Here is a 246,676-nt window from a genome sequence, read left to right on the forward strand (position 1 = left end):
CAGGAGGCGATGATGCTCAAGACTCAGCAGGTCTTGGACAAGGGTCCTACTGGCTTTGGCCAGAGTAGTGTGGGTATGTTTCATGTCAGTTCCACCCAATCTGAATCTGGGGGGAGAGAAGGAGAGACTCTGAGGGGAAGGACACTCTCAGGAGGCAGACTAGACACTGGACAGATGAAAACAAAAGCAAAGCCAGTTGCGTCCAGATTCATTACCGGCATCCTCTGGACTACTTTGGCTACCATTTCTCGAGCTTGGATTTGGAACCTTCTCTCAAGTCTCCCTGTATCTCACCTCCATTCGATGTGCACAGGCAGATTTCATGTTCAATTTCAGAAATTTGAAAAAAAAGAAAAATACAAAAAAAAAAAAAAAAAGTAATTTCCCAACACCCAAATGAACAACCGTTAACATTTTGGGAATCTGATTCTTATAATTTTCTATATATTATCCCTCATCCCCCATTTAATAGATGGTTTTGAATCATTTGCATTAAAAAACAACAGTGCCTAAAACCATCAGAAAGAAGGCTGAAGGTTATAACAGATGGATCAGGCTGACAACAACCAAGTTGTCTGATTAATTTAACCACTACCAAAAGTAGGACAAGCAGATGTGGAGAGAAAATTGTACAGCACCAACCACCACGTCTTCCTGGGGGAAAAAAATGAACTTGTATGGGGTGACGACCCATATCTCGTTGCTGCGGGGGTTCTTCTTCCTGCTGAGGAAGGCATAAGCCGCCTGAGAAATTAAAGTCTAGAATAATTAGTGAAGAAAAAAGACAAAGAGTCTTTTTTTCAAATGCAGAGCCCTGATAGGTTTAGTCCACAGGGAGCTGGAGCTAGACAAAAGAAGATGGCTCCGTGGCTTATTAAAGGTAGGGAAAGGTTTCAAGGGTGGGGTCTTGCTTCCAGATGTCTGGCACTCAGCAGGTTGATTGGCATCTTGGCAGGTCACACTCATCTCAGAGGGGCTGTGTGGCTACAGCAGGTCACCCTGTCTCTGGTGCTGTGTGGGACCTTTGGCAGACCTTGAATAGGGCTCACGGGAGTCAGGGCAGTCAGCCAGAGGAAATGTCCTTTGGTCATTTCCAGACACCAGATTCTCCTATTCAATAGGCTACGGTGCATGGCGGCCCCCGTGCAGCCCAGGCATAGCTCACGACAAACCTGTATCTAACGAAGCCTCCAGATCTAACTACCAGTTTACAAGAACTCTAAGGATAAAGGAAAATGTTAAAGACACTTCATGTATCAGCCACATCCAGAATAAGGACAAAATTCTATGTGATAAATCACCCCATTTCAACAATAACTGGCATTTTAAAAGAGGAGTTTTCTATTTTACATTTTTGAAGGTTTAAGAGAAATATCAATCAAATCCAATGAGTGGACACTTACAAATCTGAATTTAAACAAACCAACAATAAAAAGACGTTTTAAGGGCTGGGGATGTGGCTCAAGCAGTAGCGCGCTTGCCTGGCCTGCGTGCGGCCCGGGTTTGATCCTCGGCACCACATACAAACAAAAGATGTGTCCGCTGAAAACTAAAAAAAAAATATTAAAAAATTCTTTCTCTCTCTCTCTAAAAAAATAAATAAATAAATTCTCTCTCTTAAAAAAAAAAAAAAAAAAAGACGTTTTGAGTGGGAGTGGGGCGCTGTGGCATATGCTTGTAATCCCAGCTACCTGGGAGGCTGAGATAGGAGGATCACAATTTCAAAGCCAGCCTCAGCAAAAACTGAGGAACTAAGCAACTCAGTGAGATCCTGTCTCTAAATAAAATACAAAATAGGGCTGGGATGTGGCTCAGAGGTTGAGTTTCCCTGAGTTCAATTTCTGGTATGAAGAAAAAAAAAAAAGTTTTGAAGTTAGGTACAGTGCACACACAAGCCCAGCTACTTGGGAAGCTGAGGCAGGAGGATTGCAAGTTCAAGGCCAGCCTGGGCAACCTGGCAGACAAGTCTTTTAAAAAAAGGCCTGGGATGTAGCTCAGTGTTCCCACACCACAGAAAAACAAAAACACTTAAGCCAAGGGGAAAAAAAGAAGAGAAAAAGAAAAAATGGAGGAAGTGAAGGAAAGGGAAAAAGCACATAGGGGATAGATGAAAAAAGAAAAGGGGTTCATTATACATTTTTACTATGGATTTTGGAAATATCTATAATAATATTTTTTTAAAGTATGTGATAGATTCATGTGTCTCTCCATGTTAGTATAGCCTTAGGCCTGAGCCTAAGCAACTCCATTTTAAAAACTCCAGTTTGAAACCTGCAGTCTCACCAGGCCACCCACAGAGCCCTCCAGTGTGGCCACAAACAAGTTACTTCCCCTCACCCTGATCAACAGAGGGAAGCCCCCAGCAGGCTGTCCTCCCCTGATAAGAGGGAAAGGTGAGAAGATCAGGGTGGAGACCACCAGACCAGATGTTTCTGACCCCAGAGTCAATGATGTCACTGAGAAATGCAGTGGTAGCTGATAAGGATTGAAAGGGGGGTAAAAAAAAAAAAAAAAAAAAAAAAAAAAAACCCCTCAAAATTTAGTGTAAATGATAGAGCAAATGAAACAGGGATGCACTCGAGCTGGAGAGCCTGATGAGGACCTGATGTCCCATCACTTGTTTCCTGAGCCTCTGCGTGATCCTCAGGGCTCTCAAACTCTACCGCCTCGTCTGGACCTTGGTGACAGCTGCAACTCCTCCCTATAACCCTCTCCTCAATGTTCGTCCACTCCACACCAGGAAAAGCCTGCCTTGGTTCCGGATCTGGTCACCACAGTCAGAGTGAGTGTGCATCTGCTGGACATAAAGCCTAGGGCTTAAGACCTTTGAACTTAGCCTGCAGAGGGAATGTTGTTATTAGCCTGTCATGATTCAGTGTGTTCTGCAGTGCTCCGAATTAACCTAGAATTGTTTGCTGTGAATTGACTATGTCCTAGCATTAAGGATTGTCGTTTTCTTGATTAGGAACCTATAGAGTGAAACTGTATTGAGCAATTTGAGTGAATAAAGCATTGAAAGGGGCAGAAGCACATGGACATTCTTTTTTTTTTTTTTTCCCCTGGACTGCATACGGCACAATTTTTGCTCCCTCACAACACTCCATCATCCAGAAAACTTCTCTAGATTAGATACCTATAAGTGGAATTCCTATGGTAAGAAATGAGAGTTTTTTAATCTTCACAGGAAATTGCCAAGTTTCTCTCCAGATGATGTAACTACTTTCCCTACTGTCACTCCTTTCTCTACTATCCCAAAACACTTTGTTGTTTGATGTTTTGTCAATCTGATGTTTTCAAAAAATGTTAAGCTGTATTTCACTGATGGCTCTTCCTCTATTAGCTACTTAAATTTCTTCTGAAAATTGCTTTTCACATTTTTTGCTCATTTTGATGTTTTTACATACATTTTTTTATTTTAATCAATTTTTGTTATGTTGAAAAACCAGCCTCTACCTCAGAGCAAAGCCTGTCCAAAGAAGGGACATGACCTTTGTCCTTGGAAAGACCCACAGAGCACTCCTAGGCACATTCCCACCCTGCTAAGTAGTTTATCTACAAATAACAGGAGAGATCTGCTGCGCCTGGTGTCCCTGACTCAGTCAGGCTAGGTGGAGACCCATAGTAACCCCCTAGCGGCCACCAATCAGCATGAGATAGGGAAATACCTGGGATGCCAGATGACCCTCCCAGTAGTTTATGGTGTTGGGAAACCATGTAGTTCAGCATGAACACCCCTCTTGGCTGGCTTGCCAGTGAATGTGCTAATCATCTTTTAGAGTTGTTATTTGATTTTCCCACAGTGTGAGATGATTTGCTAAGAGATGCTATGACGTATGTGGGAATCCCTGCCTTCTCCAAAGAATGTATAAAACTGCTGCAAACCCTGGGCTCGGGGCCTCTCAGCGTCACCAGTTGCTGTGTGCGCTTGGAGGACCGTGCTAGCTCGCAATAAACACCTCTTTGCTGTTTACATGGATCTTGGTCTCTGGTGGTCTTTTGGAGGTCCCGAATTCGAGCATAACAATGTTACAAATATTTCTTTCCAATTTGTTTCTATTTTAAACATTTAGAGACTCTTGCAGCATCTGGAAGTTTTAAATTGTAGTCAAATCTGCCATCATTTTTGGATTTTGATCCATGAGAGAATGACATTCATATCCTAAGTTCTTGTTACTCCTTAATACATACCTCTTGGAGACACAGGCGTGGGAACTGGTGAACTTAATTTTTGCCCAGTGATGCTGGGTATGAAACTCAGCCACAAGTATGCTACACAAGTGCTCTCCCAGTGAAGTATATCCCCAGCCCAGAATACTAATTAATTTTTGTCCTCAAATGTTTATTTTACATTTTCCCAGATAAGCTTTATCAAATTAAAGAATTTCCCTATTAAAATGGTAGTTTTTCTTCCTTTAGACTGTTAGTTCTACTGACATAGTTCCTCACCTTGAAATATCCTTGCATCCCAGGGACAAATCCTACGTGGTTGTTTTATTTTTCCTGTACTGCTGCTTGATTCAACTTGCTCAGTTTGCTAATATTTTATTTGAACCTTACATCTTTGTTTATAAGTAAAATGGGCTTTTCTTTTTTTTGACTTGTCCTTCTTTTAAAACATTTGGGCTAATCTTGTAAGGATAGGTAGAAGTGGTGAGTACCAAATTTTAATTAGGTTGGCAAATTCTTATTCTCCTTAACAATTTGGGTCTTCCTAAAGCTTGGATCAGGACAGGCCCCCTTACTCAAGATCATTCTTTTCCACATCCCCCCCACCAAAAAAAATATCCCTTCCCCAAATGCCTTCTTCGAGGTTCCAATATGGGATGACTCCTGGAATTTTTTTTTTTTCTTTTGGTATCAGGGATTGAACTCAGGGCCACTCAACCACTGAACCACATCCCCAGCCCTATTTTGTATTTTATTTAGAGACAGGGTCTCACTCAGTTGCTAAAGCAGCTCGCTGTTGCTGAGGCTGACTTTGAACTCTCGATCCTCTTGTCTCAGCCCCCAGAGTCGCTGGGATTACAGGAAGGCAACTCCTGGTGTTATGCTCGAATTTGGGACCCCCAAAAGACCACCAGAGACCAAGATCCATGTAAACAGCAAAGAGGTGTTTATTGCGAACTAGCACGGTCCTCCAAGCGCACACAGCAACTGGTGACACTGAGAGGCCCCGAGCCCAGGGTTTGCAACAGTTTTATACATTCTTTGGAGAAGGCAGGGACCCCCACATACGTCATAGCATCTCTTAGCAAATCATCACACACTATGGGAAAATCAAATAACAACTCTAAAAGATGATTAGCACATTCACTGGCAAGCCAGCCAAGAGGGGTGTTCATGCTGAACTACATGGTTTCCCAACACCATAAACTACTGGGAGGGTCATCTGGCATCCCAGGTATTTCCCTATCTCATGCTGATTGGTGGCCGCTAGGGGGTTACTATGGGTCTCCACCTAGCCTGACTGAGTCAGGGACACCAGGCGCAGCAGATCTCTCCTGTTATTTGTAGATAAACTACTTAGCAGGGTGGGAATGTGCCTAGGAGTGCTCTGTGGGTCTTTCCAAGGACAAAGGTCATGTCCCTTCCTTGGACAGGCTTTGCTCTGAGATAGAGGGTGGCTTTTCACTGGAATTTTGATACGGTGCCCAGCGTCCTTGTGAAAGCACGTTAAGGATGCCCTAAAAGAAACTAAGAGAGGGCATAAAGAGGTTGGGGATGTAAACCAAAGGCCTTGCACCAGGAGTCTGTTTCCTTACAAGTCAACTGACTTTATTAACATCAAGGCTGCTTTGAGAAAACAAAATGCATGAGAAAGGCACCAGTACAAGGCCTGGCACAAAGTTCCAGCCCTCCGACTGCTGCCATGGCAACCCGGGACGCCCGGCGGCGGGGAGCGCGGCTCCGGGGCAGAGGCGGTCACCTCATTCCTTCCGCAGCCCGGGTGACGCCCAGCCGTCACACGGTGGCGCGGACACGTGGTCCGGTGGGCGGGAGGGCGGCCCATCGGATTAACGGACCTACGCAGCTCCCCCGCCGCGGGGCAGCCCTCAGTGAGCTGCTCTGACAGTCACTGTTTCCTTTCCTGCGGCCCGTGGGCAAAGGAGCGTGGGGCCGCGAGACAACCCGCTAGTGCCCAGACTTAGCTAAGGCTGCGTCCCCACTTCCGCCAACCTGGCGCGACACCTGTGCCCCACAGAGACCCAGCAAATGGAAGCTCAAGGCCTCCAAAGCCTAGCAGGACTGGCTCGCGGTGCGGCGCAGCTCGAGGCCCCGCCCCCGGGCTCACGCACTGCCGCGGCTGTTGATTGGTCCGGTGGGCGCGGGCTCTGGTTGGCTGAGGCGTAGTCACGAGGGTGCTGCCATCTCTCGGGTTCTCTTTCTCCGGGGCCCGCGCGTTGGCTGTCGGCTGGTGTGCGCTCTGACCGTGCGCTCCAGCTGCAGGCTCCAAGGCCTTTCAGTGTCGTCCTGCCTGCCTAGGTCGCGCGGCTGGGCCGCAGGGGCGCACCCCCGGGCCTTGCCTCCATTAGTGGTGGCCGTGAACGAGGCGAATCAGCTAGGGACTGGACCGTGCGGGGCGAGGCTGGAGACTCCTTAACTGTGTTCAGAATTCGGCTGACCCTAGTGGGTTTTGCCCCAGTGTACTCCGAGTTTAGGTTGGAGAAGTGGAGGTACTTGAATTGTAGATGCTTTTTTGTTCCTGTATATAGTCTAGTTTGGCTCTGTGTGCCTCCAATTGGGTAGCTGGCGGTGGAATTGAGTTTTTAAAATGTCAGTTTTGTGAAAACACATGTTGAGAGGGAAAAAGAAGTATTTCTACGGGTTTCCTTTCTTACCTCAAGATTTATCATTTCTAGATTGTGGTCAGTAGAGAAGATGTCTAGGGATACCTGACCTAAAACATATACCTAAAGTTGTCTTGTTTTTCTATATATTTTGGTGTTTGCAATATGATACCGCGGTTTATTGGTACGGAGTCCTGCTTCACCACATGTTGAAGCACACGGAGGCAAGCATATGAAGCAGGATTTATTTAAAATGGGGTAACAGGGGGATGGGGATGTGGCTCAAGCGGTAGCGCGCTCGCCTGGCATGCGTGCGGCCCGGGTTCGATCCTCAGCACCACATACAAACAAAGATGTTGTATCTGCCGATAACTAAAAAAAAAATAAATAAATATTAAAAAATTCTCTCTCTCTCTCTCCTCTCTCACTCTCTCTTTAAAAAAAAATAAATAAATAAATAAAATAAATAAAATGGGGTAACAGAATTCTGCGAGGGAGAAAGGGGCCATAGCTGGTATCATGGTATCCTAAGAAGCAAGGTGTTCTACCTTTTTTATGTGTCCTAGGCTTCCTTTGTTCTCCTGCTTTCCCCCCTAATCTTTTTCCTTCCTGCATGTGTGACTAGGCCCAGGAATGCTCATAGGCCAGAAGGTGGGAAATAGGTGGGCTGAAGGGGAAAGGGCAGGATGGAGTAGACAAGGACACAGTAACAATCTTATAGCTCCCTGTAGGGAGGAGAAATTCCTGGGACAGGTCACCTTGCCCACAGGTTGGAGCAGGGGTAGGTTCTTGATAAGATCCCTCAGGGGACAGTCCCCAACTTCCCAGACTCACTCAAAAGTCACCTCTTAGATCCAACCTGACTCGATTTACCTATCTACACTGACTGCCTTTCTAATTCTGGCTTCACTGATGTGAGTAAAACATTCCAAAATGAAAATGAAAAGTTAGAATGAGGCCTTAAATGAGTTTATTACAAAGGTAAACTTACTATTGCATAATGCATTCCTCTGACGGAGAAACACAGGGGACTCCTGTCCTAAAGTCTGATTCTGCCCATCCCCAGGAACAGGGGGGCTTTTATAGAGGTGATTCAGGAAAAATGAAATTAGGGCGATCAGGAAGGAGAAGGTTAGGGAAAAGGAGATTGGGAAAAAGAGAAAAAACATGTAAGTTTCAAAACCACAAGGAATATACAGTCAGAGTATCACGTGAACTCCTGTTAAACAGTACTAAAGGCAAAGCATACAAGGAATGGAAGTTTGAAGGCTCTGTAATATACCTTTAAGCTGGAGAAAAGTCAAGGTGAACTGAAAACTAATGGGTCTTTCCCCAAAAGGAGACTGAAAATGGGAAGATAAGAACTGTGGGAGTAGAGATAAGATAATTACATGTGCAGCCTTGAGCATGATAACAATGACAGCAATCAAAATCCAGGCTAAAGCAGTTTAGTCGTATTGTTTAATCTCAAAAATGGTATTCTGGAGGTTTTCCAACTAGCTTTACAAATCATACTAAATACCAGAGTCTGAGATCATCCTGATAACACCACTCTCAGAAAAGATGTAAAAATTCCTGACAAAATATTAGCAAGTTAGATATCCGTGTTATATAAAGAGTTATAATAAATTATGACTGATATGGTTTGTTGTGGGATTACAAATGATACTGTTACCACTGTTGACCGGTGACGAGTCCTTGCTTCCCCAATGTTGAAGAATAACACCATAGAAGCTCGCGGAGGCAAGGTCAGAGTAGAAAGTTTATTAAAGAACAGCAGAAAAGACTTCTCCCGGAGGAAGAAGGGGACCCAAGAGGTGGAATCCGTGGAAGTGCAATTGTTTTCCCCTTTTATAGTTCTTTCAGTGATGGAATGTAGGTGGGAAGGCCCGAGGGGTGGGACACAGGTGGGCCAAAGAAGTAATCTGGGCAGGAAGGACTTCTGAGTCAGCATCTTCACATTTGCTGGGGGCTGTTTTTTAACACTTCTTTGGGATGGGCTCTGGCCTTGGGCTTTTCTGGGACTTCGTTAACATTCCAAGAGTTGTTCAACTTTTCCCGGAATTCATTCTCAACATGGCCTCCATTTTAGATCTCACTCGATATTAGACCCGATTTACCTAACTACACTGACTACCTAACTTTAAATCTGGCTTCAATACCGCTTTCTTCATTCACATGTTGAAGCATAACATTAGAAAAGCATGCCAAGGCAAGCATATAAAGCAGAGTTTATTTAAAAAGGGGTAATATAGACTTTATCCTGGCGCGGGAGAAGGGGGCCATAGCTGGTATCCTGGTATCCCAAGAAGCAAGCCATTCAGCCCTTTTTAATTTGTCCTAGGCTTCCTTTGTTCTTCTGCTCTCTTCCCCTTATCTTTCTCCTTCCGGTGTACTTGACTAGGCCCTGGAGATGCTTGGTGAGATGGCCAAAAGGTGGGAAACAGGTGGGCAGAAAGGGAAGGGGGAAGGGCCGGAGCTTTTGATAGGGTGGGGGAAGGACTCCGAGGCTTTTCAGTCTCTCAGGGGGCAGTCTCCAGCTTCCCAGACTCACCAAAATTGGCCTCCTGGATCTGACCTGACTTGATTTAGCTATCTATACCAACTACCTGTTTAATTCTGGCTTCTCAAAGATGTTTTATGTTCGAAAAGTGATATTGGTTGTCTGGAAATACTGGTTAAAAGAAAGTCTTGATTCTTAAAATTGCTTCATTAAAATTGTTTTTTGTGCCTCCCAAACACCTTTTTTCATATTTATTCTTTTTGGCAAATAGTTTAAGTTCTAGTATGTTACACTTCTGATTAGAGCCTCTGCCGTGATATTTGAATGTAAATAGCTTTAAATTGAATCCCAAAGGAATTGAGGTGGATGAGTGGGCACATAGCTAATGAACATTGAGAGCTTCTTATGTGGGGTCCTTAGGTAGGGCTTTATGTACTACCTCAGTTCATCCTCACGGTGGCGATATTAGGTAGGCATCATTAGCTCCATTTTATAGACAGAAAAGTAGATTTAGGCATTAGCTAACTTGCTCAGTTTCCCAACTAATAAATGATGGAGCCAGGAACATATATGGATCTGCTGAATCCAAAGCCCCTACTCCTTCCTGTTCATTTCTCAAGTTTTCCTCCAAGCAATTGTTTCTGAGCTGCAGATAGCATTTATTGTCTACTTTGAGCAGCTAGTTGAACAATAGACACTTTCTTCAACCCTCTTCTGTCTGGTAGTGGTTTTAATTCATCAGAAGTGAAAGTGGAGCTGGGCATGGTTGCTCATATGCTCTGGAGGCTGAGGCTGGATGATCACAAATTCAAAGCTAGCCTCAGCAACTGAGCAAGATCCTATCTCAAAAAGGGCTCAGTGGTTGAATGCTCCTGGGTTCAAAAAAATTCATACATATCTTTTGATTTTAATTTAAAATATATATGTTAATTTGCTAATTGTTTGATGTGGTACCAAGGGTTTATATTTGACTGGGTTCATTGTTGGAGTAGCTTAACTTCCCAGCATGAAGTACACCCATAGAGCATCTTTTGCAATTTCAAATTTGTTTCTTTAAAGGAAAGCAGACTGGGCTGGGGATGGAGCTCAGTGATAGCTTGCCTAGCATGTTCAAGGCCCTGGGTTCAATCCTGTTTTACAAAAAGAAAAAAAAAAAAAAAAAGTAAAAATCATAGTTTTAACACTCTAGTAAAGCAGGTTGAAGATGGAGTCCTACATTTTTACTATTTTCCCATTCTTTTATGATTTCTCACCCATATCTAATTTGACTAGTTTTTAAACTTCAACTTTATTTTCATAGACTTAATAATTTATTGCACTCATTTTATTCGTTTATATGTGAAAGGAAAGTGAGAAAGCAGGAGACAGGAGATGGGAGAGCAAGACTCTTATGTGGATCTCTGCCTGGTCTGTCTTTCATTTCTCACTTACCCGTCTCACGGTCCTTGTTTTCCCTTCAATAGTCATACACAGGTTTTTGAATAATGCAACTAATTCTTACAAGAACATGGTTCAGCACATGGGAACAAAAGCTCAGGCATACTTGGGAGTACCAGAGTGGCCCACTAGCTGCTCAGAGTTGGCGTTTTTAAGACCTGTTTGGAATTGAGACTGCTGTTTAATCAAGCTGTTTGGTTAAGTTGACCATATTTAAGAGAGCATTACTAAACTATGATGTCCTAAATAATACGTTGCATTCATTTCCTACCTACTGGAACCCAAACAAACTCTTGGTGAATGTACCTCTTGTTTTGGAACCCCAGACTGTTAGCTTGGAGAAAAGCAGAAGTAGTGAGAGTCTATTTTCCTAAAGCTGATCTGCATGTGATATCATTTTAAATGGTTAACACTCATAATTCTGGATCATTTCTCTTTAAAATGTGGTGCCTAAAATGGTTTACTTTGGTACAGCAGATAGTAGAAATATCACAATTATATTGGCTTTTAGGGTAACTATATCCTAATGTTGGTTCATTGAAATTATTAAACTCAAATGCTAGTCTCTTACAGTGCCTTCCCTGGGCCCACACTCCCATGCCAAGTGACTGGTCCCTGTTTGCTTACAAATTTCATCATCAGTAATAATGAATCTCACAGTATTGTAAGTTATTTACCTCCTCCTGTGATGCGGGAGAGTGCTGTATGTATTCCAGGTGTCAGTCTGCTCGTACTGCATAACAAAATGCCATAGATTGGGTGGCTGAATGAACAAATTTCTTTTCTCACAATCCTGGAAGCTGGAAGTTTGGTATTGGCAGGTGTGGCTTTTACTCAGGCCTCTTGTATTTTTATATGGTTATCTCTCGGTCATATTGGCCCTATCATTTTTTTTCCCTCTCTCTTTCTTACTGTCTTATGAGGCATGGTGGCATGTGCCTATAATCCCAGCAGCTTGGGAGGCTGAAGCAGGAGGATGGCATGTTCAAGGCCAGCCTCAGCAACTAAGTAAGGCCCTAAGCAACTTAGTAAAAGCCTGTCTCAAAATTTTAAAAAGAGCTGGGGATGTGACTCAGGGGTTAAGTGTGCCTGGGTTCAATCTCTAGTAACAACAACAACAACAGAAAAAATGTGTTTCCAAATGTAGTCACCTTCTGAAGAATGGTGGTTAGGGCTTCAACATAGAAATTGGGAGGGGGGGGACAAAATTGAGCCTGTAATACCAGTGGTGACTTCCCTCCCAGTTGACCTTGATCCTCATCAACACTGGCAATAGATAACACAGCTTCTCTGTCAGCCCCTACTTCTTCATTTTCTTCTTTTATATATGATGAGACTTCATTCCACATTCTGCTAAAATTTTCATCTTTGATCATTAGTTTTGTCACACCATCTCCAGTTATTACCTGTGGGACGAACTGTGAGATCCCCTGCATGGGGCTTCTCCTTAGGCATAATGCCAGTATGAAACGAGTTGGAACTGTAATGGCACGTGGAGCCATCTAAACAGCAAATGACTTTTCTTGTTCCTTTCTACAGGCATACCAGGTCACTCTGGTGCTGGGAGCCCTTATACTACCTGTTGAATAATTCATCCTAAAGAGGTGAACGTGCACGTGGGCGTGTGTCCTGCCCAGATCTGGCATGTACTGACTGTATGATTTGCTTGTCACTTCCTGGGCACAGGGGAGATGTGCTTTCACTGTTGCTGTTTCTCCTCCAAGTTGTCATCCCTCAGAAGAGCGACAGGAAGGATACTACTGCTGCAAGAAAGAAAGTGGTGGGGGAAAGTGTCTGGTTCCCACTTTTGCGGAGGAATAAATATCACCAAGCAGGAAGCACCAAGTGGACAAAGGACAGGAGGAGCGTCAAGCTTGAGGACCCTGAGAACCATAAGCACAGTGAAGGTAAGAACTGAGTTGGGTTGGGGTTGTGGCTCAGCGGTAGAGCACTTGCCTCACATCAACAAGGCCCTGGATTTGATCCTCAGCAACACATAAAAATAAATAAATAAAAACAAAGGTATTATGTCCAACTACAACTAAAAAAAAAAAAGAACTCTGAGTTGGACCAGCACAGGGAAGGTATGTCCTCTTCCATGTGGCTTGTGACTCCATGTGATTCCATTGTTTGTGGAGGAATCTGTGAAAATATGGTCCTTCTGAATGTTGCCTGCCAATCCTGGCTGATTATTTCAGCTGTGTTTTCTTGATGGGGAATTTCAGTGGACATTGGACCTCTGCTAACCACAACCCAAATCGGAGGTTTTCCTCTTTGGATATCATACATGATTCTTTGTTCATAGAAGTCAGGAAAGTAAATCATCCCACCAAACTAATCCTCATCTTTTTTTTTTTTTTTTCCTTAATGGGACCTGTGTAACTTTGTGTGTGTGTGTGTGTGTGTGTGTGTGTGTTTGTGTTTAGTGGTGTTGGGGATTGAACCCAGGGCCTTGTGCATGTTAGGCAAGCACTCTACCAGCTGAGCTATATCCCCAGCCCTAGATCTATGTAACATTTTAAATGGTATTGCTTCCAAAGCAGTAGTTCTAGCTTGCTGTGGTGCACACCTGTAGTCCCAGCTACTTAGGAGGCTGAGGCAGGAGGATCACACATTTGAGGCCAGCCTGGGCAACTTCATGAGACCTTGTCTTATAACGAATTAATGGGATCAGTGGTAGAGTGCTTGCCTAGCATGCAACAGGCACTGGGTTCAATCCCCAGTACAAAAAAAACAAAAAACAAAAAACAATAATTCTTACCATTGTTATTTATTAAAATGTGACAGCAGCTGGGTGTGATGGCTCATGCCTGTGATCCCAGCAGGAGGCTGAGGAGGGAGGTCATGAGTTCAAAGCCAGCATCAGCAACCACATGCACTAAGCAACTTAGTGAGACCCAATCTCTAAATAAAATACAAAATAGGGCTGGGGATGTGGCTCAGTGGTCAAGTGCCCTCAAGTTCAATCCCTGATATCCACCCCCCCAAAAAAGCAGCAGCAATACATTTAAAATTATTTCAAAGTAAAGAGTTATAATGGAAGTGAATTTTTTGTTGTTGTTAGATTTTGTTATAGAGACAGATTTATGAGGTAATTTCTCTAAAAGACTTTGTTATTCTCTTTCTTTCTTTCCTTTTTTTTTTTTCCCATTTCTGGGGTTTGAACCCTGGAGTTCTTTACCACTGAGCTACATCTCCAGCCCTTTTTGCTTTTTATTTTGAGACAAGGTCTCAAGAGCCATCGGGATTACAGGCCTGAGCCACTGCATCTGGCTACTATTTTCATTGTTGTTTTTTGTTTTGGGGTACCAGGGATTGACCCCTGGGCCTCATGCATGCCAGACAAATGCTCCACTGCTGAGCCACAGCCCTAGCTCCTCTTTGCTGTATTTTAAAGCACCGAAGACACAAAGAGAACATTGTGTTGACTAAACCTGCCTCCCTTAGCCCAGTCAAGGAACAATGGGATTGCTATTGAAGCCTGGCATTATGGTATGCTACAAAGCCCTTAATGGACATTCTTTTAGTGTCATTCTTTGAACCATTTAAATTCTATTTTTTACAAACCTTTTTATGTGGTGACTGAACCACCTGTAACTTTCAAACTGTTGGAAACCTGAATTTCAACAAAACTGCTACTGAACAAAAAACAGGTCTCAGTGAACTTTTTGCTAAAAATGATCTTGCAATTGTTGATGTCAGAGTTGGCTCCCCCAGGTAAGTGCCAGTAGATTAAGAATGTTTTCAAGAGTTTATCAGGGCTGGGGACATAGCTCAGTTGGTAGAGTGCTTGCCTTGGAGGCACAAGGCCCTGGGTTCAATCCTCAGCATCACACACACACAAAAAAAGAGAGATGCTGAGCATGGTGGCACCTGCCTGTTATCCCAGTAGCTTGGGAGGCTGAGACAGGAGGATCGTGAGTTCAAAGCCAACCTCAGCAAGAAGCAATGTGTTAAACAAATCAGTAAGACCCTGTCTCTATAAATAAAATATAAACCATAAGACTGGGAATGTGTCTCAGTGGTCAAATGCCCCTGAGTTCAATCCCTGGTACTCCTCCACCAACAAAAAAGGTTTATTAGCCCCAAACATACATTGAAGAAAAGATACAACAAATGATGCTGGGAAAACTGGAAATCCATATGTACTAAAATTAAATTAAATTAGACCCTGTCTCTCAAAACTCAAAGGGGATCAAGGACCTAGGCATTAGACCAGAGACCGTGCACCTACTCTCCTACTAGAAGAAAAATTAGTCCAAAATCTCCATCCTGTCGGCTTAGGAACCAAATTCCTCAACTCCTAAAGCACAAAAAGTGAAATTAAGAATCAGTAAATGGGATTTTCTCAGACTGAAAAGCTACTTTAGACAGCAAAGAAAACAAGAACATGAAGAGAAAACCTATAGAATGGGAGAAAATCTTTGCCACCTGCACCTCAGAGCATTAATCTCCAGGAGATATAAAGAACTCAAAAAATTTAATACCAAAACAAAACAAAACAAAAAAACCCAAATAACCTAATCAATAAATGGGCAAAGGAATTGAACAGACACTTCACAGAAGAAGAAATATAGCTGATAAAATATATGAAAAAATATTCAACATCACTAGCAATTAGAGAAATGCAAATTAAAATTACAGAGATTTTATCTCACTCTAGTCAGAATGGCAGTTACCAAGAGTACAAATAACAATAAATGTTGATGAGAACGTGGGAAAAAATGTACACTCACACATTGCTGGTGGGACTGTAAATTGGTACAACCACTCTGGAAAGCAGTATGGAGATTTCTCAGAAAACTTGGAATGGAACCACCATTTGATCTAGTTATCCTACTCCTTGGCATATACCCAAAGGACTTAAAATCAGCACACTACAGTGATGCAGCCACATCAATGTTTATAGCAGCTCAATTCATAATAGTTAAGCTATGGAACCAATCAAGGTGCCCTCAATAGATAAATGGATAAAGAAAATGTGGATTATTGGCTATAAAGAAGAATGAAATTATGGCATTTGCCAGTAAATGGATGGACCTAGAGACTATCATGCTAAGTGAAATGAGCCAAACCCCAAAAACCAAAGGCTAAACGTTCTCTCTGATATGCAGATGCTGATTCACAATAGGGGGGAGTGAAGGTTCACCAGATTGAACAGGGTGTGTCAGGGGGAAGGGAGGGAGGATGGGAATGGGAAAGACAGCCAAATGAGTTGAACAGAACTTATCCTGTGTTCATATATGAATACGCAACCAGTATAACTCCATATCATGTACAACCATAAGAATGGGAAGTTATACTCCATGTATGTGTGATATGTCCAAATACATTCTACTGTCATGTATAACTAAAAAGAACAAAATTTTTAAAAAGTGTGATATTTCACTGGGGTTAGTAGACTCCTTTCATGTCAGATCTTTTTTATCTGGTCTTGACTCTTGGGTGCGGTTTTATCTCAGTCTCTTGCAGAATACCCTTCATTGTTTAATAAATCCATTATATTGAACTTTGTGTCCTCATTTTCCCAACCAAACTATTAAAATAACCTCAAGAACTTCCAAGTCTCTGCAAACATATTTTATTTCTTTCTTTCTTTTTTGGTATCTGGGATTGAACCCAGGGGCCCTGGACCACAGAGCCACATCCCCAGTCCCTTTTTTTTTTTTAAAGAGAGAGAGAGAGAGAGAAATTTTTTAATATTTATTTTTTAGTTTTCGGCAGACACAACATCTTTGTTTGTATGTGGTGCTGAGGATCGAACCCTGGCCGCACGCATGCCAGGCGAGCGCCCTACCGCTTGAGCCACATCCCCAGCCCCCCAGTCCCTTTTAATATTTTATTTAGAGACAGGGACTTGCTGAGTTGCTTAGAGCCTCATTAAATTGCTGAGGCTGGCTTTGGACTTTCAGCCCTCTTGCCCCCACCCTCATGTCACTTCCTAAAATCAAAAAAATCTTCCCTCATTTCAGATTAGGTTAAGTCTCCTGCTAGACTTTCCCATTTCCCCTTTTCCTTTTCCTTCCTGGTGCTGATCACAATATATGTTATGTGACTATTTATCAGCTTTTTTCCAGCAAGACCACAGTCCCAGGAGCAGAGGCCCTGTCTGTATTTTCATGGCTAGCACATAGCACAGACCCTAGTCCAGAGTATATATTCAAATATTTGTTTAAAAAATGAATAAATGTTGTTTTTTCCACTCTTCAACTCTTTGAGGAATATATATATATATATTTCTGTATAGAAGACTTTTGGTGCTTATTAGATCTAAACTCAGACCAAAAATATTCTTTTGTGTTTATGTAGATCAAAATGCCAAAACACTTTTCATGGGAACAACAAACTACGTGACAAAGTCTCTCAGCATGAATTGAAAGACGCATTTGGGACGCTTTTTGAATCAGATTAACCAGCAGGAATGCCATGCATGTAAGGTCACTTGCACCTTATACTGATTTTTTTTGTGTGTATGTGGTGTTGGGGATGGAACCCAGGGGTTTGGGCATGTGAGGCAAGCACTCTACCAACTGAGCTATACCCCCAGCCCTGAACCTTATACTGAATAAGAATTTAAACCTGTTACATTCAGATATAATGGAATTTCATTACGTTCTCACAAATCACTTTGCCTGATTTTAGAGAAGGAAAGAATAATTACCCAGCATTCTACCAGTAGGCATTAAAAAAAGAGGGGGGGGGGGATCTTAAGGGAACAGCCGGAAGCTTCTAGGAAAGTATAGAGTTGTCATAGAGAAAAACATACTTACTCTTCATACAGGATTGAAGACTGGAAGAATTCCTTCACAGGTGACTTCAGTTCTCATTCTCTGGGGCTGACTTCAATACAATCACTGAGGTGGTGGCTGTTTGGACAGGAGTCAAAGCAGAACACATGGTTGAATGTAGGGTGATGTAACTGCTAATGAAGTAAACCACTGTTGGGTATCTAGGTTCTGCTAGAGTAAAAGGGTAAATATGGTGAAACCAGAAAGGATAGAGTAGGAGCCCTGTAATGGGATTATCCAGTGGAGAATGAGTATCAGGGTGATAAGTTTATTCAGGCTACATATATTGGAATATTTGTATTTTTCAAATAATCTATATCTGGTATATTCTGATAAGTACCATTTTTAGAAAATAATCCTTTAAAAAGCATAGATAGAACTATGTGCTAACCTAGAAAACTATGATAACTGTAGGAAAATAAATCTGAAAGGATATATTCAGAATTTTTATCAGTGTTCACCCCGAGGAGATTAGAGGGTACTTGACCATGTTTGCAATCTCTGAAAAACAATGAAACAGAAATCCCTGCCAAAAGCATACAATTTCTCTTAACTTTATTTAATTAAATTCTAATTAAATATTTAGAATCATTCCTTTACATGAAGAATTATTGCAAAGAGGAGATTGGAGAAGCCAGGGAACTCATGGCCATGTGAAATAAGCATGGTTACCTGTTGTCAGGCTGGAGTGGGGCATGTCATCTTCAAGAACCTTACTTGACAGATTCTTACTTCAGACTTTGCACCAAAATAAATTACAGGACCAGATGTGGTGGTGCACACCTATAATCCCAGCTACTCTGGAGGCTGAGGCAGGAGAATCAAAAGTTCAAGGCCAGCTTCAGTAACTTAGTGAGACTCTATCTCAAAATAAAAATAAAAATGTCTGGGGATGTAACTCAGTGGTAGAGTGCCTCTGGGATCAATCCCCAGTACAAAAAAAATCCCCAAACAACAGTTAAAAATTGCAGGTCATTTAAAATGTAAATCCATAAAGAACTAGAGGAAGACTTGGAAGATGTTTTAGTTTTGTTTTTAATGGCCTGCAGGAGAGGGAAGCCTCTCTAAGTGTGACACCAACCCTGGAAGTCCAAAAAGAAAAGGGAGACAAGATTGACTGCAGAAATATAAGTTACATGTGGGAATGAAAAATGTTCATAAGCAAAATCAAAAGAGAAGTGACAAACTAGGAAAAATATATGTAATTCATAACAAGACTGAGGCCTACTTTCACTAACATATGAAATGCACCTCATAAGTCAATAAGGAAAAGACGAGTGATCCAGTAGAAATGTAGGCAGAATGTGAATAGAAGGTTCACAGAGCCGGGCATGGGGGCACAAGCCTATAATCCCAGTGGCTCAGGAGGCTGAGGCAGTTCAAAGCCAGCTTCAGCAACAGCAAGGCACTGAGCAACTCAGTGAGACCCTGTCTCTAAATAATACAAAATAGGGCTGGGGATGTGGCTCAGTGGTCCAATGCTCCCAAGTTCAATTCCCCAGAACCAAAGAAGGAAAAAAAAAAAAAAAAGATTCACAGAGAAAGATTTTTTTTTTTTTTAAAACATAGAAAGAGATTTATCCTCATACATTAAAAAAGAATTGTAAAACAAAACTGCAAGTACAGGGGCTGGGGATGTGGCTCACATGGTGGCGCGCTCCCCTGGCATGTGTGCGGCCCGGGTTCGATTCTCAGCACCATGTACAATCAAAGATGTTGTGTCCGCCGAGAACTAAAAAATAAATATTAAAAAATTCTCTCTCTCTCTCTCTCTCTCACTCTCTCTTTAAAAAAAAAAAAAAAAAAACTGCAACTACATTGTTACAGTTTTTTTACCTATTAAGTTGTCAGAGATTCAAGAGTTTGTAGTAGAGAAGAGGGTATGGAGAAACACATGCACATGCTTTGGGTGGTTGTGAAATCTGCAGAGTTTAGCTATTTAGCTGGGTCTATGATAGATTGATTAATCATTGCAAATACTATTTATCCTGTTCCACTTCCAAGAATAGGTAGCCTCAGACAAGTGTGAAATAATGTATTACAAAGCTATTGGATGCAAAATTAGAATTAACCTGAATGTCTATCAGTAGGAGACAGGCAGAGATTTTCTGGAATATACGTAAGATACTGTACTGTGTTGCTGTAGAAAGAAAGGAACCAGGATTTGTGCACTGATGGGAAACAATTTCCAGTACACATTATTAAGTGAAAAAAAAGGCAAAGTATAGAACTATGTAGAGCATACTGCCTTTTATGTAAAAAAACAACAACAACAACAAACAAACAAATAATGGAAGGCTGGGCACAGTGGCACATGCCTGTAAACCCCATCGCTTAGGAGGCTAAGGCAGGAGGATCACAAGTTCAAGACCAGCCTGGGCAACTTAGTGAGACCCTGTTTCAAAAAGTAAAAAGGATGTTAAAAAAAATAAGAAAAAAAGAAAGAAAGAAAAACAAACTAATGGAAAAATAAAATAAAAAGGAATGAGGTTGTAGCTCAGGGGTAGAGCACTTTCCTAGCATGAATAAGGCCTAATCCCCAGCACCAAACATACACACAAAATTGTAAACAACCTAAAATGTTTATCAGTTGATAGATTGATAAAAATGAGATGTCCATGCATGTCTAACACATCTGGAGTGAGTCAGTCTACAGAGATAGTAAGCATGTAGTGGTTGCCTATGGCTTGCAGCTGGATTGAGTTGGGGGAGGAGTTGATTGCTGAGGGTACTTGGGGAATGGCAGTTGTTCTAAAATTAGATTGTAGTGATGGTTTAACAATTCTGTGGACACACTAGATACCATTGTAACCAAGAAAAAAGAGTAGTTGGGCATAGTAGTTTATGCCTGTAATCCCAGCAACTCAGAGGCTGAGTAGGAGGATCACAAGTTCAAGGGCAGCCTCAGCAATTTAGCAAGGTCTCAAAATAAAAAATAAAAAGGCTAGGAATGTGGCTCAGTGGTTAAGTGCCCTGGATTCAATCCCTGGTACCAAAATATAAAATAAAACAACAACAACAACAAAAAAAAGAGATTTTTTTTAAAGAGAAAGAGAACGCAAATGTGGCAGAAACTTAATCATTGATGAATCTGGGTGAAGGGTACAACGAAGTTCTCATACTCTTCTGGCAACTCATGTAAGTTTGAAATGATGTCAAAATGTAAAGAAAAAGAAATAATCCCTTTAGTGTGGATAGAATATAATAAAAAACAGTTATAGCTATAAAATTTCAGTCAAATATTAAAAAAAAGATATTTTTTTTGCTTTTATATGTATAGAATGTTACCTTTGAGGCTAGAAATCTGGGTGGCTTATGATAGAAATAGAAGGGAGACTGCACTATATCCTTGTTACCTTTTAAATTTTGAATCTTGTTCAAAAAACAAATAAGTGGGGTGGACATGGTGATGCCTGCCTGTATTTCCAGCTTTTGGGGAGGCTAAGTCAGGAAGATGGCTTGAGCTCAGGCCTCTGAGGCCAGCCCAAGTAACTTAGGGAGACCCTGCCTTGATAATAAATGAATAAATAAACAAACAAACGAATAAATAAAATATATAAATGACAAATGAATGAAAGTTCTTGGCCCTAAATATTGACTTTTTTGTCTTCTTTACCCACCCCCACCAAAAGTGCAGAGTTACTTATGCTGAATTCAAGTCACAAGCTGATGCAGAGACAGCCTTGTATGAGAAGCGGTTGCACACATTGATGGGCTTGCCATTGTCCTGGACCATATTAGAAGGAAAACTGAAGCCCAAGAAAATAGGGCTGGAAAGGACAGTGCCTGGAGAGGTAAGGGGTGCTCGTGCTCTGCAGATGGAGTTACCAGAGCTGTTGGCTGGGGGTCCCAGCAGGTGCGAGGTTAGGGGTGCTTGGCTGCAGTTTTGCCTGTATTGAGCATATCAATCATCCTTGTGATCGTGCCAAGCTGGTGTTTTCCTGGCTACTGCAACATCTGCAGAGGAGATGACACTTGGAGGTGCATCTGGTTGCTTTCCCTTTGTGAGTAACTTCTTGGATTCTGTTTGAACAAGCTCTTATCCCTGTGGTTTTATAATGAGATTTAACTCTCTTTAGAGAGTTATTCTCTGCAAGTGGTGTTTTTGTCAAGTTTAAACCAATGATCTCCAAGCCAATGTCCCCAATCCGCCTAAGTCAGTTTGATAAGTAGATATGTTTTTTGGTTTAATAGTTAAAAAAAAAAAAAAAAAAAAAGATTTGGGGCTGGGGATGTGGTTCAAGTGGTAGTGTGCTCGCCTAGATGCGTGAGGCACTGGGTTCAATTCTCAGCACCACATAAAAATAAAATAAAGATATTGTGTCTACCTAAAACTAAAAAATAAATATTTTTTAAAAATGATTTAATTTGTTATGAACATTAAATTTTTTTTTTTTTTCACATAAAAGTCTGGTTTTTCCGGTTTTGCCAGGGTGGTGGCAGATGTCTGTTACACCAGCTACTCAGGAGACTGAGGCAGGATATTGCAAGTTTGAGGTCAACTTCAGCAATTTACTGGACCCGGTCACAAGAAAACAAGAAGGGCTGGGGTGTAGCTCAGTGGTAGCGCGCCCCTGGGTTCTGTCCTCAGCACCACAAAGCAACAGTCCAGCCAGCCTGGATCTCCAGCTTCATTGCCTTCTCAGAAAGTCTAGCAGCAGCCTTCTGTGCTCCTCTGGTTGGTCAGCAGGAACGGGGGCAGCCACTTCCTTTCAGGGTAGCTTGCTGATAACCCACCACTGCTAGCCTCCTCAACAACACTAAAGGCCCGAATAGCACATTTGGACTTTAAAAAATAGTTAATGCTGTTTTTTGTATAAGTCGTACTCTTTCCCCTGTAGTAAAGATGGCATTTAAATATTATGCTTTTGTCTCTTTCAAAAGCAGAAAAACAGAAGATAGGAAAAGAAAGCCACACTTTTCAAGAAAAATGGGAGAGAGAGCTTATTTCTTTGTAGAGGTAAAGAATGTACTTATGTGTTTAATATGCAAAGTCTGTGTCTAAAGGCTATATATAACCTGTGATGCCATTAGGAGACAAACCTTAGTGAGAACAATGGTGGATATACTAAAAAGATGCCTAATAAAAAGCTTAATAAACTGAAAAAAAATAACACTGAAATTTCAACAAGATTTTCTTTTGAATGTGAATAAAATAAGTGATGCAGCTATGAAATATAGTTATGTATTAAATGAAAAAATTGCCCAGGTATCAAAACCTGTATGGCCAGGCATGGTGGCACATGCCTATAATCCCAGAAGCTCAGGAGGTTGAGGCAGGAGTATCATGAGTTCAAAGCCAGCCTCAGAAATTTAGCAAGGCCTTAAGCAACTCAATGAGAACCCTGTCTTTAATAAAATATCAAAAAAAAAAAAAAAAAAGGGTTGAGGATGTGGCTCAGTAGTTAAGCCGCCCTAGGTTCAGTCCCTGGTACCAACAACAAACAAACAAACAAACAAAAAACAACACTGTGTGGATGGGGAGTTTATAAAGGAATGTCTTTTGAGTACGGCAGAAATTAGGTATCCCTGAACAGACATAAGCATTTGCAAATACAAGACTAACTGGTAAAGTATTGCTCAGCCTGTCAGTGACACGGCTGAGAACTTAACAGAAGTTTTCAGAATAAGGGAAATAATTTGTGCCTTTCTCTGTCACCACTCACAATATGTAGGTAATGCTCCTCAGTTTGGTGGGTTCATTCATGGTATTGATGAAACTTTTGATGTGACTGGAGAGCTTCTGGATATGGTATGTGCAGCCCACCTTTACTCAATATTAATCATGTGAGTGAAGAGCTGTGGCCGGAAGCTATTGAATTACAGTGTAATATGACACTGAAAACCAAATATGACCATGTTGGAATCCCAGAATTCCACAAATACTCTGGGATAGCTTACCCTGAACATAAAAACCATGTGCACGATTCTGTCCATGTTTGGAAGTACTTATGTTTGTGAGCAACTATTTTCTGCTATGAAACTAAATATTGCTCCCTGTTAAAGGATCCAAAGGTGAATTCTGTGCTGAGTGTTGCTACGCAAGGTTCACAGCCTGACATCAACACCTTTGGGCATAAGAAAGTCAGTTTCACATTTGAAATCTGAGGTGTAATAAATTATGAAATTTGGAATAGTTATTTGTTTTTGGATTACATTTTTTCAGAATCCTATTGAGAGTACCATCTCTGGCATCATGTGTTTGTTACACCTGATCCATGTAAAATAAAGTTTGGTTGTACTTATGGCAGGTTTTCACCCACTGCATTTCTGGCCCTTAGCGTCATTCAGGTTTAAATCCTCTGCCCTGAGAGAAGCCACATTTTTCTGAAAGGCACCTGTGAGCTTGGGATGTGAACCCAGGAGACAGTTGGAGACAGTGTTTAGTTGCTTAGCACAACCATGGCTCCAAGAACAATAGACCAGCCATGGACAGGCCAGCTAACCCCCTGCTGGCCAGGGCTGGGGTGCATCCCCAGTACTGCTCTCTCAGAGGCAGAGAGAGAGTACCCTTTGGGTACTTCATTGTGTATTTGCACATTTCTTTGACATTGTCAACATTGTTGGCCAGCTTAGTCATTTGGGGCTGGCCCAGGAGCGTCTGCCTCTGACAGGCAATCTTGGCGTCCAGGGACAGCCCCAGGGAATGCAGAACGGGTGTCATGTGTGTAAGAGCATAAGAGCATGCTTCCATGGAGAAGGCCCGTGGCTGCTAGGATGGTCTTGAAGAGGTCTGTGGCCCAAAGGTATTGGTCCACTATGACATTGTGCATGACTCCTGATATTGCAGAAACTGATTCTTAAAAAATTAGTCTAATTTCAAAAGTCATAAATACTTATTGTACACTATTCTGAAATTAAATACTTATTTTAGAATATTCGGAAATTAGGAGGGAAACCTGTATGGTTTTTTTAAACCCGTAATCTTAATAAGCAGAGATGACTCCTCTGAGTGTTTAGGGACGTCTTCTCAGTTCCTCCGCATCATTTTTACATGGGTGGATGGGCTGCCTGCCTCCTTGCTCCCCACTAAGCAGTGAGCCCAACCCCTGTCAATCCTTGGGTTCTAGTCACATTCACTTGACTCTGTCACATGGGCACTGATGAGCTTACTTAGCAGGGAGGGCTCCCTGGCACCACATAAGCCATGGCTGGGGTTGGTTTCCAGGGGTGGGCTTCCTCTTCCTTTCTGCCAGGCTCTGAGAAGGCTGGAGCGATACCTGGCTGGCTGGGGAGGGCGAGGCAGATCACGTCTCTGCTGGTCCTTGGAGACCTCCCAGCAGAGTCCTGGGCCCACTAATGAGGGTCAAGAAGCGGAGCTTGAGCAGCCCAGTAGAGTAAGGAGGGGCCTCAAGACAAGAAGGTTGCTGGGCACTGGTGGCCTTGCAGAATATGACACCCACAGACCTGAGGCAGGTCCCTTCTTTAATGTGAGAGCCTTGATGCCATACACAGGTAGCAAGGTGCAGGGGAGTCCAGGCCTGCTTGTCACAGGCCTGTGGAGAGGGTGTTCAGGCCTGGGGAAGAAGCAGGTACCAGGCTGTCCTCTTCCAGGGAAAAGACTCCAGAACTACCATGAAGATGGCAGGGTTGTCTGGGGTGTGACAGGCAGGGATTAAGGGAGGGGAGACTGGCCAAATAAGGGGGCCTGCAACAGGTGGGGTCACTGGGGTTGAGCCTTTCAGCTTGGGTGGGCAAGGGCCAGGCCTGAGCTCTGCTTTCAGCCCTGTTCACACCTGAGTCGAGAGAGGGCCTCACTGAGCTTGTGCCAGCTGGCTGTAGTCCTTCCCTGCCCAGCTGCGTCCTTTATGGTCTCTCTCTGGTGTTTGTTAAAGGCTGGGGCCCCTGACTCAGGGTCTTCCTTCTACCCTTACTCCTGGGACCTCAGCCTCCCAGGTGGACACTGGACCTTGTTTTTCCCTTCTGCACATGGCCATCTCTTGTCCTGGTGTGGATGCAGGCAGTGTGTAGATGTTCCTGCCACTGGAAGGCAGCTGGGGCAGGATCTACCAGGGGAGGTGGGGGTTAGACGGGACAGGAGGAGAATGCCAGTTGAGGGAGTGGGGGGCTCTGAAGTGAACAGGAAGCCCCCACCATGGAGGCACCTGTGCACCTGGCTGAGGGTGGGGTGTGCTCCTCCTTGGCCCCTGCAGTTCCTGCCACTGTTACCACTGAACCAGGAACCCATTTTCACAAGATCTGAGGCCCTGAGAAATGGTGAGCATCTGAGCCCAGGCCAATGGCAGGGAGACCAGGTTCCCCCAGAGCCCATGTTCCCCAGTGTGCAAGAGGAGGGCCGCTGGCTGGAGACTTGTCAGGAACACTCTCCCTACCTGTTGCTTTAATCAGTGCTCAAAGCCAAAGACAGAAGGGACTATGTCATAGTTTATGATTTCTGAGGGCAGCAGAACTCTTGGTAGGAGACATCTAGACTATCAATTAAATGAAAAGACAAAACCTAGAAATCTAGGCAGAAAAACATCCCCTCTCTTATGGAAGATCTGTTATGTGTTCATACATTATTAATCCCCACAGAAAATTCTACAAGGTAGATCTTAGTCTCCACATCTTACAGACCAGAAAAGCCTGAGCCTCAGAGAGGCTAAGCAACCTCCTGAGGTCACAAAGCTAGGAAGCCACAGTACCAGACAGCTCTTTCCCTATCGTAGACATAATCCAGCAGACTCTGCCCACCACCTTCTGCCACCCACAATGCCACCACCCTAAGGTCTCAAGCTCCATGTCCGGGCCGCAAGCACACAGAACAGCATTGTGGAAAGATTGGGACATGCTCACTGTCTTTGGTTCCTACTCTGTCATAAACAGGCCTGGAGTGGGTACAGCCTGGGACATTGTACTTTGGAGGTAGTCTCCCCACGCACATCAGGGTCAGAGGGTCTCCAAGTAGCTGGATCCACAGTGGACACCTGTGAAGCTGAAGTCTACTGAGGACACAGCACTGACCTCTGAGGGGCCTTGGAGGAGGGCTGCACTGGAGGAGACCCAGCATCTTCCCACAGCAGCCCTGAGTCCACCTGTTCCTGCTGGACCACACTCCACAGGGCTAGCTGCAGGGACTCTGCCTCTGGGTTGTGCTTCCCAAGAGCACAGGCTGTCTCTCCTTTTTTCCTTTGGACCCAAGCCCTCTCCTCCCCTGACTCCTCCCAGCTCAGGTCCCCACAGCTGGGTGAAGCTGCTGGGCCCAGTCTTGACAATGCTTTGTGTGCCCCTCTGAGTAACCTCCAAAGCTTCTAGACTTCTAGCTCTTCCTCTGAACAACAGAAGTAGTTCCCAGCGGTCCCGTGGATATTGCCATAGTGGGAAGCATAGAAAGCACAGCCAGTGCGGCCAGGCCTCAGACCTCGGTGTCCTGCCCTGTCCTAGCTGCCCTACCTGCCCATTCTCCATGGGGAACTGCTGCCCAAAGTCCAGCAGTCTGTCTGCTGACCAAGAGAGGGGGCCCTGCCCACCCCTCCACTGCAGCCCATGCCAACAGCCTACCAGCCCTGCCCTAGGCCTCATGTTGAGTCTCCCCTTTCCCCATGTAAGGTCTTGTCCTCCCATGTAGGGGCACCATCTTGCCATGTAGGGCCTTCCTCCTCCCCACGTGGAGTCTCCCTCCTCTGCATGTGGGGTCCCCTTCTTTCCAGGCTTCCCTGCAGCAGGAGAACTGCTGCAGTTTGATCAGGGAGGCTCAGGAAGGCTGAGCCCAGGCAGCCAAAGGAAGGGCCCAGTGTGTTTCTCAAAAAGTAACAATGATGCCATCACCCAAGGCAGGATGAGTCCTGCTCCCAGGACTGGGACCTAATGCAAAATAAAGACTCAGCGCTTCTGTTCAGTCTTGGAAAGAGTGAGATTTCAAAGTGGCAACAGCTGAGCATTCAAGTAAGCCCAAGGCCCTGTTTTGTGCAAGTGTCAGCCCTCTGGGACTCCTCGGTGCTGTCACCTTCTGGCCACCACTGGCCACTGCACCTTCAGAGAAGACCATGACTAGACTGGGAAACAGCTTGGTGGTGGCTAGCCTTTCCTTTCACAGAAGGAAAGCATACCCTGGGGGACATTCTGCCAGAGATCACAGTGACCACAGAAACCCCGTGTCAGTGGCAGCACTCAACTGTCACACTTAACTGCTCCGTGCTGTACAACCCAAAAGAGAGGTAGACGGCAACTGCCACTGCAGATAAGGAAATTAATTCATGATTTGAGTTTTTTTTGTGCAGTGGCTGTGGGGTGGCCTCTTGTGGTTCTCTAGGTCCTCCCTGGATCATCTCTGGGTGCCTGCCTCTCTTTCCACCCCAACGCTGACCCCTGAGGAGTCAGGCAGGTGGCCCAGGGGCACACTGACCTCATAGTGACTGTACCTTACCTGGCCACAAGGGTCCAAGGACTGTGGTCCAGGGAAATGTGGAGGGAACTCATTTTTGGCTTGAGGCTTCTGGGATGGATGTCTTCCAGCTCTCCCTGAACTCTAAGATGTGTGACATGTCTGAGCCCCAGCAAGAGACATTTGCCACTGTGATGGAAGCTGGCCTGAGATGAAGCTGACATGAAGAAGTGGGGAAAGAAAACAGCTAACGATGACGGCTGTGAACTGCTGGCCTGAGCCAGGCCTGACAGGTTGGACTTTGCAATGCTGTGAGCTTGACTTCCTTGGCCATTTAAGTAACTGTGAGCAGTGTGCTAACAGAAACTCCCCAGCTGAGACCAGGACTGAGATTGCAAATTGACATTCTTTCTTGCACATCACCTGTTGCTTGTAAGATTAAATACTGTCTGGGAAGCCCTATGCGGTGGCACATGCCTGTAATCCCATCAACTCAGGAGGCCGTGGCAGGAGGATCACAAGTTCGAGGCCAGCCTGGGCAACTTAGTGAGATCCTGTCACAAAATAGAAAATAAAAGGACTAGAGTGTGGATCAGTGATAGAGCACCCTGGGTTCAATCCCCAGTCCCCCCCGCCCCCCCCCCCAAAAAAAGAAAGTAAATCTGGGAAGACAAATGGAGAAACTGAGGCAGAGAATAAGGCGTGGACTTGCCTTGGATTGGGAGAAGCTCCAGGCAAAATGGCGAAGTGGGCAAGGTTTGTCTTCACTCCTGTCCCCACAGTGGGATCCTTTCCCCACTGGTTAGGCCTACCTGCCCTGGTTCAGATCTCTCTCCTGCCACCACCTTGCACATTCAGTGCAGCTTCTGTGTGGACCAGCAGTCTAAACCAAGACGGTACAGACTACCAGACACTGGGCTTGGAACACCGTGCCTGCGGAGGCCCCAGCCCCTGCACACAGCATGCCCTGTGTGCTTCAGCTTTTTTCTGTGTTCCATGGGCCACTTGGCTGCCTGGGCTTCTCAGCTCCACTGTGGGACCCCAGCCCAGCCCTGGGGAGGAGCCTAAAGGAAGCTCTGGGGCCTGACTGGGAGCAGCTGACCACTGATGCACTAGAGAGGCCTTAACAGGGTTGTCAGATGGTTTCAACCAAAATTCCAACCACAATTGATAGACTTATTCACCAAATTGTCCTCTTCCCCCTCCCCCAAAACAAAAAAACCAACAATAATAATTCCAATAAGTTTAAAATGTTTAAATTACATAAGTAATAAATAAATACACTCTAATCCTACATTTGAGTAGAAAAAGAATCTCCCCTTCCCCACCCTACCCCCCCACCTTTTGTTTTTTCAGTACTGGGAGTTAAACCCAGGGCCTCAAGGTTGCTAGACAAGCATTCTTATGTTGTTCTACATTCCCATCTATTTTATTTTTTATTTTGAGACAGGGTCTTGCTAAATTGCCCAGGCTGGCTTTGAACTTGTGATCTTCCTACCTCAGCCTCCTGAGTAGCTGGGATAACAGGTATGTGCCATCACACCCTACTCTGAACTTCTTATTTGTTTCAATTGTGTGTGCATGTGTACTTTGTTGGACTTTCCTTATGCAGGGTTATATATCAGTCTACAGATATAGATTTATCTCCTTCTTTTCCCAGTCTGAATGTCTTTAATTTCTTTTCTTTTTTTTTTTTTTTTTTTTTGTCTAATTGCCCTTGATACACCACTGATAAAATTTGAGCAGAAATGGTGAGAGTAGACATCTTTGTCTTATTCCTGATCTTAAGGAGAAGGCTTTCCATCTTTCACCAGTGAGTAGAAGGTTGATTGTAACTATTTTGTAGATACCCTTTTATCATATTGAGGAAGTACCCTTATTTCCTTTTGTCTAGCATTTTTTAATCATGAAAGGATGTCAACTTTTGTGAAATGCTTTTTCTGCATTTATTGTGATGATGATATGGCTTTGTTTTAGAAGTAGTTACCTGTGCTGGGAAAGGGAATAGGAAGCAGGAAAATGGGAGGCAGGGTTATAAGAGAGACTTTTTATTGTCTTTCATTTTATATTTTTTGGTTTCTTGAGTATTTCTTTTTTTTTAATAATTTCTTTTTTTAATGTCTATTTTTTAAAATTTTTATGGTGTTGAGGATCGAACCCAGTGCCCTGCGCCTGGCGAGTGCACTACCGCTTGAGCCACATCCCCAGCCTTTCTTGAGTATTTCTTATTAAAAAAAAATTAAACTACCTTTTAAAAATTGCAATAAAATACACATAACATAAAATGCATCATCGTAATCATTCTAAGCATACAGTTCAGTAAAGTATATTCATATCATTGTACAACTAATCACCAGAACTTTTTCATCTTGCAAAACTGAAATGCTTTGCCCATTGAACAACTCCCACCTCCTGCCCGCAGCCTTGGACCACACAGATCTCTGTTTCTAGGAGGTTAGCTATGCTAGATATCTATAAGTGAAATCAAACACTATTTTCTTTTCTTTTTAGGTACTTGGGATCAAACCCAGGGGTACTTACCACCTAGCCACATCCCCACCCGTTTTTAATTTTTATTTTGAGACAGGGTCTTGCTATGTTGCTTAGGGCCTAAGTTGCTGAGGCTGGCTTTGAGCTTGCAATCCTCCTGCCTCAGCCTCCTGGGAGGTTGGGATTGCAAGAGTGCACCACCTCGCCCAGCTACAGTATTTTCTTTTTGTGGCTGGCTTGTTTCACTTAGCATAATGTCCTCAAGGTTCATCCATTTGTAGCATGTGTCAGCTTTCCTTTCTTCTTAAAACTAAATACTTGGCCAGGCTAGGTGGCACAACACCTATAAACCCAGTGGTGCAGGAGGATTGCAAGATCAAGGCAGCTTCATCAATTTAGCAAAGCCCTAAGTAACTCAGCAAGCCTCTGTCTCTAAAAACATATACAAAGACAACAACAACAAAGGGCTGGGGATGTGGCTCAGTGGTCAAGCACCCCTGGGTTCAATCCCTGTTGCAAAAACCAAACCAAACCAAAACAAAAACTGAATACTTTGCACTGCATGTAGATACCACATTTTGTTTATCCCTTCATTAATTGATGAATGTCTGGGTTGCCTCCACCTTCTGGCTAATGTGAATAATGCTGTGATGAACGTGAGTGTGCAAATAACTATTTGAGATCCTACTTTCAATTCTTCTGATAGATACCCAGAAGTGGAGTTGCTGCTGGGCTGGGGATGTGGTTCAAGCGGTAGCGCGCTCGCCTGGCATGCGTGTGGCCCGAGTTCGATCCTCAGCACCACATACAAACAAAGATGTTGTGTCCGCCGAAAATTGAAAAAAAATAAAAATTAAAAATTCTATCTCTCTCTCTTAAAAAAAAAAAGAAGTGGAGTTGCTGGATCACATGATGACTCTCTTTGAATTTCTTTGGGGAACTGCCACACTGTTTTCTACAGCAAATGCAGCATTTGACTGTGTGTGTGTGTGTGACTGGGAATTGACCCCAGGGCCTTGTTGCATGCTAGCCAAGCACTCTATCTCTGTGCTATACCCCCAGTCCTTTTCATTTTATTTGAGATGGTCTTACTAAGTTGCCCAAGTTGGCCTTGACATTATGACCCTGCTGCTTCAGCCTCCTAAATTGCTGGGATTACCAGTGTGAGCCACCATACTCAGTGTCGATGTAATAATTTTTTTAATATTTATTTTTTAGTTTTAGGTGGCCACAAGTCTTTATTTTATTTTTATGTGGTGCTGAGGATCAAACCCAGTGCCTCATGCATGCTAGGTGAGCACTCTACCACTGAGCCACAACCCCAGCCCTTCAATGTAATAACTTAATATTTTAAAAAAATCAAAATGAATTCAAGAAAGTCTATGATGAACAAAACATCAAATTTTAAATAAGTACAAGACCAATGACACTATTGTACTGAACCAAGTATAGCCTAAGACAAGTGAAATATTAGAAATACTGATGCTGTATTCATTTAAAATTCTGTTTTTTTGTTCATCATGGAATTTTTTTTCACATTATAAAAAAATATTGCACTGGCCTGGCAAGGCAGCATGCCTATAATCCCAATGACTCAGGAGGCTGAGCTAAGAGGATGCAAAGTTCAAGGGCAACCTTAGCAACTTAGCAAGACCCTCAGCAATTTAGTAAGACTCTGTCTCTAAACAAAAAGTGAAAAAGACTGGGATGTAGTTCAGTGGCTAAGCACCCCGGGGTCATTCCTCAGTACCAAAAAAAAAAAAAAAAAAAAAATTTGCACTGGCTGGGTGCAGTGGCACCTAGGAGAGGTCAGCCTAGGCAACATAGGGAGAGTTTGTCTCTAAATCAGTAAATAAAAATATTGCACAGAATTATTATTATTTATTTATTTATTTTTAGATAAATTCTTGTTAAGTTGCAAGGCTGAACTCGAACTTGGGGTCCTCCTGCCTTAGCCTCCCAAGAACCTGGGGTTATAGGCATTTGTAACCACACTCAGTTGCACTGAAATATCTGATGATTGAGTTTTTGGGGGATGATGAGTTTAAGAGTTTCACCTTGCCCAGATCCCCTCTCCACAGTGGGGAACGTTTATCACTGATGAGCAAAGGCACCTGAATTTTATCCTGCTCACTATGAAATGTCATCAAAATCTATGGACTAGAGTAACATGTTTGCATCTGTCAGAAAACCTGATGTTGCTACAGTGTGGTAGAGCATGGTAAGGGGATGCTCTACCACACTGTAATCTTACCACAGGATATGACTGGTGTCAGGGAGACCAGTTCAAGGCATTAACCCTGGCAGGAAATTGTGATGACCTGAAGTAAGAGAGGAGCAGTGGACACAGAAGGGGACCAACTCCAAAGATACCCATAGCCCTTGCCCTCTCCTGGCTGAGAGAGAAGCAGAGACCAGACATGCTATAGCCTGAATGTTAGTGTCCTCCTGCGATACAGTGTTGAAACCTAATCTCCAAGGCAATAGTGCTCAGTGATGGGGCCATCAGGTGATTAGACAGGGAGGGCTTTTCCCTTATGAGTGAGATCAGCATCCTTTATGAGAGGCTTGAGGGAGCCTGTTCACCTCTTCTGTCACATGAGGATGCATGTAACAAGAGGCACCATCTATGAGAAGGAGCCCTCAAGGACACAAAATCTCCCAATGATTGATCTTGGACTTCCCAGGCTCAAGAACTGTGAGCAATAAATTCCTGTTATTTCTAAATTACCTAGTCTAGGGTACTTTTTAATATATATATTTTTAGTTGTGATGGACAGATACCTTTATTTTATTTATTTGTATGTGGTGCTGAGGATCAAACCCAGTGCCTTACATGTGCTAGGTGAGCGCTCTACCACTGAGCCACAGCCCCAGGCCTAGGGTACTGGGGAGATGTATATAACTATATATAGTTACAGCAGCCCAGATGCAATAAGACATCCCAGCTCTCAGCCAGGAAAACTAGTAACTGTCTCACTGGGGCCCATTAAGGGCAATTTGGGGTGGAAGAAGATTTGGCAAGCTGCTGGGTGAGCTAGAAGCCCAGGCATAAAGGAGCTACTAGAGAGACCATGACTTGGGTGCCCTCAGATGGAGGTGGAGTCACCAAGGAGGACCTGCAGCAGGCAGGAATATATAAAAATATTGCTGAGACCAGAGAGAATGGGGATATCCAAGAGAAAATGCCCAAGGAGGAGAGAGGAAGAAGGCAGTCAAAGAGGAAGGAGGCCAGAAAAGAGAAGTCCCAAAGATGATGTAGTTAGAAGAAACCACTGAGGGTCAAGAAAGATAAGGTCTACGAAGCATTATTCTGACTATCGAGGAAGAGAGTGTTTGGGGTTCCTCCAGCTACCACTTGGAATGAATGCTGGGGAGATGGAAACAGGAGCCAATCAGGAGTTCCTGGAAGACCATCTGGGCTAGTAGAAAGGAGGCTACCAGGGCAAGTGGTGACTGGAGAGCTGCCCCGCTAGCTAGTAGGTGAAGGCTTTCAGGTTGCCTCAGGAGACAAAGGCTGTCTTCTTTTGACTCTGGCCTCTGAGCCCTGGAGAGCAGGTGTTTTTTTTTTCTTTCTTTTAATTTTTAATAGTTGTAGATGGACAGAATGTCTTTATTTTTTCATGTGGTGCTAAGGATCCAACTCAGTGCCTCACACATGCTAGGCAAGCTCTTTGCCACTGAGCCTCAGCCCTGGAGCGCAGGTTTTCTCCTGCAAGGGAAGGAGGAAAAGTGCCTGGTAGGGGAGGAGGGACTTAGCATGCCCCATGGGTACCTGGCTGAAAGAGCTGGACAACATTTGAAGAGATCAGAGAACCTAAAAATCAGAAGCAGCCTGGGCTGGTTAACGGGAACTCAACTCTACGGTTCTTCACCACAGACACCGGGCTGTGTGCTCAGGGGGAACTGGAGCTCTGGGGCTGTGAACTCATCACAAGGTCAGCTGGAGTGCCCACTGATGCCCCTTTGTCTGCCTCTACTTGAGGGGGCTCACACTGTAGGCTTTGTTAGCTGGATGCTGGCTGGGTTTGGGCAGTTGGAAACCTGACACTTGGGAGACACAGGGTACAGCCTTGACCTCCTGACCCTGTGTTAGGTAGCTACTTGGCCCCTCATTATGGCTCTACCTTTAGGGATAACCTGGGGAGAGCAGGTGCCAGCAGCTTCCTACTTTGCTTCTCTGCAATTTTATCACTTACATAACCAGTTCCCTGTGTTAGACTCCCTATTAAATACCCCATATGAATTTTCTTTGCCAGTTGGAGCCTGAGGCATCTCATTCCTCCAGCCCTGGATCTGGGCATTGTGGTTCATCATTTGAAGCCCTCCAGACTTCCTCTGGTTGGCCACCAGGCCCCCACACACGGGAAGTCCAGAGTGGGCAACTGGGTCTCAGGGTCTAGAAGGGCTTGTGGATGCCCCAAGTGGGCACTTCACTATACGGATAGGCACAGTGGGTAGTGGAGATGGCCAGCAAGGCCTGGTAGCAGGGCAATGCAGGCAATGGGCAGAGTCAAGCCAGGTTCATACAGGTCTGAAAAGGTTACTATTGGCTACTCAGAGCTGTGCCCAGGGGCTTCAGGGTTGGTGTCAGAGACTGGTCTAACTCCCAAGAATTAAGAGTCATGCCCCTAGAGGTTGTGGAAAGTTATACCTTTCCCCCTACCAGGTTCCTCCTCTGCAAAAACTAAGGTGTTGTCTCCCAGCCTTGGAGCTGGGGCGGGGGGGTGGGGGGTGTGGGGGGGTGGGTGGCAGCAGATAATCCCAGATGGCAGGGGCAGGTGGGATCACTCTAGATTGGAACTGCCACCAAAAACCCCAACCAAAGGTTGTGCTTGGGAGAACACTGATCAAAACGTAAAAGGTCATGTTTTTTTTTTAATATTTATTTTTTATTTGTACACAATACATTTATTTTGTTTATTTTTATGTGGTGTTGAGGATCAAACCCAGGGCCTCACACATACTATGTGAGCACTCTACTGCTGAGCCACAACCCCAGCCCCCAAATGTCATGCTTTTTGACCCAGCACCATTTAAACATTCTACAGATGTGATTTGTATACATGTAAAACAAAGTATGTAAAAGGGTTAGAGCAGTCTGTAGTAATAGCCAAATGTAGGAAACAATTCAACACATCCAGCGAGGCAGCTGGTTAAATAAAGTGATCCTTCCACATAAGGAGGATGCTGTACCTTTTATTTTTATTTTTATTTTTTTTAAGAGAGAGTGAGAAAGGAGAGAGAGAGAGAGAGAGAGAGAGAGAGAGAGAGAGAGAGAGAGAGAATTTTTTTTTTTTAATATTTATTTTTTAGTTATTGGCGGACACAACATCTTTGTTTGTACGTGGTGCTGAGAATCGAACCCGGGCCGCACGCATGCCAGGCGAGCGCGCTACCACTTGAGCCACATCCCCAGCCCCAAATGCTGTACCTTTTAAAAAGAAGGAGCAGCTCTACTTATACTGATGTGGGATAGGTTGCAAAATGTAATTAATTTAAAAAGAAGGGAGAGTTCAGAACAGTATATGAAGTATAACATTTATATTAAAATAATAAATATAGTTATTGGTAAATGCATAGTCTGAAGGTGGAAGACACACAAGAGACTGCTTCTGGCACTGCCTTACTAGGAGCTATGGACAGGAGGGAGACTTATTTACTGTCCATCTTTTTTACTCTTTTAAAAATTAAGAGCAGCACTTGGAAACAAACAAACCACCTTAGCTTTCCACACACCCCCATGCTGTCTTATCAGTTATAGCTTGTGACGGGGACAGTACTCAGATCCTGGCAGCAAGGGAGTCAAGCTGAAGTGGCTTTCCTTAAGTTTCTGGGCATTTGAGCAGTCCAAAGATGGTTTCCTTTCCAGGATCTCAGCTCTTGGAGTCAGAATCTTAAAGGATGTGGGTGTGATTGTCTTTGCCTTACTCGTAGTGCCTAGGCATAGAGGAACAGGAGTTACTACCTTTACTTAAAAGATGAGAGTCTGAGAACTGGGGGTATAGCTCAGTTGGTAGAGTATGTGCCTTGCATGTGGAAGGCCCTGGGTTCAATCCTCAGCACCACAAAAAACAAACAACAAAAGGAAAATCTGAGGCCCAAGATCATGTGGAAGAAGGTAGTATTTCACATATGCTCACTCATTTTAGGCCAGGCAGGTTTCCATTTACAATTTTCACTCATCCAAGGACCCAGGCATTAACATGTTCAAAGCAGTCAGCTGTGCTGAAGGTAGTTCCTTCTTCTGCTGCTTACTTACCAATTCAATCCTTTGGAGTTTGAGACTGTGTCCATTCCTTCTCTCCTGCCTCTGCCCACTAAACTTCTATCCAGCCTTCCTTCCCTTTCCCTGGGAAGAAAGACAAGAGATCAGCAGAGCAGACCGGAATTTCCTTAATTCTCATATGTGCACCCCATTCACTGGCTGAGCCGAGCACCTATGCACAGGCAGAGCCAGACAAGAATCCTGCTCTCCAGAACCTCTGTGCAATGTCCACCTTTACCCTTATTTTACAATTGCTCTGGGACAGGGGGACCCCTCATTCAAGAAAACTTCCTCACTTAAGCTTATCTCAATTCTTCTCTTTCCAACCCTCCTTCTTTCCCATAGGCTTATAATAGTCATCTTCCCTCCTGAGCTTATTATATGCTCTTAAAAACTGGATTAAAATAAACAAATTGTTCTAATTAGTATAAGATATACTCCATGTTTGTGTAAATACATCAAAATATACCCTACTGTCATATATATCTAAAAAGAATAAAAATTTAAAAATTGTGGAAGATAAAAAAGGCACCAACTTAAAAAAAATCGTGTTATGAAAGAAACAAAATAAAAACAAAACAGAGTAAGGTGGTATATGCCTGTAATCTGAGTAACTCAGGAGGCTGATGCAGAATCTCAAGTTCAAAGCCAGCCTGGGCAACACACAAGACCCGGTCTTGGGGTATGGATTAGTGATAGAGAGCTCTAGTTAAATCCCCAGTACCAGCAAAAGCAAAAAACAAAAAACGTGCAATATTTCACTTAACACTCATCAGACCCTGAGAGCGAGGTACTACTATCACCCCCATATTATAGACAAGAAAACTGGTCTAACAGAGCACTTTCTCAGTTGGTTTTTTATGTTTATTTCTTTTTAAATCTTATGTGGTATATTTGTAACTGACTTTTCTTTTTTTTTCTTGGTACCAGGGATTGAACTCAGGGGCATTCAACCACTGAGACACATTCCCAGCCCTATTTGGTATTTTATTTAGAGACAGGGTCTCACTGAATTGCTTAGTGCCTTGCTGTTGCTGAGGCTGGATTTGAACTCGTATGCTCCTATCTCAGCCTCCCAAGCTGCTGGGGTTACAGGCATGCACCACTGTGTCTGGCTGACTTTTCAATTCATGTTTGCTGAGATCTGTTGTGTGTCCAGTACTGTACCAGTTGCTGTGATAACAGAGATAAACAAAAGAATGTCATAAGGGCAGGACTCTTCATGAAAGGAAACTGATCTAGAAATTTTATTATTCTTTTGTTTCTATCAGGGTTGTTGTCTATGTCCTATCTCTTCCACTTATTAGCTGTGTGACTCTGGACAAGTTAATTTACCTTTTGATGCCCTGGTTTCTGTAAAACTGTGATAACATTTTCAGGTTATTTAGAATCATAATTAATTTGTAAATTCATGATTTCTTTAAAAATTTTCTTGTAGTTGTAGATGGATAACATGCCTTTATTTTATTTATTTTTATGTGATGCTAAGGATTGACCCCAGTGCCTCACTTGTGCTACGCAAGCACTCTGCCATTGAGCTACAGCCCCAGCCCCAAAGAGCTGGGATAAAGCCTGGCACTTGGAGCATTATGTAAGTATTAGGCATTGCTATCTTGATGCCCCAGACTCCAAAGCAACATAACTTGACTCCAGGCTGTACCAGTACTCCCTGCTGCTTCTGCTTACTTCACTCATGCATTTAGCACGCAATTTTCAGCATTACTGTGTGCAAGGCAATGCTTGAGCCACCAGGAATATAGCAAAGAACAGTGTTTTCATGATGGGGAAGGGGCAAACAGCAAAGAAAGTATATGAGTAAGTGGTAAGTACCTAAGGGGATTCAATTTCAGTGTGATAGTCTCCAGGCAGCACATTTCATTGAGGGCTGGGGAAGGCCCCTTAGGAGGTGATGTATACTGAGATCTAAATGACAAGCAGTACTGTACTGTAGAATCCATCCCTGACTCTTCATCATGCCCACTGCTCACCATTCCTGCTCTTTCCAACAGTGCCCTAAGCCTGACTGTTTTATTCCACATTTTGACTCATGCCATTCTCTGTCCCCGGCCACCTCCCGACCCTTGAAATAGCCCCCTGGCCCCTATTCCACAGAGCTCAAAGTGTGAACTTCCTCAGGAGGCTCTCCACAGACCACAGGATAGGGTATGGAATCACGGAACGGATCCCAGTCTCCTGCCCTGATCAGAGAGCCAGTGGGTAGCTGTGGGTTTCCTATAGAGTCTCGGGGGCGTGCTGGTAAAAACTGCAAAATAATTTGATTGCTCTTCACAATTCCCTTGGGCCCTTGTTAAAATACAAAATCAAGGAAACCAACACAGTCCTCTTGAATGAAGATCTCCAGAGATTTTGTTTTCGTTGTTGGGGATTGAACCCGAAGTCTCCTGCATGCTAGGCAAGCGCTTATCAGGGGCCTACCCCGAGTCCTCCAGCGGCGATTTTTAACCAACACCTCCAGAGCTGCAGGTATCCTGGCTCGGTGGGGGCAGATAGGAATCAGATGCCCCGGAAATAACCTAGCTATGGAAGGACGTGCTCTGGATTGCTGTTTCCCACAAGGCAACTTATCTGTGTACCTGGCAAAAGCATAACTCAAAAGACTGTGTTCCCTTTGGCTCTACTGACTTAATGACTTGGCAGCCACCTCATTTTAACGGGTGCATTACTACCAAGTAACTAAGAAGGAACTTGTGAGTGGCCAAAGGCCCAACTTTGTGGTCAGCCTGCCCCGTCCCCCTTCTCGGCCCACCCGCTCTGTCACCTCCATGAAGTCCCCTTGGAGCTTGCCCCCATACAGTGGTATGAAACGGACTGCTTGTGCACTGCTCATGAACAGACACTACTGCCTTTATTACCAGCTATCAGGACGCAGCTTCGGGCGCGTGGCCCGGGAGGGAATCACCTGCAGCCAGGGGATGTTTCAGGCCCCCAGCTCATCCGCGCTCATCCTGAAAGGCCAGAGAACTCCGCGGGCTCTGAACTTCTGGCGCTTTGGGGCTCATCGCAGGAACACAGAGCGAACCCTTTTCTCCAGGACCGCCTGGAGGCCCGGCGTGAAGCGCAGGCTGGGGCCGTGCGCAACGCCTCCATGAACTCCAAGGCCGACCGAGCCTATAGGACCTAACAGCGTCCAGGAATAGGAGACCGCGCGATTACGTCGCCCCCACGCTGTGGGCCCAGCGGGCGCCAAAAAACTCCAGTTAGAGGGCGCAGGCGCTGCGAGAGCAGGCAGCGCAGAAACGTTCGGGAACCCGCGCGTCCGCCGGCCAATCAGCGCCGGCCTTGCACAAAGCAAGTTCCGCCCACAGAGCACAACCTCCAGCTTCTCCCCCTCCCTGACAGCCTCGGCCCGCCCACTTCGCCGGCGCCCCGCCCCGCGCTGTCCAGGGTTAGAGGCTCGCGATTGGGTCACAGGACGGGAGCGAACGGTGGTTGGTCGAGGCGGAGTCACGGGGGCGCCGTCGTCGCCTTTCCAGAGGCGATTACTGGGCAGGCTCAGTCTTTCGCCTCAGTCTCTAGCTGTAGCTGGCAGCTAGGGGTACGTGCTCCGGCATCTTCTGTACCCGAGGGCCGCCATCGACGTTGCTTCAGTTCCTCTAGGTTCATCTGCGCCACTCGCCCGCCACACACTCCGCCGTCATAACCCGCCATCATGGTGAAGCTCGCAAAGGTAAGAGGCCTGGTGTCCGAGCAGCTACGTCTAGAGGCCTGTTTTCCGAAGGACGTGCGCGCGCGGCGCCGCGGGGAGGAGGGCCTGCGCGCAGTCCCGGGCGCGTTCGAGGGCGCCATGCTGCGGGAAGTCTCGCGCGACTGGTCGGAGGTCTCGCGGCTTTTGACTAGCGGGTGGCGAAGTGAAAAGCTTAGGCAGGTGCGGGAGGCCGCTGACTGGCGGCGGAACGCCTCGGTGTGGTGTGGGGAGGGGGCGCAGCGTCTCGGCGCGTGGGGATGAGGCTGAATTCCTGCGACCGGAGCGAGCTGGGCCCCGCCTCCTGGCGCACGTGTCCCGGCTCGCGGCCCGCCACGTGGGCCTCTCCGCGTGGGGCTCTCCGCGTGGGGCTCCGAGTCTTCGGAGGGGCCGGGGCCCTGGGGCGGGCAACAGCAGGATTGGCCTCGGTGGGAGGCTCGGCGGCCTGCGGACCTCTCCGCCTGGGCCGGGCGGGCCGGCACGTGGTGGGCACCAGGAGGCGCTGGGCTGCGGGCACATGGTGGCGTGGCGGATGCACCCACGTGGTCCCGATTGGTCTGGGAACGGAAGTTTTTGAGAAGAACCAAGTTCGGTTAAAGGGAGATTTGTAATATACCAAGGTGCCTTTAAGATCTTCACACTGAATTCGGGCCAGAACTGCCGACAGGCTGTGCATAACTAGTTGGCTTTTTAAAACAAAAGGGTCTAACTGAGATAAAGGGAGGAAATACTTCTTAAGGTTGCCTTTTTACCTATTTATGATGGTTTTATTTAGTTTGGTTTTCTGTTTGCAAACCTGATAGAGAAAGTGCGGTGCTAGCAGTGCTGCTAGTATTAATGTTCACTGTGAACTTATGCTGCATAGAAAGCGGAATCTAAGAAAGGAGATGGTTGAATTACTGTGGAGGAACATGATAAAATAGGAATGGCTCGAAGCAGGGCGGGTGGCGCAGGCCTGTAATGCCAGCGACTGGGGAGGCCCAGGGCAGGATGATTGCAAGTTTGAGGCTAGCCTCAGCAACCTAACAAGCCCCTGTCTCAAAAAAATACAGAAGGGCAGGGTTATAGCTTCGAAAGTAGAGCTCCTCTGGATTCAATCCCCAATACCAGAAAAAAAAGTATGGCTTGAAATGTGGATGGAAATGTAATATTTTAATTGTGGCCATTTCTAGGCCGGTAAAAATCAAGGTGACCCTAAGAAAATGGCTCCTCCTCCAAAGGAGGTAGAAGAAGATAGTGAAGATGAGGAATCTTCAGATGAAGAAGATGACAGCAGTGGAGAAGAGGTAATTTTATCAACTCAATACAGAACTGCGTAAAGTTAAAGTCCAATGCAGTGGCACACACTTGTAATCCCACCTACCCAGGAGACTGAGAGCAGGAGGATCCTGAGCTAGACGCCAACCTGGGCAACTTAGGTCCTGTCTCAAAAAATACTGTGTAAAATCGGAGAGTTAAAGCAGGTGGTGGTGGATATCTGAAGCTATTGGCAAATAGAAGATTTTGGGGAGCTAACAGCTCTTCATTGGTATATTGTCATTTGGTTATGTATTTGAATTTGAGACAGTATCTGGGAGGGGCTTCTTTTTCAAGTCCCCTCTTCAGGGTTTTGTGTGGTGTGGTATGTTAAATCATTACATCTTTCCAGTTTTAATGTATTGTCTTGGCATCACATGGTAAAATGAAGGAAAAGCTCTTGTTCTGTAAGTGGCTAACCTGAATGTTATATTCATGTATAAGGATAACCTTTCCAGATTCCTAAACTTCAAGCAAGAATAATTGGTCTTTATCCCATTATGTATAAACTTTGAAGCAATCACTAAGTATCTGGATTAAGGGCAACGATCTTCCTTAAGATATAGCTTAATAGTTGGCTCTCTTCAGCTCTTCTGCCAGTTTGCTCACTGTAAAGACAACTGACCTACAGTTGTGCTTCCATTTTTAAAAATATTTTTCATTGTAGATGGACACAATACCTTTATTGTATTATTTATTTTTATGTGGTGCTGAGGATTGAACCCAGGGCCGCACACGTTTTTTTGGGAGTATGATAAAATTACCGGCTAACAAAAAGCATCTTGTAAGACTAGATAAATGATAATTTGCTCACTTATGCTATAATTTACAGGGGTTGTAAAGTTTGTTATTTTTTATTTCGGGCCTTAAGAATTAAACTTTTTATTAATTAAGCTCTGTATTACTACCACCCACTCTGGGAGCCCCAAATGATTAAATTAATGGGTGTAATGTTTTGAATGATTAAGTGTATTTAGCCATAATCCTTAAACACTCACTGTGGTTTAGATTAACCTTTACAAGTGATAAGTTTTGAGATTTCAAAAGCATAAGATGCAGGAATTAGACATTTGGTTCAAAAATATTTTAAGTGTTAGGAAGGATTCTTTATGCTTGAGTATTTTACCTGGCATTGAGGTCTCTGGCATCCCAGACATAACACATAATCTGACTAAAGATTAACATGGGTATAGTCTTGAACCACAGGCAATGCCAAGATCTAACAATTTTTAAGACCGTGGCTGTTTGAATGTGTGGAAATATTTAGTGTTTTTATTTATTCTTAAGGTTGTTGTCCCTCAGAAAAAAGGCAAGAAGGCGGCTACCACAGCACCAGTGAAGAAGGTGGTGGTTTCCCTGACAAAAAAGGCAGTTGCCTCACCTGCCAAGAAAGCAGCTGTCACCTCAGGCAAAAAGGCAGCAGCCATTCCAGCCAAGAAGACAGTTAAACCAGCCAAAGCAGTTGCAGCATCTGGCAAGAAGGGAGCCACTCCTTGCAAAGCATTGGCAGCAGCCCCTGGTAAGAAGGGAGCTGTTGCCCCAGCCAAGGGGGCAAAAAATGGCAAGAATGCCAAGAAGGAAGACAGTGATGATGAGGAGGAGGGTGACAGTGAGGAGGATGAAGACGATGAGGAGGATGAAGATGACGAGGAGGAGGATGAATTTGAACCAGAAGTCATGAAAGCAGCAGCTGCTGCCTCAGAGGACGAGGATGATGAGGATGACGACGAGGAGGAGGAGGATGAAGAGGAGGATGATGAGGATGACGAGGAGGAAGATGGTGAGTTCTTTTTGTGTTTTTTGGGGCTCTGTTGCAAGATACCTTGATGGAGCTTAATTAAGCATGGTGGCAAGGTTGTATTTCCTTTTCTTTAGCTTTTCCAAACTCATGTTGGTTTGGGGAGGTTTCCAGAGTTTCTGACATGGTGGCTGGCTTCTCTTTCAGACTCTGAAGAAGAAGAACCTATGGAGATCACACCAGCCAAAGGAAAGAAAACTGCTTCAAAAGCCGATCCAGTAAAACACAAGGGCATGGCTGAGGAGGAGGAAGATGAAGATGAAGATGAAGATGATGAGGATGAGGACGAGGAGGATGAAGATGATGATGAAGAGGATGACGAAGAGGAGGAGGAGGAGGAAGAAGGTAATCAAATTAGGTTCTGAAGTATATTGACCTGAGCTGTGTTTAAAGAAAGTACTTAAGTATATGTGGCATGTTGTTCCAGAGCCTGTCAAAGAAGCACCCGGAAAACGAAAGAAGGAAATGGCCAAACAGAAGGCAGCCCCTGAAGCAAAGAAACAGAAAGTAGAAGGTAATCGACCAAATGAGGAGGGAGGCGGGTAAGATAAATTAGTAATAGCACAAATGATGAACTATAAAGGGACTTAATACTGAAACACCTGATGTTAGCTTGCAGTATACTGATGTGCTATGTGTAGAAGTTTTTGTGCTGGAACTTGATTTGTACCGGGCTTTGTAGTCTAATAATAAGAGTTCACTTTCTGTATAGGCACAGAACCAACTACATCTTTTAATCTCTTCGTTGGAAACCTGAATTCTAACAAATCTGCCCTTGAACTAAAAATTGGTATCAGTGAACTTTTTGCGAAAAATGATCTGGCTGCTGTGGATGTCAGAATTGGAACAACTAGGTAAATGCCACACTGTTACATGCGAATCTGCAAGTGCTTTTTCCCAGTTACCCTAGCCTGGCATCCAAAAATATCTTATAGATTATACATTAATGAACTGAACCATTAGATTATCAAATTACAGAACCCCCAATTTTGAAACCTACATAATTGACATAATAATAACTAATCTACATAATAATAAAAATAATCTACATAATGAGTCATAAATTCTTTTTAAAATTTTTGAAATTAATTCATTTATTATAGTTCTAGGGGTTGAGCTTAGGATAATGTACCACTGCACTATATCTCCAGTTCTTTATTTTTAAATTTTTTTTTGATATTGAGTATTGAACCCAGGGGTGTTCAACCACTGAACCACATCCACTTCCCTTTTTTGTATTTTGTTTAGAGACAGGGTCTCGCTAAGTTGCTGAGGCTGGCTTTGAACTTGTGATGCTCCTATCTCAGCCTCCCGAGCCACTGGGATTACAGGCATGCACCACCACGCCCAGCTATAAAATAATTTTTAAGAATAGTTTTGGAAATGTGATGTTTACATTCTTGGAAATGCCTAAATTGTTAGACCTCCACACTAAGTGTTTTAACACTTTAACACTTGCTTTGTCAGCTATTACTATGTTATAACAAATAAGTGTGACCTACAGGAAGACATGAAAGGTGGATTGCATTATTAAATATTGGTATTTAAATCTTGTTTTTTAGCTGAAATTTGCAGAGCCATAACTTTATTAACACTGTAGGTGCTTTATCTATAATGTTGCTGGTATTCGTATGTGTACAGATTGTCTGTTTTTTATTTTTTGCTCTCATCACTTGTAATTTTATTGTTTGCTTTAAAAGGAAGTTTGGCTATGTGGATTTTGAATCTGCTGAAGATCTGGAAAAAGCCTTGGAACTCACTGGTTTAAAACTTTTTGGCAATGAAATTAAACTAGAGAAACCAAAAGGAAAAGACAGTAAGAAAGGTATGTGAGGTGTTGGAGATTATATTATCCAAATGTGTCTAGGAAGTCAAATGTAAATTCAAGAAATAGACTTTTAGTTTGTTTTTTTTTTAAAACCTTTTCTCGTAAATTCTACCTAATATGAGAAATAAATGTGTTGATTGTTGACAGCAGTGCGTGTGGCACTACCTTTGTTGTTAAGCATTCTTGACTTAGGCAAGCCTGAACAGTGTTACTCAGAAAAGAATTATATGCAGAGTGAACTTGTGATGTCTGAAATACTTGGGACCCAGAAATATTTTGGAATGGGGAAGGGGTTGTGTTCTGGGTGGGTGGAATGTGAGTCTTAAACACAAGATTAACTTAACGTTTCATGTATACTTTTACACATAGTCTGAAGGTAATTTTTGGTGCCCTTGAATTTTGACTGACTTATAAGGTCAGATGTATTTCCTACTGTGCCAATATATCAATAATTATAAAGGGCCTTTCTTAAATTATAATGCGTTCCTATTAATTTTCTTTATGTCCTTTGCTTTTTCCGTATAGATTGGACATCTTATAGATTGTGTGTTCATAAATTTTAGTTATAAGAAGTGAGCATCTACCCTAACAACTAAAAAATATTAAAAATACTAGATTTAGTATTCTAAATATTTTAGTGTAGATAGTTGTCAGCTGTGACAGCATGGAGGTATTTGTACTTTGCCACAGATGTACATCCATACTTAGAACAGTACCTTTTACAATGTCATCTGAGTTTCTTGTATGCAATTGTGCTGTTAGTGTTATTTTTGTTTTGTTTTGTTTTCTCCTCTGATCTGTCAGGTCATACCATGGTTCATTTTTATGGTTTCTTTTTAAATGTAGACCGAGATGCAAGAACACTTTTGGCCAAAAACCTTCCCTACAAAGTCACTCAGGATGAATTAAAAGAAGTGTTTGAAGATGCCATGGAGATCAGATTAGTCAGCAAGGATGGGAAGAGTAAAGGGTATGTTTTGTGTCTCTTAGAATGTTAAAAGTTTTGTGTTTTTATTAAGACATTCAGCTGGGTGCAGTGGTGCACACCTGCAATCCTAGCAACTCAGGAGGCTGAGGCAGGAGGATCATGAGTTCAAAGCCAACCTCAGCAATTTAGCGAGGTCCTGAGCAACTCAGCAAGACCCTATCTCTAAATAAAATATAAAAAATGGATGGGGATGTGGCTTAGTGGCTAAGCTTCCCTGTGTTCAATCCCCAGTACCAAAAAGAAGACACTTCCCTGCTTAATGACACAAATCATAGTCCAGTTTTGTAGGTGGGTGATCTTGAGCAAGCTTAACCTATAAATGTGGCTCAGTTTCCTGCTTATAAAATAGCAATAACATACTTAATTTGTAACAGTTTTCAAAGATGAGATAATGTACATATGAAGGAGTAAGAAGTGCTCCTACCTTATAATTCTGTATTAAGAGCATTCGTGCCACATAATCATAGTCCAGATTAAGACATGCATCACTTCCATCAACATTGGTATGGTCCTGAGCATTGAAGTCCTCAAGAGCATATGGGCTGCATGTGACAGTGGTCCTATGTACATCAGCATCCGTTGCAATTTTGTGTATGCTTTCATATTTGCACAATAATCACCTTAATGTGTGGGGTTTTTTTAGTTGTAGATGGACACAATACCTTTTTTTTAATATTTATTTTTTAGCTTTAGGTGGACACAATATCTTTATTTTTTTACGTGGTGGTGAGGATCAAACCCAGTGTCTCACGCATACTAGGCAAGTGCTTTACCACAGAGCCATAACCCTAACCTTTAATGTGTTTCCTGTAACTTGACATTACTGCTCAGAACTGAAGGAAAGTCTGTGTTGTTGAGGGCAAAAAATGTTAATGTTCTCCCCATTCAATAATCCTTGCAGGATTGCTTATATTGAATTTAAGACAGAAGCTGATGCAGAGAAAACCTTTGAAGAAAAGCAGGGAACAGAAATTGATGGTCGATCTGTATCCCTCTACTACACTGGAGAGAAAGGTCAAAATCAAGACTACAGAGGTGGAAAGAATAACAATTGGAGTGGTAAGAATCTATGGGTTTATTATAGAATTAAGGGTGGAAAATCATTTGTATCTCCTAATAAATTTATAATTATTGTATAATCAAGGAGGGTGAAGATCCAGCAAATTAAACTACTGAGCTCTGAAATATTTTTCTATTGAAAAATGGTAGGCCAGTCTAGCTTCTTTTGTTATGTTTTGTGTTTTAAGTAACTTCAGCCTATATATTATAAAAATATCACTGTTTTATGAAGATATGAAATATTAAAGACTGTACTTAGAGGGCTGAGGTTGTAGCTCAGTGGAAGAGCGCTTGCCTAGCATGTGTGGCATTGGGTTCTTCTCAGCACCACATACAAATAAAGGTTCATCAACAACTAAAAAATATTAAAAAAATAAAAAAGAATATACTAGAGCAGGGCATTACCAATATAAAATGACTGCTCAGTATCCTGAATGACAGAATTAGGCTTTCACTAGCATCAGCCTTGGTACGTTCATTCTTAAGTGTTGGTCCTCAGGAACTGGATGCTATTTTACCTGTAATTGTAGCTGGGAACCACTTTCATTTTTAAGAATGACATCTCTATTTGCAGGTGAATCAAAAACTCTGGTTTTAAGCAACCTTTCTTACAATGCGACAGAAGAAACTCTTCAGGAAGTATTTGAGAAGGCAACTTTTATCAAAGTGCCCCAGAACCAAAATGGCAAATCTAAAGGGTAAAATGTCTTTATGTTAGTCTTGGGGCCTGGGGTTGTAGCTCGGGTTATAGCATTTGTCTAGAACACATGAGTCCCTGAATTTGGTCCCCAGCACTACAAAGGAAATACGTATGTTGGTTGTCAGGAGTGAGCTGTAAGAGTGTCTTTAGATCTAAAATAAAGGTGGTTGGGGCTATAGCTCAGTGGTAGAGCACTTGCTTCGCAAGCATGAGACTCTGGGTTTGATCCTCAGCACCACATAAAAATAAACAAGATAAAATAAAGGTAAGCCATCTTGTCAGCAGAGCAGTGGAATGGTTTTAGCTGCACAAATGACTGTAAAATGAAGTGCCTGCTTGAGGGAAAAGGCCTGGGGCATTGTCTAATAGTAGAAAAACCATGTGTTTTCTAACTTGCTAAGTATTGGCTGTCCATCCCCAGGTATGCATTTATAGAGTTTGCTTCGTTTGAAGATGCAAAAGAAGCTTTAAATTCCTGTAATAAAAGGGAAATTGAGGGGAGAGCAATCAGGCTGGAGTTGCAAGGACCCAGGGGATCACCTAATGCAAGAAGCCGTAAGTCCCATTGGCCAGGTGGTATGGCTGGGGAATGGTATCTTCCTTGGTGCTCTGCATGAACTTAATGCCTTTTTTTTACTTTTTCTACGAATCTTGAGATGATCCTATTTTTCTTTTATCACTGAGTGATAGCTGGATATGATGACTGATTACCTGAGAAATAATTGATGAAATATCAAGAAAATTCCTCTAGATAGTCAAGTTCTGATCCAGCTATGTCAACTCAGAACAACAAATTTGCCTTTGGTTGACTGACTCCTCTATCTGGTGGGCAGTACACACTTGTTCAGTTTGCTTTTGTTTTCTTTGAGACCTGAGGCAGAAACTTGACTGTCCGTAGGTAATACAAAATAGACTTTATGGCTGTTGATAGGAGCCTTAAATTAAGCATTAGTTGGCTAAGTTGCTTTTAACTGCTTTTGTACTAAAGCACACTGGACGTTGCACAAAATTACTGTCATAGAATGTGACTTAAAATAGAATACACAATTTATTTTTCTCCCACAGAGCCATCAAAAACTCTGTTTGTCAAAGGCCTGTCTGAAGATACCACCGAAGAAACCTTAAAAGAATCATTTGACGGTTCTGTTCGTGCAAGGATAGTCACTGACCGGGAAACTGGATCCTCCAAAGGGTAAGGCATGGGAAATGGGCAGCATTGCTTCTGTTCATATTGATGTGCTGGGTGGAGAATTTAGTTCTGATGTATCTTCTCATTGAGCTCCTTTCTGTCAACTGGTGGCAGTTTATGGATTCGCACGAGAAGAAGAGACATTTCACAGAACAGCATTACTTTACCTTCTGTATCTACTGAGGTGTGTATTTGGTTGTTCTGTGAGACAAACATTTTAGGATTTAAACTGGCAAATTAGGATTTTCTGCAGGGATGATCTGTCACTCAGATCTTTTCTCAGTTGAACAAGGCTACTTTCTGTGGGGTGACATGTGGAGTTAACTTATTAGTATGTACTTCCTTTATAATGGGTAATTTCATTTGGTGTTTTAGGTTTGGTTTTGTAGACTTCAACAGTGAAGAAGATGCCAAAGCTGCCAAAGAGGCCATGGAAGATGGTGAAATTGATGGAAACAAAGTTACCTTGGACTGGGCCAAGCCTAAAGGGGAAGGTGGCTTTGGGGGTCGTGGTGGAGGCAGAGGAGGCTTTGGAGGCCGAGGTGGTGGCCGAGGAGGCAGAGGTGGATTCGGCGGCAGAGGCCGGGGAGGCTTTGGAGGTAAAAATTGGTCCTTCACATAGCCCACAGACTGCTGAGCCTGTGCTATATTCAGTTTCTGGTCACTTTGGGCATTTTTGCACCATCCTTTCATGATGTTTTGCATTCCTGCAGGGCGAGGAGGCTTCCGAGGAGGCAGAGGGGGAGGAGGAGACCACAAGCCACAAGGAAAGAAGACGAAGTTTGAATAGTTTCTTCTGTCCCTGTCTTTCCCTCTTCCATTTGAAAGAAAGGACTCTGGGGTTTTTAACTCTGTTACCTGTTCAATGACAGAGCCTTCTGAGGACATTCCAAGATGGTATACAGTCCCGTGGTCTACTCGGAAATCCGTATAGATGACATTTCAAAGGAGATACCCTGTTGGTTTTGACTGGATGTTCATATAAACTTTTTAAAGAGATGAGTGATAGAGCTAACCCTTATCTGTAAGTTTTGAATTTATATTGTTTCATCCCATGTACAAAACTGTTTTTTTCCTACAAATAGTTTTTGTTTTGTTTTGTTTGCGTTGGGGGGTATAAAGGAAAGCAGAATGTTTTATGATTTTTGCTTCAGTGACTTTAGGACAAATTAAAAGTCCTAAACTCTGGTGCCAGACTTATACTTACTAAAATCATATTTCTTGTGAAATGTCACTGAAGAGCCTAGCAACAAAGGCTCTGTATTGCTCAGAACCACCATACCTGATATTGAATGATCAATATATTGCTTTCAAGTATCACAGCTGCGGAGATGGGTGAGGTAGTTTATTCCAAGACTGGCTTCTTCCAATTGTACTAGGCTGGAGTATCATGTCCTGAGTAAGTTCTTTGGAAAGAGGCATAAGAGTACATTCATTGGTTAGATCTCCTAGGATCAGCAGTTGAGATCATCAGTTCTGGATTTGGCAGTAACTGAGTGAGCCAGTAGAAACTTCAGAACTGAGGGTGGAACAAACACTGCCAACATAATACACTAAAAAAACTCTCATTCTGGCATTATGCACATTGCTCAGGCACTGCTTTAAGTAAGCACTTACTGCCTCCTCCTGTTTGCTTCTCTCCCCAGCTGAAAGACAGGGTCTTGCTATGTTGCCTAGGTTGGCCACAGACTAACAATTTTGCTGCCTCAGCCTTCTCACTACTTGGGGTTACAGGTGTTCACCACTGCACCCCAACCCATTTCTGCTTTTAGTTGAAGTCAGAAGCCATGCCAGGTCAAGGGATGGTGAGCATTGTGACAGATTTAATGCAAACCAAGGCAGCCACGTCCAAAAACTTGATCAGCCCATTAAAATACCAACTCAATGAAATGGGACATTGTGGGGAATGTTACAATTCAGAAGGCAACCTGAATAATACAAATGACTGGTTGGGGTTTTGCCTTGATCTTGATTTTTTTTTTTTCCCCCACTGTTGGGATACGGAAATGTTTATCACCCACCACTTGTTAGTCTTGTTCCAGTTCTTGCAAAGTGATGTGTTCTATATCAAGGAAGGTGGTGTGCAGCTGTGTGAACTTAACTAACTCCAGTGGCAATGCATAAGTCTGACCAAAGTGCCCTTTTAGAAAACACCCCATAAGTTAGGCATGCAAGGCAAGCATTCTGCCAACTAAGCCATATCCCCAGCTCCAGAGAAATATTTGTAAAACTGGCTTGTGAGTGGGGTTTTGGTGGGTTCCTTTGCTATGGAGAAGGGAAGGCTTGAATTTGATCTTGCTAGTAGCCCAGTTGTCCAGAGAAACATAGCTTCCATTGTGATGGCTTGCCTTTTAAGGATTTTACATGTCCGAACTACTGAGGTTGCTACTAACAACTCAGTTGCTGACTGCAGTTTATGTTGGGTTTATATCAGACCCTAAGACGGAGACATAGGCAGGAATCTTCTATGTACGATTTATCCCATTCCATAAGTAATAGACAGAAATTGTGCTACTTCACTGTGGGATGAAGATAGAGGATGATTATCCTGCAAGGCCAAAAAAATGCCAGGGTTTGCAGTTAGGCATCAGAGTCCTGCAACCTGGCCCCCTGGGTATCTGTCTGGTTTTCAATTTGGTGGGGTTTGCTGCCATTTTAGAAAAGCTGTCAGTTCCCTTCAGCAAATGGTTGTCACCACTTTTGTCAGCTTCCAGCAGGTGGCAGTGCAAGTCCAAGGAAGCTCCTGGGAAGTGTTCAGAGGTAATGTGGGAGACCATCTATCTGGCTTTAGCCTAGTGGATATCTTAACTCCAAAATAGTACTCTGACCCTCCTGCTCTCCCTAGTTGGACCATGCTCTATCCTCCATCAGTATGGCTTTTGTTATTCCCTCTTCATTTTGTGCTAAAGGTGCCAGTGACTAGAGGCTGCCAAATCCAACAGTACATCTTGTCCCCTAAGCATCTGACCTACATCATCCTTCCTAAAATGCCTCAAACCTTAAAAGTAATGCAAACACTAGTCGGGTAGCTCTGTAACAGGGCCAAGTGAGGAGGATGGCAAAGAACAAATCCCCAAGAATTAGAACGTTTTTCCTTTCTCGTCTTTCCTACAAACCCAAGAAGCTTTTCCAGTTAGTTACATCCCAGCCTATTTGAAATCAGGGGGTCACTAAATTGCTCTGACTGCCCTGGGACTTCTGATTTGCCTGCCTTGGTCTCCCAAGTAGCTGAGATTACAGGTGTATTCCACTGCATCCAGTTGAATTAACCTTTTAATAGGTGAGCCAATGGAGGAATGAAATGACACAAGGGCCACTCATTGCTGATCCCTCAATGTGGACCTGCTATGCTCTGCTGTCCAGTTGGAGGGACTTGGACACCAAGCTTCTCACTTAAGGGGACTGACTGTACTTTAGAAGAAAGAACCACAACCCAGGTTTAAAGATTAAGGGCAAAGTGGGCTTGCCCTAGCAAGCCTAAAAGAACCCTCCACCTCCCACCCCGTGATAAAATTGCCTGTTGACACAGGAAGACAAGTCTAGTTGAATAAAAATGTGTGTCTAATTTTAGTCATAACAGTAGGAAAACAAGGTCAAACGTTGAAATTTGCACACAAGGACTGACAGGTGACTCGTGCCTGTAATCCCAGTTACTAGGGAGGTTAGAACAAGAGAATCACAAGTTTGTGGGCATCTTGGCAAGACCTTGTTCCAAAAAGGGGGACCCCTGGAGATGCAGTTCAGTGGTAGAGCATCTCTGCATTCAATCCCTAGCACTACAAGAAGAAATTTAGTGGTTATAAATAATGTAAAGGAATTTTCAGGAAAAAGTCTTGACAAGGAATTTCTAGAGATGCGGGAATTAAAAACCAAATAAATTCTAAAACTGTGAAGTGAAATAATTGAAAAACTTACTAGAAGGGTGTAGAATTGGTGAACTAGAAGGTGGATCAACAGCTTGTCAACTGAAATTCAAAAAAGAGATTGGGGGAAAAAAAGTGAACCGAGTCTCAATGACAAGTTGTGTAGTTGAGTCTAATGAAGGAAATTTTTTGCACATGGATGGCTAAGGAATTTATCAATTTGACAAACTACCTGCAGATGCAAGAAAAAAACACCTCAGCACAACTGAATTGTTCAAAATTAAGCCAGGCACAGTGTCACACACCTGTAATCCCGGAGGCTCTGGAGGCTGAGGCAGGAGAATGAGGTTCAAAGCTAGCCTCAGCAAAAGTGAGGCACTAAGCAACTCCGCAAAACCCTATCTCTAAATAAAATAGGACTAGAGATGTAGCTTAGTGGTGAAGTGCCCCTGAGTTAAATCCCCAGTACTGTCCCACCAAAAAAAAAAAAAAAAAAAAAAAAAAAATGGAAACAAGGGCCTATTAACATGCAAAGGAACTTATTGCCCCCCACCTTGGGGGTATTGGGTTGGACCCCAGGGGTGATCTAACCCTGAGCCACATGCCCAGCTTCACTAAGTTGCAGAAACTGGCCTTGAGCTTGTAATCTTTCCACAGTCTCCAAAGTCACAACGTGATTGCATGCATGTAGACAAATAGCAGTAACAATATAGATGAATTTTAAGAACGCTGGTCAATTAGACCTCAGCTGAAGAAGACACATTCTTTTCAATTGCACATGAACAGTCACCAAGTACTGGCCACAGAATACCTCAAGGAAATTCAGCTCTGATAAAATGCCCTGTAGTGCTGCAGGGCTTGGTTCCTTACACTCCTATTCCTCACCCTGTTTGCTCTCATTAAGGAACAAGTCAGGAAGCCAGGCCTTTTAAAGATACTGGAAAGTCCCCCGTGGGACCAGAGGTGGTGATTATGGAATTAGAATTATCCTGCGTGGCTATCATGCGGGATTCCTTCGTGTTGAAGATGTGTACTGGCTTAATTAGGCACAAAGAAAAATCTCAGGTGAAAGTACTCTCTTGGGTGCAGGAAAAAAAAATTCATGGTGAAGGTGTTACAGAATCATTTAAAGATGAGGCCACTGAGAAACTTTGTTAGTCAGTTCCTTGCTACTGAGCCAGAATTCCAAATTGAGTCACCATGCATATAGCTAAGTCAGTTCTTAATAAATTACCAGTTAAGTTTTGTTGCCTTTTATTCAGAATACCAACACCAACAAATTCTGAGAAATAGAAGTAAGGATGGGCTATGAAATTAAAAAACAAAACAACAAAAAAACAGCCAGGCCTGGTAGGTGGTGCATGTCTGAGGCCTTAGAGGCTGAGGCAGGAAGATGGCAAGTTCAAAGCCAGCCTAAGCAACTCAGCGAGACCCTGACTCTAAATAAAATACAAAATAGGGCTGGAGATGTGGCTCAGTGAGCAAGTGCCCCTGAGCTCAAACCCTGGTACCCCTCTTCCCCACCAAAAATGAGTGTGTTGGGGACATGGCTCAGTGGTTGAGCACCTCTGGGTTCAATCCCCAATACCAAAAAAAAAAAAAAAAAAAAGTTTGAGATCCCCTTCTTTCTTCTGGAGGACCTCCCTGGATTCTTATCCGGTGACATTTTGATGAGTTTAGAAGCAGTTTTCAGATGTATATTTAATGTATAAATATTTAGGGATTTTTTTATGTATCATTGTTACTGGGGATTGAACCCTGGGGTGCTTTGCCACCAAGTCACAATCCTAGCCCTTTGTTTTTTTTGAGATAAGGTCTCAAAAAAAGTTAAGTTGCTGAGTCTGGCCTCTAGGATTACAGGTGTGTGCCACCCTGCCCAGCTAACTCTTAGATTCTTGATGTACATCACAGAAAAGAATTTCAGGGACTCCCGGAGATTTATTTAGGAAAGCAAGGAATACTCACTTCAAGGGACAGAGTGTGGGCTATCTCAAGAGTGAGATGCACTTTTGGGATCTTGGACTTTTTTTTTTTTTTTTTTAATATTTATGTTTTAGTTTTCGGCAGACACAACATCTTTGTTTGTATGTGGTGCTGAGGATCGAACCCGGGCCGCATGCATGCCAGGCGAGCATGCTACCGCTTGAGCCACATCCCCAGCCCCAGATCTTGGACTTCTTTATTTTTGTTATACTTAGGATTGAACCCAAGGTTGCTTTACCACTGAGTTACATCCCTATCACTTTTCATTTTTGTTTTAAGACAGAATCTTGATAAGTTGCCCAAGCTGGCCTCAAACTTGTGATCCTCCTCTCTCCTCCTTCCAAGTTGTTGGGAATAAGGCACCACCATGTCAGGCTTTGGCTCTCATTTTACTTTGTTTTTGACATTGAAAAGTCTTCACTACCCACTAGCCTCATGCAGGGCCCTCTTAGGGTTTCTCCAGCTCACTCTATGAACCAGCCCAGCTCTCTCCTTTCCAGGCATCAATGTGCACCTGAGGTGGCAGAGGGACCTTGGGGAAAGAAGAGGCAGGAGAGGGGCTGCACAAGCAGCGGTAGCTGGTGCCAGAACTGAAGAGGATGAAGATGAGCAACCACACAGGTTCACATTCTGCCACAAGAACTTGTAGCCACCTTCTGAGATGTGGACTTAAAAGTGCTCCAACATGGCTTCCAGGTCCTCTGTCTTGGTGGAGATGGTTCAAGTCTTCCCCACAAACCAGGATCTCTGCTCCAAGTTCTGGGTCGTAAATTTCTTTCACCTCACTCTGTAGTTCCACACTTAGTCGTTCCCCATCTTCTGCCTCCACTGGCCACCTCCATGTCTCAGCAGCCAAGGCCTTTGGGAACAGAACTTTCCTAGTCAGCTTCCTCCTGGGGAGCCCTCCCTTCACTTCCTGCTTCTAGTCTCTACTTTTAAAGGAAACTTTATGAACACAAAGTTCACCAGCATAAGATATATGGAGGGATGTCGAATTTTAGAGCATAGGATGGGTCCTGGTGATTTGGTTCTTTTCAGGATTGTTAGAATGATGCTATGTAGATTATAGTATTTGGTTTGTTTCTGTATTACTGGGAATTGAATTTAGCAACTCACATGCTATGGAAGTGCTCTGCCACTGAGCTGTATCCCCAGCCCAGTGGATAGCATTTGAAATGTACAAAATCATAGGTCTCTAATGATATTTTCCCCTTGGCTTTATTTAATCCAAAAATACATTGTGAGCTAGGTGTGGTAGCACATGCCTATAATCCCAGCGACTCAGAGGGCTGAGGCAGGAGGATCACAAGTTCAAGGCCAGCCTGGATAACTTGGTGAGACCCTGTCTCAAAATGAAAAATAAGAAAGGACTGGGGGGTGTCAGTCAGAGGAGGATCACAAGTTTAAGGCCAGCCTGGATAACTTGGTGAGACCCTGTCTCAAAATGAAAAATAAGAAAGGACTGGGGGGTTTCAGTCAGTGGTAGAGTACCCCTGGGTTCAATCCCTAGTGCCAAATTAAAAAATATATATATATGTTGTGAAGGCTGGCAATGTATTTAGGAATTAATTATATTCACAGTACTCTCTAAGATTCATGGGTCTTTTAAAAATTCAGTCCTGGAGGCATGAGAGTAAAAATAAGGATGTTCATTGTACTTCTTAGCTTTAAAGTTAGAGTTTCTTTTTCTTTCCCTAACAGTCTCATTTCTACTAATTCTCATTCCTTCTGTCCAAACCTAAAAATAAAAATCATGAGAAATTAGATATTTCAAAATGAAAATGAAAGCATTTTGAGGCACAGGTGAAGTTATCCTTAGAAATGTATAACTTAAAATGTTTGAGAAAAAAAATAATGATTTAAGTTACCAGTTTAAGGAGGTAAAAGAAAATAAGGAAATAATAAAGGGATGAAAATTGATATTAAAAAGCAAGGCAAGGGACTGGGGTTGTGTTGTGGCTCAGTGGTAAAGCGCACGACTAGTGTGTCTGAGGCACTGGGTTCAATCCTCAATACCACATAAGAATAAATAAAAAATAAAGGTATGGTGTCCACATACAATTAAAAATATTTATATATTTTTAAAAAGTCAAGGCAAAAGTTGGTTCATTGAAAGAACTATAAGGAGGGCTGGGGTTGTAACTCTGTGGTAGAACACCTGCCTAGCATGCATGAGGCCCTGGGTTTAATTCCCAGTATTAAATAAAAAGGACCACAAAGATTAATATAATAGATCATTCCTTAGCAAGATTGAAGTAAAAGTAACTATTTTAGAAATAAAAGATGCCACAGATGTTAAATATGAGAAAAATATCATGAATAACTTTATGTATGGTACGGGGGATTGAACTAAGTGGTGCTCTACCACTGAACTACACCTCCAGTTCTATTTTGAGACACAGTGTCACTATGTTGCCCAGGCTGGCTTGAACTTGTGATTCTCCTACCTCAGCCTGCTAAGGTGCTGGGATTGCAGGTATGTGCTATCATGCCTGGACATTAACAAATTTAATAACTTACCTGAAATGAGCAATTTAAAACTGACACAAGAAGAAATGAGTGGGGTGTGGTAGCACATGCCTGTAATCCCAGCAGCTCACAAGGCTGAGGCAGGAGGATCATGAGTTCAAAGCCAGTCTCAGCTGTGAAATCGTGTCTCTAAATAAAATACAAAAAGGGTTGGAATGTGGATCAGTACTTAAGTGCCCCTGGGTTCAATCCCTAGTACAAAACAAACAAAAACCCCAAATCAGCAAAATAGAAGAAATGGAAAATCTGAATAACACTGCATATACTGATGAAATTCCCAACTGAATGGGATTCATGGTTTAATTCATACTTTAAAACCTGGGGATAGATAGCTCAGTGGTCCAGCACTTGCTAGCATGTGTAAGGCCCTAGGTTAGATCCCTGGTACCCTCCTTAAAAAAAAAAAAAAAAAAAAAAAAAAAAGACAACTCTGGAGCCAGAAGCTTTATGAGTGAATTCTATCGAATGTTTAAGTAAGAAATAATAACAATCTTACAAAAACTATTTCAGAAAATAGAGGAGAGAACACATTCCAATTGGTTTTATGAGCGCTGATTCCAAAATATGATAAGGACAAGAAAAAAGGACCAATATTCCTCACGAATATAAACAAAAATACCTTTAAAATATTAGCAAACTAAGTGGGCATGGTGAAGCACACCTGTAGTCCCAACCATTTGGGAAGCCAAGGCAGGAGGATTGCAAGTTCAAAGTCAGCCTCAGCAACTTTTGAGGCCTTGTCTCAAAAAATAAAAAGGGCTGGAGATGTGGCTCTCAGTTAAGTGCTCCTGGGTTCAATCCTCCATACAAAAAAAAAAAAAAAAAAAAAAAAAGGAAAGAAATTGGGACACAGTTTCAGCAATTTATTTAGCAAGACCTGAGATAGGTGGGCTCTTGGGAAGAGTGAAAAGGAGTCTCTTAGTAAATGGAGACCTGGATCTACAAGCAAGTCATGTTTGTTCCGTTAGTTAGATGAATGAAACCTCCTTGTATGCTTGTAACAGATCAACTAGAACAAAAACAATTCAAATGTCACCAGATTCAAAGACTTAACACAATGTACCCACTGATGATTTATGGCTAGACGGTTTTTTAAAAATATTTATTAAGTTTTAGGTGGACACAATATCTTTATTTTACATTTATGTGATGCTGAGGATTGAACCCAGTGCCTCGTGCATACTAGGCAAGCACTCTACCACTGAGCCATAACCCCAGCCCCGAGACTGTTTGACCAAAGAGAAACACTCTGAACCTCAAATATAGAATGATTGTCATGGGACTTGGTTTTCAAAGAAGTTTGCCTAAGGACCTGCACATTTCTTCTCAGGACTGTCACAGATATTGACAGTTGAACTCTCTGTGGTTCTTTTCATTTCTCCCAGAGGCAAGGACTTTGGCTGCGTGAACCTTTGCCATCCTTAAGCAAATCTATGCTTGTGCCTTGCTTTTCACATATCCTAGGGTTATTTTCAATGGCAAAAGTCAAGAACCTACCTGGCTAAGTTGAGGTCTCATTCTCATTCTCTGGCAGGACCCCCTTGGATCCTTGTCTGCTGTCAAGACCCTATCTCAAGGAAAAAAAAGTCTAAAATATTAGCAAACTAGGTTGGGGATGTAGTTCAGTGGAAGAGCCCTTGTCTAGTGTGTAGGAGGCCATGGGTTCCATCCCTGACCTTGGGGGGAAAAAACAACTGAATCTAGAAGTACAAAAGAATGATAACTCATCATGACTAAGTGAAGTGTATCTGAATTCAAGGTTGGTTAACATTCGATAGAATTCACTCATAAATCAATGTATTTCTAGGCACTGTAGAATCAAGGAGAAAAAAATACAGTTATTCAAAGTAGAAAAATTCATCAATGTCCAACAATCAACATCATAAGAGCATATGCCTGTAATCCCTTCCCAAATGTCTACAGCCTTTGTGGTATGCAAGGGCTACTCTCAAAGCAAGAATTCCTCTGTGGCGTTGGCACATGCAAAGTGAAGAGCAAGGATGTGTCCATCTGAGGGCAGCTGCACACTCCAGGGCACTGCCAGGCAGCAGCTTTCTCTCCTTTTCACAAGCTGCTTTGCAATGTTAATGTCCCTGTTCTAGAACATTCCACATTACTAGGCAAGAAACTGCTTCCCATGTTTTCCTCTGATCCAGTCTAAAAAGTAGCTCAATAATTTCCATGCATGTGCCCTTGTCCTCTCTTCTGACTCCCTCACAAGGGAGGAAGTTTTTTGTCTGGCACTCTGATCAGCACTTCAGAGGATGCTTCAACAAAAGCTCATTATGAACTAGCAAACAACGTGTTCCAGGTTTTTTTAAATTGAGTGTTCCTTACACAAAACACTCTATGCATCTTTAAATGTATTTTTATGAGGAATCCTCTCAGTTTTTCTGGTTTCATCTTTTTATTGAGAGAATTCTTAAGCACAAAAACACTGGCTTTTGTGTCCTGTCATGTCATTACTAAAAGCCAGAACCGTATAGGGCAAGGTCTTCATCACACTTCTCTTTCTTCAGTTTGTACTCCTGTATCTAAGATTTCTTTCTGTGACTGTGATGGCCTTTCCACCCAGTCCCCAGCTCTTCAATCAAATGTGAATCTAGTGGTGAAGTGATGAGATGAAAGTCCATAGTCAATTACTTGAATAGAGGACATTATCCTAGATAACTGGAAGTCCCGAGTCAATCAGTAGAAAGATCTCATGAACAGAGCGAACATTCCCTGAAGAAATACTGCCCATGAACTTCAGCTCCTGCAGAGTTCCAGCCTGCCTGCATGGATTCTGGGCATACCAATCATCATAATCATATAAGCCCATATCTTGCAAAAAATGTCAGATACAGTTGAGGCACCAGGGCTCAATGGTAGAGCATTTGCCTGGCAAGCACAAGGTCCTAGATTCAATCCCCAGAGCTTCCAAAAAATTAAAAATTATCTATACACACACACACACACACACACACACACACAGATGTTGATCCTCAGTATTCATGGATTTCATATTTGCAAATTCACCTACTTGCAAAATTTATTTTGTAATCCAAAATTAATATTAATTAATTAATATTCATGGCACTTTCACGGTCATTCCTGGGCATGCAGAGTGGCAAAAAAAATTTGGGTCTGATAAAGGTGACTATCATCTTTTTCCAGCTCTTATCCTAGAAGTTAAGTGTCCTTTTTAGCTCTAGTTCCTCATTGTTTGCATTATTATTTTTGTTATTGATTCAGCTGCTTAATATAGCCCCACATGTCATGCTGGAGAGCATTTGGTTTCCTGTAACATGTACTTTGGAGAAAATTGTGTATTAGAGAAGCTTTGCTCAGGCATGAGATTTTTTGCTGTTGGCCACAAATTCAAGGTTACTGAATCAATCATATATACTAAGATATAATCATATGTGCCACTGGTTGTGTTTCTCTGCTTGAACCCAGACTGATTCTGTGACAAAATCACAGACTGCTTGTATACTGGGGTTTGTTATCTACGTTTATAATTGAATGAAAGTTAAAGATTAGTGAAAAATAGTGTAGCTAAGTTTATGGATCCCCTGAATTGTCTCTATGGACCCCTTAGGCCCTTGTGGACCTGTCTGATGAGCAGGTGGCGTAGGGTAGAGGCAGCAGTGATCCCACAAGCTCTCAGATCCCACAGGGCTCTGCAGGCTGGAGAACAAGGAGGGCCAAGTGCCCTGAGCACTCTGCTGCCAGCCCCATCAGTAGGATGGCATGTGGCTATTCCTCAAGCTGAAGTTGTCCCCCAGCCTGATCCATCCAAAAAACAACAGTTCCCAACAGGCATCGTGGAGGGGTTGTCTGCAAGGGCTGAAGTGAGGATGCCTAGCAGCTTCGAGGTCCCTCCCTCTCCCTGTGCTAAACTTAGAAGATGCAACTCAGGTAACCAGGTGAGGGGTTGATTTTGAGTGCCACCTGACTGGATTGGGGTGCCTAGAGAAGTGGTAAATCGTTATTTCTAGGTGTGCCTGTGAGGGAATTTCCAGAGAGGATTGACCTAAGCATCCAGAAATTGTGTGAGAGAGATCTGCCCTCCGCATGGGCAGCACCAGCCAGTTGGCTGGCGACCTGGATGAAACAGTAAATGGAAGAGGCAGAAACATTCTCTGGCTCTTCCTTCTGGAAAGGTGAGTTCTGCTGCCCTTGGACATCAGACTCCCGGTTCTTCAGCCTTTGGACTTTGGGGCTTGCACCAGCAGGCCCCTCTTGGGCCTTCAGCCTTGGACCGGGGACTTCACCATCAGCCTCTCTCATCCTCAGTCTTCCAGGTGGCCATGGTGGAACTTTTCAGCCTCTGCGTTGGTGTGAGCCAATCCAACAAATCCCCTCATATATTTTATACATTCTCTTGGTTACGTTTTTCTGAAGAACCGTGACAAATATACCGGGGGCTAGGTAATTCTATACTTATCATTTATTATTCTACCTATGATTTTAACCCCTCTTCCTGTCTGCAAAAACTCACTTTTTGTTTTTTTTCAGCACTGGGGAATGAACCCAGGGCCTTGCACATGCTCTGTAAGCATCTTACCACTAAGCTACATCCCCAGCTTCCCACTCTTTTTAATGTTTTTGCCAAACTTAAAATTGTACCCAGGGGTGCTCTACCATTGAGCTACATTCTCAGCCATTCTTATTCTTTATTTCGTAACAGGTCTCTCTAAGTTGCCTGAGCTGGCTCAAACCTGCAGTCCTCTGGACTCAGCCTCCTGAGTAACTGGGATTATAGGCATGCACCACAGCACCCGGCTACATTTTTTTAATGAAACAAAGAAATACCCTGATTTATTAGATTTGGGATGACCCTCTGGCAGTACACTCAGCCCACCAAACCATCACAGAGAATGAAATTGGTTTGCTTGGCCAAGTCCATCTCAAAGGTGAGCTGAAAATCCCGACGTACTGTCTTGGCCTTTTCACCACACCGGCAAACTTCACCTCAAGGTCCTGGGGCAGGAGGACTTCCAGGGCTGGGCCTTGACACTTCCTGTCTGGGGTCATATTTTACTTCAATTGCTGTTCCCTTCCATTGGCCCTGCAATCCCCTCCTCTTAACATAGGTCTTTTTGTCCTGTTTTGTGGATGAGAACTGAGCTTCACAGGGCAGCTAACTGGCACAATGTTTGTTCCTGGCTGAGATGACCTCAGTCCCTCGCAGATTTCAACTTAACCAGACCCTCTGGTCTCAATATCTTCCCTGCTTTGCATTTGGCCCTACATTAGGCCTGGGCTTGTATGGTTCTGTCCCCAGGTGATCTTCCCCCCATCTCTGTCAAAGAGGCTAGGGATTTGCATATGTCTCTCAGAATCCATGGTTCCCACCTCAGGCTCCCCCTGGGGAAATGCTGCTACCTTACTGGGACCCCGTCCTTCCCCTCTGCGGAGGATCCCATTCACACACTCCCGACCAACCACATCAGACAGCACAGAAACCTTTAGATGGAATTTCTCCCACAAGGTGGACATGTCTTCAGACAGCTCCTCTATGCTTTGATCTTCTCGGAGCCTCTTGGGTACCTTGCTAGGATCTTGGCCCCTGCCCAGGAGCCCGTGGAAATCTCAGGTGGCTCTGGGTGTACTCCCCATCCTTCATCCTGGCACCTGCAGTGTTGAAAGCTTTGAGAGTCTGCAAGCTCTAGACCCTCCACAAACTCAGACACATAGGATCTTGCAAGCAATGTCAAGGGCTTGTGGGAGCCCTGAGTCTTCCATCTCATCCCTGGTATCAAGCATTTTCGGGTCAGGCAAGGTAAGAGGCAAAAGGTGAAGAATCCAGTTGTACTGTTATAAATGCCCTCAGACCACAGGAACTGCAAGTCTAGGGGCAGGGCCTGGCCTTGGCAATCATACAGCATGTTGAAGAATTTGTTAGCCCACAGGGAGGAGAACTAGGGGTGGGATCTGCTCCCACCTGGGAGTTAGTCGGACTGTGAAGCAAGGAGCGCAGCACCCCAGGCTACCAGGTCTGTCTACTCAGTGCCCACAAAAGTATCCTCATTTTAGACACCATTTACATGTTCAGGGTCCCACCTGAATGCACGCTTGGGATTCCCCACAGCCCCCCTTAAGTTTGATAATTTGATAAAATGAGTTGTGTTTCTCACTACTATACTCATGGTCACATTTATTACCAGGAAAGAATACAAATCAGAACCAAAGAAAGAGATACACAGGGGAGGGTCAGGGCGAGTCCCCTTGGAATCATGGATGGCCACAACATGTGACAACACAGAGCATTGCCAAACTGGAAGCTTACCTGACGGTGACTTCTTCTTGGAGTGTCACTGTGTGGGCATGATTGATGCACTGTCCAACCCCCGCCCTGCCTCTGGCTGATCTGTCATTTCATGGCCCACAGGGCCAACCCATGAGTCATCTTGTTAGGGTAACCATCAGGAAGGGTCCTAGAGGCTCTTGTCACTTGGGGGATTCAAGGACTTCCTCTAGGTTAGCTCCCAGGAGCCAGGACAAAGGGACTGTTTTGGTCAGCTTTTTTTTTTCACTGCTGTGACTAAAAGATCTGACCAAAACAATTTTAGAGGAAGAAAAGTTTATCTGGGGGCTACAGTTTCAGAGGTCTGTCCACAGAAGGCCGGCTCCATTCCTCGGGGCTCCAGGTGAGGCAGAACATCATGGCAGAAGAGTGTGGTAGAGGGAAGCAGCACATGATGATCAGGAAGCAGAGACTTCACTCACCAGATACAAGTATATACACCCCGGAGCCGTCACCTCCAGCCACATCCCACCTGCCTTCAGTTCCCACTCAGTTAATCCCTATTAGGGGATTGAGTCCATTCACTGATTGGGTTAAGGCGCTCTAACCTAATAATTTCTTCTCTGAACCTTCTTGCATTGTCTCACACGTGAGCTTTTGGGGGACACCTCACATCCAAACCATAATAGGGACAAAAGCCAGATGTCTCTGGGGAGGCAGAATCCCTGAATACACAGCCCCTGACCTCAGCCAATTTTGACGCCATATTCTGCTCTGGTAAGTACCCCCATGAGTATCCCCCTGCCTGAGAACTGACAATGAGCAAAAAGACTGGGCCAGGGGGCTGAATGAGGGTCCTGACTCAGGGTGGGCAGGAAGTCAATTATACTGTCTTCTCATGCACCCCAGGCACAACCCAGCAGCTCCCACTGATTTGTCAGGCTTTCAAAATAAACCCCGTGGCTTCTGTAGCAGTGTGGATAAATCCAGACTTCTGACTGGTCACTTGCAAAAAAATCCAGATGAGCTGGCCTGTAAGCCCAGTCACTTGGGAGGCTAAGGCGGAGGCTCACAAGTTCCAGGCCAGCCTGGGTGACTGAACCAAACCCTGTCTCAACAAAATAAAGTAAAATGAAGGTCTGGAGGTGTGGCTCAGGAGTAGACCACTTGCCTAGCATGTGTGGAGGCCCTGAACTGAAAAAGAAAGGAAGGAAGGAAGGAAGGAAGGAAGGAAGGATCTTAGACTCGCTTGCCCGCTCTGCCATCTCCTGCCCTTGGGCGCCCCCTTCTGGGAATAACATGGAAGTGGCTCACCTGAACTGCTTGATGTGGGGCAACAGATGTGGACCACAGAAGACAGTGGTCCCTAGGTCTGGGGAAGGGTGGCTCTGAGACTCGGGAGGATGGAAGGTGGGCCTTCCATTTTAAATGGGCTATGCTCTTCCACAAGGCATCCCAGGTCCTCTGTGATTCAAAGCATGAGGTTGTCTAATGAGAAGGAGGGAAATGTCAAATCAAAGTTTTGAGAAGATGAGAAAAGTTCTCAAAAGTGTGGAAATAGACCCAAGTGTACATATACACTCAGTATATAATAAACTTGGCACTTTAAATTTCTTTTAATTTTTATTAATTTATTTATTAGTTATAGTTGGCACTTTAACTTGACAAATAAGCCAATAAAAAATGGAACTGAAAGAAATGAAGCAGGATCATTATGCCACAGTGTCTTTGTCAATTTTGTATTGCTATAACCAAATGTCCATGGCTGGGCACTTTATAGAGAAGAGAGGTTTGTTTTTTTCTTACAACTCTGGTGGGTTCAAAGTCCAAACAGCATGCCACTGGCATCCAGTAAAGGTCCCCAAACAGTGTCACAATAAGAAGCAGCAGAAAGAGGAATGGCTGAATTCAAGAAAAGGCCACACACACAGGGAACCTTACCTTATTTAAATATCAACCTGCTCTTGCAAAAACTGTCCTGTGAGAATGACGTCTCTTCTGAGGGTGATGCTCTAGGACCTAATCACGTCTCACTAGGCCCTATGACTTAAGGATCTACCTCCTTGCATTTACAGTGCCATTACAGTGGGTACCAAGCACTGATTCCAAACTTCGGAGGACACAAACTGTATTCAAACTGCAGCACCTGGTTACCAACTTGTCTGAGTTCCCAAAGTGGTTTACTACTTTCAGATGGGCAGCAGACTCAACAGAAGCCTCGACTCATAGCCAGCCAACCCCAAAGGCCTAGAACACTCCTGGGGTGGATGCAGTCTCAACTGCACACGTCCTACCACTATGGAAAAACAGCTGGCTGAGTTTTACACTCTGGGGCTGAGATGCTGGGCTACAGGTAGGGACATCCTGTCTCTAAGTGGGGACAGAGTCTCAGCTGTCCAGCCAGCTCCCCCTGGTCTCAAAATGTCACATCCCCAGCACATTCCACAGCCAGTGAATCCAAGGCCACCAGAGGACTGTCCTGTGCCAAGCTTTCTCAGAACAGGAAATATGAATGACACAAACATATGAAAAGATGTTCCTTCCTGAGAGAAACGTGAATTAAAATACCTCTGAGTGCCTGCTAGCTTGGTGAAGATCATCGAGATTGCCCACGCCCTGTGGGCAAGTGGTTGGGGACTGGAGCCCCCACGTGTTGCTCTAAGACATGAAGCATGGGGCAAGTGTCCATGGACAGCAGGGTCACAATAACTATCCTGGGCTAAGTTATGTCCCCACAAAATTCATACATTGGGAGCTGGGGTTGTGACACAGTTGTAGAGCGCTTGCCTAACATGCATGAGGCACTGGGTTCGATCCTCAGCACCACATTAAAAAAATTAAAATGTATCGAGTCCACTTATAACTGAAAACAAATATTAAAAAATTCATATATTGAAGTCCTAACCCCCAGTGCCTTGGAATGTTAGAATGTGAATGAATCTGGAGATAGGTCTTTTTTTTTTTTCTTTGTGGTGCTGGGGATCAATGCCAGGACCTCGAGCGTGCTGAGGAAGTGCTCTGCCATGGAGCTAACCCCCAGGTGGTTAAAGGGTCTTGAAAGAGATAATTAGATTAAAAAAGTGTCTTTGTAAGAAGGGGAAATTGGACCCAGACATGTACAGAGAGATCCTGTGAAGACTCTGGGAGAAGACGGCCATGGGTAAGCCAAAGAGAGAGCCCTCAGAGAAACAAACCTGTGGGCACCTTGATCTTGGACTTCCAGCTTTCAGACTATGAGGAAACAAAATCTGTTGCTTAAGCAGCAATCATATGGTGCTTTGTTGTGGCAGCCTGATCACACTAATACACTGTCAAAAGTGAAATTGAAGCCGCCGGGCAAGGTGGTGCATGCCTGTAATCCCAGGAACTCAGGAGCCTGAGACAGGAGAATTGCAGTTCAAAGCCAGCCTCAGCTGCAGCAGTCTGGCTGGGCACAGCTTTGTAGATTCAAACAGCAATTCTTTATTCCTGATCTCACACCGGCCCTCTACAAACACGTTCTGGGGAAATCCACGTTCTCTTCCCAAATCCACACCACCACTGGGCTTCTGTCTCCCAAAAATAATGTCTGAATCCCGTGAGAACTCAAGGGGAACTCAGGCAGCAGGATACGCCCTATTCCCAGGAGGAATAACCTTAAACCTGGAATCGCCCTAAACCCAGATTGTCCTAAACCTGGAACGCCCTAAATCCAAGGAGAGCCTTAAACCCTGATTCGCCCTAAACCTGGATCCGCCCTGGTCCTTGAGCAAGGTCACCTTACATGCAATGTCACAGCAAAATGTCCAAAGCAAGTCCATTTTACCACGAGTCCTTCCTGTAAGCAACATGGGGTACGCTGGCAAGGAAATTGTCATACCTACTTGGCTAATGGCTCTCAGCACTCAGCAACTTAGCAAGACCTTGTTTCTAAATGAAAAATAAGAAGGGCTGGGATGTAGCTCAATGGTTAAGAACCCCTGGGTTGGGGCTGGGGTTGGGGCTCAGCGGTAAAGCACTTGCCTAGCATGTGCAAGGCCCTGGGTCTGATCCTCAGAACCCCATAAAAATAAATAAAATAAAGGTATTGTGTCCAACTAGGACTAAAAGATAAGTTAAAAAAAAAAAAAAGAACCCCTGGGTTAACTTTCCAGTCCAAAAACAAAAATAAAAAATAAATAAATTTAAGTTGATCTGAATATTTTATTACCTCTAGGAATCTATTCTTCAGAGAGAGTGGTGTGTAATCAGGAGGGTGCACAGGGATACGTCAGCAGCATTGCTTGAAACAGCCAGGGTTCAACAAGGAAATCAGAAGCCACTCGAGGTATTTGAGTAGAAAGAGATTTAATACAGGGAATTAGGAACCTGATGAAGTGGGAAGGGCTGGGAGAGGAGAGATCAGGAGGGCCTGAGGAGGAAGAAGATTGCCAGTGATCACAGTCACTAGCTGGACCAAAGCAGATGACCTCCAGGAGGACACCGGGAGCTGTCACCAAGGATCTCAGCTACAGGCTTGTGCACTGGGACAACAAAAGCCAAGGACAGATGCCGGAAATGATGTTCTTTTTCAGCGCTAGGGACCGAATCAGGTCCTGAGCACATCCCTAGCCAGTGTTCTCAGCCTCCCAGTCCCTGGGATTATAGGAGTGCACCTCCACACCTGGCTGTTTCTTTTCCTTTCTCTTCTTTTCCCTCCCTCCCTGCCTTCTTTCCCTCTCTCTTCATACCGGGTTGAACCCAGGAGTACTTTACCACTGAGTTACATCCCTAGCTGTTTTTATTTTTTATTTTGAGAGTGGGTCTCGCTAAATTGCTTAGGGCCTTGCTAAACTGCTGAGGCAGGCTTTGAACTTGCAATCCTTCTGCCTCAGCCTCCCGAGCTGCTGGGATTACAGGCATGGGCCGTGGTGCCTGGCTCTTTCTTTCTTTTGAATTTATTTTTACATATATACAGAATTTATTTATTTATGGGCATATTTCATCCTGCTTGAAGGCCAGCAATGATTTCTGTTGCTTCACCCACAGCTGCTGCTGGAGAGCTCTGGCTTTTATTTCTTTCAGCTTCTAAAACTGGCGGAGGCGCCCTTGTGGGCAGAAGTCAGCCTGTATCATACTGGAAAGGGATTCTGGAAATACAGGAGAGAAAGAAAGGGGGCTGGGAATAATGTTATGTGAACAAGGATTGACCCCCTACTGTCCGTCAACAGGGCTGGTTAAATGCCTCATGGGTCATTTACAGGTAGATGGCCAGACAGCCACAAATGGAATGTGGCGGCTGCACAGGTACCGTGGCCGCATGACCCTTCAGATTCAGTTTTAAGTGAACAGGCAAAGTGCGGTGAGCCTAGTATGCTTCACTTTGTGTCAAATGTAAAACAATGGTTTGAGAATGTGACTCAGTGATAGAGTGCTTGCCAAGTATGCTCAAGGCCCTGGGTTAAACTCCTGGAGTGCATGTGTGTGCACACACACACACACGTATATGGAGGAATTATAGTCTACACGCTTGCACATGTGCACATAACCTTTCCTTGGCGCAGTCCTGGGGATTGCCAGGAAGCTCTCTAGCTACATCCCCAGCCCTGGATTAGCCTTTAGAGCATCCACAAAGACAGGCAGCAGCTGATGGGAATGAAGTGGCTGGCCGGGGAGGAGAGGAAGGGGAACTTCCCTTCACTGTATTCTCTTTGGTAAGGTTGTAGGATGGACGTGTGCACATTAAAAAAATAAGTAAAATTGGGCCTTTTCACCAAGATGGCGCCAAAAGCTAAGGAGGAAGCTCCTGCCCCTCCCAAAGCTGAAGCCAAAGCAAAAGCTTTAAGGACAAGAAGCCAGTGTTGAAGGGTGTCCGGAGTCCTAAAAAGAAGAAGATCCGCACGTCACCTACCTTCTGGTGACCCAAGCGCTGTGGCTCGGGAGGCAGCCCCAATGTCCTCGGAAGAGCACCCCCAGGAGAACAAGCCTGCCCACTGTGCCATCATCAGAGTCCCTTCGCCCACTGAGTCGGCCATGAAGAGGGTTGAAGACGGCGACACACTTGTGTTCACTGTGGGTGTCCAGGCCAACAACACAGATCAGACAAGCTGTCCAGAAGCTCTGTGACACTGATGTGGCCAAGGTTAGCACCCTCGTCAGCCTGATGCAGAGAGGAAGGCGTATGTTCACCTGGCTCTTGATTATGATGCTTTGACTTTGCCAACAGAATCGGGATCATCTCAACAGAGTCCAGTGTCTAATTCTAAATCGACTTTCTTTTTTCAACATCTAAAAAAAAAAAAGTAAAATTGGGGCTGGGATTGTGGTTCAGCCCTGGGTTCGATCCTCAGCACCACATACAAATAAATAAATAAAATAAAGGTATATAAAGAAAGTAAAATTGTTAAAAAGTTAATGGCCTAAAAGAGGCAGAGAGGGAGTCAGAGGCAGGCAGAGGGTCTCGGCCTCTGGGGGCCCTGCCTTGGCCAGACCCCAGGAATTCACGATGGCTTTGTTGTTGTTGTTCAGTGACCTTTCACAGGGCTGGTGGCCAAAGGGGTGGCCCATGGAATCCGAGGAAAGGTCACAAGGACAGAGCCCCAGTGGAGGGGACAAAGCGGTTCCTGTAACATCGGATGCCAGTGTTTGCCCCACACCATGGAGCGCTGTGGAAGCCGAGAGCCAGGCTGGGCTGCGGTCTCCAGAGGCCTTTGGTTTTCCTGCGCCCTCTGGAATGCCGGGAAGGACAAGTCCCCCTTTCACATCTCTGGAAAGGCGGTGAGGGGTTGGGGGGACCCGGGGCAGCCGTGCCAGGCCAGGCTGCAGGGTGCTGAGTCCCAGGGTCCCCTGTCCACCCCCACCCAGCTGCAGCCCAGACAGTCCTTAGGAGTTGACCCTCTGTGCCGGCTGCTTCTTGGTTTTCTTATTTATTTATTTTTCTGGCGCTGGGGATGGAACCCAGGGCCTCACACATGCTACGCTACCACTGAGCTAAGCCCAGCGCTCGCTTTTCCACTTCACAGCCTACCTGGAACTTGTTTTGCCCTCCGGGAACACAACAGCTGTCTGGCCGCCCCTGCCATCGGGGTCACCGGGCTCCTCCCAGTTTTGGTTTTAGACTGGCTGCTCTTACTGTCCAGGCCTTCAGCGCACATCCTTTAGTACCTCCCACCCTTGGGTGTTGATTCGGCTTTCACACTTGGAATTTCTGAGTGACCGTCTGCTCTGTGTTGAGCTGTCATCTGGTCAAGGATCAGGGCTCAGGGGAGCAGGAGCCTTGCTGGGCTCAGCTCCAGGACGCAGGGGCTCATCAGAAGAAGGCCCTGACCCACAGGCTTAAGGGGCCCTCCCTCAACCTCCCTCACTCCAGTTGCTCTTTTCTCTCTCCCCAGGGACCCCCGGCCCCACATCACCTCTTTGGCCCAGTGCCCATGGACTTTTGCAGCCCAAAAGGTTGAAGGGTGAGCATAGTTCTACCTCTGTCTTTCACAGCTCCCTCTATTGCTTTATGTAGAGAACACTGACACATTAGTCCGCAGTGCCTATGTCTTTGTGGCTTGTTATTTTTATTTGTGTTTTGCCCTTAAATTTGTCTGGGTTTTATTTGGTTATATGCTATTTTATTATTTTCCAAATAATCATAATAATCTTAGAACCATTTATTGAATGAGCTTGACCACTAGTTGCAATTTTGCTTTCTGATTTATGACAATTGTGGTGATCCCAGGGTTGATTTCTGAGCTATTAAGCACAATTAATCTGAGCATGTGTAGAAGTTTCACATGACGGTAACAAACCTTCTGTAGTAGATCATTTGCAATGGATTTTTAATCTGGTAAGGCTAGCTTTCCCCTTTTCAAATGTTCTTATCTGCCTTGAATATTATTTTAGATGGCTTTTAAAAGGGCTTTGTCAGACTAGGCTGGGAACTACCATATGACCACTCCTAAAGAATTAAAGAATTATCCTAAAGAATTAAAGTCATCATACTAGAGAGATCTGGGCACACCCATGCTTACAGCAGCATAATTCACAACAGTCAAACTATGGAACTAGCCTAGGTGTTCATCAACCAATAAACGGGGAAGCAAATGAGGTGTACATACACAACGGAGTATTATTCAGCCATAAAGAAGAATGAAAATATGCTATCTGCAGGGAGATAGATGGAACTTGAGAGCATTATGTTTAGTGAAATAAGCCAAACTCAGAAGGTCAAGGGTCATATGTTTTCTCTTGTATGTGAAAGCTAGAGAGGAAAAGGGGGGGCAGGAGGTGGGAATCTCTTGAAAATCAAAGGGAAAACAGTAGAGGAAGGGGGCAAAAGAAGAAGGACAGGGGTGGTACTGAGGAGTGAAACTGACAAAATTATGTTCTGAGCATGTATACCAAGTAACAATGAAGCCCACTATTTTTTTTTATTTTAAAAATTTGTTCTTTTTTTTTTTTTAACTGAAGTATAGGAGAGGCACACTACACTGTCCCTCTCCTTTTTTTTCAGTATTTATTTTTTAGTTTTAGGTGGACACAATATCTTCATTTTTACATTTACATGGTGCTGAGGATCGAACCCAGTGCCCCGTGCATACTAGGCAAGCACTCTACCACTGAGCCACAACCCTAGCCCCCAAATTTGCTCTTTTTAATTACACATGACTGTAGAATGTGGAGTTACATGGTCATGTATTTGTACATAAGCACGGGAAAGTTATGTCAATGCATTCTACTGTCCTTCCCATTCCCAACTTCCCTTCATCTTTCTTTGTCTAGTCTCCCTACCTGCCCCACTATTGCAGAGTCAGCATCCACATATCAAAGAGAACATTCGGCCTTTGGTGTTTGGGGATTGGCTTATTTCACTTAGCATGACAGTCTCCAATTCCATCCATTTACTGGCAAGTGCCATAATTTCATTCTTCTTCATGTATGAATGATATTCCACGGGAAGTCTCCTATATAATTATAATGCACAAAGGAATGATCTTTTAAAAAACAGGGCTTTGTCAAATTATTGAAAAAGGAACTTAATGAATTTTAATGAACTTAATTCTTATTTAAATATTGTGTTTTCTTCAATGGGTATATTTATATTGTCAAACCTGGTAGACTAAAGGAAATGAATTAGTCGTCTTGAGGCAAAAAAAAAAAAAAAAAAAAAGGAAGTAAAAAACAATTTGAATGGACTTGGTTAAAAGCTAAACATTATTATTTGAACCTCCATCCTGAAACATGTTCAAATGTTTTATTTTAAGCCAGTAATCCCAGTGGCTCAGGAGGCTAAAACACAAGGATCGTGAGTTCAAAGCCAGCCTCAGCAGAAGCAAAGCGCTAAGCACCTCAGTGAGACCCGTCTCCAAATAAAATACAAAATAGGGCTGGGATGTGGCTCAATGGTCGTGTGCCCTGAGTTCTATCCCCATTAGTCTCCCCAAAAATGTTTTATTTCACTAAGAAAACATTTCGTGTTTCTTTATGCACCTCTTATTGTATTATTAAAATTATTTCTAATAAAATTTTTGGGGGGTACCAGGGACTAAACTGAGGGGAGCTCAACCATTAGGCCACATCCCAAGTCCTTTTTTAAAAAAACATTTTATTTAGAGACAGGGTCTCACTGAGTTGCTTAGGGCCTCACTAAATTGCCAAGGCTGGCTTTGAACTCATGATCCTCCTGCCTCAGCCTCCTGAGCCACTGGGATTACAGGTGTGTGCCACTGTACCTGGGCTCTAATTTTTTTGTTTGTTTGTTTTTACTTTAAATTTTTTTTTTCAGTTGGTACCCGTGATTGAACTCAGGGACACTCTTCTACTGAGCCACAACCCCATTTGAGACAGGGCCTTGCTAAGTTGCTGAGGCTGGCTTTGAACCTGAGGCCTGCCCGGCTTATTTCTAATTTTTATAGTTGTATTTCCTCATGCCAGCAAAAAATAATCAGAAGTCAAAAATTTAAAAACCATACTGAAAAATAAAAACCCATATCATTTATAATAGCATAAAAATTATTCAATCCTTAGGGGATAAATTTGATAAAAGAGGGGCTAGGATTGTAGCTCAGTGTTAGAGTACATAGTTAGAATGCATGTGGCCCAGAGTTCAATCCCCAGCACCAAAAAATAAATAATTTACAGCAGATTTGCAAAACCTATACACCAAAAAATTTTGAATTGCTGAAAGATATTAAATGGATATACATACATACATATTATACATACATACACACACAAACACACACACACACACACACACACGTTTATATGCTGTACACAGATGGATCAGATGAATCACTATTAAGATGTTAATTCTTAGAGCCAGGCAAAGTGGTACAGACATGGAATCCCAGTGACTCAGGAGGCTGAGACAGGAGGATTGCAAGTTCAAGGCCAGCCTCAGCAACTCAGCAAAACTCTGTCTCAAAATAAGGAAGGAAGGAAGGAAGGGAGGGAGGGAGGAAGGGAGGAAGGAAGGAAGGAAGGAAGGAAGGGAGGAAGGAAGGAAGACTGGGAATGTAGCTCAGTGGTAAAGTGCCCTGGGTTCAATTCCCAATACCAAAAAAGAAAAAAAAAAGGCAATTCTCCCCAAAACTGGTTTACGATATATTGTTTGGTTCTATCCAGGCTTCCTGGCTCTTTGTTACTACCTTAGTGGCTGGAACCAGGTTGGTGCTCCGGGTCCCAGCAGCAGGCCTCAGAAGGTGATGCCTTTCTTGGATCCGCCCTCCTACCCCCTGTGGCTTTCCCTCCCCAAAGCAGGTGGTGGAAACTGAAATTCCTCTTGGCAAGCAGGTCACAGAAACTCTGGTCTTAGGGTTGTCTGCCCATTCTGTCTGATAACAGATGTAAGACCCCCATTTCAGAAGGGGTCCGCCAATGCGCTCTGTCTAGGAAGGAGTGTGCCGGATCTCACCGGGCCGGCCTTGTGGGTTCCCCACCCGTCTGTTGGCCTCCGTCAGACCCTTTTTGTCCAGTCACATTTTGATGTGGTTATATCATGCTGATGCAATGAAGTCTCATAAGTACCCCAAAGGGCAGGGCTTGGAAGCTTCTGGATGGCGGAACACATGCAGGTTCCTGGGGATGGTGCACCTGGAGAAGGCATGGACACTCTGCAGCCGGGACCCCGACCCTCGCCCTCTGCAATTTCTTCATCTCTCTTTCTAATATCCTCTGTTTTATAAGCCAACAAATGTAATCTACCCAAGCAAATCAATGGAACCTGAGGAGGGGTCATGGGTGCCCTGATGATAGCCAGTTAGTTAGAAGCAAGGTTAAGATAGCCTGGGGCTTGTTTGTTTTTTTTTTTTAATATTTATTTTTTAGTTTTCGGCAGACACAACATCTTTGTTTGTATGTGGTGCTGAGGATCGAACCCGGGCCGCACGCATGGCAGGCGAGTGCGCTACCGCTTGAGCCACATCCCCAGCCCCATAGCCTGGGGCTTGTGACAGGCATCTGAACTATGGGAGTGGGGGACAGTTTTGGGGACCAAGCCCCCAACCTGTGGGATCCAACACTGCAGGTAGAGTGTCAGAACTAAGTCACATTGTCAGAGGACACAGTGGTGTTCTCTGCTTGCTTGCCGTTGGGGAGAACCCCGTGTCTCGTGGGGACACAGAGATCTACGGTGCTGGTGTTCCAATCCAAATGAAAATCCTAGCAGGACTGTTTTTGTCTTTGTTTTTTTAAACTGGCAAGATGATCCTAACATTTACTTGGAAATGCAGTTCTTCACGGCTTGGGTGGAGTATAATTGACATACAACAAATTCCACATGACCAGAGTATACAGTTGCAGAAGTTTCCCACCCACCGGGAAGCTGTCACCACAGCGGAGAGAGTTCATCACCCTCAGTGTCCTGAGCCCCTCCACAATCTGAACTATGGGCGTGGGGGACAGTCTGGGGGACCTTCTTTGGTCCCTTCCCTTCTTCCTCCCTGGTTCCCACTGATGGCCTTCTATCACTATGAAGCAGTGTTTTCTAGAATTTTACATAAATGGAACATACATTTACTCCTGGTGTTTTTTGTTGTTTGATGGGGTCTTCCCACCTGCATGAGCTGCTTTCTTAATAACATACAACAGAGCATTTCTCTCTTCCCGCATGGAGGTCTGTGTCCAGCCTCTTTGCTAGGCTGTCCTAAATTTGAAACACTTTAATTGACTTAGTTTTTGGTTCAGAACCAACCGTGCCATCTGTACCTCTGTCCCTTCCTTTCACCAGTTATACTTCTTGTGTCTGCTGTGTCAGTTCAGGTCCTCTTGTATCTTGACCTTCCCAACTTCCAGACCTAGATTGGGCCTGATCGGGGGTGTGATTCCAGACTGTGTTTGAGCCCAGGGGCACTCTTCTGAGCTATATCCCCAGCCCATTTAAAGAAAAAGAAGCATAATGCCCTTGTCAGACCTAAAGATTTAAATTGATTTTTTTGGTATGATGGAGTGAACCCAGGGGCACTTAACCACTGAACCACATCCCCAGCTCTTTTAAAAAACACCTTATTTTTTGGGGCGGGGAGGGTTCTCACTGAGTTGCTTAGAGCCTCACTATGTAGCTGAGGCTGGCTTTGAACTCGAGATCCTCCTGCCTCAGCCTCCTGAGCTGCTGGGATTGCAGGGGTATGCTACTGCACCCAGATAAACTAAATTTTTAATAAGTTTAATCAAATATTCAGTGTTTAGAGTTCCCTGGTTATCTAATTTATTTTCTTTCCCCCCACATCTGCATTCAAATCTCTCCCCCCGTCTCAAACTTTCCCCTCTGTGTGTGTGTGTGTGTGTGTGGCGGGGGGTGGGGGGGATGTCAGATCTCTTTTACTTTATGAGTTCTTCCTTCTCTCTCCGTTCTTGCTGGCTGGTGGTTGGAGAAGCAGCAGCTCTTTCTGCAGAACCCTCAGCCGTCCCCATCCCTGTGAGGTTTACCCCCTCCTCTGTCCCTGGGCTGAACATATTGAGTCTCTTTGTTTGTGGCAAGTACACCCCAGTGGGGGGGCCTTGACTCAGGGTGCTGGGGCCCAGGCTCTGTCAGGAAAGGCCCTGGAGGGTGAGGGAGCGGGTGGGGCAGAGGGAGACCAGGCAGCGTCCCCCACCTGGGCTCTTAGCTGGGAAGGCTCTTCAGAATGCTCTTGGGGACAGGAAGGGACCAGGCTTCATAAGGGGCTCTATGACCTGTCCTTGGATTGGGGTGACCCCAGGGGTGGGAGCCTGTGTCAGCAACAATGGGCACAGGTCCAGGCCACAGGAACCTCAGCAGTGACATCCCACCACACTCCGCCACCCCAGGCACCAGGCGGAGCAGCCCGGGTCTGTGGCCTCTCTCGCGCACTGAGGTCGCACTGAGGTCGGCGGTGGGTTCGCCGTTGCTGCCCAGGCTTAGAAGCATCAGATTCCCTGCCAGCTTTTCTGTGATAGCTTCAGCAGGCCTTGAAGATGACAGTTTAGAGCCACTGTTTCAGGAGGAGTCAGGACACTAACGATGTTCTAATTCCAAGTTCTTTCTGAACTTTTTTTTTTTGTATTGGGGATTGAAGCTAAGGGCAATTTACTATTGAGTCCTTTTTATCTTATTTTTAAATCAAAAAACTTTTTTTTTTTTTTTTTTTTTGTTTGGTACCAGGGATTAAATCCAGGGGCACTTAACCATCGAGCCACATCCCCAGCTGTTTTTATTTCTCCTAAATTGCTTAAGGCCTTGCTAAATTGCTGAGGCTGGCTTTGAATTTGCAATCCTCCTGCCTCAGTCTCCTGAGCCACTGAGATTACAGGCATATGCCACCACACCTGGCTCCTTTTAATTTTTTTAGTGTGAGATAGGATCTTATTGTTTCTGAGGGTCTTGCTAAGTGGCTGAGGCTGGCCTCAAACTTGAGATCTTCCTGCCTCAGCCTCTTAAATTGCTGAGATTATAGGCAATGTGCCAGTCACCTCACCAGATCTGTACTTATTAGCTAGAAGAAAAGAACTTTCTCTCCTACTCTCTTTGGTCATGCTGAGGCACAGTTTATACAGAAAAGTGAGAATAAATCTTGGTTCTTTGACTTATTTTCCAATTAAAATAAGACTTTTTTGAGACAATGTTTTGTTAAGTTGTGAGACTGGCCTCAAACTTATGATCCTCTTGCCTCAGCCTCCCAAGTAGCTGGGATTACAGGAGAATACCACTATGTCTGGCCTGAAATGTTATTTATTTCATTTCTTTTTTATTGTGCTAGCTTCTATCTTGCTTCTCAATGTTTAGTTCAGCATGAATGGAGATTTTGTTAAAAAATTCAGACCCTCAGATCTATCTCAGGCTTGCTGAATCAGGGTCTGCTGTTGAACATAATTCCCAGGTGATGTACGTATACCCATTCATGTTTGAAAGGACTGTAGAATATCGTGGCTTACATAAATCATTCCCCTAGTAATTTGAATCAGTACTGAGTTACCGAGTGCTGGATTCAATCAATGACGTGTCACGTGTTGCTGGAGGTGGGAGACGGCTACCCCTGCCAGTCTACTTTATTGTTTATATGCTTCAGCTCTCCATATTCTGAGCAGCATTTCATGACATAAATATTTTCCAGTTTGCCTTTTTTTTCCTTTTCACTTTTTCTTCTTCTTGTGGTACTGGGGCATTGCTGGGAGCCATTAGCCAAGTAGGTATGACAATTTCCTTGCCAGCGTACCCCATGTTGCTTAGTGGAAGGACTCGTGGAAATAGGACATTTTGCAGTAACATTGCATGTAAGGTGACCTTGCTCAAGGACCAGGGCAGATCCGGGTTTAGGGCGGTTCCAGGTTTAAGATTATTCCTGCTGGGAGTAGGGTGTATCCTGCTGCCTGAGTTCCCCTTGAGTCTCTCCCGGGATTGAGAGAGTTTTTGGGAGGAAGAGGAGGTGGATTTGGGCAGAGAACGTGGATGTCCAACCCTGCGCTCCCTCGGGTTTGTCTGATGAGGGATTTAATGGACAATGTGTCCTGGGCACTACCCTGATGGTGTTGCTGGGTTCCTCCACTGCCCCGTATATTTGTGGTTGTGGGCCCCGGAGCACTGGGACCCCCTGTCCGTTTTTTGGCAATGGAGCCTGATGCCTTTCTCCACGATCTCATGGGTAAATACCTGGTTCTTGTCCGTTTTTTTGATAAGGGAGTACCCTCTATGGTGGTTTGAGAACGGCATTCATTAGCCCAATGTCTCCCTCTATGGCATCGTGGGCAAATACCCAGTATTCTATTTCTTTGATAAGAAATAGAATTTTTTGTTAAACCCTCCTCCTATGGGGCAACTCCTTTTAAAATGTCCTGTTTGTTCACAATCATAGCATGTTTTTGGCCTGGCATCTAAAGCCTGTTGTACTGCAGCTGCCAAGATTTGCCCTTGTTCATTAATATCTCTACATAATTTAATATATGTGTTTAAATCTTCATGTCTCCATGGTCTAATAACCTCTCTGCAGCAACGATTTACTTGGTCATAAGCCAGTTGTTTTATTAATGGCATTGCTTGTTCTGTATCCCCCAAAATTTTGGCAGCCGTTTGAATTAGCCTATCTACAAAGTCAGCGTAAGGTTCATTAGCTCTCTGTATTACCTTAGATAGCTGACCTTGTAAATCTCCATGTCCTTGTAAAGTCTTCCATGCCCTAACTGCGTCTGCAGCAATTTGTGCATATATAGCAGGATCATATTCAATTTGTTGCCGTTGACCCTCATAAGGTCCTTTTCCTAACAACATATCTAGATTTCTTTGAGGGTAACCGGCTGCTGCATTTCACCTAGCTGTCTCCGTGCAAAATTCCTCATTGGCAACCTTCCATAACAAATATTGTCCTCCATTTAGCACAGATTTACACATGCTAACCCAATCTGCTGGCGTCATGTCCAAGTTAGTAATGGACTCGACCATGCTTACCGTAAAGGGAGCTTGGGGACCATAAGTTGTTACAGCCTCCTTTAACTGCTTCACTGTTTTAAAATCTAAAGCACGGTGAATTCGCTGCCCTCCTACCTGTTCAAGTACAGGGCATGCTAATCTTTGAGGTCCTGTCTCAGGATACCAATTATCAACTACGGGGTTTGAGGGCCACTCAGCTGTCTCCATCGGTGGGGCTGTTGGTTGAATTATGCCCTCTGGTGATAAAACGGAGTTAGTAACAGCCTCCTGTTGTGGCCTTTTTCCTAACAACCCCTTTTCCTTTAAATTTTCTTCCTCTGTCTGACTAGCTCGAGAGACCTTCTCTTTTGCTTGATCTAAAATGTCTTTCTCCATGGTCTGAACCTCTAACAATTTACTTAACATCTTTTCAGTTTGTTTTTTACTAATTTCTAATCTACTATAAAGATAATGCAACCCAGTAAGATAACACAAAACAAAACCAAAACTGAATGAAATGAAACAAAAATGGAATAAAAAATTGTTGTATCAATTTTCTCTTCCTCAGGGCCAACAAACTTCAAGCCTTTAGTCAACCATTTTTTCCAGTTTGCCTGAGAAATTTCTAGGGATAGGCAGCTTGAAACAAAAACAAAATAAATCAAAAGAAGAACACATTGTTTTTTGAAATGGTCACCCATTCTCTCGCCTTCCCTCAGGGGCGAGCAATTTCACTTACCCCCAAGCTTCAGGCATTCCGCGTATGAACCACCAGATGCCGCAGTCTGGCTAGGCACAAATCACTAGCCACTCACAGCTTTGTAGATTCAAACAGCAATTCTTTATTCCCGATCTCACACCGACACTCTACAATCATGTTCTGGGGAAATCCATGTTCTCTGCCAAATCCACCTCCTCTGCCTCCCAAAAACTCTGTCAATCCCGGGAGAGACTCAAGGGGAACTCAGGCAGCAGGATACACCCCATTCCCAGCAGGAATAATCTTAAACCTGGAACCGCCCTAAACCCGGATCTGCCCTGGTCCTTGAGCAAGGTCACCTTACATGCAATGTTACTGCAAAATGTCCTATTTCCACGAGTCCTTCCACTAAGCAACATGGGGTACACTGGCAAGGAAATTGTCATACCTACTTGGCTAATGGCTTCCAGCAGGGCATGAATCCAGGGCACTTACCACTGAACTACGTCCCAATCCATTTTATTTCTTATTTTGAAATAGGGTCTCATTAAGTGTGCCATTGCACCCACAGAATTTTCTTTTTTAAGGCTGAATAGTATTCCATTGTATGTATATGCCACATTTTGTTTATTTATTCATTGGTTGATGGACACTTGGGTTGCTTCCACCTTTTGGATATTATGCATAATGCTGCTGTGAACACTGTTATCTGTCTGGGTCCCTGCTTTCCAGTCTTTTGGGTGGCTAGGTGCAGTGGCATGACTGTAATCCCAGCTACTCAGGCGGCTAGGCAGGAAGATCACAAGTTTGAGACTAGCCTGGGCAACTGTTAGTTAGCTTTTCCTCACTATACAGAACAACTTAGAGGGGAAGAGTGTACTTGGGGCTCACAGTTTAGAAGTCTTGGTCCATGATTGGCCATCTCCCTTGCTTTGAGCCCGAGTGAGGCGGAACGTCATGGTGGAAGGGCGTGGAGGAGGGAAGCTGCTCAGCTCCTGACAGAAAATGAAGAGCCAGGGACAAGATACATAATCCCCAGTGGCATGTCCCCAGTGACCTACCTCCTCTATCCATGTTCTGCCTTGCCCACAGTTGCCACCCTCAGATCCATTCAAATCAACAATCCACAAAATTGATCAATGCACTGATCAGGTCTCAGCTCTCACACCTGATCAGCTCACCTCGGAGCATTCCTGCATTATCCCACACAGAGACTCAGGAGACCCCCCGAACCATGACAGCGACTGAGTGAGCACCTGTCCCCAGCTTTGTGTGGCTTAGTGGTGGAGCACTGGCCTGGCGTGCTGGAGGCCCTGGGTTCAGCCCCTCACCTTGCAGACCTAAGAGCACATCAGATCTTGTGGATATATGTGGAGGCTTAGCACTCATTTCCGGAGCAGCTGCACATTTTACATCCCTACCAGCAACTCACAGGCTTCCAGTTTCTCTACATTCTTATCTACATTCCTTTTTCTGGTAACGGTTTCCTGATGAGTGAAAAGTGGTATCTCCTTGTGGTTTTGATTTGCATTTCCCTCGTGACTAGCGATGTTGAAGTCTGCATGTGCTTATTGGCCATGTGTTTATCCTTTTTGGAGAAATGTCCACTGAAGTCCTTTTGCATATAGAACTATATTTTAAATGTGCTACTAAATCGGATTCTCTATTATTTCCTCAGGATTTTTGCATTTAGTGGGCTCAGCTATCTGCTGCTGAATCCCTCACCCACACAAACTGTGAGATAAGGGCTTACTTATTATTTTATTTTTATTTATTTATTTGATTATTTATTTAGGTACCAGGGATTGAACCCTGGAGCACTTAATCACAAAGCTACATCCCCAGCCCTTTTAATTTCTTTTTTTTTTTTTTTTAATTCTGAGATAGGATTTCACAAACATAGAGGATTTCATTCTCCTTACTGTGGACACTGGTTCAAGCCAACCTGATTAGAGTCCCCCTACCTTGATTTTCTCCAGAAATATCAGAAAAGACACTTTCCCCCCACTTTGAGGTTGTGAGCTATAAAGTCATAAATCTGAAGCTTCCTGGAACCACCTTTCCCCACCTGGAAACAGCTTGCTGGGGAACCCAGTCACCTCGAGAAGAGCAGAGCCCACAGATGAAGAAGATCACTTAAGACCCTGGACCCAGTCATGCCTGAAGCCTTAGACATTTCAGTGACATTCATTTAAAGTTCTTTTTGGCTTGAGTAGTTTGGAGTTGGGTTTCTGTTAGGAACCAGTGACTGCAACCTGAGTGGAAGAAAGTTTTGTGGTGAAATTGAAAGAACCATATTTCCCCAGGGACCCAAGCAACCCAATGTGGAATCCACTCCCCAGATAACATGATTCGAGATGGGGAGATGCATCGCAGGGGCCAACAAACAGAGGCTGGGGAGAGGTGGGCAGCGGGGTGGAGTGGGGGTGTCCACAGTCTCTGTAAGGGGTGGGGTGGACTCTCCCTCGTGCACTCTCTGCCCCAAGGCCGGCAGTGCTGGTCCAGGGTCAGCCTAGCGTATAGCAAGTATCCAAGGGAGCCTCTGGGCCACAGCTGGTCAGCAATGCCCGTGGGAACACAAGTGGCCTTAGGTGGGCCAGAGGCCCTCAGCAGTTTTGTGGACACAGGCAGAGGGGAGCAGAGGTCATTTGTGTGCAAAGTCAATGACAGTGATGAGAGGACACTGATAGAAGCCCAGCCGCGAAAGGAACCACCCAGACGACAGGTTCTGGGGGCGTCCCAGGGAAGCCTGGATCTGCCCCGACAGGGGACTATTGATCAGTCGGACTTGGAGACAAATGGGAAGTCAGGTACCTGGGAGCCACAGGGCCAGAATCTGGGAGGTTGTGGCAGTAGCAGTGAGTGGGAGTCAGGGACAGTTTAGCTGTGCCCACTTTGGGGTCAGGATTATACTGGGTGCAGAGCTCTGGGTTCCGTCCCCAGCACCCTCTGCAGCTGGAGGGCCGTCATCCTTTCCACAGATGCTGGATTCAGTTGCTTCTTGGGCGTTTGAAAAAATTTACTCTCCAAATGGTCCCCAGAGTCTGCAAAGGTGATTTTTTGATGATTCTTTTCAATTCTTCCTCACTTAGGGGAGGATATAGGTTTTCTTTTCTTTTTTGAGACCATTTTTCTTGTTTATTAATTTGAATCAAGACTATCAATAAGGTTGATAAGATTTATTCACATATTCATGTTAGAGTTGTGATTTCATCTATGTTAACTACCTCAACTTGCTAATTATATGGTCTTTCCTCTTACTAAATTTGGTATAGGTCTAGCTATTGCAATGTTTTTTTTGTTGTTGTTATTGTTTTAAAGAATCAACTTTTGGGGGCTGGGGATGTGGCTCAAGCGGTATCGCGCTCGCCTGGCATGCGTGCGGCCAGGGTTCAATCCTCAGCACCACATACAAACAAAGATGTTGTGTCCGCCGAGAACTAAAATAAATAAATATTAAAAAATTCTCTCTCTCTCTCTCTCTCTCTCTCTCTCTCTCTCTCTCATCTCTCTCTCTTAAAAAAAAAAAAGACTCAACTTTTGGCAGATCAGTGGTGCACTCCTGCAATCCTAGCTCCTTGGGAGATAGGAGGATGGCAAGTTCAAAGCCATCCTGGGCAACTTAGCCAGAAGACCCTCTCCAAAAATAAAATGGAAAGGGCTGTGGGTATAACTCAGTGGTAGAGCACCTGCCTGTCACGCACAAGGTCCTGGGTTTGGTCCCCAGCATTGCACAAACATAAATAAACTTTATCCGAGAATAATCAAGTTTTAGGTTTATTAATCAATTCTGCTTTAAATTTTATTAAATTTGACTTTCATTATATTTCCTTCTTCCAGCTTTGCTTTAGTCTGTTTTAAAGTTCTTTTCCTGAAATATTGCAGTGGAGCTTTAGTTACTTATTTGTATTATTTTCTCTTACAATATGACTGCATTTAAAGTTGTGAAATATCACAACATTAGCTTTAGGGCTGAGGTCTAAGTTGGGACACCTCTTGAAGTCATAGTGACGCAAATTGGCATTCTCCCCCTAAATATAATTATGTGGTATTCCTGATTTCAAAACAATCAGCCTTTATAATTTTTATTTTATCTTTCGCTCATAGTAATTTAAGAAAGAGTCTCAGGTTGCTGACATTGTTCTTGATTTTCTTCTGTGGGTGATTTTTTGGTTCATTGTTTCATGAATATAGAATTTGAACTTTCCAATTTCTATCTTGGGGGACTTGGCATTTTCTTTCTTTCCACAAACCTGGTGGATTTCATGTGCAAAAAGAAGGTACAATACCTGGTGGCCCAGAGCGCCACACAGGTCTTTGATTCAGTCTTGCTCATGGTGATATTTGGTCCTCTTTCAATTTTTTAAAAATTATTTTATTTATGTTTTTTATTGTGGTGCTGGGGATTGAACCCATGGCCTTGTGCATGTGAGGTAAGCACTCTACCAACTGAGTTATATCCCCAGTTATTTATTTATTTTTAATACTGTAGATCAGACCCAGGCACATTCTGCCTCTACCTCTATCTGTCTGTCTATCTATCTATCTGTCTGTCTATCTATCTATCTACCTACCTACCTACCTACCTATCTATCTATTATTTTTGCAGTACTGGAGATCAAACCCAGGGTGTTCTACCACTGAGTGATACCCCCAGCCTTTTTATTTTTTATTTTGAGACAGAGTCTTGCTACTAACTTGCTGAGCCTGGCCTGGAACTTGCAATCCTCCTGCCTCGGTCTCCTGGGTCACTGGGATTGCAGGTATGTACCATCTTAATGGCTTAATTTTGGGGGATTGGAGGGCTTAATTTATTTTTAATGACACATAAAAATTGTGCATCTTTATGGGGCACAGTGTGATAACTGGGTGTGTAAATATGTCACCACACTCAGATTCTTGGACCTAGGGTTGTAGAAAGGGATAATGGGCCTGGAAAGAATGGAGGAGCAGGCAAGGCTTTATTATGGCTTTATCATCTGCTCGGCCAGAGAGAGCCAGCACTTGGGAATAGAGATCCCAGGCTGGCTCAGGTGAAGAACAAGGGAATAGCGCTTTTGGCACCTGCAGGTAGGTAGGAGGACGATCTCTTGACATGGTCACATGTGGAGCGGACTCCAGTCATACCTGCTTGCTTCATCCTGCTTCTACATTGACACATGTGCCATCACCATCCTGGGTCTCCAGCCTTGAAGCCTAATGCACTCTAACTTCTGATTTCCTAGTACAGCTATGGACCCCACAAGACTGAGAGCAACCTGGCAGCCCTTAGCCCTAAGGGGACCTGTCTTTCTTGGGAGTCTCTGACCATGTTATTTCCCTTCTGAGTTTCCACTCCCTAATCTTAATCTTCACCACCAACCAGTGGTGAAGGTCCATCTTCACAGCTGCTTCAAGCTGGGTAGGGGCATAGGCCCTCCATATTGAAAGAGGTAGAAACCCTGGGGGCTGGGGCTGGGGGTCCTGAGTTCCACATCAGTTGATGGGATAGGGTCAAATTTCCATAACAGCACAGCTTGAGATGTGCCTTCTATAATTTGGAAGAGACAAACTTAACAAGGAGGTTGGATCAGCATGGACCAAATACCAGAAGTCAGAAGATGTGTTGAGAGCCACAGCCGAAGTGGCCCCAGCAAACTTCCAGCTGCCAGCTGATTGGCTCCTCTGAGGTGATGCTCATTGGGCTGTTTCCCCGCCCTTTCAGACCAGGAGCTGCTCATTGGGGGACTCTTTTGGCTCCGCCCATATGACCCAGCCAATCGGGCCTCAAGAGCGGGAGGAGTGGGGGTTGAGAGGCTCACTAGAAGCCAGTGGTCCCAGGTGTGTTCTAAAAATAAAGTTGGTTTCTGCTTGACAAGTGGCTCCTGAATTGTGCCCAGCCAGACTGTGGCAAGCTGCCCTCCAAGGAAGACACGTTCTGCTTGTATTGGGGCTGTGGGGGCATCAGCAGCTTAGGATATGAGAGCGGGGGGGCCCTAGCGAGTAAGGGGGCCACAGAGACATCACAGATCCTACTTCCTTAATCCCGAGCCTGAACACACAAGGGCAAGTTCCTTTGTTTCAGTAGAAGTCATCGCTCTTAAGGAGATACCTGGGGTCTCCTATGGGCTATTAGGTCTATTCAGCTGGACATTTTTGTTCTTCCTGGATGGGCTCCTAAGAAACAGGCTTAATTCTAAGGAAACATAACTCACTGGAAATGCCTAACAATCTGATTGTGGGGAGTGGGGTGACGGGGTGGGTGTTACTTGGCAACATGTGGCAGGGCCCCACCAGTGGGTTGTATCTACTTGCGATGGGCATAATTTCCCATCTTCTGGCTAGAAAGCAGTCTGGCTCTGGTGCTACTCATGGAACTTGTGTTTTCTGGACTTCTTTGTCAGGGGGTCACTCTGATAAGGGACTAGGTAAGTTCTGTGTCTCTAAACTGAACAAAAGAGATAAGGTTCAGAGGCCTCCCTCCACTAGGAGTCTGGATATTGAGACAGACCTGGAGGGGCTATGGGTCTCCTTCTGGGTGGTTCTGCCAGGAGGGGATCATCTTAGATGTCGGTCTTAGTCTCTGAGTGACGTGGACAGAGCACACTTGGCCAATGGCCTTTTAGCTCTGGATCTTCATAGATGGTCATGAGAGCTAGGACCTACGGGATCTTTCCCACATTGGATCAATAAATACTAATCAAATGTGGTTTTTTCGTGGTTATGCCTTCCTGCTGGTGTTCCAGGCTGGGTACGTAGCTCCTAGTTCAACCTCCTTCCTACTGTTGAGGTCAGTCAAGTTTCCTCAGAGGTCAAGTTCAAGGCCTGGTGAGGAGCATCATGGAGGCTTTAGTTTTCTCCACCAGCTGTGAGGACAGAGTACATGGTTTCCATGCTGAGAAAGAACTCAGTTTCCGATCTGCCACGTCAAGGGTCACTGAGGCATCTCCAGAATCATCTGAAAGCCTGGTGTCCACAGGGAGTTTCCTGGTGCCTCTTCAGTGTTGCGGGTTTGATTGGAGACTCCAGGCCTGGGTTTGGGTGGAGGGGGCTGCCTGCCTATTGATCCTCCGTGGAGATTTGGGGCATGCCATTTCCACGTCCTTCCTTCCATCAGTGAGCATGCTGGTTGGGCCCCCGGCTGGTCTTTGAGGTGGGGACTTAGCTAGGGCAGCCCAGAGCTGAATCTCTGCCTACCATCTCATCTCCCTTGGTCTCCTCGGCCCCATCTGGGTTGTTACGTACCTGCCATCATTTTCTGACTTGATTGCTCTGAGGGTTTTCCACTGTACCTGTAATGCCCTCGGGAGGGGCAGAGGGCTGGCCCTCTGGCATTTATTAGCCCCAATGCCTTTCAAGACCCTGGGGAAATGACTTCTCAAAGGAGGGAAAGAGAACTGAGCCAGGCGGGATGGCCACAGATTCTTCATGGGAGAAAACAGAAGAGATTCCCAGCAGAGAGACAGAAGAGGCCCAAAGAGGGCCAGGGTTAAAATAAGCTGCTGCTGCTGCTGCTGGTAGTTGGGTGGGGCACAGGTGAGGAGGTGGTTGCAATAAGGAAGCCCAAAGCCAGGGGGAGCCCCAGAGCTGTGAAACCCCGGCCTCACTGGACAGAGAGAGTCACTGGGAAGAAGAGTAGGGCCTCGGATGAGAAGAAAACAAAGTAAAAAGGGCAGCTGACCAGCCAGAAAGAGGAAGGGGTGGGGGGTGGGGGGTGGGGGTGGGGACCCGCCCTCAGCCTACAGTCTGGGGATTACAGCTTCTAGCTGCACTGACAGCCTGGAACACCCAGGTCAGCTGTTGGGGTTTTTAACCCAGTGACTAATTCCCCTGGGGACTCTAGCCCCTGGGCATTTGGTTCTGTCACCTGGGCACTCTTACTCGCAGGGGAACAACGGGGAGGTTGGAATTTTCCCCATGAGATTCTAATGGCAGGGACCTTCATGAACTGGGATTTGGAGTGTTTCTCTGGGGACTGTAACTTCAGGGCACTTTGGGGATTCTAACCCTGAGAAATTAGTGGGAAAGATGGACGATGTCCAGGCAAGAGACTCCAACTTGCCCAGCCTGCTTCTCAGCCATCCAGGGTATCCAGGTGACAGGAGGGGCTTAGTTGGAGGTTCCATTTTTACCTCCTGGATTGAAAAGAAAGGAAAAAAGAGAAAAGGGAGAGACTGAGGGCAAAAATGAGGGGAAAGAAGAGACAGGGGGCTCCTGTGGGGTGTTGGAAACCTGGGTCTCCGCCAGTCCCCAGAGTGATGTCCGTCAGTGCCCACCAGTCTTGGATCGGCACAGCCGGGATCTTCTTGTAGCTGCCAGTGGATGAATTGAGATTATGTCCTGTTGGTCAGAAAGGAGAAAGGGGCAGAGGCCCAAGACTGGAGGGACAAGTCAGGCAGGATGCATTGCCAATGGGACAGACAGTCTCAGAGAGACACAGGGGTCAGGGTGGGGCTGGCGCTCACAGCTGATGTGGTCCTCGGCCAAGGGCCTCTCGCAGCTGCTTAGCCATCAGCAGAGGGTGTTGGTTCAGCATCCCAGGTCCCACCCCCGCTGTGTCCCGTCTCTGTGACTCCCTGTATGGCACCACAAATGCGTTACTGAACTTGTTACCAAACTTGCAGAAAGGGAGAGTGGGCCTGGAAAGGATGGGGGCACAGGCAAGTCTTCATGAAGCACTTCTGCTCGGCTGGAGGGAGCCAGCACTTGGGGACAAAGGCCCCAGGCTGGCTCAGGTGAAGGACAAGGGGAATAGCTCTTCTGGCACCTGCGGGTAGGCAGGAGCTCGGTGACTTGCCATGGTCCTCGTGGAGTGGACTCCAGTCATGCCATGTGCTTCAGCCTGTGACATGTGCCTCATTGCTGTCTCAGGTCTCCATCTAGGCCTGGGCCCCTCCCTGATCTTTACTAACTGCTACTCTAGCCTCAAGTTCTATAAAATCAACTTTTCAATCTTCTACATTAGTGAGGTTGAAGTGGCACCTCCTTTCTCCACAGAAAAGCCCTCTTCACCATGGCTGATTTTAGGACTGTCAGCAAAAGAATCTCTATAAAAGAGTCCAAATGTAGATAAACTTCCTATTTTCATGTTGCCCTGTTTATTTGGCCACTGGCTGAGAAGATACCAACACTCCAGGTGCTGAACACCCCTTACTAGTTTTTCACAAACATGTATCCAGTGTAGTAGTTTGTAGAAATGTGCAAACAAGGCCTCTGGCCTTGAGCTGGGCTTCACAGAGATGTCTACATTTTTAGGATAAGTTACAAATGGGCTCCATGGTAACAGCTGGCAGGGGGAGGAAAGAAGGGGAGAAGCAGCTCTCCCCTTCTCAGGTGCTGTCCTTGAAGAGTTAACTTGCCCAGAACAGTGAAAGAAAAAGTTGCTTTTATGTGAACTTCTGCAGACTGTGGACTTCTGAGCCCCTCCCCTTACAGGCTGGGGACTCAGGGTTCAGGGGATTAATTGATTACAGCAAAAGCTGTGCCCTCTGAACCTGGCTGCAGCCAAATAAAATTGTCTCCTGCTGACTTCGGTGGTGCCTTGCCTCGTTTGTTCCTACAACAAAGTCACACAGTGTCTATTGACTCTGCGCCTGGCTTATTTCACCCAACACAATCTCCTCCAGGATTTCACTCCTTTTATGGTTGAATAATATTTTGTATATATATGCTTCATCTTTTAAAATCATGTTTGGGTCCTTGATCTTTGTTTAATAAGTTAAATGTACTCTAGGTTGATTAAATGGTATTGTTAAGATTCATTGCATTTGTGCTTCTGGCCACATCTTGGGTCTTTTTTTTTTTTTTTTTTTTTGGTACCAGGGATTGGATCCAGGGGTGCTCTACCCATAGAGTCACATCCCCAGCCTTTTTTATTTTTTATTTTGAGACAGAGTCTCACTAAGTTGCCCAGGCAGGCCTAAAACGCGTGATCCTCCTGCCCCAGCCCCCTGAGTTACTGTGATTGCAGGTGCAGGCCCAGCTGTCTCAGCTGCTGGTCTTTCACCAGCAGCTGACTCCGGTTAACTGCAGGCAGCAGTAGAGGTCAGATGTTCCCAGACTTGCCTCAAAGTCACCAGGCCACATGCAGGTGGCAATGTGCACCTTACAGCCATGTGAACCGAGTCCAGTCTCAACCCATCCTCGACCAGCCACGCAGCTCTGTGAATAGAGTGGCTGGTTTATGATTCTGTCCGGGCTCAGCTGCTGGACCAGGCCAGCCCTGAAGGCAGTGCTCCTTGGGATTTCACTCCTGTGAGCCAACAAATCCCCCGAAGTTTTCAACCTGTTGGAGTTGAACTTCATGCCACTTGAACACCAGATATCTGAGACGCACTAAGGAAAAATTGATGATTGTATCATTTGTGACATCGACACAGCACATTAATCCCTTGTGAGGCCTCAGCTGGGCCTAGCAAGGCCTGTGAGGATGGTCCTGCTGTGTGATCTCTGACAACTCCAGAGCCAGCTCAAGTCCTTGGCCTGTCAAACCTGCAGTCCATCTCCCTGAAAGAGGAGGCACCAAAGGGGCCTGAGGACCGCAAAACCTCTCACTCCCTCCAAGGCAACCAGGCCTGTGCGCATCTCAGCACACTCCACCTCTTAGACGCCCAGGGCGGATGAAGTCTTCCTTACCCAGGCATTACAAGTCCAGAGGCTCTTGCTGCTCAGTCTTGGTGTGGAGCTCTGGTACTGAGGCATTCAACCTTCCTCCCTCCCTCCCTCCCTCCCTCCCTCCCTTCCTTCCTTCCTTCCTTCCTTCCTTCCTTCCTTCGTACCCAGGGGCACTCGACCACTGAGCCACATCCCCAGCCCTTTTTAATATTTTATTTAGAGACAGGGCCTCACTAAGTTGCTGAAGCTGGCTTTGACCTCATGATCCTCCTGCCTCAGCCTCCTGAGCTGCTGGGCTCACAGGCGTGCAACTCGCACCTGGCTACAATGTACTTATAACACGAATGACTTGGGGTACAGTAATGACAGTTCTGATACCAGTTTCAGATTTCACCCAACCAGCTCAAAATGGACCCCCAGCACTAAAGTCCCGATGTTCCCCAGGTGGTCAGTTGGGGGCGCTCCCTGACCTCTCTGGGATTGCGTCTGCAAAACCCTGTGGTGACCGGGTGGGAGGCACTCCTGCCCTCGGCCTGGAGCCCGGAGCACTGAGGGGTTGGCGGGCTGCCGGGTCCCCGCCCCCTGTCCCAGCGGCGCAGGCCAGCCGGTAGGTCCCAAGGAGACGTCTGCTCGGGGCGCGCACGGTGCAAACCGCGACTCCACCTCCTCCGCAGACCCCGGGATCCAGCGGATGGCGACCTCCTACACTCGCGGGCTCCCCGCAAGTCCTCGACCGCCAAGCGCCATTGTCCCCAGCATTGCCCCAGGCCGGCGCGGGTGGTCTGGGCTCCTTTCTGCCGGCGATAGGGGCCGCGGGCGCGCAGAACCCGGGCCAGGAAGGAATTCCGGGCATTCCTGTTGGGTTGGGCGGCACCGGGGAAGCGGGGTGCTCCGTGAGAGACCACCTGCCGCTGCGGGGGTGGCTCGCAGATCCCCACCCGCTGCCCGCGCCTGGCGGCCGAGGCCCCGGGGAGCGCCCCTCTGAGTTGCTGCCTGCGCCCTGTGGAGACTTCCTGGATTGGCTCACCTCGGGGGCCTATAGTGAGTGCTTCCCCTACAGAACCGAGATTCTCCATTTCTGGTGTGTCTGTGTTCCTTTTCATATAAAGGCAAGCTTGGAAGATAATTTTTAGCTACTCGGGAGGCTGAGGCAGAAGGCTCATCAGTTGGAGACCAGCCGCAGCAATTTAGCAAACCCTTAGCAACTCAGCAAGACCCCGTCTCAAAATGAAAAATAGGGCTGGGGATGTGGCTCTGCGGTAAAGCACCGCTGGGTTCTATTCCCAGCAACCCCCAAATAAACAAAGATCATATTCGGGGTACATTCATGTCCTGTGCAGACACAGAAATGAGAATGTGTCAGGAGATTTATGTCACTCCTAGCAGGGGCTGAAGAAGATGTCAAAGAGCACACGTTTCTACTGGAAGAAAAGAACTGAATGGCCAACGGAGGCAAACGGGTTTTCCACAGGAGGGAGAGAAGTGACTGAAGCTCTCCCAGATGAGGGGGGCTGGCAGGCCATCAGCACCTGCTACTTAAAAGCAGCAGCGACCACGGGGCTGCTTCAGACCATGCCCAGTGCCTCACTGAAATAAAAGGTTTGCTTCAGAAATTTTCAAATAATTATCTGGAAAAACAGTGCCACCCCATACAGTGCTAATACTGCTGAGTTTCCCCAAACCCCAGATTTTCTTTCTTTTTTAAACATCTTTATTTTATTTTTATGTGGTGCTGAGGATCAAACCCAGCGCACCGTGCATGCCAGGCGAGCGCGCAACTGCTTGAACCACATCCCCAGCCCCCCCCAAACCCCAAATTTTCAATCACACATCGAACATAACATTTCATTACATCTTGGACATTTGGGCAAAACCAGCGAATCCATCTTTACTATTAAGTTACTTGTAAGGGAAAAAAGGAGGAAAATGGAAGCCCTGGGGAGACGTTAGGTAGAAGGGGTCAGGAGTGAGGGGCACAGGGTTCCAGTCGTGACCTGTCACACAATAACTGTGGGATCCTTCTCTGGAGGCCTCCGTTTCTTCCTTTGAACGCAGATTCCAGAAGCTTCCCCCTGCTCCCCAGCTTAGGTGCCTGGAGTAGTCACCCAGGAACAGGCTTTCTTTGTTAAGGGGAGGATTCTTTGAGTGGTCTCCTTTAGTTATGCAAATGTGGCCAAGTAGGCACCCCAGCCCTGGGGGAAGAGCGGAATTGGACTTTTTGGGGCCTGACAAAGGCTGGCCCTCTTGGAGGCCCCTTGGAATGCAGAGCTGGTGGAGGGGAAAAGGGGGGCCTTTTGCCGGATGAAGCCCTGGGCCTTTGGTGAGAAATAGCCTTACCCCTCCCAGTTCCACCAGGCCCTGCTCTCCCAAATCAGGTTGGGGGCTGATGTACTGTCACCAAAGACCTCAGAAGTTGCTTCAGTAGGACAGAGGGAACCTGAGTGTTTGTGGGCTTTACCTACAAGGCTGCAGCTGACCAGGAGCCACAGGACCCAGTACCCCAAACAAAGTGCTGCTTTTTGGAGAAGGATGACTGAGCTGGTAGGGGTGACAGAGAAGGACACTTTGCGTCTGAAACATGGGCTGCCCTGCAGCCTAGGCAGCCCCGGCCCAGCCTGAGAAGCCACAGGACTGTGCAGGCCCCGTGTCCGACAGCGCCACAGTGTGGAGTGAGGGGGGACAGCTGGAAGGGCCTGCCCAGACTTGCCGGAGGAAGCCCTTTGGACTAAGCAAGTCCCTGAAGTTCTCACACAATTTGGGATGAGTGGGCTCCAAGAAGGTGACTGGATGTTCTGCCAACAAGGACATGTGAGGGAGTGAAATCACCAAAGAGGAAAAATCTTAATATGAACACATTTGTACCCTGAAGTCACGTAAGTCTTCTCCATTATTCATGTAAATGCTACCTACAGTGTAAGGCGAATCGAATGTGCTCCCTAAGGTGGCCATTGTTATCCTTATTGTCAGTGTTGGGACCCAGAAAATGACACCCCAAAGTCTGCCTGGGTGGCATGCTGAGTGCTTTGAACTAAAGCAGACTGAAGGCCTCGGGGGCAGTCTGTCCCCTCTGCTCCCCTGAAGGTCTTCAGACAGCAGAATTACTCTCCATGAAGGCAGGCCACGGGAAGCAGAGCTCCCTCTTCAAAGCAAGCCATAAAAAGTCTCTCCATTGTCCCAGGAAGACCCTCATTCCAGAGGGTCCTGCCTGTTCCTGAGGTCCTCTGCCCTTCCCCACTCGCCTGAGGGAAGGAACGCCACACAGAGAGGCCAGGAATCTGGGCAGACAGGCCTTGCTGGGTCTCCCCTGTATTTTACAATTAGGGGGACCATTACATCACAACAGCCGGCCTGCCTGGTCTTGGGGTCCTAATTTCTGAAGGTTACTGTGTCACGCAGGACTTTGTTACACTTTTCTCTTGTCAACCTGTCTTTGTTATAGGGGTGTCAGACTCAGCATGTAGGACCCCACAACAGAAGCAAGACTGTAAATGCCTGAATCTTCCAGAATGACCTGTGTTTGTTTCCCAAAATGATCAGCAGTGGACCTCACAAAGGTCAGCATTGTCTTCAGAGACAGTCATGACTGAGGAGGCTGGGACTCAGGTCACTCTCCCGTGGTCAGCTGGGCAGAGTGGCCAGGTCAGGAGCAGGTGGAGGGCCGGAGCAGCTGGGATGGATCTGGGCTGGGTGTCCTACACAGGCTGGTTCCAGGTGGCTGTGCCTGGCCATTCTCCTTCCAGGTCCCAGCCCCTGCTCTGTGGAGCTCCTCCTTGCTAGGGGGGGCAGAGGAGCCAGGGGACAGTGGGGGAGGTTTGGGGCCATGTGCCCATCCTGACCTGTATGTTCTGCCAAGCCAAACAGGCCTGAGGCTGGCTCCCTCACCACGCCCTGGGTGGGGGACTGGGGGTGAGGATGCATTTCTACGACTCCTTTGCTTTGCTTGGGAAACTGTGATGGCTCCTCAGTACCTGCAGAGAGTCCCCTAACTTTCACCAACCCCTCCCCCACACTGTTCCCAGCAGCGGTTCCTGCTCATGTCCTAAGTTTTTGCACTTCTGGGCTCTTGTCCAGAAGCCTGGGCTGTCCCTCCATGACAGACAGAAATCCACACCTCCTTCAAGACAGGTGCACGGCCAGCCCAGGGCGGTGCCCACTCTCACCCCCAGCCCACCCCAGGCAGGTCCTCTGCCCTTCTGCTATGCTGATGCAGGACTCCCCACTGGCCTGCCAGGAAGAGTGTGGTGAGGCCCCACATCTAGCCAGGCAGAGGCTGAGGACAGCCAGAGCACTGAGTGGCTGTGAGGTGGCCTCGGCATCATTAGGATCCACGGGGAAAAGGCTGCCCCACCTAGAGCTTCCAGTCAATGGGGCTCAGTCAGGGTCATGCAGAATGAGCCCAGGAGACAGCTGTTGGTCTCTTCGGTTCCTGAAGATATCCCTACCCCCAGGCACCTTGGCCTTCTGCTCTCAAGGTCAAGTCTAGACACCTTCCTGAATCTGAGAGGCCAGAGAATGTGCCCTGCCTGCCTCCCCAGCACCAGAGCTATCTGCCTGCCTCCCTTTGCCCTTTGATTAAGTGGGGCCCTTCAGCTGCCCACAGGCCTGCACACTGCCCCCTGGGCCTCTGGGTAGTATGGCCCTTCCACCCTCTCTGCTGCCCTCCCCCTGACTGGACTATTAACTCGGGGCCTCCTGCAGTCCACAGCAGGGCTGGGCTTCTCAAAAGGGCCCTGCACTTGGTTTAATGATCTGCTGTTGCAATAATTCTTAGTAACTTTTTTGCTCTGAAATAATGTAGCTGAAGCTGGGCGTGGTGGCGCACACCTGTAATCACAGTGAGTCTGGAGACTGAGACAAGAGGGAACAAGAGCAAGTCAGAGGCCAGCCTCAGCAATTTAGCAAGGCCAGAAGCAATTTATTGAGCCCCTGTCTCAAAATTTAAAAACGGAGTGGGTGTGGAGCTCAGTGGTAAAGTGCCACCGGGTTCAATCACGAACAAAAAGTAGGTGATTGATGGGAAAACAGTCGAGGGAGACGGGAAGACCTGTGTTGTAGAGGGAGGAACAGCAGCACCCTATGCTCCCTTCCTTCCCAGGGGCTTGGATACGGATGACTGGGCCCACAGTGGGCATCCCTCTGGCCCCATGGGGTGCTCCCGAGCTGGCCCAGGCAGGGAGCCGCCAGCTTGCTCTCTGCTACGGTCCTGGTGGGCCTCTCCTGGGTAGCTGCCCTCCCTCCCTGAAGGCAGCAGTTCAGGCCAAGGAACATGCACAGGGCAGTCACCCCAACTCTAGCCCTGAACCACACTGAACCGGGTTCAGTGCTTCCAGGTGACAGGAAGAGAGGCCACTGGTTTTGGTAGACACCTGCCCAATCTCAGCCACTGAAATTCTGGTCTCAGGCTCACCCCTGGGCCAGCGCTTCAGCTGCTCACCCTGACGCCTGAAACAGCTGGGGGCCACAGCTCACAGGGGTCTCGCCTGCTGACCTCCACACCCCCACTTTAATCCCAGTGGACACCTTCCTCCAGGGCTCTTCTGGGGGTCCTTGTGCACCCACCAGCCAAGGCCAATAAGCAACTAGCTATCTCAGAAACCTCTGGCAACCTTGGTCCCAGAAAGGCTCTCAGACGGAGCTGGCAACAGATTTCACACCAGAAAAAAAACAGTCCCGTTTTATTGAGAAAATAGACAATCCCCCATCTTAACCAGGTGACCCCACCCTGAGGCAGGGGTGCAACCTTTCGCTATCCACCCCCACGGCCTGGTCCATCCCTTCACAGGGCACATGCTGGTCTGCTCAGGCCCTGAAAGAGCAGGGGTGTGGTGGGGAGGTATCTGGAGAGGGCTGTGAAGGGGGGGTGCTCGGCTGGGGGTAAAAGTGGCTGAGGGAACAGGCAGGAGAGGGAGAAGGGTCCATCACCTCCTGAGGCCGGAGCCTTCTTCCTCCAAATTCTTCATAAATAAAACTTCACAGTAATCGAGGACTGTCCATTTCCAGGGCCACATCAGCTAGTTTCTGGCCAGGGAACCAGCCTCAGTGGGGCTGCCAGAGGGACCGGGGCTCGGGCTAGGGTCAGACAGCACCGGGACTTGGGGGCCAGGAGTGCTGTGCTTCTGCCCTGCGTCAGGGTTGGGTGGGCTGCAACCCACGCCGAGGTCTGGAGGAGCGCTGAGGTAGACAAGTGGCTGGTCACACTCCCGGCAGTGAGAGGACGCAGCCAGGAGCAAAGGCCCCTGGAGCAGAGGCACAGGCTCCAGGCAGCCCTGGGCCGTGCTGGAGCCTTCTGGGGCTCTTGTCCTGGAAGACACCAAGTTGTGGACTGTGGGGCACCTGTGAGCCTGCACAGGGCTGAGCTTCTCCTGCAAGGCCATCTGGCCCTGGGGAGACCGAGGCAATTCACAGAGAGATTCTCTGTGAAGGCAAGGGGCAGCCGCAGACCAACCGGGGCTAGGCCCAGCCCAGACACCCGAGCACAGGGTTCCCTCAGAGGCCACCAGGGCCTCCCACCAGGGCCTCTCACAGGCCAGACTAGGAGGGTCCCAGCTCCTCGGATCACTTCCAGTCTGGGAAGCTCCAGCGTTCCTGGGCCTTGCTTTCTGGGAACTTCTGGGATCCCCCTCTGGTCCCTGCACCTAGGGGCACAGAATGCCCAAACCCTTCACCTCCAGCAGGGGATCAAAGGCCATGCCCGGGCACTGCAGTTCCAGCCCCAGCACTCTGGGGACTGAGCACCTGCCCTCGTGGCCTGCAGCGTCAGAGCACCTGGAGCTTCCGGGAGCAGGTGAGGTTGCCATGCACCAGCCCCCACATGGCCAGCAGCTCTGCAGGCAGCAGCTTGTGCACCACCAGCATGGAGCGGAAAAAGCAGGGCTCCTTATTCATGCGGCTGCTGCGGTTCTGGGAGATGCCGAAGGTCTTGAAGCCCTTGTGGGCTGTGGGCTGCACGCCCAGCACCTCCAGGCACATGCCCAGGAAGACGTCATCAATGGGGTAGAGTTCCAGGGTGTCACAGGCGTGGTGCAGGCGGCGGGCCAGCCTGCCGGCCATGAGGAAGCCCCCACCGCCAGCATAGGGCGGGTAGCTGGCCTTGCTGTACAGGATGGGGGGGATGTAGTACTTGTTGTCCTTCCTGCGGATGGGCCGCGCGCGCTGCAGGACGTCACCCACAAACAGGTTTTCCTGTGGCTGCCGGTCAGCCAGAAACTCAAGCAGGTTGGTGGGGTTCACGAAGACGTCATCATCACCCTTGAAGATGAAGGGGATATTGGGGCAGTAGATGTCCAGCCACTTGAGGAAGTGGATCTCCTTGAGGGTGAGGTTGAAGAAGCTGTCAAGGAAGTCCCACTGCAGGATGTCGCGGTAGAGACGGTCCTCGTAGGCCAGCAGCTGCTGGTAGTGGGTCCGCTCCTCCTGTTTGGAGGCCGTGCCCAGCAGGAAGAGGGTGCGCACAGCGCCTCGGCCCCTGCCAGCAGACTCCCACTCGCGGCCCCAGGTCTGGCGGATGGCCTCGCGGCGGTCATGCTGGGTAATGACGGACTTGACGACCACCAGCAGGTAGACGTCACCGCCACACTTCTCGGGGTGGTTCATCAGCATCGGGAAGTACCGGCAGTGACGATAGAACAGGAACTGCCGGAAGTGTGGCTCCAGGCCCTGGAACCAGGGCTGATGGGTCAGGTTGACGTTGGCCGAGCAGTTAGTGGTGGTCACGTCCCAGGTTTGGGGCCCCTGGGAAGCCGTAGGGGTGGGGTCCACCACATCCTTGGGGCTCTTCCAAAAGCTCTTAGGGTTCACCAGGTTTCCACTCAGCTTCTGGGCCTTTGGTGACCCCAGCGTGGGGGGTGGAGGCTCCTGCAGAAACTGACCAGGAGTCAGACTGCGCTGGAATACCGTGACAGCCACGAGGAGAGCCAGGGCCAGGCACGCGCTCCTGTAGAGGGTTCTCTTCCTGGGGGGAGGGAAGGAGGAGAGCATGAGCTGCTATTCTCCTGGCAGCCCCAGTGGGTTCCAGGCCCAAAGGTCAGGGAAGAGTCCGCTTCCTCTCTCAAGCTTACCACCTTACCCAAGGAGCACTGGGGGTTCCCACCTTGACCCTGCCACCTCCAAGGTACATGTGGGTTCACTTAACCTCTCCAAGCCACACTTCTACTTCCCACAAGTGGGTCAGAACACAGGAAAGGAGGGCTTGGCATGGGGTCAGTGAAGTGCTGCCATCTTCCTGGAGGACCACCTGGTGAGATGACAGGTAAGAGGCCCTGTCCCCTGCCCAGGAGCTTTCATTTCCTGGTGTAGCCCCAGGAGCAACAGAAGCATGGTTTTTTGACTCTGAGCCAGGGTCACTGGGAGGGGCAGAGATGGCACCCTCTCTGCAGCCTGGGAGCCCAATCACACTGTGGGGCGCACTGGAGAGTTGCTATTGCTACTGAACCAACAGAAAAGGACAGCCCTTAGCCAGGCACAGAGTCACACGCCTGTCATCCCAGCAGCTCAGGAGGCTGAGGCAGAAGGATCTTGAGCTCAAAGGCAGCCTCAGCAACATAGGGAGCCCCTAAGCAACTCAGTGAAACCTAGTCTCTGAATAAAATATTAAAAAGGGCTGGGGATATGGCTCGGTGGTTAAGTACCCCGGGTTCAATTCATGGTACCAAAGAAAAAAGAAAAGAAAAAAAGAACAGCCCTATGGTTGACAAGAGGCCTGAAAGCAGATGACCCATGCCCCTTACCCCTACCTTTACATCATGGGGAGCCATGAGGTCCCCAGCTCTTCTCCTGGGAGGGGAAAACATTCAGAGCCAGGAACCTCACCACACCCATTTCTGGAGCCAAAATCAGAACTCTTCACCAGCAGCCACCCACTCTTTAGGGCTTGGACCCTGCTCCCCAGTACCCACAGTGCAGCACACAGATGCCAGGAGGTCTGCCCACTCTTCCCTGTAGCACATGGAAGCTGAGGGCTCGGGGATAGGTAGGTTGGCAGGGGGCCTTCCAGGGCTGACCTTCTCAGCGGGAAGTGCAGGGAGAGACTAGGAGCCAGTGGAGGTACCCAGGTTGTCCTCAGGGCCAGGGGGTTAAGGCTGAACCCCAGAGGGCGAGTTTTCCCCATGGAGCCCCAAGGTTTCCTGGACACCAAGTTGGTGGAAAACAGGGTCACCTCAAAGTGCGGGGGCAGGGTGATGAGACCCGAGGCCTGCCCCTCCCCGCGAGGGACGCCGAGCACCCCGGATCCAGGGGTCTTCCAGCCCTTTGGGCTCCGGAGAAGCCCCGTACTCGGGACCGGAGTCCGGAGGGGGAGGTCAGCACCTGGGCCGCCCGGCAGGCGCGCTCCACCTGCGCCAGCCGCTGCGCTGAGGAGAGAAGCTCGGGAGGGGCAGGAGCAGGGGTCGCGGCGGGCGGCCGGGGCGGTGGCCGGGAGGAGGCCGCGGCACGGCGCGGGGGTCGCGGGCGCGGGCGGCCCGCGGCGGTCTGCGAGCCGGCGGGCGTGGGGACGGGGCTTGGGGGCGGCTGCCGGGCGCCGGGGCTGGCGATGTGGCTCGCCTCGCGCCGCCCGCCCCCCACCTGCCGTTCGGGGCCGCGCACGGCCGGGCATCTCCTGCCACCGCCGCGCGCCCGTCGGGGAAACTGAGTCCCGCCCGGGCAGCCGGCGGGCATCGCCAGCCGTCGGCGCTGCGGGGGGACGGCGAGCCCCGGCCCCCGCGCCCGGCCAGGGCCCCACTCACCACAGAGACATGGCGGCCCGGGCCGGGGCGGCGGAGCGGGGCGGCGGGTCTCAGCTCCGGGCGCAGCGGCTGGGGACTGCGGGCGGGCGGGCGAGGACGGGCCGCGCCCCCACCGCCCCTTTCGTCTTCCGGGCGGCGGGAGGAGGGGCCGGGGCGGCGGCCCAGGTGCGTTAACCCCTTCGGGCCTCGGCCGCAGGGAGGGCGACCCGCTCCCCGAGGCGCGCCGGGCGGAGTGCGGACCTCGGAGCCCGCGAGGGTCACCTCCGCCGCGGTGCACGACTCCTCCGCGGGGCTCCCGGGGTCGCCTCTCCAGGACACGTGGGAAACCGGGACACCCGCCCACCTCCACGCCCACGGGCCGCCCCTCGCCGCGGCGCCTCCCTGCGGCCCCATTCAGACTCGCCCTGGGGGCGGGGGCGGGGGCCCGCCGGGGTGGCCGTCCTCTCCCGGCTCCCCTCGGGGGCCCAGCAGTCCAGCCCCGGGCCTGGGCCTGCGAGGAAAGAGGGCCCGGGGCTGGGAGCAGAGCCCCCTGGCTAACCTGGAGAGGAGGCCGCCCCCGCCCAGGCCCCGGCTCCTCTGTGGCTCCAGGCGGCTCCTTCTCCACTCCCACCCCCCACCACCAAGAGAAGGCCTGTTTGCCTGGGCCCAGTTTCTTTTCTTTCCACCCATTAACAAATATTTTCATGTAAAATCCTTTTTGTCCCCAAGTCTTTATTAATTCGCTTCTGTGCCAGGACCGCCTCCTCTTGGGGAGTGGGCATCTTGGCTCAGGCCCAGGCTCTGGGGTGATGTCCCATCCAGTTGACTTGGAGAATCCTTCTCAGGAAAGCCTGGCCTGCCCTTGGCCAGATGTCCCTTCGGTCTTGTTCCTTGATGGGTTCCTACAGCTGAGCATGTAGTGGAATTTCAAAGTGCTCATAGAATTGAAATGGAGGAATTCAGCCGTCCCCTCAATGCCGATGACATTCATTCAGTGGTCACAATATGGCATGAATAGCTCACTTCCTTTAGGGGCTACCTGTACCTTATAGAAAATAAATGGAGGTGCAAAGAGGACAAAGTCAGGCAAGTGAGGTCCCATGGTTAGTAGCCAGGAGGCCTCCTGGTTCCGGAGGCTGTCCCTTCTCCCAGAGATAGCAATGACAGGAAGCTACCTTCCTGCCCAGAGGCACACAGGGAGGGCAGAGTGCCCTAACTGGTCCCAAACCCATGAGGCTGGGTGAAGAGTCTCTTCAACCCTTTCCTTAAGGCTCAAGAGCTTCTTGGAAGGGGAATAAAAATTTAAGGTACAAAGGAATTTCCAGGGTGTTCTAAGCTCTCATCGGGAATGTGAAATCCTTCCGGGCAGAATCCAGAGGAGGACACTGGATGACAGGTTCTGAAGCACCGGAAGAGGAGGAAAACCTGGCCTGCAGCTGCGGGTCCCCTGGCCTGGCTGCCTGCCACTGAGAGCTACCCACAGCTCCCGGTCCCTGCAGCCCCTGTCCCCTTCACCACGGCTTTGCCCTGGCTACCCATCCCCACTTTGTTTCGCCGTCTAGGCTTTGGGATTCTCCCTGTTTGCCTTGCAGAAGGGGGAGGCCCTGTTGAGAATGGCCTACCTGGCCGCTCACCCCAGTGCTGTGGGATCTCCTCAGGTGCCAGGTGAAGGGTGGACACAGCTGTCCCTGGGAAGGGGTTGTGAGCTCAGGTTTGGGGACTAGAGCAGGGTTGGGGTCAGGGACCTATACTTCCTGTCTGTCTCTAGGGACAGGTGACTTATCCCCTTGAGACCTCAATTTCCTGCCAGTGCAGTTATGTGAGATGACGCATGGGAAGCGTGCAGGCCAGTGTCCCCTACATGATGAACATCACGACAGACCGCTGCTGGTAACAATTTTATCACTGATGCTTGGCTCACACCACAATGCCCCAGAACCACAAGGGCTCAAGGAGGTGGTAACCAGGGGAGCAGCCCGAAGTCCGCGGGGTGTTCACCAGTGAAGTCTGGTCAGTTGAGACAGTTTGTCACATGGGATTATGTGTTCTGTGCGTAGGTCAAACACAGAATGGGGAAATGAATAGCAATTAGGTACATGGGTCACTGAGGGTGGGGTGGGTGGTATGTGTGGGAGCCTGGCTCCTTGGGTTTTGGTAGACCCATCCCTATCCAGAAGCACAGCAAGTCCCCCACCCCTCCACTCCTGGGCTCACCCAGTCTGGCTCATACCACCTATCCGGCCCTGAGGGCCATCAGTTTTCTGTGGACTGTCTCAAGATAGCAGGTGGTCAAGCAAGGTCAGTCTGCAGATGGAATCTCCCCTGCCCCACATGCCCTGGGTGAAGGAAGAGGCTGGGGAGATAAGCTGATCCCAGGAGGCAGTGGGTCGGGGGTCAGCAGAGGGAATCAGGTAGGAAATAGCAGGAATTCAGGCCCCAGGGTCACTCTGTGCCCTTAGCTTGCTGCCCTGAGGTTAATTCAGTGAGCTGGGATGTGGAAGGACCCTAAGAAGTATCCCTTCCCTTCCTCCCCTCCCCCATTACCTCTCTGTCTCTAAAATAAAAAAAAAAAAATTAGTTGTAGATGGACAGCTTGCCTTTATTTTATTGTTTATTTTATGTGGTGCTGAGGATCAGACACAGTGCCTCACACGTGCAGGGCGGGCGAGCGCTCTGCCGCAGAACTTCAGCCCAGCCCTCTCTCTTTTCTCCCTGCCTTTATTGTGGGACTGGTGATTGAATGTTCTGCCTCTGAGCTACCTTCCCCTGGCCTTTACTACATTTAATTTTGAGACAAAGTCTTGCTTAGTTTTCCAAGCTGGCCTCAAATTCAGGATCTTCAGACATCGACCTCCAGAGCAGCTTTACCTCCCAGAGGGGACCATGCGCCCTGCTGCCCATTCCCCCTCTCCGCACCCTCGCCCCGCGTTTGCTGGGAATCTAGACCCTAAGTGACCACAGCAGAAACAGTGCCCTGCAGGAGTGGGGAGACATCGCCTGCCAGGGCTCAATGAGTAGTGGGACCAAGTGGGGATCTTGGGCCACAGGGAACCCAAAAGCAGAACCTGAGGAGCCCTGGGTCCCTTGGAGAGAGGTCAACAGCTGGTGCTTGGACTCGGAGGGCCACTGGGTAGAGAGCTCTGCCTGCTGTGTTGGTTTCACTGCGACAGCGTGAAGTTCTTCCACGTGTGGATTTACTTCAGTATTTGAAAGACCCTGAGCAGAAATGGACCCTCCAGGCAGCCACCGCCATCTGCACTCACAGTGGAGGGTCTGCGGACAAGCACCAGTGGCAAGAAATTGCTGTTCTTAGGTGGGTGCAGTGGCACACGCCTGTAATCCCAGTGTCACGAGCGAGCTGTGTCATTAACATAGACCAAACACATTTGTGTCTTTCCAAAATGTCAGAATTCATTGAATAGCACTAAATTCACAGGCTACTCCACTAAGCAAGACTTTGTCTCATGGGTGACCCAGCTGTCACCAGCAGGACAATCACAGGTTCTTTTATTCCCATCTTAAATTCTAAGGTCTCCGACACACAGGTCACGCCTCACGCTGCACACTATACATAATGCACAGAAAGGTTAGGAGAGGGCAAGGCGCACCGGGGCTCAGGAGGCTGGGCAGAGAGCCCAGGCAGGGAGCGGGTGTGGACGCAGAGTCACTGTAGGTGGGCAGTGCTTCCAGCTTCCAGCCAGAAGAACTTGTTCAGGGTACAGAGGGGTCAAAGTACGGGAATTATTCTAGGCAAAGATCCTGATTGATAGTAGTTTAATGGTTCAGTTTGGAGTGAGTTTGAGAGGTCAGCTTGGAGTGGGACTTCCATGATTGTCAGGTACAGGAGAAACTGAGGATAGAGATTCAGAGGTCCATTGCTGTGGCTATTTTCCTAGGGAAGGCTAATGATGAGTGACCAGGTGACTGGGTCAGGGTGCTGCTGTGTTCAGTCTTGGGGTGCCCCTACTTTTATGGGCCTCAAGTAAAGGGTTGTTTCATTCAGTGGTCAGGTGTGTTCGATAGACTCGTGGGCCTGGTTTTCCTAATATGAGTTTGTGTGTTTCCAATTAAGCTGATAAGGTCATGGGTTTTCATTCTTATGTTTTAATTTTGAGGCAGGGTTTTGCTAAGTTGTCCAGGCTGACCTTGAACTTCTAATACGCCTATCTCAGCCTCCTGAGTTCCTCAGATTGCAGGTGTGTGCCATGTGCCTGACTGTCCCAGGTGGACATTCTTATTAGCATGATTGATTGATTTATCAGCTTGTACCTTCTGGTTTTGACAGGCAGATGGTTTTGACAAAGTACCACCTCAGTACTTCAACTCAGCACGGATCAGCTCACAGCAAACCACGGAGCCACAAAGGTTTAGGACAGTTTGAAAACGGCTGTTCCATACATGGAGGAGTAACTCAGAGCTGGGCACAGCCTGCTTTCCACATCTAGCAACTTGGGAGACTGAGGCAGGAGGAACACAAGTTTGAGGCTGGCCTCAGTTACTTAGCAAGACCCTGTCTCAAAATAAAAAATAAAAAGCATTGGGGGTGTGGCTCAGAGGTAAAATAACCCTGAGTTCAATTCCCAGTACACACACACACACACACACACACACTGCTGTTCTTCAGCGGAAAGAGTGTCGCCAGAGATGTGTGCCTGGAAAGAAGTACTGCAAGTCCCTCTGCCATGCTGGGCGGGCTCAGCAGCCTTCTGGAGCAGAGCCCTTGGCCTAGAACTTTCTCAGGTTGGGCTTGGCACCCCAGCCCCGTCACGACCTGGCCATGTCAGGCTGCTCAGCTGGTCATTGTCGGTGTGTCCTGGAATCTGCCCTGAGATGCTTTCCCAAAAAGGACCAAGAAGGAGGTTCCCCGGGCTGGGGCAGTGGTGGGATGTCTGCTGGGTGCTCCCTGCTAGGAAATGGGGGCTGAGCCTTGATTTCCTTCCTGATGAGGAAGTGTGCTTCCACCCATCATGCAGGGCAGCCCGGGGGGGCCTGGGGGACCCCAAGGTTTCTCAGTCAAAGGGGCACCACCCCAAGGGCCCTGGAGGAGCACACACAGGCAGACGGAGTCCACCCCCCACCCCCCACTCCCCCACTGGTGTCCCCAGACACTAGCTGCCCTTGCAGGGGTGGGGATCTGATGGATTCAGGGCTGAGGGAACAGGGGTAGAGGTGGAAAGAGGGGTCCGTTTCTCTGGAGTGGGTCCTCCCTTTAAGGAGGTGAGGGTGCTCCCAGTGGGATCTAGGGTCTGCTGCTGCCGGAGGCGGCTGTGCTGGGGAGACCGTGGCTTCCCAGGTGCCCCGGGGCCATGCCCCGTGTTTGGGCAGGTTCAGGCTTGCTGGCCTGAGTCCTCTTGGTCGCTTGGAGCAAGGCCAGCAGAAAGTCTGGGGGAGAGGGAGACAGAAGAGGAAGCGGCCTGGAGGAAACAGGGCCAGAGAGTGAGGAGGCAGAGTGGGTTAGGAGCCTGAGAAGAGCGGTGGAGGGCGGCGCGTGCTCTGTGCAGGATCTCAGAGAGCCAAGGGGGATGATGGCCCGGCACCTGAAGACCCAGGCTTTGGCTCAGCAGGGGTGGCCCAGGACTCCTCTGGCTGCGAGTGACAACAACTCAACTCAAAGTAGCTTCAGCAAAAGAAATGTGAGCTCAGGTGACAGAAAGCACCCCCAAGGGTGGCCCTCCTGTGGGACCCTCCTGACTTTCCATGAGGAGGGACAAGGCAGGTTTTGAGGTGCCTCCAACTTGGGGACCCCAGGGAAAGAGGTTTTTGCTCTTCCCCCTCCATATGCAAGGTCTTAGGGAAGGACTCTCCATGTCTCCCTTCTGCCATGGGCCCCTTCCTGGGCCAAGGAACTGTCCTGGGGTTGAGGTTCCACGAGTGACCAGCCTGGCTCGTGGGTCCCCTCTGTAGATGGAGCAGCCAGCAGCAGCAGCGGGGCTGGCACAGTGCTTCAGAGGAAGCAGGCGTCTTCAAGAACCTGCACCGCAGAGGGTCCTGGGCAGTGCAGGCCTCGCCTCCACTCAGGCCAAGCCCTGGACCCTCCACTTGTCCTGGTGTGCCTGCCGTTGGTAGGGCTGTACACAACCACACACTCTCAGACTCGCACACACATACATCACACTCACCAACCCCAAAGACGGAGACCCTGGAGGGTGAAGCAAGGGGCGGTGCCCCGTGGGAAATGCTGTCCTGACGCTTCTTTCTGGAGTGTGGAGTAGCCCCAGGCTGGTCAAAGAGAGGTGGACTCAACTCTCTGGTCCCTTTCCTGAGCCCAGGCATTCACCACTAGCCTGGGGATCGCCGAGTTCACCTGTGGCTTTGTGGGTGTGGGGGCCACCAAGTAAGGGGGAAGCTGGGCAGAGAGGCCAGAGTTCAGGGAGGCCCAGGACCGGGGCGGGAGGCCTCTGGGGCAGGAGGGCCAAGGAGCACACGGGGAGGATCGGCACTGGCCCCCGCATCCTGTTGGGAGGGGTGTTAGTGGGAACACATCTACACACACTCAGGGACATGCACACACAGGCATCGGCACTTGCAGAGACACAACTCTCCTATACACACAGGTCCAGACACCCACACGGAGTCTGCACATGCAGAGAGACACACACAGCACTCGCGAGCATGCACACATACACCCCTGAGATGCACACTCACCCAGTAAGACACACACACACACACACACACACACACGCGCCTCTCCCAGGCAGGAGGACCCCCCTCACCACCTCCTCTGCGACACTGAAACCCTGCCTGGCCAGCCCCTGCTGATCCCTGAGCAGCCTCTTTTGACCCCCAGGTCCTCGGGTCTTCAGGACTCTGGGCCTTGCCCACAGCCTTCGCGGCCTGCGTCTGCCCGCCACGGCTCCGGCACCTGGCCTTCTCCCCTTCACCAGGACCTGGCTTCCCGCTGCCCAGTGCTCTCCTTTCAAGCCCTATCTCCAATGTCCCCTCCCTTGGGCTGGGTGCCCCCTGCCTGGCCCCTATCCCCCTGCTCCCCTCCTCCACCTGGCGGTCCACAGTGGGACGCGAGATCAGGCTCCTGTTTTCCCGGTGGGCCGCACCACCAGGGGGCGGGTGGGTGAAGAGCCAGCGTGCCCTGCCCGCGGGGTCTCCTGCAGTCCCCGTGGCCACAGTCAGCAGATGACGGGGTGTGCCCAGCCCAGGGAGCCCTGGACGGCCCAGACAGCTCTGCAGGGCCTGCCCCACCCGTCCAGGCTCACACTGACACATATTCACTTGAGGGGGCAGTGGGCCCCTCGTCCTGGGCAGCTGCGCCCAGGCTGCACCCTCCCCTCCCGGACACCAGTGACTCACATCTCCACCCGCCAGGCAGCCAGCGTGGACACACAGCTGCCTTTCAGCCCCTGGGCCTCAAACACTAGTGCAGTCTTCCCTCCGGGGCGCCTCCTCTCCCAGCAAGCTGCCCCCTCCCGGGCTGTGCTCGGCCCACACTGAGGCCACGCCAGGCCCCTTCCTCCCGGAGCACAGGCCTCCCTGTCTCTCGTCACCCGGCTCCGGTCCAAGCCAGCCCTGAATGGCTGTCTTTTCACCACCAGAGCTGGCCAGGTGCATTCTGGGCAGCCCCGTTCCCACTGCTCCCAGATGGACATCTTCGGCCCCCGGCTGCCCAGAGCGGGAGTCCACTGAGGGCTGGGTGGAGACATGGAGGGACTCGGAGGTGCCCAGAAGTCCTTCCCAGCCTCCGAAGGCTGGGCACGCTGAGCCACCCTCCACACACTCGCTCCATCTGCTTCCCCAGCCTCGAGGATTGTTCCCACTGTAGAGAGGAGAACACTGAGGCCAGGGGAGGTGGGCCAGCTGGCGAGTGGGGGAGCCTGGACCTGGTCCTGGTCGAGCTGGTCGATGACCCCACCCTGCACCATCACAGGGGAGTGACTGAGACAGCACCAGGCCACCGAGAAGGGGCCACTGCGGGCACCTTGCGACGGGAACCCTGACCCTGGACCTCCTCCTTCTTGCATAACCAATCTGCCCGGGGGTCTCAGGGTGGCTCCTCGCCAGGCTGGCCAGTCTTAGTGTCTCCACCCCCTGTCCCCATGGTGTGCCTGGTCCACAGTACAGGCCAGCTGGGGCTCTTCCCTGGGGATTTTGAAGTGGATTTGGTCTCTGGCCATCGCACTCTGGGGACTAGGCCACAGGTACTCCACTCCTCCTGTGTGTGCGGGTTCTGAAGAGCCCATCAGAGGACAGGGGTGGGCACAGCGCTGGCTGGGATCCCGTGACAGGCTCTGCTGTGGCCAACCAATGCCCCTTCCTCAAAGATGTCCACGCAATCCTTGGGTCTGGTAAATGCGTTAGGTAGCAGAGTGAAAGGGCCTTTGCAGACGAAATTAAGGTCATAGACCTTGAAGCGGATTATTTGGGGGCCTGTGTCAGTCAACTTTTCTACACTGTGACAAAATGCCTGAGGAAAACCACAATTTTTTGATGGCACTGGGGATTGAACCCCGAGGTGCTGTACAGCACATTCCTAGCCCTCTGAAATTTTTTAATTTTAAAAAACAGGTTCTTGCTAAATTACCCAGGTTGGCCTCAAACTTGTGATCCTCCTGCCTCAGCCTCCTGAGGAGCTGGGATTACAGATGTGTGCCACTGTACCTGGCTTGAGAAAAACAACTTGAAGGAGGAAAAATCATTTTGGCTCCCAGTTTCAGAGGTTTCAGTTCATAGACGGCTGACTGCTGCTTGGGGCCGGAGGTGAGGCAGAGCATCATGGTGGAAGAACGTGCAGAGCCGACTAGGAGGGAGGGGAAGAGAGACAGAGGGGGGAGGGGAGAGCAGGGACAAGATGCAGTTCCCGAGGGCACGTCCCCAAGGACCCACTCCCTCCAGCGAGGCCCCACCTCCCAGTGGTCCATGCAGCTGTGAATTGTCACTGGATTAATCCACTGATGAGGGCAGAGCCTCATGATCCAGTCACTTCCCCGAAGTCCCACTTCTGAGCACCGCTACCTTGGGGACGAAGCCTTCACGTGCCTGGGAGGGACATTCCAGTTCCGAGCCATAATGGCCCCGTCCAACCCAGTGGCCTGTAACCCTAGTCCTCTAACTGGGAGCAGAAGAGCTTCAGGAGAAGCAAGGTCAGGGGACTTGGTGGCAGACGGCTTCCCTGCCTCTCCAGGTGCTGAAATGTAGGGGTCCAGGTGCCGCCACAGGGGCCAGAGGGGGTCTCCAGGAGCCACCTCCAAGGGCATAGGGACCTCAGTCCCACAGCCTCAAGGAACTGGGTTTTGCCCACACCCTGAGGGGTGTGAGGTGGGTTGTCCCCCCGGCCCACACCTCAGTTTCAACCCTGTAAAGTCCTGAGCAGCCTGGACTTCTGACCAGTTTGAGCTGATACATCTGGTGGCAATTAGTTACGGCAGCTCTAAGAAATTGATATTAACCGTGAGCACGGGTGCCCCTGTCCTCTGGTTGGGTTCAGGAGCCAAGAGCTTCTCATTTGTGGTTTTTGTCACCCGAGAGTAAGCTTCCTGGCTGATGGTGTGATTGTTTCCTGTCTCCTCTCTCTCCCCACAGTCTGCCCGCCTCGCTGTGGAGGGCACAGGGCACCCAGAGCTCCCTCCCAGTCACCTCGGGCCTTGGAGCCCGTGAAAGTTTGAGGCTGCTTCTCCAGAGGCCCAGACCTGTCTCCTTCACCAAGACCACGGGTAGATCCCGTCCTCCCTAGAAGACCTAATGTCACTGGGGGGAGCCGGTGGGGAGCAGGGAGAGGCGCTGGGTCCCCTCAGCTTCTTCTCCCTGGGAGCTGCTTAGGCAGCACCGACTGAGGGCCAGTGTCCCTCAGCCTGCTGGCCACCCTCTTCCTGCTCCTTCGCTTTGCCCCTGGAGTAAGGAGGGCAGAAGGGCCTGGCGCCAGGCGCTGGAGCAGAGGAACGTTACTGAGATAACATTGCCTGAAGCCAGGTGCGTGGAAGTGTTAAGACGGATAATCTGGACTTCTTCAAAACCAAGATCTTCTGGTCTTTGAAGAACATTTGAGAAAGACTGAAAAAAGCCGCAATCTGGGAAAAACTACTCATAAAGCGCCTGTGTGAGCGCCTGGAAGAGCATGGAGACCACAGAACTCTCCTGCGTGGTCAGAGAGCAACCTGGCTAAGAGAACATGGGCAAAAGATCTGGAAGGGACACCTCACCAAAAGGACAGATATGGGTGGCTACCGAGAGGTGGCGCTAGGTAGAGACGTGTCAAATAACCCCGTGAGGAGACGTCAACGGCCATGACCATTAAAACCCGAGAAACCACTGCACATCTTTTAAATCATCGGAACTCAATCCTGGGCCATATCGCACGTTGGTGAGGATGAGGAACAACTGCATTGCCATGTTCTGCTGATGGGAACGTAAATTGGCTCGAGAGTTTTGGAAAACAGTGACACATCTTCTTAATAAGTTAAATATGTACTCACCTCATGAACCAGCTGTTCCACTCCCGAGTATTTATCAAGACAAACAGAGTGCGTCCCTATAAAGACTTGTACGTCAGAGTCCACAGTAGCTTTATTTGTAGTAGACAAAATCTTTCAGATACTCATGACGTTCAGTCAACAAGGGACGATATTTAGGACACTGGTCCTGTAAGATGTGTATGGCCTTTTCCTTTGTGTAACCACATTCTGTGCTGTTTGCACGCTGACCTGGTTGTCCGATGACATATTTCTCAGAACACGGTCCTGTCCGGGAGCAATGCACGACCATCCACGCCTGTGGCATGTCTGCACTGCAGAATACTGACCACACAGAGGAATCAACTATGGATACATGCTGCAGCAGGGACGGACCTCAAATCATTGCCCTGGATGAAAGCCAGACGAAACAAAGTACACACTATGTGATTATATGTACCAAATTCTAGAAAACGCAAACAAAATCGTAATAACAGAAGGACGGCTTGCCTGTAGATGGGCTGAGGCGGAAGGAAGAGGTTACAAAAGGGATTGAGGAAACTGTGGGGGTGACCTTTGGGTTCCCCACATTTATTGATTCACGAGTGTTGACATATATTAAAGTTTATTACGCTGTATGCTTTAAACACACAGTTGACTGTTGTCCATCATACCTCCATAAAGCTGTTAGGAAGAACAACGTGGAACAGGAGGGATGGGGAGGGGGAGATTCACGTGGCGAGGTCGGTCGACAGGAGGAACACAGCCCACACTGTACAGCTGGCCCGGTCACTCCAGTTGACGACTATTAACTGAAATTCAAAACAGCTAATAGAGAGGATCTCGAATGTTCCCAACACAAAGAAATGATGTGTCTGAGGTGACAGGCCAGTCACTCTGATCTGATCCTCATAGATGGTATACACAGTGCCCCATAAATAGGTGCGATTTCTATGGGTCAATTAAAATACACTAATAATAATAATAGGAGGACTATGGCACAGGTGTTGTGCAGAGGAGGTTCGTGGTTTTCTGAGAGGGCAGAATGGAGGCCCAGTGGTGGCCAGTAGTGACCCCAGAGTGTGGGTGGGCACATCAGCCCCACCTGGGCCCCTTGGAAATGCAGATGCCAGGTGAGCTCTCCCGGGAGACTGTGCACTTCAAACTGCAGCTTGGGCCAGGCCCGACCAGGACACCTGGACCCAGGCCCTCCAACCCTCTCAGAGACTGTGGCAAGGACTCCCTAGTGTGTCTGTAGAGTGACTGGGGACATGGTCAGTCGGGGAGAGCTGGAGGCAGGGAGGGGGCAGGAAAGACTCCCTGATTTGTGTCCCTAGCCACTTGGGCCCCATCATGGACCAAGCTCCTGAACTGCGTTTGGTCTTGCTCTGATCTGAGGGTTTAGGCTGGATTTCATGAAGCCACCTGGCCTCCAAGAACTTATGGAGTCAGAGGTCCTGGGACAGAGTGCAGAGTCCTCTCTGCTTAGACTCCTCGTGACTGGACGGAGTCCCTGGGGCCTCTTCTCATCCTCCATCCCGTAAGCAGAGGCTGAAAGGGTGACAGGAGCCCGAGGAATAGGGCAAGAGGACTGCTCGGGGTCGAGAGGAGGGGCAGGAGTGGCCAATGGGCATTTTTAGAGGCAGCAGACTTTAAGATTCTGTAGAGGGGACCCAGGATCTGCCCTGACATGACAGGTGTCAGAGGAAAGAAAGCCAGCGCTGGGTTTGCTGCCATGAGTGCCTCCGGGGGACAGGCCTCAGTGGGCACCGGAGCCTGGGTCAGGGTCAGAGCCCCAGGTACTGCTGTGTCCACTGCTCTGCAAGGTGGCAAGCTGTGACGCTGAGTCCACCTGGCCGGGGCCTGCTTCAGCGCCTGAGCCTCAGATGGTGTGCGGGGCGGTGGCCAGCTGCAGGGTCCTGGCCATGCCAGGAGGCAGAGGCCCTTCACTGCTGGCCTGACTCCACCCTGGACCCGTGGTCATGGAGTCCTCACTCTGCAGTAAACGTCTTCTTCAGCCAAACGCCGTACAGGAGAGAACCAGTTTTGTGTTTCATCCTTGGGGCAGATTGAGTTACTGAGAAGTTCTGTCTGACTCCAACTGCAACCTTGAACTTCTTGGTCCAGTTTGTTTGGCCTGCTGCCCTGGTGTCTCCTGGTAACCTTAAAATCTGCAGCAGCATAAAGAAAAAAAGAAATTATGCCATTTTCAGGAAAATGAATGGACTAGAGACCATCACATTAAGCAAAATAAGTCAGACTTAGAAGGTCAAGGGTAGTATGTGTTCTCTCCTATGAGGAAGCTAGAGGAAAGGGGGAAAGAGAGGTGCCGGTGGATCTCCTAAAAATCAAAGGGAGATCAGCAGAGGGAAGGGACCGAGGGGTGGGAGGCCGGGAGGGCGCGGAAGTGCAGGGGGTGATACTGGCCAAATGCAGTCGTCATGCTTTGTGGGTGTGTGAGTGTGTAACAACAGCCCCCATCGATGTGCACAACTGTTAGACATCAATCAAAAAATGGAAAAAAATCTGTCAGAACCTGGAGCCTCACGGGAAGGTGTCACCCACCAGCAGAGCAAGGAGCGTCAGCTGGCCCCGGAGCCAGTGCCACCACAGCCAGACTCTCCAAGCACCCAGCCTGTCGGCATCTCTCTGGGCCCTTCAGTCTTGCAGAGGGACCCTCACCATGTCTTACACAGAAATGAAGGAGAAGGTCTCTCTCCGAGGGAGGATGGGAAAACCCAATGGGGTGATTCCTGCTGCTGAAGAGTCACCCCTGGATGCGGGTTTCCCAGCGAGGACCTGAGACAATGGCCTGCCTCCTGGTCCCTCTTCCTGGCAGTGGGAGGGGCGGCTGCACAATGGACAGGGTCAGGACCAGCCTGGAACTCCCCAGACACTGTGACTGAGAGTGGACTGTGACCACAGATGGGGAACAGTGTGGCCTGCCACGTCTAAGAGACCAGCTGATTGCTTGACAAACCTTGTGTGCTAACTAGTTACACCCCATTCGAAGAATCGGTTAGAAAACAAAAAGGCAGAAATTCTATTGGCTCAGAGGAGCAGAACGGGACAGGTCAGGCTGTTCTGGAAACTGGCCACCAGAGACTCCACTGGACACCACCTGGTTCTGCCTCTTCTTCAGCAGCGGCTCTTGGTGGCTTCTCAGGGCCACCACCAGCTGCCATCGCAGCTTCCCATCAAGCCCTCAGCCCGGGGCAACTCCCCAGGGCAGGCTCTGAAGCAGGGTGCAGGGAGGAAGGGCCTTCCGCTGGAGTCCCAAGGTGGGGGGGGGAAGGAAGGAGCAGCCCCACAACTTGGAAGAGGTGAACACAGACCCAGCAGCACCCCAACTTCTGAATAGAGCCCAGGGATACATCAGGCCACCCCACCGTTGGGTCAGCAGGCCACCATGAGGCCTTGTGTTCTACCTGCTCTGTCCTTGTGTCCACCTGGCTCCCCGCCCTGCCTGGTCAGGCCTGCCCCACCCTTTCTGGTTATAGTTCCAGGTCTTACTTAGAATTCGCTTCCCCTTGAAGCCCTGTGTGGAAGGCCACTCCCTCTTCCTGCTCTTCAGGCCACCTTGAACACCCTTCGCCTGAGCTCCAGTCTGGCCTGGCCACTCAAAGGTCTGCCCTGCCCAGCTGCGCCTCCTTCCCTGCCACGGGAGCTGCCTGTCAGTCCCCGGCCTGCCCCGCCTCCCTGCCCGGGAGAGCTAATGTGCTCTAATCCCCTACTCCAGGACTCTCCTGGGGTCCCACAGAAGCTCCTGGGCTGCTTGCTGCTAGGGCTTCCCAGTGGCGCTGACGCTCCTCCAGGCCTGTCCCACATCAGCCTGAGCTCCGGCATCAGGCAGATCCACAGAGCCCACGAGTGATGCTCCTTGGCCTTGGCCGGCTCTGCCCAGGGCCAATACGTGCCTGGCCCATGGTGCTCCAGGCCTGCAGCTGGCTCCCCTGGGTGTGCATGCTTTGGCTATCCAGCCCCAGATGGGCAGGGATCCCAGCGTAGGTTCCAGAGGGTGTCCAATGCCAGACCTTGAGTCTAGCCTCATGCCCCACAGTCAACGGGCCTCCCAATGGGCCTTGGGACCATGCTGCTCCTGTTTAGCCAGGGAATGGTGCTGGCAGTTCCTGACCTCACTCTGGTGGCTTGGCCTCCTCTCCTCTTGCGTCTGGACCCAGCACTTTATCCCAGCATCTCTCTTTTCACCAGTAAGCCCCCGGGCCCAGCCCTGCTCCTCTGGGCCCCTCTGCCTCTGCCTCTCCCATGAAGATGCCACTGTCCGAGTTCAGGCCCGGCCTGGATGCTGCTCAGAGACCTGCTAGTCTGAATGTGCACCCCCTCTTATCTCCCTTTTCAGCCCTGGTCAGTGCCCCTTGTCCCCGGTTGGGGACCAGAGTCGAGTTCCAGGGGTCCACTCCGATACCCAGTGAAGCCTCTTCACTTGCAGGAAGTGGTGACTCATCACTGAGCCTGGCAGCCAGAGCGGCTCCACTCCCTGGGGCCTCAAGTGGGTGTGCTTCTGTGAGGCACGCAGGGACAGTGGAGGCATGAGCGTGGCAGCGTGCCAGCAGGACGGTGTCCAAGGAACACCTAAGTCATCGGGAGGAAACCCTCAGCTATCGCACAGCTGGGAGAACGGCTGCAGGCTGGCTCCTGAAGGTGAGGCCTGAGTGAGCCTGGGCCACCTGTGGCCAGGTGAGAGATGTGGGTGGAGCCCCCTGGAGCAGCCGCCATCAGGCCGCTGCACACACACCCTTGGTTTTGCCATCCTAAGGGTCACACGTTGCCCTGCTCTTCCAATCTTCCCCGACAGGACTCCTGGTCCACCCACACTGTGCCTCCGGCCGCACCATCTTGTACCATTTCCACCTGGGTGTACTCTCTGGGGGGGAAGGCTCTGCTCTGTGATGCCTGCCCATTCCTATGGTGTAAATGTGCCCACCATGGCCAGTTTCAAGTGACCAGAATGATGTCACTGAACACGGAGTATTTCCACCATAATGACGCAATACGTGCAGCCACCTCAGGACAGGCAGTAGTGAATGTCACCAAGTAAGTGTAAAGGGACAGGCCTGGGATATTTATTCTTTGTTTTTAATAGAACTCATTGAATCATAGGCCTCACAATTTAGCTTCTGGTCATGGCTGTATTTACAACCAGCTCACAGGACTCCTCTGAGAAGTGGCCTGACAGCAGTTCTTGCGCTGGCCCCAGACACCACTGCTCCCACCCAGGAGCCGGCGGAGGCCTGGTGGGCTGCGGCCTTTGCTGCCGCTCCCTGCCAGAGCTCATGCGGTCAGGCCGCCTCCGCTCCCTTCCCTAGGACCACTTGTCTCAGAGCCTTGGCCTCCAGCTCACGTCCCTGGCCTGCTCCGTGCCAGGCTGACCTGTGGCCAGGCTCTAAGGAAAAGTGGCCTTGGGCAGCCTCCTCCTCCATCTCCTCCACAGTGTGAGCCCAGGACGGCCCTCCATGCGCTCCTTTCCCTGCACCTGGCCCCTCTTCCTCCCCCCTGGTTCTGTCCCAGACTCTCCCGACACCTGTGGAGTGGCTCTGGATCTGTTGGTCTCTCTGCCTGACTTTTTCCCAGTGGTGCTGCTTCCTCCTGGAAGTCTGCCCATCGCTTCCAGCAGGGTTTGTGCTCGGGCCAGGAATTCTCCCTAGAAGAGGACAGCAGCCGAGGGCCAGTGCGACTGTGTCTCCACCTCGAAACACAGAGTGCCCAGAGGACGGAGCTGCTCAGCTGACTTAGAATGGGGAGGCCGCGGCAGCGAGAGAGGCGAGTTCTGAACCCCTCTGTGAGCCCTTGGTCTCTCCAGCTGTCCCACGTCCATGTCTTCCCACACAGGCCCTGGCTGTGTGATGAGAGGTTCCCCGGGAAGACAGCGTGCGTGGTGTCAGAGAGACTTGAGAAGAACTACCATGTAGGGGTGAGACCCCACGGGAGGAGACCCAAATCAATGGCCACTACCAGACACGGGTACGACCCTGACTGTCCTCCGACCACAGAGGCACAACTGAGTCCAGACAGATCCAGCAGAAGAAACGAGCCCAACCATGGCTCACTGCATCCTCATAAAACTAAGAAACTGTTTTGAGCCACTAAGTTTCCGAGGTGGTTTGTTAGGTGCCAAGACCCACAGCATCGCTCCAACCACATCTCACTACGAGGGGAAAGGACGAGTCAGGCAAACAGGCCCAGCCCCCAGCCACAGGCTGTGCTTCCGGGGACTGGGAGGGTCCAGGAGGATCCCTGATCCTGCACTAGGGTGGGGGTGAGAGGCGAGGCATTCTTTGAGCATGATTTAAGGCGAGCAGACCAAACTCATTAATCAAGGTAAATAATACTTTAATACAATATTTCAAAAATCAAATCAACACAATGGTCCATGTACAACTGCATATTTTTGTAAAAAATATTTGTTTTTGTAAAAAATTATCGGTTTGAGGTCCAGGATTAGGGTTAGGTAAGCCAAATAGGGTTATACAAGTACAGGGTGAGCCTTGTTTTTTATTACAAAAAAACTTTGATATTTTATCATTTTTTGCATTTGGTTTTGATTTTTAAAAAAATTTGCAATAATGGGAGTTGAACCCAGGGCCTGTGTAGGCCAGGCAAGTGCACGACTACTGAGTTACACTTCCAGCCCTTTTCTAAAAATTTTTGGGGACAGCACCTTGCTAAGTTTCCCATGATGACCTGGAACTTGCAATTCTACCCCTGCCTTCCTGGTAGCTGGGGTTGCAGGCGCACAACACCATGCCTGGATGTAGCTCCTCCCATCTGGGCGGGGTCCTTCCTTACTTGCTGGAAGATAGCTGGGTAAGGAAGCTATCTGACTGGCTTGCAGAAACTCTTCCTATTATTTTCTACCCTATCCTGATTTGAGCAGTTGTCAGGCTCTGAATGAAGCAAATGAGATCAAGTGCTTCTCAGAAAAAAAAAAATCGGAGGGAAAAAGGGAAAGAAAAAATTGGGCTGGGTACAGTGGCACATGCCTATGATCCCAGCGACTCAGGAGGTTGATGCAGGAGGATCACAAGCTCGAGGACAGCCTGGGCAACTCAGCAAGACCTTTAAAATAAAATCACAAAGGGCTGGAGAGAAAATGAGATGGTAGAACTCTTGCCTAGCACGTGCTAAGCAGGACCTGGGTTCAATCCCCAGTGCTGCAAAAAGGAGGGAGGAGGAAGAGGAGAAGCAAGAATAGAGGAGGAAGGGGAGGAGGGGGAGGAGTACGGGGTACCAGAGAGCTGGGCTTAGCTTCCAGGGCCAGAGGGGCCCACAGTTATTAGCGGTTCTAAGGTTCTTCCCTCGGTAGGTCTCATGGGCAAATCTTAGGAGTCATGTGACTGCTCTCGAGGTGATCTTTAAAGAACTCTCGGCTTATTTTGTGTATTTGGTATTTTTCCCTGTAGATTGGGTTCATGTCCAAGCTCAGCTAACTCTGTGGAGCCAGCAGATAGCTGAACTGTTATGAACAGGTCCTTGGTATTTTAAAAAGCACGTTTCCAGCCCGCAGCCTTGGAAGGCAGAGTGTGCCCGGGCGTGGCCCCCCAGGCCGAGGGGAGAGGCCCAGTGGCTCTACTCCTTTCTCTTTAAAAGACTAGCTTTTCTTCTTCCCCAATGACCAGACATTTGCCAGTGAGATTTCTGCTCATCTGTAGGCGAGGGAGAGACAGCGCTGGCTCAGACCCGGGAGACAGGGCTGAAAGACACGCCCCTGGGTGTCTGCTGCTCCCACCAGGCAGGGAAAGGCCGTGCCAGGCGGCGCCTGAGGAATCCCAGGGGAGTGGACTGGTGGGCGCGGGGAGCACCCTTGCTGCTGTTTACCTGTGACCATGGGGTGGATTCCCTTCCGGGGCCTCTGCTCCCCCTGCCCGCTTTTCAACCCTGGAGACCAGCACCTGATTCTAGTCCAGGCATCTGCAGGCCCAGCCAGGGGTTCAGAGGGCACCTGAGGCCCCGGGCTCCACAGCCTCCCTCCCCCAGAGTGCAGGAGGACGCTCGCACTTCCAGAGAACTGAGATGCGGTGCTGGGCAGTACGCACCAGAGTTCTAAGGTGCCTGCCGAGCCGCAGCCAAGAATGCCCGAGAGTTCCAGGGTCCTGCCCCAGATGGCTTACGGGACTGTCACGGGGAACCTGGTTCTTTCTTGCTCAAGGGACTTCTGCTGGCTTCTGCCTGCTCCTAAGGAGTCACCGGCCACTGACCTGTGGGTCCCCTGAGATGTCTCCACTGAAGGCAGGAGACACCCGGGACATGGCCTGGACACTAACTTGCTTTCCCTCCCCACCGCCTTCTAGAACCAGATCAGTTTCATGATTTTACAGTGTGGGTAACACCCAGGGTACTGTGCTGTGCTGGCTCCGAGGGTGAATGTCCCTCCTCTGTCCTAAGACTTGGGCCTGATTTACCCTCAACAAGAACAGTGGTCACTGGTCATTTTGCTGGTGGAGGTGGTATGTTGTGGTCTTTTTAAATCTTTTTTTTGGTGTGTGCTGGGAATTGAACCCAGAGGGGCTTTACTACTGAGCTATGTCCCCAGTCCTTTCATTTATTTATTTCTCATTGTGATCCTCCTGCCTCAGCCTCCTGAGCTGCTGGGATTACAGGTGTGTGCCACATGCCCGGCCTTATTCATGATCTTAATACAGGGAGGGAAACACGAGGCAATACACTGGTCGGTCTTCTAAAGCTTTTAAAAACTGTGTGCAGCCAGGTGCAGTGTCACACGCCTGTAATCTGTGACTCAGGAGGGGAAGGCAGGCGGACTGCAAGGCGGAGGCCAGCCCGGGCAACTTAGCAAGACCCTTCCTCAAAGAAATGAAATGAAATGAAAGTAAATAGATAAAAAGGGCTGGGCTGGGGATATAGCTCAGTGGTGGCGCGCCCCTGAGTTCAATCCCTAGTACCACAAAAAATAAAATAAAAACCAAAAAACCAAGAACCCGGGTAGAGCAGAGGGCTGCTCTGAAGCTGCCGGAGCATTCCACATTCTGTGTCTCAGTTGAAGACCCAAACAGAGTCCCCAGGCTGCTGCTGGGGCTGACACTGGCTTGAGAATGAGGTGCCTTACGATGAGGACCTCCGCAGCTGGTCCCAGTGAGGACAGGGGCTTCCACAGGGCAGCCCTGGTCAGCAGTCTGCAGAGTCCCTCTGGCTGGCTGAGCTTTCGTGGGCTCAGCATCTCCTCGGGAGCCAGGGAGATGGCAGGGCTCCCAGGTTGGGTCTCGAATTCTGCCCAGCTGGTGCTGGGGAGCTGGGGATGCTGGCTGGAAATGGGCAGAAGGTCTCCCGAGGGCAAAGGCCACGCCTCTCCTCCTGAGTATGAGGGTGACCAGGAAATGTCTCCTTGCCGGGAGGGCAGTAGTAGGCTCCCCAGCCCTCCCCATGTGGCTCTCCTAGATGAGAAGGGCCCAGATGGTGGGCAGTCACGACCTTACTCCTGGCCGGCCTGGCGGGCAGGTCCCTCCCCAGCTCCCCAGTCGTTCAGTGTCTCGTTGACAACTGTCTCTTCACATCTGTCACCTGCAGCTGCTGGCTGGCAGAGAACGGGAAGCTGGCTGGTCCTCAGGCAACGGGACAGTGACACCCAGGGAGAGAAGCATCCTCACTTCCTGTAGGACTGGCTGCCTGGGGAAGAAGGGCCAGAGCAAGATGCCAGCGCCAAGTGATGCCTGCACAGAACCCCTCTGTGCCACACAATCCCTCTTTCAACCCGCTCATGTCAAACAGAACGAGAACTTTCCCTCCCGGTCCCGACTCCTGGCCAGGGCACGACTTGCTTGGCCACGGCCTCCCCCTACAGGAAGCAGGCCGCCTGGTGGGGCTGCCCGGTTGGGTTGCTGTGAGCTCTGCTGGGTCCACTTCCCGAGAGCTGTGCACACGGCTCAGGCTGCGAGAGGCATCTGGGTGTGCGGCCAGGGCAGCCATCAGCTGCTGGGGTGCTACTGATGTGATGTTGTTACCCGCGCTCTTCTGACCTGGTGTGGCCTGGAAACTGGCAGGGTCAGAGGCCTGACCACTGTCCTCTAGCCGAGCTTTCCCTGGGTCTCCTGTAGCTGCCCTTGGGGCTGGGGGGAGGTAGCCTGGCCTGAACTGAGGCTTCGCTGAGTCTCCCCCAGGAACAGGGGCCCGTGGCCTTGCAGCCTGCAGGTCCTCAGGTGGCCACAATGCCCAGGTCTGGCCAGGGAGGGCTGGGGGCAGTCACGGAAGCGCCTGTCTCTGAGTGTGGCTTATTTCAGGCGGTTTGGGCTTCTTTGCTTTGTTCTTCATTTTCCTCTGAAAAGGTCCAGCTTAGTTGGGGTGCAGAGGTGGTAGGGTGGGGAGTCAACTGGTTGAGGCTGGGAGGGTCATCCTGACAGGGAGCAAAAGGGCAGCAAGGGAGGCCCCAGGACACAGTGGGGACCCTTGGACCCACCCACAACTGGCCCTCCTGGTGGCCCTGCTACCTGGCTTGTGAGGAGTCACCTGCTTCTATTTAAAAAATTTTTTTTAGTTCTACATGGACACAACATTTTTTTGTTTGTTTGTTTATTTTTATGCAGTGCTAAGGATCAAACCCGGTGACTTACATGTGGGAGGCAAGTGCTCTGCCACTGAGTCACAACCTCAGCCCCTCACCTGCTTCTCTTTGACTGTGTCCCCACTGGGACACAGCTGTTGGGCTGAGGCCTGGGTGGGAGGCTCCCAGCACAACATAAGCCTCGTTCCAGGGCCAGCCTCCTCCGCCAGGACAGGCCAGGTTGACCCCGCATGGGGGTTGGTCACTCTGAGCTACTGGCCAGGGCCCAGGCTGACTTACTGTGCAGGCCCCTAGAGGAGGAAGCCGTGGAACCAGGGCGGCTGGCCTTCTGGGGGCCACACGAGGAGAACTGGGGGGTCAGGGCTGATGCCTTTGCCTTGGGCGAGTTCAGCTCGAGGGTCTCTGGAGTGTCGGGGGTCCTTGGCTTGCAGGTGAAAGTCGATGCAAACTCCCTAGGGAAAAAAGTGCAGTTAGAGTCCCCGCTACTGAACCGCAGTTAGGAAGGGGGGAGGAGGGAGGCAGCTGCACCGCTGAGCCCCAACAGGTGCCAGGAAGGCCCTGTCCTAGGCATGGGGTGGGGAGGGTGGCACAGGACACCCACAGGCAAGAATCCCCGCCCTGTGGAGCTCACAGTGTAGGTGACAGGGAGATCATGAAAAGCAAACCCTAAAGGGGGTGAAGGTGGGAAGGGGACAGAGCCTCCGAGAGATGGATGGTGGGAAGGCATGTCAGCAGAACAGGGTCCCCAAAGATGTCTGGGTTTCAAATCATGTTCAATTGCATGACAAAGAGGGATTAAAGTTGAGGAGTGACCTTAGGGCTCCTAAATTTGCAGGCTTGCTGGGGCTGCTAATTAGCCAGGCGTACAGGAGGGAAATTGTCTCGGCTTATCTAGGCAGGCCCAGGTGGTCACAGGCTCCTCCCAGGAGAGAGAGGCAGGTGGCCGGAGGATCAGGGAAAGAGATGGGCTGTGGAAGAAAGGCCCAGGGATGCACGGCCTTCAGAAAAACCTGGTCCTGGCCTATAGGAACTGACGGCCCAAGGTGGAAGGGGTGCCGAGAGACCAGAGGCAGAGAAATCCAGGAGTGCCCCAAATGCAGTGTGCTAGGGACCGATGGCCAGAGCGTGTCTCCGTGGGCAGCAAGACAGAAGGATCCCACATCCTGAGGCAGTAGAAAGTGATTTGTATGCTGAATCACACAAAGGTGGGCCTTGACTCACCGGAATGTCCCTGGTCTTTGTAAAACTATGAGCATGCCCAGTGTGAGGTCAGAAACAGTCGGGCATCTGTGGCTGCACAACATGCTTGGCTGACCATCTTAATGACTGTTTGTCAGAGAGGGCTTGGGATGCGTGTCAGGGTCACCTGGCAGGCCAGCGGCGGTTTTGACCAAGTTTTGACCAACATGGCTCCAGGTCAAGCTGGAGCCCTTCAGCACAGCTGCTGACTTTGAGGACGGAACAAGGGCCACAAGGAGGGCCAAGGAGTACAGGTGGCCTTTAGAAACAGGGGACTGTCCCCCAGAAAGGAATGTATCTATTAACACCCTTTGAATCTGGCCCAGTGACTTCTGCCCTACAGAGCTGCAAGTTAATACACTGGTGTCGCTGAGGTTTCTAAGTGTTGAAATCTGCTTCAGCAGCAGAAGGAAGCTGATTTTAGATGGGGTGCCCAGGAAAGGTCTTGCTGAAAACAAATGAGGGTGAACCCTCAATCCTGCGAGGCAGGCATCACACTTCATTTATAAGATGTACAAATTAAGAGTCCATAGCAGGTAGCTGAGACCAGGGGGACCTTGAAGCCAGCACTTTCCAGGTGCCCACAGGATCTAGCCTGCTGCAGCAGCCTCGCCGGACACGGTGGCCCTGTGTGGGCACTGGCTCCCTCCTCCCGCCAGCAGTGAGATCTTGTGCTGCCTCCCAGCAGGGGTTGGATGTATGGTCTCTCGGGCCCGTCTCGGGCTCTCACCTTGACTTCCCGACTACCTGATGTGCTGATTTACTGACCATGTCTGTGAAGACTTGGAGCCCCCAGAAGTCCTTCAGGTGTGGTCACCACTCCATGAGCTTATGTGGGTGCCTCAGCGTGTGGGCGAGTCTATGCACAGAGGGCTGCTGAGCTGCTGAGGAGAGCCTTCCAGGCAGGACACAGAGGTGCTGGCAGGTTGCAGGGCTCCCACCCTGGGGGCAGGGGCAGGTGTGCAGTGCAGGCCGGGAGAGCGAGACCCAGGACTCCAGCGGGCACACGCAGGAGCCAAGCTCCCTGGAGTGGCCAGTGACCCTCAGGGCTGCCCTTCCTCCCTCCAGCTGTGACTAGATGTGAGCAAGTTCCCTGACACTTGGGCAGCCTCAGTTTCTCTCCTGTAAGATGTCTATGTGATGATTCAGTGATGCACCCTTGTCCCCAAGGCCAGCGCTACATAAAATAAGGGTTACTGTTCTGGGAGCTTCTTTAGAGACAACTGGAATCTCTATGGCATTTCTATATTTCTATATGCTTTTCTCTTTGTATTGAGGATATATCACTTTAATAAGTAGAAAAACAATACTGACAATATCTAAAAAGTCTCTAAGTTCAAATTAGGAAAAGACTGGCATAAAAATGGTCCCTACTTTAGGCCAGAAGCCTTCAGGCCAGATTCAGGAGGACGTGGAGGACATAACTCTACTGCATTTTTTAAAAATTGCAAAATTAAGTCGGGTGCGGTGGCACACACCTATAACCCCAGCTGTTGGAGTCAGGGGCTGAGGCAGGAGGATTTGGGGTTTGAAGCCAGTCTAGACAACTTAGTGAGACTTTGTCTCAAGTTAAATGAAAAGGTCTGGAGATGTGGCCCAGTGGCAGGGCACCCCTGGGTTCAACATTTAGTACAAAACCCCCAACAAGACAGGAACAACTGAGACGCAAGTAAAAAATGACCTCTTCAGAACAGTGGCAACTATCACGGTAGTGGTAAGGGTGGGGCCGAACACTGGGTTACCTGGACAGGTCCCCAGCTGTGGTCTTGGGATAGGGTGGCCAGCCCCGGCCATCCTGGGAGCCATCCAGCACTGGGGGTTCAGGCCCAGGAGGGCTGACTGGATTCACATATGGCACCTTAAAGCCCATGAGCAGTGACATCAGGCAGTGGAGTCAGGGGTCAGCTGAGGGGAGGCAGTGAGAAGCAAGACAGAGAAGGGCTCAGAACCTATAACCCCCCAGCCCCAGAGTGAGCAGGAAAGGGCACTGCCCTTTTGGAGAGCAACTCAGCAAGGTGTCGAAAGCCTTGAGGGGTTGGCTACTCCTACATTTCAACTTGGCTGGACCACAGTAGCCAGATATTGGGTTAAACATCATTCTGGATGTGTCCGTGAAATTGGTTTTTGGATAAGATTAAGATTTAAGCTGGGTGTGCGGTGGTGCATGCCTGTGATCCCAGCTACTTGGGAGAATTAGGCAGAAGGATTGCAAATTCAAGGCCTGTCTTAGTGAGACTCTGCCTCAAAATGAATTTTTTAACAAGGGCTGGGGATGTGGCTCAGTGACAGAGTGTTTACCTAGATGTGAGAGGCCCTGGGTTCAATCCCCAGCACCACACACACAACTAAAGCAAAATTAACATTTTTTTTTTTTTTTAGTTGTCAATGGACCTTTATTTTATTTATTTTTATGGGGTACTGAGGATCAAACCCAGAGCCTCACACATGCTAGGCAGGTGCTCTACCATTGAGCCACAACCCCAGCGCCCAAATTAACATTTCAGTGGTAGACTTCAAATAAAGCAGATCACCCTCCAGAATATGACTGGGCTTCATCTGTTGAAGGGCTGATTAGAAAAAGATGCACCTTCCCAGAGTGGGAAGGAACTCAGCCAGCAGGCGGCCTTTGGGCTTGAATGGCACCTCTTCCTCTAATCTCTGGCCTGCTGGTCTACCCCGTCATATTTTTGGACTTGCCCAGCCCCTCAGTTACATGAACCAATTCCTTCAAGTTCATCTCTCCTCTGCACAGACTGTTCACACCTCAACAGCCACACTCCACTGCCCTGTGCTCTAAGACACAACCCTGGCCGGCTCAGGGAGAGTATCCTCGGACAGGGGCTCCCTCTGGCTGGCTCCTCCCAGTGGCATATGCCATAGCCTTCCTGCTGCAGAGGTGGCCATGTTGACAAGGAGCTGGGCAACTGTCACTGACCTCTGCAGAGTCGAGGGGAAGGACACTGTTGGCAGGATGGACTCCACGTCCCCACCCCAGCATGCTGAGGTAGCCAGAGCCAGGAAATAGCACTGGCCTGGCAGAGAGGCCAGCAGGGCAGAGTGGGGAAAGTAGTTGGAGAGGAAGTCCAGGACGGTGACCACCTTCGACAGAGAAGGCGATTGCTGCAGGAACACACAGCACCCAGTGCCGGAAGTCAGTTTTGCTCTGTGTCAACCGGAAGGTGCCCTGGAGATAGCCGTCAGAGCCGTGGCTGCCTGCACGGGCAGCTCGTCAACAGGCACCTTGTGCAGGAGGAGCAGTAATGGCCGGCAGACTTCATCTGTGCTGGGGTCTGGAACACTGCTGAGTCACACCAGGCCACTGAGCATCCCCGCAGAGTGTGGGGGCACCGTCACCCGTGGGTGCCACACACAGACTGGAGCACTCAGGGCCCCTTGTGGTCTCTGCTCCTGCCCTCCCTCCATCCGGTTTCAACAAAGCCAGAGCGTGGCCGAGCTGGGGGCCAACAGGAGTGGAAGAGAACACACGGGACGAAGGCAGAGGCCCCAAGCTCAGCAGCCATGCCCAGGACGCGCGGGAACAGGGCTGGCCTCCACCTGCTGGGCTGCCTGCTTCCTAAGGGTGGTTCTCCAGCTGGATGGACTCTACCTGTTCCGAGCTGCCATACTTCCTTAGGGGTCACAGGAGAGGGAACATATACAAAAGTAAAGCTCTTTCTCCTTTAAAGTTTTGGATTTCAGCCGGGCGCAGTGGCACCAGCCTCAGCAACTTAGGCCCTAAGCAACTCAGTGGGACCCTGTCTCAATAAATAAAAAAAATGAGCTGGGGAGTGGCTCAGTGGTCAAGTGCCCCTGAGTTCAATCCCCAGCGAAAGAAAGAAAGAAAGAAAGAAAGAAAGAAAGAAAGAAAGAAAGAAAGAAATGAATGAAGTTTTGGACTTCATTACTGTCACTGATGAAGTTCAAGTGGTTGTCAAATGATCAGAAAGGAAGCAAGAATCACTTTAAGAGCCTTACGGATTTGCTGACAGGATTAAGGTGCTACATGGAGACTGAATCAAAAACTGAAAAATGAGAAAAATTTCTTCAGAAAATATTTAGTGGGCCTTTGGAGACTCCACAGCAAACACACTCTCTCTGGTGTGGATATTTCAATGGACTTGGATGTAGCCTCCTTAATTTGTGGCAGTAAACCTTCTTATCTCCAAAGAATGTTGAACTCTACACCCCATCCCATCAATACCTGTGTTTTCCTTCCCTCTACTCTTTTTAATAAAAGCCTCAGTCCTTCAAAAAAAAAAAAAAAAAGTTTGGATTTAGGAACATTTGCATATGTATATGAAGTATCTTGGGGAGGACCTAAGTATAAACACTGACTTCACTCAGGTTTATATATACACCTTATACACACAGCCTAAAGGCAATTTTATGTAGTTTTTAAAAAATATTTATGTGCAGGAAATAGTTTCCTGGTGTGGAATTTTCCACTTTTGGCATTAGTGCTCAAAACATTTCAGATTTTGGAGCTTTTCAAATTTTGGACTTTCTGATTTCAACTTTCACGTCCTGTCTGAGGCAGGACAGAAGTTTGGCGGTGTTTGCTCCAATCCCCACCTGGGCTTGGAGAGGAGAGCTCTGTCTGAGGAGTCGGCTCCCTCCCCCGTCCCCAGGTCATGTGGCAAATGCCTTCTGTCCAGCTGGGGCTGCTCTCTGGGAGTCACAGGGCTCCCTCGGGACCACACCAAGCTGTGGTGGGGGGACAAGAGGGAATGGGAGAGCAAGTCTTTCTCCCTTTTTCTCTGACATGTGTTCTGACAGCCGGGTGTGGGAACACAGAGGTAGTCAACCTGTGTGCGACAACTGTCTTAGAGGACAATGGAGCTGGCTGGGGCAACGTGTCAAAGCAGTGAGCTCTGTGCCCGTGGCAGGGGACTGCACTGCTGGGAGCCTGTGCGATCACGTAGGAGCAAGGGTGTCTAGCTGAGACCTCAGGGGGCTGAAGTCACCCAGCCAAGAGGGGGTTGGGGTAGGGAGAGTGTTCCAGACGGTGTGGGGAGAGGGGAGGGGACACGCTCTCCTTTTCACTCTCTCCCTCCTCGAGAAGAGCCCCTGGAGTCAGAGGACTAAAGACCAGGGTTTGACCACAGGGGACCTATGCCCAGGGAAGCCTGGCCGGCCAGCCGGGAACCCTGCTGAGCGCAGTGAGGGGTTGCTTCCAGGAAGTGGCCCTCAGGCGCCTGCCCATCATGGAAACAGTTATCCCCCAGCGTGAGCTTCATGAAGGAGGAAGGAAGGAGAAAGGACCCCAGGCTGGAGCGCTCTTTCTCTGAGTCTCACAGGAGGATCTGCCTGGCCCTGGCCTGGCCTGGGAGTCTCTCATTCTGAACCTCCTCCCCATTTCAAGAGGGGACCGAAGGCCAAAGAGCCCCTGACCTGGCAGACAAGCTCTCCTTCAGTCACTCAGTCAGGGAAGGGGCCAGGTAGGGGACCTGCAGCCATTGGCCCGGAGGTGGCCAGATGCTGGGACCCAGTGCAGGCTTTGGTCCTCCCACCCGCTCTGGATGGCAGTGTGCCGGGGGCCTCTAGAGCTGGGGGGCTCCTGTTTCTGCAGACAGGGAGGGGAGGGCTGGCTGGCTTCCTGGAGGGAGGCACAGCGACAGTGACCGGGTCCTACTCCCTGCAGACACAGGATGGAAGCCTTCATGGAAGGCCTGGGCCGGCAGCCCCACAACGTCCCTCGAGGCAGAGACTCTGAGGGTGTGTAGGCCACCATATGCGCTAGCCCCGTATTTTGGTGCCCAAGGATGAATTCTCCATCTTGAAGTCACTCTGCTAGCAGGGTGCCTGTGGCCAGGAGGACATGGAATGGGCAGCGGGCGACTGTGGGCTTGGGACAGGCTGGTCTGAGACTGGGCTGCGCCCTCTCCCTGAGCAGGTTTCCTCAGATCAGCAAAGGGAAGGGCGGGACCACCGGACTGCGCGCCTCTGAACCAGAGGAAGAGAAAACCATTTCCCCATTGGGCCTGTTCTGTCCTCGCCACCTTCTCCCCGCCGTGCCAGCGTCTTCAAAAGTGAAAAGCAAAGATAGGATGCCGCCCCCACGTCGCCCCGAATCACACGTCCCCGGAACAGGTTCGCCCAGTGGTCCCTGAAACTGGTCTCTGGGGCATGTCCAAGAGGGTTGCCCCTTGGCAGCATCCCATGGGTGCCCCGTCTCTGTTTCAGGACCTGGAGAAAGCTCCCTGGCTCTCGTTGTCTGAGGCCAGGCCAGGGGAGCCTCCCCAGGCCTGGTGGGTGCTGTCTGTCCTGGGTCCTCCTCCAGGAGCCAGGTGACTGATGAGACCAGGCCCATGACACCCCATCCCCTTACCTGACGGGCTCTCTGCTGCCAGGGTCCTGGGACACATCCTTCAGCCAGCTGTGGGCCGCTGTGGGGAACAGGCGAGGCTCCTCCTGAGGTCCAGCGGGCAGCCGCCCTCCTGCACTGCCGTCCATGGCTGCTGGGGAGGAGACGAGAGCTCAGTCACACCTGCCCTGGCCTCTCTGCGGTGTCTTTCCTGGCTGGGCTGCAAAGCCACGGCGAGCGCACCCCCAGGCCAGGCCCTCAGCTCCCAGAGCCAGAGATGGGACACCTGGGAGTTTGGGTCAGAGGGGCACAGCACAAGAGGCTCCCTGGTTCTTCTCGCCCCACCCCAGGGGAAAGCTGTCGAACACAGAGTTGTCTCCCCGCATCCTCACCGCATGGCTCCCCGAGGAGCTCCGAAGCACATTTGCTTCTCTGAAACTCAAGTGTAACTGGCCTCCTGTGTTTTGATGCTCTAAACCTGGCAATCCCAGAGGTGGACACTCCTTACCACCCTCCCTGCCTGAAGCCCTCAGTGCACCCATGGGTGCCAGCCAGGGCCCAGGTCCAGGTCCTGGCCACCAGGCCACTTAGGAGATCTGCATGGGGAAGCAGATGGAGAAGTCCGGTGCTGCAGGGCCTGACCTGGACCCTCGTGGAGGACGCTGTTTGCTCTTTGTGCAGCAGGGAAGGAAGTCCCAACACAGAACACTGTGTTTGGGACAACGTGCTGTCAGAACAGTAGCAGGCACATTTCCTTGTCCCTTTGACAAGAAATCACTCCCTGGTTGGTGCAGGGTCGAGCTACGTGGCAGTTTCTGGACTCTTGGTGTCTTGACTTCCAGAAGATGGTCTGTTTGTGCCACCTCTGGCCCATGCTGACCGTCGTATGTAAACTGGCACACGCCCACTTTGAGAGCTATTTTTGCTGCGCAATAAAGCAGACGCTGTTCTCTGAAACCATCTGGGGGGGGTTTTCTCCGCGCCCTCCAGCTCCCCACAGTCGATGCTGGAGGGATAAGCCCCCAGCAACCCTGGGGTTGGGCCTGTTTCGATATTTCACCCACCATGCACCCCTTCTTCCCCAGCCCCACCCCTCTTTAAGTCCTACAGCCAAAGGGGTCCTGTCACTTTGGAATGACCCTATGACAGGGTCTGAATTCGTAGTTAGTTGTGTCTCCTTTCTTTTTTTTCTTCTTCAGTACTGAAGATGGAACACAGGGCTTTTTACCAAGAAGATACATCCCAGCTCTTTATATTTCTTATTTTGACACAGGATCTCACTAAGTTGCTCAGGCTGACCTCTAACGTGTGATCCTCCTGCCTCAGCCTCCCAAGTCGCCAAGATGACAGGCGTGTGCCACTGCACCAGGCATCCCTGCTCCTTAATCCAAGTTCCTCTTGGCTCTTCCACTTAGAAAACACCTCAGCTCTATCCTGAGCATAAAGGAATCTTCCCTGCAGTTTTCCTTGGACCCGGTGCAAGGTCTTTGGCTTCCAGATAATTTTATTTTGACTTAAAACAAAAAACTCACTTCTGCCAGGCATAATCCTGTAATCCTAGCCACTCGGGAGGTTAAGGCAGGAGGATCAAGTTGGAGGCCAGCCTCAGCAATTTAGCCAGACATTCAGCAACTTAGAGAGACCTTGTCTCAAAATAAAATTTAAAAATAAATAGAAGGGCTGGAGGTGTAGCTCAGTGCAGAGCATCTGTGAGTTTGCTCCCCAGTACCTCAGGGGAGAATCATTCCTGATATGGAGCCTGACGGGTGGCTTTATTTCAGTCCACTCTGAAGTTTCTACCTGGAACTAGAGTCTCCGTCTGGAACCAGCATTTCCAGCTTCTCGGATCCCATCTTCGTGGGCCCACTCCCTGGCGTGAGCGCTCTGCTCAGGGCATTCAGGATAAGGCCCAGGAGACAAAGCCCGAGCAGGACAGGTGCTTCTTGAGCAGGACTGCACTTGAGGGCTGGGTGCACGGGGCTTCCCGAGCACTCCGCCAGCTGCGGAGGCTGGTGGCGCCCAGTCCCCTGGGCCAGCTGGGCCAACAGCTCCTGGGTGAGGAGCAGCCCTGGGCTCCTCTGAGCCCCCGGAGGCCCCCTGGGCTCAATCCCCTTCCTGCACTCACCCTGCCACATGCCACCTTGTGGACACTGGGGTTCCACCAAAGAGAAACGGACCCATGGACAGAGCAGGAGCCAGGAGGAGGGCCCACGGGGAGCGGGGCCTACGGGGAGGGGGCACCAGGGTTCCTAGGACAGAATCCAGATATTCACGGTAAGTCCCGGGAGATGGGAAAGAACATTCCTCAGGCCACTGGCTTGTACGATTCCAAGCCGATTCCCTGGTTTTTCCCTTGGGAATGATTTCCTTTGGGCCCTCTAGGAGGCTGAGACCTTTGCTTAAAAGGAAAGGTCCATCTTGGCCCGTGTGGAACCGATCAAGCCCCCTGCGGGGCCCACCCACTGCGCTGAAGGGCTGCCCCTCCACCTGGCGTCGAGGGTCCTACAGAACAACTCCACGTGCAGACACAGGAGGGATCCCGGAGGCTCTGTAGGTGGGGCCTGCTTCCCAGCGCAGCGGGGACACCTGGGGGAGTAGCCCGCGGGCTAGCTGTGTCTGGGGACAAGTGAGAGGAAGGGCTGGAGAATAGGCCTGTGTGGACATCAGCTCGGGAGGACGGACCCTGCCGCCCTGCCCTGCCATCAGCCATGGCACCTTGTCCAGGAGCCCAGACGGCCTCACTCCTGGCTCAGCACAGCCTCACAGGCACAGACACCGAGGCCGGTTGCCATCCCTCCCTCAGGCCCAGGCTGGTGACAGCAGCAAGAGATGAGGTCAGGAGACCAACAGAACAACCGGCCTCAGTCCTCCCAGAGGTGAGGGGTTGGTTTGAACACGCGTAGAGGAAGAGCGAGTGTACCCCAGGGACAGAGCCACCGCCTGGAGGGACAGCCTGGAGGTGGGCTGCTCCGGGGGAGGACTTGAACCCGGGTGCAGGCCTGAGGTCAGGAGCAGGCTCGGCAGGCCCAGGCGAGAGCAGGGAACCTTCCCGGTCCCAGGCAGGGGACAGACAGGGCTGAGGCTGAGTGTCACGGGGCCCAGGGAGGTGGGAGAGCTGGTGGGCTAGGGGCAGGCTGCGCGCTGGCTGGATGCCCACCAGACTGGGCAAATAGGGGCAGGCGCAAGGAGGGGCACGGGGAAGGCGGACTCGGCATCCTGCCGCTGCTCCTGCCAGAAGGACTGGGGAGATCAGCTGCTCCCTCCTCAGGCCAGAGTCTGGGAACTGCATGTGACCTCAGGGCTGCGTCCCCTGGTAGGTACCCACCATGTTCATGGGAGGAATTAGGATCTATCAGGGTCCCATCTTTTTCAGGGCTGAAATCAACTATAGTTGAAAATAACAGTATTGTCAATGCCGTGGCACCAGCAAAAGCCACACTCGGACATTTCTGTGCATGACGTGCTCACAGGCCTCCACCCTCAGGTGGCAGCACAGTAAATCTCTCCAAAGGAACCAACAGGGGCTGCGGTGAGACCCTGGGCGGAGCACCTGCCTGGCACGCATGAGGCCCTGAATTTGATCCCCTGCACTGCAAAACAAAAATGAAACCATCATATTTATAATTAAGACTCACAGGGAGCCTGGGTGGTCCTGAGAAGCTGTCACCCTGAATGTAGCTCACAGGCTTCCCAAGGTCCAGGCCTACGGAGCCGGGAAGCACTTGTAACTCCACGGCATTCGATCAAACTGGCCAACATCCTGAGATGACCTAAGACCTCCACCCTGGCAGCAGAGGCCTCTGGGAGAATCACTGAGCTGATTCCTTTATGAAGGTGCCTTAACAGTCACAACTGAAAACACAACGTAATTGAGGCTCTAGGTCGGAGGACTTTAGGAACTGCTCGTAATCAAGAGCCTCTGCCGGGCACGGTGTGCACACCTGTGACCCCAGCTACCGGGGAGGCTGAGGCAGGAAGATCGAAAGGCCAGCCTTGTCAAGACCTTGCTCAACCTGTAAGAAGGGCTGGAGCGTAGCCCAGTGGTACAGCCCTTGTCTAGCATGCAAGAGGCCCTGGTTCAATTCCCGGTACTGGGGGAAAAAAAAAAAGAGAGAGAAGCCAAGAAATCAGTCTCTCAAAGTCCCCCCAAATGGCCCTGCTGTCTTCGGCCTCACAAACAGCCCGTCACCCTGACCCTGGTCAGAGCCTGAGTCCAGCTCTGAGCAGATCCTCCAAGTCCTCAGATGCTCCTCATCCCGGGGCTCTGACCCGCTCCTCTGTTGTTTTCCTATTTGAATGGAAATTAGAGTCTTATCTGGACTGCCCACCATCTTTTTAATTTCCTCTCGAAAATTAAAAAAAATACTTTGTGCATTTCTCATTCAAAATACTTATTTTTTTTGGCATCCAAAAAATACTCTTGTCCCCCATCAGTCTCTGGTTAACCCAGCTGGAGGCTTCGAAGCCCATTTGGGTCCCAGGGTTGTCTGGCTGCTGGGTGCCCTGACTTGGCGCAGCTTCTTGGACACGGCGGCCCATCTGGGCACCAGAATCCGAGACCTTGGCCATGGATCTACGTTGCTACGGTTTGAATGTGGGTTGAGTGGGTCCCCCAAGGGCTCACAGGCTGGAAGCTCAGTCCCCCATGTGGTAATGTGGAGGTGGTGGGCCCACGAGAGGTGTGGTCTAGGGCAAGGTCAGGGGGCACTACCCGGACCTGAGGGTTTAAAGACGTTCTCATGGGATCCACTTAATTCCACCTGGAGTGGGTTTTAAAAAGAGCAAGACTGGCCCTTCCCAGCCTCTGCTTCCTGTCTTGCCATGTGATCTCTCCCTCTTGAGTGCCCCACCATGATGTCACCTACCATGTTGACCCAGCCACCAGGGCCCCACCCGAGGCTGAACCAATGGGGCCACCTGATCTTGGACTTTCAGCCTCCCAAACTTAGTTAAGTAGACCTCTCCTAACGTGTCCAGCCTCAGGTGTCCAGTTATAGCAGCGGGAGTTGGTTAAGGCAGACAAGTGTTCTGAGATCCTGACTCCAAAGTCTCAACATGAAACCTCAGTTCCACGGCTCCTCCAGGAGCCTCCAGATGTGGGTGACAGATACTATACTCCAGGAAGGGGAGCTGGAGGATCAGCCGCCTCAGGGCTGGCTGTGTGATCCCAGGTCCCCAGCCTGCAGGCCCTGGGGCTGTGGCTGAGGTCAGAGGGCTTTCCAGGAGCAGGCCTGCACCTGCGACTCCTGCTGTTGCTTCATTGGGATTCTAGATGTCACCAGGCCCAGAACTGCCCTGCAAGCAGCGGTGTTCTTACATGAAGAAGTTGTGTGGCACTCAGGGACACCAGGCTTGGCCTCCTTGCAGATGGCCAGGTGAGCGGTGAACAGGGCCTGCAGGCTGCCATTTCTGGCCTGTTGGCCACTCTGCAGAGAAACCAGATGCTCTTCCATCCTGCAGAAAAACATGAATAAAAGCAATAAATACAGATAGCTGGGGGGCACTGGCTGCTGGCCACCTGTAGCATCATAAACAAATCCAGGTGGTGGCCGTGCCTGAAATTCTTTTGTTACATTGATATTTTTAAAACCCTTCTGAGGGTGTTGGCGGAAACCAGGAAGTCCTGTGCAGAGTGACCTTACCTTGCTCCTGTTGGCCCTGCTGGGAGTTGCTAGTGCTACAAGGTGTTGTATGTTTCTAACATGTAAATATGTCTTATGGCTTTGGGTGACGCAAGCCCGTGAGAGTTCAACCAAAGAGCTTAAGGCACAAATCTGTTTCTTCTCCAAGGACGCAGCAGATGCAGGAAAGAATGAACCCAATTAGAGAAGCAATGACCGCTGTCACGTCAGCCGAGAGCAGCAGCAGGCAAGAGCAGAATCTTCCACCACCACCTGAACAACGCGGCAGGGTGGCCCCTGAGCTGACGTCCGCACCCAGAGCGGTGGAGATGGCTGTCTGCTCTGCCAGACGTGCGTGACGGGCACCTCACTGCGCCAGGACCAGTCAGTAAGAGGTGCAAGCTGGACTGAGCTCTCAGAGGGCAGGTTCCTGGGGGTCCTCCATGGGCTCCAGGAGGGCTCTCCACGTGCCTCAGTAACAGAGCATGTGCTCCACCAAGGAGGAGACCGAAGCCACCACTCAACAAGGGCCTGATGGGGACACTTGGTGACAAGCCTGTGCCTGCCCAGGGCTAGACTCTGGAGTGGCTTTCTTAGATGTCCAGTCTTTAAGGCTAGACCCGAGAGTGACACAAGGAGACACAGCAGCAGCCCAAGGGGTGGGGAAGGCTGCTCTGCTGTGTCCAACTCAGAACTGGGGGTTCCTGGGGTCCATAAGGGGAACGTCATCTAGCAGGGGGAGCACTGAGCAAGGTGACCTGCTGCCTTGTCACAGAAAGATTTAAGGCACCACAAAAAAATGTCGGCTGCCTCTCCCCCCAAAAGGCCTAAGATGGCAGTGGGGTGAGGGGTCCCCTGGGGAGCTTCGAGGCTGGGATGGTGGTGGTGAAGACCCTGCAGCCCCGGCCAGGACAGGCAGACTTGGTCCACCTCTGTTCATGGTCGTGGGAGAAGTGCCTGGAGCCCCTGGGGCTGAGGGGAGAACTATGGCTCAGGGGGAGGCCAGTGTGGGCCAGAGAGCGGGGCTGGAGCGAAGGGCCAGGCCTCAGCTGCACTGTCCCCGGGTCCACGCCATTCCCTGAGGCAGGGGGCGCAGAGATGGCCATGCTGCTCTAGGAAATGCTGAATGGGCGTGCTGGGGACACAAACAGCAAGTCCAGGCTGGCTCTGGGCGCCATCGGTGTGTGGTGGTATCGGGGAACAGGCGGGAGGGAATGAAGGCCTCGGGAGGAGGGGTGAGAGGCAGAGGGCCAGCCCGCAGGGCAGGGGCAGTGGCCACTGTGAGAGCACATGGGGCCCGGAGGATCCTCAGGTGGGGGACTGTTGGGTCACCTGGCGGCAATTCCTTCCAGACGTCACTGTCCCACCTCCCAGGGCTGTGAACAGGGAAGGGTCAGGACGAGCCAGAGAAGGCCTGAGGGTGAGGGAAGTGGCCACTGAAGCACGTTGACAGGTCTAAGCAACAAGTAGGAGGGAGCAGGAGGCAGAGCCAAAGAGGCGTCGGGGGGTTAGGCCTGCTGGGGGACTCCAGCACCAGGAGGCCAGGCTGAGGCCGGGCCGAGGGAGGCAGAGAGCCAGCACAGCGTGGGCCAAAATGCCAGTGTTTTCTTACAACCTCTGCTCATCATGAACCATCAGATCAGCAGGGGTAACGTGCAGAATGCCCTGGCGTCCCCACGCCTAAACACACAGTTGATCTTCTTAAAAAAATGCAACTAAGTTGGGAGCCATGGTGCATGACTGTAATCCCAGGCACTCAGGAGGCTGAGGCAGGAGGATCCCAAGTTCCAGGCCAGCTTGGGGAACTTAGTGAGACGCTGACTTAAAATAAAATTTAGGAAGGGCAGGGGATGTGGCTCAGTGGTAGAGTGCTTGCCTAGCATGTGTGAGGCCCTGGGGTCCATTCTCAGTACTGAAACAAAACAAAACAAAACAAACAACAACAACAAAAAAGCAAATACATACAGAATACTAAGCTGGGATCACTATAAATGGCCCACATGACTATTTCACACCTTTTCCATTCAGCAACATATTGTGAGTCTCCTCATTTCTAATACTGTCTTGTCTGGATATAATTTGCATAATCAACCTCCTATTTTGGCGTGTAGATTACTTCTGATTTTCTAAGTCATACTTCAATAAATACCATTGTTTATACTTATGAACTTCTGATTACTTCTCAGCATCAAATTACAGAAGTGGAATTAGTATTCCTAAAGCACTAGTGTCTTGATATTATCAGAAGGAAGATTCCAGACCTACCCCCACCCCTGGCAACACTGAGTTACCTGGGGGTGCTGGTTGGACACTCACACAGACTTCCTGGAGGTGAGCTGGAGACACGGAGAAGCTAAGAATCCTGCCCCCAGCACTCTGAGGCCCTCCTGGGTCTCCCACAGACTAGACTCTCCATCTCCTTCCTTACCGCGGGGTGCCGTGTGTGCCTCTGAGGGCAGAAATCCCATCTCATTTGTCTTTGTGGCTCCAGCACTGAGCACCCCGTCCCCCAGAGGTGACGAAGATGTTTGTGGAATCAGTCAGATGGAGGGAGCTGGGGACCGCCACGACTTAGTTACAGGCAGGGCCATTGATTAGAAGGTGCTCTCATGACTGGGCAGGTGCACCCCAGCCAATCACCTCCATGGGACAATGCTCCGTGGGGAAGCACATTGCTCACAGGCTAAAATCGGCACTTAGTAATTCCACATATTTACAGGGCACAAGCTACATTTCAATACATGCAGACAGTGAAATAAGCCCAACAGGGAAGTTGGCAGATCACCTCATTCTAAGGATAAAGAAGCACATTGAAAGTCTGCAACCTTCTTCCAAATAGTTTGGAAAAAAAAAAAATTCAAAAAAGTATAGGTGTGTAATTATGAATCACACACAGAGAAAGCAAGCGAGGGAGCCAGAAATTATGAACTGAAAGTTCTTCACCGTAATATTCTTTGAAACTTGTCTATAGGTTAAAAAATACTGGTTATATGTTGGAGAGAGAAAAGGGCACAATACTAGTTTGCATATCAGTAATCAAAAATAAAAGCCTAGAAATAGAAGCACATGGTGACTAATTTTGAAATCTAATCAGACAGATCTCAGAGCACTGATTTGGCATAGGCTTTGACATATTTACAGGGCAAACCCCAGATGGGCAACAGAACTTGGCAAGAGCTGGTGCTGGGGACACCAGTGTCCCCAGTAGCTGTGGCAAAGAGCTCACCAGGGCAGGCATTTCCACATTTTATTTGTGGCTAAATCCCCAGTGGCTGATTGCTTATTATAAAATTACCATGGACTACCACTGGAAAGAGCGGGACTTCCCAGCCGTGGGGCAGCTGGGTGAAACGTGGCACAGTTACGATGGCCACCGTAAGGCGATGGACACGGGGTTTGCTGGCTCTCTGAACCCTCAGCCCCCTCCATGTGTTCCTCTGCAGTATTCTCTAGACAGGGAAAGAGGCTGCCCCCCACAGAAGGGGACTGTCTCCTGCCCACTGAACTGCCCATCTCGGGCTCCCCAAGCCACAGGGGAGGGGCCCCAGGCCTTCCAGGGAGGCCGCTGGCTCTGAGGAGGAGCCCGACATTTTATTCCTGTCCAGGGAGGGACTCCGGCAGTTCCTGCTCCACTGGTTTTTTGCTGGGCTGGGGATGGAGCTCGGGCCTCACGCGTTACCTGGCACCTCTGCCACTGAGCTCTGCCCAGTCCATACGGCTGCTTGAACGAGGTCATCTTAGATGGACCTGGAGTCCTCAACTGGGACAGAGGCCACAAACACAACAACATAAGCCCGTCCACGTGGCCCCACATTCCTTCTGGCTCTGCCTCTGAAATGACCCTGGCCAACGCTCATCTTCAGAAGTGGCCCTGGAGATACTATAAACCAGCCCCCCACTTCTCTTTCTGGAGGGAGAAACCTGGGTGTAGGGAGGAGGGGGTCTCAACCTCTTTCTTTCCAAAACCCCTCACAAGATAAATGATATAAGAGATAAAGGATTTCCAGTATGAATGCTTTATTTTGCATTTTTAAATATACACATCTTACACGCCAGTTAATCAAAGTGAAGCTTAAGAAAATAAACTCCCGCCTCCTTTAGCCTGGACTTACACTGGGCACCCGGTCCTGTGGCCACTGGGGGTGACAGGCCGGCGCAGGGGTTCATCCCCACTGCACTGCACGCTGGCCAGCCCCCTCCGCCGTGCCTTTCCGGTGTTGGTCATGATCTGGTGGAAGAAGAGGAAACATGGCTGGAGACAGCATTCCTTGAGCGCTGACCTAGAAGCAGAACTTACCACATGGAATCAAACAATCTCCAGAAATCAGGTCACAGGTTACTCAGGTAAGCCGAAATTTTTTGGGAAAAGTCCTTTTAGGTTTGCATACGATAGCACTCAGCAGAATAATGTTTTTAAAAAATCCAAACATAGGAAGAGGAAGAAAACAGTTGACTACAGCAATTTATCACATCTCTGCAAAGTAACGGTCTTCTGAAAGTGAGAAGAAAGGCCAGATTTGACTTCACAAAAAATTAACATATCCATGTGTGTAGTATATTAAAAATGAGCCAGTTAATAGGTGAACGAGCAACCCAGAGAAATATATGCAGCAAATTCAATAACAAAAAGGTTAACATCTTCATTATGTAAGCAACTCCTACAAATTAGTAAACACTAAACAACTGGGCAAAGAATTCACACAGCTGAGTCACAAAATAGGAAAACCACCAGTAAAATCAAATAATGACCAACTTTAGGAATAATTAGAAACTACTGCTTGACCAAAAAGATACCACCCTTCAACTCTGTGTGTGAATGACAGATAGACCCAGCCACCGCCTGGAAATGTAGTTTGCAACACCAGACCACTGCAGTTTTGACACAGCTCTTGGAAAGCCATTGGCATTTGATGTCAAGAGTCATAAAAATGTTCCTATCTTTGGGTGTAGATTCTAGTGAAAGAGTTCAAAATATGGAAAATATTAAATAAACAGTTTTTCTTTATAAAATTATTGAAGTACAACTAGAATGATCTAATAAAAGGGCAATAATTAAAATATGGCATATCCATTTGACATATGGCCATTTACACTGATAAAGAACAGGTTATAAAGAAAAATGTTCACTTAAATATTAAATAAGAATCAGGTGATAACGATGTATATAAATAATACTATCAATTATGCTTAAAGTACACAAAAAGTTAGGAAGGAAATAAGTTGTAAAGTGACCAGAGCAGCTCTACAGGAAGAGTGGGACCAGGAACAGTTTTTCTTTTTCCTGTTCTGAGTTTTGTGTAATAATGTTACAATTATGTTAATAATTAAGAAAAAGGGTTTAAAGAAGAAATTACAGTAAAACTGATGAAGTCCAGATAAACTGTGGATTGAACCCATGTCAACTTCCTGGGTTGATGTTGTGCTATAAATGATATGAGACGCAACCACAGGGGGATACAGGGTGAGGGGTGGGCAGGACCCGTCTGGCTGCTTTCCTAATATCCAGTGATTCTAGTCCTATTTCTTTTTTAAATATTTTTTTTTTTTTTTTGGAACCAGGGATTGAACCCAGGTATGCTTAACCACTGAGCCTCATCCTCAGCCATTTTTTAATATTTTATTTAGAGACAAGGTGTTGCTGAGTTGCTTGGGGATCACCAAGTTGCTGAGGCTGACTTTGAACTAGTGATCCTCCTGGCTCAGCCTCCTGAGCTGCTGGGATTACAGGTAGGTGCCACCACACCAGGCACATCTATTACTGTTTAAAAAAAATTACAAATAAACAAAAAAGCCAGAAGGCCAAAATATGTTTTTAAAATTGGATTTATACCTTTGATGTCTTGATTTTTGCTGAAAAGTTCCTTGGGCTTATCTAGCACTTCAGGCAGGGTGTTATGGTTTGGATGTGAGGTGTCCCCCAAAAGCTCAAGTGTGAGACAATGCAAGAAGGTTTGGGGAGAAATAATTAGATTAAGAGAGCCTTAACCAACCAGTGAATTAGTCCCCGATGGGATTAACTAGGTGGGGGCTGGGGGTGGACAGGGTGTGGCTGGAGGAGGTGGGTCACTGGGCTTTTGCCTTTGGGGTATATATGTGGTAAGCTGAGCTTAGTCTCCCTCTGCTTCCTGGTCACCCTGTGAGCCGCTTCCCTCTGCCACACTCTCCGCCATGATATCCTGCCTCACCTCTGAGGAATGGAGGAATGGAGCCTGCTGTCTATGGACTGAGACGTCTGAAACCCTGAGCCCCCAAACAAACTTTTCCTCTGCGATTGTTCTGGAGGGTCTTTTCCTCACAGCAGTGAAAAGGCTGACCAGACAGAAAAGAGAAGAAGAAAAGAGGGCGGGGCCTGGGGACCCTGGGTCTCCTCTGAGCTGGAAGGCTGCCAGCAGGCAGGAGCTGCCCTGACTGGGGGTGGAGGGCAAGGGAGTGGGAGGGGCAGAAGACAAGCAGAGAAGGTGGAGGCTGCCGCTCTGGGGGACATGGGACACAACCAAGCTCCGCAGAAGGACCTCAAGTGCAGCTCCCCCCACCCCCCGGTTGTGCCTGGAAGTCTCCAGAAGCAGGGGTGTCCACCCAAGCACCTGACTGACCATTGGCTCCCCGCGGGCTCCCTCCCCGCCCGGCACCCAGGCATCTCTGTGCCTACCCTAAGCTCAGCTCCTTAGGCCCAACTTCAAGGCCACCTTAGGCCACTTGCACCTCTTCTCTTTCCCTCTCCCTGCACCAGTCAGTCCCTGCTTCCTGGGCCTGAGTGCAGGGAGGAAGGGAAACGGTGACAGGAGGGCTGGGGTCACTCAGTATTCAGCTGTCTGCAGACTGCCACATCACCTCCTTAAACCTGCGGCGGCAAAAACCTGGAACAGTACCTCTGTCTGACCCGGCTACCCAACTCCTCGGTTTATACCCAAAGGACTTTGAATCAGCACACTATAGTGACATGTCCACCTCAGTGTTTACAGCAGCTCAATTCACAACAGCCAAACTATGGAGCCAACTAGGTGCCCTTCAACAGATGAGTGGATAAAGAAAACGGGGTACACATACATAATGGAATATTACTCAGCACAAAGAAGAGTGAAATTTTGGCATTTGCAGGTAAATGGACGGAACTAGAGACTGTCATGCTAAAGGAAATAAGCCAATCCCCCCAAAAAAACGAAGGCCGAATGTTCTGATATGCAGACGCTGACTCATAATAGGCTGGGGGAGGGGTTCAAGGGATTGGACAAGGGGGAGTTGGGGGAAGGGAGGGGAGATGGGAATGGGAAAGAGAGTGGACTGAGTCAGACGTAACTTTCCTGTGTTCACATATGCACACAGGGCCAGTGTAACTCCATATCACGCACAACCACAAACACGGGAAGTTACACTCCCCGTATATATATACATGTCATGTCAAAATACATTCTGCTGTCATGAATAACTAAAGAGAACAAACAGAGAGGACTGCAGAGGCCTGGGCCTGACCTTCCTCCCCAGTGAACGGGATGCCTGAGGACAGGCCCAGGCCTCTGGCAGTCATCCTAGCACCTTGTGCATGGGGCAACGCAGGCCAAGCCCCCTGTCCACCCTCGCTCCCTGAGTTGCAAAGGAGACTTTCTGGGCAGTCGCAACTGTCTGAGGAAAAGCTCTCCAGACTGAATTCCACAGAAGCACATCTGAGTCTTGGAAGAGGGGACAGAGTCGTGGCATCCACACCCACCCACCTGGAGAACAGGCTCTCACCTGGGCTACTGTGGAGAGATCATTTGAAAAAGGGTTCCGCTATAGCAAAATGCAAATTATTTAACCATAATAGTGCAGTATGTGACTGAGATGAATGTAATTTGTTCAGTAGTAAAAGTTGGTGAACACATATCCACTTAGATTAAAAAAAATCATATTTCCCATTTGTTAGTTTTGAATATTTGTGAATCACCTGAATTATGATGTCATAAAGCATGCATCTTTGTAATGCAGGTACTCTATTTCATCTATCTTTACACTCACAGAAAATAACCTGGAATAGGAGCGGATGCTGTTTGCTGTCTACTCAATATGCATTCTCTCCTTCCTGACCAAAGAACTCTAATTTTATTGGCACAGCAAGTGTCTACTTAAAATTTTTCATTTTTGCCAGGTGCAGTGGTGCATGCTTATAATCCCAGCTATTCAGGAGGCCAAGGCAGGAGGATTCCAAGTTACTGAGTCCAGCCTCAGTAACCTGGTAAGGCCCTGTCTCAAAATAAAAAGTAAAAGGGTTGGGAACGTGGCTCAGTGTGGCCTATCCCCTGGGTTCAATCCTCAGAACCAGAAAAAAGAAAAAAGTTCACTTTCCCAGATGCCCTGCACCAGAGGCCACCTGACGGTCTGAGCAGAAAGAACGAAGGGACAAGCACCCAGGAGGGCAGACCGGCTGCCTGGACATCTGGACTTCTTCCATCACAGGCTCCTGCCAGGGGCTTCCTCCGTCTTCTTATGACCCCAGGCAATGGGCATATGAGCAGAGGCCTCCTTTAAAATAAAGGAGCACAGAGACAGGAACACCATGGAGCTAAGCCCAGCTCTGAGCCCAGCACGTGCCCTAGCAATGTCTTCACGCTGGCATGTGCTTTTTAAGATTTCCAAGAGAGGAGTATTTTTTTAAGTGCAATCCTTTATTCTGTTGTGACCTCCCCACCTCCCCAGTACTGTGGATGGAACCCAGGGATGCTCTACCACTGAGCTACATCCCCAGACCTTTTCATGTTTTTATTTTGAGACAGGGTCTTGCTAAGTTGCCCTGGGTAGCCTCGAACTTGCGATCCTCCTGCTCAGTCGCTCAGCTTCCCGAGTCACTGGGATCACAGGCTGCGTCCTCCTGCTTGGACTTCCCTTGTAACTTCCCCTCATGTCACTTGGTGCTGGATGGTCCAAAGGCAATTCCCCAGTTTGCTAAGCAGAACGTCAACTGAGGTTACATTCGATTTGGGTTCAGTGGGAAACACTTAGAATTCAGGCACTTCTGTGCCTAGACAAGCGAGCGCCTTCTGTCCTGGTGTAGGAACGGCTCGGAGTGTTCTCTATGTTGCAGGCGCTTGCATGAATAATCAATATGTAAAAAAACTTGAAAGGCCCCAACTCCACACTTAAGGGGTGGCAGAATATGCTACTCCAAAATATGCCACTTTGGTATGAGGACAATTGTGAGCAAAAGACACTTAAAAAACAGCAGATCCAAGAAGGCGCTCTGACCTCCCTCTTTTTTCCCTGAACCCAATGGATAAAAACTCCTTGTGAAGGACAACCTCCCTGGTCTGGGCCAAGAGAGACTCTTCCATGGGAAGGAGCAGCGAAGAGACTTCTGCACAAACACATCATGTTAAATATTCATCTTTTCTCTCAGTAGAAGACAGTACAAACCTGTCATAGATAGAGATGATCAAAGGGCACAAAACAAAATACAGGAAGATAAACTATGAGGTGTGCCAAGCAGTCAGTTATTGGATTTTGTGACATTTGTGATGGGCCTCCCAAGCCCTTGTAGGCTGGAGGCTCACCGAGCCTAGGTCTGCCTCCTTACTGGCAGGAAGGGCGAAGGAAAGATAAAGAGCCTGGGGTCTGATAGCATCCCTCTTCCTTAATTTCTGTCCTTTTAAATTTTGAGACAGGGTCTCACTAAGTTGCTTAGGCCTCACTATTATTGAGAAGACTGGCCTTGAACTTGAGATCCTCCTGTGTCAGCCTCCCAAGCTGCTGGATTACAGGTGTGCACCACTATACCAGCCCCTTCCCTGAAATTCTTAGCTGGACTGATAAGGCAGGACTCCGCTATTTACACAGAGCCCTGCCCTAACTGATAAGGGAAGGGAGCAGAGGTGAAAGTGATTGTCTCCTTGTAGAAGAAACAAGGCCATTCTTCAAGTTCAGCCTGCTCCTGACTTTTCAGCAGTAAGCATACATTTCTTTTATAGTTAGGAAAGAATAAAAAAAGCAACAAAAAGGAAACTGTAACAGGTTCACTTGATGTTTTGACTATACCCTTGTGGCTTTGATACTTATATGTTTTTTCTTTTTCCCAGTCTTCCTTTCCCTAAACTTCTCCTACCTGATCTCTCCTCCCTGATCTCATTTTCTCTGAATCACTTCTATAGAAGCCCGCTATTCCTGCGGATGGGCAGAATCACAGCCTTTGAAACAGGAACCCCCTGTATTTCTCCTTTGCTAGTAAAGCAATAAACCTCCTTTTTCCTTTTTCTAAAAACCATGTTGGGACAAGGACCAAGCTTTCAGCAACAAAAGGATTCAGAACATTTTGGGATGCAAGATTTTTTTCTGCTTGTTGGGCTGTGTTTTCACATACAAGACTGTGGGCATTTAGTGGATCCCAACTAATCCCTTAGCGGGCAGAGGGCCTATCTCAGCCCGCAGGGGGGCAGGCGGGCAGGCGGGAACACTGGATGGGCTCAGAGTGGGGACAAAACTGAAGAACAACTACGGAGGGGAGGGGCATGGGAAAGAGCTGGGAGCCCTCTCTGCAGGCACCCCAAATCCTCCCAGTGTGGAAGAGACCCCGCCTCACTCCCAGGGAGCACCCAGACCTCCAAAGACAGAGTCCTCAGAGCCTGGACTCAGCTGCCTGGAGGCCCCACAGCCTAGTGCACGTGGCTCAGAGACCACGGAAGGCTCAGCAACCCTCCAGCCTTGGTTTCCTTCCTACAGCAGGTTCCAGTAGATGTGCCTGGTCCATTTGCTGGGAGGAGGAGATGAAATGGAAGCGGGCGTGTGAAGCCCTGGGTCCAGGGCCCATGCCAAGTTCACGTAGGATGTTCCTGACTGCTTCAGGGCTGGGGTGTGGCTCAGCGGGACAGCACCCAAGTGGAGGTGCCGGGTCCAAGCCCCAGCACACAAGACAAAACAAAGGTAACTTTAAAACAAAGGCAAGAACTGGGATTCTATGACTGTGTCATAATATTTATGTCCCTAGGCCAGTGGTGAGGCTTTTTAAATCAGGGTATTCTTTGCAGAAAGAATTTAGTGACTATCTGGTACAGTATAGTATATAAAAATACACGGACACTCTGGCAAGAGAAGCAGGAGTGAACTTTCTGTCTTGAACAACTCGTTTCACAAGTCTGCTTGTCACTTCTCCAGAGTTCTGGGTACACAGCACAGTGGCTGTGGCCACTGCCCCCGCCACAAGAACAGTGACTTGTTCTCCTGTGTCAAGTGTTGCTTGTGTGTGTGGAGGTGGGTGTCTTGAATGGGAGCTACAGCAGCAGCAGTAACCCCTGAACTCAGGGGTGTGCCTGTGGGTCCCAGAATCCTGGGACACCTCTTCTCATCCCGAGCCCCTGGGGGCCATCTTGACTGCACCATACCCTTATCTCCAGAGACTGGTTGGTTTTAAAATCACTGATGTACAAATAATTCCTGGAATTGTGATGAGGAGCTCTGGGTGGCACCTAGACTATTTTTAACCCATACTCTAGTCTGGGACCAGCTGTGGCTCTGCAGGGCATAGGACAGCACCTGCCATCTACCCTCAGCAAGAGCAGCTTTATCTGTTTTGTGTCTTTCCTGAATGTAACACTGTGTCTCCAGCATCCTGCCACATTGGGCAAATGGTTCACGTTGGAGAAAACCTTTTAAAAATAATTTTCTGACAGGATGTTTCAAAAAGCCGGCATCTTCAGGCTCACTCTGAAAACTCTGCAAAGTACCTGGCACCTGAGAACGAGGGGCCCGAGTCATGAATTTCAGGCACACACTCCCCAGGAAATGTCATCTGTCTAAGCTTCATTCATGTGACACATGCAGTTATAAGAGGAGACTCTAAGTCCTTTTGTGCACCTCCAGAGCAAAGGGCAAGGTGAGACCCCCCCCTCTTTTGAAAGACCTAAGCCAGCACATGTAGGTTGCAGCTGGCAACTTCAGATCCCAGGACTGCCCCGGGGACCCACCCGGGCAGCCTAGGATGAGTGACAGGCAGGGGAGTCGGGGAAGCGTGCCTGACCTCAGCCGTCACTGCTCCACACCAGTTTTCTAACAAAATGTAAAAATATTCTCTCGATGAGATCCTAGGGTGGCCTGGTGTGGTGGGCTGGACAGTGAACTCCAAAGGCCATACCCACGTCCTAGCCCCTGGAACCTGTGGACATGACCTTGTTTGGAATAAGTCTTGGCAGAGGAATCGAGCTAAAGATCCTTGAGCTGGGAGGTCATCCTGGATTAGCCAGGTGGGCCCTGAGTCCAGAGAGAAGTACCTCCACAAGAAACGGAAGAGAAGGCCGGTGAAGACAGGGGCAGCGATCAGGATTGCCGGGAGCCCCCAGAAGCTGAGGAGGCAGGAAGGTGCTCCCGTAGAGCCTCGGGGGGCCCAGCCTGCCAGGCCTTGGCTTTGGACTGCGCCCACTAACACTGCGAGGGAACAGATTCCCGCTGTTTGAGGCCACCCAGCTCCTGGTGTTTTGTCACTGAGCATGGAACACGAAGGTGCCTACATAGTGAGTTCTTTCTGTGCTTCGTCCTTACTGCTCACATCTCCAGCCAGGGCGGTAAGCAAGCCTGTGTTGAACCTCCTTTGTGTGATTCAAAACATTCCCTTCTGGTAAAAGGAAAGCACAGTGACCCTGAGGAGATCTCAACTGTGTGTGGTGCACGCCCGTCATCCCAGGACTCAGCTGGTGTAGGAGGATCACATGTTTGCGGCCAGCACTGGCAACTTAATGAGACACTGTCTCAATAAATAAATAAATAAACAAAGGAATAAATAAATAGGCTGGGGTTGTAGCTCAGGAGTAGAGTTTGCCTAGCACATGTAAGATCCTGGGTTCGATCCCCAGCACTACAGGAAAATTAAAAAAAAAAAAAAAAAGCCTCAGAACTACACGTGATGGTGAATGACACCATTTCCACATGCCCGTCATTTGGGGTTACTGATTAAAGCTCTATTTGTGTCTCACCAGTTCGCCTGGCAAAATTGGTAGTCGCGGCTTATCCTGCCTCATTTATATGTTGAGGTTGTTGAAATCGCCACCATATCCACATGAGGTCCTGTCCGTGGCGTTTCGTTGAGTGGAGGTGCTAAAATTGTTAACCAAGGGCTGTATTCAGGCTTATGTCTGACAAGGCCACAGTGAACATCCTTGTGGGCACTGACATGCTTGTGTCACTGTGTGGTGACTTTGGGGTAAGGGGTGTAGGTACATGGTCTCCCCAACGATCACCACCCATTCTCCCAAGGAGACACACCAATTTGCCTCCTGTTTTCCTCATAACACGAGGTCCTCCAGATGCTTAAAAGAATGTTGTCCTCTCAAATAGCCCAGACTCTGAAAAAACAGCTTTCTTGGTAAACACAGGTACTCACGGCTCAGACTCCCATCAGGAGCCTGGAGCCCTAGGCTGCCCCCCTTTGACTGTTCCTGAGCACCTCCCCACCTGAGCACCTCGTGCAAATGGCTTCGTGGGTTCCTGTGGCCCCTGAGACATTCTAAGGACAATGGCAGCCACCATACAATTGTGACTGGGGTAGTGGTGGCTGGCCTGTCCCTCTCCCTCCCTTCACTCTTGCCCCGACAGTCTACTCTCTAGAAGGCAGCCAGAGTGCAAGTTCCAGTGGACAGTCCAAACAGTCCAGTGGGTTCCCAGCTCATGCAGAGTAAGATCCACAATCCCCGTCATGGCCCCCACAGCCCCGCAACCTGTCCATCAGCTGTCCCTCCAACCTCAGGTTCCACAGCACATGCTGCACTCTAGCTGGAGCCCTGGACATTCCTAGGTGATGAAGGGGGACGAGGGCAGGTGACTAGGGACACCAGTGCCTGGGGATGAGGGGACTGGGCTGGTGGATGGCAGCGGGAATGGACAGGTACATTCTGCTTCCATGTTCCTGCAAAGGCTCAGGCCTCCTGCACAGGCCATCTCCCCTCTTCCCGAATCTGGCTTTGCCAGTCCACTGTGGAGGTTCTGGCACCAGCCTTCTTCTCCAGAATCAACTGCCCAACTGGAGAAGGTTTTAATTTTAAGGTCCACGTAACTGACCCTATCAACCACCAGCTTCCAAGTACCAGGAAGACCCCCTTAATGATAATGGCCCTCATCCTTATGTGTCAGCTGTCCACACAGGGCTTTGGTCTGGATTGGTCTGAATCTCTGGCAACTGTGCATCCTGTCTGCTCTTTGATCAAGGCTTCCTGAGACCCCTTGGGCCCAAGACTCCACCAGCTCCTGGGTGAAGGCCGCTCCCTCCTGACTCAGGTCCACCCTCCTGTTCTTACTTCCTCATTTACTTATTTATTTATATTTGGTCCTGGGGATGGCACCCGAGGCCTCATGCACACCACGTCTGTGTGCTACCAGTGGGCAACGCCCAGCCTGCGCCCTGCCTATCTAGGTGGCAGGCTGTAGGCCAGTGTCTCCTGGCGCTGCTTGGCATCAGAGTTGGAGCTCTCAGAGGCCAGCTTCCGGCCCTGGGACAGACAGTGAGACCACCGGCTTCTCAGAGGGTGGGCTCCACCTGAAGCTGCTCTCTTGGGTTTCTGTGGCACTGCATTCTGTGGGCTCTCTGCAGGCCCCTCTATTTGATTTCTGTCCTTCATGGGGGGTCCTTCTTCTTTCCTGCGTGTTTGACAAGCTGGGGAGCCCTGTCCTCGGCCCCACTCCCTCCCTCCCTCCCACCTTCCACAAACTTCCGTGGGTGCCAGTCACTACTGCTGTGCCCATGTCCTCCGAACTGATTAGTACTAGGTGACAAAAAAGCTGGCTGGTAGTGACTGACCTACAGCTGGACCCACCTTCAGATGCCCCCCAGGGCTCCCAGCTCACACCTGGCAGTTACATCCCCTCTAGCCCCCTCGGCACGGTTTGAAATGCCCACCCAATCCTGTAACCACACGTCCATCCGCCCTTCCTGTTCCAGGTTCATGCCCGGCAGGTGGCACTTACTCCCAAGTACTCCGTCGTCAGAAGCTTCTCTCCTGAGAGTTCTCCCAGCTGGGGTTGGATCAGTTCGTCTTTGTCCAGATCAGCTTCCATGGTGTCATGGTCCTCCTGCGTCAAAGAGACGGGGTAAGTGCTGTGGACACCCTGCCTCCGGCCCCCAGAGGGTGGCTCCCCAGAGCATGAGCTGCCCCGAAAGGAGCAGGCCTTGGCCCAACACGGCAACTCGTGGGTCCCGTTCACAGGCCTCAGGCCCATCTGCCCTCTATGTGGAGATGGGTGGGGAGGCCAGAGAGCCCCAGGGATCCGGTGGGGCGAGCGCTTCCCAGGGGAAGTGTGAAGAGGCCCAACATGGCACTGGCAGCCCCTCTCAGCCACAGTCCTCGGGTTCCTCTCCGTGGCCAAGGTCCCAGGGCAGTGGCCAAACCAGTCAATCTACAACCAGTGTCAAGCACTTTCACATGCACAGGCCTCATGGGGGCTACAGACGTATGGGACAGCTTTGTTCTCCTCAAGTCGGTCACAGTCACCAAGAAGACAATACGCGGGGCTCAGGCAAAGACTGTCATCCTGTAGAAAACGTCTCCATAAGATGAACACGTTGTGTCAGCACTGTGGCTCCAGGCCTGCCACCTTCAGATCTCACCCTGCGGCAGATGCAGAGGACTGCCCAGCACAAGAGGCCAAGGCTGGAAGGTGAAAGGCCACTGGTAGAGTGAGACATCTAAAAATCGCATCCCAGATTCAGACGTGGCCTCTGAGGAAGGACACTGCCTCCACCCAGGAGGGCACTGTGAGGCACCAGTGGCTGAGGATGGCCATCAGCCATGCAGTACGTGTTCTCATGGAGGAGGAGAGAAGAAGCGAGGAGGAGAGGGAAGGAGAAGAGCTGTTTAGCTTCAGGGAAGATGAAGTGGACCTGTCTCCCTCCTCCTCCCGCCAAGTCAACTAAAACACTGGCCACTACACTTAAACAGGAGACCCTGAAACATGGAGAAGGAGGCAGACCAGCGAGGGACTTTGGGACCCCAGGAGTGATGGAGATGAGGGCTTTGGTTTTCTTCTTGCCTCGTCCACATCAGACTTGGAGCTGAAGAAGCCAGCAATCAGGAATGCCAAGGAAGACAAAAACGTCCCCTACGGCCTGCTCCCTCTAGCCCAGGGACCAGGAAAATGGGAATCGGACATGAAAAAAACACCGTAGAAAGTAACCAACACTGTAGTCCCACCCCCGACAGAGCCTGCAAGGGCCTGGGGATCCTCATCTTCCGCCCTCACTGTGGTAAGGCACCCCACACCTCCGGGGGCGGGGGGCACCAGAGAAGCTGAGCAGGGAGATCCCGTCCCTGCTGGGCAGTAATGAAGGCCTCATGCTCAGTGTGGGCCCCTTCCTGTACCTGACAATAAGTGGTTTCTCTGCATCTTCCTGCTGGGAGAAAAGGCCATGTTGGGGACCAAGCGGGGACCCAGAACGCCTGCCCCCATTCTAAAGTGATGAGGGAACCCCACCTTCCAATGTGGAACCTGGAATTCTACCCACACCTTTCCTTAAGCAAGGAGTCTGGGTATTAGTGACAAGGTAGCGTCAGAAGACACCAGCTAAAACAGAAGTTTAAATGAGATCCAACACCTTACAATACCCCAAATGTCCAGGTTGAGACTTAAGACAAATCCCTCATCACATCAAGAACCAGGGAGATCGCTAATCAAACGGAGAGAGAATCCCCAGATGCCCATGTTAGGTGACAGAGATATCAGAACTACCTGACATAAATGTTCACGCAGCTATCATAAAAAATGCTTCCATGAATAATCACAAATGCTCTTGAAACAAAAGGCTCAAGAATACAGAAAAAGGAGAGAAAAATAAAACCAAAGCAAGCAAATGGAAGAACATAATAAAGAGCAGAAGGAAGAGAAGAAAAACAGAAAAGCAACAGAGAACATGGATGAAGAAAAAAGTTGGTACTTTTATTTAGGATTAATGAAATTGACAAGACTGCCAAAGAAAAAGTCAAGACACAAATTACCAGTGTCAGGAAAGAAACAGGGGCTGTCAATACAGACCTGCAGATATCAAAGGGGTCATCAGGAATTCCCACAAACAACTCTACACCCAAAGTTTGAGGACTTAGAGCAAAAACACAGACTCTTCCACAAGTCTCTCAACATGGAGTCAATAATGTGCACAGTGCTAGGAACATTAAGGAAACTGGACTCATAACTTGAAAATACTTGTAAAAGAAATCTCCAGGCCTGTGTGGATTCACTAGAGAATTTTGTCAAACTTTTAAAGTAATACCAAGTCAAATAACCAAAGGAAGAGACGTTTCTTACTTCATTTTATGCAGCTAGTATTACCCTGGTACCAAAATCAGAGAGAGGTAATACCAAAAAAGAAAAGCACAAACACCCCTCATGAATATAGCATAGAAGTCCTTAACAAATAAGGCAATATATTCATAGAATTCTATCCCATGACCAGGTACAGTTTGCTCCAATGATGCAAGAGTGGTCCATATTAAAACTTCATCCCTGTAACCCACAATATTAACAGACTTATACAGGAGAAACAAATCACATGATCAGCTGGACACAGTGGCGCATGCCTGTAATCCCAACAACTCTGGAGGCTAAGGCAGGAGGATTGCAAGTTTGAGGCCAGCCTGGGTTACGTAGCAAGACCCTATCTCAAAATAAACAATTAAAAGGGTTGGGGGTGGCTCAGTGGTAGAAAGCCCTTGGGTTCAATCCTCAGTGAAGGAGGAGGAGAAGAAGGAAGGGGTGGAGGGAGAGGAGGAGGAGAAGCAGCACATGATCATATTAATGGGTGATCAGAGTATGTGACAAAACTCAACACCCACCAGACAGAAACCCAGCAAATCAGACAAGTGGGGGACTTTATTAAGAACATTTACAAAAGCCCTACAGCAAAATGGTACTTAGCAATGAGAGACTGGATGCTTTCCATCTAAGACCGGGAACAAGGCAGGATCTCTACTCTTACAGCTCTTAGTCAACATGGTGCTTGGAGTTCCAGCCCAGACCAATGAGGTTGAAAAGGAACAAAAGGCACAGATCAGAAAGCAAAAACAGAACTGACCCTATCTGCAGATGACATAATTGTCTATGCAGAAAATCCTACAGAATCTTTAAAATATGTCTGTTGTGCATATGTGTATATATAAAATATTATTTTCTCCTAGAACTTATGATTGAGTTCAGCAAGGTCACAGAATATAAGGTAGATATATAGAACCCAATTTCCTTCTTACTTTTTTTTTTCTTACAGTGCTGAAGATCGAACTTAACATCTCAGCTTGCTAGGCCAGTGTTCTACCACTGAGCTACATCCACAGCTCCAATTTCTATATGTAACTAATAAACAGGTAGACACTGAAATTAAAAACACCACTTACAACTACACAAAAATAAAGGATTATCTAGGTATAAATCTGACAAATCACTACAGGAGGTATACGCTGAGAACTACAAGACTAATGAAATAACTGAATATCTAAGTAAACGGAGACACACACTTTGTTCATGAATCATGAGACTTGACATGGTTAAGATGCTAATTCTCCCCAGATTGATATACAAGTTCAGCTCAATTTCTATCAAAATCATATGAAGACTTTTTTGAAGCCACATACAAGATTATTCTAAAATTTATACGGAAAGGGCAAAGGAGCTCGAATCAGCTGAGACAATTTTAGAAAACAAGAACAATATATAAGAAATCATACTATCTAATTCCAAGATTTACTATATAGCCACAGTAATTCAGATTGTGTGCTATCGGCAGAGATAGAAAAATAGATCAACGGAAGAAAGAACTCTGAAACAGACCTACACAAATATTCCCAGTACATTTTTTTTGAGTTGGAGTCTCGCTGTGTTGCCCACACTGGTCTTGAACTTCTGGATTTACATGATCCTCCTGCCTCAGCCTCCTGAGCAGCTGGGACCACTCTGCCCAGCTTCTTCCCCACTGTTTTTTGACAAAGGTACAAAGTAAATATGACGCAAATAGTTGTTATACTGGCCGACAGAACAGGACACATGGCGATGGGGGAAGTGTGTGGCACTCTTCCTGACTCCCTGCCAAGTCTTGCTTCAACACCAAGTTGTCCTCGGTGGGTTAAGTTATGAAAAGCAGCACACAGTAGCCCAGACTGGGGTATGAGCTGAGGCTGAAGGGAGCCGCTGGCCCTGGGAGTGAGCAAGGGGAGAGGGCTCCTGGGGGAATATGGCAGCCAACTGCTGCCCCAGGGTGGAGCCCAGGCTGCCCATCACCTTCTTGTGACACTGTTCCCTGAGAAATGCTAACCAACCTTTCTCTGATTCCTGGCACACTCAACAAGTAGAATTTGGTTCCTCTAAACATTCTAATTTTCAAGAAAGCACGATTCTGCAAACATGAGCACCTGTGCTCATTTAATACTAATTTCTGATCATTGTGGATGCGATGGTCTTTGGTGAATGTGATTTACCCGGTTCAGTTCCCGAGGGGTTTGAAGTTCACACACCTGGGCCCAGGACTGGGCTGGGAGCTGAGCCCTGGAATGCCAGGCTGTCTGGTTAGGGCTGCTGTAGGGGGGCAGCCCCAGTCTGTAGGCTGGGGGTACCATACCTGCCATCATAGACATGGCCACCTCAGGACATGCTACCTTAAGAAAAGGAGACATGACTTATTCTGGGTGGCCCCCAAGGCAGGCCAGAAGCAGCAGACGGAGACAGGTTCTAGACCCACCCAGACCCTGTCATGGCCATCAGCACTGGCACTGCCTCAGTCATGAAACAGCCTGCAGAGGGACATCACAGACACCAAAGACCAGGGCACCCCGCCTGGCAGCTGGCACACTCGCCTATTAAACCATTAAGGAAGGCGCCCCCTATCCTTCCCCTTCCCGGTGACTCGGTGTGGATTCCTTTGATCAATGCTGCTTTCCTCAGGAGGAATCCACAGCCTGGAGAACAACAAGCCCCCTGCAATGGTCCAGCCTCAAGGCTGAGCCTGGCCTTCAAGCTCGGCAGCCCCTTTTTGCCCAGGTCTTTCTGACCTGGCCCCTTGGGGCCCTGCAGGAGAAGCCTGTCTCTGGGGAGACACAGGCAGGCCTGCCCAGGTCTTCTGAGGACCCAGGGTCCGCGGTGTCTGGTTGCAACTGAGCTCAACAGGGCACATGGAGTGGGAGGGAGATTGTGGCCACGGTCTAGAGTCCACAGCTCATCCTCTCTTCCCTGCTCTTGTCTAATCATAAACGGAGAATCCACTCTTAATTCTACCCAGAACACAGGTTCACGGTCACTGCTGTGATCTAAGCTCTAGTCTGAACTCATTCTTCCTAGCAAGAACAGTTGCCAAGTGCTAGTGGACTCGGCATCCTAAGATTTCCCCGAGTTCCTTAAAGGTAACGCTATCTAGGAGACCCTACCCCAAGGTCAACTCTGGGACGTTTGTGTAAGAATCATGTTGCTTCTTGGCTTGGAGTTGAGTTTACCAAAATAGCAACATCTTAGAGATCAAATAGTATGTATACATTCTATGATTATTTTAGGAAAATGACTGCTCCTTGGGAACCAAGCAGCGGGCTCTGCGGTCTGAGTGGCAGGGATCTGGGCACAGGATAGAGTTTCATTTCTCCTCCGGGGAACTAAGCCTTGGAGGCCCTGACTGGAAATGGGCATGTGAATCACAGTTTCACGGAGGTATTAGTGACACACCACTTCCCTGCCAGGAGAGAATGGGAAACATTAAGAAACCAAACAAATGTCCACATTCCATTTCAAAGAGAAAGAAACAGTAAATGGCTAACAAAGGCTGATACCAGCAGCAGAATTTCCTGACCCTGGACGATGAGTACATATGTGAGACCCGTCCATTTGCAAATCAATCTACACATTTGTGCCACCACATCTTCCCACAGGTTGAGGCTTGACCTGTTAACTTCTTCTAATACTAGTTACTCTGAGACTCACTGAAATATTTATTCAATTTTATTTTTTAAATTAAAAAGACTGAAGCTGCTTTTCTTTTAAAGTGCTTTGTAATTAAATCTATGGATCATTGATAAGCTCTCACTAATCTCCCAAAACACAGGGCCGTTTCTGCTTTGGTTTCTAACATATGTAACACATTCATAAAGGCTACCTGGAATTTCAGCTTAATGATGATGGGAGGGGGCAGAGAAAGAACCAGGGTCTCCAGCTGACCTACTGGCAATGTGGAGAAGTGGCTTCCCCTGACTCAGTTTCTCTCCTACAACATGCAAGGCAATTACTATTGGTGTTTTCAAGAGTAGAATGTTACTACGGGATGCATAAATGTAACAAAACTGATATCGAAATCATTACTGAATGGATAGTTCTTAATTTAAAAACTTTTGTTCTGAGGTTTAATTCAGGAAAACGTGATTCTTGACAGTGCCCTGGTTTCTCTAATAAGGGGGCCGCCTGCTGCCTCCTTTAAGACCGTCACGACTGACTTGAGGAGACTGAGGAAATCTCTCCTGTTGCTTGCTTTTGAAAAGCCACGACGCCGTGGATGCACACCAGGCACTGCTGTGGCTTCTGAGAAACACTAGTGTCTGTGAACAGGAAACAGGCATCCTCGGGGCTCAGGCAAAAGATAAAGGGGTGGGCGACGTGAGTGGGAGACACATGCCAGAGCCCACTGGTGGGTTCCCAGCAGCACTCGGAGACTCTGCAGGCAGGGACCCGGGGAGGCAGAGGAGTCTGGAATGGGCACAGAGAATCTGTCACAAAAGACGCTTGCTCAGAGCGGGCACTGGCTCCACTGAGTGGTACCAAGTAGGCTGAAACAGTGGAGGCCGCATAAGAACATTAGACAAGAACTTCCGAAACTGGCAAAACCAGTGGTGACAGCCAGGAGGTACTCAGGGCTACTGAGGGCTCGGGCGTCCTGGCAGGGAGGGGGCAGCTGCTTTCCGACAGTTCTCCCCCAGCCTAAGCGGGCAGAATCTGCCAGCCCCACTCAAGTGCAAGGGAGGCCTTGGTGCCCCATGCACCATGCCGATTGGCCACCATGTGCACTCTCCGACCTCCCCGGCTCAGGAATGCCAAAGAGAAGGATGTAGATTTTAAACACCCACTTTGTGAAGCAAGGGCGTGATGAATAAGGAAATACTTCAGAAAGAAATGCCTAATTAGGGTGGGTCTCAAATACCATTGTTGGAGGAATTTTACTAAAATTACTGGCCTTTATACTCAAGCAGAATGCATCAGATTACTAGGTAGAGCTCAGGGATAACTGATTACTTCAAGAATTAAGACTGCCTCAAAAAAAAGGCCCTTGAGCTGAGATGAATTTAGATGTTCTCATACGAAGCTTCCCCATAGTGGCTCAGTGACCTCATGACACTACAAGATTCTTAACTGGAGGCTTTAGATACACAATACTCCAGAAAAACCAGATTCTAAGCAACTGGCCTGAAAACAAAACTAAGGTTGACCACTAAATGCATTTGAAAACTCAGATTCTCGCAGATAAATGCAGAGAGCAGAATGTATTCAAGTGGTTTCACATATGACAAGTGAAAGTGCCCAGTGTGCTTGCTACTCTGCGAGCAGTTAAACCTGAGACAGCGTCTCAGGACACGGAATTGTAAATCTCTCTTTGTAAAAATACAGGAAAACCCTCCACCTGGGAGAGCAAGGGTGGACTGAGGTGACCAGGCCCGGCTGTGGATGGCAGACTTCCCGGGTGGATGGACCCCGTCCACAGGGGCAGCATTTATCCTGCACCCACCCTCAGGACTAAGCACGCCAGCTCCGCATCCCCCAGGACTCCTCCTGGTGCCCGGCAGCTCTGACGTCAACTTCCTTACTCACAAAAATGCATCCCCAGCTCCTGAGAGCTGGCCAACAACCAGAGCAGTTCAATAAATGACCAGAGTCAACCCAGAGACCCTAACACCCTGACCTCCGGCTTCTTCAGGCCTGTTGATTTGGCTTCTTGATTTGCTTGCTTAAAACTTTTTTTAAAGTCTAGGCAAAAACAGCAAGAGATAGAAGATGGCAAAGATGCCCTGGGAAAAGCAGTGCTTATCAACATATTTAACCCCAGAATCAGAGAAACCTGGAGGACCGAAGCGAAGGTGGGAGAAAGCATCGGGGAGGTCGCAGAGAGGGGCGTCATTACAGCAGCTCTGTGGACACCATGCTCAGCACAGCAAGAGCCCGAGGGACACCTTCCAACCGAGTCCAGAGCTGCTCAGAAGCCCTCGAGGCCAAGTCCGGGCGTCCCCTCCCTGAGATGAGGTGAGTGAGGGCGAGACCAAATCCCAGAACTGGAAACACCCCTCACACAGAGAAGGGATGGCCTCAATGTCAGCAAGAATGACATAAAGAAAGCCTTCAGTGAACCGTGTAACTTCTGAAATACGTTTAGATGGACCTCAAAGTTCCAGCCCCACACTCCACTCCACTTTAACCTGTGTAGGGGTTCGACCTCTCCTCCAGCTGCTTCCCACTCTCTGCTCCAAACCTCCCTCCCAGCAGACAGGAGTCTAGATCTGATCATGGGGACAATGTGACAAACAGCCCCTGCACCCCGACTGTGCTGGAGTGTTCCACGGGGTCCTCATGATCACCCAGTGAGAAGGGGCTCAACGTGCTCACTTCATGAAGGCCTCGAGTCAGCCCACATTCCCAGAGCCACACAGGTGATAAGTGGGGCAGCGTTAAAGCCCGCAGATGGGGCCACTGCTGCCTTCCTCGGTAGCTGACTTGAGCCCACTGACTCCACATTTAGCCAGCGTTAACCAGGCCCCTGACCTTTTCTAGGGTCTCAGGGGCACAGAGAGCTTTCCACACTTCGCCCATCTGTTCCCCTTTGCCCTGGACTTGGAACGAGGACACACTGTGCGGATCAAATGCGCACAGGACAACAATCAGACCCAAGATCCCAGTGACCTGACACAACAAGTTGACTTGCCAAGATGTCCCTCAGGGATCAAAATAGCATCCTGGCCTTGGTTCAACCCTGCCCCACCACCTACTTTTCTGGATTAGACGTCTCATAGCTTCAGAAGGACTAAGGAGTAGACATCACATGCAAAGAAAGGAGGGAAAGGAAATGATCACTTGTTTTGTCTGCTGTGGGCCACAGGTTAATCTGCTGATCTTGCGACATTTCAGTCATATTTACCTCTATTTTCACAGATGAAGAAACAAAGCTGTACTGTTCGTGAAAATACAAAAGTAGACATGGGTCTTACCATGTGGGACTTTGAGTACTACCAGGAGCAACTTGAGATTTTACTGGGTGATGAGGCGCGTGGAACTGTTTAAAAAGGGATCAAGTCAAAGTGTAAAGGGGTTTAGCTCCTTTAAGAGCAATTTGGCAGGATCTAGTGAAAACGAGACCCTCATATTCATGAAACTAACAACTCGAGGTCCAGGTGTGAGCCTTGTATTTGTGCAAGGAACACGGACAAAGATGCTCTCTGCTGCACTGCGAAAAGCGCAGAACAGAAAGGAGAAAGACACGCTGCTTATGCTTACAGCGGAACACCCCACGGCAGTTACAAGGATGAGCTTGGGCGGTGTGGACTGGAACGAATAAACTTCTACCACATAAGGTGAACTTGTGGATGAAAAAGCAAGCCAGTAAATGATTCTTACACTACTAAGCCATTTATGTAAAGCTGAAAAGCATAAAACAAGGGCTCCGTGGAAGAGCACTCACTTAGCACACGCCAGGCCCCAGGTTCCATCCCCTGCACCGCAAAACAGACCAACACAAGAGACCATAAAACAGAGTGCGTGTTGTTTATGGAAATACGAAGATATTATGAAAGTACAGAATCATCCATGGAATTTATATATCAACTTCAGGATAGTGGCTAATTCGTCAGGAGGAGGGTGAAGACGGATACCACCATAGCTGTCTGTTATTTATTTTCTGTACTTTCTGGAAAGTCTAAAATGTTTCCTAAGTTAAAAATTAATTGGTTGCATCCCCGAGTGGACCACTCCCTGCTTTAGAAAATGGTCTGCGGGCCATGTGCACCTCAATCTGGGAAGGGAAGACCAGAGGCCAGGAAATCGGAGATGGGAGGGACGATGAGGCTTAGGCCAGGATGTGGAGCAGAAAAGGAAATGAAAGGGAAGAGGCAAGTGATTTTCAGACGGATGAGTCACACGATTCGGTAACCGTCTAGAAGGTGATGACAGAATGAGGAGAGGGAAGAACCACAGACCTCCAGCAGTTCAAGGAACACGGGCCCCGGGAACAGCCGGGCTGTCCAGGAACTCCACAGTTAAAGCCCCTGGTTCACACCCACCTCCTGGACACCCATGTCAGGGTGAGACGCTGGGATGAGTGGGGCTCTGGTTCATGACAGTCAGTGGTCTGGCTGCTGAGAGAACTCGAGCCTCGCGCACAGTGGTAGGACTGGAACAAGGGCCTTGTGTCCACGCTGGGTGATGTCTGCCTGAGACCAAAGGCCTCCTCAGCCTAAAAGTTCCTGAGGGCCCAAAGGCTACCTGGTCCCAGTGCCTGGAGAGTAGGTTCAAGTCCCAGAAATAGCCAAGCCTGGTCAGTGATGTGCTGGACTCACGTGGCAGTTTTCACCACCGTAAATGGGTGCGGTGTGCTCTGGTCACTTACAAATACCCGTGGAGTGATCACGTCACGCCCGACACCTTCCAACAGCTTCCTCCTCTCTGAATAAAAGCTGAAGTCCTTCTCAAACCCAGTGATCTGATGCCATCTCCTGCTCCCTCCCCACGTCTTGAGCCTGGAATGCCCCAAAGTGCTCCCTCCTCAGGGCTTTGACGGCTGCTCTTCCCTGTCCACCAGGGGCTTTCTCTGCCCTTCCTGCTCCCCTGTCCTTCAGGGTGCCCTCTCCACCTCACACGCTGCATTCCCACTTGTTCATTTGCCCGAGGTCTGCTTCCTCCCCACAGCACGTCTGGTTTGCTTGTGACTTCCATCTCCCCAGGACCTGACCAAACTTCTAGTATGAACCTGAGTGAGTCAGGGAATTCCCCCTATAGAAATCATGTGTAAAATGTGACACACGAATTAGAATCAATCATTTCAGGTATTTCACCAGGAAATGACCAGTGGATTCCACAAGTTGAGAAGGGTTTGCTCACTGGCGCAGGCTACTCACACTGGGTAGGCATGGCGTGTTTCTGGCCATCTTGTCTGGGGAGCTTTTCCTGGCTGCTACTGTAGACTTGGTAGAGGGCGGGGCCGAGGAGGGGGAAATGAAGGGGACACCTGGAAGCAGAAGCGCTGCAGAAGGACTGAGATCTCAGCAATCTCCACACATCTCTGAGTGACTGCCAAACTGCAGGTACATGCAGACATGGGAGGGAGCCCAGGGAAAATGGAAAGTCTGGGAAACTTGTAAATTTCTTGTGTTAAATGCAAACTCCAACCCACACACAGTTCAAGTGGCAGAAGGTGGAAACCTTACTGGCTTGACGTATCAGAATACAATCTTTGGCCCAATCTAATCGGCAGTGAAACTATGCAGGGGGACTCCAAAGATTGGGGGAAAGAAGCAGCAGAGATGCTAGCAGCTAGCTGCAAACCACAGAACAGACGGACGCTTCAGATTAAGAACATGCAAGTCAACTGCTAGCTAAAACCAACAAAACCAAGGAGCCCTGGGAGAGTAAGATGATTCAGAACCACCACCACAAATTATCTGTGTTTATATTTATGGTCAATTTGTTTTTTACAATAGTAAAATTTAACAGAAATCTAATGAGTCAAAACATAGTCTTTTCAACAAATGGTGTTGGGTAGCTACCTGTGTCTCCACATGCAAAAAGACGCTCATTTATGTGTATGTGTGTGTGTGTGTGTGTGTGCGCGCGCTCGCACCTGCCACATATGTGTGACCACAAAAAGCCTCTCTGTTTTGTACCCACGGGCTATCTGGAAATGGTTTGTTCCCAGATGAGCTTCTCTCAGACTAACAGCCACAAACTCCTCCCATGTCGTAAGCACACCCTTTCGCAAGGTGGCTTTGCTAGTCTTCCAGAGCATTAATGATGTCTGTTTTTCTCACCCCTCAGTCTGGGCTCGCCTTGTAACTTTGACCAGTAGGATGGGGCAGAAGTGAGCCCTTGAGAGCCTTGTCCTCCAGAGTCTGAGGTTCTGCCTTCACCCTCTTGAACCAAGAGAGACTCAGGAAGAAGGACAGAGAAAGAGAGAGGCCACATGGAAGAGGACAGAGAAGCCAGCTGGCACTACTGCCAAGCCACTGGTGAGGCCACCTTGAACCCTCCAACCAGCTGATGTCCATCCAACTGTGGTCACGTGAGTGAGTGCAGGTGAAACCAGCAGAGGACCTGTCCAGGCAACACACAGAATTGGAAGGAAAAATTGTTGTGTTTGAGGCCACTAAGATTTGGGATGTTTGGCATGATTTGTCATAAGTTGACAAAGGCTAACGAACACACACACCCCAAATGAGGCAGGCTCCTGAGCACCTGCTCTGCATGATCCCATTCACACATCTCTCAAAAACAGGGCCAGAATGGGAGGTGGGTGGCAGGCACCTGAGCCACACAGGCGTGTGCCTTGTGAGTGCTCTCCCGGGCTTGGAGTATGTGGGCCAGCTTGTTCCATTCCTCTGGGGGGACTCTGCAGAGAGGACCCATCAGAACTCCTGCCAACATCCCATCTGGAGCATCTATCCCCACAGTCATCTAGGGAACACCTGGCACGTGCCAGTGGCTGATCTAGGTAATGGGCTCGTCTGGTGAACAAAACTGATACCAGCCCTGTCCTAGTGGCACTTACAGGTCCTACAGGACAACTGACGGCAGCCTGAACAGCCTAAAAGCAATGACTTGGCCGTGAAAGATAATATCAAATAAACACCAGAAAGCACTAGATGCCAGCTGCTAAGTGAGTCGCGTAACTAGTTCCCTGCAGCTCCTCTGCCCACACAGCCACACACCTTCCATTTTGTTTCTGTTTTTCTCTATTTCAGGTGAACTCTGTTTTTCCCTTCATGATCTCATTCAGTCACCTGGCTCTGCTGGGCAGCAGATCCCATCTTAACTGTCACACGCTGCGCCTGATGGCTGCTGTTCCGCGGGATCTCAGATGCTGCTCACTGCTAACAGAAAGCCGTTTGGATTCCCATGTTTTATATAATGGACTAGGTACGTGGCACTTGGAATTAGGTACAGGAAGTCTCTATTTGAGCAAACCAGATCTGCACCTTTGCAACAAGCCCCAGCGATGTGAGCGAAGACCTGGGGAATAAGCTCAGGCACAGGTATCTTGAATGCTGGAGGAGGGACGAGCAGGCCACACACCGTTTCCCCCTCTGTCATGTTCTCAGACTTAGGTACTAAGTGTTTCACCTTGGAATGCCAAGTGACAGCGATTTGATTAGACCAAACCATTTATTAAATAAAGTCATAAAATAGAACTGTGCATGATGTGCCCAAGTATTTCTTAAAGAGTTAAAAATGAGAAATATACCTTTCTGCACAGAATATACCATCACCCCAAAAAACCTATGATAACAGGAAAAGGTCTCAAAATGCCTCACTATAATTTTTTAAAAATTAGATAAGAGAGGGAAAAAAGTTTATTGTAGAGCATTGTTTGACCTTTTCTGCACCTGTTTCCATGGAAACAGATGTTGGACAAATAGGGTTTATAAATGCCTAGGAATCATGAGGTGTCTATAAGCCCTCACCTTGTTTTGAGCCATCTGATGTCTATTTCCATAGAAACCAGAGTGGAAATGAGGGCAGCAGCCATGAGTCAGTCTGTTGGGCAGCTAGTTCATCCCAGGCATGGTCTGGGAACCCAGGAGCTACATTACAGAAATAAATGAATTTAGAAGCTGAAAAGGTACCAGAAAAAAGCAAAAGCCTTAATTGGGAAACACTGGTTTCTTTACTGACTTGGTTGAATAATGGAAAAGCCTTGCAAGTATTATAGACATAAGACAGACGTTTCTCTGCTAATTAGGTAACAAGTGTGGTCTGCCCCATGCCAAGCAAGCTGGCACCACAGTGACCATCAGCAGAGCGATAGTCTATACTATAGAGTCACTATAGAGACTATCCAGCTGCTGGCTCTTTGGACAGATGCCCTGAAGCAGCTTCAGGTGGCCACCAGTCTCAGATTATGAATGAAAGTGCCAGAAGGGAAAGGAGTCCGTACCCTCAGCAATGTACCTGCCTGTGAAATGCAGGGTCAGTGGGGGAGGCTGGTCAGGAATGTCTGATTGCGTGTTCTTCCTCCTCTGGTGCCTCCTGTATAAAATGCATTCCACCCTGCACCTGAACTATACCCTACACCCTCCAAGCCAGGGTTCCCCATTTGGCATCCCATTTTCCCAGCTACTGCGGTTCCAAAGTTACCAGCCTTTGGATCCTAATTACATGCTCTGCCCTGTTAAGTTCCCGACTCCCACTGGTTCCCCTCCAGGGGACTCCCTGCCTGGCCAAGCTCAGCCCCACTCCCTCCTGAAGCCTGCAGTGGGAGGGAAGCTGGGCTCCAGGGCTTGTCCAGTCTAGGTTGACAGTTCATTCCCAACAAGGACTGCCCTGGGGCCTCGGGCAAGTTTCTGAGGTTCTCTAAAATTTGCTTTTCTCATCCCCAAAATGGGGCTCATAATAGCCTTACTTGGTGGAGAGGAGTGAGGAGTAAGTGGAAGGAGGGGGCGGAGGTCCAGGCCAGCGCCTGCACACAAGCGCAGTTTGTAAATCGCTGGCTGTGCGGTCACACTGAGCTTTCTGGGTCTGCACTTAACTGGATCTCTCATGCCAGATTAGTCTTCCAAAGGCATGGCTGTTTGCTCCCTCCCTCCTGGGCAGGCAGATCCTGGGGTCTCCCTTCCCTGCAGTCTTTCTGCTCCTACCCTTGCCCATCACACTCTCTAAGCTGGCGCCCTGTGCCTCACCCTTGGCTGGTGGCAGGCAGGGCTCTCGGCCGGTGCGTTCTCAGCCTGGCATGCTCTAGCCCCACCACTTATTTGCTAAGTTCCTGTCTTTAGTTTTTGATAAAAGTTCCTTTTGGAAGATGTGGACCTTTATAGGCTAAGGTGACTACAAAGGAATCCAATGTGAATGTCATGACCAGATGCCCTGGTGGCAATAATTGTCCCAGTTCTGGAAACCAGGTGGAAGGTAACAGCAGGCAGGATGAAGTGAGAAAACTTAGGGGGCAAGCTTGGAGACCACACAAGGTCCCTGGAACTCCTTCAGCTCTGGAGAGTCCATATCTGGAGAAGAGGGAGATGAGGCTAGAAGCTGAAGTCTCCCATGTTTACTGTGTCTTTTCCCCCATTTTATGATGCTGTTTCTGGGGCCTTGCTGACCCTGGAGTGACGGCCCCTCTCAGGCTAGGCAGTTCCTAGGGACAGAAAACAGTCTGTCCTTGAGCACACTTTTCAAATAAAAACCAGCCAATCCAGAGTTTGCACCCCAGTCTTTATTAGGCTCTTACATTCCTGGCAACTAACCACCTGCCTCAATCACCCCAAGGCCAGGTGCCAGACAACTAGGGTTAGCCCCTACAGAACAGAACTCGCTAAAACAATGCAAACTGGACAACTCAAGGCCTGCTTACCCTGCCTTGCCGACACTGTGCCGCAGAAACCACAATTTAGGCTCTCATCCACCTCTTCCTCCTCTCCTGCTACCCCTGCACTGATCCCAAGCTTCCTTGTGTATGCCCCCCACCCCCCGGGGACATGGTGTGCACCAGCGCCTGGGCACAGCAACCGTCTGCTGGCCTGTTGGTCTTCCTGAATCACACGTTGCCCACTGATACACTAGATTCTAAAACCCCTTGGAGACCACAGCATTATCTAGGGCTTCTGTCTGGTGCCCAGACCCCCACCACATCAGAAGTGGCAGGCTGGAAGCTGATGACAGCAGTATCACTGCTGCTGCTGCTATTGATGATGACAAAAAGGGCTAGTAGTCCCAAGGGCTTAAATTGTCCTAGGCACTGCGCCAAGTGCTTTGATAGAGATTATCCATTAGTGATGCCCCAACAAACAGGGAGATTATAAAAGCCACGGGTTCAGTTCTATCACTTCAGCCTGACCTTTCTTTGGATACTAATATTTACACCTAGGGGCTGTGTGTTGGTAAAATATATCTAAAGAGTATCACATGAAGTATCATATTAAGTTCTACCTTGAAAGTTAATGGTATGGATTGTTTTTGCTCTACCTGAGCCCCAGCCTCAGCCCTTTTCAATTTTTTATTTTCAGACAGGGTCTCATTAAGTTGCCCAAGCTGGCCTCAAACTTGGGTTCTTCCTGCCTCAGGCTGCTCAGTTGCTGAGATTACAGGTGTGTGCCACTGTGCCCAGCTTGACAAATTTTTAAATGAACAAGACCCAGTTTTCTGCTTTCTACCTTGATGCTTTGGAAAATAGTTTTGAAAAAAAAGCTCTAAGCTTCCTATGTCAGTCAATCATGTGAGATGGTCACTGGTTCTGGGCTTCCAACGCTACCTCAGGGTCAGCCTCAGCCCCACTCACCAGTCATGCCTCTTTCCTGTACCTGGCCAGCTTCCTTTCCTCAGAAGAATGTGTGCATGTGCCAGGGGGCCAAGGGGAATGACTGGGGGCAGGACTGGTAAGAAGGGATTCGAACTCGCTGGCTGCCCTGTAAGAGGCAAAGCCACGGTGCCTGTCTCTCCTGGAGAGATGAGACTTGCAAAAATGCTGTGATAAAGAAGTCTCCAGAGAGCTGCTTTGTTGACAAGAGGGCATGATTTTCATTCCAAGCCTGTCCCTAGTGCTGCCTTGTCTCCCGACAAGCTAAGGTCGGGTGGAGGTGTCCTAACGCTGATGGGGTATCAGAAAGGCCCTAAAGGAAGAAAGAGCCAGACATCATTTCAACATGGCTGTCACCGTGCCTTGGAGAATGCCCTCAAAGCAGGATGAATGGAGTGAAGCTGGTGCCAGGCCACGTCAAGGCAGAGTGAAAGGATCACCAGGGCAGGGGAGAGGAAGACCATGGGCACCAGGTTTGCACAGTTCCTTTAGAGAGGAGCCATTAGAGGACTCTGATGCCCCAGCTCCCTCCCTCCCTCCCTCCCTCCCTCCCTCCTGGGGCCTGGTGCTCAGTGTCCCTAGGGCTCCACATCTGCATTCAAGCCACCTATGGCTCTGAGGGAGAAGAGAAGGAGGGACTCCCAAATTGTAAAATCCTGTCTTAAACTTCACTGTTACTACTCCCAGTTGTTTAAGACTCGTTGACCAGACTGTCTGTCTGGGTACTATTCCTTGTCATTTGTTATTATCTCCTTGCCTGAGGTGTTTTTTTTTTTTTTTTTTTTTTTTAATATATATATTTTTTAGTCATTGATGGACCTTTATTTTATTCATTTATCTATAAGCGGTGCTGAGAATTGAACCCAGTGCCTCACACGTGCAAGGAGAGCGCTCCACCATTGAGCCACAACCCCATCCCTTGACTGAGTTCTTCATCTTCTCTGGGAAGTTCTTCTTAGTCTCACTTGCTCATTCCTATCTTGCTTAACCTTCCTGGACTTAATGTCTTGTCCTCAAGACTTATAAAACTTTCCAGCACCTGCCTACAAGATTCTGATTTCACTCTGTGGGATCTGTTGTGCCATGTTTTATTCTAATCCCTTTATAACACTAACACAACCAATGGCTGCACTTTTCTATTTCTTGACTTCTTAAAAAAAATTCTAAGAGTTCCAATTCTCTACCAATTAATTTCTTACAATTCACATTTAAATTAATAATTCTCCAAATGACTATATGTTGAAAGAAGGTAAATGGCAATGACTCATGTCATATGCATTGAGTATTTAAATTAGATTTAGAGAACAGTATAAAAGACCTTAAAACAATGAAGACATACAATGTTCATGGAATGGAGCACTCCACCATTAAGGTTCCAATTCTCTTCAAATTGATTGATAGCTTTAGTACAGTCCCAATCAAAATTCCAGCTAGTTGTATTGGGGGGGGTGGGAGGGAAGTGGGAAAGTTCTCTGACTCATGAAAGGGAGAAATCTATTCAAAAGAAGCTAGTTTTAACTGCCAATCAAAAATGAAAATATGGCAAGTTATCTTTCTTTGATTTTTACAGATGTCAATAATTTACCTTATTATAATTTATGCAACAGAACACATCTGAATACTATAATATCAACTAAGTTGGAGTGTAATTTTGTGAAAAATTATTCAGAGTTTAACAAAAAAGGATTTGAATATTTAAACCAGATTTGATGAGTTCTTTAAAAGTCAAAAATTGAAAACTTGTTATAATCTTTCAAACCAGAAGTTTAAAAGCCCCTGAACTGCATGATAGATGTACAGGAATTCTCTGTTACTACTTTTCCTTTTCTTTTTTTATACTAAGGATTTAACCCAGGGGTGCTTTACTACTGAGCCACATTTCCAGCCCATTTTTATTTTTTATTTTGTTGCTTAGGGCCTCACTAAGTTGCTGAGGCTGGCTTTGAACTTGTGATCCTCCTGCCTCAACCTTCTGAGTCATTAGGATTACAGGTGTGCACCACTACAACCAGCTGTACTACTTTTTCTGTAAAAAATTTCTAAATTATTCATCCCCACGGAGATTTAAATTTAAGGACCTTGCAGGTAAGATATCATTGATTTGGTTAGAGAAACTACTTGGTTGCCTTGTATGGCTGACCTTGATGAAGCCTGCTGGATGGAAAGTTAGCAAAGGATATCACAGCAGGGACACTCTTCAGTGAAACAACAGCCAAATGGCAAACACAGATGCTGAATCAACACCTCATCTGCAGAATTATGCCTAGACTTGCTATTGCTGTTGATTTAGGTTCAACAGTGACTAATTACCAAAGATCTTTTATGTAAATACTTGACAACAAAACCCAAGCAAAATCTTTAAAATGTTGGGTACCTTTATTGACCTTCATGATTTATCCTAGAACAATTATACTGCTGACATTTGCACAGAAAATACAAAAGCAGTGATGGGTGAAGCCCTTGGTAGCACGAACAGAGGCAGTAGATACACATAGGATAGGACAGAGATTCATTTAAGAATGTTCTTGATGAAACAGGTGAATTAATTTTATTAAATCTCTAACCTTATGCCCCATCTTTTTAATATTCTGTGTAACAAAATAGAAGTACAGATAAAGCACTTCTGCTTTACTAGAGCAAGATGGTTATCTTGAGGAAAACCATTTGTGACATTACTTGAGTCACAAGTTGAATATGCCTTTTTTTTTTTTTTTTTTTTTTTAAGGGAATACCATTTTTACTTGAAAGAACAACTGATAGACTCTGATTATTCAGACTTGGGTATGTGTCTGCCAGTTTCTCAAAAAAGAATGCAGTAAGCCTGTCCTGTCAAGGAAGCAACTAATAGTATTTGTTAGCAATAGTAAAATTTGAACTTTCAAGAGAAAATGAGAATTTTGAATAACTTGTATCTGTCATTGAGAGCTTAATAGCTTCCCAAACCATAAAGACTTTTTTGATAGGAACAGCAATGATATTAATTAATGCATTTTTTTCATGCAAGCTAATGAAATGTGTCAACATTTGGAAGAACTACTAAATTTGATAAAACAATATTTTCCAAATGTCCAATAAAAAATAATACAAACTCATGCATAGGTAGAAGTGCTATTGAGCCAGGTGTGGTGGAGCAGGCCTATAATCCTAGCAGCTCAAGAGGCTGAGGCAGGAGGATTGCAAATTTAAGGCCAGCCTCGGCAACTTAGCAAGGCCCTAAGCAACTTAGTGAGACCCTGTCTCAAAAAATAAAAAACGGCTATTGATGTAGCTCAGTGGTAGTGCCCTTGGGTTCAATCCCAGGTACCAAAAAAAAAAAAAAAAAAAAAAAAAAATGCTATTGAAAGCACAGACAGTGCATGAATAATATGATTCTGCAACCTGTACACTCAGAAAAATGAGAAATTATATCCCATATGATTCAAATGTATGGCATATCAAAGTCATTGTACTGTCATGTATAACTAATTAAAACAAATAAAAAAATTAAAAAAAAGAAAAGAAAAAGAAAGTGCAGACAGGAAGACTGCAGGAGGAATTCTGAACTTCCAAGAATCTGCTCTTCCATAAAGCAGTGAGAACACTAGTGAAACTGTCAAAATCAACTTTTTTTTTAGTTAATCTTGAAATTTCAGTTTCAAGTTTCTCTGGAAATCCATGAAGGCTTGTAAAGACCTGAGGAGTGTTTATTTAAGAAAAATGGCTTCCTCTCACTAAGATAGCAAGCATCATGGCATTTAAACTTGCCTCTAGCTCCACAGAAAACCGACAGCCACTTGCGCCTATGTGTCTAGCAAGAGGCCAGCGAGGGTGGAGGCCAGGGGCCTGTCTACTCCCTCAGACACCCGGGTGGACCCAGCTCCACCACTTATTACCAGCTTCCTAAACTCAGCCAATGACCTGCTTTCTGCCTCTCCTCATCTGCGAGGGTAAACGATGACAGGACCTAGCCCAGGGCTGCTGGAGGAGCAGAGGAGGGTCAGGTGCGAGAACGTGCCTACCACGCGGTGAGGCCACACTGGTGGAGCTGCTCACTTGTATCATTATGGGCTCATCTACGGAGACCAGAAATTCTCGGAGGTATTGTAAATCCCAGCTTCTACATCCTGTAGATTTTTAATGCATCTCTCCCTTGTCTTTTCCTAGAACACTCTTATTTCAAGGCCCTTAAATATTTGTTCAACAGATAATGACTTCTGGATTTGACAAGTTTTTACATAGGGAATTTCTGATCATATGATTGTCACTTACATGGATCCAGCAAGTAAATATCCATGGCTGACCTTACCTGGCACTGAAAGCTGTTCTTTTAAGAGGGGAGAATATTTATCTTAAAATAGGTCTTCTCAAATAGCACAGAAAGTCCTTCCACCTCCACTTAGAGCCACTGGTGGGCCAGACACGAGGAACCTCACCTTAACATGCCATAAGAAAACCAGAGTCATTGGGGGTGAGAACCCTGGAACCAGGCTCCTGAGCCTGTGAATCTACCGCCTGCCCCCTGGTAGCAATGCACATGTTCACTGTAAAAATAAGGTACCTTACCTAACACATTCCTTCACAGTGCTACACAAGGTGCTTTTGACCCCTTCAACAGTTGTCACTGTCCATTCTCTTGTGTATATTTTCAAGGTCATCTAATGATGATTTTATTTCTCTGGAGGTTTATATAGGTCTAGGGCCTTGTGGATCAAGAGAGTTTATGAAGCATCTTAGAAAATAATGAAAATAGCTGCACTCGAAAGGCCACCTTTTCTCCTCCTGTCTGGCGCCTCCTGGCAGTGTCTAACCTGCCTAGGTCTCTCCCATCTCAAGTCAAACCAAACCAAACCAAAATGCTCGTTTAGCTACCTGTTCTCCCATCCAGCAGGTAGCCATGCTGTGGGAAGAGCAGTACATACTTATTAGCACCGTATTCTCACTTCCCACCCACTCCGCAGTTCACTCCAGTGTGGCCTATGCCTATCAATCCACAGAAACACATAGCCCTTGGCCTCCACGCCACCACATCCAGCATCCTGTTTTCACTTCTCTCACTTGACAAATCTGCAGCCCAGGGCCCTGTTGGCCTCTTTCCAAGCCTCTCGCACATTTCCTCATTCCCTGTACCCCCCGCAGTTCCTATGCTAACAAAGAGGGTGTAACTTTCCACACCTTTCAGCTACACAGATGCATAGTACATCTATAACTCACAGGTTTGTGGGTTTATATGTTTGCTTTTTCTTACTGTTCACATTGTTTTAGGATTTCCTTTTTCATTTCATATTATATCCCAGATGATCTATAAAAACAGGAGATACGTTTCTAGCTCAATGATTTTTAAACTTTTGTATACAAATGAGTCTATACTCAGACATCAATGAGTTTTAACACATTAAAGTCATTACAGTTTTGGAAATTAGAAAGAAAACCTAGATTGTGCACTGGGGTCCTCTTGAGACTTTCCAGTGGAGCAGGACCAGTCATGGTGGATGTGCAGATGTACAGATTTTAGCTCAACGTGAGGCAAAGGGAGCATAATGACCCTGGCCTCTGGCTCCCCCGGAGAGCCACATCATTAAGCAGCTAACTGAAAACATTTTTTTAATCTCTGTTTCAGGTCTAGATATTACATTAAAAAAACATATTTTGTATTGGTAAGCAAAATGAAGTGTGACTCTAATGTCCTGACACTAATTCTGATGTCTCCTTCATCGTTGTCACCTTGAGAGGTGACAACAGTACTACTGCTTAAATGGTTCTTGAAAATTTTCCTTTAGCCTAAACATCTGTTTAAGCATTTATTTTTTCCCTCCATTTCCAATAGACGGTTATAAAAGTATTTCCTGCCCTGGTAAAAGCTGAATAAAACCTAGCCCCTACTGATCGGCTACTTTTCTGACCCTCTACAGTGCACTGTGAGGATCCTTTGTGAGACACAACCCACCATCTGCTGAACCTGAGTTGCAGTTCCAAACAACAGATCCTTTCTTGAGTCTTCCCAACTATACCTCTTCTAGGAATCTTCCGAAAATTCTACTTATCACAACAAATGTTTTCAAACATTAACCTCTTTTTTTAAAAAAATATTTTTTTTAGTTGTAGATGGACATAATATCTTTATGTGGTGCTGAGGAATCAAACCCAGTGCCTGACACAAGTGAGGCAGGTACTCTACCACTGAGCTATAGCCCCAGCCCAAACATTAACCTCTTAAAATGAAAATACATGCAGAGTAGCAGCAAGTCCAGAGAACTGAAGGAAGACCTTGATATCTGATTGTGTAGACTAGATTATAGTTGCTTTCACAGGGAAATTTCCACAAAACTGAATTCCTATCACTAACCAGAAAAGTTGTACCAACGAAATGTCCCGTACAATACAAAACCAAAGGATCAATATGACAATAAAACCCAGAGCAAACAGAAAAGCCAAAAAAGATGACACAGGAAGAGGGGAAAGCAGACCTGGGGGCGACCTCCGGACACAATGACAAAGAGCTACTGAATCCAGTCATTAAAACATTAACTGAAGAGCGCTGACAGCCAGGCACAAGGCAGTGTCTTGCTGCGGTTAGCAGTGGCCTGGGTGAGATGGCCAGCCAGGTCTACCTTAAGGGGTGGCCACAGTGGTCCTCAGGTACAGAAGCCTGTTTTTTTTATAGTCTGCGGCTAAGAATGATCTTTATATTTTCAATATTTGGAAAAAAAAAGTAATGACATAAAAATTATGACATTCTAGTTTTAGTATCCACAAACAGTTCTGTGGGAACACAGCCATGTTCCCGACAGCTACTGTGTTACAGAGGCAGGACCAGAGACTGAAACCTGCACGGGTGGCCTGCCAAGCCTGCGAGGCTTCCTATCCTCCCCTTTACAAAGAAAGTCTGCGACCCCTGTTCTAAATCAGAGTCGACCACCATTTGCATTCTGTGTGACCTCGGGCTGGTCTCTCCTTAGGAGGGTGGCCAGGTCCCCTCTGCAGGTGGGATTCAGAGCCTGTGCCACCGGGCAGGAGGAGTGAGCAGGAGTGCCCACTGGTGCCACCTGCAGTCCAGGATGGAGATGGCATGCGGGAGGCGGCCTGTGAGTCGCTGGGTGGATCTCAGCAGGCCTCCTTGTGGGGGCTCCTATATAACTATCGCACACAACTGATGTCATCATGAACAAATCCTTGGCTGTCACCCACTTTTTAAACTGACAGACCTCAACTTCCAACAAATACATTTTCCCACATCCACATTTATAGTGAATACTCCCCCACAACAGAAGAACCTTCCAGTGTTCACTTCAGGATTCACTGAAGGAAAGCAAGTCACATATCCACTCCACAACAAGGAGGACAATGAGTCAGCTCTTTCTGGGTCTCCGAAGGGAAAACAAGGCCTAGCCTGTCATCTGAGGATCCAGACAGCTCCGGGGAGTGGTCCTTCCAACACCTCACGGGCTGCGCACATTAGCTTCTGTGCATTAGGAGGAAGGTTTTCCACGGTGAGAAAATCCACTCCAAAAGAATGAAAATAAATGAGTGGGGTTGTTGATTCTGCTGGCTCCAACCCAGGACAGCTCAGCCCAGAGCTTCTCACCATGAGCCTCTGTGCCCAGCTTCCCATCCAGGGAGATGGGTGGAGGCTTGTGGTGAAGAGCTTTTATGAGATCCAAAGGACGTGCAGTCTGCATCTCTGCTCTCTGCAGTGTGGTATGGCCTCAAACACAGCCACCTGCGCTGCCACCCCGGGGCCCTCCTGCTGCCCCCTCCATTGCAAGGTAGAGTCTGGTTCCTTTCCAGCTGGGGCCGGGCTTGCTGTGTGCTTCTGCAGAATGCACAAGCGCTATTCTGAGACCACTGAGCCCAGAGAGGACCAGAAGGGCTCACTTCTTCCCTGGTGGAACCCAGCCTGACTGGACCACTGAGTGACAGCTAGTACCTGGAGAAACACCTCAGAGGCGAGGGTCAGCCTGAACATCAAAGGCAGCCATGTAGGACCCTACGTGAGCCACCCAGCTGGACCTCAGCCACCCCACAGGACTGAGGACAACAAGGCAGAAGTGGAAACTTCAGTTCTGAGCAACTGTTCAAGGAAGACCCAGGATAGTTTGGTATGAGTTTTCTACATGGTGAAAAGAGTCTCCAACTTACTTCATCATCATCATCTTCATCATCATCAGACTCAAGAACGCCATCAAGCAGCTCTTCTATAGAGGAAAAAAAAATAATATATATATGAAAAAATATCAATGAATAGCCACAAACAGTGGGCGACTTGGCCAACACAATTCTTCAGGCACCACAGAGACCAGTGAGCACCATCAAGAGAATGAGTGCTGGGCTCAACCATTTCTCATTGTAATCATTTCAGACACCGTTTGACATTTTCCTCAGAGATTTTAAATAAATCTCTCCATTTTTACCAGAACATATTTAGAGTAGCATGAGGAAAATCCCAAGCCAGCATATAATTTGAGGAACCTTCAGGGAAGGGAAGTAAACTAATATTTACCACCAGGCATGGCAGCGGGCACCCCGACACTGAATCCTCACAACCCCCTTACAGCGAGAGGTGGAGGCACAGAGGGGAAGTAGAAACCGCATCTACTTCTGTGTACAGGTGGGGTGGTGGCTGTGGCAGGGAGGGTTCCCAGAGGCTCACTGCTACATCCTTAGTGTTCACAAACAAGCCTGGATTCATAGCATAACTGAGCCAGAGAAAGAATGGACCATTTTACCATATGTAAAATGGGGATCCTACCACCTCCTTCTTAGGTGAAGCATCTGGCCCAGGTACACAGCAGGCATTACATAGATGCAGGTTCCGTCCTCCATGATGCCTTCCCTGGTGCCCTCACTGAGCCCATCATCTCTCCCTCCCTGAACATGATCTGAATTTCACCTGGAACTCCTGCCGGCACTCACCCTATGGGTGATCCTGTCTCTTAATGAATGGACAGTTACTGACAGCAGGTGTCCTTTGACCCTACTCTACTGGGTCCTGAGTATCTGGGGATGGAGCACCTGACTTCCTCCTCCCTGCGCTCCTGCTGCACCTTCCTTGTTAGCACTGGTTTGGTGAAAGTAAAGAAAGCCTGAGAAAAGAAAGGAAGGAAGGAGAAAGAAGGCGTCAAAGGCCATACTTAGAGGTGGCCTTAGCAAGGGGCCTGACAGAGGCACCTACATTAATCAAACACCAAGCCACGGCCTAGGAGAGCGTCACCAACATCCTGACAGTCTCACTTACTCAAAGTGAGGTCTCCGCTGACCTCACTGGTCTGTGGCCAGCAGGACACCAAATCTGTCCCCACCTTGATGAGGTTTGCATGTCTCTACACCCATCCCAAGCCACACCACTGTCACAGAATGCCAGTGAGTTCAGAAAGCTACTTTGCAGACATAAAGCTGTTAAGCCATTCTGCATTTTGGCTGAATTTAATTATTAATTTAATTATCTGACTTCTCTTCCCTTCTCAGACACAGCATATTCCATTCCATCTGCAGGAAATGCCTTTCAAAATGGCGGTGCTTCTATGGTCACCAATTACAAACCCCTCAGGTTCTCTGTGGAAAAGTCAAGTAGTCCAACACACTCCCTGCTATCCTTCTTGGCCCAGCCTCTCTTCCCTTAACCCACAATCTCTTCATCTATTGGCTCAGACTCTTCCCACCACCCAGAACAGGGCTGGTCCCATGTACTAGAAGACCTGGGTCTGGGCTCCTCCACCATTCACTCCTGAGTCGGTGCACAGCCACGCTGCCCTCCCCAGTGCTGCTCTACTTTCTCCTGCCCGTGGACCAGGCTAGCACAGCTGTTTCTCTGCCATGACTGGCTAGAGTCTGCCAGCTCCCTTGCAGAGGGCTGGAACTGTGGTCTAGGCCCATGCCAGGGATAAACCTCCATACTGCTGTTGGCTATAGCTCTGCTTGTCACTGTCACCAAGCTGGAATTTTCCTTTAGGCCTCACCAGACTAGTCTCTTCCCATCTATGGGGTTGGGCTCTTAGATACTCTAAAATATACCCACAACTTTGTACTTGAAGATCTTAAAACTTCACTGGAAAAATAACACTGGTGGGCTGATAGCTACGGGCTCGAATGTATGAAAACCCACTCCTGTGCTTTTAAGTTTACTAAAATAAAATAAGGAAGTCTCTAAATAAAGATAATGGTAATGTCATTTCATGGTGGTGGTTGTTTTTCCTTGCAGTGCTGGGGACTGAACTCAGGGCCTCTGCATGCCAGGCAAGCACTCTACCGCTGGGACACACCGCCAGTCCTTCACATATCTTAAACTAGGAAGGTGGCCGCAATCCACACTCTGTTAGTTTCCATGTGAGTAGAAACACTGAGCAGAAGTTCTCTAGTTCCATTATTGTCTTGACTGGATGCTGGTGGCATGTGTCATAAGGTGTGGGTGTGTGCTTTTGAATCTAGTTTCAAACTAGCAGACTCCTGGGTAGTCATCTCTGGGTTCTGCCTCCATAAAGAACAACTTGGATACTTTAGATGAAGAAAGAAATATTTTAGGTCCCTTATTTGAACAGGAACTTGCTGAACTTTGGGGTAGGTATTTCCCAAGCCTTCCAGAATCCCCAGGGCTATCCAGCTGTAGTTCTGTCCACGACAACTTCTTGCCAGAGTGGTTCCTTACAAAGATGTGAACTGTCTCCTCCCTCATGGCAGCCTGGCATGTTGAGCCAGGGCAGTTTTACATAAGGGAAAGTTGACTCTTATGCCAGGAAGCAAATGGAGCCTGCATCCTGCTTCTTGGCTTCCAGGAAGACTGGCAAGAAGATGGATGTGCATTTGTCTCAACGACTCAAACACAGGCAGCCTTAAGAAGATTCCAACCCAAATGTGACCTTGAAGTTGCAGAGAACTCCTGGCCTGAGAGGGAGGACTTGGTGCCACTAATGACCAAGAAGCAGACGGGCAACAACTACCCACCTCAGTGGCAGCCCACCCAGAGAAGGCGGGAAGCAACCTTAGCCGAGACTCGGGCAGGCTCCTTCACCTTGTATCTGTTTCATCACACCAGCTTGGGCTCGGAGTCAGAACTGAAGTCCCTGGAGAAAATGAAGCTCTATTCTCTGCCCACCTGAATTTGGGATGAGTTATACTTGCTCCATAAGAACCAAAGAGGAGGACATTCAAACAGGATGGGCAGGTAACCCACAGCTCCCTGGCCACTCACTCCTATGGCCTCTTCTCTGCCTGGCAGCAGGCTCCTCTTGGCTGCCCTGGTACCACCTGTCCCTCGATGCCCTCTCTCTCCTGTGGGGATTCTAATTTAACTGGTGTGGGTGCAGCAAATCTGCCCAGGTGCTGTGAGGCTTGAACCGGGAGCAGAGTCATGGCACCTGCGGGCTTCTGGCGTTTCCCTAGAGCTTGGCTCTGGTCACGCAGTGACTTGTGAGGAGAAGGGAGACCCTGGCTTACCTTTTGCTCATGTTTACTTGCATTGCTAGGTGTCAGGGAAGGGCACGCAGAGAGTCAGAGGGGACAAACTGCCCCCAATGCTGGCAGCACCAAGGGCCTCTGTTGAAGAGTCCACACCAAGAGCTCCTCCCCCACCCCATCCAAGGCTCCCCTGGCCTTCCTCTCCTGCTTATGATGGGACATGTGGCTGTGGTAATAGAAGCAGCTCAACAGAAAGGGGACCTTGCTTCTAGATGAAAATCATACATCACCTGGACTGAATGGATCACCAAGGGAGGCGTGTACTGCACTATCTGACCCCAGGACCTGGGGAAGTCACCCTTTGGGGGCAGAACTTAGGAGGGGAAAGGGAGAGGCCCATAAAGAGAACTTACAAGGTTAGGGAAGGGTTTCTGAAATTGCTTTTAACTTCTTTTTGTTGACTACAGGCCCTAAAGCTTGATAAGAGACTGTTAATCTTTGGACACTCTGGCCTTGACTACTGGCTACACGTGAGTTCACCTCCCCACTTCCCTAAAGGCCAATGACTTCCAAGGAACCCCAAGCCCCACTAAGAGAGCCCAACATCCTTCTGACACATGCAAACAGTTCAAAAGCGAGGCGTAGGATCTTGCATTAAACTGACCAGAATTGAGCTGCTTGATGATGAACTCTATCTGGCGGATCATCTCAGCATTGCCTTCTTTGATGAAGCAGCGCAGGATGTCTTCCATCCCCTAGAAGCACAATGCACACAATGCTTTAGTGTTTTCAGTAGGGCAGTTTCATCTCATCCAAAAAAGAATTTCTCTTTTTTTGGGGGGAAGAAGATACGTACAATAAAAATCCTCTGCTTACTACTAAATATTCTTTTTGTTCCTTTTATAAGTCACAGTGAGATTTTCTTCTTGGTTGACTGTCTGACTTCAAAATAACATTATAATGTATTTAGCTTAAAAACAATTGTAAAATTTCCCTGCATAGTACTGCCTTGAGTTTTGGCAATTTGTTGAGAGGTGATTTCTTTCCTGTGTTTTCCTCTATTTCTTCAATGTCTTCTGGATTTTAGGGCCAAATATGGCTTTCAAAAAGTGGAACATTTGTTTAGAGAAGTAAATGAACAAACAGAAACTCTTTAAATAGCCTTCATTCTTTTTCTATCATAAGAATTATAGTTCTACGCTACATCATTATGTTATTGTAATTTTTTTAAAAAATATTTTCAGCTGTAGATGGACACGATATCTTTATTTTATTCTATGTGGTGCTGAGAATTGAACCCAGGGCCTCACAAGTGCTAGGCAAGCGCTCTACCACTGAGCTATGACCCTAGCCCCTATTGTAATATGTTTGACACTGGAATTTTCACATTGGCTAGCACAATCACAGGGAGTAGGTGAGTTGACTTGAACATGGTGTCTAATTTCTCTCCTTCCTCTTTCCCTGAAGGACGGGAGTTAAGCACACAGCTGGAGCTGTTGAGGCTTTCTTGCCACCAAGAAGGGAAGCATATCTAATGATGAACCCAAAACAGAAGAAGCAGAGTGCAGAGGTAGTAGTGAGATGGATCTGATGCCATGCAAACCCTGATCAAACCATGCTTGAAGCTTATCCTGGACTTCTTGGTTACATGAGCTGATATGTTCCCTTTTTAGGTAGGCCAGTTTGGAATCAGAGAAGTGTCAAGAGCAGAAGAGGTTAAACTCTCATGACCCAATGAAGAGAAATGCTTTACAGAAAGGTTAAATTAGGATTATCATTTGGATGGTAATCCTAGCTCCTACATGGATTAACTGTGTGACCTTACTCAAATTACTCAACTTCACTCAGCCTGTTTCTTCAATTATAAAACGAGGCTGCCCCTCAAGATGACAGGAGACTTAAAAGACCAGGATGTAACTGGGTATTAGTTATGTAGCTGTATACATGTGTCGGGATGCACTGAGCCGAACGAGGAAGGCCTGAGCATCCACTGTTTGCCGGTCACACCTACACGATGGCATCTCGTGCCGTGGCACCTATGTCCACTAGACAGGAGAGGCTGCCTGGCTGTGTCTGGAGGGCTAGTGGCTGGGGTGAAAGACCCGGCAGCTAAGTCAAGGGATAACAGCAGAGTGAGAAGAGCAGAGGATTGGGACAGAGCTGAGAGACAGTGACATTTCATTGGAAGACAGACGGGTGAGCTCACAGAGACCCTGAGAAAACAGTCTCCAAGGAGAGAAGGCCTTGAAGGGGTCTCTGGAATCAAGGATAGGGTGTTTCAAAGAGGACTGGGCAGCACTGTCCAGCTCCTGTGTGGCCAGCCAAATACCTGCATTTGTCTTACAAAGGGACAACCACCAACATCTGGCGTGGACCTTGGCTGACCGGAGAGCTGACTTTGCTGTCTCTGTCTTATGAACTGGTCTCACTCTTACCCTCCGTCCCCACTTCCCAGGGAAGGGCCAGGGAAGGGACACTGTAGGAGTGCAGCTCCATCAGCCCGACATGCCCAAGAGCAGAATCAAGCGCAAGCAGGCAGCTTGGGAATGGAAAGTCCTCAACCTGTGCCCCAGGAATGCGACAAAGAATCCATTCAGGCTGGCTCGACCTTTTCTTCCCAGATGTTACTTTTACAAGTGAGAATCTGCTCTTATCTTTATAGATCTTTTTATTTTCACTCACTCTCTTTCATATGGCTCTAACTCAGTTGTTACTTGGAAAACAAACAATAAATTCCTGTGTAATGAGGAGGATCACCTGGGGATGCTTTTTTAATAGGAAAGAGTCCAGTCAGAAATTGTACTTATTTTTTAAAACCACATATATTAGGTAATGTTTAATCTGAATTATAGAAATGAGAAGTCATAAAAATAACAGTATTTGACCCTGAAAGTAATAACTCATTTTGAAGATAATCCTGGCCTAATACAAACACTCAGGTTAGATGGAAAGGAGAATAACAGCCACGTGTGAAAAGGAATTGCAGGCTGAATGGAAGCAAAGAGGGAACTCCCCCCAGGAGGTCAAGGTTAGGATCATTGCAGGAAACAGGTGGAGTGGCCCTTATCTGAAATGCCTGGGGCTTCAGGGTTTTTGGCTTTGGGAACATCTGCATGCGCATATGAGCTATCTTAGGCGGGACCCACAAAATTCATTTATGCTTTGTCAATATCTCATACACATGCCATCAAGATGACTTTATACAATATTTTAAATAATTCTTTTTTTTAATAATATTTTTATTTTTTAGTTTATTTTTTGTTTGTCTGTGGTGCTGAGGATCGAACTCGGGCCGCACGTATGCCAGGCGAGCGTGCTACCGCTTGAGCCACATCCCCAGCCCTATTTTAAATAATTCTGTGTGTGAAACAAAGTTTTATGATGTAGAATGTTCTACCTATATTTCATGTCTGTGCTCCAAAAGTTTTAGAGTTTGGAATATTTAAGATTCTAGATTTTTGGATTAGAGATGCTCAATATGAAATAACACAGAAGACAGTGTTTGTATTATAGAATTTAAGGAAGGAAAACATTGATCATATCTAGATTTTTCATTAAAGATGAGATTAGGGATAGGAGTCTAGAAAGAAATTGGTATAGAAAGAGCGCTTGCCTAGCATGTGTGAGAACCTGGGCTTGATCCCTAGGGGGCGGCCCCCGCCCCCAGAAAAAGATTAAATTAGTTCTCATTTCTAAAGAAGCACTGCAGCCTGAGGTGTGGAAAGTTCTCAAAACAAATATGCAGTTTGCCCCTACACTAGCTGTGTGGCTCCAGGCCTAGAAATCTACCTCTTACATCAATGGGGACACAGCCACAGCCACTCCTTTAGGGGCTTTGAGGACTGAGTGGGCTAAAGTACCTTGCACAGAGGTAGACAGCGTGTACTGAACACCACACAGCCCTCCAAACATCCCCCTTCTCCCTTAGGCTCAGCAGTTCAGCTCTATACCACATTCTATTTTGTTCCAGCCCAGATAGTCTAATCTACCACTAAAGGTCTTCAAGAGAAACTTCCCTCTTGGAAACTCAAATATCTATTTTAGGTGAATAAAAACATTTTCCTCTAATTCTGAAAGTCATTCAGGTTTCCCACTAAAACTTATAAGCTACATAAAATAAACAGCCAGTGTACATGATGGAATTCAAGTAATTTGGGAGGCCGAGACAGGAGGATTATTAAATTCAAGGCCAACTTCAGCAACTTAGCAAGAGCATGTTTCAAAATTAAAAAAAAAAAAAGGGCTGGGACCCAGATGCCTATCAATAGATGAATGGGTTAAGAAAAAATGGACTTTTACTCAGCCACAATGACTTTATGGATGTGAAGGCAATCTGGCTGCAACATCTGTCACTCCATTGATTGCCAGGGTTGATTCGGCTGATCCCACTGGCTAGGCGGGTGTCCCCTTCCTCCCCCATAAGCTGTGCACTCAGACAACCTTCCCTGATAAAGCAGCACTGTTCTTCAGTCAAGAGTAGCTGCACTCCCCTGCTAGAACCTCCAAATGAGCTCTCGTGAATAATGACTTTATGACATTAGCTGGTAAATGGATGGAAATGGAGAACATCATGCTAAGTGAAATAAGCCAACTTCAGAAAATCAAAGGTCACATGTTACTGGGCACACACCTGTGATCCCAGAAGCTAGGGAGACTGAGATAGGAGGATTGTGAGTTCAAAAACAGCCTCAGCAAAAGCAAGGCCCTAAGCAACTCAGTGAGATCCTGTCTCTAAATAAATACAAAATTTATTGGGGATGTGGCTCAGTGGTGGAGTGCCCCTGAGTTCAATCCCCAGTATCCCACCCCCCAAAAAAGTCAAATGTTTTTTCTCATATGTGGAAGTTAGAGTAAAATAAAGGAAAGAAAGGAGAGGGTCAGATATCATAAAGACACAGGCAAGATCAGTGGAAAAGAAGGAGCTTAAGAGGGAGAAAGAAAGGATGGGAAAGGAGGAGATGTGCAATGAATTCTTAAAAATCATGCTATGTATATACATATGCCACAGGAAATTTCACTTTTATGTATAAGTAGAAAGAACCAACCAGAAATAAATAAATCAGAAGAGCAAACGGAAGATCAGTAGAATAGAGGAGGGAGAAGCGGGAGGGAGGAAGGAGGGAAGAGTGGGGAGCGTGAGCTGAAATCAAAGGCCATTCATGCACCATTTCTTGGAGTAAACGCAACCCCTATGTTACTAGGTACAACCGAAATGCTATAAATAAATGAATACAGAAAAGAAAAAAAAGGGGTGTAACTTAGCAGTAAAGTGTCCCTGGGGTCTAGCCCCAATACTGAAAAAAAAAAAAAAAAAAAAGAATAAAATATTTCTCTGCATAGAGATAAAACTGAACATTCTGAAGTATTTCTTCTTTTATGGCTATTGTTTTACACACTTGAGATCATACTGGTTATAATGCTGTTTGTTATTTTTAAATTTAACTTACTATTTTCTTGTGTCAATATAAAGCTCATAAACAAAGTTTTAGTAGCTATAATAATAATAGCAGCTAAGATCACCTCTCAATGCTCACTAAGTGGCAGGCATAGTATGTGAGCATTAGCTCTTTTGATTCTCACAATTCCATGTGTTTGGTGCTACAGTAATTCCTACGGTGCCCAAAGACAACCAGGAAACGGCAGAGTAAGACTGGAACACAGTTCAGATCTGCCATCTGAGCTGGAGCCATAGTCAGGACGCAGATTTCATAAAGACCCTTTCAGGGAGACTATCCCACTCAAGGTTGATGGACACCATGGAATATATAAAGGCCAAGATCCAGGATGAGGGAGAAATTCCTCCTGATCAGCAAAACCTGACCTTAGCTGGTCAGCACAAGAAGAAGGACACACTTGGTCTGACTACAACATTCAAAAGGAGTCCACCTTTCATCTAGTGCTGAGGCTGGTGGTGCTAAGAAGGCTTACCCCACTCCCAGGAAGAACAAACACAAGAGAAAGAACATTAAGTTGGTTTTCCTGAAATACTATAAGGGGGACAAAAATGGCATAGTTATTCACCTTTGCCGGGAGTGCCCTTCAGATGAATGTGGCACTGGAGATTTTATGATGAGCCACTTTGACAGACATTATTGTGGCAACTGTTGTCTGACTGATTAATTCAACTAACTAGAAGACCAACAACAACAAAAAGACAGAACACAGCTCTGGCTGGGCGTGCCCAGGGGATACCTCACCTCCCTGCCTGTTCTTACTCCTTCCCCAACTCGTTCCCCCGAGTGTTGCCATTTAGGTTGTTCCCTGGTTTCTACTGCAATCAATAACACTGCAGTGAATATTTCAGTATATACTATCTGGTCATGGTGGATATGAGCTCCAGAAGAATTACTGGGCAAAGAATATGAATGTTTTTGAGGATTTTATATATATATGTGTGTATGTGTGTGTGTGTGTGTGTGTGTGCGCGCGCGCAGCCATATTGCAAAAATGTTCTACCAACTAATCATCTCAAATTTCCACACTAATTTTGAAAGGCCTTTCCCTAAGGGCACCATGGAATGTAGCTAGGAGGCTAGGTGGCCCCCTGCGGCGCACAACTGCTATGATCGTAGCTGGGGAGTACTGTAGGACTAGCTTCACCCCAGCCCTTGTTATTTTTTATGTTGAGACAGGGTCTTGCTAAGTTGCCCAGACTGACCTGGAACTTGTGATCCTCCTGCCTTCCAAGTAGCTGGGATTATTGATGTGCGCCTGGTTGAGAAGCAACTTTTAAACAGCTTCTCCACACTCATGCTTATTATGTTAGTAACAAATACAATTTTACTGGTCTTACCATGTCACCAAAAGGAGAAAAAAAGGGGGGGGGAGAAAAAGGCAAATGAGTCCCTGAGGCCCCTGTAAGGTGGCTGAGTTGTGGAGCGGGAGAAGAGCTCAGATAAATAGGGCTGCCTGACACTCGGGCTCAGGCCTCGGGCAGCAAGGGCTCGATTACTTGGGCAGGGTATCAGCCAATGACTGGCATCCCAGCTTCCTTTGCAGCGAGGGTACTGGCACCCAGCCTAGATGCTGCCAAAAATGTACTCAGGTGAAGCTTCTGAATTGGAAGCAGGCAATGTGAGAAAGTGGGTGGGAGGGAACACACATCTTTTGGAAGAGTGGATAGCAGTGGCACCCAGACCTCTGGGGGAGAGTGGAGGAGGGTTCCTGGCATAGTAGGCATGAGCTGTGGGCAGCCCATGGAGCACAAGGGCATTCCTTTAGGCTGGGTGCCCCCACGCCCAGTTCCCTAGTCTCCCAGAGATTCCTCAGCCTTCCTACCTAGCACCACATCTGGTCTGCCCCAGCTCTGGAGAATGCTCACAGGGGCTCTGATCCCAGGGAAGGGCACATGGTGACAAGTACGCCAGCTTGGTACTAGTTGTACTTGGTACTAATATAATTTTATGCATGTGCTGTCATTTTCCATAAGCACACAAAGGTTTTACCCAGTTGCCAAAACAGAATTCTTATAATGACATGTTCTGCCTTAATTCCTCATGACGTAATAAAATTCCTCATGATGTAATAAAATTTTCATTCTTCCTCATCCCGCTTTTCCTAATTATCATCTTCTAAAGTTATTAACATTGTGAACAAAAGCAATTATGGTAAAAATTATGTTACTTCCAGGTTTTCAACATTGTAAAAATGTTAAAATGAGCATCACCCAGCACTGAGCTCCTCTCTGCATCAACAACTGCAGGGAAATGAAGGCGCCCGAGATGAGCACTGCAGTGGGTCTCACCTGTGGTGCGCAGGACTGTGTGACCCTCAGCTCAAACACCAGCAGGGCCCAAAGACATCAGCTCTGTCTCCCCTTCCCTGGCACTGCATGAGCAGAGGGTACAGTGGGGAGGTTGTGGATAGCGTTTTTTTTTTTCAGTGCTTAGCATTCCCAGCATCCCTTGCAGCTAAGGCGAAGGCAGGTGCACAGCTGAGACGCTGACCAGCAAATGCACCATGCAGCCTCATATCCAATAAGAATGTGCTGGCTTTATTTACCTAAAAACTCCCTCAAGGATAAAAGTGTAAAGAGGGAACCCGAGGATTTAAGAGAAACCTTACTGTGGCCATAACCATCCTTTTGAGGCCACTTTACAAATCATTCAATAGGCAACCGCCTGGGTGTTGTGTCTAAAAAGTTCCTCAGCTCAGGCTAACAGGGGTGGGGGAGGCTCATGACTCTGATCTCCATTCAAATGCCAGAGGAAGCCTACACTCAGACTTTTTTCTGAGCAATTCAAGTTTTCTCTTAAAAGTCAAAAACTAAAGTGTGTGTGTTTTTCACCAAGTTGCTTCATTATCATTCAATCTTTTTTCCGTGTCATTATCTCCCACGTTCCTCCTTCCGGGACTCCTGTTAGACAGATGTTAGAGCTGCTCATAGTGCCACTCAGGACCCTGGGGCTCTGCTGCCATATTTTTTCTTCCTGGCCTGATGATCTGTGGGATGCCCTGTTCTACTGAGCTACACCTTGATGATCTCAGGGGATGTGGTCCCTGTCCCGACTGCACTTCCTCCAGTCATCCCCACCTTTGCTGGATGTTCTCAGGGCCTTGTGCATTCTAGGTATGCATTGTAATATGGAGCTATACCCCAGCCCTTGCCTTTTTTGATGCCACGACACCCCATCCTTTCCTCCTACATGCCATTTTCCTGTTCCTTCCTTGATTAACAATCTTTCTCTTTCACCTAAATGACCACAGTGAGGATTTAATCAAGCTTTTATTTCCTATTTCCTATTGAAAATGCAGAGTTTTTAATTTAAAAGTAGCAGGCAACTCAGTTCCACTGTTTGGTAAGCTGGTATAACTGTTAATGTGATTTAGAAAACCAAAACCAAGTAGGAGATTAAGCCATTCTAAGGAAGCAAAACCAACTGGGGGAATGTTCTGGTTTCAATCTGACATCATCCTGTGTTTTGAGTGGGGAAATACATGTAATCCCTTCACCGTAGCATATAATATACGCATGGTTACCCTGGTTTCACATGGTACAAAGAAAAAGAACAAAACTTTAGTGGCTTTGCTTATTAGATCCTGAAACATTCACCTCTTCAAATAAGACACTGATCACCTGGTGCCGATTCCTCTTGAGCATAAGCACTAATGCAAATACACTGAACTGGGAACTCGCTGTTCACCAACCAACTTGAGTACTGCACTTTTGCAATCTTTGCAGCTTGTCTGTTCCATTTGCAAAATAAACTTGCTGGAAATTTCTTAACACTGCGGTTCTTAACCATTTAGAATTTAGGGATCCACTTGAGATTTTGATAAAAGATACAGACTTTTCCCAGAAAACTTTCTTTTGTGTGTGGTGCTGGGGATTGAACCCAAGGCCTTGTGCATTTGAGGCAAGCACTCTACCAACTGAGCTATATCCCCAGCCCCTGCCCAGAAAACTGCGAATACATATTTTGCATGCCATTTCAGGGAGTGTGTGACCAGTGTGAAGCCTCCCGGCCCTGTGGAGGCAGTGCTTGCCCCAGCGGCTGGGCACGTGGCATGACAGGCGCCCACAGCACTCGGCGCTCTCTCTTACCATTGCTCTTGCCTCCTCACGAATGGATGGAATAGAAAGGATACTGTACAGAGCTCCGTTCACATATGGCTGTATCTTTAAGGGGAGAAAAAGACAGTCAATTGCAAGTTTCAAATACTACACAACTCAATTATCAAACACCACAGCTGGCTGAGGAGGAGAGGGCGTCCATCTCTCCAGAGTTCAGGATGCATGTTTTCAAATAACAGACATCTCTGTTTGTATGTTCTACAACCAGGAGTCCAAAACCAAGGCCACCTCTCCGCCCAAGGCCTCCTCCTGCTATACTCCACTGCTTAAGTCATTTCTATCCTCCTGGTCACGGAGCCTGGGAACTTTAGAGTCGTCACGGATTGCTCGGAACTCCCTGGGTTCGGTCCTTGAAAGGAACCTTCTATTCCACATCTGTTGCTGCCGTCCTGTTCACACATCGCTGTCCATGGCCCAGCCTCCGTCAGACCTCCAGCCTCCACCCGACACCCACCCTTTAACCCAACCATCCTATCATCGCTGAAATTCTACAGCACGGGCTGGTCGTTCCTGCCCCCACCTCGGGAGCCTTTCACAGCGCCCATGGCGAAGTCCTAGCTTCTTCCACACACTGTGTGTACCACACACAGGCTCCTCCAGTGGCCGGTGCCCACACCACCTGCTCTGCTCTTCCCTCTGTGTTGCCCAGGGTGCCCACACTACTTGAAGGACCCCCGCCACATGTTCCTGGTACACGCACCTCAGCCCTGGCTGCTGCAGTTCCCCTTATGGGAAAGCTCTTCCCACATGTCCATCTGGACAGCTGATTCTGCCTTTCAAACCAAGCTCCGACAGAGATTCTAGGAAGCTCTTCCTGAAAGCTCTGCACACGGTGCTCACCTCTGCTCCCTGTTCAACCCTCTACTGCTCTCCTGAATTCTGTGACTTTTTTTTTTTTTTCTTGTATGGGAGATTGAACCCAGAAGCATTTTTTAAAAATTTTAATTCTGAGATAGGGGCTTGCTAAGTTGCCAAGGCTGGCCTCGAATTTGTGATCCTCCTGCCTCAGCCTCCCAAGTAATTGGGATTAGAGGTGTGTACCACTGTGCCTGGAGACTCTGTGGGTGTTTTTTTGTTTTTTTGTTTTTTAATATACAGGAAATCTCTTCCTTTAGGACCTCTGAGGAGAGGACCATTCTTAAATCATACAGATAACACCAACATTAAATGAACACAGGACAGGTCACAGCTGGCTTGATGAGTGAGTCACCTGTTCTGTGGACTGTGTGCTGCTCTCTCCACAGGCAGAGAGAGGGCACACTGGCCACCACCCTTCCTAGCACTGGGCTTCTCTCTCTCTCTCTCAGATCTGGGGATTGAACCTAGGGTGACTTTACAACTGAGCTACATCTCCAGTGCTTTTGAGTTTTAATTTTGAGACAGAATCTCGCTAAGTGCTGCAGCTGGTCCTGAACTTGCAGTCCTCCTGCTTCAGCCTCCCAAGTCCCTGGGGTTATAGGGGTGTGTCACCGTGCTCAGCTAAGAGCTCAAAGGTTTTTAAACATAAAATGCATGGCACAGACTTTAACAGCCCCTGAACTCCACCTGCTGAAGAAACCAGGTCCTCAGCAATGATGCTGTGAGCCCAGGAGCTGTGGGTGAAAGGAGTGGCTGGAGCCATCTGCCTGAAATGGGACAGACCAGTGGGAACCCAGGGCTCCCTCGTGACCCTCTGGTCTTGTTACTCTGTCCTGCTAACATACGCCCCTGCACCTTGTCCATGGAAAGAGGTCTGACTTTGGCTGCAGGTGAAAGGCAATGTTGTAGCTTGTACAAAGGCATTTGCAAAAAACAAGAGAAGTATCACCTTTGCTGGTTTTTGTTGATGTCTTCCTACAGCTCTATTTCACTTAAAAAAAGGTTTATGGTCCATAAGCTACGAAACTTGGAGGATACCACGAGGTGGGAGGGGATGCTGGTGAGAACAGCTGGTCCAGCTGTTCTAGAGGACAATCTGGGGGGACTCAGCCACAGTCTGGTGTATGCTGCGAGTCGGTGGTGAAAAGGGTCCACACCCTGGGGAAGCTCTGCGCAGGCTTGGGTGGGCAGGTGCCTCACTGAGAACAGCTGTGGCAGCAGAGCCGGAGACGACCCAGTATCAACCCTTGGGGGACAGGTAACATGGAGGGGCGTGGCAGTGGCGAGACTGAGTGAACCAGGGGCATGTACAGGAGCCCAGGAAGGTCCCAGCAGCACAGGAAAACTCACACCACGCAAGCTCCACACATGCAGGGTATGGCACAGATGCAGTATCATGTACTTTAAGGCCACATTTGTACCTACTACGGACAACGTTAATGCGAGTGCTAACACTGGGGGGAGATGAAGCCAAGAAAGACGATAAGGAGAAAAAGTGAGGTACAGCAAGGACCATGCCAAAACACGAGGACTGGGGGACACACTCCCTGCTCTGAGCTCCAAACTTTTAGATCATAAAAGATTTGAAGTCGTTCATAAAAATACCTGCAGGAATACTTGTGAATACTTGTCAAATGCAGCCACTGCTGCAGGCCAGCCCCTTGCCTGCAGGTTGCAGGCACCGAGGGCCCAGTGTACCCCCACACCCGGGGCCAGCAATGCTGACCGAGTACCTCATGATTTTCGTGGCCAAGGAGATCCGAAAGGACTTTCAGCACCAGGCCTGCCACCTTGGCACACATGTTCTTGCCTGTGGGACCAAAACAAAACATGACGCATCTGAACTCGCAAGCACAGTTTCACGTAGGCAGACCTGAGTACAAGCCTGGCTGGTCTGTTTATGCTATGTTGTGATGGAAGCCACGCAGGCCTGGGTGTGAAAGGAAATCAGAGCACTGTTGTGGAAGACTACAGTGCCTGGGAAAAGGATACTCCCCTCCCGTTATGGACTGTAAATAACTACCTGCAGGAATTTACTCCCCTTTGAAGTGCTGCGGCTTAGCCCAAGGCTAGAGATTTATTGGAGGCCTGTGAGAAGAGCCAGTTCCTTCCCGTTTCACACTCTGTTTCTGTAAACCTACTCCTGCTAGAAACTAGAAATTTTATGGCACCAGATAGTCTATTAACATTGTGAGAAACTGCAGATGGGTGCTCAGAATTTGGAGTGTGATCTCCTCTGGGACCACTGGCATAAAAATAAAGTTTGAGTTCTCCCACTCTCCAAATGCCCTTTGCCACTTCTTAAAGGGTCTGATTCCAGCAACAATGTGACTGTGGGCCTCAGTGCCCTCCTCTTTAAAACAGCAATTATCTACCTGAAAGGCTGATGGAGAATTCAGTGAGGTGGTGGACATGAAGGACTTAAGGTGGCCGGAGCCCCCAGTGCCCAGTAATGGGCTATGGCTATTACTGAAGTCGGCACAGACTGATCCCGTACAGGTGATGGTGCCACCACCTCCCTGAACAAGCAGGGAAACGGCTTATGATGCTCAGAGAACCTCCACCACCAGGAAGGGGTGAGAAAAGGATTAGGAGCAGGAAGCACGGTTAATGTCACTGTTCCTGCCAGCAACTTAATCCTGGAGAATGCTGGGCGCACAGTCCTTAGGCTTCAGAGAAGGGGATCAGGATTCCTAACTTCATGCCTTTGAATAACATAATGACGATGAAGGGAAACACTTATGAATTCAGTCTCCTCTTCCTGTGCGAAGTGCATACATATAAACACTCTTTCTAAGGCCAGACGGTATTTTGGCCTTGGGGACTCAGCAGCTGTATACCTAGCTGGAAATACTTTAGGCTGTCTTTTCTTTTTCTCTGAGGGAGACAAAAAGCAAGCCCCCCAGGGCTCACCGGGAACCTGGACTCTGGTCAGAATCTCTTCTCACACCCCCATACCAGAAAATACAGGATGGGGCGAGACCTGCGCTGCGGAGGCAGAGGTTCATGAGCAAAGCCACGGCGTACTCCAGTGTGTAGTCAGACAGGCAATCCGGGTCCTTCAGAATGTCAATCAGCCAGAAGATGAGGCCATCTCGAATCATCGCTGTCTGCAGTGGGCGCCTGGGACGAAAAGGCCTGAGGTGAATTAAAACTGGCAGGCGGGGCTTGTCACACAGGAGATACAGCTCTGCGTCATAAAAGAAAGCCTACGGAAGATATAGACTCTGAGGCATTTTTTTTTATTATTACTATTAAGCTGGTACAAATGAAATAACAAAATCCTTTACTTTCAGGGATACGATAAAGCGTTTAAAGGAAAAAGTAATAAGGAGGCTTCCTCCTTTGAAAGTTTCCTTTTCCATATTTAAAATTAGCAGAGTATTACTCAATTTGTGTGTGTGTGTGTGTGTGTGACTACTGGGGATTGAACCCATGGGTGCTTTACAACTGAGCTCTCCTTCCAGCCCCCAACCTTTTTAAAAAATTTGAGATAGGGTCTCACTAAGTTACTGAGGGTCTCACTGAGTTGCTGAGGCTGTGATCCTCCTGCCTCAGCCTCCCAGGTAGCTGGGATTACAGGTATGCACTGATGTACCCAGCTTATTTCAAATATTTAATGAATATTTATCAATAGCTTTTGGTCTACTTAAATCAGGAAACAGGGCCACGGTAACACTTCTTTGAAAAATAGATTTCTGTCTCAACCCTATATAATGCAGCACAGGCACTTTGAGCTGAATGAAAATAAAAACAAAAAAGAGCAAGACCCAGCTCAACAGCATTCTGACTCAGATCTCTACAGACGAAGAGTGTGGCTTAATGACCCGGGAAACAGAAATTTCACCCAGCATCCAGGTGTAAGATTTTACAGAATCCAATACCTCTTCACAACATATAATGGTGGGTGTCATCATGTTAGCCTTAAGGACAGATGTCACCATGTAAGGGTCCGGCAAAGCGTCGGAGCAAGAGACTGACTTTATGCAATAAGCAAGAGGGAGTTTATTGAGGATCCGATTCAGCGCGCTGAGGCTCCAGGCAGGCTTGCTCAAAAAGGGAGAGCAGCCCAGAGCCCAGAGCAGAGGTCAGGCAGTGCTTAAGTACACTTTTTGGAGGGGGTGGGGGCTTTGCATACATCGGAACAAATCATCATGAGGCGCGGGAAAACTGAACAACAACTCTGGGACATGATTAGTACATTCATTGGCGGGAACAGATTGGACGGGGGTGATTGGTCTCTCCTAAGCGGGGTACACATTCAAACTGATTGGTTTTAGGGCCTAAATGCCTACGTGACATACTACACAGAGTCCCAAGTTACTACACAACCAGGGAGTCAATGGAAATATTTACTGGGCAGTTCGGGTATTGTCCTAACAGCTACAGGGATTACAGGTTTTGGGGGTAGCAGGGGAACTTAACAATACTTGGTCTTTTACTTTTTAACCCAAGCCTTGTAGCTTAGAAACTTTACAATGCCCAGTCTTTTACACTTTAACTCGGGTTTTGCGGCTTAGAATCAGCTTAGAAATTTTACCTTTACAACCAAGCACAGTGCCACCATGAGAAGCCAACAGAATGATGTGAAGATGTGAACACCAGAGAGCAGCCAGCACTTGCCTCTCCTAATCAACGAGTTATGGTAAAAATGACCGCCCAGGAAGGAGGAGTAAATAACTGTTCAGGCCATTCCTGTACCCACACAGACCTGACCGGTGTGGCCTCTTGGAACACATGGAGACTGCTCTCTGGGCAAGCCTACTGCTTTCTACTTTTATTGCAGAGACCCTGGAAAGCTGCAAAAAACATTAGGTCCATTTCTGTATTACCAGAAAGGACTATTTCTTCACCCAGTCTTTTATCTGTACTTAAGTTTCCTAAACATAGTCACCATGAAGCTAAGCTGTTGTGTAGATAAACAGGAGCAAAGTGTTCGGACAAACTGAGCAGGAATAACTGGACAAATCACTTGCAGCTCTTTTCAGTTCATGAGTTACTACAAGAAATTGCCACCGGCAGGGACCTGGATGACAGCAGACCCTGAGCCTGTCCCTTTCCCCCGTGAAGCATGGACCGCTTAGATTACTTCACTATGCAGGCTTCCGGTAATTAGGGAAAGTCAGTCCAATGTTAGCATCTGACGGGGAAAAGCACGTTCAGAAGAGGGTGGGCAAAGAGCTGGAGGTTCTAGAATTCTTCATAAAGTCAAAGATAAAATGAGGCAGTGCTGAGGGAAGCTGAACTCTGAAGATTTGCCATCTCCCTGGCAATTCCACTCCCAGAAGCCTCTCAAGGAAATGCAAATGCACCCTCACACTGAGACTCACAGGCAAATGTCCACAGGAGCACTTTGCAAAACAGATAAAACAATGAAAACAATTCACACATCCATTGACTGAGACCCAAAACGGGGCCTCTATCAGATGGAAGGCTATTGGCAATAACAAGGAACAAAGCACTGACAAGGGCTAGGACAAGAAGGAACCTTGAAAACATTACACTAAGTGAAAGACGCTGTCACAAAAGGATACACATTATCTGATTCCATTTGTGAAACATCCAAGACAAGTCAGTCTACTGAAAGGAGTTTGGTGGTCACAAGGGCTGGGGCAGGAACAAAGAGGGACTACAAATGGTACAAGGTTTCTTTTCGTGGTCATAGAAATATTCTAAAATCAGGTTGTAGTGATGGCTGCGCACCTCAGCAAATCTAAAAACCATTGACTTCCGCACTTCATATGTGAATTTTATGGTAAAGAAAGTATACTTCAATAAGCTCTCAATTTATAAAAACCTCTAGCAGGTGCCAGATCGGTACAATAGTACCTGATTTTTCAATTTCTGACGGGGAGCTTCCAAGTCACCGCAGGAGGGTTCTGGGACGGACACACAGGGGCTAGAACCCCATGGTAAGATACACAAGGAGAAACAGCAGGGCCTGTGCTGTGAGCCACTGGTCTCCACAACTGGGGCAGCCAAAGAATGCTTTTGGCCACACCTCTGAGTCCTCCCAGGGGCTGCCAATCACACAGAGGACTAGAGACACAATCCAACAATTCAGCACCTGGAGGGCACTAATGACCTACTGGACACCACCAATGTCCCCTGGAAAACACAGTGATACTTTCATTGTCACATGTGCCTCCATTCCCAGCAGACTTGTATAGCAGCTTAGTGGAGGAGAGAGAAGCTTTCTATATCTGTCTCGGAAAATCACCCAAACTCTCCCAAGTGTTCACAGAAAAACACCATCTGCCTCCCAGGTTATAGGAATTAAATAAGCACTAAATGGAAGCTTAAAAAACTCAATCAGGCTCCACAGGACCCCCCATGACCTATGGCATGATCATCACCTGAGACTGAACTTCTGCAGGGCCCCAAGAATATTTTCCCGGGTGATGATGTCCTTGTCCTCCTCCTTCAGCCTTCCCTCCAGCATCCGCAGCACCTTAGTGTTCTGGGCCAGGTAGAGGCGGCCTAACGATACCCCAGACAAACAGGGGAGAGAGGAAGAATTAATCTGGTGGGCTCCAAATCACTTGCTATGAAAACTTTGCATGTAACACAGCAACTTTGCATATTAGATAATTTTTTGTTCTAAAAGAAATCATTAAAATGCATTTCTTCTAAGGGTTGTTTTATTCAATCAACTATGTAATGAGGAGAAATTACTCTTCATGATCACCATGTTCCTGTGGGGAGCACTGTCTTCCATGGCTACAGTTCTGAACCCCAAGGTGAGATGTGCACGGAGAAAAGGCAGGGCCTGTGCTGTGAGCCACTGGTCTTTGCAACAGGGGCAGCCAAGGAATGCTTCTGGCCACACTCCCTGTTCCTCAACACAGGCCCAGGCCTGGAGGAGAAGGTGGAAGCCATAGGGAGGATCCTAGAACACGCCTTGAATGGGCACTAACCTGTTGTGGACTTCTGTGGTGACAGACAGGTGTGATGTTTGGACACAAGTGTCCACAGTGTTATGACACATCCCCAGACTATAATAAATGTCTGCTGAATGAATGCGATAATGAACAGATGAATGGATAATAAAATTTTGGAGTACTGTGTATCCATAATTTGAAAACTCTTTTTATTTTATTTTAAAACTCTTATACAAGTAAGAATTACGGAAAATAACAGCCCTTTGCAAGATCATTTTTAATTCAGTTATGGTGGCATGTTATTTTTTAAATTCTCAAATCCTTTAATTTAAGAGATTATATTCTATTGATGGAAGTGGTACACTGCTTATTGGAATCAGCTTTCATTGCTTCACCAACCTTATTTTGCCTTAAGTAGAAAACTATAGAAAAAGCATAACCTGTTATATACTTGAAAGTAATCTAAATAGTATTGTTCTAGCCCAAAGTGAGAAAATAAGAAGGGTTACAAAATCAGCTCTTTTGAATGCAACAAAATTTGCTGACAGAAATTACAGCATGGGCTGGGGCTGGGGCCCAGTGATAGAGCACTTGCCTGGCATGTGTGAGGCACTGGGTTCAATTCTCAGCACCACATATAAACAAATAAATAAATAAAGGTCCATCAATAACTAACAAAAATAAATTAAAGCACTATGACAAGAATGTTTAACTCTTACAAGAGACTTCCAATGAATTAAACAGTAATAAAATGAGGAAACATATTTCATCTTTAAGAAATGTGGGGGGAACACCTGCACAGAGCCTCTCTGCTCTGCTCTGAGGAGCTGTGCCTTACCTTCTGCTAGTGACGCCAAAGCGTTGACGAGCCTGGCCATGTACTGCCGCACCACCTCGCTCTTGGAGTGCAGCAACTGCAGCACGCTCCTCTGTGGGGACGAAAGTGGAGAGGACGAGGGCTCAGTGAGGAGGAGGGCAAGGTGACAGCCGCCTCAGCAGCCCTGGTTGCTCCCTTCCTCTGCCAACTGACTGGGGGACAGACCAAGGCCAAACTTCCCCTCTGGAAGTCTTGGTTTCAAATAACACCTGATGAGACTTAGCAAAAAGAATTCATCTAGACTTCTAAATTAGATGAATTAACCACGCAAAACACGCAGCACAGCCGCTGGCACACAGGAAGCGAGGCTGTTGGCTGTCACTATTGCTGAGCGTCACCAGGTCAGGACATCTGAGCTGGCTTCCTCCAATCCACAGCAGGCTACAGGAAAAGGGTTTTCAAAATTAAGCTGGGTGTAGGGGTGGGCCCAGAGAAGCAGAAGGCTGAGGCAAGAGGATTGCAACTTAGTGAGACCCTGTCTCAAAATAATCAATAAAAGGACTGGGTGAGTGGTAAAGTGCCTCTGGATTCAGTCCCAACTTCAAAAATAAATAAATAAATAAATAAGATCTAAATTAAGAACTGAACCAACAGAACGAAAAATGTCAACTCTACTCTGAAAGTGGCAATGCAGGCCTGGAACACCAGACCCAAGGCCACAGTGTGCAAGGAGGAAGCACCCAAGTCCCACTGCGTACTCCCCAAAAGGCCAACGGACTGGGGGAACCAGACAAATGAGTGAAAGGTGTTAAAGAAGCAGCTGGACTCCATGCTGCTCCTGTCACCTCCAAGGGTGGTGCAGAGGCACAGGGGTGCTCTTATGTGAGGGTGGCACAGAGGGTCTCTGGACTGGGGACAGTAGGCTCAGGTGGGCTGGGTTCTGCACCAAATGGAGGGGGGTGTCTAAATAAAGAATGAAAAAGCTGCCCCCCACCCCACTTGGCTCCCAGACCTTGACCCTGGCAACCAGACCCTTACCTCTCTGCAGGACACGAGAAGACTCTTCTCGGAGGAAAGCGACCACCCCAGGGGAAAGAACTAGAGACTGAAATCAGTGGCCCACCCAGCTCTCCTCAGTGGAGCTGAGCCAGAGGAAAGGAAAATAGAGCCAAAGTAAAGAGGGGCCTCTCTGGAGACCAGACTGTGCAGCGAGAGGAGAACCAAAACTAAATAAAAACTTTGTCACCAATACCTCAAGACATAAGAAACTGTATTGTAACCAGGAAAGAAGCAAATGCTCTGAGTTAACAAAAAACTCAACAAGAACTATGGAAAATATAAACAAAGAAATCTCCTGGAAAGTACAACAACAACAACAAAAAAAATAGAAAATATGAGAGAAAAATTAACACAACAACAGTTTAGAAGGGTTGTCATTTAGGAAAAGAGAAAACAGAGGAAAAAATCATCAACAAAATAAAGAAAATTCCCAGAAATAAAACTATCAGATTCAAAGGGCCCACAACAAGGGACCAAAATGCACTTCATGAAGCACATCCAGGGGGACCTCTGAACTGTGGTGATAAAGAGAAGACTCACCATGCTCCCATGTGCTTCTAGAGAGGAAAACAGGTCACATACAAAAGATCAGGAATCAGAATGGCTTTGGATTCTCAACAACAAAACTGGAACCCTGGGCTGGGGTGGTGGCTCAGTGGTAGAGCACTTGCCTCACATGCGCGAGGCACTGGGTTCAATCCTCAGCACCACATAAAAATAAATAAATAAAATAAAGATTAAAAAAAAAAAAAAAAACCACAAACTGGACCCCTAAGGTTCTAGGACCATGGCCCACATGCCTGTAGTCCCATTAATAGGGAGGCTGAGGCAGGAGAATTGCAGTTCAAGGCCAGCCTCAGCAACTTAGCAAGACCCTATCTCAAAATAAAAAGGATCGGGAGTGCAGCTCAGTGGTAGGGCACCCTGGGTTCAATACCCAGTATATAAACAAAACAAACAAAACTGAAACCCAAAGACAACAAAGTAATGTCTTCAAAATTCTTTTTTTGTGGGGGAGTGAACCCAAAGGAAGTTTACCACTGAACTACATTCCCAGCCCCTTATATTTTGAGACAGGTTCCAAGTTGCCCAGGCTGGCCTTAGACTTGGGATCCACCTGTCTCAGATGCCCAGGTTGCTACGATCATAAGCATGTGCCACCACAACCAGCAAATGTCCCCAAATTCTACAGAAAATTTATTTACAACCCAGAATTCTACACAAAAAAAACAGACATTTTCATTCAGACACAATCTCAAAAGCCAAACTGCCAGGTGGTCTCCGTGTAGGAGCTGTGACTAAAGGATGCACTCCACCAACTGAGAAAGCAAGTCAAGGAAGAGGGCGATACAGGAGAGAGGGGACAACGGCTGGAGTTGGGTGCGGAGATGACTGGATGACAGCTCTGAGGCACATGCAAAGGGCCACCAGCCCACAGCGAACAGAGGTGACTCGAGGACACTGCATTGAGGGCTTCATTTCTTACTTCCTGTACACATTCTATATTTAATTTTTATTGTAGTCTAACAATTATATAGAAAATGGCACAGGGCTGGGGATGTGGCTCAAGTGGTAGCGCGCTCGCCTGGCATGCGTGCAGCCCGGGTTCGATCCTCAGCACCACATACAAACAAAGATGTTGTGTCCGCCGAAAAACTAAAAAATAAATATTAAAAAGTTCTCTCTCTCTCTCTTTAAAAAAAAAAGAAAAGAAAAAAAGAAAATGGCACAGGTCATAAGTACAGAACTCTGTGAGTTTCCACAGTGAACATGTGGGTAACAAGTAGCTAGGTCAAGAGGCAGAACATTACTATAGCCTCAGGACCCCCTTCCAAACTGAGGGAGACATTTCTTTCCTGGCTTCTTCTGCCACAGATTTATTTTGCATGTTTTCGAATTTTTTACAAATGAAATCATATTTTTTATATTCTTTCATGCCTGACTTTTTCACCCAACTTTTTTTTTAGGTTTGTGAGATTCACCCATGTTCTCTCTGTGCTCCTTCTCGTTGCTCTCTGAACCCCATCTCGCAAATCTGTCACAGACATTCATTCCTACTGTTGATAGACATTTAGGTTGCATTAAGCGTTTTGGATCTTATAAAGCTGTACCACTCTTGGACTTATTTTTGCAGAGGGGCAGCTAGGATTGAACTCAGAGGTACTGGACCACTGAGCCACATCCCAAGCCTTATTTTCTATTTTATTTAGAGACAGGGTCTCACTGAGTTGCTTAGGGCCTTGCTTTTGCTAAGGCTGGCTTTGAACACGAGATCCTCCTGTCTCAGCCTCCTGAGCAGCTGGGATTACAGGCCTGCACCACCGTGACTGATCTTGGACGTTTCTGAGTGAACACATGGACCCGTTTCTGTTGGAGTACACCTAGAAGTGGTTTGCTAGACATAAGCTGTGCAGTCTCAGTAAATGCCACAGGTATTCCAAAGCAGTGCACCAGGGTGACTTTTAAACAGGGAGCTAAATGCTTCAGAAAAAGAGCTCAGAACCAAGACCCGGAGAGGCGCCCCTCCTCCCCCCACACCTGCAGTGTGGACAGCTGTGGACAGTCTTTCCACCCCACAGAACGGTTCTCACAAAATCAAATCCTGAGAACCAGAAGCAGACCAGCGAGCTTAAAGGCTGAAATACAAAGTGGCATGTTCTGTAGTCCCATCCCCAGCTACTAAGGAGGCAGAGGCAGGAGGATCACTTGAGCCCAGGAGTTTAAGACTAGCCTGGCCAACAGGGTGAGACTCTGCCTCAAAAAAAGAAAAAAAAAAAAAAAAGCCAAAATACCGAGAGCTCAGCACTGGCTTTCTCTGCCATATACCCGTGTATACTATCGCTGGACAACTAGTACCTGGCTGGCCTTTCCATCCTGCCACATGCCCTGCTTCCCAAGACTCTCTCCTGACCCTGCCTACTAATGTCCCCAGAGGGGATCCGTAAGTGCCCGGGAAAGCTGTGCCCCACTATCATCCAACCATCCATTCATGCCACCTTCTCCCAGTGCCCGCATCTAACCTGAGCACAACTCCACCTCCCTGCAGAGCAGGTCTGTGCCTGCTGCTCAGCACAAACATGCAGGACTCAGGGATGGATGGAAAACTATAAAGACAAGCAGGAAATGATTCACACCAAAGTCAAGATGTGAACATCCATTTTGTAACAGCACTGTTCTCAGTGGCCAAAAGGAGAAAGAAACCCATGTGTCCATTGATGGATGAATGGATAAGCAAAATGAGGATTGTAAGGCTAACACATGGAATATGACAATCTAGCCTTTAAAAGGAAAGAAATCCTGATATATACCTGAATAATAACATGAATAAACCTCAAGGACATTATGGTAAGTGAAACAAGCCAGTCACAAAAAACCCCAATACTATATGAGGTCCAAATCATGGGGACAGAGCACAGGATGGTGGTTTCAGGGCCGGGGGAGAGGGGAAGAGGAGCTGTTGCTTAATGGGCACAGGGTCAGTGTCATAAAGTGAAAAGAGCTGCTCATGGAGACGGATGGGGATGGCGACATAACATCATGACTGTGCCTAACACCACTCAGCGTTAAAGTGGTTAGGAAGGTGGATTTTATATAATGTGTATAAAGTTAGGACAGTGTTTCCTTCTAGAGGAGAGGCCAGGGCACGACCAGAAGCACCAGGAGGTTAGAAGGCCTGAATCTGCTTCCCTGTCTGTGCACCCTGAGTCGCGCTCAGTTTTCAGGACTCACGGTAAGCAGCGGGAGGAGGGAAAGAGTTGAGAATTGGAGAAAAAGAAAACGACAGAAGGAGCCGCGGAGATGAATGAAGCAGGTCCTGCTAACTCGTTCAGGACTCCTCGCTAGAAGCAAACTCAGACTCCCCAGCTAACAGGGTCAAGGCTGACGCCCAAGGAAACAGAAGCTCCCCACCTGCTAAGTCAGTCCCGAGGACCGCAGGCCCTGGCTGACCTCTGCTCACCTCTTACCCACCTGGTTGTGGCTATGACAGTCCAGGAGGTCGTTGCTGATGTACGCCTGCAGAACCGTCTCCCTCTGCTCCCCAGGATGGGATGTGGTCAAGCGCTGGAGGGAAGAAAAACAAAAGTAACAGGACCTAAGTGTTAACAGGAGAAAAACTCCCATGTAGCAGCTATGGTTTAAATGGCAGTTAAAACTCCACCAGTGACTATACACTGAACCAAGCAAAATAAATACTAGCCAAGTGGGGAGGTTGGTTAGCCAGCCAGCCAATCAATAAGGTGACATCTTAGGAGATGGGTGATGTAGGGGACAATGGAGTCAGCTTCATATGTGAAGTCTCCTGAGAGTGAAAGGGGCATGATGCCCAGGTCATCAGTGTGCAGATGAGAGAGCACCTGTCACCCTAGAGAGGCAAGAGTTGGCTCCGCAGTGTGAGTGGACCGTTAGCCAGCAGGGGAAGGCGAGTGGAGGGGTGGAGAAGCATGGCCCAACTCAAGGAGGTACAAACACAGGGCAGAGCCAAGTGGCTCATGGGTGGGGCGCAGGGCTGATGGGAAGTCTTGGAACACACCCTAAGGGACCCATAGAGCCACACTCAGCGAGGTGTGAGCGTGCCCGGTGGGGAGCTGGCGGGACTTCTGTAGACTGCAAAGTCCACAGGTCTGTTGTGTCGCTCTAAGTAAGGGCTTACGTAATGTCTGCAGGGAAGAAGAAGGTTTCACTTGGAGCACGTGGAATGCACTCGTGCACATGGGCGTGTGCAGTGTGAGTGGGCAAGCGACAAAGCCATGGAACTGGAGTGGGCAAACGTGCTTATTTTTCCAGGAAAACCTCACTAGATAAATATCCTGAGGCTGCAGGCCCTGCTTCTGGCTGGAGAGAACACCCTGGGCAAGGCCAGAAGGAACAGTGGCTGAGGGGAGAGCTGACAGGACGAGGAGAACCAGGGAGGCAGGTGCCCACTATCATGGCGGGAAGGCCCTGCAGGAAGAGGGGCCTCTCCTGGAGGAGGAAGGTGCCGAGAAGGCCACACAGGGAGCTGCTGCCCCCTCTCAGGCTCACTGAGGTTGAGGCAGGGGCCAGGGGCTGGGGCGGAGCCCTGGAGGGGGACAGAGACAAAATCATTAAAAAGCCTGCTTATTTTTCCTGTGACAATGTTCTTCTCTCAGCAGAGGAACGTCCTGTCTCAGCCAGAGGCTCAGGAGAAGCGTGGGTGAGAGGAAGTGCTAGGTGGTAAACCAAGAGCCAAATAGGAAGTGAGTCTGCTAAGCCGAGCAGAGGGCACCGCGGGGACAGCCCGGGAGACCCTCAAGTGGCCCACCCATGGGGCCAACTGACCCCAGTGGAATCAGAGCAGACGCCATGGCCTGGCCACAGGACTCTCCCCGTGTCCTCAAGTCATCTTCCAGATGCACCACCAGACCAGCAGGGAGCAGGACTGCTTCGTCCCCAGATGAGGGAAATTAGTCAAGATACTCTAAAATTAGGGGATCCATGAAAGGGCCTGCTGCAAATACAGGGCAAGGCAGAATGGTCATCCAGGTAGAGGGCCCGCCATCCAGGGGTGAAGCCGGCAGTCCTCAAGTGAGTCCAGGGACCCCGGTGTTCCCAAGCCCTTTCAAGGGCTTGGGCCTACAAGGACACGATTATTTTCACAATTCTACTACAATATGACCCCTACATTCATGATCAGTCTCTCAGGGGCTATATGAAGCGTGGCACTTGGCAAATAGAATGCAAGAGCAGATTCGAGAATCCAGCTGTCCTCCATGTTGCTGACATGAAGAAACCTGCAAACATGTGAAACAATGCACCCTTCTCGTTGACTTTGTTGATTAGAAAGTTGCTGTTGTTTTTAATAAAAATGTCATTTATGTTTAACATGTTCATTTGTTTATTGTTCACTTTACATGTACAGCCCACATATTTTAAGTTTTCTCAGTTGTAATTTCCAATACTGTAAATATTAGTAGATAATATTCACGTAAACAGCAGCTCTCCGCAGTCCTTAGTAACTTTTGAGTGTGTGCAGGGTGTGAGACTGAACCTGAGAACCCATGGCTGGTTCATGCTGCTGCTGTCAGGCTGGGGACTGTGAGGATCCGAGGCCTCAGAGGAGGCTTCATTTCCCCTAAAGACTGGTCTTTGCCCTGGAGGCCGGCCCCGTGACATCTGAATACCGGAGTCTCGGGCCTCCCAGCAGGCCTGGCTGCGCTGGGAGCTGTGCCCGCAGCTCTCGCCCAGGAGAGGCCTTGACTGCAGCTCGTCATCACGTCACTGCGTGAAGGCAACGGCAACTGTGATGCCAAAGTAGGGGTCTTAGAAAGGCCAGAGCTGCCCGCAGGAGCTGCTCTGAACTCTAGTTCTTGGTGGCATCGGGAGCGGGAAGGAAGATTTCCAGTGGAAGGTTACAAGATACAAGCATGGTAGCCAGCCAAGAAGAGCAGCACTGGGCTTGCCTTTGTTTTTTGTTTTCTGACATCAAGGGAAAGGTACCTACCCAGCGCAGAGCCTGCAACAGGAAGGCTTTCAAGCGGTCGCTCCCCCAGATCAAATCCTTCTTCAGTTTCTCATAATCCAGGGAGGGCAGCAACGGGACATCCTTCAGTTTCCTACTCAGCGTCACAAGTTCAAAGACAAAAACAAGCGGGAAAGGACAGGTTCATGATACCTCCTGACCATCCACACACCTGCTCCGGACCCGATCAGCCAGAGGGACTAGCAGTGGCCCCGCTGCCCCCCTCCAGACTCAGCCAGCTCAGCTTGGCCAGTACTGTTAGATGGACCAAGGTTTTGTGTTATGGTTTCTCTAAAATGAAGAGCCTCTGCCTGAATAGGCTTAGAAGCCACTGCCTTTGCCTTAGGCCTGTGGTGGGGAGAAGTCACCCTGGAGGCTCCTAAATTTTCCATCCAAGTTCTATTCAAAATTCCTGGCAAAGCCCTCAGACTATTAGCACCAGCAGTCCCTGAGGGGTCTATCTGCACACCCAAAGCCACTGTCCCTCTCAAGCCTGGCGAATGAGTACCATAGAACAGGGGCCAGGAAGCAACTGGTAAGGGAGCAGGGGCCAGATGGACCACTGTGGAGGTGGAGGACTGGGAGCGAGGGGCTGGGACACACAGTGAGAGGGACAGTTTGCTAAGCCTGCCCAGAGGACCCCAAGTTTAAAGACCCCAGGGAAGCCAGGGGTCTGATTAGATCTCTAATTAAAGATCTGCCCAGCTTGGACAAACCTAAGACCTGTCCCCGCTTAGCCAACAACAGAAGGAACCAGTCCCTTCAGACTCCTTGTCCCTAAAATAAGTATCTCCACATTTTGGTTTATTGAACAAAAGGTTAGAGAGCAGGGAAAATAAAGAGAACCGAATGAGGCCTGTGGTCTAGGTGCCAAACAACTTCCTCCTGTTGACCAGACACAGTCACCACTAGGGAAGTGGGGGGGCCTCAGTTTCTGTGAATCTGTAATTAATTCAAAATAAAAACCTAAGCCAGGGTTGGTGGTACATGCCTGTAATCCCAGCAGCTTGGGAGGCTGAGGCAGGAGGATCACAGGTTCAAAGCCAGCCTCAGCAACACAGCAAGGCCCTAGGCAACTTAGCAAGACCCTGTCTCAAAATAAAAAATAAAAAGGGCTGGGATGTGACTCAGTGGTTCAATCCCTGGCACCAAATAAATAAATAAATAAATACCAAAAAGGAAAAAAGAAAAATATCTCCAGTATCAAGGGGGAAAAGGAGACACACAGAGTTTGGTGACAACAGGGAAGATGCAGGGCTTCCCTTGTTCTGAGGGCGGAGGGGAATCAGTTCCAGGAGGAGGGAGTCCGGGCATGCTGGCTTCCTGTAATGAACTCGTGTTACTTACACAATGAAAAATGACATGCCAGCTTTTTCAGGATTAGCTTTTACTGGACAAAATGAGACTCTTGTAGAGGTTCCATGGAAAGGGCCAGAAGAGAAGGCAAGAGCTGAGCTCTCAGTGAGCAGCTGCGGGCGGAGCGCCCCTCTTCGGCACCCAGCAGGAAGCCCACAGAGTGCGCCGTGGCTGCCTCGATGCTGTTTTTGGAGGCACATACTATTTTGAATTTAAAAATCAACAGAGCTAACTTTGAAATTTCCAATTGTAAATCACTAGGTCAGGATTTTTCAAAATTGTCAAGGCCATGAAAGACAGAGGAACGCCTCAAATTCAAGGAAACTAAGAAGACACTCTGGCAGCATGAGGTTCTGGCTCCAACCCTGGCCCAGGGAAGACACGGGGGAGCAACGGTACCTGCCAATGAGCCTGCAGACCTGGTGGGAGCTGCCTCAGTGCCCACTGCTGGGTGTCTATTAAAGCTACTGTGAATTCCAGTTTGACATCTAGCTGTCCTCATTAATAAGATTTCCCAAGAGCGATTACTTACACGGGTGCCAAGGAGGCTCGCAACATGGTTGAGGCCTGAGGGGAAGGGGACGGGAGAAGAGAGACCATGTTAAGCACCGACAGCAACAGCTCTGACTCAGACCCTGTCAACAGTACACAGCCAACACGCCTGCTGCGTTCTCCAGCCACAGTCACACATGACTTAAAAATCAGCCCACACCACTGCTGAGAGCTGCCCGCCCCAAGCCCCTGGCTAAGGTAAATGCTGCAGTGGGTCCACCCAGACCCCAGAGGCCATAAAGCTGCCCAAAGACATCGTGAAGAATAAAAGCAAAGTGGGTTACTGGATGTTCTTAGTTTATTCTCTCTCACGATTTTCTCTTTAAGTACAAAAACAACACATGTACTGTGTGTCATTTCCCAGTCCTGAAAGAATCTGGCTTGGGACCCATGGAATAAGTCGCCCCCTCCCCGCCTCCATGGTCTGCCAGATGCAGGTCCACCCTGAGATCCGCTCTGGCCCTTGAGCAGCGTGCTGCTCACCAGGATCCACTGAGGACGCAGGATCTCAGGAGCACAGTGTGTCACAAAGCCTTCCAGGAAACCCAGGCACCAGAAGTTTTAAACCCTGATTCTTGCGATCAGATCAGAAAGGTTTCAGACATGTTGTTCAGAGTGACAGGGATGGGTTTATTAGAAGGGCTAGGAAAAGGGAAAGGGGGCTCTCTCCAGGCAGAGAGTGGGTCCTCTCCCGCCCTCCAGCTTCTTGTTTTGTTTTTGGCACTGAGGATCAAACTCTGGGGTCCTTGGCCACGGAGCCACACCCTCAGCCCTTTTTGTATTTTGTATTTTATTTAGAGACAGGGTCTCACTGAGTTTCTTAGTGCCTCGACGTTGCTGAGGCTGGCTTTGAACTCACGATCCTCCTGTCTCAGCTCCCAAGCCCCTGGGATTACAGGCACCTGCCTCTGCACCCGGCCTGCCCTCCAGTTTTATTGGGGGTCCCAGGGAAGTTTCCAGAGAGCCCTGCCCAGGTCCACCTCTTGATTTTTGACTCACAACAGGATGATATCAAAGTTCCAAGTCCCCACTGCCATGACTTTGGCCTGGGCCACCAGTTCTAACTGGAACCTGTTCTTCAGATGTTCCGGGTAAGAGAAATTAATTCTTATCTCCCTGAGTTCGGGATCTGGTCTGTGTAAGGGTCACAGAAGTTCCCGCTTCAGGGTAACTGTGTTCTTATCAGCATTTCAAGGCCTACGTTTCTCCTGCAGACACCAGGTAGTGCTGAGGAATGTGACATATCCTGTGGATCATATCTTGTGGACTTAGGTCAGGCAGGGCTTCAGGTAAACAGTTTCTCAAAAGTGAAATGGAGTCAGCACAGCGGGCCCAGTCTCTGGAACCATACCCCAACCTCAAGTTCCTACCACTTGCACCTGACCGTCCCCTATCATGCAGACCTCTGGAACAAGCACCTGCATCTCAGCCGGGCCCCTGGGGACTTGTCTGCACTTTGAGCATCTGACTCTGGTCCATAAGTCATGCATTGCTAAGCCAGCAACGCCCTGCTCTGGTGACAGCCCCATTATGGGAGTCCACACCAGGGAGGGCAAGTCCTCTTCCCGTCCTTCATTTTCCACACTTTTGGCTCATCTCGGATATTCATCTACTGAATTAGCTTTGGAGAGGAACCAAAGTGTTTTCTTGTTCATGGGTTTGTTTGAAAGAAAATGGAATTTCCACCCGCCGTGGAGCCTTTCCCAAGGGGCAGGCCGTGGTCCTTATTCTCTCTGTGTCCCCACGGCTCTTGAACAGGACACCAGTCATTTTTAACCACACTGAACTGTGATTATTTCACAAATATTTGTGTCTTTATCCTTCGGCAGACAATAAATTCTGTAAGGACTGGAAATATGTCACCCTCCTGTCCTCAGCATCTGCTACAGTGCCTAGGCGGACGGAGTCACTGATTCAACATCTGTTGAAATGAAGGAAGACGGACCCCCAAGAGGCCTACTCCAGGGTCCTCCAGTGCCTAGGAAGAGGCCCTGGTGACAACGACTCTGTCACTGATTGCTTCCCTCTGGCAGGTTTCCAGATGTGCAGATTCCCACCTGTGGACATCTGACCCTACTTTTCAATGGTTCGTGATTATGTATGTTCCCATATTTTTTAGCCCTTGGGTTGCATTAATTAGTAAACGGCTTATTCCTGTTACTGGCTTAGTGAAGAGTTCAGAAAATAAGTTGGAAATGGTATCTAAATTACTCATGTAATACATTAAAGAGACCAAGAAGCTGACAGTGGGTCAACTGGGTCAAATAAGGACATGGCCACACTAAAATATTAGTATAATACAGATAAAAATTAAGAATTAGAGGGGCTGGGGTTGTAGCTCAGCGGTAGAGCACTCGTCTGGCATGTGTGAGGCACTGGGTTCAATCCTCAGCACCACATAAAAATAAAATACAGATATTGTGTCCACCTATAACTAAAAAATCAATATTAAAAAAAAGAATTAGAAATGCTGGCTAATTCCTATTTTCCCAATAAAATTCAGCACTACCTTTTTTTCATAGCTATAGGAAGTTTCCATTATTTAAAAACCAACCCCTCTTTGCTAAACTCTGTCGATCAATTTGCCTCATGAAGAAAGTAGTTGACAAGTAGGAATAACGGCCCCTCAGGAGTGGAAACAACAGGTAAGTGAAACCCCACTGGGACTTCAGCATCGAATCAAGGAAAGAAGAAAGTTGCGGAAAAAGGGCTCCGCACTCCGCCCAGGAGAGAGTGGGAGGCCACAGTGTTTCATGCATTCAGCAAGCACCTACTGATTACACCATCTGCCAGGTCACTGCTAGGTCCTTGGTCACACAGGGTTGAACAAATCAAGTGCCTTTCTCAAGAACTCCTGATCCAGTGGGGGGACACATGGCCAAACAACTCCCCTTGCCTCAGAGTCCTCACCTGCAAGATGGCGGTACTCACAGTGCCGACCTCACGGGTCTGTTTTGAAGATTGAGTGAGTTAATTCTGGCCTGCTCCGTCTCCACCCCCAGCCCCCACAGATCAGGTCCCTGTGGTTCTGTGGTGAATTTCCCTCACACCCAGGATTTTCTCTCCAATCCCCACACCGGGACTTCCTCAGGCACCGCCTCTCTTCTGAGCACAGACGGCCATGGTAGAGGTCCTTGACCACCAGTGGGCATCTCATGGGCATCAGCTAATTTCCTGCACTGTTGTGGAGATGAAGCACCTGTCCTAGGCCAAGAGTCCAACCAGAAGTCGGGTCCCAGAGCCCACGCCGGCTCGGCCCACTCCCCCGCCAGGCTCTTCCTCCAGCCCTCCTGTCCTGCTTGGCCAAGGGGAGCTTTATCAAAGCCACCTCACCCCCATCTCCTCAGTCTCACCTCTGGCACAGCTCTGTCCCATCCTGTAGTCTCCTTCTTCATCCTTCAAACTCAGTTCCAGCCATTGTGCTCAGTGAGATGGTTCCCACCACTGCCCTCTACCTCACTTCCTGGAGCTCTGACAAACACGGATTTTTTTTTTTTTAATATTTATTTTTCAGTTTTCGGTGGACACAACATCTTTATTTTATGTGGTGCTGAGGATGGAACCCAGCGCCCTGCGCATGCCAGGCAAGCGCGTTACCACTTAAGCCACATCCCAGCCCAAACACCAAATTTTTTGCCTGGTACTGCTGTGTTCTCTACAGAGCGTAAGGAACGTTTTCCATGAGAAGTGTGCTCCATGTTTCTACTTTCCCTCCAGTGGTCCTCAACAGGGAGTCACCTTGTCCCAGGGGACATTTGGCAACATGGGGAAACATCTTTTGGTTGCCCAAACTAGGTGCTATTGGCATCCCCTGGGTAGAGGCAGGAGGTGCTATTACCCTCCCATCCACACACAGAACAACCCAGTGCTGGAGTCCAAAAGCCCTGCTCTAGACAAGGGCTTTTTGTTTTGTTAACAAAGCAGACACTCAGATCTCTTCTGAAATGAATTGAGTTACTCAAGGATTTGCAATCATATTTATGATACGTATGAGGTGTCCACCTAGAAAGGCCAGATAGGACCACATGTGGGTAGGGGCCACAGGGACAGCAGAGCAAGTCAGCACAGCCACCCTCCCCAGCCCAATGACACTGAACTCCTCCCTCTGACACAGTTGCTCCAGTTGGTAGTAAGTACAGAATTCTAATTTAAATGACAAACTTGAATTGACCTAGACATTGACCCCTGGGCATGAACTTGCTTAATGATGGGGTACACAGCAGGCCATAGCTTCTGCGTCCTCCTCCTGGGTAGAAGTCTTAATAAACACAAAAGCACTGAGGAGGCTTCTCTGAGGTTCTGTGGACCACTCTTCACTGTGTGTTGGATTTCTAGAAGTCCTACATACGCAGGTTCTTGAGCGGAATGTGACAAGAGCCTCTGTTGGCTGCACTCAGGAGTCACTGCCACCAACTGTGAGCACTGCAGTATTTGCACAGTGTGGGGACAGTTCCAACAGGTAGGCAGCAGCCCCAGCAGGAGAAAGGTGACAAATCCAAACATCAGCAACCACAGAATAATTCCCTAATGGAGCTCACAACAGGTTCTTAATGCAGGAGGAACAAGTTTCAGAGAGAACTCCCTTGCTGAGAGGTAGGTTCTGGGTCCCGACTCCAGGCCAGGTGGCTCTTTATGATCTCTAGGTTTTTATGCTGAGAGCGCAGAGAATGGCCACTGTGGCCAGTGCACCCCTCTAGGAAGCCTGGCAGGAATGTTGGGGCAACCTTTTCAGGGCCCAGGTGTCAAACAGCGGGTAAGTAATGTGTTAATGCATCAGCTATTCCCTGAGCACCTTCACTGAACCACTTCAGAGCAAGGCTCTTGGAACCGTGGGCCTGGGAGACAAACATCCCTAAGCCAAGGTAAAATGGTAGTGTAACAGGGGTCCAAGTTATGCTTACACAGCTCTTGCTGCTGTGCCACTGCAACTTATTTTTAAAATGGACACATTTCTTTCTCTTCCTCTCTCTCTCCTCCTCCCTAATCTCAGGGGAATCAGGATTACTTTCTTCCCCATTTTAGGCAGAGTATCTGTCCTTCAGTGTGCACCCACCATAGAAACCAGGTAATCCAGACTTTGGGGATGGCACCTCAAGATCTCAGAAATGATTCTCTCCCAAATTAACAAATGATTTACAACTCCAACAGAGGACATGTGGGGGTAGCTTTTGAATCACCTCTTTAAAAATCCCCAGTTCCCCTTGATGGGCACAATCACAGCTTCTGGGATAGGAGTTCCCAAGTATGTAGTTGGTACAGCAGGAGCTTTGAGATGTTAGGAAGGTGCCTTTAAGCCAGGAGAGCACCTTGTAGAACTGAGCAAACGCAACAGCACCAAGACTGGGGAAGAGGGAGGAAGCTCTTTCGGGTCCTGGTGAACAAATGAACACAGGGCGAAGAGGGGAAAGGCCCTGGGCAATTCCCAAATGCTCCCTAGAGTTGTTCACTGAGACAGATAACACAGGAGCCCAGTTTGGAGACAGACTGTGGCAATCCTGTCAGACTGGAGGAGCCCGGAATTTGCAGATGGCCGATCACAACTCTACCAAGTGTCACCAGGTTAGTTCAGGGGTGGGACAGGCACTGGAGTGTGAGGTACAGAGGGAGGGGAGCTCAGTGGGTGACTCCAAACCCACAGGGCCCTGGACTAGAGAGTCTGCCTACGGTGATGGGCCAAGGGCAGGTGTCTGCCCCAACCTAGAAGGTCACAGAAGGGAGGGCAGGGCTGCTGATGCTGAGCTTCAAGGCAGAGCGACGGCCACATGCTGGCAGACTCCAGGAACAGTCTTCCTTGGCTGAGCAAAGACAGCGATGCTCCTGGACACAAGGCCATATGAAAAAGGGTGACCACCACCACTGCCTCAGGCCCAATAGGGTTTCCCTGTAACAGAGGGTAGGTGTGGAAGTAGATGGTTTCTGAGAGCCACACCTCTGGGGCCTGTCAGAGATATACTTCCTGCCATCACCTGGAAGTATTTACTTCTAGTGGGGCCTCACCTGGAATTGTTGAAGAAGGGAGGGTTAATTCCCAGAAGGCCATTTCTCCAAATGAGGATGCATTTAATTGGAAATCTCCCATCTCATGAATGCATAAACCCAGGGCTGCCACTAGGGGGGCCTTAGGACTCACCCAAGGGCTGTGACGCAGATTTCCACCCTGAGGGTCAGTCCAAACTCTCTCAGGACCAGCTGCCCTCTGCCTATTCCTGCCACTGGCCTTTCTGGACCCAGACTGTGGCAATCCTGTCAGGTGGGAAAGGACCTCCCCCCCCCAGCAGACTTGTCCTTGAATCTCTGAATTCACCGTATGCCTGGGAGGACAGGAGACACAGAAGGGAAAGAAAGACAGGTCAAGGGCTTTCAATGCTGCAGCAGTACAAAGACACAGCTGCATCGTTAACAGCAGCCAGGGGCTGAAAAGCCAGCACCAGAGAAAAGAATGGCTGACTGCACCGTGTTCGCATGAAGCTCTAAAAGGGAAACGTGCATACACCCTAGGGACACAGGAGACTCTTGAAAGTGTGTCAGGTTAAAGAAAATTTGTATAACAATAAATATACTGAAGCCTTAATATATAACCCTAATTATACATCTAATACATTTACCGGAAAGGTTTACGGAGTGCGTAGGCAGCAGGGTCAGCTGAGGGAGGGGCTGAGGTGCAGGGTGAGTGGAGGAGGAAGGGTTTGTGTGCTGCTCCTTTTACTGGTGAGCTGATGTTTTTCAGTGAACATACTTGCAGAGCCCTAACCCTACACCTTGGTCTAGGGTTGACTTTCAACAGATCATAGCAAAGGAGCTGCTCAGCTGTGTATGAAACATGAAGCCTGACCCAGTAGTGGGTCAGCCAGGGATCTCTAGCGACAGGCTCCCCTCAAATGCATGCTGCATTGCGTGACTTGTGTAATCTTACAATTACAGTTAAGTGCTGCTTAATGATGGGGATACGTTCTTTTTCCCCCCATTATTGGGAGTTGTACCCAGGGGCACTTAACCACTGAGCCACGTCCCAGCCCTTTTTATTTTATTTTTTGAGACAGGGTCTCACTCAGTTCCTTAGGGCCTAAGTTGCCCAGGCTGGCCTCACACTGGCCATCCTCTGCCTCAGCCTCCTGAGTCACTGGAATTACAGGTGTGGCTACTACACTGCCTAACGGGGATAGCTTCTGAAAGGTGTCGTTACATGATCTGTCATCCTGCAAATATCATAGTGTCCTTACACAATCTACGATGGCTAAGATGTCACCAGGTGACATGCAGTCTGTTGTTGGCAGCTGTCCTTCCTGAGTAGTCTTTGGAGCTTCCTGGTTTCCTTATCTCTGGTGCGCTAAGGAAGAAGGCTTACTTCTTCTCACTAGATTGCTGAGGACATGAACTCTGGCTCCTTGCAGCCCAGTTTTTAAGCCTGATAAGGTGAAGGACAGACATACCTGAGGTGGGGCAATGGCCTGCAGGGCTGAACTCCAGGGAGAATTCTCAGCCTCCAGAAAATGAATCCCAGCAACAGTCATCATTCCGGGAGTACCCGGATTCACCCGCCAGCTCTGGTCATGCAGGCAGCGTCTTGGACACAGTTACCTGGGCATGAACTGGAGAAGGGCAGGAGCAACACTGCCCCCTGCTGTTTCCGTCACGGGGTGGTCATGGGGCACTCTGCCGGTGAGAGCTTTCCTCTCTCTGAGGAGAGGGCAGACTCCCTGTGTTTGTGGGACTGGGTGGATCTGGACACTCACCACCTGCTCATCCTCTCCCATCTCCCTCAGCAAGCCAGCCAGAGGGCACAGTCAGTGTGGCTCCTCCATGCTGACCCCACGTGGGAGCATGGTGGTGACAGTGGTAGCCCTGACTTGGCAGAGCTGCCCAGGACGGGGTGAGCCTGATTCTATAAATCTAGTTCAGAGAAGGAAACCCACCTCCCTACCAATCAGCTCCATGATGCCAACCCACAACAACAGAGGTGGACAGGGAAGAACAGAAGTCCTGGATTAGACAAAGCGGAAGGCTGGGAAGGGCGGGGGAAGGGAATAGGGAAGACGGAAGGAATCAGACACAAGTTTCCTGTCCTTATATATGAACACACGACCAGGCAACTCCACATCATGTACAACCACAAGAATGGGATCCTAATCAGAATAAGTTACACTCCATGTATGTAAAATATGTCAAAATACACTCTACTCACTTCTCAGAGGAGGACATACAAACAATCAACAAGTACATGAAAAAATGCTCACCATCTCTAGCAGTCAGAGAAATGCAAATCAAAACCACCCTAAGATACCATCTCACTCCAGTAAGATTGGCAGCCATTATGAAGTCAAACAACAACAAGTGCTGGCGAGGATGTGGGGAAAAGGGTACACTTGTTCATTGTTGGTGGGACTGCAAATTGGTGCGGCCAATTTGGGAAGCAGTATGGAGATTCCCTGGAAAGCTGGGAATGGAACCACCATTTCACTCAGCTTTTCCCCTTCTCGTACTGTTCCCTAAAGACCTTAAAAGAGCGTACTATAGGGATACTGCTACATCGATGTTCATAGCAGCACAATTCACAATAGCTAGACTGTGGAACCAACCTAGATTCCCTTCAATAGATGAATGGATAAAAAAAAATTTGGCATTTATACACAATGGAGTATTATGCAGCACTAAAAAATGACAAAATCATGGCATTTGCAGGGAAATGGATGGCACTAGAGCAGATTATGCTAAGTGAAGCTAGCCAATCCCTAAAAAACAAATACCAAATGTCTTCTTTGATATAAAAAGAGCAACTAAGAACAGAGCAGGGAGGAAGAGCATGAGAAGAAGATTAACATTAAGCAGAGACGAGAGGTGGGAGGGAAAGGGAGAGAGAAGGGAAATTGCATGGAAATGGAAGGAGACCCTCATCGTTATACAAAATTACATATAAGAGGAAGTGAGGGGAAAGGGAAAAAAAAAACAAGGGGGAGAAATGAAGTACAGTAGATGGGGTAGAGAGAGAAGATGGGAGGGGAGGGGAGGGGAGAGGGGATAGTAGAGGATAGAAAAGGCAGCAGAATACAACAGACACTAGTATGGCAATATGTAAAAACGTGGATGTGTAACCGATGTGATTCTGCAATCTGTATACGGGGTAAAAATGGGAGTTCATAACCCACTTGAATCAAATGTATGAAATATGATATGTCAAGAGCTTTGTAATGTTTTGAACAACTAATAAAAAAATTGTAATAAATACTAATAAATACTGTCATGTATATCTAAAAAGACAACAACAAAAATATCAACTCCACGTTCTCCCACAGAACCCTGTCCGTAGTGAGGGCGACACTTTGCCCTCACTCTTCCACCTTGTTTCTCAGTGGTTCAGAACTCAGTGGAGGATACAGGGGGCTTTCTCCCGGGCCCTTCTGAACTTTCAGAATTAAAGTGAGCTGGAGAGGCCTGGGCCCACGGTAACAGCCAGACCTGAGGACCAGCCAGACACAGTAAGCCAACAGGCACCGCAGGTTCCCACGGGCTTGGCATTGCCTTTACAGAACGCCATCTGCTGGAACACACCAGTGTGACAGGGCATCTGAGGAGCAGACCTGGGGCCACTCTACAAAGGAGGCCAATATGTGCCCACTTATTTTTGCTGAAATTGATGGCAGCCTGCTTGACCCTAAAATGTTTATCGCCTTAAAAAATAAAAAAGTAACGTTCCTCTCCTTCCAAATCCTAAATCCTACCAGTTCAGTCACTGCACACCCCATCTAAACTGCTAAGGAGCCCTGAGAACTCAATGTCACCTGACCCTGTGCTACCGGGGCAGGGGCAGCACCATAAAGGGTGCGACTGGCTCCACTGGCAAAATGGAAAACGGACAGACTGGACAGGAGGCCACGTGGACGTTAACCTACTGAAGTTCATAATTATGTGGCTGTTTTCTTTCTATGAGGTACTGGGGATTGGACCCAGGGTCTCATGTGTGCTAGGCAAATGTTCTACCTCTGAGCTACACCTCCCGTCCCCTAAGAGAATATTCTTAATCTTAAGAGATAACACTAACCTTATAAACATACACAACTCTTAAGTAGCTGTTAAAAAATAAATTTAAAAAACTCTTAAGTATTTTGCAGTAAAGGGTCATAATATATGCAATCGATCCTTCAATGGTTCAGAAAACAGATTTTACGTGTATGTATAGAAAAAGAGAAAGCAAATAAACAGGTAATGCTAACAGTTGATGATAGATAAAGGGTATACCAATCTCCTTTGTGCTACTTTTATAACTGTCCTGTAAATCTGCAATTATTCCAAGCAAAAGTTAAAGGAAAAGAAAGAATCCCTGACTTAGACCATAAAAACCCCAAAGGGCAATTCTTTTAAAAAAGAGAACGAGGCTTCCTTCCTTCTTTTCTGACTGATACCCAGGCCTTGGAGGCCTGGAGCAGCGGCCCCAGCAGATCACAACATGCCTCTCCACTCCAGCCCCAGAGACTGCATTCACTTTCCTCTTGTGGGGCTGGGGCTGTAGCTCAGTGGGAGGGCACTTGCCTGGCATGTGTGAAGCCCTGGGTTCAATCACAAGGACAGCCAAAAAAAAAGAAGAAAAAAATCAAAGACAGTTTTCCTTTTGAGAGTTTTTAGGCCTCCAGATCCAGCTGCTATTCAGCCTCTTGAACGAGATTTTCTCATGCACATTCATTTTCTTTAGCTACATTCATTTTAAATTTGAGGGACAGAGCAGGGGTGCTCTGCCACAGGCAGAGAGCCTCACCGTCCCAGGCCTCGTGAAGTCCACGCTGTGCGCCAGGCTCTGCCGCATCTGGTTACTGAAGAGGCGGATGCAGACACTCTGCAGGTACTCCGGGGTGATCTGCGAAGAAGACACAGGGACATGTGGTGAAAGGCACACAACCCACCCCAGGGACAGTAGGAGGCTGCTGTCCCCCAACAGCCTCTGTAAGGCACAGTGATGAAATGGATGAGCTAGAAAAAGAATCATTTGGCTTTAACTTTGGAGCTCTTGAGAAGAATTAATGCACTAACTTGACAGAAAAAGCCGCTAATATATCCTGAGGTGTGATCAAAGGACATCACGCTTCAAACATGTAGTCTTACCTGCTATAGTCCCACTGCCTTGGAAAATAGATTTTAAGCCATTTTTGTAAATTCAAGAAATAAAGTCACTGGGTGGCCATCATGTGGTGGAGAGAGGACCAGGCTGCAAACCCGAAGGCCTGGGCGCTAGAGAGAAGCAGCCGCCTGCCCCTTGCACTCCTGACCTGAGATGAATCAGGTTTACCTGTAGGGTCACAGCGAGGGACAAACAGGGTCACACAGTGATGGCTGGATACATGCTGAGTGATGACAGAGACGTGAGTAACAGTCAGGGGCCTGGCAACATGAGGCTGAACTGCGTCACCCTTAGGGCTGCTGTTCCACAGTGTTCTTCAGTATGCCTTCACCTCGCTCATACCCTTATAAGTCAGGATGGGTATGTGACATCGAAGGTGGTGATCTCTGCATTTTTTCCTTTCATCTTTTCACAAAAATAATACATGCTTATTTAAAATGTGTGAGTCCCCCACTTTCTTCCAAATCACAGCCTTCCCCCACAAACCAATCCTTAGGGGCAATTAAAAATTCTGCAGCCTTACAAACTTGTCTCTGCCTCAGTCAGAGGGGAACCTCCTTTTGCACAGCTTCATATTTCCTTTGTGCTGAAACTTCCACATGGTATTGGAACTGGCTTCTATTCCTGCCCCTCGCTCTCTCATCTCCACGGAGGAGGGGAGCCTAACTGGAGAGCTGGGAAGACCTGAGAACACCGGCCCAGACCTTCTCTCGCCTGCTGGGGCTCCTGCCTATACCACTGGAAACTTCTGGGCTGCTCTGTCCATACTATGGCAAATGTCTGATCATTCCTGGACACACAACAACATAAGGAATCACAGATCACTCAGAGAAAGAGCCCCACTGAAGGCTAACCTCCTACATCATCCTGAGTGCACTGCCAATGGATTCCTACAGTCTTAAAACGTAAACATTCCCTTTTTCACATATGTGCATACAAGTGAACTGAAATAGTACAAGAGAAGTTCAAAAAGGAAATGAGTTGAAAGAGCTGTGGTGGAGGAGGCTTCCTACACAGATCCTCTGAATCCCGTCTTTTCCAAAGCTGAATTCCTGATACCCTCACGCCTGCTCCCCACCCAAGGCCTCCCTGTCTCAGCTGGTGGCAACACCATCTTTCCAGTTGTAAACGGTCGCGCTTGACTGCACCCCCTTCCTCCCAGGTCCAGTTCAGCACCATCTCATCCCACATCTGGACAAGCACTTCTTCCACCTCAACCACATCCTCCTTCCAATGACTGCAACTGCCTCTGTGCTGCTCCTCCCAGTCTCCCTGCAGCACCTGTGGACGGTTCTGAGTGGCCAGGTGACTCTGCCACATCTGTCAGACCTCTCCACTTCAGCATTCTTCTACTCGGCTTCCTCAGGGTGAAGGGTGAGCCTTCTGATGGCCCCCAAGGGGCCAGCCCTGTCTTGCAACTTCTCCTCCTGCTTGCCCCCACCCCAGCCTGCCCTGGGCCCTGCTGGCCCCTCTGGCCCCAGCTCCGCTCCTTACACACTGAGGCACAGGCCACGCTGTGCACTGGCTGAGGCTTTGGCCTGGAACTATCTTCTCCCCACACTGTATGCTATTCCCTTGCCTCTTCAGCATCCCTCAGCAATGAAGCTCGGTCTACTGCACCCTATCCAAACTCGCAGAGTCCCCAACTCTGATCCCTTCATCTGGCCTCCCTTTGCACCCTAGAGCTGTCCTCCTCTAGCCCAGGTTCTTATCTATTCTGCTTAGGTTTGCTGTTCGCCATCTGCACTCCCCTTACTGCAGTGCCTGCTCCCTGAGGGTGGGGTCTCTGCTTTGCAGAGGGATGCATTCCAAATTCCTAAAATAGAGGCTGGCGTACAGGATGTATTTAACAAATCTTTTTCAAACAAATAAAACATATTTTAAAAGTTCAATTCCATATGTAAGGACTATAACATATATTTAAATCATGAGATAATATTTCTAACTATCAAATTTGCAAAACATAAAAATTTTAATAATAATATCCAGGGTTAGCAAGCATTTTTTTTTTTAATAAAGAAACGGAATCAAGTGGAATCGCTGGAATCAAGTCAGCTTAACCTTCTTGAAGGATCTTTTTTTTTTTTTTAAACTTTTATACTTTTTTTTTTTAATATTTATTTATTTATTTATTTTTTTTTTAAAGAGAGAGTGAGAGATGGGGAGAGAGAGAGAGAGAGAGAGAGAGAGAGAGAGAGAGAGAGAGAGAGAAGTTTTTTTTTTATTATTTATTTTTTTTTTAGTTATTGGCGGACACAACATCTTTGTTTGTATGTGGTGCTGAGGATCGAACCCGGGCCGCACGCGTGCCAGGCGAGCGCGCTACCGCTTGAGCCACATCCCCAGCCCCTTGAAGGATCTTTTTTGAGGGGGTACTGGGGTTTGAACTCAGGGACACTCAACCACTGAGTCATATCTCCAGCCCTATTTTGTATTTTATTTAGGGTCAGGCAAAGTGACAAGGGATCTCTCCATTGTTTCTTATAACTGCACTATGAACCTATAATTACTTCAATTTTTAAAAAAACTTATTTTCCACAAGGAGATTTTATTGTACTTCCTAATTTTTTAAAAGTGAAATACTAAAGTCATTCCCATTATAGTCAGGGAGAAAATGAAGATGCCCATGACATCATTCAACAATGTCCTACAGGCCTTAGCCAACACTACTAAAGAAAAGAAAGATACTGAAACAAAGTAAAATAAAATTAAAATCTCATTATTTGAAGATAGAGAATCAACTGAAAAACCTAAGCAAGTAATAGGTTCAGAAAGGTAGGTAAATGTATACAAATCAACATGTGAAAATCAACTGCTTTTCACTATACCAACAAGGCAAGAGCATTTTTCCCACACATTTTTTTTCTGTTGCCAATTTATCCTTATAACATTAAGAATTAGGGACAGAGGTTGGTGGCACATGCCTGTAATGCCAGCAACTCAGGAGGATCCCAAGTTCAAGGCCAGCCTGGACATCTTATTAAGACCCTGTCTCAAAATAAAAAATAAAAAGAAATGGGAATGTTACCTCAGTGGTGGAGCACCCCTGAATTCAACCCCCAGTGCTGCAAAAGCAAAAATAAACAAACCAAAAAATAAATAAATAAATAAATAAATAAGCTAGGGGGCTGGGGTGGTGGCTCAGTGGTAGAGCGCTTGCCTAACGTGTGAGGGCACTGAGTTCAATCTTCAGCAACACATTAAAAAAATTAATTAATTAATTAAATGTATTGTGTCCATCTACAACTAAAAAAAATTTTAAAAAAGAATAAGTTAGATAAAGATATGATAAATAATGTGTTAGGAAAATGGGTAAAATACTACAAACAGCATGATGAAGCCATGTGAAGCATCAGCACAGCTCCTGTCCGTGTGAGCCTTTTTAAATAGAGGGGCAGGCTCTGCTGGTGGAGCAGTGGCCAGGGACTGCCATCCACACAGCCCATTCTCCAGACACCACTTCTCTCCAACAGAAATATACACAGGGATCTTCCTTACCATCTTGCCACTGACTGTGGCCTCCAGGGAATCCACCAGCTCGGCTGTGACTCCAATGAGGTTGTGGTAGTCGGCCTGGATCTTATTGTACCGCTTCAGGTACGTCATTGACCGACGCTCGGCTTCGACCAACTGCTGGTGGAGCTGCTGCAGCATTTCTAGGAAGAGGGGGTACATGAAAGCCACACACACAAGAACAACAACAAAACCCCACAGAACAAACTGCTTTCTTCTCCAAGGACTATCAAACCTACTTTCAGAATATTTTGCCATAATAACAGACTTGACCCTATTGTGTTTAGCACTTTACCTCTAGTTCATGCCACCTATAATTACAAAGGATTTTATAATCATTAATTTAAATTCTCTTGGTGCTGTAAGTTCAACTAAATCATCAGTGGGCTCCCAAACAAAATCTCTTCCCTTGACTGACCCCCACAAAATTTCTAGTAGTTCTTCTATTTCTAAGGAATAGAATCAACATTTCTTTCTATATTCAGCTCACAAAACAGTGGAACCAAACCTGTGTCCTTTTCTCTGTTTTTGTACTATGAGGCTATCTGGGGATATTCCTATCCACAGGATGATCCTCCATTTTAAACAAAAAGTGGAGTTGCTTGACTGATGCTTTAAGAATAAAAACCCAGGGTTGGGGTTGTGGATCAGCAGTAGAGCGCTTGTCTAGCATGGGCGAGGCCCTAGGTTCGATCCTCAGCACCACATGAAAATAAATAAATTAAATAAAATAAAAGGTATTGTGTTCAACTACAACTAAAAAATTGATATTAAAAAAAAAAATAAAAGAATCCAGGGCTGGGGCTGTAGCTCAGTGGTATAGTGCTCACCTAGCATGTGTGAGGCCCTGGGTTCCATCCTCAGCACCACATAAAAATAAATAAATAAAATAAAGGTATTGTGTCCAACTACAACTACAAAAAAAAAAAAAAAGAATAAGAATCCAGAAGAAGACAAGACTACAGTGCTCATGCTGCTGTGAGAAAGCAGAAAGACACTCCACTAGAGAGTTCGAGGCCACACCACTCTGGTCACACCTAGAAAGGGCAGATTCTCATCAGGGCCAGACTTACAGTCAGCTTTCTGTCACTCTAAAAAAAAAAAAACAAACCCGAAGACAATCAACTTCAATGATGGAGAGCCTTATTTCGGCTCACAGTTTGGGAGGGGCCAGTCTGTTGGCCCACTGCATTTGGGCTTGCGGTAGCAAGGTACACCATGGTAGGAGCGAGAAGTAGAGGAAGCCTGTTCACCCACAGCAGCCCAGAAGCAAAGAGAGACAGGCAGGGACCAGCATCCCATCATCCCCTTCAGGACACACCCCATCGACCCAAATTTGTTCTACTAGGTCACACCTACCAGGGGCCACCACCTCCCAACAGACCACAGACTGGCAACCAAGCCTTTACCACGTGGTCCAGACCATAGCACTACTTCCTCCCTCTTTTTATTTTTTTTTTATATTTATTTTTTAGTTGTAGTTGAACTCAATATCTTTATTTACTTATTTTTATGTGGTGCTGAAAGGATCGCTCCCAGGGCCTCGCATGTGCCAGGCGAGCACTCTACCGCTGAGCCACAATCCCAGCCCTTCTCCCCCTTTCATGATGGCTTCATTTGGACAGGAGATGGTGCTGGTCCCAAGACACTAACTCAGTACTGCTTTCTGGTTCCTCATGAAAGCTCCACCCCTTGCTCCATGCCTTTACCATCAGGGTCTCTCACCACAGGCCCAAAGAAATAAGACAGCCCAATCTTAGGATGGAAACTCCAGAACTGTGAGTTAAACAAACATTTTCTCTTTATAAGTTAATTGCCCCAAGAACTTCATTACAGTGATGAAAAGATGACTCACACACAAGGTTACTAAGGACAAAACGAACACTGAAGCCTTTCACATCTGACACTACTGAAACTCTCCACAGGTGGCAGAGCTAAAGTATTATTCATTTGTCAAGTTGGTAAGCAGAGTTAAATAATTTACTAATATTTTCTTTCTTTAAAAAAGTTTAACTCTCTAAAAGAAGCATAGAAAAACAATGGCAGGACGTTCTGCAATATTCTCTGACATTGCTCTACTCTGAAAGGGGCAAAAGGGATATTTCACAGACCAAACTTTCATGTGGCAAAACTCCACCTGCTGGGAGTTGAGGAACACACCATCGATACTTACTAAAGGCATGAAGCACCACACACACCCTTCCCAACATGGTAATTCAGACACTTTTCAAAATGTAATACCAAAGACAAAACTGGCCCCAACTGAAGCCACCAATTTAATATTAACTAGTTTTTCTCACCTTGATGGAAAATGTTCTGGTAAAAATTACTGACCATGGAAAAACATCATTTTACATACAAACTTAAGATTGGAATTTCTACTTTGAATATAAGAAATGGAAAAGATTTATAAGAATGGGTGCTGAATAAAAAACCCCATTTGACTAGTTCAAGATAAAAGTGAAAATATTACAATAATTCCATAAGGGGCTGGGGATTTAGCTTAGTTGGTAGAATGTTTGCCTCCCATGCACAGGGTCCTGGGTTCAATCCCTAGCACCACCACCAAATAATAATAATAATAATAATAATAATTCCTTAAAATAATCCCATAGTGTCCTGCCTTCAGAGCTGCTGCAGTCATTTATTTCCCTTGGGGACCCTATCTGGACCCTCCATTTCCCCAGGCCTTGCTATCCAGTATGTAAGACTAGCTGGCAACACCAGACACCCTGAGAGCAGGCCTCAACACTGCAGATAAAGATGATTACAGAGCACTTTGTGAATATTTAAAGCCCTCATTTACCAAGTCTACAAACTCTTTCCATTGCTGTTCCTACCTCGCAGAGCTATTCTTATAAAAATTTTAATCTAGATGATTTACCTTTGTTGTTTTGTCCATTCTCCTTCTGGGATGAGAAATAAGTTCAGGAAAATGAGCGTGTGGTAGACAGTACCAAAGAGGAAGAGGATTCTCAGGACAACGAAGCCCAGGTCTAAGCTTTTCTGTGAGGAGCTAAGACAGTTAGCGATGTCTCAATACTTGATTGATTTCACTCCCAAACCAATCAGTCCTCTTCTTTTCACTGCAATGATCACTGTGTTGGTGGAGCCTTGCCTAGTCCCACAGCCTTCTAAAGGCCTTCTACCTGCTTCCAAAGACCTTCCCCCTGCCACTGAAATGTCCTAAAAATGCAAATATGCAACTTCAACTCCAAAGCTTTATCCTAAGGAAATTGAGATTGGGGTGAGTATAGTGGAGCCAGACTGCCTGGGTTCAAACCTCAGCTCCCGTGTGTCTGGATGGGAAACCAAAGCAAGGTATTCATGTGGGGTTTCTCTTTTGATCTCATTAAATTCTTCTTAATTTTTTCATAATAGCACTATTCACATACCATATAATTCACCTATTTATAAGGTGTACATTTCAATAGTTCACAGTATATTCACAGAGTTATGCAACCATCACTAGTCAATTTTGTTTGGGGATTTTTTTGTTTTTTTTTTTTTGTTTGTTTGTTTGTTTTTTGTTATTTTTAAAGAGAGAGGGGGAGAGAGAGAGAGAGAGAGAGAGAGAGAGAGAGAGAGAGAGAATTTTTAAATATTTATTTATTTATTTATTTTTAGTTATCGGCGTACACAACATCTTTGTTTGTATGTGGTGCTGAGGATCGAACCCAGGCCGCATGCATGCCAGGCGAGCACGTTACCGCTTGAGCCACATCCCCAGCCCATGGGGTTTTTGTTTGTTTGTTTGTTTTCCCTTCTCTTTTGCAGTGTGGGAGTCAAACCCAGGGTCCATACATGATAGGCAACTGTTGTATAACATCTTCACCATCCCCTAAAAGAAACCCCTTATTGACTAGCAGTCATGCTCACTTGCCCTGTTCTCCCCAGCCCCTGCCACCATTAATGTACTTCCTGCTTTCATAGATTCACCTCTTCTAGACCTTTCATATAAACAGAATCATACAACATATGGCCTTTTGTGCCTGGCTTCGTTCCCTTAGCATAATGTTTTCATTATGTTGTAGCCTGAATTAGTACTTCATTTCCTCTTCTATTTCATCATATGGATACATCACATTTTGTTTATCTTTTTATCAGTTGATAGACATTTGGGTCATCTGCCCATTGGGCTTTTAGGAATGTTGCAAGTTGCTGTGTGGACATATGTTTTCACTTCTCTTGGGCATAAGAATTGCCAGGTCATATGGTAAGTCACCTTCTGAGATAACTGAACCTGTTTTTTGAAGACTATTAATGATATGAGGAAATGTTCTCTTCGTTTGATAAAAAGATGCAAAAATAAACACACATACATGTATCTGTTTTTTATAAATACTGCAAACTTCTGGGGTGTATGTACGGGTCTTGGCACAGCCTCCCATTAATGCTTTGTTCATCTTATAAATGTTCACAATTTATATTCACAGATTCACAATCATTACCCTTATCTCCAGGCACCTGCAACCACTGGCTGCTCTCATTCTGCAGGGGCTCCCACTGCTTCAAAAGGATACGTAGATTGTCAAAAGCTTTGGCGTGTTATTCGCTTTAAAAATTAAAGCCAGAAACTTTTCCAGCTTTAACTTTAACTCTGGAGTCCAAGAGTCCTGGAGACAAAGAAAAAAAAGTAAAATAGTATTCCACTAAATGCCAGCAGTACCATCAGGTTGGGGCCATTTAGTTACAGAAACCAAAAGCAAGGGATCTTGCCAGAGATGTGAGAATGTAGAAACAGGTTCTAGGACATATGACCAATTCAGTTACAGAGACTCAAGAATTCACAGCACGGAAAAAACAATTCAGTACATGATCTGAATATTTCATGTGATTTAAACACAAGCATGACAAGTGACCTTATTAGGTTGAATACCAAAAATAATTATGGTTTAGGCATGCATAGCACTGGTAGGCATAACACAAACAATTATCGCTAAGTTACTGATGGTTCCAAAGAAAGAAACTCAATTTTCATAGAACTTGCCTTCATATGAAGAAAGAATAGAGGTCATTATCTGAAACAAATACGTCCTATCATGTCAAGCAGTTATGATATGTCCCTTGAAAATAATGTATTGCAAATAACACTCATTAAAGAAGGAAAAAATAATATAACTTCCACTCAAACCAAGAATTTCATAAAAAAGACGCTATCCCAGTAAAACACTCACATCCACCTGCCTGGTGGATCCTGCCGTCGCCCTCCGACTGTCCCATCCTTCCCACTCTCTCCTCTCCAGCTCCGGATCCAATCACTCTATCCTATGCCATTTAGTAACAATACAATATAAATTAACAAGAATTCCTAAATTTTGAAAAGATTTGTTAATTTTTTGACACCATGTGATCATTTTGTTTATAATGTATCCCCCAGAAGTCGTGTGGAAGCCCTAATCTCTGGTATCTCATGAGGTCTTTGGGGAAGGGGCCACTGCAGATGTAACTACAGTTAGGAGAGGTCACACTGGCAGAGGGTGGACAATTAATCCAATGTGACTGGTGCCCTTACAGGAACAAGGAAATTCAGACAAAGGAAACATGAAGAGAGAAGTAGGCCATGCAAGATGGAGATGGAGGCTGCAGCAATGCAGGCTCAAGCCAAGGGCCACCCAGAACCACTGAAGCTGGAGGAAGAAAGGCAGGATGCTCCCCCAGAACCTCCAAAGGCAGGCAGCCTGCACACACCTGCGCACACCTGCGCACACCTCGACCCCAACCGAACTGAAAGACCATAGATTTCTGTGGTTTCAGTCACAGGGTCCTTGGTTCTCTGTTGGGGCGTCCTTAGGAGGGCAAACATGGCATCTAGAGCTCAAGGCTCTCTGCACTTGACCATCTGGAAAAGAACCTCGGAGAGGACTGTTGTGTCTCAACATGAATTGAGACTTCTTAAAAACAAAACAAAGTATTTGTAGAGCTCCAGTTAGGCTGCTCTGTTTTGGTTACCATTTTGTAAAACCAACAAATAATGTATTTCCAATTGGTTACCTCCCCAATGATGCTCTGCTAATGACAGGCTTAAGACTGGAGTAAAATCTCTCTGGGGATGAACCCCCATTTTTTTTTCTCAACTGTTATTTTTCCTGTGCTTTCAGCTCTAAGAACATTTCCCAAGTCTGATGGGCAACTTGACCACCATAATTCCAAAAATAAGCATAAAGAGCCAGGAGAAGCCCTGGGTCGGCTCTACTGAATGATCTAGAAAAAGCCATCACCCTTTTTCTCTCATGGTTTCTTCCCTTATAGAATGCAGGCTTTTAAGTAGATTAGTCTGGCTGTAAAACAGACTCTTCACATGACAGGGAAAAACCTTTACTTAGGACCCTGATACAATGAGTCATGGCAGCATTACTATGGGAGTGAGGAAGGCCCAGGGCTCACCCCCTGGTTTACCTGTGGCTTCCTTTCTGTCCCTTACAGAGCCTACAAGGCTCCTCCCCACTTCTTCAGATCTTCACTAATCAAGCTTATATTGGTCCCTAGCACAGAACAGGTGTCCAGAAGTTTTTCCTAAAGTTATCAATTACAGGAATTCATAAGTACTTCTGCAAAAGGATGATCCTAAACTGAGTTTGCAAATAGAACTCATTACAATACCTATGAAGGAATTTCCTGTCTGTCAACACTGCAGAAAGGATAATATAAAAAAGCAATTAAAAGAACTCTTTTGAAAAAAAGGCTATAGTTTTTAAATGCACCCAAGTGTCAAGGAAGGAATGCAGAGGACAAAATGAAGTGAAAGCAGGAACCCCAAGAATTAAGGAACATCGAAGACAGTGTTTTTGCTGTAAGGATAACTGCAGAATGCTGAAGACCTTGAACTTTAGTTCTGAGAGCTGTCATGAGTACATAAGATGGAAAACATAAGATCTGCTCATAGTACATAATCTAAAGAAGACTTCAGCACAAATCCGGGACTCCAAAGGGCTGTAGCATAAGTAAAATGTTATGGATAATAAACTCACTGTACAGAAAGAACCAGTGTTGACCTTGACACTGGGTGGAAGGAGGGAAAAGCCTAATTTGAGATTTCACAACCACACTCAGTACCATGAGCTGAGACTGACACTACCTGGGTTGTCCCCAAAACTCCTGCAAATAATCTGATTTCAAATGGTCCTAGGTTAGTATGCCCCCAGTGACTGGAAGATGCCAATAAAAATCTTCTTTGGAAGAACCAAATCGCATCCAGGCCTCAAAGAAATTCTTTCCAGTTCCAAGTAAAATAAACTCATCAACACTTTTTTTTAAAAAAAAAAAGGGAAATAAGTCACAGAGCAGCAGAAATAGACACAGTAGAACCAAATTTACACAGACTTTTGGTATTGAAATTCACAGAGAATATGAGATAAATGTTTAATATGTCAAAGAAATAAGAAAGCAAGAAATGAGAGTATAAAAATGACTCAGCAAATTTGAATAAAAACAACAAAAACCCTTCTATCTTAACAAGTTAATAAAGTAGCCAGGCATAGTCATGCATGCCTGTACTCCCAGCAACTCAGGAGGCTGAGGCAGCAGGAGGATCACAAATTTGAGGCCAGTCTAAGCAACTTAGGGAGATCCTGTCTCAAAATGAAACATAAAAATGTAGCTTCATGGTAAAGTGCCCCTGCATTCAATCTCCTGTGCCACACATGCACAATGTTAATAAATGAAATCACAAATTCAATGATCAATCACAGCTGAAGAATAAATTTGTGAACTGAAATATAAATGTGAATAAATTGCCCAGAACACAGCCAGAGAGATCAAGAAATGGAAAATATATGCTGTTAAAAGACAAGGAAGGGCTGGGGTTGTGGCTCAGTGGTCGAGCGCTCGCCTAGCACATTCCAGGCCCTCGGTTCGATCCCCAGTAACACATAAAAACAAATAAACAAAAAAAGGTATTGTGTACAACTAAGAAATAAATATTAAAAATAAATAAATAAACAAATAAAAGAAAGGCATTCTATCCATCTATGACTACAAAAAAAAAAAAATTTAAAAGAAAAAAAAAAAAAAAACACAAGGAAGATGGTGGCACACACCTGTAATCCCAGGGGCTTGGGAGGCTGAGACAGGAGGATCCTGAGTTCAAAGCCAGCCTCAGAATCAGCAAGGCACTAAGCAACTCAGTGAGACTCTGGCTCTAAAAATACAAAATAGGGCTGGGGATGTGGCTCAGTGGTCAAGTGCCCCTGAGTTCAATCCCCAGTACCCAAAATAAAACACAAATAAGGCCCCAAAATGTAAATGTACATCATACTACTCCATGAAATATACACTTTAAAATGGTTAAAATGGCCGGGCACAGCTCAGGAGGCTGAGGCAGGAGGATCATGAATTCAGCCAGCCTCAGCAAAAAAAGTGAGGTGCTAAGCAACTCAGTGAGACCCTGTCTCTAAATAAAATACAAAATAGGGCTGGGATGTGGCTCAGTGTCAAGTGCCCCTGAGTTCAATTCCCGGTACCCCCCCCACAAAAAAATTGGTCAGAATGGTAAATTTTATATGTATTTGACCACAATTTTAAAAATGAAAAAGAAAAAAGAAGACACAATAAATAGTCTAATGTTGTACAAGAGATGTAGCTCCATAATCGAGCACCTACCTGTCTCATGTGGACAAGACCCTAGGTTTAATCCCCAGCACTAAAAAAAAGAAGTGCATTCAACTTGATCAGATATTCAGAGGAGAGACAAAGTCAATGGGGAAGAGGTAATACATGAAGAGATAAGAACTGAAAATTTTCCAGAGTTGTTGAAAGATGCAAAAACAGTACATCCAGGAAGTCCAATAAATCTCAAGTGAAAATAGAAATCTATCCCTGGACACAAAGAAGTGAAACTATACCATCCCAAAGGTCAGAGAAAAAATATAGATCGCCTCTACAGGAATAGCACTTAGGGTGACAGCCAACTTCAAAGCAGCAACAATGAGAGCCGGGAGATTGTGCAGTGCAGTGAAGTTTTAAACATAACCGAAGTCTCTCTTCATACTTATATACAACATGATTTAAGAGGCTATTATATTTTAAAGTATTTCTGACTGGGTGTCAACATACTTTATATATAAACAAAATATGAAAAATTGTGGTATATATGTGTAATAAAAATTATAATGTAAAAAAAAGCAAAAGTATATGTATAAAGGCATGAATTGTGTGAACATACTTTATATACAGAGATATGAAAACCTGTGCTCTATATGTGTAATAAGTATTATAATGGGGGCTGAGGATGTGGCTCGCCTGGCATGCATGGGGCACTGGGTTCGATTCTCAGCACCACATAAAAAATCAAGAAATTATGTCCACCTGAAACTAAAAAATAAATATTAAAAAAAAAAAAAAAAAAAGAATTGGGGCTGGGGATGTGGCTCAAGCGGTAGCGCGCTCGCCTGGCATGCGTACGGCCTGGGTTAGATCCTCAGCGCCACATACAAAAAAAACAAAGATGATGTGTTCGTCGAAAAAAAAAATATTGAAAAAATTCTCTCTCTCTCTTAAAAAAAAAAAAAAAAAAGAATTGTAATGCATTCTACTGCTGTCATGTATTAAAAAAAAAATAAAACCAATTTAAGATAAAAAAAAAAATTCTGTCAGCCCAAGTTAACAGGCCTTAATGTAACCAAAAATAAATCTTATTTTATGGCACCAAAGAGTTCATTAAGCCCATTACCTCAATGCTCTTTTACAGTGTAATTTAAGAGTGGTTGCCAGGGGTTAGGGGTGAGGACAAGGGTGACTATAAAGGGGCAACACAAGGCAGTACTTTGAGATAATTAATGCAGAAGTTCTGTGTGCTAGCTGGGTGCCTGTAATCCCAGAGAGTTAAGCAAGAGGATCACAAGTTCAAAGCCAGACAAAGCAACTTAGCAAGGCCTTAAGTAGCTTAGTGAGACCCTATCTCAAAATAAAAAATAAAAAGGGCTGGGGATGTGGCTCAGTGGTTAAATGGCCCTGGGATCAATCCCTGGTACAAAAAAAAAAAAAAAAAAAAAAAAAATTGTGTGTTCTGATTGTGGTGGTAGCATTATAGAATCAATGCATATGTTGAAATTCATAAAACACACATGACCAAAAGTTAACTTTAGGGCTGAGGTTGTGGCTCAGTGGTAGAGCGCTTGCCTAGCACATGTAAGGTTATGGGTTCGATCCTCAGTACCACATAAAAATAAATGAATAGGGCTGGGGATGTAGCTCAGTGGCAGAGTGCTTGCTTCACTTGTGGAAGACACTGGGTTCGATCCTCAGAACCACATAAAAATAAAATAAAGGTATTGTATCCATCTACAACTAAAAAAATTATAAATTTTTAAAAAATAAATGAATAAAATAAAGGCTTTGTGTCTAACTACAACTAAAAAAAAGCCTTTTTTTAAAAAAAATAGGTTAATTTTACTATATAACATCTAAAAAAATAAAACTTTAAAAAAATTTGTCAAGCAAGCAGGTAAGAATCCTTGCTTTCTGTTAAAACTGAACACTGGTATATGCTGGCCTAAAAACTACCTTTGTTTGCTTTGATCTATCTACAAAGAGAAACTATAACATTCCTCTCTGTTTATGGCATACTCAAGGCTACATCAGTGTGCGGTTAGTTCGTTCTTTCTCCTAGATGTACAGTATTCCATTGTGTGACTATTACACAATTTATTTATGCATGTTCCTCCTGATGTACTATGGGGCACTGCTAGTTCTTGCTATTATGAGCTTTATATGTATGTACAAGAACACAAGCCACAGCTAGTTCAGGATAGTGAAAATTAAATCAAACACTCACCAAATATAACTAACCACCCAAAAGAAGATGAATAAATTAGGGTTACAAAAAATAATAATGAGAGCAGCCAGGTGCAGTGCTATACACCTGTAATCTCAGCAGCTTAGGAGGCTGAAGCAGGAGAATCATAAGTTCAGAGCCAGCCTCAGCAACTTAGCAAGGCCCTGAGCAACTCAGTGAGACCCTATCTCTGAATAAAATACAAAAAAGGGCTGGGGATATGGCTCAGTGGTTAAGTGCCCCTGAGTTCAATCCCCAGTACCAATAATAATAATAATAATAATAATAATAGCAGACTTTAGTTTCCTAAAGTATAATTCAGAAACCAGAAGCTTACACAAAGTGAAGCCACAGATGTAAAGGCAGCCACTTACCTGGAAGAGCTCTTTGAATGAGGGGTGTACCATGGGGTTGGGCACAAAAGGGAGGGCATAGAAAGGAAGGAACTCGGTGGTCTGGCTCAACGCTGCCCCTTTTGTCTCCAGGTAGTTTTTGAAATAAGAAATCCGTTCATCCAGTTCCTGCTTGTCCTAGAGCAGGGAGATACTTGTTTGAGGTTTCTAGCTCCACAGTGGTCCCCCGTTCACCCATCTGCTCTTGAGGCTCCTTGTCACTGGCCTTGTTCCCATCTGGCCTGGTGGGCACACCGTCTCCAGTCATTCTAACATCACCTCAACTTTACCCCGAGTGAAACTTTAACAGAAATGCCAGAAAATTGTATGAACAGTTTAAGACACTGCTTTTTAACTTCATTTTTACCAATTTAATATGACCTCCAAATTCTTCATGAACATCATTTTTAGTGAAAAGACAAAATCTCACTGAATCTCTCCTACTTTGACTAGTTCCACTTTACAGACATTCATGAACATCTGTCTGCATTCCCAGGATTCTAAGGGGAGTAGGTATCTCCATAGGTTCTTGAAGGCCAAGTACCCCTGCCACTACTCCTCTCCTTTATCCATCTAGGGCTGATCCTGCCCCACTTCCCTGCTCCACATGCAACCCAGGGCTCCTCAGTTCCCATCTCAGGTTCCTCTCTTCTCTTGGACCTTGATGAGCACACAGAGGAGCTGGATTTGGTGCTTCCCTCCATGACCTCAGGGGCCTCACAAGTTACAGCCCTCGGCCTGTGGCCTTGTGCACACACTAGCTGCTGTTCTCATGGGCACACCTCACTGGACCTATACGTGGCCCTCTTCCAACCCATCTTAAAAAAGGATGACGTTGATTTTTTTTTTCTTATATCAAAACAGAAAAATTTAAAAATAGAAACAAAAACAAATAATAAAAGTCTCCCATGATCTTCCCCACATGAGTAATATCTTAAAGAACAGACTCCAAGAAAGGGTACTGCAAGGTACGGTAATGCCCCTCCCTCCATCACTGCCCCTTCCTTTGGGGCCCCTGACGTGCTGAGTTAACACAGGTCCTCAGGGCAGCATTAACATGCATGACCACAGATCAACTGGCTTGCTCCCTCTCCAGCACTTCCTCTGAACTACAAGGCTCATCCACACCAGGGCTTGACACTTCAGCCCTCCACCCTACCGGGAAAAGGTCCCGGAAGCCAAATTCAACCTGTCATTCCCATGCACTCTATAAATAGGCAAACTATTCCCCTACTACTTGCGTTTAAATTTATTTCCTAATATGTGGCCCAAAGATGTGTTCTTTTAGAAGTCTGCATGTATACACTAAGCTATTTTGATGAGTTTTTCAAAAACTTGAAGTATTTAGATAACAATTTGATTACAGAAATTATTAAATCTCCATATAAATTAGAAAATAAAGTGCTGGGAATGAGGTGGAAAATAACTTCTCAAGACACAAGATGCTGCACCTTTTGAGCAGAATGGTGAAAGAGGACAAAACCAAGAACATGGAAGAGCTGACAACCCCCCCAACCTCTGCTCACCCCTGCCCACCCACCAACCACAGCGAACCCACCGGCCTCCCTACAGAGTACTTCAGAAGATAAATGGCAAAATGAATGTGGAGATAGAATTCCAGCTTCTGAGCAAGGGAATCACCATCTCGGACGGAGCTGGGAACATGCTCCTCCCACAAATCGAAGAACACCTTCTGGTCTCCACCATCAAAGGCAGCCACGAGATCCTTCTGCAGAGAGGACATCAAGTTGATCAAGAATTATGAAGGACACTTGTTCTTCCAACACCCAAACCCCTCATAGCCCAGCCAATACCACAGACACCCCACGCACCTCTCCTCAGAAGCAGGGAGTAGAAATACAAAAACCCCAAGAGACTGCCCATTATTTGGACATTATTCTTTTTATACTTTCAAAAATGGTTTTAGATATGATTTACCTATATAATTATCATTTTTAGATTACTTGTTTTATTTATGATCAAGTTTATTAACATTATAAAATGGAAATGTACAGAGAACAAGGTCACGGTGTCTGGTTATACTTACTTAGGTCAAGGACATTCACTAATAAGGATTCTTCAAATGTGACTTTTACAAAAACTATCACCATGTCATGTGATGGAGAACTACTGTTTCGGAAACCTGCATTACTGCAGGAAGTATCTGCATACATTGAACATAAACTCAGAACTTTCCCAAATGAGACTCCAATGAACTTCTACCTCCTCCACGCCAGCCTCTTTCTGTTGCTCAGCCTTGAAACAGGTCAAGGGCAGCTTACAACAACTCTGGGTGGGGGCTTCCAGGACAAAGCACACAGCCAAGCACAGCCCCTCTTGGGAAGACACTGGGGGACCCAGGGCAGAAGCTCCACACTCTTGTGAATGAATGATATAATGGCAAAGTGGATCTTCCCAGAGGCAGTGCTCCTGGGACTGGCTCAGCACCAAGTTCATCTCTGACGTGCTCCCAAGCAAACCTTGTGAGCCATTCCAGGGGAGGCCTTTACCCTAAGCATCGCAGACCAAGAGCTCTCTATGTGAATGAGGAGAGCACAGACTCCCATGGAATTTGAAGGCCCAGAATCATGGTATTTTCTTTTCTTTCTTCCCTTTTTCTGGGGGGAGAGGTACTAGGGACTGAACTCAGGGGCACCTGACCACTGAGCCACATACCCTATTTTGTATTTTATTTAGAAATAGTGTCTCACTGAGTTGCTTCCGGCCTCACAGCTGCTGACGCTGGCTTTACACTCGTGATCCTCTTGCCTCAACCTCCCAAACTGCTGGGATTACAGGCAAATGCACTGTGCCTGGCCATGACATTTTCTTAACATGGCTTACCAGCCATGTCAAATGGCTCATCTACACTTTGTTCTAAACTCCATTTTTAGTCCTAAAACCACAAGGCTTAGATATCCACTCCAATTTGTTATTTTCTGTTATGTTCATTGGTAATTATCCTAGTGTGTTTAAAGTGTAATACTTCAAACACACTAGGATAATTACCATCTACTCCAATTTATGATTCAGATTTTATACCTAGAAATAGTCCTTGCAATTAAATTTTCCTTATGTGTAAAGCAATCCACTGTAAGTATGAGATCACAAACTATTAATGATCTTCTGTAAACCACAATCAGAGCCAGAATCAACAAGAAAACGTGCATACCACCGGGCACCACTGATAACTCATCAACACATACTTCTTAAAAGCACTGTGCCCAGGGAAACACCATTTGTTGAAGGTCCTGACAACATATTTTGTTTAACTGCTCTGTGTATTTTTATTTGTGGATCTACTCCAGTGGGGCACAATTACTAACTGGAGGAGCAGAAAAGATACTCTGTGGCAATCAAAAAATTTCAAGGTCATAGCCAGGTATGGTGGCACATGCCTGTAATCCCAGTGGCTCACGAGGCTGAGACAGAAGAATTGCAAGTTCAAAGCCAGCCTCAGCAACAGCGAGTGAGACTCTGTCTCTAAATACAAAATAGGCTGGAGATGTGGCTCAGTGACCAGGTGCCCCTGAATTCAATCCCCCGTATGCCAATAAAAGAAAAGAAAATTCAAGGTCTTTTAAGTTACATAAAAATGGACCTGAAGACATCAGAGAAATGTAAATCAGAATCTCAAGATATTACACTTCAGCCAAGTGCAGCAGCGCATGCCTGAAGTCCCAGTGAGTTGGGAGGCCGAGACAGGAGGATCGAGAGTTCAAAGCCAGGGCTGGGGATGTGGCTCAAGCGGTAGAGCGCTCGCCTGGCATGCGTGCGGCCCGGGTTCGATCCTCAGCACCACATACAGACAAAGATGTTGTGTCCGCCGAAAACTAAAAAAATAAATATTAAAAAGTTCTCTCACTCTCTCTTAAAAAAAATAAAGTGAGAGACAGAATTTAAAAAAAAAAAGAGTTCAAAGCCAGCCTCAGCAAAAGCAAGGTGCTTAGCAACTCAGGGAGACCCTGTCTGTAAATAAAATATAAAAAAAGGGCTGGGGATGTGGCTCAGTGGATGAGTGCTCCCGAATTCAATTCCTGGTGCCAAAAAAAAAAAAAAAAAAGTATTACACTTCAAACACACTAGGATAATTACCAATGAACATAACAGAAAATAACAAATGTTGGTGAGTATGTTTATAAAACAGGAAGAGCCAGGTGCAATGTCACATGTCTGTAGTCCCAGCTACTTGGAAGGCTGTTTAAAAAAAAAAAGGCAAAAAGGGATGGGGACGTAGCTCAGTGGTACACCACCCTGGGTTCAATCCCCAGTAAAAAAAAAAATGGGCAGGGGTTAGGGGACTTGCATACACTACTGGTAGGAATGTAAAGTGGAGCAGCCACTGAGTAAAACAGTTTACCTATTCCCAGAAGTAATTGAGGCAATTCTTCAAATAATTAAAAATTGAACTCTCATACAATCCAGCAATTTCACTTGGGTATTACATGGGTATATATCCAAGAAAATGGAAAGCAAGGTTTTGAAGAAAGATTTGTAATCACATGTTCAAAGCAGTGGTCACAAAAGCAAAGAAGTAAAAGCCCCCAAGTAGCCGTCTTGGGAGGAATGGATAGACAAAATGTGGTATATACATACACTGGAAATTATCCAGCCTTAAAAAAGAAAAAAAATCTTGTTACCTACTACAACATGAATGAATGTTCTCATAACTAAGAACATTATTCTGGGTGAAATAAACCAGACATAAAAAGATAAATACTGTATGATTGTACTTATATAAGGTATCTAAAGTAGTCAAATTCATAGACAGAAAATAGAATGGTGGCCAGCAAGGATGGGGTAGAGGGAATTATTTAATGGATGCAGAGTTTCAGGTGTGCAAGGTGAGTAAGTTCTGGAAATCTGATTCACAACAATATAAAATTCTTAGCACAACTAAACTATACACTTAAAAATAGTGAAGATGACAAACTTATTATTTTTTAAATTTTTTTTAGTTGTAGATGGACACAATACCTTTATTTTATTTATTTGTTTTTATGTGGTGCTGAGGATTGAATCCAGTGCCTCACACATGCAAGGCAAGTCCTCTGCCACTGTGCCATAATCCCAGCCCAAACTTGTTATTTTTTAAATCAAAAATTTTTTTTAAAAAAAGACCCAAAGAGACATTTAGGATCTCAGAGGCAGCTGGAGCTGGAGCGATGACAAAGCAGTTGCCAGTGCACAAAAGCCATCCAGAGGCACTAGATGTGCCAAGAAGCTCCACAAGCCTTAGCTTGCTAGCCTCATCCTGTATCATCTCAGGACCTGGTTAGGCATGAGCATCACAGAAGATTCTTACTGTTCTGCTAGTTAGATACTAAGGAGCTACAGTATTCCTCCCAGACATCAGTCTCAAGCCGCGAGGCTCACATATGCTTCCAACGTGCAGGGCCAGGCACATGGTCCTTCTCCAGGCAGAAGGCATCCAGGTGCTATGAGTGAAGCTGAGCCTGTTTCTACTCCTCTCTCTCTCTCTCTCAATCTCTCTCTCTCTCTCTTTTTTTTTTTTTTTTTCTGGTGATGCTGGGGATTGAACTCAGGGCCTTGTGCATGCGAGGCAAGCTTACTACCAACTGAGCTATATCCCCAGGCCCCTGTTTCTATTTCTAATAATGACAATATTTTCCTTTTGCGTTCTGACCTCTCACTCTGGCTGCTGCTACACCCTACAGAAGTCCATGTCTGAAACAGAAGTAGCAGTCACCATCCAGGCACCCAAGGCCAGAGGGCACTAGGCAGAGGTACAGGCCTCCTGGAGCTCTAGGGGACACTGCAACAGTGCCCTCCTCAACAATGGCACACGCTTGACCACTAGGAAGTCAGGGACTAAGAGAGAAGATGGCTAATAGGCAGCCTGAACTCCAGATCCTTAGGAGCTTGCAAACCAAGCCTCAATTACTTCTGGGAGCCGGTATACTGAAATAAATACATTTATTAAAATAATAAAATTGGGCTGGGGTTATAGCTCAGTAGAGCACTTGCCTTGCAAGTGTTGTTATCCTCAGCACCACATAAAAATAAAGATATTGTGTCCATGTTAAAGCATAATAATAAGCCAGATGTGGTGACACACGCCTATAATCCCAGCGGCTCAGGTGGCTGAGGCAGGAGGATCACGAGTTCAAAGCTAGCTTCAGCAAAAAGCAAGGTGCTAAGCAACTCAGTGAGACCCTGTCTCTAAATAAAATACAAAAAAGGGCTGGGGATGTGGCTCAGTGGTCAAATGCACCTGAGTTCAATCCCTGGTACAAAAATAATAATAATAATAATAATAATAACAACAACAACAATAAAAATAATAATATCACCTGAAGGTGATACAGGCTTCCTTGTCAGTATCACTTGTTCTCTTGTCACTGGCAACATTAAAGGTGAAATGATCACACCCGAAATGGTACAAATGGAACTGAGGCATCTAATGATGAAATGAGGAGTTTAAGGTCCTTTCTATCCTTGGAAAATTCCAAATCTCTGTGCTCATTGCAGCCTGCTGGTATTCAGAGCTGCCTCAGGCTTTCTTTGTGGTAGGACACTACCTTGTCATTATCACTCTTGTTCCTGGTCCCCTTCAATCTCCCAAAGCACTGTGAGGCAGAGGACTGGTTCTGCTTTGGTTGTCAATGCTCCATCCCCAGTACCTAGATAATAATCTCAGGATAGAAATTACACTATCCTGGTTCCTATAGTTTCTTCTTTTTCTTCCCCCAAAATATGAAAGTTCTTATTTGGCCACACCTTTCCTATGTAGGGAACAGAGATTTAAAGATGATGCAATTAATTCACCTATAAACATTCACATGGTCTAAAGTAACCCTGGGCAAGTCCCCAGAAACTATTCCATCATTATTCAATATGCTGCAAGTTGTGAGAACCTTAATTCTCTACAGAGATGAAAAATAAGCAAAATGTTACCTGAATAATCAATGATTTGGAGTCCCTTAAAGATCCTCCTGCTGTTTTACATAACGGTTTTCCTTTTACTTTGCATTCTTTTGAAAATGTTTTCAAGGTGTCTTCAAATTCAGCAAAATCTAAATACTATAAAAGAGATCATAAAACTCAGCAGGAAAAAAAAAACACACAAATAGTCAATTTAAAAACAGGCAAAGGACCTGAACAGATATTTCTCCAAAGACACACAAAGGCCAACAAGTATATGAAAAGGTGCTCAACATCACTACTTATAGGGAACCACTGTATACCTGAAATTTGCCAAGAAAATAGATTTTAAGTGTTCTCACCACCAAACAAAACAAATGAAAAACCCAGTTAACTATTTATTAATTAGTTTGATTGTGGTGATCATTTCACAATGTATACCAAAACACCAAGTTCTAGGGCTGGGGATATGGTCCAGTGGTACAGTGGTTGCCTATCAAGTACAAGGCACTGGGTTTGGTCTCTAGTACTTCAAAAAAAAACAGAAAAAAAAAATCAAGTTCTATACCTTAAATATACACATTTTTGGCAGCTATGCCTTAATAATTTTTAAAAAAGAACATCATTGTACATGTATTGTACATATATTTCTGTTTTCATATCAACATGTAACTGTCTGATATTATTGTACCAGCTCAATATTATAATGAATTTATAAAGAACTTAGTAAACTGCTATCTTTAGGAGAATATGGGATTCAGCTTAAAATTTACTTATAAGTATGCACTATAAAAGCCTAGAAAAAAAGTATCACAGAAAATGCTCTTTCAGAAAATAAAGCTGCTTTCAGGAGGAAAGTGTGAGCTACATGATTTGCTATTAATTATTATTTTTTAATATTTTTTTTAGTTGTAGTTGGACACAATATCTTTATTTTATTTATTTATTTTTATGTAGTGCTGAGGGCCTCACACATGCTAGGCGAGCACTCTACCACTGAGCCAGAGCCACAGCCCACTATTAATTATTAATAGAAAAAAATGACTTGTGCAACATTTTCAACGAGGTGAAAGGGATCAGCAGAAGACCTGATGGATTTGGATCCAGGAGGTCCCTGGGAATTTGTTACTTGAAACAGATGGAATCAAAAATCATGTATGTTCCTAAGAACAGGGGAATATAAATCATTAAAATATAGGTAATGTTGCTAGAGATGTAGCTCCATGGCACACATATACACACACACACACACACACACAGGGGATGTAGCTCAAAAATAAAATGCCTTTGGGTTCAATACCCAGGACCAAAAATATTTTTTAACTTTAAAAAATTAGATAAAATAGAGGCTAGGGCTGTAGCTCAGAGGCAGAACGCTTGCCTAGGATGTGTGAGGCACTGGGTTCGATCCTCAGGACCACATAAAAATAAACAAATAAAATAAAGGCATTCTGTCCATCTATGACAAAAAAAAAATTTTTTTAATTAGATAAAATACAAATTTTTCTGTGACCCGTGTTTTAATAACATACCTACCTCTTTTACTAGTCCAAGTAATTCAGATTCGTGAGCCAAAATATCCCCCATAGTGAACTGTTACTAGGAATTCTCACAGCAAAAGTCTACAAAGCAAAAACATAAGACAAGGTTTCACTTCAATCACCTGAGAAGTCCAAAAGGGTAGCTGTGATAGGCAGAATAATGGCCCCCAGGATGTCCATGTCCCAATCCCTAGAGCCTGTGAACATGGCAAGGAGGAATTAAAATGGGTAATCAATGGACCTTCAATGACAGGGACTGACCTGGATCATCAGGCAGCCCCAAGAGGATCACTGAGGGCGTCAAGAGCAAGAGGGAGGCAGTGGGGCGAGTGTCAGAGTGATGAGATGGAGAAAGACACAACTGGCCACTGCGGGCTTTGGAGATGGAGGAAGCGCAAGGTACAGGGAAGCAGGACAGCCTCCGGAAGCCGGAAAAGGCAGGAATGGTTTCTCCCCCACGGCTCCACAAAGGAACAGCCCCACCAACACCTTGATTAGCCAGTGAGGACCATTTCAGACTTCTGATCTCCAGAACTGTAAGAAAATAAACTGGCTCTGCTTCAAGCCACTGAGTTCATGAGAATTCATCACAGCAGCAGAAGGAAGCACAATAGTGAGGTCGAGAGCACTGCTGCCCTCCCTCTCCAAGCCGCGCAAGCAGCCTGCCTGTGGCCCACCACTTACCCCAACTGGGTGCCACCACCCTAAGGAATTAAAGAAGGTGGGGTCCCAATACTAACTGTGCCATTCACTGGCAAATCACTGAAACTTAGAGCCTTTTTTCATTTACAAAACAGAAATTATGAGATCTCTTCCAGTTCTAAGGATGTATGAGCCTGAACTTGACCCTTTTCTTGCCAGTACATTTGGTCAGAATTATCTGAACACAGGGAGGTTAAATTCAGTAGCTGTCCCCCACTTGCTCTATCTCACTATCACTGTCTTGGGGACTTCATCGCTCCACCTCCTCTCTTCACTTTACTCCAGGAACAGGGACTTCCCCTCCTGCTCAGGACCCTACAGTTGAAGCCAGACTCCCTAGGCCCAGTTCTCTAAGCATTTAACAGCCTGGCCTCTTATATTCTCCCTTTTGTTGTACAGACTTGAGCCACACTGGCCACCCTGAAGTTCCAGTGGACACAGACAGCCAGGAAGCTGAAATCTCCAAAAAGGAAGTAGAAAAAGTGAAGAAGGAAACTTGGCAACTTGCCCTGAAAATGACTGCCTTAAGGAGGGGTGGCAAGTGTCACAGAGCACAGCATGAACTTCAGAGGGAAAGGGGGAGGTGAACAAAAAAGCTGGAAATCCAAAAGCAGCAACAGGACACGTCCTCCAGACCTGACAGGCACATAAGGTGGGAAAAGAAAGTTAGTTCATGTCTAAAGCCCACCCATCTCTCCAGCCTTCACCCCATCCCTCTCCCTGCTCCCTCCAGCTCGCCCTGCTGATACTGAACTCAGGTTATTCCCCACACAACGTGCTCTTTAGGGATTCTAAGCCTGGGGTGCTTTTGCAAATGAAAATTCCTGCCCGGAGCCTGCTTTTACTGAGCACCAAGGCAGGAAGGCCAGAATCTGCCTTTTAAACGAGCTTCTTGGATGCCTTCCACACACACTCAAGTTTGAGAACCAGGGCTTTACTTTATGCAAAAGTAGGAGAAATTCCAGTCACGGGTGGGGTTTGCAATAGCGGCTTCTGAATTTCTATGAGAGAAATGTAGGGCCTACAAACTGGCCGGATCCGGGGAAGGCTATAGCATTTGTACGGAAAACTAATCTGCACACAAGCATCGCGTCCGCTTGGATTAGATGAAGTCTGGGCTTAACCTGGGAGCCTGAGGAGGGGAGCCAGCTGATGAACATTACTACGGAGGTGGCAGCAACCTAAAGCCCAGGCCACCCGCACGGCCGCACTCCAAGTTGCGGGACCCGCTTCAAGTTTGGCCGCGGTAGCAAAGATCAGAGACTCCTTGCGACAAGCAGGGGCCCGGTCCTTGGAATTCCCGGCGGCCGCCTCGGGCCGAGGGCGCGGGCATCGGGGTTTTCCTAGGGGCGAGGGGTCAGCAGCTCTCCGGCCGCACCACGGCTCCTCCCCGCCCGGGGACCGCGGGCTCCGGGTGGCCCCGCGGAATCGGAGGACAGGCTTACCAGCTGCTCCGCGGACACCTCTCCCGCCGTCACCCGGGCAACCGCCGCCGCCGGCTTAGAGTCACGTGGAGCGACGCAGCCAATCACGCAGGACGCTGCCTGCGCTGAGCAGCCTGGGAGGAAAGGCGGGCGGCCGAGCGCCCCAGGCGGTGGAAGTGAGGCTGCGCTGCGTGATGGTGGGCTGTTCGTCGCGCGCTGTCTCCAGGCCTTCGAGAACTGTCTGTCCATCCGTCCATCCGACCGTTCGTTCGTTCATTCACTCACTCGCTCATTCATTCATTCATCCCACGGACGGTGCCAGGCGCTGTGCGGGGCTCGGGATTCAGCCGGAGCAGGCTGAACCGCCGAGCGCAGGGAGCTCGCTGTGTCCTAGAACAAAACACGCCCAGAGGTGACAGTAAACTCTGCTCCCAGGAGGCCTGGTTATTCCCCTTTACAGGATGCCTGGGGCCACCACAGAACCCGAGGTCTGCCTTAAAGCCCCGGGCACCAGGGTTCCATGCCACTGCAGCGGTTTCCAGGAATATTGAGACACTTTTTTTGTTTTGTTGTCCATGTTAAAATTTGGGTTTTGAGAAACAAAAAGGGAACGCAGATATTTGCACCTGGTGCTTTTGAACTAAAATTAAGCAGAACTCAGTGACCATCTGCTGGTGGCCAACTCTGAGCCAGAGGCTGGGGAGGTGACCCTAGGAGGAGAAAATCCCCTCACCCTTCCAGGTATCCAGGCTCTGTGGTTTGTGGCTCCTTGTTTCCTCCTTCGTGCCTTTGTGCCTTGGAGACTTCCAAGGACTCCCAGTTAAATTTTGGATAACTTTTTCATATAAGTATATCCCAAGTATTGCCTTATTTTATGATGCACATAGCACATTTTATTATTTTGTATTTTCATTTGCTAAATATGCAACCCTATACCCAGTATCATGCTAAGCAAATCGGATTCTTTATTTCTCACCTTAATTATAGGATGGATCATAGTTTCAGCATTTTACAGATTGTGTTGTACTTTACCTAAACCCTGTGCTCCTGGAAAACAGCTACAATTAGAAATTCTCCCTTTTGTGTTCTGGGGAAAAGCTTACCAAAAGAACTACTTGTTGCTGGGGTTGTAGCTCAGCGATAGAGTGCTCACCTAGCATGTACCGGGCCCTGAATTCCGTCCTCAGCACCATATAAAAATTAATAAATAAAATAAAGGTATTGTGTTCAACTGCAACTAAAAAAAAAAAAAAACTATCTTCTATTACCTGTGACTTGAATAAGACACTGTCTTTTCCAAGAGACAATCCTTATGGAATCCTCATGAATCCCATGAGACTCACAGGTAACTCCCTTATTTACCTGCAATAAGGACAAAAACAGACCTTTCAACTGCTTATTCTTTGTCATGTGGTCAATTAGCTGAGATCAGAACTGTTTGAACCCCTGCCCCAAAACTCTGTCAGACACAGAGATAAACATTTCTAGATCAGCTAATTGCCCGAGTCTTCCACTGATGGCTAAACCATCCCAACCACAAATCAGCCCACCTGTAACCTGTTCACCCTACCTATACAAGTCTAATGTAAAAGCATCCTATGCAGACAGATATTCAGATTTAGGCTGTTCTCCTTTTTTTAAATATATTTTTAGTTGTCAATGGACCTTTATTTTTATTTATTTATATGCAGTGCTGAGAATTGAACCCAGTGCCTCACACATGCCAGGCAGGCACTCTACCACAGAGCCACAACCCCAGCCCCATGTTCTCCCTATTTCAATAGCCGGAATGAAATCATTCTTACCCAGGTTTCATCTTTGACAAGGTGAACAATGTGAGGCACAGAGTGGTTAAGAAACTCCTCATAGTTCACACAGCTAGGGAAAGCAGGATAAAATCCAGACTTTTGTGCCTCTGAGCCTTAGGCGCTGAGCAACAATGATACCCACTCCCACCCCTGCTTCCCTTTTTGCTTTCCCTTCTAAGTGCATTTGCCTGACTGCCGGGATTACAGTCACTGTGTGGTGGCTATTTGTGTGGCCAGCATGCCTCTCCCTTTTGATAACTATATGTATTCAGTTTGACCTGACTGTAGCCATCTTGAGTCATAACGGCCGTGATTGCCCCTGAGTAACCCTGGTTGGTGTTCCATGAATAGTTTTCCAGCAGGCTATAAATACACACGACCATTACAGTGGTATGTGTAGCTTTAGAACTGAACCCTGGCATTAAGAATGTGCCTGGCTCTTTGATATTAGCCTGATATAAAACAGGTACATCCTGTCTTGGATGAAGTCAGCTTGTTCTTGACCACTTTATAAGTCCCCATCTTCTGGCCCAAATTGCAGGGATCTACCTGATCTTGCTGTTGCCCAGGGACCATACTTCTGTCAGCAAGTCCCCAGTAAATTGTACTCTGTGTAATCCTGCGTCTCTCTGCCTCTTTCTTTGGTCTCATGGTAGCTTGGGGTCAGTTCTCATACACTGGAATCAGGTGATTTCAGAACAGTAGTATATCCCACTTATTCCATCCCTGACCACAGGGTTGAGCAGATGGTTCAGACTTACCCCATCCCTCTGGCCACAGTGACTGATCCAGGATGAGCATAGGATCCAAACTGAGCCAATGACAGTCCCTCCTGGAACTTTTATGTTGAAGTGTGGTCAGGTCATTGTAAAATGAGACAACATCCCCACAGGCAACAGCCATGTCCTTCGCTACATGAAAAGCCAAGAAAATGAAGCCATCACTCAGAAAGATGCAAACATCCTTGGTCCCCAGCTCCAAGTTCTTGGAGATGCCCTCATTCTTGCCACTATCCTTTCTATGAGCCACTCCTTCAGCATCCTTTGGATTTACCGTATTTTCCTGCTTTAACTGATTCAATATGGGTTTCTATTACTTATGACCAAAGAGGTCTAATTCAGAAATAATTTTATATACATCTGTTTATGTTAAAAAAAACAAAACTCTTTTTTGGGAATACTAGAGGTTGAACCCAGGGGTGCTCTATCACCGAGCTACATCCCCAGCCCTTTTTATTTTATTTATTTTATTTTTTAGGGGGAGTACCAGGGATTGAACTCAGGGCACTCCACCACTGAGCCACATTCCCAGCCCTATTTTGTATTTTACTTAGAGACTGGGAGTCACTGAGTTGCTTAGGGCCTCACATTTGCTGAGGCTGACTTTAAATTTGTGATCTTCCTGTCTCAGCCTCCCCAACCCTTTTTATTTTATTTTGAAATAGGGTCTTACTAAATTGCAAACTCGCGGCTGGTCTCAAATTTGAGACCCTCCTGCCTCAGCCTCAAGTAGCTGGGATTGCAGGATTACGGACTATAACTACAGCCAGCTAATAGACTGTTTTTGCTACTCTCACACACCCAACTCAGTGTATCACTTCTGACACAGATTTATGGAGGTTTTTCTCTACACCAAGCAACCCTCTAGCAGATGCCAAATAGGTGACCAATAATTCATTTCAATTCTTACACTAGCTACCTGGAGTTAAAGTCAGATTGCACAGGGTAAGGACTCAGTTCCACAACACTGACCCCCACCTCAAATGTCAATTACAAGTAGTAGGTTGTCACCTGTACTTCTGGCCAAACAGCCATAAAACAAGGTTGCCTGGACCTTCAGGGAAACATTTGTATTTTCTGATTTATTATAAAGGATACAGACGGGCAGGCAGATGAAGAGGTACACAGGACAAGGTGTGGGAGACGGATCACAAGCTTCCATGACATCTCTAGGCTCCCACACAATACAGCAGTTGGGAGGCTCTCCAAACCCTGGAATGCAGTAATATTTATAGAGGCTTCCTTGTGTAGGCGTGATCAATTACTAACCCAATCTCCAGCCCCTCTCCCTTCCAGAAAGCTAGGAATGGGGCTGAAAGTTCCAAGCTTTTAATCACGGCCTGATCTTTCTGGTGACCAGCCTCCAACCAGGAGTCACCTCATTAGAACAGAAGACCCTCCGATCACCCTGGAAATTCAAAGGGATTAGAAATTTTATGCCAGAAACAGGGCAGAGGCCAGATGTAAATTTTTTTTATTATTCACAATGTCATATTAACTAAAAGTGGCTTCAATAACAGGGGATTCATTTTCTTATAACAAAAACAGAGTTAGATTCTTACCAGCAGGTCAGTATGTCAGGATCAGGGTTGGTCTCTATCATCTTTGTGGCCATGGATGATACTAGAACAGATAGATATGGCTACCATACCTCTTTAGTTATCTTTTAAGACTTCATTCAAATCCTAGAACACTTATGTGATGTCTTAATATCAGTATGAAATTGGGACTATTTGAGTAAAATTCAGTGTGTTTAACTCATATGGTATGTTGGGGTGTGAGTACAAAGAATACTTTTGTCAAAACAGGCAAAATTGCCAGGCATGGTGGTTCACTCTTATAATCCCAGAGACTTGGGAGGCTGAAGCAAGAGGATCACGAGTTCAAAGCCAGCCTCAGCAACTCAGTGAGGCCCTAAGCAACTCAGCAAGACCCTGTCTCAAAATAAAAAATAAAAAGGGCTAAGGATGGGGGGCAAAATTACTTAGGTCTGAAGCTTCCTCTGAGCCAATACCACGTTGACTCTGCCCTGTTGCTCCCTGAGTTTAGAGCAGTGCTCCAAACCAAATGCCTGAATTTCCCCATTCATAGGACTTACCAAGCTCCTGTCAGTCCTTCATGTGCTTCTTTGACCACTCCAGTCTTTCCAAAGTGGGACACACTCTGCAGGGAGCCAAACATCTGAAATATTTAATTGTGAAAATTTCAAATATATGCAAAAGTAGAGAATAGTTTAATGAATCCTCATAAACCTATCACTCAGATTCTAGGATCGTCAAGATACTGCTGCTGGGAAAACTTGACCTCAAATTAAATCCTTGGAATATGCGGAACACTTCAGCCAACATCTTCAGTTATGCACGGGACATCAAAGGGAATGGCTGAGCTCTGATCAGAGAGAACACATCTGAGTCTTCAAGCCCTGAGCACTGTAGGAGGGGGAGGCTGCACATCTCTGTGGCACGATACGCAGCTCATGGATAGATTCATCTTCTTAAAAAAAATAATGTGTATTTTTAACCTGTTTATTTATTTTTATGTGGTTCTGAGGATTGAACCAGCGCCTCATACATGCAAGACAAGTAGCCCACCCACTGAGTCCCAGCCCCAGCCCGGAGGGCTTCATCTTTGCAGAGGTAGCAGACAGCGGCCTGTCTTCTCTCTCCATTGGAAGGCAAAGAGCTGAGACCATTTGCAAAGAGAGAGATTGGTAATTGCCACTG

The 246,676-nt window shown here is 47.5% G+C and overlaps 3 protein-coding genes, 1 long non-coding RNA gene and 3 other non-coding genes across 8 annotated transcripts; 4 read left to right on the forward strand and 3 right to left on the reverse strand.

The window, feature by feature from the left end:
* Window positions 1-36,208: 36,208 nt before the first annotated feature.
* LOC143642145 (uncharacterized) lies at window positions 36,209-39,758 on the reverse strand. Its single transcript, XR_013155598.1, has 3 exons — window positions 39,519-39,758; window positions 36,593-36,682; window positions 36,209-36,270 (listed from the first exon to the last, which is right to left on the reverse strand). It is a non-coding gene; the product is annotated as an uncharacterized LOC143642145 (long non-coding RNA).
* A 339-nt stretch (window positions 39,759-40,097) lies between these two features.
* On the forward strand, window positions 40,098-50,348 carry Ncl (nucleolin). Its single transcript, XM_076865966.2, has 14 exons — window positions 40,098-40,286; window positions 41,474-41,587; window positions 42,885-43,377; window positions 43,543-43,740; window positions 43,823-43,909; window positions 44,108-44,249; window positions 45,096-45,220; window positions 46,070-46,193; window positions 47,113-47,270; window positions 47,845-47,968; window positions 48,392-48,525; window positions 49,036-49,162; window positions 49,535-49,758; window positions 49,873-50,348. Exons 1-14 carry the CDS (start codon window positions 40,269-40,271, stop codon window positions 49,947-49,949), a joined length of 2,145 nt encoding a protein of 714 aa, XP_076722081.2. The 5' UTR covers window positions 40,098-40,268; the 3' UTR covers window positions 49,950-50,348.
* Window positions 43,956-44,027, forward strand: LOC143407701 (small nucleolar RNA SNORD82). The gene has a single exon (XR_013092438.1). It is a non-coding gene; the product is annotated as a small nucleolar RNA SNORD82 (small nucleolar RNA).
* Window positions 48,662-48,741, forward strand: LOC143407702 (small nucleolar RNA SNORD20). Its single transcript, XR_013092439.1, has one exon. It is a non-coding gene; the product is annotated as a small nucleolar RNA SNORD20 (small nucleolar RNA).
* LOC143407695 (small nucleolar RNA SNORA75) lies at window positions 49,236-49,373 on the forward strand. Its single transcript, XR_013092434.1, has one exon. It is a non-coding gene; the product is annotated as a small nucleolar RNA SNORA75 (small nucleolar RNA).
* A 47,272-nt stretch (window positions 50,349-97,620) lies between the features above and the next one.
* Window positions 97,621-100,594, reverse strand: B3gnt7 (UDP-GlcNAc:betaGal beta-1,3-N-acetylglucosaminyltransferase 7). The gene is made up of 2 exons (XM_076866629.2): window positions 100,584-100,594; window positions 97,621-98,815 (listed from the first exon to the last, which is right to left on the reverse strand). The coding sequence occupies exons 1-2, from the start codon at window positions 100,592-100,594 to the stop codon at window positions 97,621-97,623; spliced, it is 1,206 nt and encodes a 401-aa protein (XP_076722744.1).
* Window positions 100,595-120,513: 19,919 nt separating this feature from the next.
* Armc9 (armadillo repeat containing 9) lies at window positions 120,514-241,469 on the reverse strand. Of its 2 annotated transcripts, XM_076865630.2 has the most exons (25): window positions 241,388-241,469; window positions 239,236-239,321; window positions 237,733-237,858; window positions 232,373-232,543; window positions 230,797-230,952; window positions 224,172-224,264; window positions 222,533-222,557; window positions 219,634-219,791; window positions 215,776-215,874; window positions 205,009-205,043; window positions 203,103-203,214; window positions 200,612-200,704; window positions 195,605-195,695; window positions 194,242-194,365; window positions 190,869-191,008; window positions 189,619-189,695; window positions 186,998-187,072; window positions 178,118-178,208; window positions 174,202-174,257; window positions 149,565-149,669; window positions 138,767-138,882; window positions 134,351-134,487; window positions 129,058-129,184; window positions 121,770-121,942; window positions 120,514-120,598 (listed from the first exon to the last, which is right to left on the reverse strand). In XM_076865630.2, exons 2-25 carry the CDS (start codon window positions 239,284-239,286, stop codon window positions 120,576-120,578), a joined length of 2,454 nt encoding a protein of 817 aa, XP_076721745.1. In that variant the 5' UTR covers window positions 239,287-239,321; window positions 241,388-241,469; the 3' UTR covers window positions 120,514-120,575. The 2 variants fall into 2 exon arrangements, with proteins under 2 accessions (XP_076721745.1, XP_076721746.1); XM_076865631.2 differs by lacking the exons at window positions 120,514-120,598; window positions 121,770-121,942; window positions 129,058-129,184 and adding an exon at window positions 133,265-133,321.
* Window positions 241,470-246,676: the final 5,207 nt, after the last annotated feature.

Source organism: Callospermophilus lateralis, chromosome 9 (assembly GCF_048772815.1).
Source record: "Callospermophilus lateralis isolate mCalLat2 chromosome 9, mCalLat2.hap1, whole genome shotgun sequence".
Lineage (NCBI taxonomy): Eukaryota > Metazoa > Chordata > Mammalia > Rodentia > Sciuridae > Callospermophilus > Callospermophilus lateralis.

What these genes read in the sequence shown, in the direction of transcription:
- Ncl (XM_076865966.2), top strand. An exon ending in AAAGAAACAGAAAGTAGAAG is followed by an intron (nt 43,910 to 44,107) that starts GTAATCGACCAA and finishes CTTTCTGTATAG; the next exon opens with GCACAGAACCAACTACATCT. An exon ending in AGGCCGGGGAGGCTTTGGAG is followed by an intron (nt 49,759 to 49,872) that starts GTAAAAATTGGT and finishes GCATTCCTGCAG; the next exon opens with GGCGAGGAGGCTTCCGAGGA.
- Armc9 (XM_076865630.2), bottom strand. Translation starts at nt 239,286, where the DNA reads ATGGGGGATATTTTGGCTCACGAATCTGAATTACTTGGACTAGTAAAA. An exon ending in GAATGGACAAAACAACAAAG is followed by an intron (nt 219,792 to 222,532) that starts GTAAATCATCTA and finishes CCCTCTTCCTAG; the next exon opens with AAATGCTGCAGCAGCTCCAC. An exon ending in TTTGGCGTCACTAGCAGAAG is followed by an intron (nt 194,366 to 195,604) that starts GTAAGGCACAGC and finishes GGGTATCGTTAG; the next exon opens with GCCGCCTCTACCTGGCCCAG.